The sequence below is a fragment of the Peromyscus californicus genome, unplaced genomic scaffold, assembly GCF_007827085.1.
Source record: "Peromyscus californicus insignis strain IS unplaced genomic scaffold, ASM782708v3 Scaffold_8__1_contigs__length_139910024, whole genome shotgun sequence".
Taxonomy (NCBI): Eukaryota; Metazoa; Chordata; class Mammalia; order Rodentia; family Cricetidae; genus Peromyscus; species Peromyscus californicus.
Genome location: NW_026294606.1, coordinates 105,368,776 through 105,603,236, shown reverse-complemented (window position 1 = coordinate 105,603,236; position 234,461 = coordinate 105,368,776). Strand labels below are relative to the sequence as shown.

The window sequence follows — 234,461 nt, the reverse complement described above, 5'->3', positions numbered from 1 at the left end:
TCGTGTTCAACCTAGGTATCTCCAACTGGTCGGAATGATTGGCCTTCCTATTTGCTCAGGTGTCTGTCTGGTCTCTTCCTCAGGGTGTTCTTTGATTGTTCCTTAAATGTCATTTCTCTTTTACACTGTGACCTCAAGTTCCCTTGACCTCCTTATGGAGCCTGTGTTCTCTCAAGGAAATAGATTTTGTAATGAGACTACCCTTAGTTTTTTCTACCAGACTGCTATTATAGTGAAGCCGGTAGACCTTAGTGTGAAATTGGCTCTGCAGAATGTGACTGGGGTTTATTCTATGTGGGAATAGTCTCTTGGCTACTTCTCACCTGCAAAAGGGGAGTCTCCTAGTCCTCATCCCACAGCAGGCTGGGATGAAGGAACATGCCTGCTGAAGGTGGTTCTGTGACCCTTTTACCAGTTCTAAGACTTGCCACCATTACCAATATGTCTCTGCACCTGAGCAGCTTCCAGGGTGAAAAGAAATCGCAACTTCGAACCTTCTTCTTCAAATGGGCCGTTTTCTCCTGTTCAGTAGAGGCAGAAAGGACCAGAGTTAAAAAGTGGATGCATTTTCTATTTATTGAAATTTGTTTTCTTTGTTTTTTTCCGAGATAAGGTTTCTCTGTGTAGCCCTGGCTGTCCTGGAACTCTCTTGGTAGACCAGGCTGGCCTTGAACTCATAGAGATCCACCTGCCTCTGCCTCCCGGGTGCTGGTATTAAAGGCATGTGCCACCACCACCCGGCTTGCATTTATAGTCCTTGATTATGGTAATTCTCCTAGATCAAGGTTTTTCAGCAGTGATACTACTAACTTTTGAAGCCTGGTAGTTTTTTATTAGGCAGAGATGGCGAGGGCTGTTTGCTGTAGGATGGTTAGCATTATCCCTGGCCTCCACCCAGTTGATGCCGTTAGCACACAGCCCAGTTGTGACTACCAAAAGTTACTTTTGTGCTTATCTGATGTCCCATTTTCTTCCTCTACATTAGTTATTCCTTAAGAATTGAAGGCGCTGGAGTGTAGCTTAGAGGTAGAGCACTTGCCTAGTTAGTATCTGTGAGAGCCTGGGGTTTACACCTCAGCACTGCCAGATAAAACTAAAAACATCCGTAAGATGCTACTGAGTGAAACATTCTCTAGTAATGCAGAGAATTTAGGAAAATGAGTGTTAAGCCCCACACTTTAACTCAGGACTTCGAGAGCTTTTAAATAACTGGTGATTGCTGGGCTGGTGGCACACACCTTTAATACCAGCACTCTGGAGGCAGAGGAAGGTAGATCTTGAGGCCAGCCTGTAACAAGGTTCCATTCAAGACAGCCAGGGCTACACAGAGAAACCCTGTCTCAAAACACACACAAACCAATAGTGATTAATGTTCACTATCAACATCCAGGAGTTTTCCTGATTTATAGACCACCAAAAAACCCTTTTCCAAGAACATGTCTCTTGAGATGTGAGTCTGGTTCCTTCAGCAAACCTCACTCTGGTGACTTAGCCACTACCTGCTTCTTTTTGTAGTATCATTAACCATCATAGTCACTCTCGCCAACCAAAGCTTGTTGACCTTGTTTCTTCACCAGTCTTGTGCCAACTTTTATCTCCTAAATATTTCCAGCCTTTCTGGCTTTTAGGGCCTACTGGTGGCATCCTAGTTCATGCTTTTATCTCTGTTATCTCTATATCTTGTAGACACCAGCATAATTTACTGTATCCCCTTTTGGCACAAACCCCTAGTTTTATGGAATCAGGAGAGCATCACACAAGACTCATGGAAGGACTGAGCACTAGTCACACATGCTATCACCCTCTGGTTCCAATGGTTCCACAGTAACCTTACCTTTTAAGGATAGGAGGCAAGCTTAGAAAATTAACTTCCCTTTTCTTTCTTTGTTGATTGAACCAAGGGATTTTCAAATGTGAGGTGTCTTGGTTTCTTTCCCTGTTGTGACAAAATACCCCAACAAAAACAACTTAAGAGAGGACGTCTATTTGGCTCACAATTCCTGGTTACAGTTCGTCATTATGGGGAAGTCAAGGCAGGAGAAACTTGAAGCAGCTGTCACATTACACTCAAGAACAGGGCTGGAGAGAGAGCTCAGAGGTTAAGAGCACTTGCTTTATAAGAACTCAGGTTCTTATAAAGGACCTGAGATCAGTTCCCAGAACCCATATAACAGCTCACAACTATCCATAACTCTAGTTCCAGGGGACTGGATGACCTTCAAGAGCACTGGGCACACAGGTGGTACACAGACATATAAAAGCAAAACACGCCGGGCGGTGGTGGCACATGCCTTTAATCCCAGCACTCGGGAGGCAGAGCCAGGTGGATCTCTGTGAGTTTGAGGCCAGCCTGGACTACCAAGTGAGTTCCAGGAAAGGCGCAAAGCTACACAGAGAAACCCTGTCTCGAAAAACAAAAACAAAACAAAACAAAAACAAACAAACAAAAAAGCAAAACACACAGATAAAAACAAAAAACCAAACCAAGGAGGAATGTATGCATGCTACTGCCCAACTTGCTTACTCAATCTTATATAGTCCAGGATCCTCTGCTCAGGGAATGGTCCACACATTGAGATCTTAGTACAACTGAAGCCATGTTAGGAACATCGTTTTGACCTTAGAACCCAGACCATACGCCCAACATCTTCCAAAATGGAAACAAAGATGTAATCTATCAAAGACCTAATCCACAGTTCCAGGATCTGGGAAAGTCCCTAGATGTACTAACCTTTGTTTTTTGGCTTCTGTAGTTTCACTTCTTGCTAACTGTTGTTGCTAACCAAAGTGTGTCAACTAGGATGTGGGTTTTATACATAAAAGGCAAAAACCTGGTGAGTCTTGGAGCTGCATGATTTGGGCAGGTTTCCCATGCAAGTTGCCAACCAGCAATATAGACTTCGGATTTGGCTTTAAGAGTTTCTATGTGAGCTGGGCCAATCCAGCACTCAGGAAGCAGAGGCAGGCAGATCTCTGAATTCCAGGCCAGCCTGGTCTACAGAGTGAGTTCTAGGACAGCCAGGGCTACACAGAGAAACCCTGTCTTAAAGAAGCCAAAAGAAAAAAAAATTGTGTGTTGGCCTGGAGAGATGACTTAGTGGTTAAGAGCACTGGCTGAGCTGGGCAGTGGTGGTGCACACCTTTAATCCCAGCACTCAGGAGGCAGAGCCAGATGGATCTCTGTGAGTTCGGAGCCAGCCTGGTCTACAGAGCGAGATCCAGGATAGCACCAAAGCTACACAGAGAAACCCTGTCTCAATAAAAACAAACAAACAAACAAGCACTGGCTGCTCCAGAGGGCCTGGGTTCTATTCCCAACATCCACATGGCAGCTCACAGATATCTTTAATTCCAATTCCAGGGGATCTGACACTCTCTTCTGGCCTCCAGGGACACCATGCACACATGGTGCCCAGACATACATGCAGGTAACACACCAATATACATAAAATAAAATTAAAAGGAGAAAAGAGTTTCTGAATGTTCTCTGTTGGAATTACTTCACAACATTCTAGAAGCCCCTGTGAGATACATATCCAACACCCAAATAACTTATTATCAAGCACTTCTCTTAGACCAACCCCATACCCAATTCTGTAAAACTTTAGCCATCAACTCAGCCAGCCTGTTGGCATACAATAACCCAACAGAGCCTCTCCACTATTGCCTGGAACTGACTGATGTGGTGCAATTGGTCAGACCCAACAAAACAGAACCAGAAGAGGTACTGTACACTGATTGGAGCAGCTTTGTTCAAAGTGTAATCAGTGGGGCTACAGTTGTCACCTAGGACAGGACAGATTGGGCCCAGTCTCTCAGATGATGGACTTCAGCACAAAGGGCTGAGCTTTTGGCATTAACCCAGGCGCTTTGCTGGAGGAAAGGCAAAGTCATCACTGTGTACACGGACAGTTGCTATGGATTTACCACAGCCCATGTCCGTGGGGTCCTCTACAGGGAAAGGCGGCTCCTCACCTCAACCAGAAAGGAAATTGAAAACAAAGAAATCCTGGCCCTATTAGAGACCAGATAGCTGCCAAAATAAGGTAGCCACTATCTACTGCAAAGGACATCAAAAAGGGGAATCTCTGGATGCCCAAGGAAATGGGGCAGCAGACTTAGCTGCCCAGAAGGCAGCCCCAGAACCAGTGGGGCTGCTTCAGATCGTGGCCACCCTGTCCAAACCCAAATTGCTCCAACACAGAAAGAAACCAAATGGACAGAAAAGGAAGATCACAAACAGCTGATTCTTGCTGGACATACTCCTGGCTCCAAACTCCACCAGGCCATCCACCTGGGGGCATCCAAACCTGCTGAGTTACTCAGGCCCAAATACGACATCCTTCAACTAGACAATCTTGTCAAAGACACTGTGACCACGTGTGCAAGTGTACACAAATGAATCCCAAAGGAGGGGGGAAAAAGCCTGGGAAGGAACCTGCACTCGAGGAGCACCCCCAGAGAACATTGAAAAGTTAACTTTACAGAGAGAAAGCCCACAGTTCTTTGATACAAATATTCGTTAGTTTTCATAGATACCTTCCCTGGGTAGGTGGAAGCCTATCCCACCCCAATACAGACAGCCTCAGCAGTCACCAAGAAACTCCTCCAAGAATTAATGCCCAGATTTGGGTTGCCTTTCTCCCAGTCCGACAACGGCCCCAGCCTTCACAGCCATAGTTTCCTTAAATCTGACAAAGGTCCTAAATGTTGATTGAAAAATACATTGTACCTGTAGTTTACAGAACTCAGAACAGGTACAAAGGATAAGCACGACCTTAGAAGAAACTTTAAATACATCGCCTGAGACTAGTAAAAATTAGGTCAACCTCCTACCATTGGCCCCTTTTTTTTTTTTTTTTTTTTGAGGGGGTTGGTTTTTAGAGACAGGGTTTCTGTGTAGCCCTGGCTGTAGCATGAATCTTAGAGAGTCTTATTAATAAAATCAAACCCAAGGCCAGTTATTGGGGTGAACACTGGAAGATCAGAGAGACAGAACAAGCCACAGCTAACCTCACCTGGCCAACTTCTCAGCTGATCTTGTTTCCTCAGACTGGAAGCCTCTCAGTCCTCATCCCGAATGAATCTCAGCTGAATTGTGCTGCTCCAAAGCCTGAAAGCTTAACCAGCCAAATGCTTTTAGTTTCTGGTCCTCACGCCTTATGTATCTTTCTGCCTTCTACCATCACTCCCTGGGATTAAAGGCTCGCTTTCTGGGATTAAAGGCGTGAGTCATCATGCTTGGCTATATCCTTGAACAGATGGATTTCTGCCTCTGGAATGCTAGGATTAAAGGTGTGAGTGCCACCATTTTCTAACCTTTGTATCTAGCGGCTGTTCTGTCTCTGATCCCAGATAAGTTTATCAGGGTGCACAATATTTTGGGGAACGCAATACCACACCTGGCTTTCCTGGAGCTTGCACTGTAGACCAGACTGGCCTCGAACTCACAGAGATCCTCCTGCCTCTGCCTCCCGAGTGCTGGGATTAAAGACATGCATCATGACCACTCAGAACGTATGTCAGTTTTATGCCAGTACCAAGCTGCTTTTATCACTGTTGCTCTATAGTAGAGCTTGAGCTCAGGGATGGTGATGCCTCCAGAGGTTGTTTTATTGTACAGGATTCTTTTAGCTATCTTGGGTCTTTTGTTTTTCCATATGAAGTTTAGTATTGTTCTTTCCCAGTCTGTGAAGAATTGTACTGGGATTTTGATGGGGATTGCATTGAATCTATAGATTGCTTTTGGCAAGAATGCCATTTTTACTATGTTAATCCTACCTATTCATGAACATGGGAGATCTTTCCATTTTCTGATAACTCCTTCAATTTCTTTCTTCAGAGACTTAAAGTTCTTATCAAACAGGTCCTTCACTTGTTTAGTTAGTGTTATTCCAAGGTATTTTTTATTATTTGTGGCTATTGTAAAAGGTGATGTTTCTCTGATTTCTTTTTCAGCCCTTTTATCATTTGTGTATAGGAGGGCTACTGACTTTTTTTGAGTTGATCTTGTATCCTGCTACTTTACTGAAGGAGTTTATCAGCTGTAGGAGTTCCCTGGTAGAATTTTTGGGGTCACTTATGTATACTATCATATCATCTGCAAATAGTGAAAGTTTGACTTCTTCCTTTCCAATTTCTATCCCTTTGATCTCCTTTTGTTGTCTTATTGTTCTAACTAGAACTTCAAGTACTATATTGAGTAAATATCGGGAGAGTGGACAGCCTTGTCTTGTGCCTGATTTTAGTGGAATCATAGCATCACTTTCTAATGACCAAGCATTCACATATGTGAACCTACTCCTATTATATAGGATTAGGAGCCCTCTCCTATTAAACCAATGCTGGCTATGCCTAGACCCCAGACCCACTGTAGTATGTTGGGCTTGGAACTAATCTAACCAAAAGCTCCCCTTCTAATCCTGACAACTATAAATGGGACCAACCTACGCTCACCCTTTGGGACTTCCAAGGAAGGATGCCTGCTCAATATTACCAAGATACTCCCGGATAGTTCCCCCCATGCAAATTCCTGTAGCCAGGTACAGCAGGTTAACCCCAGGAATGGAAGTTGGGTGTATTTTAGGCCCCAGAGACTATCTGGCTTACTTACACTAACAGCTTAATCAAGTGTGCATCTTGTAAATGGTTTACATTGGAGGAAACCCCACTCCTTTGTGTCTGTGTTTGTTATACCACAAGTGTTCATCTATTAAAAAAAAAAAAGAGGATAGGGTCCACCTTAATCTAGATTCTGGGTTTCCTCTGTGTGGTAAGCTGTCCCCATTCTCTGCCCCCATTGGCGGGGGCAGGCATCTTGGCATGGGCTCTGCAGCACTTGGTACCTGAACCCTAATTGTGGGAGATAAAAATTTCAAGGAACTCAATGCCCAAGTAGACACAGACCTAGACTATCTGAAAAATTCCATTTACCCTCTGGAAACCCAGGTAGTCTCCCTAGTAGAGACTGTTTTTCAGAGGTTTGGATCTCCTCTTCATGATACAAGGAGGTCTCTGTATGACACTGGAAGAAACATTGGTTCTATGCCAACCAGTCAGGGATAATTAGGAAAAGTTTAGCCAAGAATATGATAACTGGTACCAATCTTTGGTCTCCTGGTCTCCATGGTTAACTGAGCCATTAATCTTTTTGCTCCTAGCACTCAAAAGAAGAACCTTTAACTCTGGTTGCAACATTTGGGGTGAATGCCTTCAAAATATATAGTTGGCTTTTGCATTCTACACCCATGGAGCCAATCAACCAGGGGCCAGTAAGATCTTGGTGTGCTTTGGTTTTTTGAGACAGGTTCTCATGTCGGCCAAGCTGGTCTCACAGCTATGTAAGATGGCTGGCCTTTAAGTACGGACCCTCCTGTCTCCACCTCTCCGTTTCTGCGATTGTAATTATGTACCACCACACCCCTCGAAGAAAATAATTTTCTTTTTAGCTGCATACAGGGCCTGGAGGGAAGCTTTAGTGGGTCAAGTGTTTGCTGTGTGGCCACGAAGCTCTGGATGTGGGTCCTTGGTACCCACATATCATCAGGCACCAAACACATGAACCACAGCCCCAGCACTGGGAAGCAGGAAGGAGAGGCTCTCAAGGACTCACTGGCCAGTGTGGCCAGACTGGTGAGTTCTGAGTTTAGAGAAAGACCCTGTCTCAAAAAAATTAAGGTGGAGGAACTACGTCTCTGGCTCAGCAGTTAAGAGCAGGCACTGCTCTTGCAAAGGACTGGAGTTCAGTTCCCAGCACACACACTGGGTAGTTGAAACTGCCTTTAACACCAGCTTTAGGGGATCCAGTGCCCTCTTTAGACTCCCCAGGCACCACACGGGGTATGTGCAAGTACCCCCACCTCATATACATAGTTAAAAAATAGTAAAGGAGAGCTGGGTGGTGGTGGCGCATGACTTTAATCTCAGCACTAGGAAGGCAGAGGCAGGCAGATCTCTGTGTCTCTGTGAGTTCGAGGCCAGCCTGGTCTACAGAGCTAGTTTTAAAACAGTCAGGGATACATAGAGAAACCCTGTCTCAAAAAACCAAAAAGAAAAAAAAAAAAAGTGGAGTGAAATTGAGGAAGACACCCAACAGTCTCTGGCCTCCATACATGCATACAAGGGGAAGTGCACCTGCACACATGCACACCACACACAAATTTTTAAAAAGTGTATCTAAGCCAGGTATGGTGGCGCACACCTTTAATCCCCGCGCTCAGGAGGCAGAGGCAGGTGGATCTCTGAGTTCATGGCCAGCCTGGTCTATAGAGTGAGTTCCAGGACAGCCAGGGCTGCACAGAGAAACTCTGTCTCAAGTGGGGGAGAGTACATCTATGTATAAACAGGATGTGTGTAGGGCAGGTCATATTATATTTCATTTTATGAGGAATTTGAACACGAGAGGAATTTGAAATGTGAAAAAGAAAGCAGTCTCTTGGAATCCATTTCCTGTCAATACTGAGTATATGCTACACCCCTTTATTTTCCTTTTAAGATTTATTTTTATTAAAATTAAGTGTAAGTTTATATCTGTATGTGGGTATGTGCCTGAGTGCAGTGCCCTGGGAGGCCAGAGGTGTCAGATCCTCCTGGAGCTGGAGTTACAGGTGGCTGCTTAGGCACCTGATGTGGGTGATAGGAACTGAACTCAGGTTCTCTGAACACCACCAAATGCTCTCTCAACCACTGAACCCCACACTTTTTTTTTTTTGACACAAGAGCTCACTGTGTAGTCCTGGCCTGCCTGGCCTTGAATCAGAGATCTGCTTGCCTCTGCCTCTTGGTGCTCAGACTAAAGAAATACACTATTACATCCAACCACCATACTACATTAAAAAAAATTTTTTTTTGTTTTTTTTTGAGATAGGGTTTCTCTGTGTAACAGCCCTGGCTGTCCTGGAACTCTCTCAGTAGACCAGGCTGGCCTCAAACTCAGAGATCCACCTGCTTCTGCCTCCCAAGTGCTGGGATTGAAGAAAATGCCACCACACCCAGCTTCAATTAAATATTTAATCCATTATCCCTTTCCTTTTCTCCCTTCAATCCTTTCCATTCACCCTCCTTGATCTCTTGATTTCATGTTGGTTTTTTTTTGGTTTTTCGAGGCAGGGTTTCTCTGTGTAGCTTTGGTGGCTGTCCTGGCTCTTGCGCTGTAGACCAGGCTGGCCTCAAAATCACAGAGATCTGCCTGGCTCTGCCTCCTGAGTGCTGGGATCAAAGACATGCGCCGCCGCCACCACCACCACCACCGGGCTCATGGCCTCTATTTATTATCGGTGTGTGTGTGTGTGTAAATACAATCCATTCAGTCCGTATCATGTTACTTCTGTATATGATTCTGATCAGGGCTGACCACTTGGTACTGGATGACCAATGTGGGGGCTCTCCTGTGGAGGAAAAAGGACACTGTAGCCCACCCTTCTGAAGTTAGATCTGTTGTTTTCCTTGTCGAAGATGAAAGCTGTCTGAAGACAGAACTAGCTAAAGTCCCTGTGCTTTTTGGAGTCTTGCAAAGATGAAGTTTCAAGTCCTTGAGGAAGCACTAAGAGGTAGGGGCCCACCGACCCTAGTGAGACCAAACAAATGAGACACAATTGCTCATGGATGTGTATTTTAATAAAAATAATTCTGTCAAAATACAACAGGAATTTTTTTCATCTCAAGTACAATTTAATAGGATGTTTGTGTTAGAATTCTGTCAACCCTCTCACACCACAAGTTTCATGCTAACGCCGAGTATCAGCTTGCAAGGACAAAGGCAGAACCAGTGTGCACAATGTGGAGGATGCCTGTTTCAGCTGTAGTTGATAATGGAGGGAACCTATGCGAAGAGGGGCCCTGGGACAGCCAGAAGCCACCATCTGGCCACAGGTCCAAGTGCCTGCGATTGGTGGTGAAATAGGGCTCTGCTGTCCAGCTGCCAAATGACATGCATACCTGAGTTGTGAGCAACCAAAGGAACGTTCAGCCCCAACAGTCCTCTGCCTCATCTTTTTGTGCTTAAGGGCTGGGAAGATGCCAGGTAGCCAGGCAGTCCTTACTTCCCTAGCTTGTGACAGCCTTGTTCTGCCAGCCTACACTCAGCCACAGACCCACGAGGAAGGGGTGGGGATGAGTTTTTGACTCTGAGTGGTCTGCCAACTTGGTCCTTGCTCTGCAAGGAGCTACCATCTGATGCCACAGAGGGAAGGTGAGTAGGGAATGCTGCTCCCCAAGGGCTGGACAACCCAACACAGCAAGGTCCTCCTCCTGCCCACAAGGGTCAGGTCCAGCCCTTTACTAAGCTGCATCCAAGAACTATTCCCCACTCCAGGCTCCTGGAAACAGGCTAGTGGGAATGGGGGTACATATGGGGCTCCTCTGGCAGCAGGACTGGACTAACAACTGGCTCCAGCAGCTTGATTTTGGCCCTCCCCACAGCTTGTGGGCGAAGGCTTATGTCCCCAAAGTGAGCTGTCCAACTAGGACAGAGAACCCCTCTGGAGAGGAACAGAGTAAACAACTTGGACTCAGCTGAAACAGTGAGATAAGGCACAGAAAACGGGGAGGTGGCCGTGGGTACTGAGTGCGAGCCAGGTAGACACACAACCCCATGCAGCACACAGCAGTCCCGAGCCCTCCAAGGCCCTCTCAGCCGCTCCACAACCCAAGTCTAAGCACCCATGCCCACTCTCGTCACACTCCTAACGGTACCCGCTGCTCAGGCACTGCTCAAGTCATGCCAACCTGACCCTCACAAAGCTCATTGCCATTTTGCTTTAGGTCTAGACAGGACTGTTGAACCCACAGGAATAGTAGTCCTGGCTCTGCCACTATTTGCTGTGTGGCTTTGGCCAAGTCACTTGATCTCCTGGGCCTGTTTCTTTAACTGGTAAAGGAGAGGACTGGTGGAGACTTTTTCTAAATTCCACCACTCTGCAAATGCCACCAGTTTTCATATCCAAATGTTAGGCCAACCATTGTAACAGCCTGATATTTCCAACCTGAGTTTGGAGCTTGGGTGTTCTAGCCTTGGACAGGATGAAATTTCCTTTACACAGGACAAACCCTCCTGACAAGCTGCTAACCAAGGCCCTGCCAGGAACCAAGAAAATGTAGTAGCCTGTAGGATTAGCCCCCAGAGCAAAAGTTTGGAAGATTTCCGTCAGGGCCCTGGCCCCTCACTGACAGCTGGTCTAACTTATTTTTGTCCAGCTGTGGGCCTGGTGAGGCCTAGTAGGCACAGAACATCTTGAGCTCTACCCCTGATTTCTGTGTCCACCAACAGAACATGAGCTCACCCGGCCCAGATGCCGAGGGGACTGGAAGGCCATTTGTAGCTTTGCCACAGTTGGACCTACTCTTTGCAGAGGCTGCCTGGGCTTTTCACTCACCCTGTGAAGCAGGTAAGGAGATCCTGGCCCCTCCAGGTCTCCTCTCCATAGACCCTCCTCTTCCTTGGCAGACAGTCCCCTCTACAGATGGCCCACCCACATCCTGGCAGCATCTCAGCCCTGTGGTGGTAGGGTGTGTTGTTGTCCCACCAGCTGTGAGGATCCATGTCAAACAGCTGCTGGGACATTTGTAAGGCCCATGGAGTCTCCTCTTCCTAAGAGTCGCTGGGGCCATGCTGCAGGGAGCAGCCTTCCACAGCTGCAGGAAGTCTGGACCAGGAAGCCAAGGGCTCCATCCACTCTGGACCAATGGTCCGAGACTCAGACTCCACGAGGTACCAACTTCTCCACAGGAAGCATCAATCCCATCAGAGTTGGGCAGTGATGGTGAAGACCCAGGCAGGAAGAAAGCAGCCAGCCTGTCCTTAAGGGCCTCTGTCCTGGGAATGGAGTCTTCCTCTTGGCAGCCTGGCATACAGCAGCTCTTGGGTTGAAGGCAGGTAGTTTCCAGGCATTCAACTGAGAGTAATGAATTATTTGGCCATCTTAACAAGGGAAGGCAGGGCATTGAGATGGGAGAGAGGGGCAAGGCAGGCAGTGAGAGGCAGGGTAGAGTGGTAGACAGCGTGCTGGCTACAGACCCTGTGTTCCCTTGCTTTGCTGTGTGCCCCGGGCCACCTCACTTCCCTGAATCCCTGAACCTGCAGTTCTGTGTTTTGTCTACCTATAAGGGGCCTAGAGACCCATACCTCTTGGGATGCTGCAAAGCAGCTTAGCCTGACCTTGCCCACCAAGCAGCCTCAGCTGGACCTGTGGCTCAATAAAAGGGGAGCCTAAAATAAACAAATCACTTGACTGAAGTGACAAGAGATGATTCTTTTTTAATGAGTTGGACTCAAATAAAAACACATGGTGTCTGGACAGCCTCACCCAAGAGGTGCTGGACCACTAGTGCTACGATAAATACTGTGTCTTTTTTTTAATATATATATATTTTTTTATATATATATATATAATCTCATTTGTTTGTTTGTTTTTTACTTATGAAAATAATAAGCTATCATCAACCTGGATAGGCTTCATTACTAAATCAGCAGAAACCAGCTCAGCCCAAACTCTCCCGAGATAAACACCTGGTGGCTCAGTCAGGAGGAAGGAAAAGATTAAAAAAACCCAACCTCTTCTCAAAACAAAATCTCCTTTAAAGGAGAAGCCGCTACATGAGTAACCAGCCAATACTGTGTCACAGGCCGCTGCACGTGGAAGGCAGAGGGAGAAGGAGAAGACAAGGAAAAGAAGGAGGGAGAGGTGGAGGGAGGGATGGAGGCAGGGAGGACCGGCCAGGTAGGAGGAGTGGGACTCTGCCCATGGCTTCCAGGTCTCTGTACCAGGTGCCTATGGAGGGCAGGGTTGCTCCAGCCCTAGGCTGAAGGACGGCCAGACGGAGCCAGCCAGGAAGGTCAGCTAGTGCAGGTAGTCGTCGACTCTGGCAAAAGAGCAAGATCCCAGGCCTGCTCGGGCCATGAGTCGCAGACATTCAGATGCCTGGCCCAGGGCAAGCATCAGAGGCGGCTGCTTTGGCAGGTTCTGAGACTCTGTGGAGGAGATTATAAGACATGGTCAATGCCTAGTCAAGGACTTGGGTGCAGGTCAAAGTTCCCTAGAGGTTAGAGGTATGGACAGAACTCTTGGAACAGTGTTTATTGTCTGAGTGTTCTAGCCACCGGTCATGGTCCTGCATTCATGATAGGAATCTGAGGACCTTGGCCTTCTCTAGAGCAAGTAAGTTGGCCTGGCCCATGGCCGTGAACTAGCGGCCAACTCAGTTGGGCAGAGGGAGTTAGGGTCAGGTTCCCTATGAAGGCCTATGCCAACCTTGATGCTATTTCTAGGAAGAGGGAAGGTGGTCACCCACACTCATGGGTGAACTTTTGCTTTCATTGGATGCACTCACCTAAAATGGCGCTGTTGAGAGCAGCACACACAGGCTCCCTCTGGATGGGATCAAGCTGATGGCCAACTGGGCAGCTCCAGGGGTCTGAATATGCTAGTAGACTAAAGGCATCCTAAGGGACAGAGCATCCATGAGAGGAATGTAGCACACTCTACATATTCCCATAGCTCCAGAGGAGGTCAGAAGACTGCATGGGGCCCAGGGAGAGCTCAATATACCTGGACTATAGAGTCAGGCAAAGATATACCCTCTTTAGATCTTGGAATGGGGGAAACACCCTAAACACCCCAAATTCCACTGCAGACATAACTAGAGCCTGTTCCGGCCTATTACTACTGCCCCTAGATGTTCCCAGAGCCCCGGCATCAAATGGGGAACTGCTCTGCGTGAGGACCTGGCTTATCCTATACCTGCAGCATCTCCGTGTGGGCCAAATTCTTGCCGTACTCTCGGCCCAGCTGCTCACTCAATGCTTGCAACTCTCGGCCAAACAGGATGATTCTTTCTGTGGCGGCCTGGTTGCCCCCGCAGAGCTGCCGCCGTGGATGCCCATCGTCTGCACCCAGAGTTCAGCAGAAAACACATTAGAGGGCGGAAAGGGAAGAAGAGGGGGACCCCGTGAAGCTACTGCTCCTGCCCAAGGCAGGCAAGGGCTAGGAGAGCAAGCAGGTGGAGCAGCCCCGTCCAGCTGGTACACAGACCCCTCCCACCCTGCACGGAGCTGATGAGGGCCACGTTCTCAAACTCCCTGTGGCCTCTGAAGGGTCTTGGCAGCAGACATGGCCCTTCCTTCACATTGGAAGCCACCTCAAGGACACATCCAGGAATGACTAAGAGTGGCGGACTCGGTCCAGCTGCAGTCTCTCAAGCTGCCAGAGCCTGCCATCTTAGCCCTCTTAAGAGGAAGTAGGCATTAGGACTGTATGTGGCCCTCTCAAGGAACATAGGGGCTGGGTCATACTAAGGAACAGTACTTACCCATGCTGGACTCATCTGTCTGCAGGTCTTCGTGCTTGTAGGCACCATTGACGATGCGCGTGGATATGCTTTCCAACACACCATTGGGATAATGTTCCGCCTCCATCTCCATTTCACTGTCACTGTAGAGAAGAGTTGAGATGAGCTGGGCCTCTATCCAGGCTTTGCTTACCATCGCTTCAGGTAAACCGAAGGAGTTTACCTGAGGGACCATAATGGGTCCTACAATGGCATCAAACTGAAGGACTGCCAGAAGCATGAGCGGATAGATAACCCAACCCTTCTAGGCTCTCAAACCCAGCCCCTACCACAGTTATCTCTAGGTGCTTGTTACAGGATTCCTATTCTTGTCCCAAAGCTGCCCCTGTGACTCCTCTCAGTAGCTCTCTTCTGAGGTGACACACCTCTTCAATATATCCCTCTCATCCCTACCAACTGCACTGACTGGGTATCTCGAGGCCTTGACAGGGACCCAAACTAAGGTCAGCTTTTAGGCATGCTCAGGACCTGCTGAAAGCCATTTGGAGCTGCAGCCTACAGCCCAGGCCACCTGGCTATCTATGAGCCTGATTTCATAAAAAAACTCCTGAACTGTAGACCCTAGGGGTTCTAATAGGCCCAGCCTCCTTGGAGAAGGAGTCCCTGTGTAGGCCACCATGTTCTCAAGTCTGGCAGGGTCAAGGGAACTGACAGCTATATCTTGAATAGGGACAAAAGCCAGAACCAGTGTTTGGCCTGACCTTTCAAGAGGCTGCAGTCCAGGCAAGACCTACAACAGACGCGAGGGTAAAGGGCAGAAGGCAGCATTTCAAAGGAGACTGCCCAGTGGTGGGTCCAGTGGGTACAGGACAGAAGTAGAGTGGAGAGAGAGGAGCAAGACAGGCACCTGGTCTCCTGGTTACTGGTACTGCTGTGGGGCTGGGACTTGGTGGAGTCTGTTGAGTTGGACTCGGAGTAATTGATGGAGGACGGGGAAGAGGAGGACGAGGAGGACGAGGACGAGGAGGAGGAGCTGGGTGCGGGGTATTTACTGTGGTTCTGTTTGTTCTTGGTGGAAGCAACGCCATTGCTGCAGCTGGGACTGTCTGCTCCTAGAAGCCAGGTGGGTCAGAGAATGTGGGTCACAAGTGGGGCCCTCGGGATTGCCAGAGTGGCCTTTTCCCTTCCACCCAATCCAGCAGTCAGTCCTAAGTCCACCACAAGGAAAGGTAGGTGGGGTGGCCATTCTTCTCCACACCAGCTCATCCCAGAGAACTCTGAAGAACGGCTGACCTGTGTTGTGCATGTGGGAACTACTAGGGCCGTGTCGGGGGCTGAGGCTGGGGGAGCCAGGGTAGCTGTCTTGGGACTTGGGGCTTCGGGAGCTCAAGCTGCGGACCTCACTGTCGGTGCCGTTCACCATCTCCACAAACTGTCGACACCTGTGAAGGGAGCAGAGCATTGACGCTCTGGGCTGGCCCAGGCTGTGGGCTCCTGTTGTAAGCCGAGGGCCAGGGTCTGGAACTGTAAACCTGACTTACTTGAGCATAAAGAGCAGGTTGGGGTTGTGCTCCAGCAGCCCAGGGTAGAAGCGTTGGGTTGTTTCAATAGCTTCACCCACCCGGCCTTCCAACACCAGCTTCTGGATTTCTGCAGAGAAGAACAAGGCTGTGAGTAAGGGCTGAGATCCCCTCCATATCCCTAGCCGGAAGTCAGGGGGGCTGGCTCTTGGCATGCTGCTAGCTGGAGAAGCTCACAGAAAAGGCTGAGAGAAGTTGGTTGCCCAGGACCACAGCAGAGGCTGCTTTGGGTCAGCTGTCATGGAGTCTTCAAGAATATGAGGGGAGAACAAGAACTGACAGCCTAGAGGTAGTGAAGTTCCGTAAGTCTGTTCCTGCAGGGCACAAGAAGCCAGGGAGCTAGCTAGTGAGGAGAAGCCCGGCTGTGAGATCATGATCTTGGGCTACGGTCCACATCTTGACAATGTGTAGATGCTGCAGTGTGCTCCACACTGGGAGAAGAGGTAGTCCACCTCACACTGGCATCTCTGATGATGGTACTTCTCTGGCCATCAGCATCTCGCTACTCCCTTCTCACTCTCGCCCTAGGACCTGATGCATCTTGCTGTGAATGACTTCTGGGTCTGAAGCTCTCTCATTTGTAGACTCCAAGTCTAGGATAGGATACCTTTCCATCGGTCTGGTTGAGCACAACTTCTCTATGAGACCCAGACACATGCACATACACAGACACGGAGATGACGGGCTCAGAGACAAAGGTAGGCATTCACAGGCACATTCATAAATATATCCACTCACCCACATTCTCCTCTCCTCCTATCTTATACTCTGTGGGTTCTGTTCTCTATCCTATCCCTCCTTCCAGGAGAGCTGCCTTTGGTCAAGAAAGAATAGGTTGTCTGCAAAGGGTAGGACCAGGAGTAGGGAGCAGGGAGATAGTACGACAACAGCCAGAGAGCATCAGCTTCACCCGGTCTGAGCAGCGAGTCCTCTCTCTGGCCAAGAACCAGCAGAACTATTAAACTTGAGTAAGTGGTGGGAAAGACAAGGTGGTGGTGTAGTAAAACGCAAACATTCCTTTTGGAAGATCACGAATAGGAGGCCAAGTAGAACCCAGGATTCAGGAGGCAGGGAGAAGAAACTAACATGGAGGAACAGAGTTCTGTCATGCCAGGACCAGGCCTGTACCTGACTTTCAAATGTGTTACGTTAGGGACGCTGCTCTGAGACCTTCTGGGGCCACTGGCTGCCCATGTGGCAGTTGGATCTTGAATGGAGGACAGGAGCAAGGACTGAACACGCAAGCTGGTCTCCAGGATGCTAAGGACAGGGTTGGACTAGACTTTTGACAGGCTAACAGATTCGGGGGCGGGTAAGGAGCCACAGGAAGAGAAAAATTAACCTTACTTTGTCTGTTCTTTATGGATGCCTGTTCTTCCTGAATTGTGGTTTCAGTCATTCGGGCAAAAGCTGTGGCTGTGGCACAATACCCATGATGCACCAGGTAAGACGAGACCATGCTAGAAAAAAAAAAAAAAGAGCTCAAGGTAACACTCAAGAACCACATTTCCCATAGAGCACTGAAGGGGGACGGACTACATACACCCCTGAGGACTCCCCTAAATAAACCTTGGAGGTGTGACCTGGAAGTGGATGAAGAAAGTGAAAACTTCCCTCAAGTACTCATACTGTTGGCAGGAGAGGAACTGTCACCTCTGTGTTCACAGGTCACAGGAGTGGCTACAGTTCTCTGAGATATGTTGCCTTCAATCTCACAGAAATGGCTGCCTTCTAGTAGACTGCAGCAAGTCCAGATCTGGTCAATGAGCTTTCCTCAGGGCTGCCTAAAATGGCAGCTAGCCAGGCAGTGTGGCAGTTGCCAGGACACAGAGGTTGCCTGGCACACCCACACTTGACAGAAGTACTAAACTTAAGCAAATAGTGAGAAAGGCAGGGTGGTACTCGGGGCTGCCTGTACTAGGCAGAAGTATCCTTGTCCCCAGTGAGCCTGCCAGCTGGTAGCACTGGCTCTCAAGCGGCAGTTCTCAACCCCTCTGGGGGTCACACATCAGATAGCCTGCATATCGGATATTTACACTGTGATTCATAACAGTAGCAAATTTGTAGTTATAAAGTAGCAACATGAGGAATTGTACTTAAGAGTCGCAGCATTAGGAAGGTTGAGAGCCACTGCTCTAGAGTAATAGGAGATTAATCTATGGTCCAAATTAACTCCATGACATACCATGTATCAGGAGCCCAAGAATTCATGATATCAGGCTGATTTTGTGGGGAACAGACAGGCACAGCATGGCCAACAGGAGCACAATATTTGTGGAAGGGCATACTGTACAATTTAACCCCATCTAAAGCTGGCTGAGCAGTGCTATATGTATGCATATGTGTACATGTACAAAGATGAACTCTTATGACTCATGTGGATGGGAGATGTATGGGAAATGTTCTGAGGCTGTGTGCAACTTTGGCTGTTTGTCTTCTTATGTTTTAAGTGACAAATAAGAATACAAACAGCTGGGCAGTGGTGGCACACGCCTTTAATCCCAGCACTCGGGAGGCAGAGCCAGGTGGATCTCTGTGAGTTTGAGGCCAGCCTGGGCTACAGAGCGAGATCCAGGACAGGCACCAAAACAAAACAGAGAAACCCTATCTCGGAGGAAAAAAAAAAAAAAAAGCTTGGCATTTGATCATAAACAGAAGAGCAATGTATTTTGAAAAAAAAAAAATGGTTCAGATGAGTCCATATGAACATCAGATACCTCTAAAATGTACTTTCTTGGGGCTGGAGAGATGGTTCAGTGGTTTAAGAGCACCTGCTGCTCTTGCAGAGGACCTGGGTTTGGTTCCTAGCACTCATACAGTGGCTCATAACCATCTATAACTCCAGGTCCAGGGGATCAAATGCCCTCTTCTGGTCTCCACAAGTACCAGGCACACACACAACGCACATAATACAACTGCAGGCAAAGCACTAATTCGTAGAAAATAAAAATAAATAAATAAAATATAGCTTCTTTGACTTAAGAATACTGTTTAGCCGGTCAGTGATGGCACACGCCTTTAATCCCAGCACTCAGGAGGCAGAAGCAGGTGGATCTCTGAGTTCGAGGCCAGCCTGGTCTGCAGAGTGAGTTCCGAGACAGGCAGGGCTACACAGAGAAACCTTGTCTTGAAAAACAAAACAAAAAACACTGCTTTAGAGGACACTAAGGAAGTAATCTTAAGCATTTATTTTATTATTATTGTATGTATTTGAGTGTTTGCCTTCATGTATGTATATGTACTGTGTGTATGCCTGGTGCCTGCAGAATACAGGAGAGTATCAAATCCTGTTCGACAAGAGTTACACATGGTTGTGAGCTGTCATGTGGATTCTGGGAACCAAACACAGTTCTCTACAAGAGCAGCCAGTGCTCTTAACCTCTGAGCCATCTCTCCAGCCCTGTATATATGTAAATTTCTTTTTATTATAAAAGGGTTATCTATCCCAGCGAAAGAAACAGGGGCTGGGGATTCAGGTCAGCAGTACTGTGGCTGCCTAGCATGTATGAGGACCTGGGTTCTACTGCTGTCACAGAGGGAGGAGGGAAGGGGAGAATGATAATACTTGAGTCTCACCAGGGGAAGCCAGTCAGACATGAAGCTGTGACAAATCTATCTCTAACATAACCTAGCCATTTCCAATTTTATAAAATAAAGCTATGTGAATAACAGAACACAAATTATACGCAGGTCTTGGCAAATGCTGCAGAGGACACATACAGGCACCATAGATACATACATATAAACAAAACATCCATGTGCTGTGCCCGACCCTGAAAGTAACTCCATCTCTTCTCCTGCCCAACCAGCAAGTATATTGTGGAGAATGGCTTTGCTCTGGCCTTCAAGGAAGCACTTCTCAGCTGCTGGGCTGGAAACCAGAGATAGTTATGCTGTTATTCCCAGGTCTGGCTACCTGTATCTCAGTCCTTCCTTAAGTCTATCTTAGTCAATCCCTCAAGAAAAGAAGGCTGAATACTGGGGATGTGGCTCTGTGATAGTGCTTTCCTAGCATACACAAAGCTCTCAGTTCAATTTCCAGTACCACAAGAGAAAGAGAAAGAAAGAACTAAGGAGAAAGGCCAGGGTGGGGGTTTGGGGAGGTGGGGAGGTGGGGGCTAGAGACCAACTGAGACTGGATGAGAACCCACTCCTATCCCTGGCCCCCTGGTGCCTTTGCAGAACAATGATCAAGGTTAGCAGAAGCCAAGCCCTTCCCTACCCTTGGGTGGATGAGTAATGGTCACTGCTTCACCCAGTTGGCTAGGGAAATAAAGACCCAAACTTGGGCCCCTGTTGGATCTCAGCAACACTGGCTTCCAAGACAATTCAGACATTAACTAGCCAAGGAGCTTGCTAGGCTGATCCTAAGGAAGACTTCCTGATACTGCTCTGCCACGGACACAGGGATACTTAGGTGGATGCTGACCCTGGGAAGTGATTTCAAGCCAAAGTATGGCAATATAGATTTTATTTTTAATGGTTTTTTGAGACAGGGCTTCTCTACGTAATCCTGGCTATCCTGGAACTTGCTCTGTAGCCCAGGCTGGCCTCAAACTGAGAAATCTGCTTGCCTCTGCCTCCCGACTGCTGGGACTAAAGGCATGCACCACCACACCTGCCCTGTGCTGGTGATCTTACACACAGGAGCTGCCTGAGGGGAAGGTTTGGTTTTTTTTACCTGTTATTAATTTTAATTATATGAATGTATTCAGTGTATGTGTCAGTTTGTGCAACTGAGAGAGGCTGGAGATGTCAGATCTCCTGGAGCTGGAGTTACAAGTGGTTGTGAGTCACTTGACACGGGCGCTGGGAACTGAACTCAGGTCTTCTACTAGAGTACTGTGTGCTCTTAACCACTGAGTCTTCTCTCCAGTCCCAGGCAAGGTTAACTAGGAGCAGCTCCAAAGTACAAAGAGGGAGACAGCCACTGATGAGAGGGGACCAGCAGCTGGAATTGTTAGCAGCATCTGCAGGACTGCATAGGTCTACAGTACCATGAGGCCTAGGGGAGAGGGGACAACACTCACTTCTGCAGCACCGCCTGCCACTCGCCAAGCCGGGCACTGATGGGAAAGCCGTGGACAGTGCCCTGGACTTTGGCACGCCATTCCCGCATATAGTCCTCAATGTCGAACAGGAAGGGCTGCTGCCCAAAGTTGGCATCCACAATCTCCCCAGGAGTCTGCAGGCCTACGGTGGGGTAGAGGTTGGCCTGAGGAGGAGAATGAATGTCAGTCAAGCCCCTGAGAGCAGCGGGGCTACAGGGCTTCTCTTTACTTCCATAATTCCCACCAGCCAATACTATGGCTAGAAGAGAGTAGCATGCCAGAGGCAGCAGGGATCAATCACATTCTGTCTACCTCCCTAGCAGAAAAGCTACACCAAAAGCTTCAAGGGAGAAGAAGAAGAAAAGCAAGCAAGGCTCAGCATGGGAAGTCCTCTGTTCTGCATCAAAGGCCACTGTGTCCCCAGGGCCTTTGGCCAAGGCACACAGTAGCAGAGAGGACTGCACACCACTACACACATACTAATAAAAACGCGCCACAGGGTGGCTTATGGCTTCTCCCAGAAAGAGATGCAGGGCCAAGGATGGCCTTGTGGCCACCAAGAAAAGGTACGTGAGGGGTGGGGTGACATAGGAAACGAGGAACACAGAGGAGACTAGCCAAAGGATTTGGTGAGTTGCTTCTAGAGCTGGCAATGGAGAGAGGGGCTGCTCCTCCTCCTGTGAAAGGCTTACTCAGCAGAGGCCTTCTGGCCAGTGACGTGTGGAGCTCTCTGCTTATACTGTACTACCCACTTCCAAGACCAGCTCTAGTCAGGTCACGTCCTCATTCAGTGCCTCCTGTGGCTCCTACTGCCAATGCCCAAAGCTTCACCCACCTCCTCCCCATGCCACTAGACACCATTTCCCCAGGAACCCCTATCCACTTTTTTTTTTTTAAAAGATAGGGTCTCTCAGGTTGATCTCTGTGAGTTCGAGGCCAGTCTAGTCTGCAAAGTGAGATTCTGGACAGGCTCCAAAGCTACACAGAGAAACCCTGTCTTGGGGGGGCGGGCAGAGGGGGACAGGGCCTCACGTAGCCCATCTGACCTCAAACTCTCTATGTGATTGATGACCTTGAACTGGCCCTGCTGCCTTCACCCCTACATGCTAGGATTACAGGTGTGCCCCACCACCTCTGACTCCCTTGACCCTCTCACCTTGCACTCTCAGGTGATGGGTCATTGACAAGTACTTCATTGTTTCTGGGCACACAGGGTTCAGCCCACCATGAGGTCTAAACCCACAGACTCTCTACTTCCCTTCTTCTCCTCCATCTTCTACACCGCAGGCAAAGCCCACAGGGACATTTCCCAGTCTTTCCAGCACGTGACAGCACACTGTCCACACTCACGTCTGTTCACTTCATGTCATGTCTCCATACCTAGACGCTTCCCCAGCCAGAGTCAGAAATCTTCTAAGTCTGCTCCCTTTGCCTAGGACAACAGCCCCTTTGTGGGGCCTCCAGGTAGAAGAAGGATTCTGATACATAGACAGGAATTTCAAACATGACTGTGGGTACTGCAGTTAAGGTTCAGAGGCCCCTCAGATCACAAATACACTTCTCGGGGCAAAGTGGGATACCCAGGATCCTAAAGCAGCCACCAAAGTCAAGAAACTTGTCCTCAGAACCAGCCAGGGCACACAGACCCATGCAGGCTCCCAACATTTTGGGTGAAGGCTCTGCATGTGACAGTGCCTGAACCACTCAGTAAAGTAATGGGACCGAGAAGGTGGGACCGAGAGCCCCAAACTAAGCTGACAGGAAACCCCATCCCTTTCTAAGAAGAGAAAAACCTCTACAACTTATCTCCCAGGCCTAGGGGAACCCTGAATGGAAGCATTCTAAAGTTTCCAGGGGTGCTGGCTTTCCTCAGGGATCTCTGATGGGCCTGTATAAGGACCTGGTTCCTAAAAGTTCAGGAGCAATCCCTATATGCCACACCCCAGTTCACTGGCTGGAAGTCACAGGTATCTGATTCAGATCAGCCTGTGCCATGGGGTTACCCTCATTCCACCACCATTCCCTTATCCCCACCCACCACAACTGCCTTAGAAAATGCCACAAATTTCTGTCACCTGCTAAGAGACGTGGAGGAAGACCAGGCCTTGCTGAAGAGAGGACGGCCAGCAGGTAACCCCTACTGGCACCCTCAAGCTGGCAGCACATCACACATCCCTGCTTGGGGAAAGGGCCAGACTCCACACCCTGCACTTGCAGGTACCACCACCCACCCCAGGCAGCCCTCAACAGCCCAGGAGGAGGAAGACCCATTAGTAGTACTTACCGGGAGATCTGTGAAGGCTATACCTGCGGGGAGGAAAGGACAGTGATTAGGCCATTAGATAGGGATGCCTTGGTCTCCAAGCCTCTGTGAACTCGAGGTGCACATGGTAGCCAAACATGTACTAGGCCCTGGTAGTTTTAGGCCTGGGCCCTCCTCTTGCTGGATAATCCAACCAAAAGGGAAACCAGAACCTTAGGTAATTAATTGCCTATAGTTTTTCTACCTAGTAATGTATCACCTAAAGTTGTTCAAGCCTTTTGATCTAAAAGGTCTTCATAGAAACCTACTGTGTGCTCTCACCCTGTATCATCTATTACCTGATCCACTCCTCATGTCAATTCCTTGGACCAGGCGTTCTGTTTATTCTCCCAATTACAGGCAAGGAAAAGAAGCGTCAGAGGCTAAAGGTCTTGCTTTGGTCACTGAGATGTTGGTAGTGGTGGATCTGCACACAGTCCTAGTCTGAGTCTAACAGTCCAAGCTGACAGAGAAGAGCAGGCAGGGAGGGTGGCTGCTGCTTATCTGGTTCCAAGTCCTCAGAAGTTCCTTATTATCCAAGCGCTGGCTGACAATGGCCTGTGCATCTCCAAACCCTCCTGGCAGGAATGGGAAAGGCATATCTAGAGACTTCACTTTTGAGCTGCAGTAAGGGTGGAGGTCATGCAACCCCAAACTTATCAGGAGACCTGAGCAGTATCCTTAGAGTAGTGCATCAGAATGTGAGAGCCAAGGAAGCCTCTTCCAAGACCTCACAGAGCGCTTTTTTGGATAGTCTGTCATCATTTTGGAACTCCTCAGCTTTTGGCGTTAGGGGTATTCAAACCACTGACTCCTTGAAGGTCCCAAAGGACTTTCTGAACCCTCATCCAGAAGGAAACAGAAACTTGGCAAACAGCACAGTGAAGTCTGATGACAGCCTTAGGAAGTGTACATTATTTCTCACACTAGTTCACAGACTAAAATCCAAGGTAAAGAGAGATAAAACATTCACAGCTACTTTGCTCTTCAATGAGTGAAAGTCAAACCTTATTATGCTCCACTGGCCTAAGGCCACTTGTGAGCCTCACATATAGGGTCAGAGTCACAGCACCAGAAGCCCCTCATTAAGCTGCCCTTGGAGATCTTGGAGATCTAAGATGTTACTCACTCCCCGGGCTCGGAAAGATGCTCAGAGGACATTAAAAGGGGACTCCTGCTCTCAGTTACTGCCATGTGACCTGCGGCAAGATACCCAAGTGCTCTAGCCAATCTGAAGAAAGGGTAATACTAACCCTTTACCTCAAGGGGAAAAAGAAACAAGCAAACAAAAACGAGACCGTCTATGAAAGCTGCCTCATACACCACGAGGTCTAGTACAAGTTGGCTGCAGTGAGCTGGCTACACAGTGAGAAAACTGCCACACTCTGGACAGAGGCTGACCCACTCAGACCTGCCCAACTCTGCCTCACAACAGCACCAGGAAAGACAAGTCCTCGAAGGGCTTTCAGGACAACAAGGAAAAGAAGTAATCTCTACTGTACTGTGGGAGGAAACACTGCTCCCTGATGAGACTCTGTGAGCCTCACCAAAGCTACTATGATAGTAAGATTTGTGTAGACCCACAGGAAGAAAGGCCAGGCAAACAAGATAGCCAGACTTGCTAATAAGAAGAACCCTGGATCGAACAGGGTCTGGGGTCCCTGAAGCTGAGAACAGAAGACCACATGGGACAGTACAGGACCACACGAAGAAGAATCTACAAGCACACTTGTGGACCAGATATCAGTCCTCTGACTCCACTATCTTATACATAGCTGTTGAGGAGCCAGGTCCAGCAAGAGGACTGGGGAAACAGCTATAAGCCAGCTGGCCCTCCAAGTGCCCCTGAACACAGCAAGAGATACTGAATGATGGAACACAGGGCTTGAGTGCTAGGACAAAGAAAAGAACCAGGCAGGCCAGAAGTAGGATAGTAATTCTAATTCCCTAAAGTGGATGGGATTAGAGCTGAAGCATATTAATAATAATAAGATCGCACATGACATGGGAAGATTCACCAAACATCTATCACTCAAACTTCATGAAATTCCATGATCCAGAAAATGTAAAAGACAGGACCTATTAATTTTCAGTTAGGTCTCAAAAATATACGTGTGGACCAGATGGTAAAACATGAGCTTCAAGCTAACATACCTGATTCTTTCTCCCCCCAGTATTAAGGATGGAAGCCAGGGCCTTGACTAGGCCAGGCAAGTATCATTTTTTAATTTTAGGACAGATTATTCTTAAGATGCCCTAGCTGGCCCTGCGCTTTCAAGGCCCCTGCCTCCAGAAGTTGAGATCACAGTCTGTGCAACCAGACGGAGCTTAACTGACTCTTTCTTTGGCTTTTTTGTATTTATTTTGCCTTATTTTGTGATACTAAGGATTGAACTTAGGATCTTGAAGAATCTAGGCAAATGCTCTACCACTGGACTACGTCTCCAGACCACACAACTGGTTTTTAATGGTTGCTGTCTATCTAGGCAAGCTTAACTACACGCAGAACTCAAATCTTGGCTTTTTCCTCTTCTGTTAATAAATATCTTCATTAAATGATACTTGTTTATCATACTTTGGGTTAACAGAAGTTTGAAATTAACATCAAATATTAAGAAATAAGACCATAGAAGCTTTTTTAAAGGATAGAAAAAATAGGCAATGTACTACCACATCAAGTTTAATTAAACACATAGAGTAAGTCTTTGCACAGGGTCCATAAAAAGAATTCACTAGGCAGATGAATACCAGAAATGGCCTGAGGTGACCAGCCAGCAAAGAGTTTGAGGCCCTTTGGTGGTCCTAGCACACATCTACAGGGCCCAAAGGAGGCACTAAATACACAGGTACTATAGGTACAGCATAGCAGTCTCCCAACCTTATATCCACCAACAGACACCATGCTGTAAGCAAGATGGACAAGCTACAGGGATATGAAAGGCAAGCACATGAAGGGGTAGGACTGAGTCTGGCTGTAGACAGGAGGTGAAAGGACACACGATAAGAGCATACACGAGCCCTTGGATTCTGGCAGCAGATGAACCCAAAGTGAGGAAACAGCTGGAGTCAGAAAGCAGAGTGAGGAGCAAAGAACCTTCCTGAGATCTTGCCAGTGGGACACCAGCACTGCTACTAGGTGATGGTCAGGAGAGTTCCTCCAGATGTGCACCAGGGCAAGCTCTACCTCTGTGACATGTTCTCAATCACCCATCTTCCTTTCCTGCTTGCTCTAGGCTGTGGTGTACAAAGAATGGCTGAAGAATGTTGGCTCTTAGTTGCACATCCCCAGTCAATAGCAAACCTAATTCCCTTAGGGTTCTTGATTCTGGCTGGCTCATCTCCTAGAAAAACCACTCATGTGGAATATTCCTTTACACTGTGTGAATATATGTCACTATGATTGGTTTAATAAAGAAGCTGACTGGCCAATAGCTGAACAGGATAAGGTTAGGTGGGAGAGCCAAACTCAGAATGCTGGGAGGAAGAAGGGTGGAGTCAGGAGTCTCAAGCAGATACTGAGAGAAGCAAGATGGACATGCTGTACTGAGAAAAGGTACTAAGCCACACAGTAAAGCATAGATAAGAAATATGGGTTAATTTAAAATGTAAGAGTTAGCTAGTAACAAGCCTGAGCTATTGGCCGAGCATTTATTATTAATATTAAGGCTCTGAGTGGTTGAGAGCAGCTGCTGGCACAGGAAAACTCCACCTACACATACAGGTTGTAGGAACAATAGCCAGATATTTACTGCCCCAAAAGTCAGCAGAAGCAGGGCACCCACTTGCCATTTCTGCAAAGCTTGGTGGCCTGGTTAGTAAAGTGCTGCAGGTCCTCTTCTTGGGAGAAGCAGAGTATGGTCAGAGCAGAGGCCCTTGCAAGGCAGGCAAACTCAGCAGGTAAGGACCAAGTTGGGACAGTGTGGCCACTTACTAGTCCCTTTATCTTGTGTATGTATGTATTCATTTGAATAGGGGCACACATATGCCACAGCACATGTGTGGAAGTCACAGGACAACCGTGAGTAGTTACATAACTCAGGCTGGCCTTTAGCTCATAGAAACCATCTTGCCTCAGCTCCTGAATGCTGAGATTTCAGGCATATGTCACGTCTGGCATGTTCTTTCTCTTTCCTCCCCCAAACCCAGTTTTGTTTGTAGAGTGCTCTTATAGTCTAGACTGGCCTCAAACCCTTTGTACAGCTGAGGACAGCCTTGAACTTCTGCTCTTCCTGCCTCCATCCCTCTAGTGCTGGAATTACAGGCATTTACCATCACATCGAGCTCAAGTTCTAAAGTTGAGTTTCTATACATGTAGAGAATAGCTCCTTTCAAGGAGCGCATCAGACCCCCAACTTTCCCACTGCTATATTCCTTCACTCGACTAGTCCAGCTCCTTCCTCAACTTCCTCTTCTTGCAAGTGCACCCACCACATCTATCCTGCTGGACCTCCATTCCTATTTCTCAGACCCATCACTAGAGATTAACCTCCGGATACTTGCCTTTTCTCCTGGCCCTTTCTCCAGCCCATCCTTCCAATTCTCTCTGAATTTTTATTTGTAATTCTGTCAATGCTGCTTCATACTAACCATGAACGGGCCAGAGTTCCGTCCCTACTTTACTCGTTCCTGTCTCTTTACCTTCTGTCTGGCAGCCCTCACTGTTACTTTCAGTACCCCACTATCAGAAGAACTGGCCAAAGCTGGGCCACGTTATAAACATGCAAACCATAATCTAAACCATAATCACTGATAAGCAAACTTAGGGTCCTCAAACTTTTTCTCTATCAGGTACAACAGACAAGACAAGACAAGATCATGACCAGAACACTGTTCCACTCTCAGCAACCACCCTGGGCTTATCCAATAATGCTGCTGAAGGGACGGGTTAACAATGGGCATGCCCTGTTGCCTTCCATTCACCTGAAAGGGTTCCAGTGGCTGGAAATGACTGCAGTTCCCCAGAGCTGTACAGAGGCTCCATGATACTACTTTGACTTCAAGGCCTGCCTTTGAGTTTCTCATCAACCAAAGTAGCTCCACAGGCTAGACCCTCCGAGGTCTCCTATGCACCTACCAAGGCTATGGCCATTCTTGGTGTAGAAGCAGGTGCCATTGATGAGGTTGACACAGCAGCCGATCACATCCCCTGTGGTGAATGTGGGACCGTAGGGCTGACCCGTTCCCGAGGAGCAGAAGGAATGCCCATCATCGCCATGGTAACCATAGGAATGTTTGTCCCAACCTGTGGGGAAGAGAGCAGCAACAGCTGAGAATAATGTACTTGACAGAAGGCTCTGAAGGTCTCAGCTATACTCCCAGGCTCCACCTTAGCCAGCACTCAGGAGTGTGGTCTTTCACAGAGCTGCCAATGGACATGGTCCTGCTGAGCTGCACACACAGTCTGACAGAGTCTACCAGATCATCACCTCTGAGGAGCTGAGGCAGGAACCAAAACCTGGAAAGGACTCACTAGAAAACAAATGCAAAAGGGGAAGCCTCATGAAGGAGGCTAGAACATAAGAAGTCTATCCTAAAAAAAAAAAAAAAAAAAAAAGAAGTCTATCCTGGTGGGTTGTTACACTGTTTTTGTTTTTCAGACAGTATCTCATGAAGTCCACCATAGCCTCAAACTCACTTTGTAGCTGAAGCTAGTCTTGAACGGCTGATCTTCCTGCCTCCATTTCCCAAGTGCTAGGATTCCAGGAGAGTACCAGCATGCTCAGCTGTTAAAAATATGTATAAGTGTTTTAACCGGGAAAAATTTAGTCTTTTCTTTTTGGTGAAACTAGAGATTGAACTAAGGTTCTTAGAAATGCTAGGCAGGCATTTCAACATTTAGTTCTAGTAATTCTTTTTCTACATTTTATTTCTATGTATTTATGTATTTAGTTTTGTTGTTGGTGGTCTTTTTGTTTGTTTGGTTTGTTTTGTTGAGACAGGGTTTCTCTATGTAACAGCCCTGGCTGTCCTAGAACTCGCTCTGTAGACCAGGCTGGCCTCGAACTCCCAGAGATCCATCTGGCTCTGCCTCCTGAGTGCTGGGATTAATTTATATTGTATTTTAAGACAGGGTCTAAATTGTCTATGCTAGCCTCAAACTTAAGATTCCAGTGCTTCAACCTCACCTGACAAAGTCCTTCCTTTGTGTTCTTTTCTTTTTGTGTGATGGCCATTGAACCCGAGGTCTCACCTGTACTAAGCATATTATAATACTGATTATACTCCTGGCTCCTCTTCCATCTTAGCAGTACAATTCAAATTAATTTCAGCAAATGTATATACAGCTGGGTTACCACCAAGACAACAGAATGTTGCCAAGTGTGGTGGTACAGGCCTTTAATCCCAGCACTTCAGAGGCAGAAAGGCAGGTGGATCTCTGAATTCTAGGCCTGCCCGGTCTATTTAAGAGTTCTAGGCCAGCCAGGGCTGGCTACACAGTGAAACACTGTCTCAAATAACAACAACAACAATAATAAAAAAAAAGGGGGGGGGGTTTGGTGAGATGGCTCAGCGGTTGAGATAACTTGTTGCTCTTGCAGAGGACCCAGGTTTGGTTCCCAACACCCACAAAGCAGCTCACAATTGCTGTAACTCAAGTTCCAAGGATCTTTTCCCCTCTTCTGGCACTGTACACATGATACACATACACATGTAGGGAAACACTCATATACATAAAATAAAAATAAATAAGTTTCTTTGTTTTGTTTTGTTTTTGAGACAGGGTTTCTCTGTATAGCTCCGGCTGTCCTGGAACTCGCTCTGTAGACCAGGCTGGCCTCAAACTCACAGAAAACCACCTGCCTCTGCCTCCCTGAGTGCTGGGATTAAAGGCATGTGCCACCACCACCTGGCTATAAATAAGGTATTTTTAAACCCCAGAATGTTATGTATTTCCTCGGGAATAGCAGCTGCAGCAGCAGGATGATTCACAGACAGCATGGGACTTTCCTTTCCGGAAAGGGCAAGGTGCCATCCCCTCTGCCACTGAATAATTAACCAAAGTCTACTCCTGGGAGTTTGCAAGGGGTGATGTGGAATGTGGAAGGAACAGAGAAGACTGATGACATGTAAGTAAACAAGTAAGTAAGAAATACCTGGTAGAGACTGGAGAGATGGCTCAGTGGTTAAGAGCACTGGCCACTCTTCCAGAGGACCCGGGTTCAATTCCCAGCACCCACATGGCAGCTCACAGTCCTCTCTGGCTCCAGCTGCAGTGAGATCCAGTGCCCCTCTCCTGGCACTACATGCATGTGCCGCACAGACAGCACATATCCAGGCAAACACTCACACCCTGAGCAGAATTCTACTTGCCAAGATCAGAGGGAAAGACACTTTGGGTGAAGGGAATACAATTAGTTCATCGGAGCAAAACAAATTTCCACAGGCAGTTAGGAGGACAGCGGCTCTCAAAATCCCTCCCAGCCATTGTTCTAACCTCACAGAGAAGGTCAGTTTAGGAGCCTAAAGCTAGTAAGCAGGGAGCAGAGACGAAAGATGGAGAGAGCCTCGAGCAACACCTGTGCCTGAGACCTGGCACCGGTTTGCCCTTCCAGAGGTCAGTGGGTCAAGCTGGTCAGAGATGGGTTCTCCTCCTCAATGCAATCGAAGTTGTCTGAGTAAAGTAACCTTACTGAGCATCCTTCCATCCACACAACCTAACATCTGGTTCGTGTAGGTTCTCAAAGCATGTTTAATAGGACTGAGGGTAGAGCTCAGTGGTAGAGTATCTGTCTGGCACACATGAGGCTCCACATATAGAGACTATCAATGAAGTTGTTTTTGCACTTTGGAAAGAGACCTAGTCAGGTGGCAGACATGACTCTGCTCCAGCAACCAGATTCATTCCTCTGGTTCTCCATTCCTCATCTATGAAACAAAGCAGAGGATGCAATGTCCCTAGAAGCTTGAGAGTCATCTATGGTGGTGCTAAGTCCCCTTCCTATTTAGGGGACCAGAAGTCATGCCTAAGTAAGCCCCCTCCTACCCAGCACCCCCTCCTTAAGACTAGGACACTCTTTGCCACTCGTGCCCTGAAGCCAACAGCATGCACACTCATCCTTCTCTGGGCGAGTCTGGTATAAAGTTGGTATGTGTCTGGTAATGAGATTTGCCATTCCCACTACAAGACCACAGCCATGAAGGTCAGTGTAGACTGATTGCCTAACATGCTTGAAACCCTTCTGGGTTTGATACCTAGCACCGCAAAACAAAACAAAGACTAGAGACAGCTGCTTCAAAGGACAGCAGGACACAAGGGTCATAGAGGGCAGGTGGGCACTACTGTATGGGTCAGGCTCTGCAGGGAATCCTGTCCAATTAGGTCTGACTCAGAAAGATGGGCTGGGGCTGTGAAAATAGGGACAACACTCCAACAGAATGCCACCCAACTCACCATTCCTCCTTCTCCAAAGAAATCAGGTGTTGCTGCTCTCAAAGGCAACTGATCACATGGGCACCCTAACAGAAAAGCCAATGTCAGGGTGCCCTGCCACACATCAGGTATTATCAGATGCCAGTAACACAAAGGGAGGGCAAGCTACATTCAGCTCAGGAGGCTCCATGTGTACAGTTTAGGAATCCCAGTACCACCCATTTCCCCTGACTCATCATCAAAACGGGAAGACCAAACACATAAGTACAGGGTGGATGAGGAAGTGGTTCATTGTCTTGGCATCCCCAGAAACCATGCATGGGATATCCCAGAGGTGAGAGATTCTCTGTGGGAGTGCCAGGACTCCAGTATGATTGCTCTGAGAGCCCACCCATGCCATGGCCATCCACCAGAACACACCAAGGGCTTTAGTCTTAAAGTAACTGACAGTGGAAAAGACTCTGCTGCCAAACCACATCATCAACGTATTAGGTCAAAACCCTGGAAGAGGGCCTAGGCTGTACCCACTAGGTCCCAGTTCAACGTTGCCCATACAAAGGGGCCAGCCTATGCCTTACCCACAAAGCTGGCCTGAGCCTGGGCCTTCAAACCATTTCTGTTCCCACATCCCCCTCAACAATGGACTTTGGGGTCAGAGGATTTGATTTTATTTCGGTTGGGGTCTCACGATGTTGCCCTAGCTGATCTCAAACTCACGGGTTGAAATGATCTTACCGCCTCAGTGTTTGAGTCGGAATCCCAACTCTTCCACTCAGCTCCCGAGTTCACTCAGTGAATTTCTTTCAGGGATGGCATAATTCAGTGGGACTGTGCCTGAGGTATGATCCACAGGAAATGTTTCTAGTAAGGTTCTTTCCTCCTACCACCTTGAACACTAGCTTAGTAATCACACCTGGGTGCTCTCGACTTCTAGCTCCCTCTTGCCCTGCAGTGGCAAGCCAGGGTCACCATCCACCTCTCTCAACAAAGAGCTTGACAGGTCCCCTAGCAGAAGACCCAGGTCCACTCTGTTCCTCGTTGTCCACAGCCCTTATAGAGTACACAGCATTCAAGAGCCATGGCCAGTGGCTCTCAGAATTGCACCCTCAGGGCCTGTTGTGGAAAGGAATGTGCTGGGCAGGCGGGCTGGCCAGGGGGTTTCCTAAGCCTCAGGCTACTAAGAAGACTGCCAAGCGTTATGTGGGACATCAATAGTAGGGCTGCCCAAAAGGGTAGTCACCAGTGCTGAGACATTCCATTCAGAGGTCCAGCAGACATACTTTCTCTATAACCCTGACTATCTTTAAAAACCTGACAGAACCACGGTGGGTAACAGATCAACAATGACTAAGGAGAGCAGGAGAGGTATGTTTCCACTCAGTAGATGCAGTGAGGTAACAGAGAACACGCCCATCACAGACAGCACTCTGCAGTCACACCACTCCCATGGCCATTAATCTAAACTTTGGGACTCTTGGGCCATGGCACCCTCGAACCTCTGGTAGCTGAGAGAAGAAAAGGAAACAGTAACAAAGGGGGCAGAATCTTCATGGGGGCTCTGCATGGAAACCATGTTAAAGAGGGAGAGAAAAAACAAACAAACAAAAACTCTGCAAGTAGCTACTGACCCTGGGTAAGGCATCCCTTCCCACAGGCTCCTGGACCCTCCACTGAAAAGGGCCTGGGAGTCAACTAGAAGCCATGGGTAGGGCAAGGCAGGATATAGTCAGCACCTATATAAAAAGGGAGATTTTAGGACTGGAGAGATGGCTGGGCAGGTAAGAGCACTGGCTGCTCTTCCAGAGGACCCATTTCAATTCCAGCACCCACATGGCAGCTCACAACCGTCTGTAACTCCAGTTCTCTCACAAAGACACACAGACAGATGAGACACCAATGCACAGAAAATAAAAATAATTTATTTTTAAAAAATGGAAGGAAGAATTAAATCTTGTTTATGTCATCATCCTTGGTGTTGAGGAAAGACCTAAAAATGTCCATGAGGGTCTAGCTAGGTCTGGCTAGGTCTAGGCTCAAATGGTATCTGCCTAACCTGGGTGAGTTATTTTTCTACACCCGAGTCCCTGGGAAAGCTGAGTTTGTCAGACACTGAACCATGTTAAGGAATAGGGATGGCACTGTTCTGTACAATGGGGTTTATGGCCTCAACTCCCAGACTCTAGGGCTGAGTCTGGCTTCTGCTCATTTCCCACAGGCTTCTTTCAAAGCTCTGGGGAGTGTTGATGGGCGGATGATGTGTAGGTAAAGCGGAAAGAAGCCTGACCTTGCATGCATCCCCAAATCCTAAGAGGTGTAGGTAAATACGAACAAAAGGCTTCCCCAAAGGTGACCCGGACACCAGTCTTTGGACACAGCTCTCTCTCTCTAGCACTGCTTGTGAGGCTGGAGCAGCAACTGGTCCTCACTCGGCTCCAGCCTCATCATAGCATACTGGAGAATCTGTTTTCAAAGGCTAACAAACCCAAATTTTAGAACTGGACCTTTCACTGTCAGTAAGATCCCTTATCTCAAAGGTCCCAACTTGCCCTGAAAAAAATATAGTATCTTTCTCTCTCTCTCTCTCTCTCTCTCTCTCTCTCTCTCTCTCTCTCTTTTAAGATGGAGACTTGCTATGTTGCCTAGGTTGATCTTGAACTCTTGATGCTCCTGCCTTGGCTTCCTAAGCAGCTGGAATTACAAGCGTACTCTGTGCTCGGTCTGAAAAATACACTTGTTTAGACAGCTTCTCACTCTATAGCACAAGTCTAGAACTCAAAGTGACCCTCCGTTTATAGAGACTAAAAACGGATATAAGAAAGAGCAGAATACTACAACGAACCCCAATGTCCAGTAGTAGTAAGAGTTTCCTGGTCTAACTGAGCAGCCTTCAAAAGGCTGCCGAGCAGCACTGATATGCTGTCTAACACATGTCCTGTGGGGGAGGGCAGCCGCCCTTGGAAAAGGAGTTCACCTGGGCCACAGGACCAGGCACTACTAGACTTGAGCATAACTGCAGGGAAATGAGAGGTGGAGGCTCTCACCTGAACCATGCTCCTCCCTTGGGGACCACATACCACCACATGAACCATCAGGATTTCTGACCCGTTCCCCGCCTCTGGTACCCAATGCCAAACCACCTGTATTCTGAACTGCCCCGTAGCACCTGTTGCCAGAGCTGCAAGGCTTCTGGGCATCTTCATCACTCCCATTCAGGATACTTTCCAAGGACATCTCAGATAGAGGAGAGACAGAAAGAAAGGCCACAATGGGTCAGGCAGTACCAGGCTTTTAAGCCCCAACCTCTCTCTCATAGCCCTGGTCCTGGGCAGCTGCTCAGTGGCTTCAGAGAATTTCCTAACTGATCTCTTTTACAGGCAGAGCTGCCTTGAAGTGCCCTATAGAACTGAACTACCGGGTAACGACCAATTAGCTTCTTTTCTCCAGCAGTCTCATGTGGTGATAGATTGTGTATCAAATAAAGCTTGCCTGAAGACCAGAGAACAGAACAAGTCACTAGATTAAACATAGAAGCCAGGCAGTGGTGGCATACACTTTTAATCCTAGCACTTGGGAGGCAGAGATCTATCTGGATCTCTGTGAGTTCAAGGCCACCCTGGACTACATAAGATTGACTCAGCCTAGGAGAGAAAACAGAGCCAGGCAGTGGTGGCACACACCTTTAATCCCAGCACTAGAGATCTCATGCCTTTGCTTGGGAAGTCACATGCCTTTAATCCCAGCACTAAAAAGGAAGTGATACGGCTGGGCGGAGAAAGGTATATAAGGTGTGAGGAGACAGGAACTAAAGCCTTTTTATAAGACCATTTAGGAATTCGAACAACAGTCTCAGCTAGGAATGGCTTAGGAGGCATGTACAGGACTACAATACGAACAGGGGAAGTATGACTCCCAGTTCTGTGCCCAGGGATTCCACTGTAGTGAGAAGGAAGAGCACCCAAAATCTTAGTGAGGCCCTGATGGTCACCTCAGAGAGGTGGAGAGAAGCACAGTTTCTCTCCAAGAGGGCTTGAGCACCACATGGCAAACCCTGTGAAGCACTAGCTCCTGAAAGGAGAGGTGTTCCAGAGAGACCATGGCTGAACGAAAGACCTGGTGGGTGCTCGTCAACTAATGAGCAACAAGGATCCCGCTTACATGAAGTAGGAAATAATAATTCCTTTTTGGCAGGTACACACAGCAGCATTTCCAGACTATTAGAAACCCACCTACATGCCAGCCATATCTAAAATGTCTGCTACATATCACCATCTGCAACTAGCATTTACTTCAGACCCTTCCCACTGCTTGAGCTGCACCCTCAGGAAGGTGGGGAGGAAGGATACTGAACATCCTGTTTTTTATTCACCCTCTCACATGAACCTGGCACAGACCCCTGAACTCTGCTCTCAGTGGCTCACTTGTGCAGATGTGACAGATGAGCTATTAGCCCAGCTAGTAGAAGCAGCTGTCCTGCTGGGGACATCCTGCTGAGCCCACTCACAGTAAGGCGCACTCTAGGAGGAGGAGAGGTGCTCAGTTACTTTCCCCGACTGTTCCACCCTGGGCCCTCCCCCACTCAGTTCCCAGCCCAGGCCTGGGCAACAGCTGCTCCAGGAGATATCCTCTCAATCCCTAACCATGATCCTTCCAGAGATTCCTTTGCAACAAATAGGGAAAATAGGGCTCAGTGGGTCTGTATTCTCTGCAGAGGGTTGTAGCAATCAAGGTAATACAAGCAACACCGTGGGAACAGCCATCTTACTATAGAAAAGGCAAGTGGGACCATGCCAGAAACCCAGCTTGTTACAGATGGGTCTCCTTTCGACACAGCGTGAGTTTCCCTGGCTCCAGCTGAGGCGCGGGGCACAGAAGCAACAGTTCTCTATCCCCCAACCTCTCAAAGCCCCCAAGCATGGAAGAAGCCCAAACCTCTGGTCTCCATCAACAATCTTGCTTTTTTCATCCAGCTTCCTCAATCTAGGGATCCCTGCCCTTTTCTGTTAGTTCTCCAGCACAAGGGTGGGGCAGCAGGCAGCTACACTCACCTGTCAATAGATCACTCAGCCTTGCCTCTGAGTCATTTAGCCCAGGGTTCCAACATTCTTATTTTGGAACCACACCTGTTCCTTGGTTTCACACTTAAGGAGACCAAAGAACACCTTGCAAAAGATAAACAAAACTTCCACATCTTCCAACAGAAACTCCTGACATTGCAAACTAAGACACTCCCACATGCTGTCAAGAAACTGAGCAGCACAGCCTCATTGGGGAGGTGCTCCTGTTATCATCCTCACCAATCAGTCCCACAGTGCCATCCCTCTGCCCCAACACCCTGGAAGGCAAAGACGCTCCACTGAGCCAGTAACCTACAAAAACACATTAGTGGCATAAATATCCTGACCATGGTCTCAGCCTTCCATAATACTACTCCTGCTAGGACAGTTTACATTCAAATACAGAAAACTAGCACTTGAGGGGAAAATGCAATTTCCTTTCTTTTTCTTTTTTTCTTTTCTTTCTTTGGTAGTCCTGGCTGTCCTAGAACTCACTGTGTATATCAGGGTGCCTCAAGCTCACAGAGATCCACCTGCTTCTATCTCCCAAATGCTGGGATTAAATGCATGGGCCACTATGCCCAGCTTCAAAAAATACAGTTTCAATGAAAGCTAACTCCAATCTATATACAGACACAGGAGAACTTTAAATGCACAGATGCTCCCTTTTTTCAGGAAGAGGAAATTTACCTTTACAATAGCTATATTTCTGCACCCCTTTTTTGTGTCACGTAGAACTCTTCTTAGTATTTTACAGAAATAAACTCATTCATCAGGATATGGTGATACACACCTGCAACACCAGCATTTGGGATGCTAAGGCAGGAAGATTCAGTTTGAGGCCATCTGGGGATTTATTGTGAGATCCTATCTTAGTTCCTCCCTGAAGAAGAATTAATCTTTAATTCTTATAACTACTACCCTAGATATTTATAAGTTAATATATCCCTTCCATTTTACAGATGGAGAAACTAAAGAACCAAGCAATTAGGTAATCATTCTAGGCAACAAAGCTGCAAGAATGCAAATACAAACAAACAATGTGGCTTCCCAACCCATGGCCTTAGCCACTGAGCCACACAGTTTCACAAGTCAACCACACATTGCCAGGTGGTGGTGGTGCACTTGGGAGGCAGAGGCAGGTGCATCTCTGTGAGTTCGATGCCAGTTTGATCTACAGAACAAGTTCTAGGACAGGCTCCAAAGCTATACAGAGAAACCCTCTCGAAAAAACAAAAACAAACAAACAACCAAACAAGTCAACCACACAGCCCTCAAGATTTTTCAGGCTAACAAGATGTCTCAGTAGGTAAAGGTGCTTTGCTATCAAACCTGGTAACTTGAATTCGATCCCAGGACACGGCAGGGTGGAAGAGAACTGGCCATTGCAGGTTGTCCTGTGACTTCCATGCACCACACACTCGTGCCCTCACACATACACAAACAAACACACGCCATCAATTAATGTAAGATTTGCTTTCCTACATGACCACATGTGAGCCAGCTTTGAGTCAATGACTCTGAGCCCATCACACTCAGTGCCACTGTGCTTAAGGCTCATCCAAGCTGAAGGCTGGCCTCAGGTCACGAGGACCTGATGCAAAACTCGTTCCAAAACCACAGGTGACTTACCGAGTTCATCATGTTGAGGCAAAGCACAGCAAAGCACAAGAACAATTTCAACCCAAAGCCATTGGGCAAGGCCCTGTACACACTCTGAATGAGTCATAATTAAAAGACGCACTCCACAACCAGGTGTGGTGGCACACCGCTTTGATCCTAGGACTCAGGAGGCAGAGGCAGGTGGATCTCTGTAACCCAAGGCCAGCCTGGTCTACAGTGAGTTCCAGGATAGCCAGGGCTACACAGTGAGACCCTGTTAAAAAAATACAATGTAGTCTAAGTCCTAAGGAGCTCACAATAAGGACATGATAAATGTGAGTCACACAAGGCATGGTGACAAACGACATCAGGGAGATGGTGAGAGTGAAGGGACCGAGCAGACTGCACTAGGGGTCAAGAGGAAGGGCCTTCGCAGAGCAAGGTCAATCCGTGTCTGCCCGTGGCAGACGTGGGATGTCAGCAGCATGTCTGAGGTGCCCCATAGCCATGAGGGTGTGTAGTACATGCAGGGCGCAGAGGCATCTGAAGAAGAGGCAGACAAGAAACTGTCCTGTCAGCAGAAGAATCAGAGGCCCAAAGCAACAGGGGCACAATGTACACAGTGGAAAGCGGAGGTCTGAGGTGAAGAAGGCAGTAAGGCGGCCATGGACGAAGCAAGGACAGAATGGAGAAAGCAGCAGAAGCACGAGACGAGGTCAGCAGAGAGCCTGCAGGTCACTCGAGGTTACACTCGAGGGCTGTCAGCAGAGTCGGGAAGCATACAAGGACCTGGTCCTTGTGAGAAAACTTCCATTTGGAGAAAGCAGGTCCACTTTCTGCCCAGTTTTTGTTTTTTGTTTTTCTTGTTTTTGTTTTCTGGTTTCTCTGTGTAGCTTTGTGCCTGTCCTGGAACTCACTCTGTAGCCCATGCTGGCCTCAAACTCACAGGGATTCACCTGCCTCTGCCTCCTGAGTGCTCGGATTAAAGGCGTGTACCACCACTGCCCGGCTCTGCCCAATCTTAAGAAAAGAACAGAGGTTTCTAGAGGAATGATTTGCTTAAAAGTGGAGTTGAATCAGTGCAGTGAGTTGGATTTCCCCTGGCTGTCCTCACACTGCCTTTTCGGGGCCTGGCCAAGCCTAACCAACTACTCGAAGGCCACAAGAGTCCTCTTAAGGAAGACCAATACTGCTGCCACCACCTCTGCAGGCCCTTCACTCAGCTACTGTACATTATAATAAGACAGTCGATCCAAAGGGACCAGAGAAATGAGGAGTCCAGGGTAGAGAAGGACAGGAGAGAACGCTCCTGTCAGTCCCTTATTGGTTCCGGCTGGTTTCACTCACTCACTAGATCAGGGCCATAAGAAAATGATGTCCATCACACTTGCAACACTCCTTCCTCACAATCAGTTCTTACAAGGCTCAGAGAAGCAGTATTAGGAGCCAAGGACCAAGGATTTCTCAACTGCAGCAGGAGGGCAGATCAGACCTGGGCTTCATAAATTAACATCTCCTTCTGTCTGACTTTGACAAGAGCTGCTTGACTCACGCTCTCAGCCTGTTTCTAATGTCACTGAGATTCAGTATTAAAACAGCCATTTTTTTGTTGTTGTTGTTTTTGTTTTTGTTTTTTGTTTTTCGAGACAGGGTTTCTCTGCGTAGCTTTGTGCCTTTCCTGGGACTCACTTGGTAGCCCAGGCTGGCCTCGAACTCACAGAGATCCACCTGGCTCTGCCTCCCGAGTGCTGGGATTAAAGGCGTGCGCCACCACCGCCCGGCTAAAACAGCCATTTTTTAATTAATAAAAGCATTTTTCTTTTTTTAAATGTGCCAGGCAGTGGTAGTGCACACCTTAAATCCAGTACTCCAGAGGCAGAGGCAGAGGCAGGCAGATCTCTGAGTTCAAGACCAGCCTGGTCTACAGAGCTTGAGTTCCATGATAGCCCAGGTTACAAAGAGAATACCTGTCTTAAAAAAAAATAAAATAAAAATCAATTAATTAATTACATCGCACAGGGTGCCTCAAAATTCACTGTGTAGCCAAGATAACTTTGGATTTCTGCTTTGTCTGGCCTCTAGCTCCCAGAGCGCTGGGATTATATGTATGCATCGCCATATCCCATGGGTTTCTGCAGTGCTAGGGATCAAACATTTGGCAGGCTGGGCAAACAAACACTCTACCACCTGAGCTACTTCTCCAAGCTTAGTGAAAGATTTTTTTTAATATTTATTTATTTATTTATTTATTTATTATGCATACAGTGTTCTGCCTGCATCCCTGCAGGCTGGAAGAGGGCACCAGGTTTCATTATAGATGGTTGTGAGCCACCATATGGTTGCTGGGAATTGAACTCAGGACCTCTGGAAGAACAGCCAGTGCTCTTAACCTCTGAGCCATCTCTCCAAGCCTTAGTGAAAGATTTTTAAAAGCAATGGTCAGTAACTCTCTGAAGACACGCTAACAGCTTGCAGACCAACTGTCCACTACTCTAAAACACTAAGTCCCGTTCAATCACTTCTCAAAGAGCTAGTCAGCCATCCCATCTTCTCCTCATCAATCTTGTCCAGGTCACTTCATGAAGTTCTGGGCCACTGAGACAGGTTCTAACTGGTCTCCTTGTACCCATCCTTCCAAGCTGTATTATGGTTTCCTCAAAACACCCAAGACATCCACATTCCTTACTGGACCCCGTCACCATTATAGCCCAGTCCCATTGGCCTCACCCAGTCCCTTACAACTCAGCTCTTGCACCGTCTCCATCAGGATCTTTATTCTACTAACACTTTCTTCCCCAGCTGAGCTTCCCTCATCACTTACCATCACCACTCCTGGCCTGACTCCTCATCCTTTAACTTCCAGCCCAAATGCCGCTGCCTCAGAAGGCCAGTCTCTAGTACACTTTCATCACTCTAAACAGTCCCGTCAAGGAACCTACCAAACGTAAAGTGCCCAATGCAGGCTTCTCAACTACACGAACGTTTCTTCCCTACTGGGCAAATTTCACAGGGGGAGAGACTGTGTCTATTTACCTCCAGGCTAGATTCAGTCCTGTCACAGAGCACCCACACAATGCACTATTAGGGCCTCACAGTTATAATGAATGAGAAGCTCCCTGTAAAGCATCCAGCACAGAGAGAGCCTAAAACACAAGGACATTTGGTTATCCACAGCTCCAAGAGCAAAGTGCCTGGGGGCCACAAAAGAGTCTGTTCACTCGATGTTCTGATGGGGCCAGAGGACAGTTTTCCAAGTTTCCCATGGAAAAAAGAGACCTGTCTGGTGATACTTCCCCAGAAGCCAGGGTAGAGCTGCTAATATTATTGTTCACATCCAAAGCCTGGTCCAGAGGAGACAGACCTCCAAGAGATGATGGGACCTGCCCTGGCAAGTTTCTCTGCAACACTGGAAAAGCCAGCCTGCAGGGTCTAACCCCAGGGCCTCCTTGGCCCAGGATCAAGGGTGATCCTTTTCATTCCAGTGGCTTCTTTCAGGATGAAAGAGTATTGCCTGCCACCACTTATAAATGCTGAAGCAGCAGCCTGACACTGGACCCCACCCAGCAATTCCAGGCAAGTTGCCAGGACACAAGGGAGGGCACTTCACTCCCACAACCAGCCAGAAGGCTCAGTGCATCCATCATATCACAGTTCTTATCCCTGCTGAAGGTTTTTCTTGTTTATCTAAAACAGGGTTTCACTTACATAGCCCCAGAGCAGGCTAGCTTCGACCTCAGAGATCCACCTATCTGTGCTAGGATAAACTCAAGAGCCATCATGGGGGGCGGGGGGGCTATTTGTTTGTAATTTGAAGAACATTTTACTATATAGCCTAAGCTGGCTGAGAACTCACAAGCCTCCTGCTTCAGCTTCCTGACCGATGTGTGCCAGCACATACAGCCTTCGATGAGTTCTTGTACTTTCCTGTGACTCCCAACTGGTACCTGGATATCCACGGCTCCCCAGAGAGGAGTGACTAAGCCCCACTTCCTAGTCCTCCCTCTGTATTGAGCATAATCCACACACCCATCTCCAGGTGACCTGCAAACAAGAGCACAAAAGGCCTTTACCACATGCTGAGGACAAACCCCATACTCACAAACCCAACATGCTTTGATTCCTCACCCAGTCAAACAGCCCTGCAAACAAAACAAAACAGCTTCCTCTCAAACTTACTGACTCCTAAGTCTTTTTGTTTTATTTTCTTTTATGGTTATGGTGTACTGGAAGAAGGGATGTATGTACTTGTCAATGTGGGTGCACCTGCATACAGGTGTATATATGCACATCGGGTAGTGGGCAGAGGTCAACAGTGGATGTCTTTCCTCAGTCACTCAGTCACATATTTTGAGACAGGGTCTCTTGCTGAACCTTAAGTTCATTGACTCAGCTAGGTTGGCTGGTCTGTGCATTTCAGGGATCTGCCAGTTTATACATACACATACACATACAACACAGCACTGGGGTTACATATGTGTGCTACCACCCCCAGCTTTTATGTGGGTTCTGAAGATCCAAACTGAGATCTTCAAGCTTGTGTAGCAGGCACTTTACCAACTGACCCATGTCCCCTGCCCACCTAAGCTTTTCTTTTCTGTTTTCTTTCTTTCATTCTTCTCTCTCTCTCTCTCTCTCTCTCTCTCTCTCTCTCTCTCTCTCTCTCTCTCTCTCTCTCCTTCTTTTTGATTTTTCAAGACAGAGTTTCTCTGGGTAGCCCTGGCTGTCCTGAAACTAGCTTTGTAGACCAGGTTGGCCTCAAACTCAGAGACCCACCTGCCTCTGCCTGCTGGGATTAAAGGCATGTGTCAACACCACCCAGCCCACCTAAGTTTTTCTAAACTTGCAAATAGAAAATAATCTATACAGGGTGAGTGGTACAGGTCAAGTGGTAGAGAGTTTCCAAGTGCAAGACCCTGAGTTCAATTCCCATCACCACCAACCCCCCAAAAAGTAATCTACATACACAGCCATCAAAATAAGGAACCTCTCCCAATGACCTAGCAAGAGTCTTCTCAACCAAACCAGATATATTCTGTTATCTCAATATACACACATTTAAAACATAACTGCCTACTTTAGGAGACAGGCAGTACTGGGGACCAAACCTACAACCATTACGCAGCTACATCCTCAGGCCCCATTCCGCTTATGACTAAATGTGTCCAGTTAATATCTTAGGGTGAGAAAAGAGTCTTTTTGTAAACCATAATCTACCACTTCTGACAGTTCCCTGACCAGCAGAGTTCTTAAAGTTCTTACTGCCCAAGAGTCCCAGCTTCAATTCCTCTGTCCTCTTTCCTCTACATGGAGTTAGGGTGAATTAATCTGGTAACATCTTGCCTATACAAAGCAATCCTGTAGTCCCCAGCTGCTTATTAAAGAAGAAAGGAAGAGAAGGAGGAGGAGACCACCATCACCGTGCCAGGGGAAAGGAGAGGCAGGAGGACCAGGGATTCAAAGTCGACCTCAGCCACATAGCAATTTTGTGGTCATCTTGAGCTACATGTCTCAAAACACAAAATGGACAAACATACAATAAATAAATTAATAAAATAATTTGGAGTAAAAATAGGTTTCAAACTCCAGTAAAGAATGAGACAAAACTGGGCAGTGGTGGCACATGCCTTTAATCCCAGCACTCTGGAGGCAGAGGCAGGCAGGTCTCTGTGAGTTCAAGGTCAGCCTGGGCTACAAGAGCGAATTCCAGGACAGCCAGAGCCACACAGAGAAACCTTGTTTTGGAGGGAGGGAGGAAGGGAGAGAGGGAGGAAGAGGGAGAGAGAGGGAGGGAGGGGGAAGGAAGGAGGGAAGGAAGGAAGGAAAGAAGGAAGAAAGGAAGAGAATAGGACCAACCACTAAGCAAACAGGAATAGCCTGGCTAAGACAACATTAGTTCTGCTTGGCAATGGAAACACACACCTATCATCTTATCATCCCAGGACTCAGAGAACTCAAGAGGCTAAGATAGGCAGATGTCTAGTTTGAAACCAGCTTGGGATACATACTAAGACTCTATTTCAAAACAAAACAAAAAGCAGCAATAACAACAATTACAATAACTAAAACTTAAAAAAAAGACATAAGCCATTTCTGGTTTAGAAGACTTAATTTTCAGTGAAATTAAGCTTTCCTATGCTAACACATGGATTTTGTGTATGCAATTACAAATTCAAAATGTCAGTACAGCAGGGTGGTGGTGGTGGTGGTGGTGGTGGTGGTGGTGGTGGTGGTGGTGCATGCCTTTAATCCCAGCTCTTTAATCCCAGAGGCAGGTGGATCTCTGTGAGTTTGAGGCCAGCCTGGTCTACAGAGTATAGAGTACAGAATGAGTTCCAGGACAGCCAAGGCTCGTCTCGAAAAACCACAAAAAAGAAAGAAAGAAAGAAATGTCAGTACAGCATTTTGGAACAGTTACTTAAAATCTTGTTTGTAGGGCTTGCTAGTTCCAAACTGACCTAGCCCAAAATAGGGTGTGGTAGTACAGGCTCATAATGGCATAGGCCTGTAATTCTAGTACCCAGAGGCAGGAGGATCAGAGTTCAAGGTCACTCTTACCTATATAGAGTGTTTGAGGCTAGCTTGGTATACATGAGACTCTGTTTTCCTATCCCTGAAACCCCCAAAAAGGTCTATTACAGACAAATATACTTCACTATATTAAAACATTAACACCCTTCCCTAAATAACACTAGAAGAAAAAACAAAAACAGTTTGCACAAAGTTGTTTCTAAGACTGGTCAAAACAGCAAACCCTGCTAAGTAGATAGCTCAGTGGGACATCATTTGCCTAGCACGTGCCAAGGTTCTAGCAGAATACAATTTATAATTTTAATTTAAAGAAAAATATCCAGGCATTGTGTGATAAACCTGTAATCCCAGCAGAGAGAGAGGAAGGCTGGAAGACTGAGTTCAAGGCCAGCCTAAGCTACATACGAAAAACATGTCTCAAAACAAACTCCTTCACATAAACAGAGATAACCAACAAGAAAGAAAGGTTTGTAGTTATGGTATAACCAAACAAAATGAATTTATTGGGTCCACTGATGGTGAACAAACACCGAATGTGTCCACCAACTATTTATGTATATACTGATCTCAAAAAGGATATTTGAGCGGGGTATGGAAGCATATGTCCTGAATGCCAGCACTTGGAAGCAGAGGCGAGTGGACCTCTATGTATTCGAGGCCAGCTTAGTCTACGTAGTGAGTTCCAAGACAGCCAGAGAAACATAATAGAGGGACCTTGTTCCAAAAAAATAAAAAATAAAAAGTAAGCTGGGAAGTGGTGCTGCACGCCTTTAGTCCCAGCAGTTGAGAGGCAGAGACAGGCAGATCTCTGTGAGTTTGAGGCCAGCCTGGTCTACAGAGTGAGTTCCAGGACAGCCAAGGCTACTCAGAGAAACCCTGTCTTGGGGAAAAAAACTAAATAAGTAAATATTCATAAAGCCCCTTTGAGTCTATGTGGACAAATGAAGCACTGGCCTAAAGACACAGAACCCCTAGTGGGTGGCTAGCAGGCTGGAAGATATATTCTCTCTCAAACATCTCATTGAAAGGTAACAACAAAAAAATCTCAAAATTTGGACCCAGCCAAGGCCATTACTAGACCCTTCTCATCAATCACACATCCAAACAACCCAATTAGTCTGCAAGGGCCTCTTGGAAATCAAAATCAGTTGGCAGGAAGGCTTGAGTTGCTATCATAGCCATCCTGCCTCCCTGCCAAAATACCTGCAAGGAGTTTCAGGTCTAACAGTTAATAAGTGGTGATGTTTTCAGTTTTAGAGCACATTCTCTCCCTCTCCCTCCCTCCCTCTCTCTCTCTCTCTCTCTCTCTCTCTCTCTCTCTCTCTCTCTCTCTCTTTTCTCTCTCTCTTACACACACACACACACACACACACACACACACACACACACACACACACAGAGCAACCTTGGGAAAGTTGAAAGCACATTCTTCAATTCTAACCTTCCAAACGCAGCAGCAGACTGAGCAATGATAGACTCACTGCCACTCCTGCAAAGGAATCCTCCACTCTATCCATATACCATATACCTGTCCTATTCCAGATCTGCCCAGACATTCTGCTAGTCCTGCATCCTAGGAACGTCAGGGATGCCCATCCTTCCCAAGGAGCCTACCTAGATTCAATCTGATGATTTCCACCCATGGCAGAGTCCAGATATGGCAGGGAACACTCAAGACGTGGCAGTGAGTGTGGAAATGAGGGCAAGTGGGGCATGCTGATGCCCATCTATGATCCCAACACTTGGGAAGCAGAGACAGGAAAAATACCAAATTTGAGGCTGTCTTCCACAACAAAATCTCTTTTCTCCACTACCAAAACAGTACAAAAGTTCAAAGATCACACTGAAAGCAAGAAACAGATCTGTGTAAGAGAGCTAAAACCATAAAGAGGCTGAGCCAGGCGGTGGTGGTGGTGCACACCTTTAATCCCAGTGCTCGGGAGGTAGAGGCAGGTGGATCTCTGTGAGTTCAAGGGCAGCCTGGGCTACAGGGTGAGTTCCAGGACAGGCTCCAAAGCTACACAGAGAAACCCTGTCTTGGGAAAAAAAAAAAAAAAAAAAAAAAAAACCCATAAAGAGGCTACTCCTAACTTACAGATTCTGATTAATAACAAAAAAGTTTGTTTTCAATCACATTAAAGCAAAAAGACAAAAAGAGAAAAGCCAAATTCCTGACAATTAGTTGAATTCAGAGCAAGCGTAGATTACATCTGAAATCGGTTCATTATAGACAAAGCTGTGATGAAGATTACAGTCTTAGGAAAAGGCACTGAAGTGTGATGCCCTCTTAGGAAAGCCAGCGGTCTTCTGCGGCAGAGGCACAAGGAATCTAAGGCAAACCCACCAGGACACTGCCTGCCTTTGTGATGGTATCAGGGCAGCTCATGCCATGCCACCTCTGCCACTTAAGGCAGACACGGACTTAGCACCATCACCTGGAAGCTATCAGCGGTGTCCAGACAGGACCAGGAATGAACAGCTGGGCAGAAAACAACTGGAAGTATGTAGGCCTGGTAGAGGAAGACCAGATGCAGAACCTAGAATAGTTCACTAATCTGAAGCGCTGTGGACCCACAGCTCCAAATTCAGATGTCTTCATCATATCTCTTATTTATTTAGAATTCACCTCAACCAGGCTCCACGTGGAAAAGCACTTAAAGACTTTGATCTTTAACATGATGAAGTAACAAGCCACGAAGGAGCCAGGCCTGGCAGTACATGCCTCCTGGCACATGCCTGAGTCCCAGGCTGGCAAGGACCAATGGGAATGAGGGCTACTGAGGCGTAGCCCCAGTGGAAGTAAGGTCAGGTCACTTCATTTAACAGTAAACAGTTCAAATTCCATGAGTGACAATCACTTGTCAATTTTTTAAAGATTTTTATTTTTAATTATGTATGATTGTATGTCTTCAGTGTGGGTTCAGGGGTCCAAGGAAGCAGTTGTGAGCAACCTGACATGGGTGCTGGGAACTGAACTCAAGTCCTCGGGAAAAGCAAGAAGCACTGTTAACTGCCAGACTGTCTCTGCAGCCTCCATCAATCCATTTTTGAAATGGAAGATGTCCTAACTCAATGTCTGGACATCCTGCAAACAAGACCCTCCCCAGTCTTCCAGCTGCTCTAACAGACCAGGACAGACAAGAGCAGAGCAATGTTTTCTTAAACAGTGACTCACCAGGTAGTCTGTTCATGTTGACGCCTTGAGCTGAGAGTCCAATTCCCATGTACCTTAAAAAAGCAAAGAGGGGAACGCATGAAACAGAGCAGAACACATATGTATGAAGAGGCCAGGACGAAACTCATTATCTTGTATGCTAGCTAAAAATCAATTGTCTCTCCTTCTCAAACAGTTCTTAGTAGAAGATAGAACAATGAGAAAAGCAGTGACTGTAGACTTTCAATACACTAAGGGCTCTCAGAGAACCTCCACTTTTGATTTCCCTCATCTAAGTATCAACTAGGCCCCACTCTTAGACAACCTTGTGATCTCTCTCTCTCTCTCTCTCTCTCTCTCTCTCTCTCTCTCTCTCTCTCTCTCTCTCTCTGAGACAGGGTCTCTCTGTGTAGCTCTGGCTGTTCTGGAACTCCCAGAGATCTGCCTGCTTCTGCATCCAGAGTACTGGTACTAAAGGTGTATGTCACCACGTTCAGTTAACCTTTTGATTTCTAATGGAAGCATCTTAATAATATCTTTGCCACTTTCGCCAGGCGGTGGTGGCACATGCCTTTAATCCCAGCACTCGGGAGGCAGAGGCAGGCAGATCTCTGTGAGTTTGAGGCCAGCCTGATCTACAAAGTGAGTTCCAGGAAAGGCGCAAAACTACACAGAGAAACCCTGTCTCGAAAAACCAAAAAAAAAAAAAAAAAAAAAAAAAAATCTTTGCCACTTTCTAGAGTGGCAAAGAAGAGAGCCCCTAAGATTACTCATCAGGTAAAGGCACTTGCCACCCAGGCTGAAACCTGAATTCCACCTCTGGGACCCATACAGTGGAAAAAAAATACTGACCCTGAAAGTCTCTCTCTTACTCCCAGATCTGTCCGTGATATGTGTGTGCACATGCAAACACAAAATAAACAAATACACACAATTTAAATTTTTTCTTTAAAAGAAAAAGAAATAAGAGATAGTGTGTGTAACCATGACTAACTGCTAGTGTACTGAAATCATGGCCTCCAGTCACCTGGCTTCTAATTCCAAAGAGGAAAGGAGAATCTAGTCCTTAGAAGTACCTAGGAATGAGTAGCAGAGCAATACAAGGTCAGACTCACTCATTAGCAAGGAGCAGCACAATGAGAAAGTATAGCCAGGCTGCATCTATTCTGGATCAAGAATCCTGACACAGCTTCCTCTCAGGATTCTCAAAACATATACACATTACCCTTCCCTGTACATTTATTTACGGATAGTCTCCTAGATCACACAAAGCAGGGAGGTAGTGAAGTTTGAGCTTCCAATGCCATCCTCTCCCCCCCACACACACACATCTTTCCTCCCCAGTTACCTGAGTAAGGTATGCAAGGCAAGGTGGGGCCCTTCCTGTGGCAACTTCCAAGGAAGTCTTAGTGGCACTCATAAGAGGTAAGCCAAAAAAGGAAATCTCTTTTTCAGTCTAAGTGTTTGTGGTATATAAGGAAATGGGTAACTCAAGAACTTAAAAATAAAAGAACCAAGCCATCTGGGGCTGGAAAGATGGCTGGGGCTAGAGAGATGGCTCAGCGGTTAAGAGCACTGGCTGCTCTTTCAGAGGACTGGGGTTCAATTCCCAGGACCTACATGGCAGCTCACAACTGTCTGTACTCCAGTTCCAGGGGATCCAACACCTTCACACAGATCATACAGATATACATGCAGGAAAAACACTAATTCACATAAAATAAATAAATTAATTTAAAAAAAATCAAGCCATCATCTTTTTTGTTGTTTTTGTTGTTGTTTGTTTGTTTGTTTGAGACAGGGTTTCTTTGTGTAATGGCCCTGGTTATCCTGGAACTCATTCTGTAGACCAGGCTGTCCTCAAGCTCACAGAGATCTGCCTGCCTCTGCCTCTCGAGCGCTGGGATTAAAGGTATAGGACACCACTGCCTAGTCAAGCCATCATCTTTTAAGAGTAAAAGAAAAGAGTAGAAGCCAAATATAAATACCAGATTCTAAGCACATAAAAGCATCAACAAACAGGCAGCTGAGGTGCTTGGAATACTTAAAACATCCAAAACACCATCCAAAGAGGCTAAGGTGTAACTTTATAATTGCCTTACAATGTCAATGTATTTAATGCCATTGAATTGTAATTTTAAAAGGTTAAAATGGCAATACTATGTAAAGTGAATTTTACCATAATGAAAAAAATTTCTATTGATGTGTATGTGCATGTGCACGTTCTTCATGTGCTTACATGTATGTGGAAGCCAGAGTTTACCATCAGGCATCTTCCCTAATCATTCTCCATCTTTTTGTTTGTTTGTTTGTTTGTTTTTTCAAGACAGGATTCCTCTGTGTAGCTTTGGTGCCTGTCCTACATCTCGCTCTGTAGACCAGGCTGGACTCGAACTCACAGAGATCCACCTGGCTCTGCCTCTCAGAGTGCTGGGATTAAAGGCGTGCGCCACCACTGCCTGGCCTTTTCTTTTTTTTTTTTTTTTTAAAGATAGTCTTTCACTGAACCTGGAGCTCACTAATTCAACTATATTGGTTGGTCAGTAAGCCACAGACAAGGATCTTCCTGTCTCCAGCTTCCCAGTTCTGAGATCACAGGTGTACGCTGCTGTGTAGATTTTTATGTGGATATTAGAGATCCAAACAAGTCCTTATGCTTGGACAGGAGGCATTTTTACCAACTGAGCCATTGCCCCACTCTCCAAAATTGAAGTAGCCGCACAGAGTTGCCTTAATTTGCCTATTTCCAAGTGGCTCGATAGTCACATTGTTTGTGTCATGACTTCACAAAGATCCTTTCCATGTATCTCTCATCTCAGAGTATTGCTCCTCCAGCACACTCCATGCACTAGACACCTGCTTCCTAATACTCCAGAGCCCCATACCACAGTCAGCCCTGCCGCTGCCTGGCATTCAACCCCGTAGTTAATGCCCTCTTTCCTTTCTCTCGTTATCTGTACCACTCACTGGATTTTGGAGGAGCAACTTTAATACCCAAACAGAATAGCAGAAAGGAATGCAAGGCTCAGACCCACCCATTTCCCTTTGAAACCAGCAACCTCATCATGTCGTACAGGTATCAAGAAAAGACACAGACTAGCACATAGAGCTAATTAATTTAGTCCACAGTGCTTAAAGCCGGTGGTGGGGAGGACCAGCATTTTATAGAGGGGCATCCATAGCACAAAGAAAACTTGTCTTGCTTATTTTAAGCACTATTTGGGACACAGAGTTCGATCCTTTGAGGTCAAAGACATGGCCCAATACACAGCTCAAAGCTGAACAGAACTGCTCAGCCCTTCCAAGAAACACATACTGACTGCCAGAAAGGGCCAGTTTCTAGGACCATCAGGAGCCATTGTGTGAGCCTGCTGGCAGGATTCCCATTAGATTACAACCTGCACATTTCCCCAGAAAAACAGCAGCCTAAATAATCAGCTTCCTGGCTTTATGTGGTAGAGGATGCCAAGAGCTGGTCTCTGTTCCCTTGATGTCTTTGCTGACCAAGCAGTAAACAACTCAACTAGTTTGTAGTCATCCACCCAAAACGCACAAGTGCAACACAGCCAGGAGGTTCCCTAACTTGGAAGGGAGTCACTTACCCTGTCCTATTGTGAGAGGTCTGAGCCTGTATCCCACACCACTTGTAGTTTCCTGAAACTAAGGTAAGAGCTTGTGTTTAGAGTATATTTGTTTCCTGAATAACCCTTGACAGCTTAAAGCTAGTGCAAACAGGGTAAATCAAGGATCCCACAGGAGGAGTTATGTTTGGCCACCAGCCAAAGTTCTGGTTCTACAATGTTCCATGGAGATGAAGGACCACTAAGACATCTATGCTCAAAACACAAGTTGCTTTTTAGGGAGCTAGGGGTGTAGTCCAGGGTACAGCACTTGCCTAAGCTACAGAGCCTTGGGTTTGATCTCCAGCACTATGAAAACAAACAAACTATTCGTTCATTCCTACAAGGGAAGCCTCTTCTCTCTCCAGCAGGAAGCCATCACCACATTCCTATAGGTCCTGTGCTCCCCAGCAGGAATGGCATTTCCTAGATAACGGCCTGAGAGCCTCTGCACAGACTCTTGCTCAATTTCACAATCTGATTGGATGAGTTAAGTGTAGAGTAGCCAGGGGAAGCTGACACCCATTCACATTGGGCACCATGCCACCTCTGGGTGTCAATGACATGCGGAGCAGCTCCACAGGAACCCAACTAGTAGACTCAAGTGAGGTCAAAGCTGAGTCAGGGTCCAAAGAAAATAGGCCCCAACTCTTCAAACACTAGATAACACTAAGTCTTTTCCAAAACAAGGGTACTCTGAAGCTACAAGAAGACCCAGGTCTCTGGGCTATATGTGGCAGGGCACTTGCCTAGGATGTCTAGGCACCTGGACTCAAGCCCCAGGCACTGGGTGGGGGAGGAGAGAAAGAAGTTTCACAGATGGGTGTGATGACACATGACTGTAATTCCCCAGCACTTGGAAGGAAGAGGCAGGTAGAATGTCAAAAGTCCAATGCCAGCCTGGACTACATAGCAAGTCAACCAGGGATGCATAAAGAGACCCTGTCTCACCTTTTTGTTCATAGATGTAGTTTCCCATCTTCTAGTGAGTTTTCAGGCCCTGAAGACTACCATCTAAGCACTCTGAGATAATCAAGGGCAAGAGCCACGAGGGCCCTCTGAATATACCAAAAAGTGCTGAGCTACACACATTTTGTTTTTGCAATACTGGGACTCCAGCCAAGGTCCTTTTGAGTACACTGAAAGTGCCAAGCAAGGACTGTACTGTTGAAATAAATCCCCAAATCCTCAACTATACACTTTAAGGGGTGAATCATATAAGATAATGAAATTACATATAAGCCAGGTAAGGTGGTACACACTTACAATCTAAGAATCAGGAGGCTGAGGCAGCTATATGAGTTCAGCCTGAGCTATAGCAAGGACCTTGCCTCAAACAAAATAAATTTTTAAATATTTAAAAATTATATCTGGGCCAGGCATGATGGCAGTTGTCTTTAATTCTAGCACTCAGGAAGCAGAAGCAGGAGGAGCTCTGTGAGTTCAAGGTCAGCCTGGTCTACATAGCAAGCTCCAAGACTACATAGATACTTTGTCTCAAAACGAAATAAAACAAAAACTACATCTCAATTATACTCAACAGAGAACAGAAAGAATCATAATACAATAAAGGCCATTACATAAGATAGTTAGAACTAACAAGACTGAAAGCTTATCCTCTAATACTGGGAGCACAATGCTCTCACTATTACCACTGCAATAGAATACTGAAAGTTCTAGACAAAGCACTAAAGACAAAAATTAAATATAAGAGGCTGACAGTGCACACCTTTAATCCCAGCACTCTGGAGGCAGAAGCAGGCAATCTCTGTGAGTTCAATACCAGCCTGGTCTACATAGCAAGTTCCAGGCCAGTTAGGGTTACACAGTGAGACTTTGTCTCAAACAAGCCAGGTACAGTGGCACATGCCTTTAATCTCAGCACTCAGGATGGAGAGGCAGGTAAATCTCTGAGTTCAAGGCCAGCCTGGTCTACAGAGTGAGTTCCAGGACAGCCAGGGATATATAGAGAGAGCCTGTCTCAAAAAAAACAAACAAAAAAAACCTGGGCAGTAGTGGTGCACACCTTTAAACCCAGCACTCAAGAGGCAGAGGCAGGAAGATTTCTTTGAGTTCCAGGACAGCCGGAGTTACAGAGAAACCTTGTCTTGAAAAAACAAAATAAATAATTTTTTTTTAAATATAGGACTAGCAAAAAATGGACATGAAGATCATCAAAACAGGGAGCCTAGAAACAAACCCTCATATCGTTAACTGATTACAACAAGGGTGCCACGACCACTCAGTGTAAAAATGAGTTTGTGTTTTTTAAACAAATCGTGAAGGGATATCTGGATAACCACAAGTAAAAGAATGATGTCAGTACCTTCTTCTGGAAAGTCTGAGATCTCACTCATGTCTTCCACAAGGATCGGCACATTGCTGGGGGAACAGGGTAGGGTCTACACTCAATCCCACCATCATCAGGTCAAGGTTGAACCAGAGAGCCAGAGTGTACTGACTTGAAGGGAGGGATTCCCTGAGGAAGTGAAAGCTGAGCTAAGGCTTGGAAAAGGAGGTAAGAGAAGCAAAAGAGAGCATGTGCCATGCAGCAGCAACAGAATATTCAGAGGCACATGAAGACAAGAAAGCAGACACAGGGTAGAGGAGGAACTGAAGGAAGTTCCGTGTGGCTGAGTTGTAGGCTGGGCAGACTAACAAAGAACCAAAGCTGGACAGGAAACAGGGTTGTGCACACAGCTACATGCTAACTTAAGGAGTCTGAACTTCATGGGAGGTCAATGGAAAGCCACAGAAGAGGTGTAGCAAGGCCACAACTGATCAGATAGTTAACACAGCCTGAAGAAGCAAACCCCCACACTACCAAAGTCATCCTAGTAAACCAATAGGGACGGAATGACATGGAAAACGCCACCACTCTTTAGAACATAGAGAATTTATTAGGTTGGGATGGAGCAGCACAACCAGTCACCAAAGCAAGGCCAATTTTGAAGCCAACATGCTCACCAAGAGGCATAGCTGCCACCCCCCAATTCTGTTCCAGCACTGACACTGCCACCAAGCACAAGCACCTGAATGAGAAACATTTGAAACTTCAAACAACAAATATACTGGACATGCTCAGATCAAATCTCATCTCTGCTCCCAAGTTCACCACCGGTCCGCTGGCATGTCTCTTGGCCTCTCAGGGCCTGCTTCATCAGCTGTTACCATGAATCCAGAGGCCTCAGGGCAGCCACTCACCAGAACGAGATGAAAAAGCACCTGGACTGGTGTTCGGAGCAAGCAGATGGATAACTGTGTACACGACCCACTCTGTCTAGTAGGTCACTGTAGGTTCTTCCAGCAGGAGAATCAGATAAATCAGGCTATTCTCAAAGGCCTGAACCTGGGACATCTAAAAAAAAATGCCTGTTTATTTGGGATTACCAGGGAGAAAGGACATGAAAATTTGCTCCTCGTTGGTAATAGGCCAGGCTATGGTAAGAACACTACCAGATACAGGCTGATTAACACAGCCTGTGAGGAAGGGAGACAGCAAAAACCCCACTCCCCTAAGAGGTGACAGAGGGATCCAACAGTTCGGCTGTCCTACCTCACTTGTTCATCGGGCTCTCTTTTCAGGCATCAGAAGACATGAGAGTGAATAATTTACTCCACAAGTAACTCAAGACAAACCTATCTGACTTGCTCTTTTTCTTCTACATGACAGCAAACAGAGAGGAAATAACATTTAACGAAGAAGTGAGACAGTCAGGAAGTACAGAGGGACAACAGACAAGTTCCTAATGGTAGCTGGGTCATGAGCTGGTTTCCAACTTCTCAGTTTCTGCTCCTCACTGCCAAGATCACAATGCAAGCTGAAGCTACAAGAGACACTGTCCCCATTGTGGCTTTGCACTGCAGGACCAAGACTGGTAGAGACCCACCACCGACTTGGAGAAGGGGCAGCCACAGCTACAGGTGGACAGGAGAGGCCTTTAGCTAACTACACTCAAATTATGTCTACCCAGAAGCTCCTACCCCTACCCCATAGACAAAGGGGGTCAAACTGAGGCTCAGAAAATGACTGCCTTCAGAATAGCATGGCAGCTCCCGGGGCCCAGCTCCTACCACTCATCCCTGCCCTCTCTGCCACAGAAGCAACAATGTGCTGACACTGGTCACGTAGAGAGGTGCAAGCACACTTGTCACCTTGGACTCTTCCCCTTTGTTTTCCATATTTCCTACAACTAACATCAATTACTTTGTTGATGGTAGGCTTGATTTCCTCTTTTCTTTCTCTCTTTCTTTCTGAGACAAAATCTCACATAGTGAGGTTGGCCTTGAACTTCTGATTCTCCTGTTTCTACCTCCCAAGTGCGATGATTATAGGCATGGACCACCACACTCAGTTTATGTGGTGCTAGGGATCAAACCCAGGGTTTTGACATGTTAGGCAAACAGTCTATCAACTGAGTTCCATCCCTAAGCCTTGGAATCACTTTTATAATTGTGCAAAAATGACATTTAGAAGTCAGCTATAACCACCTCTCTGGATCATCCCAGTGCAGCACTTCAGTGACAAAAGACAGACTAGGAACTTGGCTTCCATTGTTAGCTCCTCAGTACACCGAACTCCCCGAACCTTGACAGGAGGCTCAGCGTGCATTGGAAAAAACAGCAGAAACAGTCAAAATCCCTGACAGGCAGTGGAGCTGGAACCCAGGCTCAAATGGCATCCTGTGGTTCCACCCCAAGTACAACCCAGAGCTCACTCTCAGGAGACGCTGCTACATGAGTCAGGCTCAGTACAGCTCCAAAAGAGTTTTTCCTGACCAGCCATGCTTGGTGATATCAGAGGACAGGACCTTAGAAACGAGACCACTTGACTCTCATACCCTCCAGTTTTGAACAAGGCTAGAGGGAGGACACAACACCTTCATGGTTTTTTCCTAATAGAGTTGGGCACACCCTTCTACACAGGGAACCCTTTAGAAACAAATCTAATGCTCCCTCTTTCTACACAGGGAACCCTTTAGAAACAAATCTAATGCTCCCTCTTTCTACACAGGGAACCCTTTAGAAACAAATCTAATGCTCCCTCTTCTTAGTTCTGGAAGGGAAACATCAGAAGAATTTATTTTGGTTTTTTGAGACACGCTTTCTATGCGTAGCCCTGGCTGTCCTAGAACTCGCTCTATAGACCAGACTGGCCTTGAACTCACAGAAATTTGCCTGCCTCTGCCTCCCGAGGAATTAAAGGCATGTGTCACCACCCAGGCTGGCCTCAAACTCGTGATCCTCCTGCCTCTGCCTCCTTCAGCAAATCCTACTGGCACCACCAAATCAGCTTTTTTTTTAATTTATTGTATTTATTTACTAATTTTGGGTGTGCACTTGGCCATAAAGCACATGTGGAGGTCAGAGTACAGCTTAGATGAGCCAGTTCTCTCCTTCCATCAGGTGAGTCCCAGGGGTCAAACTTAGGTCATCAAGTTTGGTGGCAAGCACCTCTACCTGCTGAACTACCCTGCCAGACTCTGAGCAATTTTAAAGTGACAGGAAGTCAGGTATGGTGTATGCTTCTAATCCCAGCACTTTGGAAGCTGCTGCCGGAGGGTGGGACTTCACGGCCAGCCTTTTTAGCTATCCTTCACACTCACGGCCAGCCTTTTTAGCTATCCTTCACACTCACGGCCAGCCTTTTTAGCTATCCTTCACACGCACAGGCAGTCTGGGTTAAGGTGAGAATAAAAGCAGAGTGACAGGGACCTTCTCGGTGGCCTTTAGACATAACACCCCAACTCGGAAAGGCTGGTCGGTCTCATAGACTCCACCCTAACTCTGGATCACAGACCTTGGGTTTCAACCCACATCTCAGGTTCCCTATCAGAAAAGGAGAAGTTAGACTAAAGGGCTCCTCCGCTCCTTCCCAGCTCTGACCTTAGCCAATTTAATTCTTAGCAGAATAATGTCAGTAACGGCTGTGTGCTATTACAAATGTACCATACCCAGATGCAAACCCAAGATGAAATACATCTTAGAAGAGCAATTAAAAAGTCAACTAAGCCGGGCGGTGGTGGCGCACGCCTTTAATCCTAGCACTCGGGAGGCAGAGGCAGGCGGACCTCTGTGAGTTCGAGGCCAGCCTGGTCTACAGCGCGAGATCCAGGAAAGGCGCAAAGCTACACAGAGAAACCCTGTCTCGAAAAACCAAAAAAAAAAAAAAAAAAAATAAGTCAACTAAGGGTGCAGGCAAGATGGCTAAGTGGGTGCCAGCAATTCCCACACAAAGCTGACGACCTGAGTTCAATCTACGGGTTCTGTGGTGGAAGGAGAGAACTGCCCCCTGAAAACTGTCCTCTGACCTCCAGACCTATGCCACTGCACATGCATGCCCACAGACACACGCATATGCACTCACTGCAAAAATAATAAAATACTAGCAGGATGTTGTGACCCATGCCAGTAATTCCAGCCCTCAAGGTGCAGATGCAGAAGGATCAGGAACTCAAGGCCAGCCTGTGCTACAAGAGTGAGTCTACATATAGTGTACCTACCAGGCAGGTGCTATGGCATCAGACAGTCTCAGATTTAAAAAAAAAAAAAAGAGCCAGGAAGTGGTGGTGCACACCTTTAGTCCCAGCACTCAGGAGGCAGAGGCAGGCAGATCTCTGTGAGTTTGAGGCCAGCCTGGTCTACAAAATGAGTTCCAGGAGAGCCAGGGCTACACAGAAAAACCCTGTCTTGAAAAAAAACAAAACAAACAAACAAAACCTATATAATTCAAACAAAAAGACAAACCAACTACAAAATAGGCAAAGGACTATATAGCTGTTTCCTTTTGTATAATTTCTATTTTGTATATTATTACTGTATGTATGAATGCAGGGGCGTGTGGGCCATGGAACATGTAATCACACTGAAACAGAGGACAGTTCTAAAGGGCTGGTTCTCTCCTTCCACCATGGGTTTGGGGGATCAAACTCAGGTTGTCAGGCTTATACAGCAAGTGCTTTCACCCACTGAGCCACCTCACCAGTCCTATAGACATTTGTTGAAAGATTTATAAAACAGCTGGTGCTGAGGATGTACCTAAGTTGGCAGTACTGGGTCTGAGCTCCAGAATAGCATAAATTGAGCAGGGCAGCACAGCCTAAAGTCCTAGCACCCAGAAGGTGGAAACAAGATCAGAAGTTCAAGATCATCATCCTTGGAATAGTCTAGGATACAAAAAAACTGGTATAGTTTAAAAAAAAAAAAAAAAAAAGAGCCGGGTGGTGGTGGTGCACACCTTTAATACCAGCACTCAGGAGGCAGAGGCAGGCAGATCTCTGTGAGTTCGAGGCCAGCCTGGTCTCCAAAGCAAGTTCCAGGAAAGGCGCAAAGCTACACAGAGAAACCCTGTCTCGAAAAACCAAAAAAAAAAAAAAAAAAAAAAAAAAAAGAAAGGAAAGGAAGGAAGGAAGGGAGCTATTTACAATAAGTACATGAAAAGATAAAAGATGTTCAACATCATTATGCATGCAACCAAACAGGTGTGTCCATCAGTAGCTGAACAAAATGTCTTTCTGTATGTATGCCTAGCTATCTAACTAGCTGGCTACACTGTGGGAAATTACTCAGTCATAAAAGGATGAAGCTCAGATACATGCCACAACACACATCTTGAAACCACTTTTACACAAAACAAGTCTGACACCATAAGACTAATATGTAGGATTTCATTTATACAAAATTATCTAAAATAGGTAAATTCATAAACATAGAATGTAATCAGGGAAGAAGAGCGTATTGTTGAGTTTTGTTGGTTTGAGAGAGGGTCTCACTTCATAGTCCTGGCTGGCCCTGAACTCAAATTTATCCACCTGTTTCTGCCTCTTGAGTGCTGGGAGGTGTGTGCTACCACACTCAGATTGGAAGTAATTATTATTTAATGGGATAATAGAAATCTTAGAAATAGACAATAGCAATGGCTACCCAACATTGTGACCCTAAGTAATACCACCGAATTACACATTTATAGACTATAAACAAGACAGGCACAGTGGCACACGCCTTTAATCCCAACACTCAGAAGGCAGACAGGCTGATCTCTGTGAGTTCAAGGTCAGCCTAGTCTACAGAGTAAGTTCTAGGATAACCAAAGCTACATAGTGAGACCGTTCTGAAAGAAAGAAAAAAACTAGCCATGCTTGGTGGTTCGTGCCTTTAGTCCCAGAATTCAGGATGCACAGGCAGACAGATCTGAGTTTGAGTCCCTCTGGTCTACAGAGGTAGCTCTAGGATAGCCAGGGCTACACAGAGAAACCATGTCAAAAGGAAAGAAAGAAAGAGGGAAAAACAGAAAGACAGACAGAAAGAAGCTAAAAAGCAAAGTAGATAAACAGCACATTTTATGTTGAAGGTCTTTAGCACACAGTCACAGTCACACCCTTATAGTTAAGCCAGACAGCATGAGCCTCAGCTGGCTTTTCCAGATAAGACAAGGAAGGGCCCTGGCTCAGAGCTCAATGGAAAGCATCAGAGCAGCCTGTACTCTGGCCTTTTGCCAGAAATAAGAAGACCCTCTCTGCTCACACAGAGCAAATGAGAATAGTGAAAAACACAGACCCAGCTCTTTTCACTGTCTCTCAATTTCTTCTTAGAGGGAAGGGGGGGGGGTGTTTGTTTGTTTGTTTGTTTGTTTGTTTGTTTTGGTTGTGGTTTTAGGAGACAGGGCTTCTCTGTGCAGCCCTAGCTGTCCTGGAACTTGCTATGTAGGCCAGACTGACCTTGAACTCAGAGATCTCACCTGCCTCTGCTGGGATGAAAGGAGGTAGATCTTATGGGCACTTTAAATAATGACTATAAGGTACAGGAACCGATGTATCTGGCGACAGGACTGCAGGACTGCAGACTTCAAAGTTCTGTTAACAGGACCACTCTGGTAGGAAGTGCTGCACAGAAGACACAGAAGGCCCAAGCCTCGGCGCTGAGATGCTCTGGGTAGCTGTGGGAGACTAGGAGCCCACCTTCTCCAATAAAGAGAAAGGCCTGGCTTCAAGAAGCACACCTTTACTCCCACTACTGGGGAGGCAAGGCAGGTGGATCTCTGAATTCAAGGTCAGTATGGTCTACAGAGTGCAGGGGTACACAGAGCACAGAGAAACTGTCTTGAAAAACAAAAACAAACAAACAAACAAACAAAGTCCCAGCTCCCCAAGGAGCTCCAAGGATCTCACCTAGAAATTTCATCTTGATGTCTAACATTTCAGTCATAGCTCATCAGGCTGACAATCTTGCTTCTATCAGAATCTGCCCCAGATAAAAGGAATCAACGGCTTCAATAACAGAGAAGACTCTAGAGCAGTGGCCACAAATGGTCCCTGGAAGACCATTCAGTCAAAACACCAACTGACATTTAGGTCTGAAAGAAGAGCTAATATTTGGCACTGGGGATTTTATTTCACAGCCTGATGAGCCCACTTAAAACCACAGACCATCATGGCACCAACTACTATGTGTATTTTGTTCCTTCAGCAACCATAGCCATTGCCAGGAAGCCATGCAGCTCACTTAGAGCTGAGGGGCATGGCAGGCCCCAGCACTATTCAGGAAAAAACAATCCAAAAGGCAAAAGGCCTCAGTCAGGATGTGCTCCACTCCATAGAGAAAGGTGGTTCAGAGTACAGATAATCCCAGCTTATTCAGGTATGGGCTCCTTCTCTAAATGGCTGACACTCTTAAGTGGTGGCGCAGTGAGGCAAGTGGATCTCTAAATTCAAGGCCAGCATGGTCTACAAAGCAAGTTCCAGAACATCGGAGGGCTGTTACAAAGAGAACCCCTGTTTCAAAAAAAGTAACTATAACCAACTTTCTACTCTGTAAGTGGGATATGACTGTTAGTGAGATGTAACCAATTATTTTCAGCAAGCTGCCTCCTCTGCTGCTTCTTGGTCAACTCCACCTTGGCACTGTCCTGTAGAAGAGAAAAGCTGAGCCCTCAGACCATCTGGACACAACTACCCTTTCTCTGGCGTCCACTTCTCATCTTCCAATCACCTGTGCCCTGAGGCTGCTGGATTTCATCTCACGTTAAAACTGTGACCAAAAAATTTCAACTCCCTGCTATACTATGAATTGAAAAAAATTCTGGGGCTCTATCTGGACTAGAATGAATGCTTGTTATCAGTGTTTGCCCTGGAAGCTGAGGGTGTGAGGGTGTGTTGAAGCCCTGACATTTGTCATTCCTGACTGTCGTGGTTAGGGTTATCACTGCTCTGATGAAACACCAAGACCAAAGCAACTTGGGGAGGAAAGTTTTTATTCAGCTTATGCTCCCAAATCACTGTTCATCACTGAAGAAAGAACAGGAACTCAAACCAAGGAGGAACCTCAGAGGCAGGAGCTGACACAGAGGCCATGGAGGGGTGGTGCTTACAGGCTGGCTCCCCATGGCTTGCTCAGTCTTCTTTTTTTATGGAACTCAGGACCACCTGCCCAGGGATGGCTCCCCCACAACGGGCTGGACCCTCCCCTATCAATCACTATTTAAGGCTCTACAGGCTTACCTCTTCTGGAGGCATTTTCTCAACTGAAGTTTCCTCCTCTCTGGTGACTCTAACTTGTGTCAAGTTGATATAAAACTAGCCAGCACACTGCTCTAAAGTAGTTTCCTGAAATCTCAAGACACCTTCTAAGACAAGAAGAGAGGCAGGAGAGGGATAGGAAGAACTTTCTTGGCCCCTCCCAAATTCCTACACAGTCCAGGGCACCTTGTTCTAACACCTTGGTGACAAAAGGACTAGTCACTGCTCTATCACCAAGTCCTCCAGTCCTCCTTCTAAGTCAGCCATGACTTCACATTTTGGTCACAACCAAAACACTGGCAATCTTGGAGTTATGAAGACATTTTATATGGATTCTGAGAGGCAGAGAGACATTCTTGCACTGAAATATCTTCTCTCAGAGTTGAGCCTTCTTGTCAACTTGATCCCTGACCACACAGAGACCTCCTTCAGGACTCTACTCTTTTCCAGTGGTCTGCTAAATTCATGCTCTCTGCTCAGCCTGACAAACCCTGGCTTCCCCTCTAGCTGGGATTCTCCCCTTCGTACTGACTCATCTATAGAATAAACCAAGCATTCCGAAAATAAAGGGGCAACAGGGGCACAAGGAGGAGAGTCTAGGAATTTATCCTAGAACTTCTCCAGGGGCTGACCCTTGACCTAGGAAGATTCAACTTATAAAGAATCCATGGGGCCAGAATATGGTGCTGTGTGCCTTTAACTCCAGCATTCTAGAGGCAGAAGCAGATAGATCTCTATGAGTTTGAGGTCAGCCTGGTCTACACAGCTTGGTCTAAGCCAGCCAAGGCCACATAGTGAGACCTTGTCTCCAAAAAAACAAAAGAGAACACAAACAAACAAAAAACCAACCACTACCACCACCACCCCTGAGGCAGTGAGATGGCTCAGTGTGTAAAGAAGCTTGCTGCAAAGCCTGATGATCTGAGTTCCATCCCCAGGACTCACATGATAGAAGAGAACCTATTCTTATAAGTTGTCCTCCAACCTTGACATATGTGGTGTAATGCATTACACAAATACACAGACACACACACACACACACACACACACACACACACACACACACGAAAATAAAACAAACAGTAACTTACAAAATTCAAGAGGCACAAGGTTGTAGTCGGATTTTTCTTTGGGCCACCACCTCATAAATAACAACAGGGAGACTTATTAATTATGAAAGCTTGGCCTTACTTTATGTTTGTTTTTAACTAGTTCTTATAACTTAAAATTAACCTGCTTATATTAATCTACATTTTACCATGTGGCTTTTTACTTTTCTTTCATTCTGTATGTCTAACTCCCCAAGTCTCCATGGCATCTCCTGTGTGCCTTGATTATCCTCTTCCTCTCTCTGCCTGGAAGTCCCACCTAGACCTCCTGCCTAGTTATTGGCCGTTCATCTTTTTATTACACCAATCACAGCAATACCTTCACACAGTGTACAAATATCCCACAACACAGGGTAGTGGTGGCTCATGCTTTTCATCCCAGTATTTGAGAGGAAGAAGCAGGCAGATCTCTGGGTTTGAATCCAGCCTGGTCTACAGAGCAAGTTCCAAGACACAGAGAAACCTTGTCTCAGAAAAACAAAAACAAAACTCCAGAGTCAGAAAGATGGATCGGTGGGTAAAGGTATTCGCTGTCAAAACTGAAGACCCAAATTCAATCCCAAGATCCACCTGGGAAAGGACGGGACCAACTCCTGTAGGTTGGCCTCTGACATCCACATGTGTACCAAGGCACATGGGTAGCCTCCCCAAGAAAATAACAATTTTTTAATTTAAAGAAGAGTGACCAGCTGGGCAGTGGTGGTGCACACCTTTAATCCCAGCACTCAGGAGGCAGAGCCAGGTGGATCTCTGTGAGTTCTAGGCCAGCCTGGTCTACAGAGTGAGTTCCAGGACAGCCAGGGATACACAGAGAAACCCTGTCTCAAAAAACAAAAACAAAACAAAAAACAAAAACAAAAAAAGTGACTATACTCCCTATTCTGAACTCACAGATAGAGGTAGATGGCAATTTGAAATGAGTAGGGAGTCCCCACCAAGAAAGTAGATTCCAGCTTTCTTAACCCATGCCAGAGCTACACCTCAAGATGCCCAAACTAGTTTTCGCCCACAATACAGGTAAGTCATACATCACCCCAGGAGGCTCCATAGCCCAAGTGTTCCATATCTCCAGACACAGCACAGGGTTTGTATCTGAGCAAGGACACAGCCTAAAGCTCAGCAGTCACCTGTAAGTCTACCAGCTTTGGGGCAGTCAGGAGGACAGGACACCATTACCGCTAGCACCTACCTTGAGCAAGGATAGCACCTACTCCTCAGGGCAGACAGGGGAAGGCATTAGCCAGTCCACAGAAAGCACAAGCTTCAACAGCACCGAACAATGCACAGAGACCAGCATGAGGGGAGGGTGTCCTGCATGAGAGGCCCACCACAGGCTGTCTCTAGATCTGGTAGTTTTTGAGACCAAAAAGGTAACAGGTAAGATCTTTACAATAGAGTGACTCTCAGTTTCCATGGAAATTATTCTGGGTGATCCTAACTCATGAGAGGGAAATGGCTGGGCATAAAACACAGGATGTCTTTGGAAGAAGAGCTGGCAAAACCAAACCATCAGACAATCACAGCATAAGCAGAGTCACTCTCCCTCTGAAAGGACCACACTATGAGAAAATCATGCTCTGGGTGAAGGATAAACCACTGGCCCACACAGACCAGACTCTGGAGCAGAGGTCTGGTAGACCAGACTGGCAGTGTCTTCTGCCCTAGCCAGAGTCTGTACACACAACTGTCCTCAAAACAAAGTCTGAAATTTTGGCCACAATACACAAGGGGTTTTCCATCTGGCCTCTACTTACCCAGTTTGGGCCTTTTTTTTTTTTTTTTTTTCCCCAAACAAACATGGTCTCCCTGTGTAGCCCCAGGCTAGCCTTGAAGCCAAGCTGGGTTCAAGTTTTCAATCTTCCTGCCTCTGCCATGTGAGTGTTAGGATTACAAGCCTAAATCACCATAGCCAGGCCAGCCTATACATCTTTTTGTGTGTCTTGTGCTTCTCACTTTATTTATCTTGAGCATTCCAGCTGCTCTTTCCACTTTTCCTCACCATCTCTTCTATGAAGCGTCCCCTAAACTCAGAGGTGTAGAAGGAAATCTAATCTCTGGGCCAACCCAGATACCATGGGTCTATACCATGGGTCTATATCATGACCTAACAACTTCTATGCCCCATGAGGTCACACACAGGGTTGTATCTCTCTTGTCTCTACACAGGCCTTGTGTCTGTGCTCCTGGAGCCCACACCAAGGACAAAACAATCAATGTTCATCCTGGTGTATGGCGTGAATGGGTAGGTGTACCGCTATGTGACCATGTAATAAGAGTTGGTTGACTGTAACCAAAGATCCCTAATTCAGGGCCCTCGCTGAAGAGAACTCCACCTCTCCCTACACTACCTAGTGCTCTAGCCTAAGTTTGCCCTTCTTGGGTAGAGTCACCCATCACATGTCAGGAGGCCTCTGCCACTAGGATGATGTTACAATCTATTTTGAGGGTCGCACTGAAGCATCTGTCAGCCAGGACAGCCACACCCTCCATGTGTCATCACTAAAAGCTGGGGACACCCACAGGTCCATAAAACCTGCCTACTTAACTTTCTGCAAAGATCAATCCAGATGCCCCTTATCTCCTGGGGGCACCCCTGGCAGGGCTTGAGACATCTCCTCATCCTATGAGACCTGCTCCCAAGGTTCACAGTTCTGATGACTTGAAAATCCAGCTGAAGCCCATCAGTCTATGCCAAGCTCTTAGCTCCTTCTACAGAGTCCTCCCTCCTAAATGGGAAGAGTCCCAAAAGCCCCCGCGCCCGGGCATGGAGCTAATTACCCACAAGACTCATCGATCCACAAGTAGTACCTCCTGGAACTCCTACCCATCCCCCACTGCAGTGCCCAAGCTTTGCCTCCTCTTATGAAGGGCCCTTCTCAGACCCACTCTCTACTGAGGAGGCCACAGGAGCCTGAGCATGAGGCTCATCTTCTGCTGTCTTTGCTTCTGCTCTCTTGTAGCCAGCACATCAGGATGAAGGGGAAAAAAAAGAAAGAAAGAAAGAAAGAAAGAAAGAAAGAAAGAAAGAAAGAAAGAAAGAAAGAAAAGAAAAAGAAAAAGAAAAAGAAAAACTCCATAAACCCTTGAAATAAACCTTTCTGTGGCACTTGGGAGTCTTAGGAAGCAAGACTGACACTTGTTTGAGGCTGAGCTACAAAGCAAAACTGTCTCAAAAGAACCCCAACCCTGGGTTCGGTCCTCAGCTGGGGGGGGAGGAAGAACCCCAACCCAAAGCAAAGAAACAAAAGCCTTCTGTGAGGGGGCTAGAGAAAGAGCTCAGCCGACAAAAGCATGGATGTTCTTCCAGAGGACCAGAGTTTGATTCCCAGCACCCATGTTAGGCAGGTTACAGCTACCTGTATGTAATTCCAGGTCCAGGGGATCTGTCATCATATTCTGGCTACCTCAAATACTGTGCTCACATGCACATACCCAAACACACACACACACACACACACACACACACGCATGTAACTAAAAATAAAAAAATAAAATTACTTACAAAAACTTTCTGTACAACCAAACCGGACTAGCTTAGTGTTTTCTACAAAACACTAAGGCACTTCTGATGAACCATGACAACAACAAATGTATTTAAAAATACCTTAGGAACACACAACTCTACAGAAAAACAGAATTACACAGTCGATGGAAAAATAAGTCAGTCGAGGCCAGCACAGAGCATGCCCTGCTTCTCTAGCCTCAGTTAGCACATGTCAGCCCTGTCCCCTAACATTGTGACCCTGTACAGCTCCAACAGGGTGTTCCTTCACACTAGCCCAGAGAAGGAATGCAATAGCAGTCACAATGGGAAAAGTCAGCAGCGGCTCAGACACGTGTCTGGGATCAGACAAGGACATCGGACAGGTTAGGTCATTCTATTCCACATCTTAAGCCCTGCAGCCAGGGCAGGCCACCAAACATCTCAGGGACTCACCCGCAAAACAAGTCCATCATCGTTTGCTCCAGTCATTTTCTAGAGATGCTCTGAGGCTCAAATGAGACAACATAGAAAGGCTACAAAGTCAATAGCTATAGGTAATGCTTGGGCCATCAACGAGACCTGGATCAGAAATGCATTTCCAACATTGATGCAGAAGAGTCAATGTTTGCCTGTCCTACAACTGCTGTTGGCTTCCTCAAAAACCAAACCTGAACTATACCATGTGGTTCATACCAACAACTGGCTACACCTCAGCCACAAGAAGCCTTTCAGGGACTCCAGAAAGTGGCTGTGGGGAGCCAGTCACATGCTCACTCACCATTTTACTGCTTTATCTGTCAACTGAAGCAAGCCACTCAGACACACATGACATTTATAAAACTCAAGTTTCCAGACCAACTCAACAACTGTATTCACCATATGTAAAAATATGGAGAACAGGGCACAAGAATGTAACACAGTTGGCAGAGTGCTTCCCAGTGTGGTTCAATTCCCAGCATTGTATCAACCAAGTAGGGTAGCATATATCTGTAATCCTAGCACTGAGGAGGTGAAGGCTAGAGGATCATGAGTTCAAGATCATCCTTTGGCCACATAAGAAATTATAAGCCAGCCTGCGCCACATAAAACTTTGTTATTTAAAGAGGGGAAAAAAGGGGTTGGGGACTTAGCTCAGTGGTAGAGCGCTTGCCTAGCAAGCACAAGGCCCTGGGTTTGGTCCTCAACTCCAGAAAATAAAAAAAATAAATAAAAATAAAAAGAGGGAAAAAAATTCTGAGGGAAGAAGTCAGAGAAAGGTCCTCTTCATTTTGCTGAGACAGGGTCTCATTATGCAGTCCTGGTTGGTCTGGGACTTGCCATGTAGACCAGTCTGACTTTAAACTCAGAGAGATTCACCTGCCTCAGCCTCCAGAGTCCTGTGATTAAAGGCATGCACCACCATGCCTGGCTTTCACTTTAAAAAAAATAATAATTTATTCATTTTTATTTCATGTGCATTAGTGTATTGCCTGCAGGTGTGTCTAAGCCTGATCTTGGAGTTACAGACAGTTGTGAGCTGCCATATGGGTGCTGGGAATTGAACCCCGGTCCTCTGGAAGAGCAGTCAGTGCTCTTAACCACTAAACCATCCCTCCAGCCCCTGGCTTTCACTTTTTTTTAGACTTGTAGACAACATCACAGTCATACAGTCTAACACACAGCTTTCTTCTCAAGAGCCACTGAAATCTAAAATACAAGCTGAAAGAATCCAGATCTCTAGGTTTAAACACTCTCCTCCTAAAAAGTTGTTCTTGTTCTTACTAGCTCACCCTTATCTATGAAAAAGGGCTACAGAGAAAAGACATTTTCCTCCCTACAAGTTTAAAAAGTAAGTCCCTCAGTCTCTTGGCAGTATCAGAGTCCAACACCAACACTGTAACTGTATTTGAGGTGTTTGTTTTAAGAAGTCATTCTCATCGATACTGGTTTAACCTTAACATTAGATATGTTTTATCAGATGGTAGAAAGAAATATTAAAAAGTTTTAAGTCTTCCAATAAACGTAAGTTTCCTATCTCTAAATGAAGCAGATGGGAATGAAACTTAAAGATGCAACAGCTTGCTGGACGGTGGCACACGTCTTTAATCCCAGCACACGGGAGGCAGAGCCAGGAGGATCTCTGTGAGTTCGAGGCCAGCCTGGTCTACAGAGCGAGATCCAGGACAGCACTAAAGCTACACAGAGAAACCCTGTCTTGAAAAACCAAAAAGATGCAACAGCTTCCCATGATTAAAATTCTAAAGTCAGCCAGGCAGTGGTGGCGTACACCTTTAATCCCAGCACTTGGGAGGCAGAGCCAGGCAGATCTTTGTGAGTTCGAGGCCAGCCTGGTCTACAGAGTAAGTTCCAGGACACCCAGGACTGTTTCACAGAGAAACCCTGTCTTGGGAAAAAAAAAAAAATTCTAAAGTCACTGAATTTTAAGGTTAAAGGCAGTTTCAATGCTGACTGAACTTCCCAGAGTGACGATGAAGAGACAAGCCCCAGGATCTACCCAAGCCCACAGGGTCCTCCTTGGCTGGGAAGTCACAAAGGCACTGAGAAAGCAGGGAGATTTGGATTCCAACAGTCCTGCCCCTTTTTGTTTTTTGTTTTAAAACAGGGTCTGACTAAACGGTCCTAGCTGGCCTAGAACTCACTCTGTAGACCAAGTGGTCTTGAATTCACAAGAGGTATGCCTGCTTCTTCCTCCGAGTGCTGGGATTAAAGGCCTGCATTATCACACTCAGTTCAGGCTCAGCTTCTAAACCTGGCATTTTGGAAACAACACAAGTGAGACAGTTAGGAGAGAAAAATTATCCTAAATGCCCAAAAACACACACTCAGGTCCACATGAATGTCACTGGCAGGGTTTGCAAACTTCCCATAACAAACCTAAGGTCTGATTAAGAAAGCTTGTCCTGGGGGCTGGAGAGATGGCTCAGTGGTTAAGAACACTGGCTGCTCTGCCAGAAGACCCTGGTTCAATTCCCAGCACCCACATGGCAGCTCACAAGTGTCTGTAACTCAAGTTTCAGGGGATCCAGAATCTTCACACAAACATACATGCAGTCAAAACACCAATGCATGTAAAATAAAAATAAGTAATTTATTTTAAAAAAAAGAAAGGACGAAAGCTTGTCTCAGGATAGTTAAAGTCACATTATCTCACAGCTTGAACTCCTGCTTTGTTACAATTACTAGGGGGAAAAGGAGACTAACAGAATAAGGAAAAAGACAAGGAAAAATGTCCCCTCTGATGCCTTGTGTCTGCTTATGTCACTCTAAAATAGGGAGTCTCCCTAATGCTGACTTTAATAAGACCTTCCTAAAGCTGGTCCAACTGGTGTTCAAGTCCCTGGACTGAAAAACAAGTTTATGAGCAGCAAAGTCACCTGACTCTGACCATGTGTACACTGTTTATCCAGATGACAGTGGCCACCACAGCTTTGATGGATGCTACACAGACTCTACTATCCCTTTGAAGTTTACTGAGGCCCCTACATTACTAAATGCCATAAAAAGGAACCTCAACTTCCAAAGGAGGGAAGTCACAAACACCACATGCTAGCAGGGGAAACCCCATTTGGCCTCTGAATTGTTAATGTAAACTTGTTACTTATATCCTTGATCTGTTACTATCTAATTACAATACTTTAAAAAAAAATGTCCTCTGCTCTACCTACAACGTGCCTACTGCTATCAAGGCCCACTGTTTAGACCAACCAGACCATATTCATAGTCAGGAGAGAGGTAGCCCAGATCCAAGTGGGTTGACAGGCTAACATCAGTCACGAATACCAGTCAGGAACTTCAAACTCTGAGAAGAGGGGGAAAGGGATAGTAAAGAGGGACTTACCCATCTCTTCCTTTGCTGACAATCTTTACTTCAAAATAGTAAATGCCACAGGCGGCAGGGATGGGGTGGGTGGCACGCACGGAGGCTGCATCTTTGTGGTTTTTGCCATGACCTGATGTAAAAAGGCAAAGAAGGAATGTCAATGCCAGGAAATACAAATGGAGGCCTCCTTTTTCTCTGTGCATGGTTAACTTCAACTCTCCTTTGCTAGAGTACGTTCTTACACTGTCCAAGGAATTGAGTAAACATATACACCTCCCACCTTTAAATCACCTCCATCCTAAACCAACCAACAGTCCTGACTGACCAAGATACTGTCCTCCATAACAAAACAAGGGTACACTTAGGCAACAGAGGTGCGTGTGTGTAAGACACTGAATACTGTTGTCTTTCTAGAATCTAAACGGCCCAGCCTGGAGCTCAGGGGAAGGAAGCGGCAGAAATGGAAGTCACCATTACCAACAACTTTAGCGCACAACCCCCAGGCCAGTTCAGGGTGACTGGCAGGCTGGCAGCCCATGCACCGCCTGTGAGAACGTTACCACCTCTTTTTGCAAACATTACTGAAACTAAGCGGTGGTAAAGGGCCTAGCTGAGGTTGGAGCCAGCTCAGGACAAGACGGGAGGCCCTAAGTGGAAGGTCTTGTCCCACATTGGTTTTGGACATTTACTGTAGTTCTCTTAAAGTCGTCTGTTTTCAGGACAGAGCAAAGGAAGAAGGTAAACCCCGGCCTGGCCAAACCACCCTACTCTGGACGTTCCGCTGAGCTAAGGCCCAACTCAGAGAGCCCACGCAAAGAAAAGGACATGATGGGCACAGCTTCCTTGCAGACACTCTGGACTCGTCTCCCAGTGGCCATACACGCTGATACCTTTGTAGTGGACACGGAGGTTTCCCTGGGAGAGGCCGATGTAGTTGTACTTGTCCTTGGGGCTCCAGGATCGCGGCAGCGGCGTTTCGTGCTGATTAACTGCAGGGTACAAGCGCTGCAGGCGCCGGCTCAGTTCCTGCTCCCCAGGTGACGGTAGCCCGCCCCCGGCGTCCCCACCGGAGGAGTCCCCAGCCTGCGGGTTCCCAGCTCCCGGGTCTGCCGTCGCCGCCGCCATCTTGGAGGGAGCTGCTATTGTGTCACTGGGGGCGGGGAGGAGTGCAACCAGATCTGCTTTGCTCAGCCAATGGCCTGTAAGCAACCCGGGGCCATAGGGAAACTGAGTCCGAGCCCGTGAACCTTTCTTAGTATACTACTATGCTTCACAAGATATTAGACTACATATCCCACAAGACAGAGCGCGCTAGAAGCCGGCCAACGCGGGCTCCTGGAGAACTTCGGGAGATGTAGTCCATACCTGCTCATCCACGAGCCCGTACAACGGAGACAAGGAGCCACTGGAAACTACTATTCCCGGGCAGCCAAGTGGCCAGGCCTCGAAGCTCACCTCCCTTGTCCACGGTCTCAGTTTATTCCCCTGCCTCAGTTCTATAACTGATATCAAACTTGCTGCATTGACTGGTTCTCAGAACACCCGGTCCCGGGTCCTAGCCTATCTTGACTATTTGGCCTTTCCCCAGAGTGCTCGTCGGAGGTTGGAGGCGTGTCGAGGCCGTGACCCCGCCCTCATCGCAGAGGCCGCTGGGGCCGGTCTCTATGGCAACGGACTGTACACTACCGCAAAGGAACTAGTTTCTGCTCCAAAATCATGGCCAGCCCTGAGACGCGTTACCAGAGTTTCTCCAAGTCCAGGTAGCACCTGGCCGGGCTGAGGGTGGGAAGGACTTGAGTACTTCCAGAGTGGGAAATGACACTGGTCCAGACCGCTGCACCATCTGTTGGTTTCTGTTCTTTGGGCTAGGGCTCCAGCGCCACAGAATCAGTGATACAGAAAAGGTTGCAGTAGAATTGAGACTGACTCCAGTAAGAACGTTATGTACTGCCGAAAGTGCAGGCGTACTTTATCATTAGATACATGATCTCAGCTAAAGATTGAAAAGCGAAGCGTCTTATATGTGAAGCCCTCACTACAGCTCTTGTATATAAGCTTTCAGTGTCTAAATAATGTTGTTTCCCGCCTTGTGCTCATTCCCAGTATTTGGAGGAAGGGCAAGGGAGGCGACTTCATCTCAACTCTAATCTTTCAGGGTCTGCTGCCTTGATAGAAAAGGGTTACAAAGACCGGGAGTGGTGTTGCACGCCTTTAATCCAAGCACTGGGGAGGCAGAAGCAGGCTGATCTCTGTGAGTTTGAGGCCAGCCTGATCTAAATAGTGAGTTTCAGGACAGCCAGAGCTATGTGGAGAGATCCCCTTTCAAAAATAAAATAATAATAATAATAATAATAATAATAATAATAATAATAATTTTTTAAAGCCTACAGAAGTCCCCAGTGACAGGAAATGCCAATGCTATGATTTAATCTAGAGCTTAAAAAAATTAGCCTACAAGAGCCGGGCGGTGGTGGCGCACGCCTTTAATCCCAGCACTCGGGAGGCAGAGCCAGGCGGATCTCTGTGAGTTCGAGGCCAGCCTGGACTACCAAGTGAGTTCCAGGAAAGGCGCAAAGCTACACAGAGAAACCCTGCCTCGAAAAACCAAAAAAAAAAAAAAAAAAATTAGCCTACAAGAAACAGGTGGCAGGTTGAAAAGAAGAGCTGTTGCCCAACAAAACATAATCTAGCGAACTTATTACCTATGAAGAAAACTATGTAATAGGACTGAGGCTGTAGTTAGAATGTGTCGGGGCCTGGATCCCCCAGCAACACAAAGAATGTGAAACAAACTGAATCTTCATTCCACAGGAAAAAAGCACCATGTAATTTCTATGAGCTAACTGGTGGCAATATGAAATACTCATTCACCATTCTCTTCTTCCAGCTATGTGGAGTGACACACTGCGTCCCTTATAAGCTGGGCTGTAGTGGTGCACGCTTTTACTCCCATCACTAGGGAGGCAGAAGCCAGTCTGGTCTACAGATCAAGTTCCAGAACAGGCAAGACTGTTTCACAGAGAAACCCTGTCTCGAAAAACATAATAATAATAATAACAACAACAACAAAGGGCTGAAGAGATGGCTCAGAGGTTAAGAGCACTAGTTACTCTTCCAGAGGCCCGAGTTCAATTTCCAGCAACCACATGGTGGCTCACAACCATCTGTAATGAGATCTGGTGCCCTCTCCTGGCCTGCAGGGATACAAACAGATAGAATACTGTATACATAATAAATAAATAAATCTTTAAAATAATTTTAAAACATTAGGGTCTAGAGAAATGACTTGGTGGTTAAGAACACTGGCTGCTCTTTCATAAGATCTAGGTGAGATTCCCAGCACCCACATGGGATCCAATATCCTCTTCTGGCCTCCTCAGGAAACACTCATATACATAAAATAATAAAATTTACAGTAAGAAAAGTAGCTAGAAATTAAAAATAAAGAAAACAATAAGTATCACTGAGCAGTGTTGATGCACACCTTTAATCCCAGCACTCGGGAGGCAGAGGCAGGTGGATCTCTGTGAGTTCGAGACCAGCCTGGTCTACAGAGTGAGTTCCAGAACAGCCAGGGCTGTTACACAGAGAAACCCTGTCTCGAAAAACCAAAAAAATTAATAAATAAAAAATAATAAGCCGGGCGGTGGTGGCGCACGCCTTTAATCCCAGCACTCGGGAGGCAGAGCCAGGCGGATCTCTGTGAGTTCGAGGCCAGCCTGGTCTCCAAAGCGAGTTCCAGGAAAGGCGCAAAGCTACACAGAGAAACCCTGTCTCGAAAAACCAAAAAAAAAAAAAAATAATAAGTATCTTTTTTGGTTATATATCTACCGGATGTGCTTGATTTTCATTTTGTTTAAATCTAGTTTTTATGTCCAAAGTTAACAGCTATCTCCTACTGAACATTTCCATTTAGCAGTTTCTCCTGATTTCTAGAGATCTACATAGTTTCCCTAATTACTTTCCCTTTCATGGTGGTTACAATATAACCAAGAACAGAATTTTCCAGGAGGCAGAGGCAGGTGGATCTCTATGAGTTCTAGACCAGCCTGTTCTACAGAGCAAGTTCCAGGTCAGCAAAGACTACACAGAGAAATTCTGTCTCAAAAAACCAAAACAGCCGGGCGGTGGTGGCGCACGCCTTTAATCCCAGCACTCGGGAGGCAGAGCCAGGCGGATCTCTGTGAGTTCGAGGCCAGCCTGGGCTACCAAGTGAGTCCCAGGAAAGGCACAAAGCTACACAGAGAAACCCTGTCTTGAAAAACAAAAACAAAAACAAAAACAAAAAACAAAAAAAACCAAAACAGAATTTTGACCAGGCATTTCATGCGTGCCTGTAAATCCATGACTCAGGAGACTGAGGCAGGAGGTTCACAAGTTGTTCAAGGGCATAGTATGGCCTTATCTCAAAAATGAAAGAAAAAACCAAAGCCAGGCACAGTGGTTTATGCTAGTAATTCCAGGGCTCAGGAAACAAAGGGAAGAAGATCACTACCAGGCCAGCCTGGTCTCTGTCATGAGTTTCAGAGAAGCCCAGGATACATACTGAGAATAATCTCAAAAATAAATAAATAAATGAATAAATGTTAAAAAATAGAATTTGGGCCAGGTGATGCACACCTTTAATCCCAGCACTCGGGAGGCAGAGCCAGGCAGGTATCTGTGAGTTCAAGGCCAGCCTGCTCTACAGAGCGAGATCCAGGACAGGCACCAAAACAACACAGAGAAACCCTGTCTCGAAAATAACAAAAAAAAAAAAAAAAAAAAAAAAAAAGGAATTTGGGATAGTGATTGATGTTGAGAGAAAGGTATTAATTTAACCCAATGAGCAGATAAAGTTGTTACACTATATCTTATTGCTCTCCAATATGTGTCTTTTAAAAACAATAAGAGGAAGCCAGGAAGTGGTGGCACGTGCCTTTAATCCCAGCACTCCAGAGGCAGAGGCAGTCTGATGTCACTGAGTTTGAGGTCAGCCTGATCTACAGAGTGAGTTCCAGGGCAGCCAGGGCTACACAGAGAAACCCTGTCTTGGAGGGAAAAAAAAAAGTGTTGGATATTGAACCTGAATCTCACACACACCCTGCCACTGAGGTATATACTCTGTTTCTTTAGGTTGTTTGTTTTGAGACAGGGTTTCTCTGTGTAGTCCTGGCTGTCCTGGAACTTGCTCTGTAGACCAGGCTGGCCTCAAACTCACAGAGGGCTGTTACACAGAGAAACCCTGTCTCAAGAAAAAAAAGGGGGGAGGGGGGGAGAGAGCCATGCCCCGTGGGTCTGAGTTGGAGGGCTCTCCCCTCTATAGGCTCTGTCACCCATCACAGCTTCTTTTCTATGCAGAACACGTGCACAATCTTCAGGAGAGAATACAGAAGCCAAGAGCGCTGAGAGACGAAAGCTCTCTCAGAAACGAAGAACACTGGTCAGTGATGCTCTTCTTTTTGGAACCCCACATGTCACCCTCTACAACCTGTCTGTCTTCTACCTACAGCCCCAAACATACCCAGCAGACTAGTTCCTTCCCAGTCAGAGGTGGCCGCTCACAGAAGCCAGGCTTGCCAGGCTTTAGGGGACGAGAAGGGCATACTGGTTCCTCCTCATCTAAAAGCTGTCCATGACTGTCCCAGGTAAAAAGACTTAGCCCCTTCCCTTAACACCCTTCACTTTCCGCCTCGGCATTCTGGAATGGACCACATTTCTTCACCAACCTGCCATGTACCAGACACAGTGCTGGTGTTAGGGTGACACCAGCTCCTGCCAAGGTCCTGTAGTGCTGTGCCTGGACCCTTTTGTCTTTATGGCCCTAGGTCTGATACAGTACTTGAGTTCCATAAATACTTATGAACAAGTGTTTGTTTTTCTGTTGTGTTTCCGTTCTGAGTTCCTCATTCCTCTTCTTTACGACTCTCATAAAGACTAAGCAGAGTGAGCGGCTCACGCCTATAACTCCAGCACTTGGAAGGCTGAGGAAAACTGCTGCAAATTTATTTGTTTTTTGTTTGGTTTGGTTTGGTTTGGTTTTGGTTTTTTGAGACAGGGTTTCTCTGTGTAGACCAGGCTGTCTGCTAACTCAGAGATCAGCCTGCCTCTGTATCCCTAGTACTGAGATCAAAGGGGTGCGCCACCACCCCTTTAATCCCTTTAACACCCTTTCTTAGAAACTATTGGTATAAAAATTAATGTGGCCAACTAAGTATGGTGGCATACACTATAATCCCAGCACTCAGGAGATTGGAACAGGAAGCTTTTGAGTTAAAGGTTAACCTACCATATATAAACAAATCCCTCTCAAAGCCTTTTCTCGACAGAAGGTGGAGGTGGCACACACCTTTAATCCTCACACTCAGGAGGCAGAGGTAGGCAGAACTCTGTGAGGCCAGCCTGGTCTAGAAGACAGTTCCAGGACAGCTGGGATACAAAAGGACCACTGCCTTATTACCTTACTAAGTAGTTTAGTTTGGATTCTCTTTTTCAGTGCCTTGGATCATTCACATGCTGTGCAAGTGTTTGCCACTGAACTATAGCCTCATCCCACTTTGATGGGGCTAGAGTGGATGCCTTAGTGGTTAAGAGCACTTGCTACTCTTGCAGAAGACCTAGGTTCTGTTTCTAATGCTTGCATGGTGGCTCATAAATGTAACTCCTGTTATGGAAGAGCTGATGCCATCTTCTGACCTCTGCAGACTCCAAGCACGTATGTGGTGCACTTACATACAGGCAAAATGCTTATACACATGAAGTAAACAAATTTTTAAAAAATTTATATATATATATATATATATATATATATATATATATATATATATGCATTTGAGCAAACTTATTGCTCTAGTTAACAATGGAACACTGCGGGCAGTGTGTTGGCATTGTGTGAATGTGTTCCTTGGAGAGGATTTGGAAGCACATAGGCCTTACACTTTATGAAGCTGGGAACTGCCAAGGACAGGCCCCTATCAAAGGAGAAGAGGGCAATGTGAACCCTGTAGAGAACAAGTGAAGCCACAGTCGTTCCCAGCCTTCCTAATCCTGAGACCCTTTAATACAGTTCCTCATGTTGTGATCCAACCATAAAGTTATTTTCTTTACTACTTCCTAACTGTAAATTTACTACTGTTGTGAATCGTAATGTAAATATCTGTGAAAGCGTCGGACCCACTGGTTGAGAACCACCCCAGCTCCGGTTCTATTCCAGCCCCAGCCTCTTGCCTGCCAGATGCCTAACTCAGTTTAGACCTGCAGTCCCCGCGCTTGTGTGTTTTTTCCTACGGTGAGGTCACCAACCACCAGAGGGGGATGTTTCTCCCGCCGTAACCCAGAAGTGGGGCACCTTCCGGTTTTTACCTGCAGGGGGAAGCAAAGAGCCGGGAACGCGGGGCAACGCGGAGGACCACGGCGTCCTAGCAACAAGCCCTGGAGAGAAGCAGCTACTTCCCCAGTTTTTCGAGTTTTCATTCGCCCATGCAAATCAAAGTAAGGTGCCTATGATTTCTTCAGCTGAAGAAACAGAAAGAGCACATTTACTGTCCACTTGGAAATTTGAAACACTTTCTAAACTCATCGAGATTGAGCCCCAGGTGTCTCCTGGGATTTTTTTTTTCCCCTCATACTTCTGTTGTTTTCAGATAATCTGACACAGTGGCCTGAAACTCGTGATATTTCTGCTTCCAATGGGATAGCGAAGTGCTGGGATTACAAGCCACTCCCACCAACTGTGTAAAAAGTTTGTTGTTCGTTTAGACAGACTCTTGCTACGTGGCCCGCCGACTCACAGTAGTTCTGCTTTAGCCTGCCCAGAGCCAGCATTACAGGTGTGAGCCACCACGTGAAAACGTCATGTTTCTTCTTACTCCCACATCCCACCCCTCCCCCTGAACGTTTTCCCTAATTTTATAGTAAATAAGAAATTTTTTTGAGATGCCCTCACATAGCCCAAGCTGACCTCAAATTCTCTTGTGAATCACCTTGAACTCCAATCCTCCTGCCTCCACCCCTCAAGTGCTCAGATTACAGGTGTGTGCCAGCCCCATATGACTTATTTATTTTGAGTCAGAGTCTCACTATGTATTCTAGTTGGTTTTTTGTTTGTTTGTTTGTTTAACTCTTTGATGGCCTACCACCCAGATCTCAATAAATACACTGGGACTTATTCTTACTTACGAATGCCTGGCCTTAGCTTGACTTGTTTCTAACCAGCTTTTCTAACTTAAATTATCCCATTTCTCTTTAGCTATGTTTTGCCTCTGAGCTTTTTGCCTTTCTTTATTGTATATATCTTTCTTTCCTTCTTACTCCATAGCTGGCTGGGTGGCTGGGTAGCTGGCCCCTGGTATCTTCCTCTCCTTCTCCTTTCCTTGCTCCTTGCTCTTCCCTAGATTTCTCCTCCTATTTATTTCCCTGCCTGCCAGCCCCACCTGTTTCTCTCTCCTGCCTAGCTATTGGCCATCAGCTCTTTATTAGCCCAATCAGGTGTTTTAGGCAGGCAAAATAACACAGCTTTACAGAGTTAAACAAATGAAACATAAAAGAATCCAACACATCTTTGCATCATTAAACAAATATTCCACAGCATAAACAAATGTAACATATCTTAAGCTAATATTCCACAACCTTTCCCCCTTTTTTGTCTAAATAAAAATGAAAGATTTTAACTTTAACATAGTAAAACTACTTATAACAAAAACAGTTATCAAGTAAGAATTACATTTACAATATTCAGTCCATTTGTATTTAACAAATTCAGAGAAAATACTCCATTGTCTATATCTGTCTTATCTTAGTGATTCCAAAGTTTTATACCTAATTTACTTTCTACCATAGCTAAGGGAAACTATAACTCTGTTTAGACTTTAACTTCATCAAAGATCCCAAAAGGATGTAATATTACCTAACAACAAAGACATCTGGCTGCCTGGACAGTCACCCAAAGTTCCTCAGCAGCATTGGGGCATCCATCTTCAGCCCACAGGCCTAGAATATCTGGCATACTTTTCAGTAAAGCAGGAAATTTGAAAGACTGTTTGGTCTTGTATTGGCAATTTGTCAGTCACTTTCCTCTGTGTCCTGTAGAATATCTGACAGACTCTTCTGTAAAGTGGGAATTGCAAAGGATGGTCCTGCCTTGTCTTGACAAAGTTCAACAGGCTTTTTCCTGTGTCCCACTTGTCCATTCTGTACAGCATACCATGAGCAATCAAGGCAAGAGCAGTTTCTTGCCCAAATGGCTGGCCTTGCCACATTAAAAGCAAACTCCATATGGAGTTTCTTTGATACCCATCATCCTTTTATGAAGTAAATTGGTGCTGCCAGGAGTGTCTCATTTTCATGAAAAACATTAGATTATTAAACAGCTTAAATGCCATATTCTGTAGGTCTTTGAAGTGCTTGAAAATCATCTATTTGTTTAAAATATGCCTGTTTAACCTAGAAAATATACCTAATGTGACTACAAGTTTGATTATTATAGATTAACTACTAACCTCATTTCTTAATTATACATTGCATTTTTGTTTGTTTATTTGTTTGTTTGTTTTTCAAGACAGGGTTTCTCTGTGTAGCTTTGGAACCTGTCTTGGAACTTGCTCTGTAGACCAGGCTGGCCTCAAACTCACAGAGATCCGCCTGACTCTGCCTCCTGAGTGCTGGGATTAAAGGTGTGCAGCACCACTGCCTGGCTATATATTGCATTTTAAATGAGCTGCATAAGCACAATACCTCAAACAAGAGTAGAAACATGTATACAGTATAACAAAAATAACTTTACATTTGTATCAATATACCAAAATCCATGCCAATACCAAATATCTGACATTAATAGTTGTTTTTTATCTTTTTTTTAAAAAAGATTTATTTATTTATTATGTATACAGTATTCTGCCTACACACCAGAAGAGGGCACCAGATCAAATTACAGATGGTTGTGAGCCACCATGTGGTTGCTGGGAATTGAACTCAGGACCTCGGGAAGAGCTGCCAGTGCTCTTAACCTCTGAGCCATCTCTCCAGCCCCTGTTTTTTAATCTTATATTCCCCTAAATGATAACAAATATCCATAAACCACCAAATAACCAACCACCCATCCCACCTCTTGGGAAGGAGGGCATTGTTCTCTAGACTGCTTCCTGTTGTCTGTGGGTGAAGACATCTTTAGGAGTTTCTGAGAAAGCTGAGATAATAGCTAAGTCCTAGGAAGACTAGCTATAATCTTTGTTAATATTTATCACCTGTCAAGATTCACGAGGTCTTCCCGATCGAATATGAACCATATTAACCCTGAAGGAATCCATAGCCTCTCATTTCCTGGGGAAACAAAAGCATAACCTCTTCCCCAAAGCATTTTTGACTTCTATTTGACAAATACATTTTTTTACTTCCATTTTAAAGTTAAGGCATTCCTAAGTATATAGGCTGCTTTATTTCAACAGTCCCTCTTTCAATCCCATGTCTCTTAGCAACTGTCATTTGCTTATCAGCAATCAAAAAATTCAAGGTCAATACAGCAACATACAGGATCCAGACTCCCTGTATACTACCCATCTCTATGTGGTTTATTTTTTTTATTTTTATATTACTTTACTTCTCTCTTTAAAGAATTTATTATTTATAAACTATTTACTTTTTTTCTGTCTATACCCCTTTTCTTTTCTTTCTTAAGCTGATACACATTGTTAAATACAATGTAACCTGTTTAGAGGTTTCCTTTCCATCTAGATCTGTCTTTACTGCATATTTTGTGAAGTAGATGTTAAACTCATGGTCAGCTTGCAATAGAATTATCGCTCAAGACTGGGAGATTTGGTTACAGCAGGTTTGGAGGCTGGTCCCCAATTACAATGGAGGACCTGGTGGAAGGATGAGGCTAAGACCTTCGAACAATGGAGTAGGGCTAGAGATATTGAAATTCACCAAGAACAACTTCTTGGAGAGGGCTATTATGCTTATATACAAAGACAATCTTTATATGATGACCACACCCTGGCTTTATGCCACACAGCAGCAGCCTTGAATGCTTGGGACAGAATTGAAGAAGTAGAAAAGAAAATTGAGTGATTTACTAAAGTTATACAGGGCTCAAAAGACTGATGTCTTACAAAGACTGACTTTGGCAATAAATAGAATGATACAAATTCAGAAACTAGATAAATAATAATTGGATCTCTGGTTTTTGAAAATGCTAATGAACAATGCAAAAGTGTAATTAAGCCATTAAAGGCAAGATCCATTGGAGGAATAGATCCAAGATACAATCAATATTGAATCTCATGACCATGATGATGCTTGGATAGGAGAGGTGATTTCCAGAGGTTTGAAGAAAAATAGTAATGTTAAATGTTTCAATTTCAGTAAACAAGGTCATAGAGGAATTTCTAAGCAGTCTTATTAAATAAGAAACACAGAGCCAAATACAGAGTTAAAAGCCCAAGAGATCAGAGCACTGGCAAAGAGCCAAGACTACCTTTAGCTTACCACTCGCTGTCATCACTTCTCCTGAGAGAGTGTTTCTTCCTGTCTGACTTGTCTTTTTATTGCCTTTCTGTTCTGCCTTCTCATTGGCTCTAAACCCAACCACATGACTTCCTCGTCACTGCCTGTCTATACAGACCAACAGGCCTCTATGGTTGGTACTGGGATTAAAGGTTCATGTCACCACGCTTGGCTATGTCCTTGACCACACAGAGACTCTGCCTGCCATGTGATCGAATTAAGGGCATGGGCTACCACCACCTGACTTCTGTTCCTGCCTCGCTAATGACCTGTGATCTCTAGGCAAACTTTATTTATTAACATAAAAATAAAATCACATTTCAGCACAATTAAAATATCACCACACAAGGTCACCAAAAAGGGGACTATAAATAGGACATTTCTAGAAGCAATGTTTTTTTCAAGGAATAATCCCAACAGAAAGCCCCTCCCTTCTGGATTATGCAGAAGGTGTGGCAAAGGCAGACAGTGGACTAACAAATGTAGACCAACAAGGGACAGACAAAGTAATCCCTTGCCTTTGCCATCGGAAATGCCCCAAGGGGCTTCTTGAAGGCCCCCATGTCAAATTTCATTCAGTCCTTTCCTGTCATTGTGGAATAAAGTCCTTCCTAGAGCAATTAAAGAACTTAATGACTATTGTAAGAAACCATACTGCTCTGGATGATAAAATACCTTTAGAAAATAGAACAAAAATTTAAGGAGAAAACCATAAATCAAAATTGATAAAGATTAGATTTGGAAACTCCCCAAAGTTAGGGTTGGGGAAAGGTTTTGTTTTTGTATTTTCAGGAAAATAAAAACAACCATCTTGAAGAATTTAAAGAACTTTGGACAAATAAGCATCCAAAGAAGAGAAAACTACCTGGAAAAATTACCAAGAAAAGGAGTAATCTGACCTAATGTGATCTCTGAAGTCTCCAAAAATATGATGGAACTCCACAATGATGATTCCTTCAGGACTATGATAATGCCATTAAGATGACAAATACCACCCAAAGATCAGTTTTGGACTATAAATTGCTCAGGGCAATTTCAAGATGGCTACCTGAGATGATCCAGCCTCACAGACTACTCTAGCCAACACCTGAGATAAGCCCTGCACTTTTCCCTTTATGTAGAGTGATACAGCTACCTCTCCCAGGACTAGACGATTAACCCAAAATTTTCTTTTCAGGATCCCCTAAAGATGCCTTCACCCCCAGACAGCAGGAAGTAAATTTAAGAACATGATGCCCACATTCCCAAGAGGTGGGGTGGGTGGTTTTGGTCATTCAATAAGCTATGGATATTTGTCATTGTTTTGGTGGTTGATTACAAGTTGTTATTGGTAATGTTCAGGAACCAAGATAAGCTTTCTCAGGCCCTAGATGGCTATTTCAGCCCCACATTGGGTGCCAGTATAATTGGGTTTTTCCCCCTTTTGGGAGCCTGCCACCCAGATCCCAAATAAATACACTGAGACTTGTTTTTACTTGTAAATGCCTGGCCTTAGCTTGACTTGTTTCTAGCCAGCTTTTCTAACTTGTTATCCCATTTCTCTTTAACTACATTTTGCCTCTGGGCTTTTTGCTTTTATTCTATATATCTTTCTTTCCTTCTTACTCCATAGCTGGCTGGGTAGCTGGCCCCTGGTATCTTCCTCTCCTTCTCCTTTTCTTACTCCTTGCTCTTCCCTAGATTTCTCCTCCTACTTATTTCTTTGCCTGCCAGCCCCACCTGTTTCTCTTTCCTGTGTAGCTATTGGCCATTCAGCTCTTTATTAGATCAATCAGGTGTTTTAGACAGGCAAAATAACACAGCTTTACAGAGTTAAACAAATGAAACATGAAAGAATGCAACACATCTTTGCATCATTAAACAAATATTCTGTAGCATAAACAAATGTAACACATCTTAAACTAATATTCCACAACAATGTATTCCAGTCTGATCTCAAACTTTTGATCCTTGAGTGCTAGGATATCATGCATGAGTCACAAGATATTTTGGGGGGTTTGTTTGGTTTGGTTTTGTTCTGTTTTGTTTTGTTTTTGAGACACGGTTTCTCTATGTCACAGCCCTGGCTGTCCTGGATTTCAGGCTGGCCTCAAACTCACAGAGATCCACCTGCCTCTGCCTCCCGAGTGCTAGGATTAAAGGTGCATGCCACCACAGCTGGGCTGCTTTTGTTTTTTGAGACAGGTCTCTATGTAGCCTTGGCTGTCTTGGAACTGGATATATAGACCAGCCTGTTCTAGAACTCAGAGTTCCACATCCTGAGGGCTGGGATTAAAGGCATGTGCCCTGGCTGAGAGCTTTTTTTTTTTTGAAACAGGATCCAGGCTGCCCTAGAACTCACTATCTAGTGAAGGATAATCATGAACTTCTGATGCTTAAGTCTCCATAACCTAAATGCAGAATTATACACAGTGCTAGGATTACAGGCAGGCACCAACACTATACAGTGCTTGGCAGATGCATGCTATGCAAGTTTTTTGTTTGTTTGGTTGGTTTTGGTTTTTCAAGACAGGGTCTCATTGTATATCTCACTATGTAGACGAGGCTGACCTTGAGCTCACAGAGATCTGCCTTAGAAAAGCATTTAACAGCTGAACTACATCCCCAGCCCTCAATATTCTTTTCAAATTGAAGATGATTTATGCTTGTTATAGAAATTTTTTAAAAATACACATTAAAGCCGGGCGGTGGTGGCTCACGCCTTTAATCCCAGCACTCGGGAGGCAGAGCCAGGCGGATCTCTGTGAGTTCGAGGCCAGCCTGGACTACCAAGTGAGTTCCAGGAAAGGCGCAAAGCTACACAGAGAAACCCTGTCTCGAAAAACCAAAAAAAAAAAAAAAAAATACACATTAAAAAAAATAATCACCCATGCTCCTGTCACATAGAGAATAATAGTCATGAATAGCCTTTTGGATTTTCTGGTTTTTTTTGTTGTTGTTGTTGTTTTTTGAGACAGGGTTTCTCTGTGTAGCCTAGGCTATCCTAGAACTTAATCAGTAGAGCAGCCTGGCCTTGAACCCACAGAGATCTGCCTCCCGAGTGCTGGGATTAAATGTGTCACCACCACCTGGTGGGTTTTCTCCTCTTTTAGTTGACTTGTCATGCTTATTCCCAAGTTTTATATTAAGCCTCTTCGTAAACATTTCATGCCTATATAACAAGTTTCTGTTTTAAGATACTTGGGAATTTAAATTTGTTTCCACAACTCAAAGTATACATTCAGCATCACCCTGTATGTAACAAAGTTGTTTCATTTGTCTCCCTCTGTCCAGCTGCCTGGACTCCTTGCCTCAGGCCTCTTTAACAGGAGCTTCAGCTACCTACTCTCACAGGGTATCAGCTCCTTACTCATAACTCTTGAAAAGCCATATCCTTGAGCTGTTGGTTCTGTCCAAACAGTCTTTATACCTTCCCCACCACACTCTCTCCAAGTGACTGTAGCTTCTTTCATGCTCTCATTTGAACTATGCTACACAATCATCTTACTCTGAGATGATCAGCCTCCCCCAACACAACCCAGTCAGCACTTCCTGCCCTTTTATAACTATCACTGGTTTCAGTCACTTCACGCTGACTTGTGACTATCAATTCACTTGTCACCTTACTCCAACTGTACCCAGCTTTCCTTGTGTCTCTAGAACCCAACAGTGATTGACTACAATGGACTCCAAAATGCTGAAGAACAAATAAAGGACCAAATTTATAAAATTCTAAAAGTAGGATTGACTGGATCAAATTATATTTTTTATGCTGTATTTCATGAAAATATTTAAGAAAAAAATAAACCCATACATACTGTTTCCTACCACATGTATCTGCTAATGGTTCAAAATGAAGTCCCATTCATCAGGGTACCTTTACCTACTTCTCCCTTCCCCAAGGGATGCAACCCAATCACCTTGCAGGCTCCATCTGTTTATCTCTGTAGTCCTGTTTGTCTTGTCCATCTAGGCATTAGACTGGACTTACCTTCCTCTCTTGTCTCTTTAGCTCTACTGTGCCAGAAGGCAGAGATTGAGGCTTTTCAGGGTTCACATTTTTTTTGTCATAGTACAGGCAGTCAATGGTCTCTGGCTTAATACAGAAGAGTATAACTCACATTTGCTGGTTCCTAGCAGGCACTACAGTGTATAAACTACACACTATATTTTCTCATGGCATCCTTGCCCCAGTGCATTGGAATGGTGACTACTATTATCCCTACTTTACAAATGAAAAGACTGAGGCTCAGAGCAGTTAAACCTATGGTCACACTGCTAGTAAGGAAGATTCGAGATTTAATCCTAACTGTCTATAACCAAAAGACCACAGTCTTAATTATGGACCATATTAAAGATGTTTGTATAGCTGGGTATGCTGACACATACCTGTGATCCCAGCAGCATACAGGAACTGGAGGAAAGAAGTCTCAAGTATAAGGCTAGCATGGGCCATATAGCTAAAGTGTGTGTGTGTTGGGGGGGTGTGGGTGGAGGAATACAGAAGAGCAGAAAGAGGCTGTGAATATAGCTCAGTAGTACAGTCCTTAACATGTGAGGTAGTTCTGTCTTGTCCTCAACAATACCAGAAAAGGGAAGGGGGAGTAATGTTGCCATAGTAACCTCAGCTGTCCCTCCCTTAAGCCCTTGCAGTTATCCATGGGTGGCCACCTGTCCCCATGGCCAACGTACACCAGTGGCCAGACGATTCTGCATAAACGAAAGCCCTGTTCAGAGGACTGCCGGAAAAGAGCCAAGTAAGCCAGGGCCGGCCTGACGGGGGATGGGCTGGCCTAGGTTAGGTATTGGTCCAGGACATATAGCTTAGTGGAGTTTGTGGCCCCAGACCAAGAGTACAAGGATCCATGGGGTGTTAGTGACATCTCAGCCCACCATCCTCTGCAGTAGCTGGCAGCAGCAGCCCCTGGGCGCTTCCAAGCCCAGGTACCTGGAGCAACTGGAGAACTACCTGCGCAAGGAGCTCCTTCTGCTGGACCTGGGCACGGATTCTGCACAAGAGCTGAGGCTGCAGGTCAGAGCCACAGACCAGACCTGCCAGGGGTGGAAAGAAACTTCGTACATCAGAGCTGAGTAACGCAGACCTTCACAGGGGAAGTGGCCCCTCCATCTTCTAACTATTCCTCTTTGGAAAGAGGAATGTCCTATGACAGAGCCCCTGCCTGGTGGCAACAACTAGAAGCTTGAGGAACTAGCCCAGAAACAGAGAATGGTCAGTCTAGATGCAGTTCAGACTCTGGTACACACTAGAAAGGGACTCAGTAATAATGAAAAGGAATCTCTGACTTCTGACCTAGACATGACTGAAGCATTACTGAGTGCTGACCATGTGCCAGGCTTTGGGCACACATTCACACATATCGCACATACAATCTTTCTGAATCTAAGTTGGAAAGAATACTCTCTTCGGCTTTGAGTTCAGAACATGAAGAAAGAATCTTCAATGTCCTGTTCCCACAGGTCTTTGGTATGTGAGAGGCTAGTGGATACAGGGTCTGGTAGGCAAGAAACTGACTGCCTGGACAGCCAGAGTCAGCTTGGGCATAATGGCATATCTGGCCCACAGTGGTGGGCTGCTAAGCCTCAGAGTTAGCACCGGGCAAGGCCTTTTACCTGTCCCTCCTCTCCAGCCCCATGGTACTAAGACTTGGGTGGTGCCTGGCCAGACACAGGTTACTAGCAGTCTCATATGGAAACAGTTTTGAGCCCACTGAGGGTGGGGGGTACAGGCCAGGAAATGATAGGTTCCTTTTTTATGCTAGCCTTACAGGGAGATCTTTGAGTTCTTCATAGAGGATTTCAAGACATACAAGCCATTGTTATCCTCCATCAAGAATGCATATGAGGTGATGCTGGGTAAGACTGCAGCCCCCTTCTGGGCCCCAGTTGGAATGAATACAGAGTATCCTATTCTGACTTTTTGATTCTCTACTACTAACTGATCTTTAGGTCACTTTTTGCATGCTCAACCGTACCCTTTAGCAGGACGGTGAGGCAATCTGTAGTAAATAGAAGGAATCCCAGGAAAGGAAGGCCTTCCAGGAGGCTCCCTCGCCTGCTCAGAAAGTGCTAAGCAGGTTACAGCTACAGAATCCATGTTCCTAAGCCTCTCCATGGGAGAGATCCTAACCCTCAACATGACTCAGCCCCTGGTCTGTTTGTTCTTTTGCATGGTTGGAGATTGAACCTAGCATCTCACGTATAATGAACAAGCATTCTACCATGGGTCTCTATCCCCACCCCCTACCCTCCTTTAAAAACAAGTGTGTGAAGAGTGTGGAGAGGCACTGGAGAGATGGCTCAGCAGTTAAGAGGCCAGCAGTAGCTGTCCTTCCAGAGGACCTGGGTTTAAACTGCAGCATCCACATGCTCGTTAACAAATATCTGTAACTCCATTTCCAGGGGATCTGACCTCCTCTTCCGGTCTCTGCAGGCACCAGGCACACACAAGTCTCACAGACACATATGTAGGCAAAACACCCAGTGACCTTAGGATCTGTGACTCCTGGCTGTTTACTCTCTGTGGGCCCCCAAAAGGCTTTTTTACCTGTCTTTTTTTTATTTGTTTTTTGAGACAGGGTCTCTCTATGTAGCCCTGGCTGTACTGGAGCTCCAGTTGTAGCCCAGGCTGGCCCCCAAATTCAGAGCTCCTCCTGGCCTCTGCCTCCTGAGTGCTGGGATTAGAGGTGTGGGAACTCCACCCAGCACACCTGTCTTTGCTTAGCCCACCAAAGGGAGAAAATTCGGTCCCTGGAGCCCCTGAAGGCCAAGATCGTCAGTATGAATGAGGACTGCAGTGAGAGGATCCTGGCCATGAGGGCTGAGGAGAAGTACGAAATCTCCTTGCTCAAGAAAGAGAAGATGAATTTACTAAAACTCATTGATAAAAAGAATGAAGAGAAGATCTCCTTGCAGAGTGAGGTGAATGAATGGAGGTGGTAATGCTGACAAGGCCCCCAAGTTCCTGCTCTACCTGTAGCCAGGTGTGTTCATGAGTACTGAGGCTATCCCTAACCCCGTCTACCCTTCTGCCTGAATGGAGAGCCATCACCATCCCCAAGAGCCCCTGAGCTATCTTTACCGTGCCCTGCTGCAGTGCTCAGCATAGACTCCAACGTGGCTCCAAGTGCCAGCAAACTCTCCATGGGTTGAAGCATGGGCTTCTTGCTAGGTTCTCAGGCATGACCACTTTCCTTTTCCTAAACTCAGGGACTACCAAACAGCAATCACAGCCCTGTGGTGACCAAGAGTCACTGAGTACTGTCCTATCTCCTGCCCCACCCCTGCAGGTGACTAAACTGAGGAAGAGCTTGGCTGAGGAATACCTTCGCTACCTTACTGAGCGAGATGCCCGCAAGATTCTTATTGGGGACCTAAATGAGCTGCGATACCAGCGAGAAGACATGTCACTAGCCCAGTCCCCAGGTAATCCAAGCCAGGTTTCTCTCCTGAGGTGCTGAAGTCTCTCAGTCACCATTTACATTCTTAGTATCTTTTTTTTTTTTTTTTTCTTTTTTTTAGTTTTTCGAGACAGAGTTTCTCTGTGTAGTTTTGGTGCCTGTCCTGGATCTCACTCTGTAGACCAGGTTGGCCTCGAACTCACAGAGATCTGCCTGCCTCTGCCTCCCAAGTGCTGGGATTAAAGGCATGGACCACCACTGCCCAGCACATTCCTAGTATCTTATTATCCTGTGTCCATAGATGGTAGGAAAGGTCTGGGCTGCTAGCTGAGGCTGAGGATCCTTTAAGCTAGATTGAAAAAATCACAGAATAAAGTAGGGAACTTTAACACTGCTGGAAGCTGAGACTCTGTGGGCAAGTGAAGCCTGGCACCACATGCCCTGGGCTTCTCTACTTAAGGTAGAGAGGCTGTAAACCCAAAGAATCCCAAGCAGAGAAGGTATATTAATGATGAAACAGTGACTAAGGCAACTTACAGAAGGAAGGATTTCTCTCTCTCTCTCTTTTTCTTTTTTGGTTTTTTGAGACAGGTTTTTCTCTGTAGTCCTGGCCATCCTGGACTCTGTAGACCAGTCTGGCCTCGAACTCAGAGATCCAACTGCTTCTGCCTTCCAAGTGCTGGGATTAAAGGTGTGCGACACCACCGCTCAGCTAGAAGAATTTCTTTGGCTCTTAGTGTTCCAAAAGGATATTAGTCTATCATCATGGCAGGAAGCATTGGCAGTAGACAGGCAAGCATGGAATCAGAGCAGCAGTGGAGAGTTCACACATGGATTCACAATTGGAAGCAGAGAACACAGTGGGAATGGGCAGTGAGTCTTGAGTCTTTTGAAACCTCAAGGCTGCCCCCAGTGACACACCTCCTCCAAGGCCATACCTCGTAATCCTTCTCAAACAGTTTCACCAACTGGGGACCAAGTGTTCAAACATAGGAGCCTATGGGAGCCAGTCTATTCATACAGAGAGCATGCCCCAAGCACTATTTAACCCAACCCTGGGTACAAACCCAAGCCAAGATGACAGACTGGCGGGACCCTGGCAGGTGTTTGGGGAGAGGATCCTGTGAAGCTAACACTGGCACTGAAGATGACCCGACAAGACCTGACCCGCACTCAGATGGAACTCAACACCATGAAAGCCAACTTTGGAGATGTGGTACCCAGGAGAGACTTTGAAAAGCAGGAGAAGATCAACATGGAACTTCAAGAGCAGGTGCTGGTGGGCAGGTAGGGTTTGATATGGTAGGGCATGGTCAAGCAAGTGGGTAGCTAGGACCAATCCCCTTGCCTACAGCTGGAAAGTCTGAGAGCTGACTATGAAGAAGTCCGAAAGGAACACGAGTTACTGCTGCAGTTGCACATGACCACACTGAAGGAGCGGGACCAGTTCCATCATGAGCTAGAGGAGATCCATCGCACCTCCACCCCTCGACCCGACTGGACCAAATGCGAAGGTAATGATGGTTGCAGGGGCCCCAGGGCCTGCTGAAGGACATGGCCTGGGTTCTAGCTTCCTCTCCCCACCGGCAGGTATTATATCAGGGGGTTCAGAACGCTGGCTAATGCTGGCCGAAGGAAAGAACAGTGACCAGCTGGTGGATGTGTTGCTGGAGGAGATTGGCAGTGGTCTGCTTCGGGAGAAAGACTTCTTCCCTGGTCTGGTAAGAGAGTCCCTGAGCCAGAGGTCCCTTAAGATTCTGGGGGAACTATCTGGGGTTCTTTCTTGTGTAGACACAGGGCAACAGAAGGGTCCAGTTGTGAGCCGACACCCGCCTTTCAGGGCTTTGGGGAATCTGTCCCTGCTTTCCTTCGGTTTGATGGCCCTGTGGAGAACAAGAAGCCCAGCAAGAAGGAGGTGGTAAATCTCCTTGTAGATGCCTGGAAGGAACGTATTGCAGAGGAGCAGGTCAGCTCTCACTGGTTATAAATTGCCTCTGTGTAGCCTTCAGATTCAGGGTCCTTTAAGGAGTCCCCTCAAGGTGGTAGGGAGCAGGGTGGGGGCTAAGCAAGCCCAGGACATACTAACCAAATATTCTCACCCTACAGAAAGAGTCATTCCCAGATTTCTTCTTCAATTTTCTGGAGCGTCGCTTTGGGATCAATGATGCCATAGCCTGGGCTTACACCATTTTTGAAAGTATCAAGCTCTTTCACTCCAATGAGATCATGAGTCAGTTCTATGCAGTCTTGATAGGCAAGGTGAGCTTTGGCCTAGGCCCTACCGGTTACCCTAGCCAAGTAGAAATGGCTTTTGTCCCCAGCACAATGGCTCTGCCCCTTCACTCTAGTAAGCAGCGTATTAGTAACTGCTCCCCTCGTTGTAGAAGCTGGAGAGTGTACATATCAACCAATTGGAGACACTGTCCCATCTGCAGAAGGAGATGGCAAATGCTGACACTCAGAATGAGGGGTTAATATCTATGGAGCAATTCTGGTAAGAGGCCAGTCAGGCCACTCCAAACTCTAGTCCATTATCTTGGCTGGTCAGGTTCTCAGGAATGCAGGAAAAAGGGGAGCCTCACAGGAAGGGCCACAGCCTCAAATCCTGCTGTCCTCACTGGCTGTGGTGGGACATGCCCAGAATTCTAGCACTTGAGAGATAAAAGCAGGGGAGTCATTTAATTCTAGGCCAGCCTAGAACAAAACTGTTCAAAACATGCCAAGCATGGTAGTGTAGGCCTTTAATTCCAGCACTTGGGAGGCAGAGGCTGGAGGATCTCTGTGATTTCGAGGGCATCCTGGTCTACAGAGTGAGTTCCAGTTCAACCAGATTGACATAGAAAGACCCTTTTTCAAAAAACCAATTAAAAAAAAAAAAAAAGGCAAAACAAAAAAAGTTTGGGAGACTAAGGCAGGAGGATCATTGAGTTCAAAGACTCCAAAAAAAAAAAAAAAAAAAAAAAAAAAAAAAGCCGGGCGGTGGTGGCGCACGCCTTTAATCCCAGCACTTGGGAGGCAGAGCCAGGTGGATCTCTGTGAGTTCGAGGCCAACCTGGACTACCAAGTGAGTTCCAGGAAAGGCGCAAAGCTACACGGAGAGACCCTGTCTCGAAAAACCAAAAAAAAAAAAACCTGTGGAGGGCTGGAGAAATGACTTAGTGGTTGAGAGCACTGGCTGCTCTTCCAGAGGTCCTGAGTTCAGTTCCCAGCAACCACAGGGTGGTTCACAACCATCTATAACAGGATATGATGCCCTCTTCTGGCATGCAGGTATATATGCATACATAAATACATAAAAAACTCATACATGGGGTTGAGGATTTAGCTCAGTGGTAGAGCACTTGCCTAGCAAGCGCAAGGCCCTAGGTTCAATCCTAGGCTTCAGGGAAAAAAACAAAAAAACTCATACATAAAATACAAATAAATAAGTAAATAAATAAATGCCTGTAGAAATACTAGTGGGGATGGCCCAATTAGACAGCCTCAATCAGTCAGGCCCTGTTGGAATTCTTATTTTCCTATAGCAACATCCTCAAGAATACCTTTCCTCTCAAGAAGGAAGAACAGATTCAGGAGCTAATGGAGGCAGCAGGCTGGGGTCCAGACAACAGCAGTATAGAAGTGTTCAACTACCGAATATTGTTTACTGAGGTGGGTGGAGACACATAACTTGCCACTCCCTTCCCTAGTACTTAAACTACAGTCAATATGGCCTCACCCTGCCTTCTCCCACATCCCACTCTAGGATGAGGAGGGTCAGAGTGAGCCGTTTGTGCAAAAGCTGCGGGAACAGTACGACAGTGAAAAGGAGGCATACTTGCAAGAACTGAAGCAAGACCTGGGCCTAGAGCTGTGAGTGATCCTGGGCCCCAGAGCCCTGCTCAGCCATTGGCAAGTCCCTATCAGATAGCATCTCAGGTGCCAGAGTCTCCCTATGCAATGGGCACGATGCTGGGTACTATAAACTACTCAAACTCGACAGCAAAATGGGTACCTCAGAGTCAGGGTACAGAGAGAAGGGCTCAAGCCTGTAAACCTGTCTTTCTTCCTTGTGGGGCAGCCCTGATGAGGTGAACCTACTGAAGATGCGTGGGGCCCTGATGAACATCGATCCCAGCCTGGACAAGCAGACGCTGAGCACCTACCTGAGCCAGGCCTTTCAGCTCCCTGTGGCAGAACTGCCATTGGAGGATGATGAGAAGCAGGAGGAAATTGTAGTAAAACTTGAGACTGCGATTGAACGGCTTCAGATAGCAGACATCAAGCGTGTAGGACCGAGAGGAGAGCCAGAGCCAACAAGCTAGAAACCTCATGGGCAACTTAAGTACTCCAGTGTTGCTAAACTTCCAGTATAAAATTATTTATCTAAGTTTATATCTTCCAGGCTGGCTGGAAAGTCAAGTGTTGGGGTATGGGGTAAGAGGATCTGGGCACACCCTAAGACATGCACCAAAAAGCAGAAAAACCCATTTGTGAGATTTTATTGGGGCTAGGAGATGAGAAGGAGACCTTGATGATTGTGTGGGTCCAAGTTGTCCAAGGTAGGGAGAGGGCAAGTGTTAAGGCCTGGCCACTACTGGGCAGGGAAGACAGAATTGCCGCTGAATGCACAGGGGATGAGTAGCTGCCGGTACTCTAAGGGCAGGTACCGCTCCACAAGCACGTGCAGCGAGACTTGATCCGTGACTAGTCCCTGCCTGTATCAGAGGAAAGGAAGGTCAGACCGAATCAGGACCAGCACCCCCATGCTCAGCCTCCCTTTTATTTTTATGCCCACTTACCGTCGCAACAGCAGCTCTAAATCCTCTAGCTTCACAGTCTTACGGCCAGCATGAGCAGAAAATACCTCCAGGTCATTGCAAAGGTGCTGGAAATACTTGTCTAGGCTGCCAAGAAGGTTGGGACAGAGCAGACTGAGCAGTCTGTTTATGAAGCGGCACTTCTGCCCACTCACATGCTAGACTCACCACTTCTCCACCATCTCCAGTGCCTTCTTCTCCACAGGCATCTTAGTATAGAAGCTAAAGAGCTTCATATAGTAGCTCAGTCCAGCCTTGTAGGGGTCTTGGCGGTGCCTAGGACCTGCAGTTCTCTTCCTGGAAGGAAGCCTGGCTGGCACAGACTCCAGAGGCTCTGAACTAAGGACAGGAGCAGAAAGAGGTAACTGAACTGCTGTTTGGGAAGGCTCTTAATTTTAGGATAAGTCCTGCTAGCTCTGCTGAATCTGGGACTGTTGTTCATTAAGGAGATTGAACAAGAAATGCAACTATCAGCCAAAGGTGGGATGGGATGGGAGAGGTGGTGATGGCATACAAATTTAATCCCAGCACTCGGGAGGCAGAGGCAGGCGGATCTCTGTGAGTTCAAGGCCAGCCTGGGCTACAGAGCAAGTTCCAGGACAGCCAGGGCTACACAGAGATACCCTGTCTTAAACAGACAAACAACCTGTTCTTTCCCTGTGACCCTGACCCAATATCCTAGACTAGCTTCAACATAGATGCAGGTACCTGCCCAAGCTTGTTGAACCTCAGGTCTCAAATTGGATAGTCTCTCCCACTCAGGAATCCATCACTGCCTGTGCCAAGCCTGCTAATGTCCTTCAGGAAACCTTCTAGGATTACATACTGACCTAGGAGCTTCTCCCTCACCCAGGCTCCTCTAAACTCCTGGAGATAGACACCAGGATGACGGAGAGGCAGGCTATCACTACCAGGCTTGAGCTGCTATGCTTGGCAATCATCTGCGTATCTATGAGAACTTAAATGTGTACAATGCCATCCCCTTCCCAGCAGCAAGGGTTTCTTACAGTGCGACTCCAGGTGGTGGGGGTGGCTCAAGAAGCTGATGTGGCTGCTCAGCCTGGAGGAAGTCATAGGCGCTGGAGGCTAACTCTGGACTTGCTGAAAACAAAGAATAGTGTCACGAGGGGTTCCGGCTTGACCATCTCACATAGCTGTACAGGTCTAGTCTCTCTCTCTCTCTCTCTCTTTCTTTCTTTTTCTGAGACAGGGTTTCTCTGTGCAGCCCTGGCTGTCCTGGAACTCACGCTGTAGCCCAGGCTGGCCTCGAACTCAGAGATCCACCTGCCTCTGCCTTCCGAGTGCTGGGATTAAAGGCGTGCTCCACCACCCAGCTTCCTTCTCTTAATTCTTAAGGGCCTCCTAGAGCTCTAGACAAGTGATTGCCCCTTATACTCTCCCTGGTCTCTAAAACTACCAGTTCCCAGGAACAGCCCAGGCAAATTTTCTTCCGTATGGTAGGACCTAACAAGCTAGTGACATTAACCTGCTGATGCCTACATTAGGCCTCTTACCTGGCCTGCCAGGAGTATCCTCATCCCCCGAAGAGCCTTCTTGCTCCTTGGCCTCCACAGTCTCCTGGGATCCTACCGCTTCTCTTAGTTCTGGAGGCTGAGGCTGCAGCTCCAAGAAGGGTAAAGGAGCAGTACCAAAGCTAGTTCTGCTCACTGAGGGGAGAACAAGCTGAGGCAGCAGTAGAGCAGTGACTGAGGATCTCCTGGCCAACCCTGACTCTGCTCTGGGGTGAGGATGAACTCCTAGGCAGGGGTTCTGGGGCACACATACGGGTTGGAGGAGGGAACTCGACCTATGCTCACTCTCCCCCAGGATAAGCCTGGCTCCCAGCCAGCTGCCCCTCATACTCACTATGCTTCTGCAGCCTGGTCCCAGGGCTTTGTGGCCTGCAGCCCACAACTCTTTCAGCACCTTCAACCCCAGAGTGAGAATGGATGGGCAGAGAATGATGCGCTCTGAGGGAGCAGCCACCCGAGGGCTGTGAGAAAGGCTGGGTGTCTTCCAGCACTACATCCGTTGGCAGAGTGGCAACAGAGGTTCTATGGGTGTCACCTGGAGACCAAGAGCCAGAGAAATCTGTATTTGAGGCCCACCTGCTAATACCTGGGGCTGTCAGGGTGCAGGCAGTGAGATGTAAGGGTCTTCTCTGCCTAAGTGACCTCCAGAATGAGATAAGCTTCATTCTAAGCCTTTTATCTTCCATTGCCCTTCTTGTTACTTCTCCTGGTCCTTCCTCTGACATTCCCAGGCCTCTCTAACTTGCTTCCACCCTTGCAAAACCACTTACTTATGCCTCAACTGTCAACTTCTTCCTCTACTCAGGACTTTCCTCAAGCATAGTGAACTTGTCCTCTGGAATCAGGATCCAGCTTAGTGCTAATTCACCATGAAACCTGTTTTTCTAACAAGCTCTAGTCACCATAGTATGCCCCTTTCCTTCTACCCTCAGCCCTACAGTTCAATAAATACACAGACACTAAGACTAGGCTAGTCTTTTTTTTTCCTCTGTGTAGCCTTAGCTGTCCTGCAGCTTACTCTGTAGACCAGGCTGGATTCGAACTCAGATCTGCCTGCCTCTGTCTCCTGAGTGCTGGGATTAATGGCATGCACCACCACCACCTAGTTTTTTGTTTGTTTGTTTGTTTGCTTTTGAGAAGGGTCTCTCTCCATAGACCAGGCTTGCCTCAGACTCACAGAGATCCACCTGCCTCTGCCTCCCAAGTTTCTGGGAGGCTCCCAAGCCTAGCTATGATGGCTGTTCTTGGTTATCAGCTTAACTACATCTGGAATTAACTAAAACCCAAATGACTGAGCACACCTGTGAGGCTTTTTTTTTTTTTCTTAATTAAATCATTTGACATGAGAAGATCCACTTCTAATCCAGATCTTTGAAGTAGGAAGATACACTTTTAATCTGGGCCACACCTTCTACTGGCAGCCTATATAAAGGACATGGAAGAAGGAAGCTTGCTCACTTTGCCTGTTTATTCTCTCTCTCTCTCTCTCTCTCTCACACACACACACACACACACACACACACAGAGTCCATTCCTTCATTGGCAATGGAGCCTACTTCCTTGAGATTCCAGCATATACTGAAAGCCAGCTGAGACATCCAGCCTTGTGGACTTAACAAACTACTGGATTCTTGGATCTTCCATTGGTAAAAGCCATTGCTGGCTAGCTGGACCACAGCCTGTAAGCCATTCTAATAAATCACATACATATATATCCATTATATTATTATATTCATATTCATTCTCTAAGTTCTGTTCCTCTAGAGAACCCTGACTAATACACCAAAGTGCCAGGTGCACTTTGCAAAGAAAGCAGAAATTCCTCATAGATGCCTGGTCAGGCTTATACAGTGTCCTTGACCTCACCAAAAGTGGAGCAACCCTAAACTCAGTAGCGCCTCCTGTCTGTCATAGAGTGGTAGCTTCTCCCTAAGCTAGAAGAGGAAATCTCAACCTTACCTGGAAGAGCTGAGGTCAAGGAATTATCTTCCAGATCCTGCAAAAGAGCACCTACATCCACAGGTCGGCGTATGGGACGTCTGCGGGCCAGACCAGGTCTCCTCATTGACTGTGACTGGACAGGTGGGACAAAGCTGAGGTTGAAGGAGCTGTTAAGATGGAAACAGACACAAAGAAAGCCTGAGACACCACTTCCCCAAAGGAACGCATCCCTTAGAATATGGCCCCATGCTGTAAGGCTAAAACTAACAGTAAGCATGTTGCAAGACTCCATCAATCAACACCCGCCCCACCCCCCAAGCCTCTCCTCCATCAAATCCCAGAACAGGGAATAGTACCTGGTCAAGGATGAAACATCAGCATTCCCAGGTGGCTCTGTCAGCGCCCATTAAGACAGTGTAAAAAGAACAATCCATAGTGAGTTACTTGGGCCCATGGGAGCTCTCTTAGGTTTCTTCAACCTCCCCAGAGAAGAGGGACAGAACAGCACAGGTGTGTCCAAGGACTCACCTTGGGAGAGAGGTAACCCCTGGTTCACTTCCTGCTGAAATACTGACAATCTCAGCCTTTGCTTCCTTTTGCCAGTGGCTGGGAGACCTGGAGCCTGGGTTGAGGGGGGTTCCAGTTCGGGAAGTTGTAGCTCCAGGCTATAAGGATGGAGTTTGTCTCAGACGTGTCAGAAAGCCCAATTTTAGTTTCTGGGGACCCCAAAGAGGTGGCTCAGCCTATGAAGGAATTTCACTCTGTATACCTTCCCAGACTGCTTTCCCGTCTGGAAGACTCCACCATCTCTGGTACTTGTACTGGCTTCACCACTGAGTCTGGCATCATGATAGACGATTCTGGGGCTGTAGAAATAAGAAGGAGAGGGTAGGCCTGACAAAGAAGGCTAACAGAGGATACCATACGACTGAGCATTGGACTAGCACGTAACTTTAACTGGCAGGCTAAATAAATGCCCACTTACCAGTTAGTAAGATGTTCTTCAGCAGAGTCCGGGGTGTCTGTTCCTCCAGGTGCCCATGGGCTTGAACATGAGCCAATCTGCCACCTGACTATGGGTGAAAGCACCACCAGTCTGTACTTTTGCCTTGAGAACCCCTCAAGTTAGGCTTCAAAACAAAGAAACGACTTGACTTCAGTGCTCCATAAAGTCACTCATGGAGTGGGCAGGACACACTTACCCTAGTGCCATAGGAATGCCTCCTAGCAGTTATTTTTGTTTGGCTACCCTGCTTCTTGGAGGAAGGTGTTTGAAGCAGTGTTCTCTGTGCACTGTGTTTTAAAAAAAAAAAAAAAAAAAAAAAAGCTTTGAGAATTCCATGGTGGGAGCGAGGATATAGAGGATGTAGGAATCATGGTTTAAAGTTTTTTCTTCAGGGGGAGGGTCCCAGAAGCTACTTGTACCTTCCATAGTCCCTATTTCCAGCTTTGGCAACAAGGAAGTGGGTGAGGGTAGCCCTGAGTATGGGCAGACAGGGACTATGACTGGTCTAGCGTGGGTGGGGACGGGGTGGGGCTGGTGAGATGAGCCTAGCAGAGTAATAAAAGATGAGGAGGGGAGCCACAGTGAACACACTGGAAGAGCATGCTATTCCAAGCTTTAAAATAACAGTCCAAGTAAGACATTTAAGTGTCTTTGCCTTTCAAGTTGTTGTCAAGGTGTAACAATAAGTTCCACACGGATCACCCTAGCCCTATTTTTCCAGTCACTGTGTTTCAGAACTCTTATCAGTGCTCCCCAGGCACAGCTCACATCTCATTACTCATAGGTGTAAAACATATCCCCAGGGGCTGGCCAGAATGCTCAGTGGGTAAATGCACTTGCTTCCAAGCCTGACATCCTGAATTGGCGCAAGGTGAGAACTGACTTCGTAGGTTTCTGACCTACACATACACACACACTCTCTCTCTCTCACACAAAAGTAAATAAATACATAAATACCATGTGTTGAATGAGGAAGGACTAGGTAGTACCAAGCCTGTAATCTCAGCTACCAGGGAGGCGCAGGCAGAAGGGCAACTTCAAAACCTGTCTGGCTACAGTTTCAAGACAAGCCATGGCAACTTCGTGAGACCCTGTCTCAAATACCAAAAGGGCTAGAGATGTAGCTCGGTGGTAGGGTGCTTAACTAGCAGGCATAAAGCCCTGGGATCAATCACTAGTACCATGGGGAAAAAGAAACACCTTATCATGAACATCTCTCCTCTCGAAAAGGATGTCATTCTTCCAAATTGGCAGATGCCAGCTTCGGTACCTTCTCACTACAAGCCTTCTAGAGACATTCGGAAAAGTCGGACAAAGCCCTGTTCACTAAAAAAGCATCCTTTCAGTTCCTGCCTGCTGACCTCCCCTGGGAGCCGCAGAGAGCAGGACTGTGTGTTAGGAAAGGTGACGTCATCTGCAAGTAGGGGTGGATGTCAGGACAACTTCGGTCTGGACTTGAGTGAAACAGCCTAGAAAACAGGGCCTTATCCTTTGTTTCGAGTGATCCAGCAGTGCTGGTCTCTGTGGACTCAGCTTAGCCGAGTCCGATTCGATTAGGATGTAGTCAGATCTCAGCGTCTCGGACTCGACTCAGTTTTCCTTTCCAGACAGGTAGGTACAGCCACCACTCCCCACTCTCACATACGTAGTACGAGCACTCCGTCGTCGCCTCGGGGTGCGCGAATCTGCTGCATCCAGCACGTGCCGTAAGAGCGTGCGTGTTGTCTGATCCGTGTCGAGACTGTAGCGATCCGCCATACTCAGGACCCACCCCTCCTAACTGCTGTAGCTGCAGCAAGGGCCGCCTTCCCGCCGCCTCTTTCGAGTCAAGTCTCGCGATGCTGCCACATGGCCCCACGGGAACTGTAGTCCGACAGCTGGGATCCCGGTGTAAGGAGATTGCAAATTGGTTTTGGAGGCCATCTCACATTAAACCTGGGCAAAACCTTGTAACCAGTTGAAACCACATGGTTTCTTCATGAAAAAAATTAAGGATTGCCAGGCGGTGGTGGCTTACTCCTTTAATCCCAGCACTTAGGAGGCAGAGATAAGTAGATCTCTGAATTCAAGGTCAGCCTGGTCTACAGAGCCAGTTCCGAGACAGCCCAGGGCTATACAGAGAAACTTTGTGTGTGTTGGGGGGGGGGGGGGGGGGGGGGGGAGGACAGAGAAAGGATGAAAATTATCTTAAAAAGGAATAGGGGGCCTGAAAAATGGCTCAATGGTAGGGCCTGCTCGATGCTCTTGCGTAGGATCTGGGTTCTGTTCCCAAGTACCCTTTTGGGGGCTCCTAACTGCCAGAAACACGAGTGCCAGGGCATACCCTCCTCTGGTCTCTTCGAACACCAGGCATGCATGTAGCATCAAACTCTCTAGGCAACCTTCTTGCCTCTACCTCATGAGTGCTTGGATTGTAGGTGTAGGCCACTATGCCAGACTTTAGTGATTTCACACACTTTTTTTTTTTTTTGATACAGGGTCTTATGTATCAAGCTGATTTCAAAATCCCTACGTAGCCTAAGATGAACTTCTAAACCTCCTTCTTCCACTTCAAACCAGTTTCAATTTTTTTTTTTTTTTTTTTTTGGTTTTTCGAGACAGGGTTTCTCTGTGTAGCTTTGGGCCTTTCCTGGAACTCACTTGGTAGCCCAGGCTGGCCTCGAACTCACAGAGATCCGCCTGGCTCTGCCTCCCGAGTGCTGGGATTAAAGGCGTGCGCCACCACCGCCCAGCCCAGTTTCAATTTTTTATTTATTTATTTTTATTTTTGGGAGGCTGGAGAGATGGCTCAGAGGTTAAAAGCACTGGCTGCTCTTCCAGAGCTTCTAGGTTCAATTCTCAGCAACTACATGGTGACTCACAACCAACTATAATGAGATCTGGTGCCCTCTTCTGGCATGTAGGCATACACTCCAGAGGCAGAACACTGTATTCGTAATAAAGAAATCTTAAAAAAAAATTTTGTTTAGAGGTTTTGTTTTTGTTTTTGTTTGTTTTGAGACAGGATTTCATGTAGCCCAGGCTGGTCTGACTTAACCCTGCAGTTGAGGATGAGCTTGAATTTCTGATTCTCTGGTTTCTAGCTGCAGAGTGGTAACAGTACAGTATAGCATGCACCATTTATACAGCACTAGCAATCAGTCTTAGAGCGTCCTGCACGCTAGGCAAGCAACGGGACTAACTGTCTGGTTAGGTCTGATCTCTTATCTAAACTTGTTAGGTCTTTATTAATAAATTTCCATGATCACTACCAACTACCTAAATCTAATTCCTAAAAATTTATTTTAACCAGGAAAGGTGGTACATGCCATTAATCCAGCACTCTGGAATGCAGAGGCACGTGGATCTCTGTGGAGTTTGAGGCTAGCCTGGTACTCATAGTAAATTCCAGACCAGCTTCGGCTACAAAGTCAGACCCTATCTCAAAACAAACATTTGAACAAACAGATTTCATTACAAACAGTTTCCTGTCTCAACCACTGTTCCCAAATACCCAGTAGCCATTTCCCAAATTACCAGACAGAGGCTTATATTAATTATACATGCTTGGCCAATAGCTCAGGCTTGTTACTAACTAGCTCTTATAACTTAAATTAACCCATTTCTTTTTTTTTTTTTTTTTGGTTTTTCGAGACAGGGTTTCTCTGTGTAGCTTTGCGCCTTTCCTGGAACTCGCTTTGGAGACTAGGCTGGCCTCGAACTCACAGAGGTCCACCTGGCTCTGCCTCCCAAGTGCTGGGATTAAAGGCGTGCGCCACCACCGCCCGGCAAATTAACCCATTTCTATTAATCTATGTATTGCCACATGGCTGTCCATCCAGCATGTCTTGCTTCCTAGGCAGCTGACAGGCATCTCCCAGACTCTGCCCTTCTTCATCCCATCATTCTCAGTTTGACTTTCCCACCTAACTTTATCCTGTTCAGCTATTGACCTGTCAGCTTGTTTACTAAACCAATCATATAGCCAGGTGGTAGTGGCACATGCCTTTAAATCCCAGTACTCGGGAGGCAGAGGCAGGCGGATCTCAGTGAGTTCGAGACTAGCCTGGTCTACAAAGTGAGTTTCAGGATAGTCAGGACTGTTAACACAAAGAAACCCTGTCTCTTGAAAAACCAAAAGAAAAAAAATCAATCATAGCGCCATATATTTACACATTGTACAGAAGGATCATTCCACAGCACTTCATATTTACTACATCCTTGTTTGTTTTCTTAGATAAGCTACGTAGCCTTGACTGGCCTGGAATTTGCCATGTATACCAAGCAGACTTTGAACTTGTACTGACTGATGCTCCCTTTTGGCCTTTTCAGAGCTTCAGAGCTGAGATTACAGACATGGACCATCACTTTATTATTTTTCTTTCTTTCTTTCTTTCTTTCTTTTTCTTTTTTTTTTTTTTTTTTTTTTTTTTTTTGGTTTTTTCCAGACACGGTTTCACTGTGTAGTCTTGGCTGTCCTGAAACTCACTTTGTAGACCAGGCTAGCCTCGAATTCAGAGATCTGTCTGCCTCGGCCTCCTTTTACTTATCCTGAGTGATAAGTAAAAATAGCCCCTGTTAGTGGTAACTCTGTGATGTAATAAATCAGATCAGGCTTAACTAATAAATCCAGGTTTAATAAACAGAGCAAAACAACTCACATCATGAAGGCAGGAGAGGAATCACATGGCAGATCTGGTGACCAGGTCTTGAATAGCCTGTAGGCATGGTCTTGAACAACCCTGGGGGAGGAGCTGACGCTTGGCAGCCTTTCTTTGGGGCAGAGTCTGGGTAAATAGAGAGGGAGGGCCAAGGTGGGTCTTCCATATAAACATCCTAGACTCCAGACTCCTTGGGCATATGGTACCATAAGGGCCCCACTTAAAAACTGAGTACTAGGATTAAAGGAATACACTACCACCACCACCCAGCTACTTTCTACTATTTATAATTTTCGCTTTTATTATTTATTTTATATGTGTGTGGGTATGTACATGTCACAGTGTACAAGTAGAAATCAGAAGATGAGCCAGGCGGTGGTGGCGCATGCCTTTAATACCAGCACTCGGTAGGCAGAGCCAGGCAGATCCCTGTGAGTTCGAGGCCAGCCTGGTCTACAGAATGAGATCTAGGACAGGCACCAAAACTACACAGAGAAACCCTGTCTCGAAAAACAAACCAAAAATCAGAAGACGAGTTGCAGGAGTTGGTTCTCTGGTTCTCTCCTCCCACTGTGTGGTTCCAGGGATTGAACTCAGATCTTCAGGCTTGGTGGCAAATACTATTACCTACTGAGCCATCTTTCCAGTCCAAGGTTATTTTTCAAACAATAACAACACGGGTTGAAGTGAGGCTGAGAGGATGGTAAAAGGTTGGCAAGGTCGGGTTATGTGTGTGGATTCTTGGAGGCTGCAGGAAAGAATTCAGAAAGCATTCTAAAGGGGCTAGGGAGCCACTTGAGTGGCATCTGACTTCTCAGATTTTCTTTGCAGCATCAGAAGAACAGTTGTGGAGGAAGCAAGATTAGAAGCAGAGACCCATGATATGATTCTTGCTTTTCACTAGAGATGACAAGATGACAGGATGGGCAGGGCAGTGGAGGTGAAGGGAAATTATGGACTACATGGATGTTTTTGTTTGTTTGCTTTGGGGGCTGCAGGCCTGTTCCTATTCTCACACAGCAACAATTTCAATTTACTAGTTATTATGTGACTGTGATAAGTATATATTTAAAGGTTATTTTATGTACTGAAGGTAGAGGCTAATGGAGCATCTTCTTCAATGCTATTTGCTTTTTTTTTTTTTTTTTTTTTTTGGTTTTTCGAGACAGGGTTTCTCTGTGTAGCTTTGGGCCTTTCCTGGAACTCACTTGGTAGCCCAGGCTGGCCTCGAACTCACAGAGGTCCGCCTGGCTCTGCCTCCCGAGGGCTGGGATTAAAGGCGTGCGCCACCACCACCCGGCTGCTATTTGCTTTTTAATCAAGTGAAAAGCCAACCATGGGGGGCTGGAGAGATGGCTCAGCAGTTAAGAGCACTGATTGCTCTTCCAAAGGACCCAGGGTCAATTCCCAGCACCCACATGGTGGCTTACAACTGTCTGTAACTCCAGTTGCAGGGGATTCGACACCCTCATACAGATAGATACTCATGCTGGCAAAACACCAATGCACATAAAATAAAAATAAATAGCCGGGTGATGGTGGCACATGCCTTTGATCCCAGCACGCAGAAGGCAGAGCCAGGAGGATCTCTGTGAGTTCGAGGCCAGCCTTGTCTACAGAGTGAGTTCCAGGACACAGACAAACCCTGTCTTGAAAATAAAATTAAATAAATAAATAAATTTTGGGGGAGGGGGGACTAAGCACGGTGTCTCTAATTCCAGTGCTTGGGAGGTTGTAAGACAGGTGGATATCTGCAGCTCCCTGGCTGGCCAGCCTTAAAAAGAAAAGGTGAAGGGCTCCTGAGGAATGATACCCCAAATTGACCTGTGACCTCCACACACACTCACAGGCATACATATGAACATGCACAACCACACACTATACCCCCTATACACACATACACACCATGGAACAATATTTAATGAAATATATATATATAAATGTCTCCCATTACTTTGAATCCTAACTTAAAAAACTAATAAATGTATACAACTGTATTTATATAAACAATATTTATTGTTAGAATTCCTAGCCACTCCCCCAGCTACATGACGGCACATGAGCTGTCCAGTAGCCAGGCAAGATGCTTAGTCATCCTAGGGCCTTACATCCTATTTAATCCATGTGCTGCATGATCACATAATTTGCACACAGTGTGATCATGTAATCTATGCGTATGTGTGGCGTAGCTACGTAAGCCCATATGCACGCGTGAGAGGCAGGGAATCTATAAAGGCGGGTTCCACATATCTCTCCTTCTCTTCCTGCACCATCTTCCCATAGGCCTAAGCACCCCTTCTATCTCCTCCCCTTAATAAACTCCTATAGTGGGTTTTGTCGTACTTTGTGGCTTTTCTCGCAGGTAAACAGCACCGCCTAATGAATAACACTGTGCCGCTTAATAAATAACATTTATACCATTTGTTTTGTTTTGATACAGGGTCTTTTTAATGTAGACCTCGCTCTCCTAGAACTCTCTGTGTAGACCAGGCTGGTCTTGAACTCTCAGAGATCAGCTTGCCTTTGCCCCCTCAATGCTGGGATTAAAATTGTGAACCATCAGCTGAGGTCGGAGGGATGGCACACACTTTTAATCCCAGCACTTGGGAGGCAGAGGCAGGCAGATCTTTGTGAGTGTAAGGCCTCAGGGTCAGCCTGGTCTACAGAGCAAATTCCAGGACAGTCAAGGCTACACAAAGAAACTGTCTAAAAAAAACCAAAAAATTGTGAACCATCAAACTGGATGGTGGTGGCACATCATCCCAGCATTGGGAGGCAGAGGCAAGCAGATCTCTGAGTTCAAGGCTAGTGTGGTCTACAGAGTAAGTCCCAGGGCAGCCAGGGCCGAACAGAGAAACAGTCTTGAGAAAAAAGAAAAAAAAGAAAATGAAAACCATCATGCCAGGCTATGTTTATACTATTGTATAAATGATTCACTGAAATGAATACACACCTTTCATTCTACTGTATACACAGTGGGTTAATACATTTTGGATACAAAGAGATTTCAGCTGTAGCCCCACTTGCTTAGGCCAGGAAAATAGGCTTTTCTCTTATTTACAAGTGAGCAAAAACCCACACAAATAACCAAGGAGCTCTAGAAATGTAATGGTAATGTATGGGCTTTTCTCCTGTTTTTGTTATTTGTTTTGGTTCTGGGGACCTCCTTTGTGAGAGGCAAGTGCCTTACTACTTATCTCTCTCAGTTCTGTTTTATTTATTTCCAGACAGGGTCTAAGTTGCCCAGGCTGTCCTTGAATATGGTGTTGTTTCACCTTCTCAACTAATCAGCATTTCAGGTCTGCACCACCAGGCCTGGTTGCCTTGTCCCACCCACAAAGACTGGGAGGAAGACCACCTACTGTCTGGTTATCATGAGAATTGTTTTCATTCAAAACCAACTTTCTGGTTGCCATCCCTCCCCCTCTGGCAGCCCTCTGACTAACTGCAGAAATTTAGTTCTGTGGCCACCACTGCCACCACCCCTCATACTGCTGAGTCAAGCCAGGCAGAGCAAAGGCTCCGCCCCCCCACCCCCCCATGGTCACTGGCACCATGCTCTGCAGCCCGGGGGACCCCTCTCTCCTGCCAGCCTTCACTGCTACTCAGTTTCTCCAAGCTCCAATTCATTAACCTTAAAAATTTCCCAGAAAAACTTTTCTCCATCTTTCTTCCACAAAGTCTATTTCCTATGTACGAATGGAAATGTATGACTGATATGGCCATCTATATTTCTTTCTGACTGACTTTTTTGGTTTTTCTTTTTTGTTTTTCAAGACAGCGTTTTTCTGTGTAGTTTTGTTACCTGTTCTAGATCTCGCTCTGTAGACCATGCTGGCCTAGAACTCACAGAGATCTGCCTGGCTCTGCCTCCTGAGTGCTGGGATTAAAGGTGTGCACCACTACCACCTGGCCGGATTGACTTTTAAATACTTCACTTTATGTTTCTTATCTGCTCAGTTTATCTTGGGGGGGAAAAAAAACCCACATGAACACATGGTCAGGTGCCATATTTGGTAGGGGTGTTCCTGTGGTCAGGTGGCACCATCTTTTTTTTTTTTTTTTTTTGGTTTTTCGAGACAGGGTTTCTCTGTGTAGCTTTGTGCCTTTCCTGGGACTCACTTGGTAGCCCAGGCTGGCCTCGAACTCACAGAGATCCGCCTGGCTCTGCCTCCCGAGTGCTGGGATCAAAGGCGTGCACCACCACAGCCTGGCTGACGCCATCTTAATTAAGGTCAAAACAGACAGGTCATATGACCTCACCACCATCTTTACTAATGGCACCGGGAAGTCCACTCCCTGACTCAAGTTATGGACAGGGCACCAGGCACTCAAGCCCTCTAGTCGCAGCCTGGCATTCCTTCATTCCTCTGAAGCCACTAGTGTGGGTAGGGCCTGGAGAAGTATGCACTCCCCTCTGGGGCACCAGCCGGACTACATGCAGGTGGAATCATTATATTAAGATTGAAAAATTTTGCCGGGTGGTGGTGTTGCATGCCTTTGATCCCAGCACTCAGGAGGCAGAGCCAGGTGGATCTCTGTGAGTTCAAGGCCAGCCTGGGCTACAGAGTGAGTTCCAGGACAGGCTCCAAAGCTACACAGAGAAATCCTGTCTCAAAAAACCAAAAAAAAAAAAAAAAAAAAAAACCCAAAAAACAAAACCAAAACCAAAAAGCAAAACAACAACAAAAAACATTAATACAATTCTAATACTTAGGGTCACAAACTCAGGATTTTAAATTTTCCTTGGTTAGTTATTACCTGCTTTCCTACAATTTGGATTTCAATACTGATTGGTAATAATAATGTATCTAAAGTTTGTGTCATTTTGTAAGATAATTCATATAGGCCTCAGAGGATTAAAAGAGTCATAAAACCTGGATCCACTTCACAGAGGTTGGAAGGACTCCAGATAAGTACAGCCTGGTCTTGGGACTCCTGCTCTTCCCAATTACTAAGAATATGGGCCTAAAAATTCCAAATAAGTTCATAAATTTTAACTTCTGTTCCTAGTTTAAATTTGTCTCAACAGAGCTCAGCGGTGGTGGTGCATGCCTTTAATCCCAGCACTCGGGAGGCAGAGCCAGGTGGACCTCTGTGAGTTCGAGGCCAGCCTGGGCTACAGAGTGAGTTCCAGGACAGGCTCCAAAGCTACACAGAGAAACCCTGTCTTGAAAAAAAAATTTGTCTCAACAGGTTTCCACTTGGCTGGCAGACACCTCTAAGATTCAGTTGCTGACTACACTCCTCTGGACTTGCTAAAAGCTGACATGGTCCAGCTCAGCCAATGTGATTGTTCCCTGTCTCTACAGCTGGGTCAGATAACCATATAGTTCTGACAAATGCCCCATTGCCCAGCCTTTGACTGGCCTTTCAGCCTTTGACTGGCCTTTCAACCTTTTTGGGAGCCCTGACTACAACACCCAATGCCAGCTCGAAGCAGTTCCAGAAGAGAGAATACATCGTCCCATGTTCCCTGTCCAGAATAGGCTGAAATGCTGGGTCAAAAGGAAACCCCCTGGCATAGAGGACCAATTGGCTTTCTAATGCCCATTGATATTTATTAATTAAAATGGTTCTGCAACAAGATAAGACACTTGACCTTCTTTTTTTTTTCAGAGCTGAAGACCGAACCCAGGGCCTTGTACTTGCTAGTCAAGCGCTCTACCACTGAGCTAAATCCCCAACCCCACTTGACTTTCTTTATGCAGAACCAGGGAGGTATTACTGTATGACTTTAAGAAATTATTATTTCTATATAAATCATAGGGTGGAGTTTCTGGTCCACCAAGAGGGTCCTTTACCTCTTCTCAGAAGGTCCTTTTCTCAGAGTTGGGCTTCACCCTGACTCACAAGCCCCTTTCCTCCTGTTCTCATTCGGCTCTGGGATCTTTCCCTGTCACTCTTCTTTGCCTTTTCAGAAAACAGCTTAAGAAATAATTATTTATATATAATTTATTCAGGATTGTAATCTGGCTGTACTCAAAGATCAGCCCCCCTTTCCTTGCTAACTTCATTAAGCTGTAACTAACTGGGAAACCTGTATATTCAGATTTAAGTCATATATATGCTCTCAAAGTTATAAATAAATCTAACAGATTTTGTTCCCCCAGTCCTCAAACACCTGTAGATCTGAGAATATGTCATCTAACGTAAAACCTTTTTATGATAAAGAGACATGTCAGCTCCTGGCAGCATCCTGTATCTCCTCCAAGAAGACGGATGGCCGCAGAAGAACTTCCACCCAGAAGCTCATGGCAAGGCCAGTCACATAACGAAGAGCTGAGATCCTGTCCAGACTGTGAATAAGTGGAACAATGGAGGACCAATTGCCCCCTACTGCAAAATCAAGGTGGGTCAGTCTCTCCAAATTTCTATTCCACAGAAAAAAATCTGTCAGATCTTCTGGGCCTAGCTGCTGAACAAGTACTGCCTTTGGGGCCTCTGTCCCCCAACGACCACGGAGAGACTTGGGGTTGCTGCCTAGGTAGCTGGAAAGCCGTCTCACTTCTTAAATTTATCCTTCTCAGATCTGACAATGTTTGATGACTAGGGTATCAGTTTAACAGCCCCAACCCCAAGATTTATATATATACACAGGGTAGACTGGTTTCAGGTAACTCCAGAGGTTCAAAGTTTTAACAAGTGGTTCTTAAGATTTTTAACCCCTTTGCTATGATATAAATCCATTCCAGCTGTCTTAGAGATACTTACAGATTCCTAGGAAAAGTTCTGCTAAATCTATTCCAGCTGTCTTACAGATACCTACAGGCTCCTGGGAAAAGTTCTGCTACTTCATCAAGAAATCTGGTCTGATGAAAACTAACAATCTCCAGAGGCCATTTCTGACCCCACCTATTTTTCCGAGCATATTTTGCAGAGTCACTGTTCCCACCTGACCTCCAGAGAAACAGCAGATGCCATGGCTTCTATACTCCTGATTTGGCATGCCATTTCCCCCCAATCTCCTGGAACACCACTGCTGCAACCTGCCTCCTCAGCTCCCTCAAGGAATGTTCCTGAGATCTTCTGCTGTGCATGACTCCTGGTTCCCCCTCCCCACCTAGCCCTTTGTCAGCTTGAAGCAGTCTCCGGAATTCAATGCCCTTTTTCCCCTACTTGCTTCCATAACTCACTTCTTTTTATAATAATCAAAACAAAGAACTGTTAGTATTCTGACCCACCCTTGGAAACCTGCCCCTTAGGGCCACCCTGTGTCCTGACTTAAAGGAAAAACCCCTTCCCTTCCTCTCTCTCTCTCCCCCCTCTTCCTCCATTCCCATGAGGTGTGCATACCTCTGCTTTCTCTCTCTTCTCTTTCTTTCTTGTCTCCCTCTTTCCTATGTTTCTCCTTATCTCTTTATTATAATAAAATCTCCACGTGGATGCAGCGCCTGGGTGTAGGATACTCTGGCCCTGCCAACTGCGGGTTCCTTACTCGTGCAAATGCATAAATCTGAATTTGTTATGACATTTGTTCTTGACTAGACATCTATTAGCGCATATTTATTCATTATCCAAAAGACACTCTAGTCAGTCTCCAGGAGAGAGAGGGCTGGGTGGACCTGACTGCTCAAAACTACCTTCTCTATGGTCTCACTCTGACACATAGTAGCAGCTATTAGGGACCTGGTTTAGGTTAGTGAGTCCAAGTAGGAGGTAGCTGAGAGTCAGAAGAGTGCCCTCAATATGAGAGAGTGACTCCAGAGGGCTTTCTGGGCTGACTCGGGTTCCCTCCAGGCTAAGCAATGCCCTCCACTCCAAGGGACTGGGGGTTGGGAACTTCTAGAGCAATCTACAAAACCTCCCTCAAATCCTGGCTTGCAGGAACTCTGCCTCTCCCTTATGCGGCGCTGCAGTCCCAGGCAGCAGCCGCAACGTTTTCTGAGGCAGCATGGAACTTGTAGTTTTTGTGTGCTTATATCCAGAGCGCTTGCGCTTAGGAGGCTCGCGCCCCCGTACCATCAGGATTCCGGGTCCTTGTGAGGGGTAGCCCATGCGACAACGTTCCATTCGAATACATTTTCCCCTTCCGCCTGGGGTGAACTTCATCTGGAAAATAATCGGATCTCAGCAGGATGTCGCGGAGCCCGGGAAAACAGCCGGAATAAGCACGCCCCCGTCCCGGAAGTGAGCGGCTTTTAGCGCGGTGCATTGTGGGGGGCGTAGTCCTCCTTTCCAGGCGGTCCTTCGCGGCGTCCCCCGGGCCGACTCCGGAGCGCAGGCGGGCGGCCGGGTGGGTAGCGCAGCGCGGGCGGTCCGCAAGCATATTCTAGGCACGGGGCCCCCGCCCGGGACGACTTGCGCTGGGTGGCAATAGTGAGAGGTCTCGAAGGGCCTCGCGCGGCGCCGCCCGTCGAGGAGCTGAGGCGGGGGCCGGACCCGGCCGTCGAAGAGCGCAAGAGGCCGGTGGGCCGGGCCGCGCGTCGCAGCCATGCCTGGCTTTACGTGCTGCGTACCGGGCTGCTACAACAACTCACACCGGGACAAGGCACTGCACTTCTACACGTTTCCCAAGGACGCTGAGCTGCGGCGCCTCTGGCTCAAGAACGTGTCCCGTGCCGGCGTCAGTGGGTGCTTCTCCACCTTCCAGCCCACCACGGGCCACCGTCTCTGCAGCGTTCACTTCCAGGGCGGCCGCAAGACCTACACGGTGCGCGTTCCCACCATCTTCCCGCTGCGCGGTGTCAATGAGCGCAAAGTAGCGCGGAGACCTGCGGGAGCTGCGGCAGCCCGCCGTAGGCAGCAGCAGCAGCAGCAGCAACAACAACAACAACAGCAACAACAGCAGCCGTCTCCGTCCTCCTCCACTGCCCAGACCACCCAGTTGCAGCCAAACCTGGTGTCTGCCTCTGCGGCCGTGCTTCTTACCCTTCAGGCCGCTGTAGACAGCAGCCAGGCTCCGGGATCCGTGGCTCCGGCGCCCACTACTCCCTCGGGAGAGGATGTGAAGCCCATCGACCTTACGGTGCAAGTAGAGTTTGCAGCTGCTGAAGGCGCAGCCGCCGCGGCCGCCGCATCGGAGCTAGAGGCTGCTACTGCTGGGCTGGAGGCCGCTGAGTGCACTCTAGGCCCTCAGCTAGTGGTGGTAGGGGAAGAGGGCTTCCCTGATACTGGCTCCGACCACTCATACTCCTTGTCGTCAGGTACCACGGAGGAGGAGCTCCTGCGCAAGCTGAATGAGCAGCGGGACATCTTGGCCCTGATGGAAGTGAAGATGAAAGAGATGAAGGGTAGCATCCGCCATCTGCGTCTTACCGAGGCCAAGCTCCGTGAAGAACTTCGCGAGAAGGATCGCCTGCTTGCCATGGCTGTCATCCGTAAGAAGCACGGAATGTGAACGGTTCCCCTCAGCAACCTGCAGAATTCGTGACACCTTCCAGCCCAAGGAATCCTCAGGCGGATATTGAATTCCCCAATATTCTGGTTGACAGTGTTGAGGTTTAGGGCAACGAACGGGACTCTTCTTGGTCATCTGGCACCCTCATTTGTTTCCTCCTGGAGTAGGAGTTGGGAACTTCAGAATCTGGTGACACCAGCAATTATGACTTTGTCTCTCACTCCCCAGTTTATGTTGCAGATTCTGGTTAAGCAAAGGTTTCAGAACCATTGAACTTGAAACTTATCCTGGAGGGATGCAGGTGGGACTCTTAGGGACCTTGGGTTTGAGAAAACCACATCTTAAGGTTGGCCAGCAGTTAGAGACAGCTTTGCTGTGTGTAGTGATAAGAGATCTCAGTAACATCATTTCTCCTTTTCATGCTTACCTGTTTCAGGTGCAGCCTGTGATTCTGATGGGGACTAGTTGACCTGTGTCTCTGCCTTCTAGGACCTCTCTACCCAGAAGGTCATTTATGAGAGTGCTCTAGGTGACTTGCTGATGGAGATCCAGCTTACCAGGGACTTAGGTTTATCTTGTTATGTTTGCTACTGGTTACAAATTCTATTTTCTGTACAATTAGACTAAAGTTTTCACTGTGTTTGTTTGGCAAAACAAATTAAACAAAAAAAGTAAGGTTTTTATTTGGGTTTCGACATTTTATTTTTATTAAAGTTAAGTGTCCTTGAAATATGATATAGGTATTAGCCTATTTGAGAGAACTGGCTAGCCCTGAAAATAGAGACCTTTTAAAGGAATGGACCGGGTTTCTCCATAAAGCAACGAAAAGCACATACATCTTCATAAAGTTCCTTGCTCGGGTCACTCCATGGTGTTTGGAAGCTGCATGAAAAGGTCTTGATTTGTTCATTATTTTCTCCCTGGATCTTCGTGTATGTGTATGTACATGTGTGTAGTTTGGGTGCCTGAGGTTCCTGGGCTGTCTTTCCTCAGGTGCTATCTAGCTTTTTTTTTTTTTTTTTTTTTTTTTTAAAGACAAGGTCTTCTAGAGGTTGGGGATTTAGCTCAGTGGTAGAGCACTTGCCTATTAGCTATGGGGGTAGTGGGGTAGGGAAAGAGAGATTGGGTCTTCTCACTGGCTTGGAACTCATCAAGTAGTTTAGGCTGGCTGGCCTGGCCAGCCAGTGAGCCTCAGGGAATCTGCCTGTCTGCCTCCTAAGTGCTAGGATTACGAGTTGCATCACCATGCCTGTTTTGTGTGTTCTCTGTGTGTGTGTGTGTGTGTGTGTGTGTGTGTGTGTGGTTTGTGTTTTGGTTTTGGTTTTATCACATAGGCTCTGTGATGTACTTTCAGGCAGGCACTTTATCAACTGACCTGTCTCTAGCTCTTCCCATGATTTTTTTAAACAAAAAGGTGTGACTGACAAGTAAACGGGAATTGTTTTGTTCCTCTAGATTCTGATAGTTTTAATTTCCTTTTTTTTGGGGGGGTGGGTTTCACGATGGTTTCTCTGTGTAGCTTTGTGCCTTTCCTGGAACTCACTCTGTAGCCCAGGTTGGCCTCGAACTCAAGAGATCCTTCTGCCTCTGACTCTGCCTCCTGAGTGCTGGGATTAAAGGGGTGCGCCACCACCGCCCGGCCTAATTTCCTTTTGTGTGTGTTGGTGTGTGTGTTTGGAGGGGGAGGGGTGAAACAGGGTCTCACTGTGTAACTCTGGCTAGCCTGGAACTCAGTTTGTAGACCAGGCTGGCCTCAAACTCAAAAATTTTATCTGTCTGTGACTGCCAAGTGCTGGGATTAAAGGCATGCACCACTAATCTCCTTCTTGAATTCTCATCTAGAGTTGAAGTTTGTTTACCATTTCATCCCTTGGGACATACAGTGTCTGGTACTTGTGTGAAAGCAATTACTTAAAAAAAAAACTAGTTAAGTTCAGAACTGGAAGCAGCCTTGGCTCCTTCAGGCACAGAGACTCTTGTTGCAAAAACATTGGTTTCAGTACACCTTCATTGTGGAAGAGTTAGGTGAATAGAGGGGACATTAAGGAATTGGTTTGTAACCCCTACACTAGTTTTGGCTGTCTCTATATCTAGATTGGATATTGGAAAGGTGAGAGGTTATTTTTATCTATATTTGTAAGTAATTTAGCTCAAACCTAATGGGGTGATGTAAATGACTTGTTTTTCGAGACAAGGTTTCTCTGTGTAGCCCTGGCTGTCCAGGAACTCAGCTCTGTAGACTAGGCTAACTTTGAACTTAAAAAGATCCGCCTGCCTCTGCTTCCCAGTGCTGGGATTAAAGGTGTGTGCCACCACCACCAGATGTGAATGACTTTTTTAAAAAAATTGCTTTTATTTATTTTCAATTACGTGTGTCTGTGTGATAGCAGCTGCCTGAATTGGCCAGAAAGCCATTAGATGGATCCCTTGGAGCTGGAGTTACAGGGCAGCTGTCAGTCACCTGATATGGATACTGGGAACCAAACTTGGGTTGTCTGAAAGAGCAGTATATACTTAACTATTGAGCCATCTCTCCAGGTCTGTAAGGGCTTTTAAAACTACCTGTTTCTGTGACTACTGGGGCACGTATGGACTCTTCTTAGGCTCTGGCTCTGTAAAATTTGACTCACTTCTGAGTTACTTACGGACCAGTCACCTTGCCTGGGGACATGCCCTGTGACTTGCAAGTCCCCCAAACTCCAGGGTCTACTTCCTTTCTGGCCCTTTGGCTCTGAGTTGGGAAATAGGTCTTGAGGAAGCTGCAGTGTAGGTTGTATAGGGGACCGGTTTGGGGACAAGTTGAATCTGTCTTTGTAGGGTTAGCTTTGGCTCTTAACCAGATGGTGAAAGCATAGCAGTGCGTTTCTAGGCTAACTGCCAAACTCTCACGTGTCAATACTCTTTCCTCGGAGTGGGGGCTCTCCCAGTCCCGGGCCATACTTTGTGTATCCTTGAGCTCCTGTTCTTTGAAAGGACAGCTGCTGTCACCTTGCTTCTTTTGAACCTTTAGCAGCACTCCCTGGATCCTTCCTCTTGTCTCATGTCTTGTGTTTTGTTCTCCTGGTGGTGGTGGTGAGGCTCCAGATGGATCACCAACAGGGTAAATCGGAGTTCTTAGTGACGGGGTCATAAAAGCAGCATCTAGCCAAAGTAGTCTGGCCAGACAGGACTTAATCAAGCTTAGTCTAGGTTTTTTTTTTTTTTTTTTTTTTTTTTTTTAACCAGTCATCCCCAAGAGGTAGGGTGCAGCCCAAAGTGGAAATCTTATGGCAAAACGGAAGTACTAATAATTTTTCTGGCATGGAGGAAAGAGTTAGGGGTGTCTGAAGCCCTTTTTCTTTCCTGTGGTTCTTTGGGTTGGCTGCAGAGCCTTTTGCTCAGCACAGATCCGACTGAAAATGGCCTTCAAATGTTTGTGTTACCAAGGAAACTGAAAAGGATGTTGAAAGTAAGGGGGAAGGGGTGGGATGATTATTTACAGCCTGGTCACTTGGGAAAGTTAGGTTGAGCCAGTTTTTTTTTTTTTTTTTTTTTCAATAAAAATTAAAATTCGGCCGGGCGATGGTGGCGCACGCCTTTAATCCCAGCACTCGGGAGGCAGAGCCAGGCGGATCTCTGTGAGTTCAAGGCCAGCCTGGTCTCCAAAGAGAGTTCCAGGACAGACACAAAGCTACACAGAGAAACCCTGTCTTGAAAAACAAAAACAAAACAAAACAAAACAAAAAATTTTAAAATTCGGGCTGGGTGGTGGTAGCACACGCCTTTAATCCCAACACTCAGGAGAGAGAAGCAGGCGAATCTTTCAGTTTAAGGCCAGCCTGGTCTACAGAGCAAGTTCCAGGACAGCCAGAGCTACACAAAGAAACCCTGTCTCAAAAAAAAAAAAAAAAGAAAGAAAAGAAAAAGAAAAATAAATTCGGAGGATAAAGTAACGCCTCTAATCCTGAGAATCTTATTTCCAGGCCACATGTGAAAAATTGACTCCTGTAAGCTTCCTGTAGCCTCCATGCATGCACGCATGCCTGGCTCGTCCTTTGTCAACATAAATAAAATGTAAAAAAAATAAAAAAATTCATAATTTCTCTGCTGCAACAAAACAAAACCTAGAAATTTAAAAACGAAAACCAAAACCAAAAAACAACTCAGGATTCTGTTTTGAAAATCCCTCTCTGTACAAGTGAGATTGACCTCTCCCAACTATGGCCCACCTAAGGGGCGTTTTTTGAGTCTCGGGCCAAAAAAAGCTTAGTCAGTTTGCAACCAACTTTGGAGGTAAGTAGCTCCCTCCAAGACAGAGCTAATTCAACGAATGTTGGGACAAGAGAAGAGTGGGCTTTCGCCACGCGGGTTAAGAATTAAGGCCACACCGTGAGCAGAACTAGTAGCCAGAGCGCCTAAAGGGAGTAGGCTTTGGACGCAGATACAGCCTAGGGGACCAGGAAGGGGATACTGGAACAAGCCAGGCCAGCGTCAAGCTAGACCAGGGCTCCCACGGAGGCGGGGTCAGGCACCATCGACTACACAGTTTAGGCGGGGCCCGGACAGCTGGGACCGGGCTACGACGAGACCTGATCCTTGCCTGGCGCCAACTCCGTGTTCCAGAGGCTTCCGCTAGACCACAATTCTCAGGGGCTCGCTCCGACAGCCGCCCTCTCTGACTTAGCCTCTCCTCCCGCGCTACGAGTCTTGGCTGCGCCTCCGCGCAGAGCACTCTGGGAATTGTAGTATTATTTAAGCTCACTGACGCACATAAGGAGTGTATTGGGACTACGTTTCCCAGAGTGCAGCGGGACGGGCGAGGGAAGGCAGGGGGGAAGGGACAGTCGGTCGCAGACCGCGCTGGGTTGCCGCCGCCGCTGCCGCCATCGTGCCAGCCCCACGGGTGAGTGTTGGGGCCAGCGCGCCGGGGCGGGGGCTGGGCCGCAAGAGCCGCGCTCTAGGCCGCCGGGAGCTTCTGCTTCGAGGCCCTGGGAGGCCCCTCCCTTCTTCACACCCCCCCCCCCCCCGGCGGCCCGAAGAGGCGCGGGGCCCGCACCATGTGTCGCGCGCGGCTCCGCCTCCCGCGGATTCTTTGCGGCCGCGGCCGGGGGAATGCTGAAAGCCTGACGGACGCCTGTCCGTGCTGCCCTGTGTCCTGGCTGTTGCGCCGGACTGCGCTGTGGCCAGATCTTTTTCTCTGGTCCGGACGATCAGGATAGCTCTCAGGGCCCCGCCCTGTGTGGCCTTGCCTGGCTTGCTCGAATCCTACAACCTCTGCTGGCAGGTTGGCGGGCCGACCCCAGACCCACGTCCCACCACCGGCCGGCGAAGATCCGGGGATGGGCAACGCCACCCAGCTCGCTCCAGAGCCAGCATGGGTAAGGGTTGCCCTCCTGCCGCTGCTGGGGCTTGGGACCATTGCCCGGTTCCAAACCATAGCCCGGCTAGGATGTAGGTGAACGCTTCTCTGCCTGATTGCCTGCTGGGAGTGCACGAAACTTAACCTCTACCTTAGTGGAACCTATGCTGCATTGTCCAGCATGGAGGACAGGGGCAGGGAATCTGGGGCGGGAGGGGATGCCTCGTGGGACTTTATCTCTAGATAGTCTTAGGAAATCTGGACCTGGTGTCTTTGGAGAGGCAGTTCCCGGCTGGTAAGCCCATCCTCCACCCTTCTTTATCCATGACAAGGCTCCAGCTCTGGGGTGGGTTGCCTGACTTTGTTATAATCGAGGAAGGATGCCAGATGCCAAAGAAGTGAAATTAGTTGTGTGAGCCACCAAGGTTTTTGTTAGGTTTCTCAGGCCCAGCCCAATTCTAAAGTAATACATCAGAACCTCTGTTGGAGTTCTGAGGCAGGATGCTGCTGGTGCTATTGCAGAAACTAACATTGGAATTCTTTAATGAAAGAAGCAGTTCGATGTATAAGAACCTCCTAGAGTCAGCATAGCATAGCCTTAAATAAAGATGATTAAGAAGGATAAGGTAGGATTTGATATGTGAAATGGGCTCCAAGCTTAAGTACCTTGAGCCCAGTGCTGGACAAGAAAACATGGCAGGAACCTTGTGACTAGAGCTCTGGTTTTGACTGTATTTGCCTTTTGAAGCTGGTTGCAGAGCTGGAGCTGGAAGTCACAGAATGTCTGTTTTCACTTGTGCTGGAGCTGCTTGTGAACAGTCAAGAAGCTAGTTGGGCCTTGAGAAATTGCCTTAATAATGGCACCATAGATCATCACATTGAGTTCCTGGAGAAGAGGTGTATTTAACCAGTTACTATTAGGCAGGCTTTGAAAGGGCACTTCTGTTTGAGTGATGATTAAGGGACTAGGCATCTCTTGTCAGCTTGAATTTCTCTGGCCTGTTAATGACTTCTGTGTCACAGTTCTTATAAGGACTAAGAAGCAGTTCGGTCCTGCAGACCTGGCCTCAGCAAGCATAGTGCCCAGTCTCTTAGGATGATTGACAGGACCAGAATGTAGAAAGTCACTGTCTTTTGCCCACCTGCTCCATGAATATTTCCTCAGATATTGTTTTTTTCTGGTTTCACTTGAGAATTTTTCTCCAGTCCAGTTCTCTACCCAGTCATTCTTCCTAGTAAAAGGCAATAAGCAAAGATTTACTAATAGACTTTCTTGGAGCTAGGGATGTAACTGGTTTGTAGATTTCTTGTTTAATCCTAGCACTGAATAAATTGGGTGTGGTGGCACAAGCTTGGCATCCCAGTTTACTTAGCACTGGAGAGGAAGGAGAACAAGTATCCCAAGTTATATCTTCAGCTACATAGGAAATTCAAGGCCAGCCTGGGATACATGAGACCCTGTCTCAAAGAAACAAAACAAACTAGCTTGTCTGGGTTTCAGATGAGCTAGGTCTATGGCTGGAGATCAGTTTGCATATTCCAAGCTTCTGGGTGGCTTGTGCACAGGACTTCCTTTTTTCTTTTTCTTGATGCAGTGCTAGGGGTCACACCCTGGACTATAAATGCTAGGCTACGTATACTCAGCACCTTGAGGATCAAAAAAGATACTGTTCTTCAAAGCTAGCCAGAAATAGGAATTTGGGTCTCTCCTTATTCCTTAGAAGTTCCCAGAAACTAGCTGAGCAGTGGTGGCACACGCCTTTAATCCTAGCACTCAGTAGGCAGAGGCAGGAGGATCTCTGTGAGTCCAGGCCAACCTGTCTCAAAAAACCAAAAAAAGAAAAGAAGAAGAAAAAGAAAAAGAAGAAGTTGTTCCCAGAAACTTCTATCTAGAGTAAACCATTGCTAGGCGCCCTGACCCTGAGAAGCCCCTGATCTTTCTGGACTTGGAAGGTCACTTAGGTCTGAGAGGTAAAGGAGAACCCTGAGGTTCTTCAGAATCTCTCTCTACCCTCTTCTGCCATGTACACAGTCATGGGACCTGACATAGGACAATTGAGTATAACTACACAAACAAGTGACAGAAACAAGCTTTCTGTTTGTTTTAGCTAATAAAATTATTTTTTTTATCTTTTAAAAATGTATTTTGTGTGTGGTTATGCATGTGCCACAACTGTGGAGGTCAGAGGACAACTTGTAGAAGTCAGTTCTCTTCGTGACATTATGTTATTAGGCAAGACAACAGGGACTTTTACCTGTTGGCCTGTCTCAATAGCCCTAGAATTTATTTTGACACAGTATTGCTATGTAATTCAGAGTAGTTCTGAACTTGCTAGGCTGGCCTTAAATTTACAATCCTGCTGTGATTATTGATGTATACCACCACCACCACCACCACCACGGTTGGCCTTTTTTTGTTTTGTATTTTGTTTCTCAAGACAGGGTTTCTCTGTGAAACAGTTCTGACTGTCCTGGAACTCACTCTGTAGACCAGGCTGGCCTTGAACTCACAGAGATCCTCCTGCCTCTGCCTCCCCAGTGCTGGGAGTAAAGGTGGTGCCACCGCCACCTGGCATGCAGTTGGCCTTTTAATATAAAATTTGATTTGTTCTTTCTAGAATCACACTTCTGTCTGAACCATGTCTAGGTTTATTTTGCTGCCTCTGCAGTTAGTGCATTGAGGTGATGAATGATAAAGATGCAGAATTCCCAAATTTTAGAATCAGGACGTTTCTTTTATCAAAAAGATGACAAATGCCTGAAGTTCTAGCACCTGTGAGACTGAAAGAGTGATCATGCATTTCAGACCAACCTGGCATTACAAGACCCCCTTCTCAAAAACATCCTTGACAACAAAAACCTTTCAGAAAAGTGGTTCTTAACTTGCCGGTCACAACCCATTGGGGTTTGAATGACCTTTTCACAGGGGTTGCCTAAGACCATCAGAAAATAAAGTGATTTACAGTATGACTCATAACAGTAGCAAAATTACAATTATGAAACATCAATGAAAATAATTCTATGGTTGGGGGTTACCATAATCTGAGGAACTGTATTAAAGGATCACAGCATTAGGAATGTTGAGAACCACTGCTTCAGATAAGAGATACCTAGGTGGGTAAGAATGCTTGCTGTGCAAGGGTAAGGACCTGAGTTTAAATCCCCAGCACCCACGTAGCCCAAGTATCGTCAGAGGCAGATGGGAGGTTTGCTCGGGCTTGCTGATTGCCAGTCTAAATCCTACTTCAGTGAGACTGACCAGAACAAGCCAAGAGCAAGACATCTGAGGCCTTCCGATGTTCAGGAACACATCTGCGTGAGGTCATGCCCACGAACAGCATGCAAGAGACTTAAGTCATCTTAGCACTGTGGAGTATGAGGCAGGAGGGGAGGGTTCAAGGTATATATTAGCCTTGTGGTGGGGGCTCATGCCTTTACTCCCAGGCACAGGCAGGTGGATCTCCCAAGTTTGAGTCCAGCCTGGTCTACAGAGTGAGTTCCAGGATAGCCAGAGCTACACAGAGAGAAACTGTCTTAAAAAAAAAAAAGTTCAATGACAGTCTGGACTATATGATGAGATCATATCTCAAAAAAAAAAAAAATCAAGATTCCCTTAGTAAGGTATTAGCATTTTGTTTGACATAATCAAGGTTTGTTTAATTTTTCTCTGAATGTTCAGGGTTTTTTTGTGGTTTTTTTTTTTTTTTTTTTTTTTTTTTTCCCCTAAAGACATTCTTTTGTCCTTTCTGTATGTCTGACTCGGGGCTGAGGCTACAGGGACGGACATGCTCACACACTCACACACTGTCTAGCCCTGGTGCTAGAGAAGGAAGGTGTCAGTGCTGAGGGTGATGGAGAAATGTTGGCGTTATATGCTGAAGGCTTAGTAGAAGAGAACTGCAGGGATTCTGATTCTGTGCAGAAGGGGGAGCTTTTAAAGGACTAGAGAGTGTTGAAGAGCAAAGACTTAGTGGCCCCACTTTCTCCAGTGACTGCTAAAAACCATAGGGATCTGCTCGGTTCCCCAAATGCCTGGGTATGTCAACAGCATTGTCCAGCCTTTTATTTTCTTGTCTGAGACATGGGTGTATAACATCTCTCACTTAACTGAAACTCCCTTATGATCGGCTTGATTCCAGTGACAAGCACTTATTCCTTGAAATCTGTCTTGTTCCTCCAGCTTCCACCTCTGGAGTGACTTGGATTATATTACAGGCCTGTGTGTCTTCACTGTTCTGTTTTAGGTAGTGCTAGGGATAAAACTCTGGGCTGGTGGTATTCTCTGGCCAGCACTCTACCACTGAACCACATCTTCAGTACCGCTTGTTCCTTGAGCGGAAACTAGAACATCTTTCTGGGCTGAAAGATTAGCGGAGGCCTCCCCAGAGATGAAAGGTCACCAGAGCTGGTCACAGGGATTTTGAGTATGCAGTCAAGAGATGGCTGTTGTCTGGATGTTTCGACACGGCAGGATCCACTAGGGTTGTCAGAAATGACATTACTGGGATTTGGGTATAGTTCAGTGGTAGAGCACTTGTGTAGAGTGGGCATGAGGCCTTAGATTCAGTCTCCATCTTTGTGGGGAGTGGGTGTGGAGATGAGAAATGAGAAGACTGTTTTAGACTACATTTCAGCTTATCCTTACTGGGGCCTTGAGCATAAGAATAGTCTTTTGGGGCCAAGGGATAAAAACATTTTCCAAGATGGACATTGAAAGTTAGGCAAAAGGGGCTGGAGGGATGGCTCAGTAGTTGAGAGCACTGGCTGCTCTTCCAGAGGACCTGGGTTCAGTACTCAGCACCCATATAGTGGCTCACAGTCATTTATAATGGGATCTGATGCCCTCTTCTGGCATGCAGGTGTACGTGCAGACAGCACTCATAGAAGTGTCCTGAGCTCTGGAATTAAAGATGTGCACCACCACTCCTGGCCTCTTAACCTTTTGTTTTAAGATGGGTCTCACTAGGTTGTCTAAGCTGACCTAGAATTCACACTGTAACCTTGATTTTCTGATCCTCTGTCCTTGGCCTCTAGGCCTATGTTACCAACTCCAAAGGAAAGCCTGATGCCTCTAGAAGGATCTATATGCTACCATCTCACCTGCAGGTGGTTTCTAGTCATAGGGGAATGGCTCTTTGTTGTCCCTGTGATGAATCAGCCTTGAACTACTGAGCACATACTCAGGCATTGGCTGATAGCAGAAAGACAGAAAAGGCATGGATTTCTCCTTACTACCTATGTGCTTCTGCTATTTCACTTTGGTTCTTAGCTGTTCCATTCTGGCCATCTTTATGGATATTCAAGCGCTGGCTGTGCCAGGGGCCTTTCGTGGTTTTGAATTCCATCTTCTCGGAGTTATACCTTTCTGAAGTGCAAACTACACCAGCCTTGTAGGACCAGTTCATTATGAGGCTCGAGTCAGACACCATGATAGAGGAGGTGTCCTTTTGTCTTCTGTGGACCTTGTTTGTTCTTTATATTCTCTGCTCTGCTCAGTCTTGTTATCACAGCAATGCTGTCTTCAGATGGTGGTGACAGACCATGGAAGTAGTTATTGAGGAGCCTCATTCCCTACCAGGGGGCCTGATCAAAAAGCTCAAGACCTGAAGCTCAGTTCACAAATACACGGTAAAAAAGCCTAGGCTCCAGAGATCCGTGACACCATCTGGGAAAGGAAGTTACTGGGGTAGTAAGTGCAGAGAATACAGATGCCAGGATTCAGCTTCTGGATCAGTCTGGGCCCTGTAGGTCTCCAGGCACAGGATAGGGTTCAAGTGGTGCTAGGGATAGATAGACTTCATTCAGTCTCTGGGTTCCAGGAAAGAGCTCTGCCCCGGCTAACCACCTAGACACCAACATGTCTCTCTCAACTTGAGACAGAGAAGGGGTAGGTTGGGCAGTTGCCATTCCTGGATCAAGAATGCCTCCCTGTTGCCGGGCAGCGCACGCCTTTAATCCCAGCACTCGGGAGGCAGAGCCAGGCGGATCCCTGAGTTCGAGGCCAGCCTGGTCTACAGAGCAAGATCCAGGACAGGCACCAAAACTACACGGAGAGACCCTGTCTCAAAAAACCAAAAAAAAAAAAAAAAAAAAAAAAAGGATGCCTCCCTGTGTGCAGCCTCCCTATTGGAGGCTAATGATTATTTCCTACCACTGGATTCTGCTTTGGCCCCTTGGGTAATTTCTCCCTAATTTGCCTACAGTTACTGATGAGGAGCCAGGACCACCGGTTCATAACACAGGGAGAAGTGAAGCAGGCTAGCGGCCAGATCTTCAAGGACTGGCTGTGTTCTACCATTGGCCATAGCTGCTCTCCAAGGTGACTAGGGCCTTGGGATTAAGAGAGGGGGTTGGGGCCAGTCTCCACTTGTCTCATGTCACTCAGCTGAATGGATCAAAGGATCATTTCCTGGCAACTTATATAGAAGATGTGAGTGAAAGAGACATGAGTTACTGAGCCACTTATGTTGAGCAGGGTTGCCCCAAACTGACAACTCCAGAGAACAGCCAGCCTAGGTTAGGCTCCCACACATTCATCCACTTACTCAACAAAAAGTTATTGAGGGTTGGGCCAGGTACCATGGAAACAGGTAATTAAGACTGTCCTGGTCAGGGAGACAGACCACAATATAAATATGATGCTCTGACAGGGCGATGAATGCTAAGAAAAACAATGCAGGAGATAAAATGAGTAACCAGATTTCTGGATATGACATGGCTGATGAACTCACAGCAGCAGTGCTTATCTTCATACGACTGGGTCATCAGAGAGGGGAGGGGCTGGCTGCTGGGAGAGGGGGTCATTCATTGGTATCACCATTGTTATTTGCCCAGCTCAAGTAAATAACCCCTCACTCGTGCTCATGCAAGTAACTTTAATTAAATGCAGTGGGCTGAAAAAAAAAAGACATGAAAGTGTGTGTGGGGGAGCTTGTTAGGAAGAAGGGGTTTGGTGGAGAAGAAAGAGAATCAGAGAAGATAATGGGGGAGAATATGATCATATTGTATGTATCATACATACAAAGTGTGTGTATGAAATTGTGAAAGAATGAAGGCAGATGAGCAACTGGACAGTTACTTTAGACTAGGATAGTCAGGGAAGGTATCAGTGAGGAGGTGACATTTGAATTGACACATAATGACAAGGAACCAGGTATCTCTAGTTGCATGAGTGGTCCAGGGCCGGGCGGTGGTGGCGCACGCCTTTGATCCCAACACTTGGGAGGCAGAGCCAGGAGGATCTCTGTGAGTTCGAGGCCAGCCTGGTCTACAGAGCGAGCTCCAGGACAGGCACCAAAACTGCACAGAGAATCCCTGTTTCAAAAGAGAGAAAAAGAGGCGCGGGGGCGGGGGGGGGGGTTCTGGTATAAGAAATAAACTGGGCTGATGAGTCGCTAGCATCAAACCTTCCTTAAGTTCCTTGGGCCTCTGGGTAAAGTGTAGAAGTCTTGTGGAGGAGGAGTAGCCGCCTGGTAGGTGAAGATGTTTATTGCCAAGCCTGACGACCTGCCTTCAGAGAGAACCAAGCCCTGCAAGTTGTCCTCTGACCTCCACATGTTTGGGCTCAAGCACACGCACACACCCCTAAATGAATGCAATAAAAGAAGCAATGACTAGAGTTCTCAGTCTTCAGAAACTAGCAAGATGCCCAGTGTGGTTGCTAAAGAGGAACACGGTAGGTGGGATAGTCAAGGTTAGACAGCCAGGAAGGCCAGGGTCTTAAAAATAAAGTCGTAGTGAGGCTTTGTTCCAGATACCATGGAAACCATTGGAAGGCCACAGAATGTGAGTTACATACTGCAGATTCATGGTACTAGAGAGGCAGGATTACTTTTTAAATAGATTTATTTTTATTATTGTATGTGTGTGAGTGTTTTGCCTGCGTGTACATATGGGTGCCTAGTGCCCTAGGAGGTAACGAGCCTCCATGCAGATGCTGGGAATTGAACCCATGTTCTTTGCGACAAGTGTTCTTAACCACTGAGCCAACTCTCCATCCAAAAAAGAGGCAGATTTTTATGGTTCTATTTGAAACAGGGTTTCATATAGCCCAGATTGACCTTGAGCTCCCTATGTAGCCAAATATGGCCTTAAACTCCTGATCCTTTTGCCTCCAACTCCCAAGTGGCAGGATTGCAAGTATGTACCACCATACCTAGCCAGAAGGGCAGAGTTTTTTTTTCCCTGAAGGACAGGCAGTCACTCTGTTGGACTGTCCTGTCTTGGGGTGCTGCTCATCCCTCCCTTTCTTCCAAAGGGCTTTACCAAGGTCTGATGCCAGTCTTACTATTTGAAGAACCCTTCTCAAGGCAGGTGGGCTGTCTCAGTAAAAACCCTAACACCATGAGTCCCGTTCCCCAGCTTCCTTGGAAAGAGAGAATTGACTCCTCAAAGTAAACCTCTGACTCTGCAGTGCTTACCTGCACTTGCATACATACCGTATAGCCACACAAATAATGAGTAAATTTTTATATTTACATTTAATCCTTTCAGGCTCTGTGCTTCAAGATTTTGGTCCTGGCAAACAGAAGGAAGGGGGAAATGGCACTCAGTTTCTAAGGCTGTATTGCAAGCTCAGTGGAGTAGCATTCTTCACTGGACCTAGTGATGGGCCTTCAGATGGGAGATCATCTCTGTCTGTGGAATTAGTGTTTTTTGTTTGTTTTTCTTTAACCTTCTCTGTCATTCTTGTGCCCATATCAGCTCAGGTCCAGCTTGGCTAGCATCTATCTAACTCGCCTTTGTTGAAACAGTAGAAACTGTTTTGTGATTTTGGGGTGTGTGTGTGTGCGTGCGCGTGCGTGCGTGCGTGTGTGTGTGTGTGTGTGTGTGTGTGTGTGTGTGTGTGTGTGTAGTGCTGGGGATTAAACCCTGGACTTTGCACAAAGTGTGTGCTCTACAACTGAACCCTTTATTTTTATCTTAAATTTTTTTTGGAAGGACATGCCACAATGCGTATAGAAGTCAGAGAACAACTTCTGCCATGTGGGTTCCAGGGATTGAAATCAACAAGTTTGGTAGTATATGCCTTTACCTACTGAACCATCTTGTCAGGTCTCCGACCCTTCTTATATGTATGAATATTTTACTTGCATTTATGTGCATGCTCTGTGTACATGCTTGTTGTCCACAGAGGACAGAAGAGGGTTTTGGATTCTGTGGAACTGGCGTTACAGATGGTTGTGAGCCCAACATGTGAATACTGGGAACTGAACCCAGGTCTTCTGCTAGGGCAGCAAGTACTCTTAACTGTTAACCTATCTTTGCAGTGACTTCTTTTTTTTCCTGGTATAAGATCACTTGAGCCCAGACTTGCCTAGAACTCACACAGTCTTCTTCATCTCTAACTCCTAAGTCCTGAGATTACAGGCATAAACTCCTCTATAAATCCATCTTCAGTCCTTGGTGTAAAAATCTCTGAGAGGGGCCTGCTTTGCCTCTCTCAGAGATTGAGACTCAGAGGTCTAGGGCTTCATGCCTAGAGGCTACTGTTTCACAGATGAGATCTGTTCATTTTTATCTCTAAGAGGGCTCAGGTTACCATTGGGAACCTGACTCTGGAGCCCGCTAAACCTGGGCAGTTGAAGTCTACCAGCTGCGCAGTTGGTGAAGTCCCTGAGTCTCATTTTGTTCATTTCTGACATGAGTATTGCTGAGGTGGGGTGGTACATATAAGGTTCTTTGTACATTTCTCTCTTTGCTTGATCTATGTCTGGTTTTGAGACAGGAGTCTCCATGATGTGTTGATTACTGCTATCACAGATTTTGTCTTTGGAGACATTTGACATTTCTTTTGCCTAGTGAGACCTTTTAGGTCAATTAGGTCAACACTTAACCTGGAGTCAATGGTTGGATTATTCTTTTTTTTTTTTTTCTTTTTTCCCTGAGACAGTGTTTCTCTGTGTAACAGCCTTAGCAAGATAGGGATGGTTATAGATGACCTACCTGGAGCTTAGACAGTTTGATCTTTTTTGTTTGTCTTACTCTTTTTTTTGTTTTGTTTTTTTTTGTTTTGTTTTTTTTGGTTTTTCGAGACAGGGTTTCTCTGTGTCCCTGGAACTCACTTGGTAGTCCAGGCTGGCCTCGAACTCACAGAGATCCGCCTGGCTCTGCCTCCCGAGTGCTGGGATTAAAGGCGTGCGCCACCACCGCCCGGCGTCTTACTCTTTTTTTGTTTTGTTTTTTGTTGTTGTTGTTTGCTTTTGAGACAGGGTCTAATATAACTCTGGAGGGCCTAGAATTTACTAAGTAGACCAGGCTACTTTCAAACTCTCTGCCAGTCTCTGCCTCCTAAGAGCTGAGACTAAAGATACATACTGCTTCTTGTGCTATCTCTCTCTCTCTCTCTCTCTTTTGTTTTTGTTTTTGGAGACAGGGTTTCTTTGTAGTTTTGGAGCCTGTCCTGGAACTCACTTTGTAGACCAGGCTGGCCTTGAACTCACAGAGATCCGCCTGGCTCTGCCTCCCGAGTGCTGGGATCAAAGGCGTGAGCCACCACCACCCCACATTGCTCTTTCTCTTTTTAGTGTATTTTATTTGTATGGGTGTTTTTTCTGCATGAATATCTACACCATGTTCAAGCCTGCTGCTGTTGGAGGCCAGAAGAGGGCATCAGAGTTGCAGAGGTTGTGGGCCTCCATGTGGGTTCTGGGAATTGAACCCAGGTCCCCTAGAAGAGTAGCCAACACTTTTAGCAATTTGAGCCATCTCTCCAGCCCCATCTTGCTTTTTTTGTTTGTTTGTTTTTGAGACAAGCTCTCACTTTGTAGCCCAGGCTAGTCTGAACTCACTGCTGTCCCTGAGGCTGACCTTGATCTTCCAACAATCTTTCCACCTCGGCATCCCAAAAGCTTGGGTTATAGGTATATGTAACACCTAGCAGTTTGTTTGTGTTGTATGGTTTTGGCTTTTTGTTTTTATATGTCTATATGCAACCAGAGAGAGGGTATCAGATCATTTGGAGCTGGAGTTGCATGCAGTTGTGAGCCGCCGCCTGATATTGGTGATGTGAGCCGAACTTTAATCCTCTGGAAGAGCAGGAACCACTATTAACAGCTGAGTAATCTCTCTAGTTCCTTTCTTTGTTGTTTTTGTGTTTGTTTGTTTGTTTGATTGGTTGATTGAGACAGGGTCTCACTATGTAGCTCTGGCTGGCTTGTATATCATTATCTAGACCAGGCTGGCCTCGAACTCAACAGAGATCCTCCTGCCTCTGCCTCCAAGTGCTGGGATCAAAGGCCTGCACCACCACACCTGGATCCTATTATTTTTCAAAACAAGAGTTTTCACTGCAATCTGGTGGCCTGAAACTCACAAAAGTCCTACTGAACCTCCCAAGTGCTGGAATTACAGGCATTCACCATGTATCTGACTGCTTGTTTTAAGGTGGGTCTTGCTATGTAGCCCTGGCCTGCCTGTAACTCACTCATTATTCTCTCCTTTAAAACCACCTAAGTGCTGGGACTGGAGAAATGTAATACCATACTGAGTTTAGGGTTTGGCTTTAACCCAAAGCAACAGTGTTAAAGGGAACATGTGACCAACTTTGTGGTTTAGGGTTCAGTTATGCAAGGCCTTGTTGGCTCTGATATCTGAATGAGCTTTAGGCAAGCCCTTCCACATTGTTCAGCCAAACCTGTTTACCTATCTGTAAAACAAGATGGCAGTGCAACATCACGTGTTACGTTTGGGTACATGGAAATAAATGCATGAAGGTTGAGCAGGCTAGGAGTAAGGTTGGTCTCCTCAAAGCAAAGGTCTTAATGCAGTCTTTTTTGGGGTTTTCTTTTTGTTGTTTTGTTTTTGAGATGGGTCTTAAACTCCCTGTGTAGCCAAGGGAGCTACACCTTGAGCTTTTGATCCTCCTGCCTCCACCCTGCCTTAAAACAAGCAACAACAAAACAAAACCGTACCTAACTGGACATAGTAGTACATGCCTTTAATCCTAGCACTCAGGAGCAAACCTCAGGTGGATAATAGTCCAGCCTGGTCTATATAGCAAGTTCTAGGCCAGTCAGTTCTAGACTGCATAGTGAGACTATTCCAGATAGATAGATTCATAGGATAGATAGGACAATACTGCTGAAAAAGTGCCACCCCACTGTCCTACCATGTGCCAGCACTTCTGGTTTCTGGGTGATTTCCAGCCTTGCTTCCTCTTACTCCGTCTCTGACATCCTAGTTTCCTGTCCTCGTCTGTTCTGGTGCTGTCACATATTTGGTGGTGCTGTTTCTTCTGCTTGGCATGTTCTTTTCTAGGACCTCCCCTGAGAAGTGCCCAACCTTGATGTAGGTTAAGGGCAGAAGGAAGATTGACCCTCATTATTTCTGCAACTTTTCTCCAGAGCTCTTGGGAACTGGGCAGAATATCTTGGGGGCCATGTTGATGGAATACTAAGGTAGAAGAGGTAGAGGTGTGAGGGCAGGGAATGTGGAAGTTTGGAAATGTGAGATTAGTAGAGGGCCTATGCTCCCGTTTATTGGTTTGTTTCTTGGCACAAACGTGAACTGGAACACACCCTATGTTCCTGTGTGCAGGTGTGGCTGGGTCCAAGCTTTCTCCTTGTGCTTGTTTTAGACTTTCCTGGACATTTCCTAGTCATATGAGCATAGAGTTTCTATTTTTAGTGCACCTACCTCCTAGGGAACTTAAAATAAAACTGGCTTCATTTCCTGTCCCTTCATTGGCCAGAGTATCTGTCATAAACTGGAGGATTGGATTTATCTCTATTCCTCTACTCTGTCCCTTCCTGTTGGCTCCTCTGCCCTTGGCTGAGGTTGTAGGGACTGTAGTAAGTTAGTATTTACCATGTCAAGCAATCACTTTACTAAGTTTCATTGGCAAAGAAGCTACCTAACCACCAGCAACCTTGGGATTAACATCTTCAGTTTTGCAGAGGAGATGTGGAAGCCCTAGAAGCAGTGGCTTGCATTAGCTCCCACTGCAGCAGCTAATGGTTTTCTGCTGGGGTGAAGTTGCCTTCTTATGTCTCCAACATATTATCAGGACAGAGGATGTTCTCCTGTGCAGTCAGATGCATACAGAGCAACACATGAGTGTGTAGGGCCCATAGGAAGTGCAGGCCGCCCTCCCTTGGAGGGCTTTGACAAAGCTGAAGTGGCTTTTTCATCAGTATCCCTGGGATCATGGCCTCTAGCTAGGTGGGGATTCCCTTTCAGGAATAGGGTAGTTGGTGAGACAGGATGATGTGCAGAGATGCTGTTTCTCACTCACAGCCTCCATCTATTTCTCTTCCTCATCTTTCTGTCAGCTCTGCAGGGAGTAGAGAATATCATTATCATTGAAGAAATAACAGCAGAAAAGGCCAGCTCAAGAGTCACCTACCCTCAGAGTTGTTAGGTGGCTCCTTAGGACTTGCTGTGGTCAGGAGTGGGGTCTTTAGAAGCCGTGTGTCCCTCCCTCCCCCATTGCTAGAACATCCCTGGGATAGTGTTGGAAGCTTGAAGGATAAACGAGAAACATTCTACATAGAAACATCAGTAGTTTCTGGTCTAATCAGTGGTTAGGATGTCAGTAACCGGCCTTAAGAGGTTATTAAAGGAAAATATGGAGCTGGGGCCAGTGTTTAGTTCCTTCTTCTCCCCTTACTGGACTTAGAGGGCTATTCTGATATTTCTTTGCCCTGGTTACATCCTTAGCACCCATCTTGTGTAACTGGCACCCCTCTATCATCAACCTGGAGCTCCTTAGAAGACGGGCTAAATGTGGCTCCTACCACTGGTTGGGGTTGGTAAGTCTCCTGTGAAATCCCCAAGGCTTTGTCACATAGTCTGAAAGAACAGGGATCAACAGAGGATTTATTTCCCTGATAAGGAGGCTAGAAGACAAAGGGCAATGACTGGTTATTTCGTGCGTCTGTGGTGCTAACACTGTCTTTGTCCTGCTGGTCTTTGCAGGTCTTGGTGAGGTGGGTGACTCTCCAGGATGGGAGACAAGCCAATTTGGGAGCAGATTGGATCCAGCTTTATTCAGCACTACTACCAGTTATTTGATAACGACAGAACTCAACTAGGCGCAATTTACGTAAGTCTCTAACTTGAGAGCCAGAACAGGACCCTCAGAAATTAATTTAGATATCCAGAGTGGGAGCTGTGGTATCTTGAAGAAGATGTTTGGGCTTTGCCGTTCCACGTGGTCGGCACCTCATTAGGACACGTAGTCCTAGGAGTACCTCTCTTCCAAATGAAGTAGCAGCGGTCAGAGGCTAGGACTCCTTATCCTCTGGAGGCAGCAGCCGTGAGCCTTTTCAATATGAAGCTGGCTTCTGACGTCCATGTGCAGCTTCATTTAAGACCAGAGCACCTGAGTGCTGGTGGGGATCAAATAGTTAACCCAAGGAGTCTTCTAGGCAGGCAGGTTTTTTGTTTTGTTTTGGTATTTTTGAGACAGGGTTTCTCTGTGTAATCCTGGCTGTCCTAAAGTTCTCTTTGTAGACCAGGCTGGCCTAGAACTTAGAGGTCCACCTGCCTCTGCCTCCCAAGTGCTAGGATTAAAGGTGTTCGCCACTGCCACCCTGCAGAAATAAAGAACTTCTAATTTAGAAATTATTGCTGGTATAAATTTGTGATTCAGCGTTAATTTTTCTCTTGTTTCCAGACAAGTAAATAGGTATGGACTCATTTCCCCAAGCAAGGCCCTTGTGAGGACTTTTTTTTTTAAGGCCTTAGAGTGCTGAGGCCCTGACTCTACATTTACTATGCACTTTTCAGATTGATGCATCATGCCTTACGTGGGAAGGACAGCAGTTCCAGGGGAAAGCTGCCATTGTGGAGAAGTTGTCTGTAAGTAATGTCCAGAACTGAGATACAGGTAGTGTCTTTTGGGCCCCTTCTGACCTCAGCCTGCCTCCCATTCTTTCTCTTGCAGAGCCTTCCGTTCCAGAAAATCCAGCATAGTATCACGGCACAGGACCATCAGCCTACACCAGATAGCTGTATCATCAGCATGGTTGTAGGCCAGCTCAAGGTAGTAGTGCCACTGTGTTTGAGGGCAGTAGTGGGTAGGCAAAGCAGAGCCCTGGGCTCCTGCCTTCCCTGTGGATGTGAAGATGTGATCTGTTTATTGAGGGACATCCAGAGTGACGATCAAAACAAAAGCCATCAAAGTGACTGCCTAGGCCTGCTTTTTATTTTTATTTTTCTTCCCTTTTGGTTTTTAAGATAGGGTTTCTCTGTGTAGCCCGGGCTGTCCTGGAACTCACTCTGTAGATCAGGCTGGCCTCGAACTCAGAGTCACCAACGCATAGTAGTTGTGCTTTAGCCTGCCCAGAGCTGGCATTACAGGTGTGAGCCACCACATGAAATAGTCATGTTTCTTCTTACTCCCACATCCCACCCCTCCCCCCTGAACATTTTCACTTATTTTTTAGTTAAATTTTTTTTTTGAGATGTTCTCATGTAGCCCAAAGGTGACCTCAAATTCTCTGTATAGCTAAGGATCACCTTGAACTCCAATCCTCCTGCCTCCATCCCTCAAGTGCTCAGATTACAGGTGTGTCCCAGCCAGTATGGCTTATTTATTGATCCTAGAGTGCTGGAATTAATGTGCATGAGTCACCAGATATTTTGGGGTTGTTTTTGTTTGTTTTGTTTTGTTTTTTTAAGACATGGTTTCTCTGTGTAACTGCTCTGGCTGTCCTGGAACTCACTCTGTAGACCAGGCTGGCCTTGAACTCACAGAGATCTGCCTGCCTCTGCCTCCCCAGTGCTACAATTAAAGGTGAGCACCACCACCACCCGGCAGCCTGCACTATTTAATGTAATAGCCATGAGCCACATGCAATTGACCTTTCTTGCCTTCTCCCTTCTTCTCTTAGTGCTGGGCATTGAGTACATGATAAACATGTACTATCTTGGACTGAGCTACATTCTCGACCCCACAAGTATTTCTTTCTATCCTGTCTGTCTGTCTGTCTACCTAGCTAGCTACCTACCTATGTATGTATGTGAGTCTGGATCTCAACTGTGTAACCCTGGCTGGCCTAGAACTTGCTATGTAGACCAGATTGACTCCACACAATTTTAAATTGGCTAATTAAATTAAAATGAGCTCCCTTAGTTGTACTAGTTACACTTTGAGTGCTTGTGTTCAGTGGCTATGGTTGCAGAAAGTTCTAACAAAGAACACTGGTCTAGAGCCTTTATGGAAAAGAGACAAGATGAATAGGAGCAGAGTCAAGCTGTATTCCCAAATTCTTGGGCTCTTGCATTGCCCTGAGAATTAGGTAGGCCTGCTAGTTGGATGCTGAGAGACAGTTTTCTGCTACAGCCCTCAATGATACCACACAAGCTGATGCTCTCTCAATCTCTTTCTCTCTCTGAGATAGGGTCTTGCTCTGTAGACCAAGCCCTTGAATTCGCAGAGATCCATCCTCCTGCCTCTGCTTGCTAAGTGCTAATATGAAAGGAGTGTACCACCCTTCCTGGCCCAAGTTAGCTCTTTTACGTGCCAAGCAAAGCAAATATCTAGAAGTCCTGCCTTGTTGTATTTTCCTTGTCCCTTCAGGAAAAAAAATAAGTGAAAAACTGTATGTGTGTGTGTGTTTACATGATGGGTGTATGCTGTGTATGCTGCAATACTCATGTGGAAGTCAGAGGAAAACTCCTTCCAACTCAGGCCACCAGGCTTAGAGGGCAAGTGCCTTTACCCATCGAGTACCTCGTTGACCTTTTTTTTTCAAGATATGTGTCACTGTGCCTGGCTCTTTTACCTCTCTTAAGACCTGTCATCCTTATAGTCAGATAGTGTTTTCAAAAACCCCTTCCCAAACCAAGACAAATTGGCTGACTCCTTGGTCAGATCTCAGCTTTCTGGGAATATGGACTCAGTACACGCCTACTTCTCCCCTCGGCTAGCTGAATAGTGCTTCCTGAGTCCAATATGGGTGTGGAAGCGGGGGAGTGTTTGGGTCCAGTATGTGTGTGGAAAGAGTATCCTTTGCCTCTGTATTGGACCCAGAGGGAATACCTACAAGTCTGGCCTTACTCTTCTGTCAGTTCCTCTTGCCTTTTCTGAATGCCCTGCCCAGAACCTGCAACCCAGTAGGCCAGTAGGTATTTCCAAGGAGCCCATTGTCCCCTTCCTTAAGCTGAGGTAATAAGCAGTGCCACTTCACACCTAGGTTCAGATTCCTCCTGGTGTTTCTGTCCAACCTGGAGTTTCAGGTGACCAGTTTGCCTCCTTGTCGACTGTAATTCTTTGTTTTTGTTTTTGTTTTTTGAGACACTGTTTCTCTGCGAAACAGTGTCCTGGCTGTCCTGGGATCCGCCTCCCAAGTGCTGGGATTAAAGGCGTGCACCACCGCCGCCCGGGGACTGTAATTCTTAGAAAAAGAAGTGATGCTGGAGACTGCCTATTAACTAGGCCTTACTTACCCTCATTTTCTGAATTCTGGTTAGAGGTTTGGGCCTGCTTTTTTTCTGTTGTAGTGTTAATGCTGGTCATTCCCCCACCCTACTCCACCCCTTATACTTATAAAATTGTGATCCTATTGTGAACTTTGTGTGTGTGTGTTATTTTACTTATTTTGGTTGTTTGATTCTTATGTTTGTTTGTTTTAAATAGTCTTGTCATACACGCTGGCAGGCATGTCCCACCATGCCCAATGTGAACTCAGTTTTGAGCCTTAAGTCATTTACTCAAACTCAGTCAGTTTTAGCAGTAATTTCTCTTGATTGGACTAATTGGCTTTATTGAACACTGAGATCACTTATGGGTTTTTTTGGTACTATAAGTTAAATAGTAAGTGCTACAAGATTCCCAGCTGGGCCGTGGTGGCGCACACCTTTAATCCAGCACTCGGGAGGCAGAGCCAGGAGGATCTCTTGAGTTCGAGGCCAGCCTGGTGTACAGAGCGAGATCCAGGATAGACACCAAAGCTATACAGAGAAACCCTGTCCCCAAAAAAACCAAACAAACAAAAAAAAAAGAAAAGATTCTTTAAATTTTTTGATCACATCTATTCAGAGACAGGCAAGTCCTCTGCTCTGTTGCCTTTTCAATATATATGGCAGTGTGAGTAGCCACTTATTGACATCTACATGACCAGCAGTGTTTCACACATAGCAGTTCACATTCACAAGTACCTATTCTGTACAGGAATTCGGTTTGAAGCCAATGAGTGCCTGATCCTAAAGACTGTATTATCTGCCTTGTTCTACCACTGAACATCCTTCCTATTGCTTGGCCTTCTTACTGAATCTTCTCTTTCTTCCTCCATACAGGCCGATGAAGATCCCATTATGGGTTTCCACCAGATGTTTCTATTAAAGAACATCAACGATGCTTGGGTTTGCACCAATGACATGTTTAGGCTTGCCCTGCACAACTTCGGCTGACCTCCTCCTGGCCAGACACTCATGCTGTTTCCTCCTCCCTCCTCTTCCTAATACTATCTCACTCCTCCAGATGCTCCGAACATCATACACAAACGAGCAGGGCCGAGGTGGAAGTGGTGCAGTGCGCTTCTGTCACCGCGGTGTTGTGCATGATGTTTGGATGCTAGACTAGTTGCATCTGACAGGAGAAGTTTGTGTTGTACCAGCGCATGCCTTGGAAAGACTTAAGTAATGCAAAAGATTGTCGGTTTTTGGTTTTGTTTTATTTTGTTTTTTAATCTACTGACAAGTTGCTCTAGTAACCCAAAGAAGTGAAGGAGAAAGCAGCTGCCTCACCGCCCAGATATTGATTTGTTCAGATGTTTCAATGCCTCATGATACAATAAACCACAAACGTTTTCTTAACAGTTTAAATTGTTTTAATTAGTTAAGTAGTTGTCTGGGCATCAACAGTTCTGGCCAGTTGTCTCTCATGTCCCCTTCCCATCTCTGCCTCACCTTAACATTACCTGCTGCAAGGAGCAAATTGACTGAAGTTAGCATCCCAACTAAGTTTCTCTCAAGCTTGCTAGGGGCAGAGTTCTCTCCACCCCACTTGGTCTTTGGGAAGCAGGAAGAGCTGGAAGCAGATCTGGCCTGAAGCTTGTCCTGTACTGAAGGCTCTTCAGTTGGTTCTGCCTGACACCTCCTGTGACCTCTGCTCTGAGTTGGTTCAGGTCTAGTAGGAGGGTAGATGATTCTCCTGTAGCAGCTAGAAAGGCCTTGATAAATATGGTCTCCCATGTTTAGACTCTATGGGTTGAAGTACCAGATGGGGGGACCTGCTTTATTCCCCAAAGGGTCAGGTTCACATTCAGAGTGCCCACATTGCCTAAGTAAAGCAAGAGATGCTGTACCACCTGCTTGGGATATCAGCCAGGCCCCATTGAGTTGGAGTATAAATTGCACAATATGGAAGAAATCTGTGAAGGAGTCATGCTCTAGTTCTTCTGCAGGGCATTTGCACACCATCTTACCTTCCACGCACCCCATGCGCTCTTCAAATCCCAGGAAGTCATAACTATTAGGGCAGTTTCTGCCCTGCTCCTTAGTTTGGGCACAGGTCTTGCCCAGTACAAATCCAGCTTTTCATCCTTGAGACCTCTGGATATTATAAAGCTGGTATCAAAATAGCAACTGCAGGCTAGAACCAGGCCTAGGATTGGTCGGGCACACCTGAAAGCCCTCCCCCTCCATCCTGCACTGTGGGGGGAGAGTAAATTTCTTCATGCTCCACGGGTTGCTTGGTTACACCAGCGTAGTCCTGGACAGCACACAGGAGGTATCAGTGGGACTGATCTCTAAGCTGCTGTGTATTGGGGGAAGTAGGGGTGGGGGAGAGGTAGATACCGCTGCCTCTTAATCCACCCTGTATAAAATCTGCAATACAGCTTCTTCCATGTACCTGTGCCTGAAATGTCTGCAATAAAGAGGTGTTTGTAAACAATGGTTTCTTTATTCCTAATTTGAAGTTGCCATGTGGGACAAAGGGATGCTGGGGACAGTCGGGACAATGACAGTAGTTTTTTCAGTAGTAACCATCTTCCTGGGTCTCACTCCTAAGGGAACAGACTTCTACCAATTCACCTTTTCAGGGTCTGAAAAGTCACTACCTGGGTGGTAGAGTTGACTCTGTTATTCAGAGTTCATCAGAATGAGCCAGGATCTGGGTTGGATCTCCAGAGACAGCAGGACTTTAGGCAACCCAGTGCTCCATGAGCACATTTGCTGTTTCTCAGTCTTGGGAAATTTCTCCACTGCTGGACTATACTAAAGCAAGCAGCCTAGGAAGGCGAGCTTGGGTAGGAGCTAATTGGTCTCCCAGAGCTCGGAACCTTTCTCCTGCAGTCTTTGTAGGTTCCGGGAACGAAGGTCAGTAGGACCGGAAGTGGAGGCGGTTGGTGGGGTTGGCGGTGCTCACGGACGCAACCCGGGCGGCGGTTTGCGAACTGCGGGTAGATTTTGTGTAGTGGTCGGTTCCCTGCTGTCTGGCGGGGTCGTGGCTGGGCGAAATTGGACAGTGCACGGAAGTAGAGAAACTAACGTCGTGCGAGCAGGACTTTCGTGACTGGGCCCATGGCCTCCTGCGCGAGCATCGATATAGAGGACGCCACGCAGCATCTGCGGGACATCCTCAAGCTGGACCGGCCCGCGGGAGGTGAGCCGGGATGGAGTGGGTGGGCTCTTGGCAAAGAGGCCGATATCTGGCGTAGATCTGAACCGTCCTCGGGTGCCGCATGTCCCTTTAGACAGGCTCTGGAGCCTCCCATTTGATTGCGGAGGACGGAAATTGAAGTCATGGATGATCCCTGGTCATATTTAGAGAATGGCGCAGACCCCAGGGTGTTACCCCTTCCCATCCTGTGCCAGACCATTCTGCCTTGTCTTTAAGTATTTTGGCTGAAGGTAAGGCCCATCCTCAGAATCCACCCAATCCTTCTGGCTTCCTTGCCTCCAGACTTCAGTGTTTTGAGGACTGGCCCTGTGCCCCCACTCGCCATGGTTCAGAGGCCTGGTGCCGTGTCTGTTTAGCGAGTACTGGGCCCAGAGTCAAGCGGTATGCAGAAGAACCTCTGTTCCCTCTCTGCAACTTGCCTTTCCCCCTAAAATGTAGACTCCAGGCCTGATGTTGCTCTGAAACTGATTCTCGGACAAAAGGGGGACAACCCCAAATCTGTGCTCTTAATTGATTGAAGGCAAATCACAGACTTCGTGGCTCTGATTAGATTAGGTTCCCCACATCTGCAAGCCCATGTGTTCCCAATTCATCTGAGTTTTACTTGGGCTCCCAGTATCCCTTTTGGGGCTACTCTTGCCAGATAAGAGTTCCCAGGACAGAAAGCCGACAAAGTTGTTATATAGTGTTGTTGTTGTAAAAGAGGATTGTTTGGGTACTGTGATGAGAATGGGGTGGTGCGGGTCGTGAGGGAGATAGAGGGCAGGTCTGAGAGGAGACTATTTAGGCTAGGTCAGATACTATAGACAGGAAATTGAATGCCAGGAAAAGTACTCAAGATACTTATAGAAAGCACATAAAGGAAATAGTGTGTATGAAAACTAGATGTTTGAAAGTTGTAGTGATTGACTGGTGATAGTGGTGTACAGGTAGAGGCCATAATTAAGAACTGATTCTTTTCTCACACCTGTTATGACTTCTGGGCTTACCCAGACTGCTAAAGCAGGCACTGGTACTCAATCCAGTGGGTTTAGCTGATACACAGATAATCCATTTGCTGCCTGAGACCACTGGGTCTTTGCCTCATGCCTGCAGTGTGTGCTCCCTTTACTCATGAGGTGGTTTATGCCTCTGAGGCCCACCATCAGCTGAGCGGACTATGCTCCATAGAGATTTGGTAGAGCCTGGCATAGTTAACTGTATAGACTAGGCCCACTGTTTAGCCTTATGGTAGGTTGCTTGGAAGGGAAAGTAGCCAACTTATCCCTGAGCAGCTCGAAGGGCTCTAGTCCTACGGAAAGATAAAAGGACCTTTCCCTATAACTCTATTGTTTAGTGACTGGCACTTGATTTTTGTTGTTGTTGTTGTTGTTGTTATTTTGTTTTTCGAAACAGGATTTTTCTGTGTATCTGTGGCTGCCATGGAACATGCTCTGTAGACCAGGCTGGCCTCGAACTCATAGAGATCCACCTGTCTCTGCCTCCCAAGTGCTGAGAGTAAAGGCATGCACCACAACGCCTGGCTAATTCTTTTTTTTTTTTTTTCAAGTAGCTTTTGCTTGTCTCTTTTCACTGAAGGACCTAAGACTTGTGAGACCTAAGACTATTTCTTGACTGAAAACTTGGTCTTTTCTTGAAGCACCTTCTTACTAGCTTGGAGTTCAGAAAGTGGTATGTGAATTAATGAATTTTTGAGACTTAGCCAAAAGCCAGGCCTGGTGGCATTCACTTATAGTCCCAGCACTTGGGAGGTAGAGGCAGGAGAATTGTCAGTTGTAAGCCACCTCAGGCTACATGTTGAGGCCCAATCTCAATAAAAAAGAAAAGTAAATACATAAATGATTGGAGACATAGCTCAGTGGTAGAGCAATTATCTAGCATGTGCAAAGCCCTGAGTTTCGTCCCCAGCACCACCCCACCCCCAAAAAGCCTGGAAACCCACTTAGCATGTATGGGATGTCCAGGACTCAATCCCCAGCCCTAAGGAAGAGTGGGACCAGCCATTGCAAACATCTAAAATACTGCCATTCCTGATTCCACACTCCACCCCATGCCCATAGCTTCTCTCCTCTTTGTCCAGTTCCCCATGTGCCTTTCCTTCTGAGTTTACCTGCCTAGGTGGCTTGTTAACTAATTCAGTGTGTCAGGTCCCCTCTTTCCTTGAATTAGAAACCTTTCTCCACAAACTCTCTACTGTGTTTGTCAAAGTTCTGGTATCTCACGCAGATTCTCAGCTGTCTGTATGTTGCCTTGGAACAGTTAGTCCACTAGCTACAGCTGACTATGTAAAATTTAAAACTCTTCTAGAACCAAGTGTGCTAGCATATACCTGTATTTCCAGCACTTAGGAGGCCGAAGCAAGAAGATCCCAACTTCAAGGCTGTCTGAACTACACTGGAAGGCCCCGTCCCAAAAAAGGGAGGGAGCAATGAGCCTTTGTGGCTCTCATTGCACTGAGGGAGAGGCTGAGCAACCCAGCCTCATCAGAGGCATTTGCAGCCCTGTTTTCCCTCTGTCTTTCCCATGTTTTGTTTCTGGATTGTTGATTGTTTGCTTTTGTTTTGTTTTGTTTTAGACCTTTTTAAATTTTTGATGTTTGTTTTGCCTGCATATATGTATGTGTACTACATGTGGGCTTGGGGCCTATGGAGATCAGAAGAGGGTATCGCATCCCTTGGCATTGGAGTTACAGATAGATGTGAATCATCATGTGGGTGCTAAGAATGGAACCTGACTCCTCTGCAAGAGCAACAACACAGAGCCATCTCTCCTACTCCTTCTGTTTTGTTTTGAGACAGGATTTCATTATGTAGTCTAGGCTGTCGTGAACTTCATGTGTCTCCTAGTGTGACCCTGAATTCACTGTCTTTCAGCTTCAGTCTCCCTGTGAGATTATAGCCACAGCACCTTGCATTTCCCATGTTTGTATGTTGTAAATACAATCACTGTGATGTCCCAACTATCTTCATACCCTCCTTTAAGTCGTGTTTGTTTACTGTTCTTAGCCCAAGTATTAACTGGCCTATTTTTTTTTCTCTTTTTCTTTTTTTTTTTGGGGGGAGGGCAGGTGTTGAAAATCAAACTAAGGGCCTCACATATGGTAAACAAGTAGGCAAACATGCTACCACTGAGCTGTGCCTCTGGCCCCATCAGAAGGTCTTTGCTGGTTTGTACCCCTCCCACAGGTAGAAGAGGCTCATGGTCCTGCACTCCACCCATACTTATAGAATGAAGAATAACAAAGGACGCCCCTCCCCATGGGCATAATATGTGTTCATGAATACTTTGTGGTCTAGAGCTGTAGGAGAAGCTCATGGCAGGTAAAGAATCTTGACACCATGTCCTCTTCTTCCCCTAGGTTCCAGTGCAGAGAGCCAAAGGCCATCCAGTGCTTATAATGGAGACCTCAATGGGCTCCTGGTTCCGGACCCACTCAGCTCAGGTGATGGTAACTCAACAAGCAAACCTGGTATACGGACCATGCCACCTATTAACCTGCAGGAAAAGCAGGTCATGTGAGTACCTGAGAAATAGTAATGGTGGTAATAATATCTTTGGGGTTCTTGCTTAGAAAAAGGGATAAGATTAGTGTCAAGGGGTCCAGCAGCCTCTGCTTCCTCTCTTCTGGACTATCCGGGGCAAAGCACTGTACCACATTGAATATTTACTTAAGAAAAGAGATGAGGACAAGCTAAAGACTGTAGAGTGGAATTAACCTGTTTGTCAGGAGCGAGGTGAGCAAGGAGAATTGTGAATATGGGGACCCTGGAACAGAGAGAACTGGGAATCTGAGACTAGACATCATCATGAGGATCTGTCCTAGAACCTTCTCCTGAGCTGTTTGGTGAACAAGGGACTAGGTTTATGTACCTCTTCCAGTTGCCTGTCTGGAGATGACAGCTCCACTTGCATTGGGATTTTGGCCAAGGAGGTAGAAATCGTGGCCAGCAGTGATTCTAGCATTTCCAGCAAGGCACGGGGGAGCAACAAGGTGAGTGCCAAGATGATGTGGTACATGTTGAAGGAGATCCCCCTCCCTCCCAGACCCTGGGTCAGACACAAACCACACCCAAACACCTTTTCACAGGGATCCTTTATTAGGCAGGAAACAAGTTAAAGTGGCTGCTTTCTGACTCATGCAGAAAAACAGCAGCAAATGACCTTGCAGGTGTAGTTTTTAAGAAGAGAAGAAAGGAAGATATGTGTTAGAATGGGTGAGGATGTGGTGGTGTATTTTGATTGGGCATGTTAATTAGGTGAACCAAAGTGGGGCTTTCGATTGCTAGACTTTGGTACTCATCCTCAGGAATGAGTCTGCCATAAGAGAGTGTCCAAATAGGAGAGTAGGCCGGGCGGTGGTGGCGCACGCCTTTAATCCCAGCACTCGGGAGGCAGAGCCAGGCGGATCTCTGTGAGTTCGAGGCCAGCCTGGGCTACCAAGTGAGTTCCAGGAAAGGCGCAAAGCTACACAGAGAAACCCTGTCTCAAAAAACCAAAAAAAAAAAAACAAAAACAAAACAAATAGGAGAGTAGATCTTGATGGCTAGCTTTAGGGATGTAATCTAACAGTTTTTAGCAAGGCAGAAGGAGTGGGAGAGAAGGGCAAGGCCTGGCAGAGCCCCAGAGTGGGCTAGGGTCCCATCATAGGTAGTGTACGGGAGCACAGTCAGCGTCTCTCCTCTCTAATACATGCTTCAGTTCCTATGGGAACAACCTTGATAAAAGGTATGCCTTATTTTCAGAAAACCAGTGTTGACTCCCAATCCTCTGTGGAAATCTGTTCTGGGAGATGTCAGTGGGTGCTAGGCTTATACCTGTGGCCTATCCTATCCAGCCCTCAGCTTCTTCAACTTTCCTTACTCTGAGTTCTCAGGTGAAAATCCAGCCTGTCGCCAAGTACGACTGGGAGCAGAAATACTACTATGGCAACCTGATTGCAGTGTCTAATTCCTTCTTGGCGTATGCCATTAGGGGTAAGTAAGGAGGGGGGCCAAAAGGAAGTGTTCTGCTAGAAGTCCCAGAGATGCAGGTTTAGTGTCAGGCTACTCAGCCCACTCAGATGCTAGGGGTGCAATGGAAGGTTTGTCAAGGCTTCCTTGCCGTCTTGCAGGGCTGGGGGAGACGATTAGGAAAACCAGGCTTGTTACTGAGATGATAGCGGTGAGGTAGGCAAGCTCCTGTGCTCGCTCAGATTCTCGCCTTCTCTCGTTCCAGCTGCCAACAATGGCTCAGCAATGGTACGTGTGATCAGTGTTAGTACTTCAGAGCGGACCCTGCTCAAGGGTTTCACAGGCAGTGTGGCTGATCTGGCCTTCGCGCACCTCAACTCTCCACAGCTTGCCTGCCTGGATGAGGCTGGCAATCTCTTTGTGTGGCGCTTGGCTCTGGTTAAGGGTAAAATTCAGTATCCATTTCCTGGCAAGGGACTGAAGAAGTGGAGCTGGGCCTAGGGCTGGGGCTGCTAGGGATACTTGATCATCCACCTATCCAAGCCTTAACTCCCTACTCAGAGAAGAGATTTTAGTCCATATCCGGCAGCCAGAGGGCACGCCACTGAACCACTTCCGAAGGATCATCTGGTGCCCCTTCATCCCTGAGGAAAGTGAGGACTGTTGTGAGGAAAGTAGCCCAACAGTGGCCCTGCTGCATGAAGACCGGGTGAGAGGACTGGATATGGGGCAGGAGAGGCGGGAACTGCCAAACTGTGCTCGTGGACTAAATACCGCCCTGTACCCCTAGGCTGAGGTATGGGACCTGGATACGCTTCGCTCCAGCCACAACACCTGGCCTGTGGACGTCAGCCAGATTAAGCAGGGCTTCATTGTGGTGAAAGGCCATAGCACGGTAGGCCTACAGCTGATTGCCTCACTGCCTTTCCCTCTTCCTGTGCCCTTCATCTGTTCCCAGTTGCATAGCTGCCCAAGTGGCTTTACCAGTATGTTGCCAGTGGGGATGCTGAACACAAATTGGTTCTCACTTGTACAGTTCACGCCTAATCTAGCTGTGCCCTGAAGGACTAGTTTTCTCTGTAGTGCCTACCCCCTTTATTCAGTCACACAGAAGTGTGAGTCTACTATGGGTCAGCTGAGCTCACTACCATCCTCATCTAGGAAGGGCTCATTCCTGCCTCTGGTCAGGAGGAACAGCAAAGCTTTAAACAGTTTTTTGGTGGTGGTGGGTTTTTTTTTTTTTTTTTTTTTTTTTTTTTTTTTTTTTTTTTGAGACAGAGTTCATCTTTTCAGTGCCTAAGTGAAGGAGCCCTTTCTCCTGATGGGACTGTCCTGGCTACTGCAAGCCATGACGGCTTTGTCAAGTTCTGGCAGATCTACATTGAAGGTCAGGATGAACCAAGGTAAGGCAAGACCTGAAAGACCCTACTCTCTACGCCCTGTCTAGAGAGTTGGACAGTTCATTCACTCAGGCCCCTTGTCTGTCTGCTTATAGGTGTCTGCATGAATGGAAGCCTCATGATGGACGGCCCCTTTCTTGCCTCTTATTCTGTGATAACCATAAGAAACAGGATCCTGAGTGAGTGAGTGGGTAGGCACAGTAGGTGGCGGGCTTGTCCATGGGCTCCTAGCCGGTAATCAGTGCCTTGTTGCTTTTCAGAGTCCCGTTCTGGAGGTTCCTCATTACCGGCGCTGACCAGAATCGGGAGCTGAAGATGTGGTGCACAGTGTCCTGGACCTGCCTGCAAACCATTCGGTAAACTAGAGCTAGGGGCTTGAGGATAGGCCAGGGATATGGCTTCTTTGAATTCTCAGTCTTACACAGTCTGCTTTTGGCTTCCTAGTTTCTCCCCAGATATCTTCAGTTCAGTGAGTGTACCTCCCAGCCTCAAAGTTTGCTTGGACCTCTCAGCAGAGTATCTGATTCTTAGTGATGTGCAGCGAAAGGTAGGCTGCTGTGCGGTACGCTGGGAAGAGCTGGTGTTGCGGGGAGGGCAGGGAGGGATATGTGACATATCCACCGCCCTCCCAGCCGCAGTTCAGTACGGGATGTGTTCCTCACACAGGTCCTCTATGTGATGGAGCTGCTCCAGAACCAAGACGAGGGCCGTGCTTGCTTTAGCTCCATCTCCGAGTTCCTGCTCACCCACCCTGTGCTCAGCTTTGGCATCCAGGTTGTGAGTCGCTGCCGGCTGCGGCACACTGAGGTGCTGCCTGCTGAGGAGGAGAATGACAGTCTGGGTGCTGGTGAGGTGCCCCAGGGTTAGGGCTGTTGGTTGGTATGTGGGAAGAGTCCAGGCACAGAGCAGTGCTTAATGATCCACACTGTCCTTTCAGAGAGTTCCCATGGAGCTAGTGCCATGGAATCTACAGCTGGTGTGCTTATCAAGCTCTTTTGTGTGCATACTAAGTGAGTGTCAGGGAGACCCGAGGTGTCCTGTCTATGTCCCCCTACCCTACTGGCCCTGGCTTGTTTGAGTATTCTGTTTTCCTCCGTTCTTGTGCTTTAGGGCACTACAAGATGTGCAGATCCGCTTCCAGCCACAGCTGAACCCTGATGTGGTGGCTCCGATCCCTGCCCACACTGCTCACGAAGACTTCAGTGAGTTAGGGAGTGGAAGGGAAGCAGGTCACACTGACATGGTTCTGAGATCTGACTCAAGTTGCTTTCCCAACAGCATTTGGAGAGTCTCGACCTGAACTAGGCTCTGAGGGGCTAGCTTCAGCTGCTCATGGGTCTCAGCCTGACCTCCGACGCATCGTGGAACTTCCTGCACCTGCAGACTTCCTCAGTCTGAGCAGTGAGACCAAGCCTAAGTTGATGACACCTGATGCTTTCATGACGCCCACCGCTTCCCTGCAGCAGGTACTTCCTCAGTGAAGAGAGGCTGGTACTGTTCCATTACCAGCCTTAGTGCTCATTCTCTGCATCTTCCCAGATCTCTGCATCCCCTAGCAGCAGCAGCAGTAGCAGCAGCAGCAGCAGTAGCAGCAGCAGCAGCAGCAGCTCCTTAACAGCGGTGTCTGCTGTGAGTAGCTCCTCAGCCATGGACCCCTCCTTGACCAGGTAAGACAGACACTGGGTGATAGCAGAACTTAGTACTGTCATGGTGACGGATTACAGTAAGACAGACACTGGGTGATAGCAGAACTTAGTACTGTCATGGTGATGGATTACAGTAGCTATCACCTTTCTGCCAGTAGGCCACCCGAGGAGCTGACCTTGAGTCCCAAGCTGCAGCTGGATGGCAGTCTGACAATAAACAGCAGCAGCAGCCTGCAGGCAAGCCCTCGAAGCCTCCTTCCTGGGCTGCTCCCAGGCCCAGCTGACAAATTGACTCCCAAGGGACCTGGGCAGGTGTGTGTGTGAGAGAGAGGTGGGGGGAGAGAGGGGGGGAAGGGAGGGGAGGGAGGGAGGGAGGGGGGGGCGATGTAAAGTACCGGGTAACAACAGGTGGAGGGCAGTGGGGAAGTTTGGAACACTCTATTCTTATGTACTTTTCCTGCTGACCCTGCTTGACCTTGGGAGCTGCATGTTTCCCCAAAGGTTATAAAAGCTTTTCATGTTCCTTGGAGTGCATCTCCTCAGCCTCCCAATGCCCTCCTTGTAAACTGTGGCCCTGCCTTTCATTTGCATGTCTCTTCCCTGTTGTACTATGGTACCAGTACCTTGTCTCTGCCTCTTACCCTTGTTACTTAAGCCTTCGTCTTTGGCTCTTCTCAGGTATCTACAGCTGCCTCTGCACTGTCCTTGGATTTGCAGGAAGTGGAGCCTCTGGGACTACCCCAGGCCTCTCCCAGTCGCACCCGTTCCCCTGATGTGATCTCCTCAGCATCCACTGCCCTGTCCCAGGACATCCCTGAAATTGCATCTGAGGCCCTGTCCCGTGGCTTTAGCTCCTCTGTTCCTGAGGGCCTCATTGAGCCAGACAGTATGGCCTCAGCTGCTTCAGCACTACACTTACTGTCTCCTCGGCCCAGGCAGGGCCCTGAGCTTAGCTCTCAGCTTGGCCTGGATGGAGGCCCTGGGGATGGGGATCGGCATAGTACCCCCTCCCTACTGGAAACAGCCTTGACCCAGGAGGTTGCAGCCCCTGACAGTCAAGTCTGGCCTACAGCACCTGACATTACTCGTGAGACTTGTAGTACCTTGGCAGAAAGGTGAGATGCTCAGAAGGGGGAAAGTATGCTTATGGGAGGGGCATTAGGATTATCCATACTGAGTCATTGTGTTTCCTTAGCCCCAGGAATGGCCTCCAGGAAAAGCACAAAAGCCTGGCCTTCCACCGGCCACCTTACCACCTACTGCAGCAACATGACAGTCAGGATACTAGTGCTGAGCAAAGGTGAGCACCAACTTGCTCTATGCTTTTTCTCTAATAAAGGAGGGCCAGCTGGTGAGCAGGCACTTAGCCCTCCTCTCCTTCCACAGTGACCATGATGATGAAGTTGCCAGCCTTGCTTCTGCCGCAGGGGGTTTTGGCAGCAAAATTCCTACTCCACGGCTGCCTGCCAAGGATTGGAAGACCAAGGGATCCCCTCGGACTTCACCCAAGCTCAAGAGGAAAAGCAAGAAGGATGATGGGTAGGAGGGTTCTGGGACTGGGACCAGGGGTGGTCTCTAAGCTGCCTGATGTGACCTTCAGTGCTCCTTGCCTATGTAGGGATTCAGCTGTGGGATCCCGGCTCACAGAGCACCAGGTATGTAAGGGAGCACCTTTCTATCCATGGGACCCCATCCCATGAGGATGGGAGGGACTTTAAGCTATTCCTTTTTATGGTGGGTGGAGATAAAAGGACAGACATTGTGTTAAGTTGTCAGTGCTTCTGGCAGGTGGCAGAGCCCCCTGAGGACTGGCCAGCATTAATTTGGCAGCAGCAAAGAGAGCTGGCAGAACTATGGCACAACCAAGAAGAGCTGCTACAGCGTCTCTGTGCCCAACTTGAAGGTCTACAGAACACTGTCACTGACCATGTAGAGCGTGCCCTGGAGACCCGGCATGAGCAAGAACGTATCCTTGGGTAGTGGCACAGCATGGCAGTATGGTAGAGCAGCATTCTTGTCTTAGGAGATGCATAGGTCCTGTTCCTTAGCTTCACCACAGAGCGGCGGCTGGAACGAGCACTAGCTGAGGGGCAGCAGCGGGGTGGGCAGCTGCAGGAGCAGCTGACGCAGCAGCTGTCCCAGGCCTTGTCTTCAGCTGTGGCTGGGCGCCTAGAACGCAGTATAAGGGATGAAATCAAGAAGACAGTTCCTCCATGTGAGTTTTTCATGAGATTTCTTTTTGGGTGGGCCATGTGGGTGTGGGAAGCTTTTAAACTTCTTCTGGTTCCCTCTGTCTTTCATAGGTGTCTCCAGAAGTCTGGAGCCTGTGGCAGGTCAACTGAGCAACTCAGTGGCTACCAGACTTACAGTTGTGGAAGGCAGCATGAAAGAGAATATCTCTAAGCTACTCAAGTCCAAGGTGAGACGGGGTCCAAGATGGAAAGTGTGGTTAGGCAGGCCAGACTGGACTCAGGCTTTCAACTTGACCCTCCTTATATTCCAGAACTTGACAGATGCCATTGCCCGAGCAGCTGCAGACACATTACAGGGACCAATGCAGGCTGCCTACCGGGAAGCCTTCCAGAGTGTGGTACTGCCAGCTTTTGAGAAGAGTTGCCAGGCTATGTTCCAGCAAATCAATGACAGCTTTAGGCTAGGCACACAGGAATGTGAGTGGCGTCATAAAACCCAAAGTGGTAAGAGTGGTTGTACTCTTGCTGTCATCCCTTTTACAGTATCTGTTGTCATCCTTTAGATTTGCAGCAGCTAGAGAGTCACATGAAGAGCCGGAAGGCACGTGAACAGGAAGCCAGGGAGCCTGTGCTGGCCCAGCTTCGGGGCCTGGTCAACACACTGCAGAGTGCCACCGAGCAGATGGCAGCTACTGTGTCCAGCAGTGTTCGGGCTGAGGTGCAACACCAGCTGCATGTGGCTGTGGGCAGGTGTGTGGGCAGGGCTCTGGGGGAAGTGGTAGGTTTAGGAAGGGCCAGAACGGGCTTCCTATCCACCTCATCGGTCACTTCCCTTTACAGCTTACAGGAGTCCATTCTAGCACAAGTACAACGCATTGTTAAGGGTGAAGTAAGTGTGGCACTTAAGGAGCAGCAGGCCACCGTCACTTCCAGCATCATGCAGGCCATGCGTTCAGCTGCTGGCACACCTGTCCCTTCTGCCCACCTTGACTGCCAGGCCCAACAAGCCCATATCTTGCAGTTACTGCAGCAGGGCCACCTCAATCAGGCCTTCCAGCAGGTATGACAGCGTTCGGCGTAGTAATCCCCTGACAAAGATGTCTCCTGATAGGTCTACATATCATATGCCCACTCCCCAGCAGACTCCGGGCTGTCTGGCAGACTGGTTCTTTGGCTTTCTAAGCCATTGCCCCTGTTGTTCCGTCATGCTAGACCACTTTCTTCCTACCTCAGCCCACCTTTCCTCGTGACCACCTTTCTCAGGAAAACTTTGTAATCTGATTTTCTTTTCTTTTCTTTTTTTTCTTTTTTATTTTTCGAGACAGGGTTTCTCTGTGTAGCTTTGTGCCTTTCCTGGATCTCCATCTGTAGACCAGATTGACCTCGAACTCACAAAGATCCGCCTGCCTCTGCCTCCCGAGTGCTGGGATTAAAGACGTAATCTGATTTTCTTTTTTTTTTTTGGTTTTTCAAGACAGGGTTTCTCTGTGTAGCTTTGTGCCTTTCCTGGAACTCACTTTGTAGAACAGACTGGCCTCGAACTCACAGAGATCCGCCTGGCTCTGCCTCCCGAGTGCTGGGATTAAAGGCGTGCGCCACCACCGCCCGATGTAATCTGATTTTCTAAAGTGACTTTACAGTCCTGTCCGAGTCTCTGAACATCACTTTTGGTTTAGACTTTGGTCTCCTGCCCTTAGGCCATACACCTCAGATAAGCAGGCATTCCATCCTGGTGTTAGGTATAAGTGTGCTCCCTTGCTCTACTCCAGGCCCTGACAGCAGCTGATCTCAACCTGGTGCTGTATGTGTGTGAAACTGTGGACCCAGCCCAGGTTTTTGGGCAGCCGCCCTGTCCACTATCCCAGCCTGTGCTCCTTTCCCTAATCCAGCAGCTGGCATCTGACCTTGGAACTAGAAGTGACCTCAAGCTCAGGTGAGTGGGGCAGTCAGGGACCAGAAGACAAGCAAGAGGTAGGGAAAGAGAGAGAGCAGTTTGAAGCAGACATCTGCTCTTACCTGACTCCCATCCCTAATTTTTCTATCCGTATGAGGCTTAGAAACTGTCTTTGTCATTATCCCTCTGGGCTTCAGTACCACCAGGGGGCACTCCTACCTGCCGGCATCCAGCTATAACCTGTCCTTTCCCCTACCCCCAGCTATTTGGAAGAGGCTGTGATGCACCTGGACCACAGTGATCCCATCACTCGAGACCACATGGGCTCTGTCATGGCCCAGGTACGCCAGAAGCTCTTCCAGTTCCTGCAGGCTGATCCACACAACTCACTTGGCAAAGCTGCCCGGCGTCTCAGCCTGATGTTACATGGCCTTGCGACCCCTAGCCTCCCTTAGCTGTTTAAACAGAGATGGGGTGACACTGAAGACCAGTCTGCAGGTCTAGGCCAAGGCAGGGCCATGTCTGCTGGTTACCTGCCCAGACCTCCATCTCTCGTGTTTGGAGGGAGGTAGGGGGCAGGACACACTGGTAGTGGTCTACTGATTGTGGTAACCAACCGGGTTAGGCTGGGCCCAGGGTAGGTATTGTGCCTTCTTGGGTCCTGCCATGCCTGAAGCATGACCCCAAGATCGTGATACCACTTGAGTTGAATTTTCCATGTTCCTTTTTACCTCTAATTTGGATCTTTTTGTTTTTGAAAAACATCGAGAAATTCAATTAAAGGCTTTTGGAATAAAACAAAGTATGTGTATGGTTTTGATTTGTCTTTGGTGTGACTAACTGTTCTCTCCTCCATCTGGGAAATCTGTCTAAACCAGCCCACCCTGGGGGTCCCCTGGCACCCATTCTCATCTGATAAACTGTCTACTCATATCTCCCCTGTCCAGTTCAAGCAAAGCTCCTCGAGCCAGCTCAGCATCGACAGGTCTCCTCCCTAGGCGATTTTGCCCTCTGGGGTCCTTCCTTGCTCCCCTGCCAATCTGGATACTGGAGGTGGGGCTGACAGCGAGGCCCCGCCTCCAGCTCCCATCCAATCAGGATCCCTTCCTCCGGGGGCTGGGCCCACAGGCGGCTCTCCAAGCCTCTAGCTCCTGCACTAGGCTTAGAGCCAGGGATGATGTGCTGCTGCCACCACTGCCACTGGCGCTGCCGCTGTCAGCGGCGACCCTGTGCCCTGACGCTGTTGCTGCTGCTGCCACTGCCACTGGGTGAGTGCGAGCGTCCTGAGCCCAGGCCGCAACCCTTCTCGCAGGTCATAGGCAGACGGGATATAGGGTGTTGGAGCAGAGGGGTTAGAGTCGAGCCCAACAGTAAGAGCTCTAGGAAAGTGTGATAGTGGTTTCAGGTGGACAGTGTCCTGCCAACAGCTCAGTCGTGGGGGAAGAACTTTTAAATTCTGTAGCCCCTTTTCTGACAAAGGGAGTTTGTGGCCCCTAGTAGAACTCAGGCCATGGATCCCTGAGCTTAGAGTGACTAGCTTTGGTCCCCACCCTGCTTGCTCGGCTTCAGCAGAGACACTTGTCTTTGGGAGAGGCAACGGGGGGTGCCAGTTGAAGCTCATGAAAACTACAGAAAGACTGCCTTCTGCCCAAAACTTCATGCTTCCAGAGCCTATACCCCTGCATCCCTGTCTTTGACCTAGAGCCCCAGAAACTAGAGAAGGAACTGAGCTCTGGACCCAACGCCCCCTTCCTGTTCCCACATCTCACACCTCCATGTGCATCACAGTCCAGATCCTATCTTGAGAGTCAAGACAAGTGATCTCCAGATACCTTGAAGTTCCCTGGGGGCACCTCTTTCTCCCTGAGTCATGTCCCCAGAGCACTACCAGGTAAACAAGGTCCTGACGAATGGACCCTGGCTCATTCTCTCAACCATTCTCCATTCCCACCCCACTCCTAGTCTTTGTACCCCATCTAGCTGTGGCCTCTGAGGGCCTAAACCGCTGTGATACCATATACCAAGGCTTTGCTGAGTGTCTCATCCGCCTGGGGGACGGCATGGGCCGTGGAGGCGAGCTACAGACCGTCTGCAGGTACCAGCAGGTGGGAGGCATGGGCCGGTGGGAGGCACCACCCAATAATCTGTGCCACTGGGCTAGCAACCGCAGGGCCTTGACTCTCTTCCCACTCTGAAATCTGCTCTAACTCCCCTAACCCCATTCTGTAACAGATCCTGGAACGACTTCCATGCCTGTGCTTCTCGGGTCCTGTCAGGCTGCCCAGAGGAGGCCGCTGCAGTGTGGGAGTCACTGCAGCAAGAAGCTCGCCGTGCCCCCCACCCAGATAACTTGCACGTCCTCTGTGGCGCCCCTGTGAGTGTTCGGGAGATGGTTGCTGGCCCAGAGACCAACCAGGAGACACTGCGGGCCACAGCTCCCGCCCTCGCTCCAGCCCCGGCCCCTTCATTGTTTGCTGCTGCTCTGGCACTTGCCTGCCTCCTGGGGCCTCTGGCCTAAACCGTCTGGTTGGCTAGCCAACAGTGCCCTTGCCTCCCATCACTGCCTGCAGTGGCCGCCGTGTGGGCTCTGCAGAGTGTGCATAATTTCCATTAAAGGTATTTATATTTGCATCAAGCTGGTTTCTTTCTCCTAGCTGTGGCCCTCTTGGCAAAGGCAGGGGCCCCCAGAAGCCGATCCCAGCATGGAATGGGTGTGGCTCAGGACCTCCACAAGGGACTCATTCATCCTTACAAACATTTATTTCATGATGGCCGCGTTGAAGTTTCTTTCCATTACACTATAGATCCCAGGAGTACCTTGGGTCCCAAGAGCCCTAGTAGAGACCAGATCTGCCGGAATGCACAGCCCTTCTGGGCCTTCCCAACCCGACAGGGATGGGGGGGGGTGGGGATCCAGTGGAGTCCAGAACTCACCCCTAGTGGCTAGGTGAGGTCTTTCTCAGGCTCCTTGTAGCCTCCTGATGCCTTACCTGCACCTCCCTCTGCTAAACTATCACCTCAGCCTTCAAGACATGCGCAGCAGACTCAGTGCTCAGTCTTCTCTCTGCGGTCTGGACTGGACTGTCCAAAGGGAAGCCCCTGAGTCCACATGCAAACCCCTGACAGGATCTGAAGTTACACAAGTTGAAGCCATAACAAGGGGTGGGTGGTCTGGCTCCTGCTGTCCAGAAGCTTGCTCTTTGGGGTTTGCAGTGAAGAAACAAAATGATTCAAGAAGGTGTTTTGGAAGCAATAAAATGAGAAAATATGTGGTGTGTGGAGAGCCCCTTTTCATTCCAGTGGGGCCAGAAGAACAGAGAAGGTTAACACGGTGTCTTTTTTTTTTTTTTCTTTTTTTAAGATAGGGCCTTCTTTTGTAGTTTTGACTAGCCTGGAATTCACTATGTAGACCAGGCTGGCCTCAAACTTGGAGTGATCCTCCTGCCTCTACCTTGGTGCTGGGATTACAGGCATATGCTGCCATTCCTAGCCTTAAACACTATGACTTGTGGACTTTGCCATGCTGCTTCATTGGCTTCTGTTATTCACTCCCTCTACTTTCTGGGTTGAGAAACTGATGCTTGTGTTAAGCTCCTTCCCTCTTACCTACAAGGTCTTGCATAAACCATTTCTGTATTCCTGCAGAACCAGCTCTACCTACCTAGTCCTTGAGGACAGGAAGTAGCACATGGGACATGATCGCTCATATGGACAGCAACCTTCTAAGTGGTTTGGAAAGGCTAGGCAAAGTATTTGCCACTCAAGCATGCGGACCTCAGTTTGACCCCTAGGACCTAGGTAAAAAGTCAGTGTGGTGGCATGCACTTTCATCCTTGAGAAGGCAGAAACAAGTAGATTTCTGGGGCCTGCTGGAGAGCCAGCCTAGCCTAATCTGTGAGCTCCAGGCCACTAAAAGAGCCTATGTCAAAAACAATGTAAATGCCACCTGAGGAATGACACCCAGGTTGACTTTGGAGAACACACACACACACACACACAGGCCAGTGAGACAGCTTGGCACTCGGAGAGTAAAGCCATATGGTAGAAGGAGAGATCTGACTCTGATGAGTTATCCTCTGACCTCCACATAGGAACGGTTGTATGTGTGCACATGTACTCATGTATAAGGAAATAATAAGGTGACAGGTGGTGGTGTCGCACACCTTTAATCCCAGCACTCAGGAGGCAGAAGCAGGTGGATCTCTGAGTTCAAGGACTTCCTGGTCTACAGAGCAAGTTCCAAGACAACCAGGGTTATACAGAGAAACGTGTCTTAAAAAACAAAACAAGCAAACAAAAAATAGATAAAAATCAAAATTTGTCATAAACAAAAAAAGAAGTAGTACAAGAAAGGTGAGCTGATGTGGAGAGGGATTTATAAAAGAGAAATGACATGGCGGGGGAGGAGAAACAGGTGTAATGAACTTTGTTTAGACCTGAGGTGACAGGTGCCTCTAGAGACCTCTTCCCAAGGATACAGGAGGAACCCTACCTCTCCCAGCTTCCTAAACATTCTCCCACTATGGCTGGCTCGACCCTGCCATTAACGACCCTTCTCTCTACCCTGACTGTACCCTTGTTCCCACACTTTACTGACCCAGTTTTTTTTTTTCAAAATTTTATTTTTATTTAGGTGCATTCATTTTATATGCATGAATGTTTTGCCTGCATTTATTTATGTGTACCATGTGTGTGCCTGGTGCCCTCAGAGTTCAGAGGAGGGTGCCACATCTGGAATTGGAGTTGTGGAAGTTTGTGAGCTGCCACAGGGGTACTGGGAACGGAACCTTGGTATCCACTAGAACTCCAAACCTCTGAGCCAGCTCTCTAGTCCCTCGTCGACACAGGTTCTGAGGCCCACCTCTATCAACCAGTTGCTGTTAACCTCTTCTTACTCTTGAAGGAGGAAATCCTGAGCCAGGCTGTGGTGGCACACAGCCTGGCTTCTAATCCCAGAACTCAGAGGCAGGCGGATCTCTGAGTTCCAGGACAGCCTGGTCTACAGAGAGAGTTCCAGGACAGCCAGGATTACACAGAGAATCCTGTCTCAAAATAACAACAAAACCCCAGCAAAACAAAAACAAAGCAAAACAACCAAAACACACACACACACACACACACACACACACACACACACACACACACACACACACACACATACACATACACACATACACACACACACACACACACACACACACACACACACACCAAAAAAAAAAAAAAAAAAAAAAAACAAAACAAAACTCTACAAAACCAAAAATCCTGAATCTGCTGCCTTTGACCACCAGAAATTTTCTGGAAGAACAATGGCATTTCCATTTTGGTGGGGGGTGTATCTTTTTTGTGGGGAGTCTCACTATGTAGTCCTGGCTGTCCTAGAATTCATCACATAGACCAAGCTGACCTCAAATGCATAAAGTCCTGCCCACTTCTGCTACTTGAGTACTGGAACTAAAGTTGTGTAGCACCTTGCTAGGGCTATATATCTGTTTTACAAAATGCATTTAGTGTGTGTGTGTGTGTGTGTGTGTGTGTGTGTGTGTGTGTGTGTGTGTCTGTGTGTCTATGGGTATGAGTGCTTGTGGTATGCCACAGGACACATGGGGAAGTCAAAGGATAACTAGCAGGAGTCAATTCTCTCCTTCCACTATACAGATTATGGGGATTGAACCATGCTTGGCAACTATCTTGCTGGCCCTGTACATCTACATTTTTTATTAGAATATCCTTTCCTAGTTCTTTCTCTCTCTCTCTCTCTTTCTTTCTTTTTCCGAGACAGGGTTTCTCTGTGTAGTTTTGGTGCTCTGTAGACCAGGCTAGACTTGAACTCACAGAGATCTGCCTGGCTCTGCCTCCCGAGTGAGTGCTGGGATTAAAGGCATGTGCCACTGACCCCCACTGCCCCCCCCCCCGTAGTTCCTAGTTCTTCTTGGCCAATAAGAAACAGCTATATCTTGCTTAGTATCACCTCTTCTAGGAAGTATTCTGTAACTCTGAATGTAAGCTGAATTAAACTACCTCTAGATAGACACAGAACTTGTGCTTTTCCCTGTCTCTGTATAAAACTGGTTTATAATCACCCAAGTCCCAGTGAAAATTCCCAAATGTGGACTCCTCAAAGGTAAGGGGTACTTTTTGTGTCTCTGGCACCCAATATAAAGAGTGCACTATGGGGTCTGGAGAAATGGCTCAGTGGTTAAGAGCACTGGTTGCTCTTCCAAAGGACCCGGTTCAATTCCCAGCACCCACATGGCAGCTCACAATTATCTGTAACTCCAGCTCCAGGGGATCCAACACCCTCACACAGATATACATGCAGGCAAAACACTGATGTACAGAAAATAAAAAGAATAAATTATAAAAAAAAAAGAAAGCGTGCACTATGGAGTATGGGGAATGAAAGAATCTAGGCATTGTTATGGTCAGTAAGACCTTGGACTGAGAATAAATCCAGTGTACAGGATATGTTATTTTGGGACATCTCCCTCAGTCTGGGCATATGGTTTGGGGGGTGGGATATGCTGGGGCTTCAGGTCCTAAAAGTTTTCTAGACCAGGTAAATGGCCAGGAGCAGCATGCTTCTCTGAGCAGGGCTGGCTGCTCTGGCCAGCCATTGTTGGGGATTACCATCCTCATAAGTGACCTATTTTTACCCTGATGTTTCACTCCCTAAGTCCCTACTCTTCCATGGGCTGGGTTGGGAGGATAAGTGGGGGAAGAATTTGCTCTCTGGTCAGGGGCTTAAAGGCTTTATGGGTTTTATCTCAGAGCTAGAGCAGAGGGGTGGGATGATAGCCAAGATGCCGGGGCCTGGGCACAGCTGCCTAGGCCTGAGCATTAGTGACAGTGTTCTACAGCTGTAGGTCTATAGGCAAAGTATAATTTATTGTCCAGATGTTCTGGGTCCAGCTGCCATCACATTAGCATACTTCCAATGCCACGCCTGTGCTTTTCCTTATAGCCCAAACCATGGTGAATATTTGAATAAATATTTGTTAATTTATTTGCCAAATATCTGTCAAATGAATGTGATGTTTAGATTTCTGACTGTCATCAACCCTGGAATTCTATATTATTTTTTACTTTTTTTTTCAGACAGGGTTTCTCTGTGTAGCCCTGGCTATCCTGGAACTCTCTCTGTAGACCAGGCTGGCCTCAAATTCAGAGATCTGCCTGCCTCTGCCTCTCCAGTACTGGGACTAAAGGTGTGCACCACCACCGATTGGTTATATAGGTTTATAATCATAATAAGACTAGGGAAAAAAAAGACTAGGAAAAACAGTATGTAAAGTGGTGTGAGGGAGATGTCTTCCCTAAGAGTTCATACAACAGTGGAAATGTCAGAACTGAGATTTGATCGCAGGTTTGGTCCCAAAGTCAATGTTCTTTTTTAAGACAAGGTCTCACTGTGCAGCAGCCCTGGCTGTCCTGTCTCTATATAAACTATGCTGGCCTTGAAGCCACTTGTTTCTATATTGACCATGCTGGCCTTGGAACCTCTGAAGATACACCTGCCTCTGTTTCCCCAAGTGCTGGGACTAAAGGTGTGCATCATGAAGTTTGTTAAAGTCCATGTTTTTAGTAATTCCACTACACTTTGGGAGACAATTTTCATTGTTGCTATTTTGAAATAAGGTCTCAGTTTATATTCCAGGCTGACCTAGAACTCATATAGCCTAGGTATTCTTGACCTCTCACTGCAATACTTCATTAAATTCCTGAGTGCCAGGATTACAGGTGTGTGTAAACACACTGGTAAATTTTTTTTTTTTGAGACAGGACATCAGCATGTAGCCCAGGCTAGCCTCAAACTCAAGCCTTTCTTGTTGCTGCTTCCAAAGTACTAGGATTACAGGCTACAAGTACCAACATATTAGGCTTTGAAACAACTTTTTTTTTTTTTTTGAGACAGGGTTTCCCCGCGCAGTTCTGGCTGTCCTGGAACTCAGCGATCCATCTGCCTCTGCACACACACACACACACACACACACACACACACACACACACACACCCTGATTGCTGGGATTAAAAGGCCTGTGCCACCACGCCCAGATTGCTAAGGATCTTTTAGAAATCTTTAAGGCCTGGTCTACAAAGCGAGTTCTGGGACAGCCAGGGCTATACAGAGAAACCTTGTCTTGGGGGGAAAAAAGAAAAGAAGAAAAAACACCCACAACTGTCTAGAAGTTGTTCCAAAACTGACTTTTCCACAATTCAGAAATGAACTGCCGTAATTAACACATCTGTTTGTCTGAAGTTGTTTCAATCGCAATTTTAAAAATAAATTTTAAGACTAGCGTGTAATCCAGTATTCCAGGAGGCCGAGAGAGAAGGAAGGATTTGCGAGAGTTCGTGCCCGGCTTGGACTACATAGTGTGTATTCCTGGTCAGCCAGAGCGACAGAGTCAGATCGAGTTTCAGATAAAACAGAACAAACAGATTTAATTAATGAAATCTATGTCAGCCATCTGCGGAGATCCACAAGCAGCTGGAGAAACCTCTGTGCTCCCTGTGTTCTCTCCTCGCCTTTCAAGAGCCCCTTCGTCTCGATAATCTTTGACATTTCCTCCCAGATGCTCTCAGTCTTTACGTTTCCCAGCACACTTCCCTCCCGCCGCCCTCCCCTAGCGGCTTCGAGCCACAAACAGACCCACCCCCCGGGAGAGCCCTTCTCCGCCCGGAAGACGTTGATTGGCAGGCCCTCCGAGGACGCCCACCGCGTACACCGACCGGAGCGTCCGCCTCGCTCCCTGCCCGTAGGCCGCCCAAGTTTGTTTTGGCGTCAGGCGCGCGCAGTAATGACGCCACGACGCTGACGCGGGAGGATGGCGGCGGCGTCCGTGGCCTGGGCTGGGAGACGGTGGGCTGAGCCGCCGAGACTCCGAAGAGCCCGCCGCTCGCGCGAGGTGAGGCCTTCTTCCGGCTCGGGGCTTCGGCCTGACCGGCGTGAGGGGCTGGCGAGCTCGGCCGCGGCGTGGGCTTGGCGCTGCCGGGCCGCCGCAGTGCAACTCCGAGCCCTCGGCCCCCGTGCACTGGGGCCTCCGGGCTGGGGAGCAGGCCGGGCCGTGGCTACCCACGGTCGCCTGGCATGGCCTCAAAACCTGCGGCGGCGTTGGGCCCGATGGACTTGGTCAGCTGCTCAGCCGTCCCGCGTCCAGCGCGGGTCAGGTTGATCTTAACCTTGTGTGCGGCGCCTGCTCCCACACCCTTCCTTTGCGAGTAAACGCCAGGGTCGTGCGGGGGCCATCGATCGCTCCCCTGTACTCGCTGGAAAAAGGGCCAGAGTCCAGCTGGGTCGCTTGCACGACAAACCGGTCATACTTACAAGGAGAGCCCCATCCCCGCTCAGTCCTCTACGAAGAAGCTACTGCAGTGATTAATTCCCTCCCCCAAATCACTAGTTAAAGCTGCCTCCCTAGTCACTGTAGGGAAAAACTAAACCTTGTACCTTGCGGCATTCAGAGCTCTTCATAATGTGATGAGGCCTAGCCCTACAGTCAACTTTTGGGCACTGTACTGCGCGTTTATGTAGTGTATTGTTGAGGCATGTGAGCCTCCTGTTAGCTCCGTGGTTTCATACCCTTGAGGTTCAGATAAGCTGCTTTCTCGGTTTGTGAAACTCTTCTTTCATTCCACCCTCCCCCACCAGTATAGGAAACTTACATGTGTCCTTTAAAATCTACCAGCGATGTCTTTTCCTTGGAACACTCCCTTGCTTTCACATAGTGGTAGTGTTTGGTTAAAGCTACTGTGACACTGTCTTTTGAATGGATACAGATTAAGCCATAGTATGGAGCGTCTGTCATAGCCAGCATCTGAGGTAGTCTTAGCAAACACCTATGTGTGTGATAGGTGCTGCATCCTCTTCAATCTTAATGACCTAAAACTGTCTTGGAGGAATTTTTCAAGATACAAACTCAAGAGTTTTACTCTCTTTTAATTTTTTGAGACAGGGTTTCTCTGTGTAGCTTTGGAGCCTTTCCCAGAACTCACTCTGTAGCCCAAGCTGGCCTCGAACTCAACAGAGATCCGCCTGCCTCTGCCTCCCGAGTGCTGGGATTAAAGGAGTGTGCCACCACGGCCCAGCTAAGAGTTTTACTCTTAGTAGAAATGGTGGGATACAGGCAGGCAGTGGTGGCATATACCTTTAATCCCAGCATTCGGGAGGCAGAGGCAGGAGGATCCAAGACAGCCAGGGCTGTTACACAGAGAAACCCCGTCTTAATTAAAAAAAGAAAGAAAGAAAAAAAAAAAGGTAGGATATACTTCTAATCCCGACATTCATGAGATGAAGGCAGGATAATTAGTAAAGGCCAGCCTAGGTTACACAGTAGGTTTAGGACCATGAGATCCTGTCTCAAAAACAACCTAAAGCCCTGGTAATGGGGTGCATACCTGGGATCACCGCACTCCACAGGCAGAAGCAACAGGATGCTCAAAAGTTGAAAGACAATCTGATACGGGTTCGAGGCTCTCTTGGGGGAAATTGATTTCACTGTTTTTTGTTGTTGTTGATGGTGGAGATTGAACTCAGGGCCTGTACTTTTATCACTTAGATGATAGTAAGCTACATGGTCAGCTTATGATTTGGTTTCAGAAGTTGTGTGGTAGCTCAAATGCTATAATCCCAGCATTAGGGAAACTGAAGGAGGAGGATTACCTTGGGTATGAAGCTATCCCAGACTGTATATCGAGTACCATGTCAGCCAGGGCTGTATAGTGAGACCCCATCTCATAAAACAACAAAAACAGGAAAGAACCAAGACATGAGATAGAAATCTGTATTTTTAAAGTTTTTAAGTCTTCCTCCCCCTGTATGGAGATTGATCCCAGGGTGTTTTGCATTCTACCAACTGAGCTGAATCCCCATTTCAGAAATCCCCATTTCAAAAGCAGGGCATGGTGGTGCACATCTGTAATCCCAGCATTCTAGAGGCTGAGGCAGGAGGATTGCTATGAGTTTGAGGTCAGTCTTGCTTGTATGGTGAGTTCCCCAGACCATCTTGGACTACAGAGTAGGACCGTCCCTTGAAAAGAAAATGAAAAAAGGCTGAAGCTAATGACATTACTACACTTCTTGGATGAAAATTTTGTGTTATTGCCTCAGGAAGCTACTGGTCTTGTAGACTTGTGTTGTGGATTCATTACCCAGACCTTGGGAAGACTTTGAAGACCTAAATTAGATTACTGGCTTTTTTGTTGTTGTTTTTCGAGACAGAGTTTCTCTGTGTAGTCCTGGCTGTCTTGGAACTCACTCTGTAGACCAGCTGGCCTCGAACTCACAGAGATCCTGCCTCTGCCTCCCGAGTGCTGGGATTAAAGGCGTGCGCCACAGCTGCAGAGCCAATTACTGGCTTTTTAGGATCCTGAGAGTCTTTCAGTTCTATTTGCCCAGATCCAAAATAGGAGAGTCATGTTTACTTCAGTAGATCTCAGTAGATTGCAGATGGGTGAGCTAGCACACATGAAATGCTTAGTACAGTTGAAATCCTCTAAGTCGAAGCCAGTTTACCATAGTGCCTTTCGTCACTTTTTTTCCTTTCAGTGGTGGGTGTTAAATCCAGGACCTATGCGTACTAATCAAATAATGTCAATTATACTACTGAGCTATTGAGCTAGCTCCAGAAATTCTCATCTTTCTGCCTCTCTCTCTCTCTCTCCCTCTCTCTCTCTCTCTCTCTCTCTCTGGAAATTTTCATCTTTGTGTGTGTGTGTGTGTGAGAGAGAGAGAGAGAGAGAGAGAGAGAGAGAGAGTATGAGAGAGAGAATGGGTGTGTGTATGAGAGTGTATGAGAGAGAGAGTGTGTGCGTGAGAATGTGTGTGTATGTGAGAATGTGTGTGTGTATGAGAGTGTGTGTGTATGAGAGAGAGTATGTGTGTGTGTGAGAGAATGTGTGTGTGTATGTGAGAGAGAGTGTGGATGTGAGAAAGAGAATGTGTATGTGAGTGTGTGTGTGAGAGAGAGTGTGTGTGTGAGAGAGAATGTGTGTGTGTATATGAGAGAGAGTGTGTGTGTGTATGTGAGAGAAAATGTGTGAGAGAGAGTGTATGTGTATGTGAGAAAGAGAGAATGTGTGTGTGTGTATGTGAGAGAGAATGTGTGTGTGTGTGTGAGAGTGTGTGTGTGTGTGTGTGTGTGTAGGTGACAGTTGGTTCCTTCCGCATGTTGTCAGTCTCAGGTTGTCAGTCTCAGCAGCAGGTGCCTTCACCCACTGAACTCTCCTGCCAGCCCCATTGTGGTTGATGGTTTTGTTTTGTTTTTCCCTAGTACTGAGTGTTGGACCTGGTCAAGAACTCTAGCAGTGAGGTATTGCCCCAGCCCTCTTCTTCACTTTTGGTTTTGAGATAGGATTTTACTAAGTTGCCAAGGCTGGTCTTGAACTCACTCTGCAGCTAAGAGAGGTCTTGAGATTTTCCTACCTCAGCTTCCTGAGTAGCTTGGATTATGGGCCTTGTCCACCAGGCCAAGAAAATGTCATCTTTTAAAGTTATTCTTCATATTGAAGTGTGTGTAGAAAGCTGCCTTGTGTTTTGTGGTTTCTTCAAGGTCACTTCTAGGCATCAGAGAACTCTGATGGCACTGCTTCTCATCAGATAGATGCAGTTGGCCACTCCCTAGAAGGGCTTTGGGATCTTAACGCACTAGAGGATAAGTTTGCTGAGTAAGCAAGTTCTCTAGGTCTAATTGTGATCCTGTGCTAAAATTGTATAAATGAGCCAGAGAAAGTTCAACCTCCAGGAAACTTGTTTGCCTTTGACAGTGAGCTGTAGTTTCACATCTCTGATTTTCTTGGCACTTGGGACAGAATGCCCTTGAAGCTCCGAGTGCCTGTGGAATTTGAAATAGATGCTGAGGTCTTGTGTCAGAGTCACAAGGTCATAGTTAACTGAGTGAGAGTTTGATTTGGCCTGTTACTTGGCTTTGTAGTATGAGCGTGTTATATGAGCAGCTCTGCCCTGCCTCAGCGCTTAAGCAGCTGTGTGATGATGTGACCGTTCTGTAAGCAGCTGAAACCATTGACCCTTACACTGCAGTGGAGCTGAGAGCAGCTGTCTCCATTGGTCCATTGCACAGCAGTGCCATTCTCTGCCCATCTTGGCATATGGAGAAAACCTGAGAAGTAAAGCTCTAGAAAGAGGTAAGCAATCCTGATTATTGAGAGCTGGAAAGAGGCTTATCTAAACACCCTTCCCTTCCAGAAATCTTAGTATTAGATTGGCTAGGTCATCACTGCACTGATTTTTGATACAATTGCATTGTCAGGGTATTAGATGTTAACGTAATGAAAACGTGATGTTTTCATTTGCTGTAAGGAAATAACCTGAGAGACTTTCAGGCTACAGGTTTGAAGTGGCCTTTCAGGGCATCATAAGAATGATGGTCAGCCGGGCTTAGTGACACACACCTTTAATCCTAGCACTTGGGAGGCAGAGGCAGGCAGATCTCTGTGGGTTCTAGGCCTGTCTGGTGGTCGCCGCCGCCGCCGCCGCCGCCGCCACCACCACCACCACCACCACCACCACCTGGCTTATTGTTATTTTATGCACTTTGGTGTTTTGCCATGGGTGTTGGGTTCCCTGGAACTAGAATTACAGACAGTTGTGAGGTGCTATGTGGGTGCTAGGAATTGAACCCAGGTCCTCTGGAAGAACAGCCAGTGCTCTTAACCCCTGAGCCATCTCTCCAGCCCCCATATCTGTATTTCTGATGGTGGGGTGTCTTAGAGTTGGGCAACATGACAAAGTGAGGAACATAAAGGAAACTTTGGAAATCTCACTGTCAGCAAGATGGGGTTGCTGTCTACCACTGTTACCATGGAGGACAGTGTGTTCAGCTGTAGTCCTTGGACAGTGGGGTCTCAAGATAACTATTTTCTAATGAGAAGTCATAGCTGGGCATGGTGCTGTAAGACTATGGTGCCAGCTACTCGGGGCTGAGACAGAGGGATTGCTTGAGCTTAGGAGTTTAAGACCAGCAAGGGCAATATACACCCCCATCTCAAAAAATAATAAGGGAATGAGTAAATAATAAAACTGTAACAATTGTGGCAGCACACATCTTTAATCCCAGCATTCGAGAGGCAGAGGCAGGCAGATCTCTGAGTTTAAGGCTGCCCTGGTCTACACAGTGAGTTCTGGGACAGCCAGGACTACACAGAGAAACTATCTAAAAAAAAAAAAAATAAATAAAATAAATAAATAATAATAATAAAAAAGCAAGAGAAAAAGATAACAATCATTAATGATATTAAAAGTTAAAAGCCAGGTGCTGTGGATGATTGATTGATAAATAAAATACTGATTGGCCAGTAACCAGGCAGGAAGTATAGGCGGGACAAAGAGAGAGGAGAAATCTGGGAAGTGGAAGGCTGAGGCAGAGAGATGCTGCCAGCCTCCGCTATGAAAAGCGAGATGTAAAGTACCAGTAAGCCATGAGCTACGTGGCAACTTATAGATTAATAGATATGGGTTAATTTAAGATGTAAGAACTAGATAGCAAGAAGCCTGAGCCATTAGACCAAACAGTTTATATAATATAAGCGTCTGTGTGTTTATTTTATAAGTGGGCTGCGGGACTACAGGGGCTTGGCAGAATCCGGAGAGAAACTCTTCGGCTACAGCCAGGCATGGTTATACACATCTGTAATCTTAGCACTTGGGAGGCTGAGGCAGGAGAATTCCATGTTCAAAACCAACCTGAGCTAAATAGGGAGACCCTATTTCAAAACAACAGAAAATGCCCCTTGAAAGTTAAAACATAAGAGAAAGTGACATATAAGTGCTCCCCTCCCCCCCAAGACAGGGTTTCTCTGTGTAGTTTTGGTGCCTGTCCTGGACCTTGCTCTGTAGACCAGGCTGGCCTCGATCTGCCTGGCTCTGCCTCTCGAGTGCTGGGTTTAAAGGGGTGCATCAACACCGTCTGGCACATAAGTGCTTTTTAGGAACAAGTGCTGTTTTACTTCCTGATTAAAAAATTTTTTTGAACATAAAAACAGGTTATAATTCAAAAGTCCAGGGTTATTTGAAACTGGGAAATATTTTTTCTGTAGAAAATAATAAAAATGATACCATTTCCTAGTAAGCCCTTTTAAGCCAAATTATAGCTGAATTATATATATAAATATTGGTTAGATTCTGGGATACAGAAGAAACCTTTCTTCATCTGTTCAGAGAGCTATGTTTTATTTAAGTTGTGTGAGATTCCTATTCATCTTCCCCTTCACTGATTTATGGCAGACATTTTTCTATAGGCTAATCCATAATCTAAAAACATTTTAGCCTCCCCTCCTGGAAGTGCAGCCAGCATTTTCTTTTATCAGCTTGGATACGAAACAAATTCTTATCCTAATAGTGAAATGTTTCACTAAAGCTTGCCCAGTGATTGGGCAAAACGAAAACTTATTATAAGCCACAGTCATCCTAAGATTCCCCCCTGTAAGGTAGCCTCCCTGAATCTGTGGGTTTCACTTATGAGTGAGTACATACCATGTTTATCCTTCTGGGTCTGGGTTACCTCACTCAGGATGATATTTTCCAGTTCCATCCATTTTCCTGCAAAATTCATGCTGTCATTCTTTTTCTCTGCTGAGTAGTACTCTGTTGTGTATATGTACCACATTTTCTTAATCCATTCTTCAGTTGACTGACATCTAGGTTGTTTTCAGGTTCTGGCTATTACAAATAATGCTGCTATGAACTTAGTTGAGCATGTATGTTTGTGGTATGATTGAGCATTCCTTGGGTATATGCCCAAGAGTGGTATGGCTGGGTCTTGAGGTAGATCGATTCCCAATATTCAGAGAAACGGCCATACTGATTTCCACAGTGGTTGTACAAATTTGCACTCCCAACAACAGTGGAGGAGTGTTCCCCTTGCTCTGCATCCTCTCCAACATAGACTGTCATTAGTGTTTTTGATCATAGCCATTCTGACAGGTGTAAGGTGGTATCTCAGAGTGATTTTGATTTGCATTTCTCTGATGACTAAAGATGTTGAGCATTTCCTTAAATGTCTTTCAGCCATTTGAGATTCTTCTTCTGAGAATTCTCTATTTAGCTCTGTAGCCCATTTTTTAATTGGATTGTTCAGTATTTTGATGTCTAGTTTCTTGAGTTCTTTATATACCCTGGAGATCAGTCCTCTGTCAGATGTGGGGTTGGTGAAGGTCTTTTCCCATTCTGTAGGCTGTCTTTTTGTCTTATTGACTGTGTCTTTTGCCCTACAAAAGCTTCTCAGTTTCAAGAGGTCCCATTTATTAATTGTTGTGCTCAGTGTCTGTGCTGCTGGTGTTATATTTAGGAATTGATCTCCTGTGCCAATGCATTCAAGAGTACTTCCTACTTTCTCTTCTATCAAGTTCAGTGTAACTGGATTTATGTTGAGGTCTTTGATCCGTTGGACTTGAGTTTTGTGCATGGTGACAGGGTTTATTTGCAGTCTTTTACATGTTGATATCCAGTTATTAATTAAAAAAAACTTGCCGGGCGGTGGTGGCGCACGCCTTTAATCCCAGCACTCGGGAGGCAGAGGCAGGCGAATCTCTGTGAGTTCGAGGCCAGCCTGGTCTCCAAAGCGAGTTCCAGGAAAGGCGCAAAGCTACACAGAGAAACCCTGTCTCGAAAAACCAAAAAAAAAAAAACAAAAAAAAAAAACAAAAAAACTTTATGGGATACCAGGCGGTGGTGGCACATGCTTTTAATCCCAGCACTCAGGAGACAGAATCAGGTGGATCTCTGTGCATTTGAAGCCAGCCTGGTTTACAGAGCGAGTTCTAGGACAGCCAGAGCTGTTACACAGAGAAACCCTTTCTTGAAAAAAAAAAAAACAACAAAAACCCAAAGGGTCTAGATAGATGGCTCAGTGGTTAAGGGCCCTGGCTGCTCTTCCAGAGGATCCACGTTTGATTCTCAGCAACCACATGGCTATTCACAACTGTATGTAACTCCAGCCCCAGGAAATCTGATGCCCTCTTCTGATATGCATGGCCACCAGGTATGCATGTGGTGCACAGACATACATTCAGGCAAAACATCCATACACATAAAAAGAAATAAATTTAGTTTATTTTTTTTGTTGTTTTTCTGAGACAGGGTTTCTCTGTGTAGCCCTGGAACTTGCTCTGTAGACCAGGCTGGCCTCAAGCTCAGAGATCCACTGCCCTCTGCTTCCCGAGTGCTGGGGTTAAAGATATGTGCCACCACCATTTATATAAAATAAATGTTTATTTTCTACTTAAAATAAATTTTAAAAGTTAATTATTTTAAAATAAAAAACACTACCAACAAAATGGGGCTGGGATACAGCTCGTTGGTGAGCAACTGCCTTGCATGTGTGAGGCCTTTGGATTTAACCTCCTCAATAACAAGGAAAAAATGTATCTAAGAGGAGGAGGAGGAGGTGCAGCTCAGTTGGTAGGTGGAGTGTTTGCCTCGCATGTAGGAAGCCCTGGGTTCAATCTCTAGCACCTCGTAAGAGGGGCATGGGGTGCAGGCCTGTGATCTCAGTACTTTGGAGTAGAGGGAGGAGGATCAGGAGCTCAAAGTCGTCTTGTCTATATAGTAAGTTCAAGGCCAGCATGGGCTGAGAGCCTCCCAAAACAATAAATAAAAAGAGTATACATTTAGGTTTATTCTACAGTAAGTCACAGGTATGGATCCTGGTATATAGTATCAATATATTTTTTTTTTTTTTTGGCTTTTTGAGACAGGGTTTCTCTGTGTAGCTTTGGAGCTTGTCCTGGAACTCACTCTGTAGTCCAGGCTAGCCGCGAACTCACAGAGATCCGCCTGCCTCTGCCTCCCGAGTGCTGGGATTAAAGGTGTGCGTCACCACCGCCCGGCTAGTATCAATATTTACTTGTATCTTTCTTGCGCTCTCCTTTCTGGTGCTGAGGGCTGGCACAAATTAGGCAAGTTCTGTACTGCTGAACTATACCTACAGTTCTGTTCTTTTGAGAGGGTTTTTCTGTGTAGCCCTGCCTGTCCTGGAACTCACTGTAGACAAGGCTGGCCTCGAACTCAGAGGTCTGCCTGCCTCTGCTTCTTGAGTGCTGGGATTAAAGGCGTGGGCCACTGCCTGGCAACCTGCAGTTTTAATGTACCTTTCTATTGAGTAGGAATTATTTTAATTTTTCCTGCCCTTTCTGTTTTCATTTTTTTGAGATAGGGTCTTATTAGGTAGCTCTAGCTGGCCTGGAGTTGATTAATATTCTCATTGCTGAATATGTGCTTTGTTTCTAACTTTTCCTTTTAAAAGCTTTTTTCTCTTACATTTATTTATTTACTTTGTGTATGCAGGTGTGTGCGTATGCCACACGTGGTGGGCATGGTGGAGGTCAGAGGACAACTTGTAGGAATTTGTTCTCTCCTTACACCATGTGCGTTCCGAGGAGTGAACTCAGATTGGCATGTTGGGCAGCAGGCGCCTGAACCTGGTGAGCCATCTTCCCGGCACTCTCTTGTGAGGCAGTCTGGCTGCATATTCCTGTTGTCATCACATTTGCTGTGGTGCTCCTTCGCCAGTCTCTCAAGTGCTGGGATTATAGGCATGTACTACTGTTCTCAGCTAATTTAAATCTTTTTTTTAGTTACGTTTATTTTGTGTGTGTGTGTTTATATGTGTGTACGTGTTTGTGTGTGTACCTACATATGGAGGCCTAAGGTAAATGTCAGATGTCTTCTCTATCACTCTCTTTCTTATTTAAATTTTTTTAGATTTATTTATTTTATTTTATATGCATGAGTGTTTTGCCTGCATGTATGTGTGTGGAGGTCAGAAGAGAGCATAGGATCTCTTGGAACCAGCGTTAGGGGTAGTTGTGAGCCACCATGTAGGTAAGAATTGCAGGCCAACGGTTTCCAGGAACTCCTTCCTTCCCTCTCCTCAGAGTCTTGGGATTGCATTTCTGTGTCAGTGTCCAGCTTTTTACATGGGTGCTGGGCACTCAAACTCAGGTTCCCATATGTTTAGGACAGATAGTTTACTGACTGAGCCATCCCCTAAGCCCTAGTTTCCAACTTAAAAAAATTACTTTTGCTGTGCTGGGTTTGAACCCCGAACCTCTCACATGCTAGGCATGAACTCTGTAACTAACTGTATTTCCAGCCCCTGGTTTTTCATCATGTTAAAGAATGCTGCTGTGAAATTTCTCATACACATATCAGTAGCAGGCTTTCTCAGACTACCAGCCTCCAAATACAGAGACTTCTTATAGTTATGAATGCTCGGCCTTAGTTTATGCTTGTTTCTAGCTAGCTCTTATAACTTAATTTAACCTGTTTCTCTTCATCTACGTTTTGCCTTGGATCTTTGTACCTTTCTTTCCTTCTGTATGTCCTATTTTCCTGCTTCTTCCATGTCTGTCTATCTGGCCCCACGCATCTCCCCCTCTTTTATCCACCTTCTCTCTCCAGCCTAGATTCCTCCTCCTACTTATTCTCGCTGCCTGCCAGCCCTGTCTATCCCACCTCTGCTTTTTATTAGTCCACTGAGGTGCCTTAGGCAGGCAAGGTGCAACAGCAACACAGTTTTACCTAGTTAAGCAAATGCAGCATAAACAAAAGTAACACATCTTTACATAGTTACAGTAATATTCCACAACACTTATCTGTACCCTTATGAAAGTGGTTTTGTAGTATTGTTTCTAGAAGTGAGATTGCTGTGCTAGTCTCCCTGTTGTAGAAAGCAGAGTTCTCTTCAAGTCTGCAGCTGCTCCTGTTCAGAGTTTTTGTCTAAAATGGCAAGAATTTTTGTCTGGTGTATGTTTGCCTTATGATGATATGATGATAAGTACAGTTTAGCAATTACTAATTCTTGAGATTCCTCAGAGATTTCTGTCTCTCTCTCTCTTTTTTTTTTCCTTTGATGGGTTTCTCTACATAGCCTTGGCTGTCCTGGAACTCTGTAGACTCTGTAGACCAGGCTGGCCTCAATCTCAGAGACGCAGAGACTTGCCTGCCTCTTTCTCCTGAGTGCTGGGAATAAAGGTGTGTGTCACCACTGCCTGGCTTGGTTCAGGATCTTTATAGGTGAAAGGTTATCTTGCTTTAATGTGGGGGAAAAGTTGTTGGTGTATGGTATTGGAGAGAGGCAATCTTTTCCCACCATTGCGAGACATTTGCAAACCTGGCCTCTGTGTCTGGCTCTTTACTCCTGGCCTTCCATAGAGTTAGGTCTGCAAGCTTGTGGACAAACTTACTTTGGAGTTCAGATAACCTCCCATAGTTGTGGAGGATGTTGAACCACCATTGTGGCTTCTTTCTGCCCCTTGAAAATTCCTCAGAGTCTTTCGTTGTTCCTCACAGCAAATAGGAATCCAAGTGGACTCCGCTTCCCTCGTTGCTGACAGACAGTGAATGCTTCCTGAGCTCAGCACTTGCCAGGTACAGAGGGAGTCCTGGAAAGCTGAGAAACAAGCCTTCCCCAAGGAGCTGACCGTGGTGTAATGAAAGGCAGTCTAGAGCAGAGCTGTGGAGCTAGGCTGAGCGGCACATGCCTGTAATCCTAGCACTCAGGAGCTTAGGCAGGAGGATTACTGCAAATTAGAAGCCAGCCCAGGTTACATAGTGAGTTCAAGGTCAATTAGGGCTACATAGCAAGACTGTCTAAAAAAGAAGAAAAATAGAGGAAAGCTGTGAGCTGCATGACAGAACAGGGCTCCGCAGAGGTGTGTTGAGTCACCACCTTAGTGACGTGAGGAACAGTTCAGGCTTTGACCTGCTGAGGTCAGGTTCTGCTGGGCCCAGATACTTCTGAAATCTTTACTGTGTAATGAAAAGATCCTTGGGTGGAGAGCCACGAGACAGGAGTCCATGCTTGTCCACCACAGTTTGAGAGGCTTTGCACAAGTCTCCCTCCCTCTCTTGGCTGATCCTTTCTGTAGTGTCAAGGAAGACAGCGGTGCCTAGTGCTCACTCCCTCTGCTACTGCCCAGCATGCTTGGGCTTCCTGGAGGAGTGGTTTCGATCAGTCTAGAATCTGAAGGTGTAGAGCAGACCCTGGAGAATCAGTCAATTTCTGTGTTAGCTTTGTGACCTGGTATAACATGACCCAGGGGAGTCTCTTCCCTGAGGCTGCTTGCTCACTCATCCTGTCTACTCCAGTACCCATGCTGGCTACTAAGTTGGGCACATACACAAGAAAGCTCAAGGAATAGGTTCTTCCCAAGTTTTTGCCAGTCTCCGCCATTTTCCCTATGTCTTCATTTTCACTCCATCACTTTGGGAAGAGAAGTTAACAGATGTGATTGGAGTTGAGCATTCAGAGACAGGTGAATTTCTGTGAGTTTGAAGCCAGCCTGGTCTACGTAGTTCCAGGTTAGTCAGGGCTACATAGTGATGTGATTGGAGTGTGGAGCTGCTGTGATCATCTGGAGGGTATTACCTATGGCCCCTAGCTTTTTGGAGCTGCCACCTTTTCCAATTTCAACCCTTATTTGAATGGTAGAGTGCTGATAGCAGTCTGTTATTACCTCTGAAGTGTTTCTGCTTGGAATAAACATGGTGCTTTATTGCTAACCTCAGATCTTTGTGCAGGCTTTGTTTAAAGTGAAAAGTCAGGGTTTGGGTTTTTTTTTAGGTTTTTCGAGAGACAGGGTTTCTCAGCTGCCATGGAACTCCCTCTGTAGACCAGGCTGGTTCCAACTCACAGAGATCTGCCTGCCTTTGCCTCCCAAGTACTGGGATTAAAGGCGTGCACCACACCCCACTGAGGGTGTTTTCTTGATAAACCTTATTTTTCTCATCAAGTGTGTATGTAGAGATAGCTAATTAGTTGTAAATCTAGAGTTACCATTACTCAGCTGGAAGAAGTGATTTCTGAGTGTCCCCACGGTGGATCACCCATGCAACTTGTATTCCTTCTCCTTAGTGGTAGATGTTGCTTACCATGTGGGTTTGAGGATCAGGAACCAGAGGCCTGTGCTTTGCCCAAGAACTATCTTCTTCCTGGGTTTCAATACATGTGTTTTCCTGAAGGAAGAGAGGAGTCTGCAAAATTGTTGGTTCATAGTTCTAATCATTGACCTGTATCAGAAGGAATCTACTTTCTGAATGTCTTTGTTTAAACATGATGTTCTAATTTGGGAGGACTGGTCCAGCAATCTGAGTTAAATTCCCAGGACAAAAAAAAAAAAAAAAATTCCCAGGACCCACATAGCGGAAAGAGAGAAGGAGGTTACTCTGAACTATTCTCTTCTCCTAATTCCCCTCTCTCTCTCTCTCTCTCTCTCTCTCTCTCTCTCTCTCTCTCTCTCTCTCTCTTTCTCTCTCTCTCTCTCTCACACACACACACACACTCAAACAAACAAATAAATAAGTAAATGTAATAAAAATTTTAAACTTGAAGATTAAACATAAGTCTGTGTGGTCTCTCCTGGGTATTTTGGTAATACCAAACCCTGGAGATGAGTTGTTGCCTTTCATGTAAGGAAAGGTTAACTTTAGTCTGTTGAGAACCATATTGGTATACTAAGTAAATCTGAGCTCTTAGTCTGTGTGCTCCAAATTCTCCCTTTATGTCTGATGGATTTGCTTTGTTTTGTTTTTACCTTTTTTTCTTTCTTTCTTTTTTTTTTTAAATAATTTATTTAACTTTATTTTATGTGCATTTGTGTGAAGGTATCAGATCCCCTGGAACTGGAGTTACAGACAGTTGTGAACTGCCATGTGGGTGCTAGGAATTGAACCTGGGTCCTCTGGAAGAGCAGCCAGTGCTCTTAACCGCTGAGCCATCTCTCCAACCCCAGTTTTTACCTTTTTTTCTATCTCCATGTGTGTGTTTGTGTGTGTGCACATGCGGGTACACCCATGTGTGTGTAGAGGTCAGAGGTTTTGTCTGTTGTGGAGGTTAGGGAACAACTGTTTTTTTCTTTTCCCGAGACAGGGTCTCACTATGTAGCCCTGGCTGTCCTGGAACTCACTCTGTAGACCAGGCTAGCCTCGAACTCACAGAGATCCACTTGCTTCTGTCTCCTGAGTGCTGGGATTGCGCCGCCACTGCCCAGCTATAAAATTATTCTTGTTGCTATTTCTTTTTTTTTAAGATTTATTTATTTATTATGTATACAGTGTTCTGTCTGCATGTATACCTACATGCCAGAAGAGGCCACCAGATCTCATTACAGATGCTTGTGAGCCACCATGTGGTTGCTGGGAATTGAACTCAGGACCTCTGGAAGAGCAGTCAGTGCTCTTAACCGCTGAGCCATCTCTCCAGCCCCTGTTGCTATTTCTTAACTGTAATTTTGCTACTGATATGCAGGATATCTGATATGCAACCCATGTGAAGGGTTGTTTGACCCCCAAGTTGAGAGCCACTGCTCTGGTACTGCTCACATCTTTATTTTATTTTATTTTTTTCCAAGACAAGGTTTCTCTGTGTAATAGCTGTGACTGTCCTGGAACTCACTCTGTAGACCAGGCTGGCCTCGAACTCACAGAGATCCTCCTGCCTCTGCCTCCTGAGCGCTGGGATTAAAGGCGTGCGCCACCACCACCCAGCTGCTCAAGTCTTTAATTCCATCTCACTGTTGGGCCACACTGTGATTAGCCCATTTAGATCACTTTGACCATTGTTAGTCCAACCTTACACTTCTTTCTAAATTAACTCTCTCTTTATAAACTATTTGGTAATTCTCCATCACTTCACAAGAAGGCCTAGTCCTCACTATAACCTAGTTCCTGCTAATCTTCCAAAACTTCATGCTCAGCTTTATATCACTATAGTGCCCATTCCCAGGCTTACTCTAGACTTCTGGGCCTTGAAGTATGTTTACTCTCTCTGTTTGAATCTCCATTCCTTACCTCTGCTGACTTGACTCTTTTTGGGGGGTATAGGGAGGGCAGAGCTTGAGAATCAAACCCAGGGCCTTGTGCATGCTAGAAAAATACTGTGCCATGGAGTGTATATATACCTCAGCCTCTCTCTGCTCTCTGTGAATCCAGAGCTGTAGCCCAGGTTGGCCTTGAACTTTTAGTGATCCTCTTGCCAGTCTCCTGAAGGTTACAATTACTGTTTGAGCCAACATGCCCCATTACTTGATCAATTCTTGCCTTCCCTAACACTATGTATCACTCTACATATGGCAACTACTATTTCTCAGGCTTAACACCATGCTCTATTGAAATCTACTATTTACTGGGCATGGTGGAACATGATTGTAATTCTAGCATTGGGCTATATATTGAGTTCAAGGCCAGTCTAGGTCACATAAGACTCTTATCTCAAAAAAGGAGAAAAGAGTTCCAGGTTAGTCTGGGCCACATAGAAAGACCCTTTCTCAACCTAATCTTAACCAATTTCTATAAAAAATATGTTTCTATGTATAGTGGCAATTAATGAGGCAATTCCACGTAGTTTATTTGATAGTCAAAAGGGGTTTATTTTGAGTCAACTGCCATCAAGCAAAGGGGTTGGTAACGGGATCCAGCAGAGGTGAGGTACAGTCAACATGGTTCTCTGGAGAACTCTGACTTGGTTTGCAGTCCGGCATGCAGCATCCAGGATCATGAGGTAGCCTGGAGAGTGAGCACATACACATTTCAGGTCTTAAGGGGTTCCCATCTCAGCCATGTACCGGGTGGGGGCAGGTGCCTAGCAGTTACCTGCTGCCTCCTAGGGGCGGTGCTTCAGGGGTGAAGCACAGACAATCACCCCTACATCTATGCTTTTTCTCTTTCATTTAAATTTAATAGTTATTGATCATATCTTATATTTTTGTGTTTTAAAAGGAAACAATAGAAACTCGAGAGTCGGCTCTGCTAAGAGCACACACTACATTTGCAAAGGACCCGAGTTCGATTCCCAGCACCCACACCAGCTGGTTCACAGTCACCTGTAACTCCAGCTCCAGGGCATCCGACATCTCCTTCTGGCACCTGCACTCATGTGCACATCCCTCCCCCATAATTAAAAACAAAAAACTAGAAGTAGACATATTGGAACATTCCTTTATTCCTGCCTGTAATCAATAGGTGTTTGATAAATGTTTCCTTTAGTCATTTTACTACCAAGTCTGTCTATCAATTAATAGGAAATTCCCAGCTGTCTTCAATCCATGGGTCCTTAGAGGGTCAGTGTAGGTAAAAAAGGTAATGACTTCTGCAAAGCATTGGCAAAGTAACATTAGCACTTCTACATGTGTAGTGCCACTCAGAAGGTAGAGGCAATCAGATTTCTGTGAGTTTGGGGCCAGCCTGCTCTACATAATGAGTTCCAGGTTAGCCAGGGTACATAGTTAGTCCCTGTCTCAAAAAGGTGGTATGGGGTGAACAAGGTATTCTGATGTACAGCCACCATCATACTTGTTCTGTCTGAGCTCAAGGTCCCCTCTGTTTCTTGAAGCACAAATTTGTTTTGGAGCTACCTAGTGACATTGTGCCAAGATTTCTGGTCTCAAGTGCTCTGGAATAGATTTTCGCCATGTGGTAAACTGGGCAAATATGAGACTATGGAACAGGGTAACTGCCAAAGAGAAGACTGTACAGGAGGAAGGCTGTAGAAACCACACAGGAAAGAGTGAAATAAAAACAGACTCAAGGTAGTTTGGCTGTTGTATTGGCTCCACCTCTGTAGGAAGATAACGACTGAGAAGCTCGCCATGGAGACCTTGGAGGAACAGCTTTCTGAGTTCTTATGGGTGGTGATGCTGGAAGAGGTCTCCAGCATTCTACATCCCTGTTTCAGAAAAGATGAGTCACAATAATGAGGAGTGATTTTAGCATTTAGGAAATATGACTTCAGCTAGAAGGGCCAGGAAGACTAAAGAGGATATGAAGGACCCAACAGCTGTGCCTGGTGAATGTTCTTGCCCTCTCTTAGACTTGAAGAACAGCATGAGACTGAGATCCAGGGAAATGTAAGGCAATGCCCTGAAGAGCAGACCTGGTCTTTTTCCTAGACCCTCCACTGAGATTGAGATCCAAGTTCTTTTTTTTTTTTTTTTTTTTTTTTTTTGTATTGTTTTGTTTGTTTTTTTCAAGACAGGGTTTCTCTTTGTAACAGCCCTAGCTGTCCTGGAACTCGCTCTGTAGACAAGGCTGGCCTCGAACTCACAGAGATCCGCCTGCCTCTGCCTCCCGAGTGTTATGTATGCAGGTGTTTTGCCTATATGTATGTCTATGTACCATGTGTGTGCCTCGTGCCATAGGAGGCTAGAAGAGGACATCCGATCTCCTGGAACTGGGGTTACAAACAACTGTGAGCTGCCATATGAGTGCTAAGAATTGAACTCTGGTCCTCTGGAAGAGCAGCCAGTGTTCTTAAACTGCTGAGCCATCTCTCCATCCCCTACTCCTAACTTCTTAAGAAGTCAAAGACATCCTTTTGCAGGGTATTGTGTCAGTCAATTTTTGTTTGTTTTTGGACAGAGTCCAGTAGCATTGGATGGCCCATTATGTTGCTTTGTAGACCAGTCTGGCCTTAAACTTGCATGATCTTCCTACCTCTGCCTCCAGAGTCTAGAATTACAGATATGCACCACTGTTGTCCTTCAGGGTTATCCTGACCATACTGACCCTCTCTTCTGTTTGTATAGGTGTAGACGGGGCACTGCCTACAGAGCAGGTCCTGCCAGCCTCGCTGGAGAGGATGCCCCCGTGTCCGTGATGGGCTGTGGGACAAGCAAGGTCCTTCCTGAGCCACCCAAGGATGTCCAGCTGGATCTGGTCAAGAAAGTGGAGCCCTTTAGTGGCACTAAGAATGATGTATACAAGCACTTCATCACAGAGGTGGACAGTGTTGACCCTCTCAAAGCTGGGTTCCCAGCTACCAGTCAGTATGCACCTCCTTGCCCTGGTGTTCCCACTACTGGCCACACAGAGCCTCCCTCAGAACCACCACGCAGGGCCAGGGTCGCAAAGTACAGGGCCAAGTTTGACCCACGTGTGACAGCTAAGTATGATATCAAGGCCCTGATTGGCCGAGGCAGCTTTAGCCGAGTGGTACGTGTGGAGCACCGGGCAACCCGACAGCCATATGCTATCAAGATGATTGAGACCAAGTACCGAGAGGGGCGGGAGGTGTGTGAGTCTGAGCTCCGAGTGCTGCGCCGGGTGCGCCATGCCAACATCATTCAGCTGGTGGAAGTGTTTGAGACACAGGAGCGTGTATATATGGTGATGGAGCTGGCCACTGGTGGTGAGCTCTTTGACCGGATTATTGCCAAAGGTTCTTTCACTGAGCGGGATGCCACAAGAGTGCTGCAAATGGTACTGGATGGTGTCCGGTATCTGCATGCCCTGGGCATCACACACCGAGACCTCAAGCCTGAGAATCTCCTCTACTACCACCCAGGCACTGACTCTAAGATCATCATCACTGACTTTGGCTTGGCCAGTGCCCGAAAGAAAGGTGATGATTGCTTGATGAAGACCACCTGTGGCACACCTGAGTACATTGCTCCTGAGGTCCTGGTTCGAAAACCCTATACCAATTCCGTGGATATGTGGGCACTGGGTGTTATTGCCTACATCCTACTCAGTGGCACCATGCCCTTTGAGGATGATAACCGCACCCGGCTGTACCGGCAGATCCTCAGGGGCAAATACAGTTATTTGGGGGAGGTGAGTTTGTCTTGCTTCTGTTCCAGGAATGTTAGGGGGGCCCTCAGTGGGAAGGTATAACCTCTAACTCGTGGTCAGTGGGATTTGCTTTCAGGGTACTGCTCATGGGGGCCAGTGTAGAAATGACAGGGTCTAGCAGAGTGCCCTGGTTTAGATTCTCCTAAACGTAAGCTTTGAGGTGAGGACTTGGAAGCAGAAAATTTATGTGGGAGGTGGTTAAGTAAAGACGGGGAAAGTGATCAGGAAAAGATGAAGTGGAAAGAGATCAGTCTAATGAACAAGTACATTAAGAAATGGGCTGGCCAGGCTGGTCTCCATATCAAGTTCCAGGCCAGCTAGTGAGCCCTGTCTCAAACAAAACAAAAGAAGTGGGCTGGGACTGGGGAGATGGCTCAGCTAGTTACATGCTTGCCATGTAAGCACAAGGACCTGAGTTCTGGTCCCCAGAACCCATGTAAAAGAGTTGGATGTAGTGGCATGTACTTGTCATCTGAGTACTGGGGAGCCAGTGGTGGGAGGATCCCTCTAGCCAAATTGCTGGATTCCATATTCAGTGAGAAATCCTGTTTCAAAAAATAGGGTGGGGAATGATAAAGGAAATCACCCCACCCTCTGACCTCATCATACATATGCATGTGTACCTGTACATACACACATGAACGCATGTACACCCAGACACCACACACACAGAAGTGAACTGCCACTTGGGCTACCACTGTGGGATACTGGAAATTAGTCCCACTTTCAGCCTTATGAATAATTATGTGGAATGTGTCATAGAAACGTATCACCAAAGAGCAAGTGTGTGTGTTTAAGTGTAACTACCGTACCTTATGAGTAAAGAGTTTCTTTTGTGGGAGGTGGGGACTGGAGAGGTGGTTCCGTGGTTCAGAGTGCATATTGCTCTTGTGGAGGTCCTGGGTTCCATTCCCAGCACCCATGTTGGTCAGCTTGCAACCACCTATATAACTCCAACTCCAGGGACCCACCTCCGTGGGCAGCAGCATACACGTGCACATGCCTCCACACACACATATTCATAATTAACAGATAAAAAATCTTTAGAATTTCTTTTTGGCATTAAATCCCTTATGTTTCTTGCCTATCTTGAATGTTAAGAAGTGGTGGATAAAGCCCTCAAGTAGAGAGGCAGAGAGATGCAGGCACTGGCAGTGGGGTGCTGGCAGTGGGGTACTGGCTGTGGGGCGCTGGCAGTGGGGCGCTGGCTGTGGGGCGCTGGCAGTGGGGTGCTGGCTGTGGGAAGCAGGCAGTGGGGCGCTGGCAGTGGGAAGCTGTGACTAGCTAGGCCTAGTAGCTGCAGGTGAGCTCAGAGGTGAATGTGGGGTAGCATCTATCCAGTGTCTGTTCCACTGAGTATCACATAAGCTAGAATGAATATGCCCCATCCTCAGGAACAGTTTCTTATCTCTGTTTAGTTTTGCCAGACAACAATAAGGACCCCATGTGTCCTCATCTTTTGATTTTTAAAAGAGAAACCAGATCTGATCTTAAGATGTAGAAGTTAGTTTGCTTTTGTTTTGAGACAGTCTCATATAGCCCAGACTAGCCTCGCACTCAATATATAACCAAGGCTGGCCCTTCAACTTTTAATCCTCCTGCCTCTGTTTCTTAAATGCTGGGATTACAAGCATGCACCACCATACCTAGCTTTAGCTCACATATTTAAATGGTGAGTTATATACCAACAAATGCTAAGCATGTGCCAAATTCAAATAGCAACCTATCCAGTTTGTGTATCCAGGTCCATGGATGCTTCTGACACTTGCAAAAAATATTGTCAGATTTTAGCATTGCTGGTTGTTAAAGGGAGGTGCAAAGAGTCATTGCTGGTTGCTCTTCAGAAGGATGCTGACTGGGTAGGAGATGAGGCTGACCGCAGCGAGAGTGCCTGTGTGCTTGTGGAAGAGTGTACCGTGCTTCGTGAGGAGCAGGAGCCGAGATTTACAGGGCTGTAGGACTCTGGCAAGACAGTGAGGGCCCCTCCCCCAAAGTACAGAGTGCTCCCCACAGGGCCGGGGCTGCCACGGGGCTGCTATTGGTGTCTTTGCCTCTTTTTGTTGTTATTTGATTTGTGTTTTACTTTTTTTTTTTTTTTTTTTTTTGGTTTTTCGAGACAGGGTCTCTCTGTGTAGCTTTGCGCCTTTCCTGGAACTCACTTGGTAGCCCAGGCTGGCCTCGAACTCACAGAGATCCGCCTGGCTCTGCCTCCCGAGTGCTGGGATTAAAGGCGTGCGCCACCACCGCCCGGCCTGTGTTTTACTTCTTAATGCTTTATTTATTATTGTGTATGTGCATAATGTGAGTGTGTGGGTATGTGCATGCCACAGCATGTATGTAGAGGTCAGAGGACAACTTTGTGGAGTAGGTTGTCTCTTTACACCTTTGTGTAGATTCTGGGAATCAAACTCAGATCATGCTTTACCTACTGAGCACATTTAAGTGCCCCCTTTGCTTTGTTTTTTTGAGGGAGAGTCTCATGTAGTCCAGAGTGACCTGAAGTTCTATGTAGCCAAGGATGGCCTTGAACTGCTAATCTTCCTGCCTCCACCTCCCAAATTCTGGGATTAGAGGTGTGCATCGCCACTGTCAGCTGCCATTTCTGCCTTTTTTTTTTTTTTTTTTTTTTTTTTTTTTTTTTTTTGTAACCTGCACAGAAGGGAAGGATTTCTGGGAGCAACTGTCTTCTGTGACCTAGCTTTCCTCCCAGGGATTTGGGCCTGGCCTCTCTCATCCCCATCACCTGGCTCAGGACAGTGTTCTTGTAAGAGTCACCCAGGGTCTCATATCACTCACTCTGTCTCATGCTTGGGATCCCATGCTCTATCAGCCTCCCTGGTAGTTTGCAGATGAAGTTGTGGGGTTAGTCAAGGATGTCCCTTTCTCAGGAATGGAGCTGCTCTTCTTTAGGAGGGTCCCCAGGTGATATGTTTCCAAGGTGGCAATGATTTGAGGACAGAAGCCTTCCTCTTCAGTGCAGCCCTGTCACAGGCACCATTTACGAGAGGGTGATAACTGTTTACCCGGACACCTATGTATGGTCTCTGGAGTAAAGGGTTATTATAGGACACCTGATACTTTCCACAGGGTGTCAACACCATGGAAAGCTCATGCCTGGTCTGTTCTTTGGAGATTTGAAGTGAATAGGTATGTGATTCAAAAGTTGATTCTCACATACTTGTGCTCAACAGCGGAGGATGCCACAGGTCAGCCAGGGAATCCTGTAGAGGCACTCAGAAAGTTCTGTGGTCTTGATCGGAGGCTCAGGGATTGCATTAGGTTATAGCCGAAACTGATGCTTTAGTTAGAGCATGAATGTTTGAAAGTTGGAAGGCTACTTCTTTTTTTTTTTTTTTTTTCCTGGAGCTGAGGACCGAACCCAGGGCCTTGTGCTTGCTAGGCAAGCGCCCTACCTCTGAGCTAAATCCCCAACCCCGGAAGGCTACTTCTATTCTGAGCTTTGTATGGTGTCAAGCTGCTGAGGGTCCCTCCAGATGACAGGGCAGCATGGAGCTTAGCTAGAGGAGGGAACAAGAGAGAGTATGTGTTTCACAAGTGGAAAGACTTGAGAAATCTGTGAGGACACCTAAGAATCTCTGATCCTGGCAGTTGTTGATCAAGCAGTTTATTTAATTGGAGCTTGCACAGTCTGCCTACCTAGCTATTGATAATCTGAGCATGGGGGAATAACAGAGGAGAGGAGTAGGGATGTACTCAGGCCTCCTGCTTCTTCTGGAATTCAAAGACTAGAACCAGAGATTCTGCTCTGCTCCACTGGAGTCATGGGCCATGAGGCTGGACTCTTAGTGTGAGTGTAGGAGCTGGGCAATACCCAGTCTTTGCCTCCACTAACCTCTAGTTGGAGTTGAATGCATCAGTTCCTAGTTCAGAGTCAAATTCCTGGCAGACCCTGGTCACATTTTTCTGCTAACATGAGCTTGGCTGACCCCAGAACAGATCTACTATCTACCCTTTGTGGGAAGCTTTGAAGCGATTTGTCTGGGTGTTGCCTGGGAGAAGTGGTTTCCTTGCTAGATCTGATCCTCTGTGCGGAGACCAGTTCTCTTTGTCCTGCTGGTCACTGCCTACCCACAAGCATATCTGGGAAAAATACAAGAGACATGAAAATCTGTACCCCATCTCTGGGGAGCTGGAAGTTGCTTGAGGAGAGAGAATTAGAACAGGAATTGTGGCAGGATGAATCCTTTTTGGCAAGCACGTGTCCCCAAAGACCTGGCATAAAGAGTCATTGGGTGTGGACGGTCTAGAACATGGGCTGTGTGTCTCAGGTCAGGTTGCTGGGCCCGGCCCTCTCACACCAGCCATCTATTGTGTGTTGTGTGATGCCTGTTTGTCTCCATGCCTGCTAATGGAGCAAGGCCCTACCAGAGGAACTTGCCTGGTTGTTGAAGGGATGCTGCTGTGAAGAGAGGAGCTCCCATTGTGAGCTCAGCGAGGTGTGGCAAGAGGCATTTCCTCACTATAAAGTAAGTCTCTTGGTCCTGGTGCCTTTCTAGAGAAACTTTCCTGTATTCTGTCCCCTCACAGTGGTGTTTCCTGTACACCAAGCCCTGTCTGGTGTCCTTATTCCTTGCAGGGTTTTGTCTACACAGCCAACAGAAGGCTCCTGCATAGGTAGACTCGGAAAAGGGAACCTGACTGACTGAGCTCCAGGGGTGAGCAGCAGTGAAGGAGGCTGAGGGCTTGTTTTGGGGAACCCTGTGCTGCTGAGACCCCCAGTTTCTTTTTTTTTTTTTTTTTTTTTGGTTTTTCGAGACAGGGTTTCTCTGTGTAGCTTTGCGCCTTTCCTGGAACTCACTTGGTAGCCCAGGCTGGCCTCGAACTCACAGAGATCCGCCTGGCTCTGCCTCCCGAGTGCTGGGATTAAAGGCGTGCGCCACCACCGCCCGGCGACCCCCAGTTTCTTGACAGGACACATGTGGCAGAAGGTGTTCCAGGAGATGCCTAATTAATTGGATGGTGTTAGAATGACCTCAGCGTGGCTCTTGGGCCTGTTGGAGACGGAGGCTCCATGTGGTTAGGAAAGTGATGCCGAAGCCCAGCTCTGCAGGAGGAGCCTCAGTGTTCAGGGCAGATGGAGAGGCTTCTGGACCATCCTCTGTGACTCCATAGACCTGATGGGGCCCTGTCTTCCACAATCCTGACTTGATACTTCAGTCCAAAGTCCAGGCTCAGGCTGCACCCCATGTCTACATCCCACAGGCCACGGACATTTGCTTCATTCACTCAGCACAGTGAGGTTTTGCTCAAACTATTCTATTTCTTCTTGGTGTTGACCTTGGATATTTATCAGCTACGAAAGGTCCAATTCAAAGATTGTTTTCTTACTGGGCCGTGGTGGCACATGTCTTTAATCCTAGCACTTGGGAGGCAGAGGAAGGCGGATCTCTGTGAGTTCAAGCCTAGCCTGGTCTTCAAAGGGAGTTCCAGGACAGCCAGAGCTACACACAGAGAAACCCTATCTTGAAAAAACTGGAAGAAAAAAAAAAGATTGCTTTCTTTAGGAGTAATGCTGACCGCTGCCATTGCGTAGAGATACAAGGTACTGAGCTGCGTGTGCTATCTAGCATCTCCAGTTCCCACATTTTACACATAGGGAAACTGAGGCTAGTGTGATTTCACACTAAGGGGCAGCAGGCCTGGGATCGGAATGTGAGCTGTCTTGGCTTCAGGGACTGCATTCCCCTTTCCTGGCAGCACACGCCTCAGCATGTTGCAGGTGTCTGTTTCAGTGCTTCCTTGAATGTTGTGTGCGGACACACCTCTCCTTACTTGACCTATGAGGTTCTAGAGGACATTGTGTGTCAACACATATGCTCCCTGAGCCCTGGCTTAGCACACCATAGGACCTATCTCAATATTTGCTGGGTTGAACTGGAGTATTTATTTTTTTTTTTAAGGTTTATTTATTTATTATGTACACAGAAGAAGGTGCCAGATCTCATTACAGATGGTTGTGAGCCACCATGTGGGTGCTGGGAATTGAACTCAGGACCTCTGGAAGAGTAGTCAGTGCTCTTAACCTCTGAGCCATCTCTGCAGCCCGAACTGGAGTATTTATAAGTGATGATTAGTAGGAATGTTCTTCCGGTTTCTTCTAAGGGAAGTACAAGTAGTCACTGGTGATGCCCTGGGAAGGGTCCCAAATGCAGCTGCTGTTAGGCAAGATGAAGCAGAGACCTTCCTGGGGGTGTGCTTAGGAGACTGCTGGCCGGAGCTGCCTGTGGGCCCCGACAGAAGGGTGCACAGAATGCCAGGGGTGAATGTGCTCATCACTCAGGGCAAATACAGGACACTGAAAGAGGAGGAAATGCATGCAGATGGTTAATATTACAAAGAGAATTCTGAGTTTACCCTGTTTAGAGGTGCTGATAAAGAAGATAGTGTGGCCGGGCGGTGGTGGCGCACGCCTTTAATCCCAGCACTCGGGAGGCAGAGGCAGGTGGATCTCTGTGAGTTCGAGGCCAGCCTGGTCTACAGCGCGAGATCCAGGAAAGGCGCAAAGCTACACAGAGAAATCCTGTCTCAAAAAACCAAAAAAAAAAAAAAAAGAAGATAGTGTGGAAGTGATGGGGAACACATTGCTGAGGGGCAAGGCAGGCCTGTATGAGGGTGGGAGAAGACTGAAGACACAAATCACCCCAAGAGGTGAACTTCCTGTAACAGGAGAAGACCTCAGGAGGCTGGAGGAGCTGTTTTTAAAGGAGTGAACACAGGATGTGAGTCATCTGTAGATTCATACTGAAGCATAGTTGGGGTTCTCTCACTCAGAGCTGCTGTGCTTCGCTTGACAAGGAATGTGACAGTCCTCGGCCTGATGTCATTGCTTTTGTCAAGGGTTCTATTCCTAGAGGCAGGATGTATGAAGAGGCTCTTGGAGGATTGATGGCAGAATGCTGGGGCCATCAGCAGTTCTGCTGTCTTTCAAATTTAGAAGCCTGAATTGCCATCCTCCTCCACTTGGGCATTCTGAGCCGTGAGTGAGCCTGGGTGACTACACCAGGAACAGGTGGGCTTGGGCAGAGGCTCACAAAGCCTTGTTCAGGAGAATAAGTGCCTCTGAGCAGGTGACAGAGTTGGTGGGGGAAGAATTCCACCCTGCTTCTGCCTGGGGAATATGGGATGGTGGGAGGCGCTCTCCCAGGGATGGGTCTCTGGTCTGTATGCCAGCCATCCTTCTGCTTGGGCCAAGGTTCTTGAGGAGCAGTGAGTTGGACTAACACCATTTAGTTCTGGTCACCCTGTAATAAGATGAATATTTAAGTCAGCCCTTCCCTGACCCTCTCTTCACCTCACCCTCCCTCGCTTCTTTTCCTCATAGCTCTTGCACTCGGGGTTATACGATGGTTTTCCCAAATTTATAGCTGCCATGGCAAGAAGACACAAATAAGGGACACCGGGACTTGGCTCAGCACCAGTACTTGGACAATATGGGATGGCAGGATGAATGAAGAGATGAATCTTTTCCTTTTTTGGTTTTTCGAGACAGGGTTTCTCTGAGTAACAGCCCTGGCTGTCCTGGAACTCACTTTGTAGACCAGACTGGCCTCAAACTCACAGAGATTCGCCTGCCTCTGCCTCCCAAGTGCTGGGATTAAAGGTGTGCGCTTCACTACTACCCAGCGTGACTCAGTCTTCTATTCCATGTGATCTGAACCACATTGGAATGGACCTCAGTTTTGCCCAATGTGCATGTACTAGACTAGACATAAACAAACTAGACTGCTGTTACCCTCAGACAGGCCTTCCTTAATATCTAGCAACATGTATCACTGAAAGGTGGCCTTGTTTGGGCCATTGAGTATGGGCAGTGGATTCTCAGTGGCTGGAGGGAGACCCATCCTTGGTTGGAATCCTCGCTTAGGGAGATAAGGGCTGTTCTTTATGTGATGGGGCAGGAGGCAGGCTCCATGGGAAAGAGGAACAGAGCCCCATCATGTGCTACCTCTTGGGCTGCAGGCTCCAGAGTCTAATCCTTTAGGCATTCTTCTGTTGCTGCTGCCCTGGTTACACACTCTCCAGAGAGCGGTACCTTAGCTGTAGTGATAGAAGCAGCTGCCATTCCTTACACTGCTGCATTTAGCCCTTCCTACAGAAAGGCCTTGCTCCAAACACTCCAGCAACTCGTCAGCCTTGGCTAGAGCTACCCTTCATCTCTGCCATTTCCATTTCCAGCCCTCAGAGGCCCTCCAGCAAAAGGGAATAACATGGCTGTGCTCAGAGTCCTTCCCTGTGCATGAGTGGTCCCCTCCCTCTCCTCTTCACTGTCTGTCTTCACCCGGACAGTACCTCCTTGTCATAGGCTTTGTTGCTTCCAGGCTCTCTAGTTCTGGGAGCTGCCAGACTGTCATCTCTCCCACATTCTGACTTCTTCAGATTCACTCATGGCCTCATACACTCCATTCCCTCCGCCTCAACTAAGATAGATGCTGACTCTCCTGGGTGATGGCTATGGTGACCTACCTGGTCCACCTGTCCCCTATTGGCCATACCTCTGCATACTCCCCTTCCCCACTTAGGCTCTCACCTCCCAGGGCCACTCTTTCTGCCTAGAATGCCCTGTTTTCTCTGTGTCCCAGTACATGCATGCTACCCCATATTGGGCTCTGGTCCAATGCTGTCTGGCTCACTTAAGCAGAAAGCTGAGTTACCTTCATCTCTTTACTTATCCTGCTATTCAGTGTTGACCAAGTCCTGGTCCTGAACTAAATCCTGCTGTTCCTAGGGTTCTAGGGACACAGACCTCCAAAGACAGAGACCACAACATCTGTGAGTAAGATTCTAACAGCCACTGAGGCTCAATACCACTTCAGAGTTAAAATGGAGGACTGGGTGTGTATCTCAGTTGGTAGAGCCTTCCCTAGCATACCTGAGCCCCTGTGTTTGAACCTGAGCACTCCATATACCAGGAATGGTGTATACCTCGGGGTGGAAACAGGAGGATCAGAAGTTCAAGGTCAGCCGGGCATTAGTTCCTCATGTATTATTTCATTGCTACTTCATAACTGTAATTTTGTTGCTGTTATGAATTGTAATATAAATATCTAATATGGTTGAGAATCACTGGGCTAAGATCAAATGCAAATTTCAGGGCTGGAGATGATCCACTTGCCTAGTATGCTCGAAGCACTACAGAAACAAACAAAATACCAAAACTGTTTTCAGCTGAATGCAGCTGAGGATGTCAAGTGGTAGGGTCACTTGAGCCCAGGAGTTTGAGACCGACCTGAGATACACAAAGAACTGTCTCAAAACAAAAACAAAAGTAAAGCCCAGCAAGGCACGATGGTACACACTTAGGATTCCAACACCCAGAGGCTGAGGCTGACCTGTTGAGACCTCGTCTCTACAAACTCCTTAAAACCTCTGTTCTTGCCGGGCGGTGGTGGCGCACGCCTTTAATCCCAGCACTCAGGAGGCAGAGCCAGGCGGATCTCTGTGAGTTCGAGGCCAGCCTAGGCTACCAAGTGAGTTCCAGGAGAAACCCTGTCTCGAAAAACAAAAAAAAAACCAAAACAAACAAACAAAAAAAACCCCTCTGTTCTTTTTCTGTGTTTAGACTGGCCTTCCACATCCTCTTCTTGGCTGCTCACTCCTTCCCTAGCCACTATGGAATCTCAGGGTTGGGAGGGATCCCGGTGTTTCTGTCTTGATCAGAGGGTTCACCAGTGTCCAAACCTTTTTCGAAAAACAACCTTGGAGGCAGCTTCAGAGTGTGTTGCATTATTGTTACAATGAGAGTTCTGCTCTCCTGAGTAAACCCAAAGCTCTATTTCCCAGAATTTCTTCTGTGCCCTTTTCTCGGCTTTGATTCAGGCCCACGTAAGTACAGAGAGGAGGCCTTTGAGGGTGGGAATACTGGGTCTGAAAATATAAAAATACCTCTTGAGACAAAGCTGAAGGAAGAGCTGAGTCATGTTAGCAAGCCCGGCTCTGTTCCTTCCTACCCCTGGCTGCTATACAGCAGGACGACCCTCTTATCCCAAAGTCATGGGATGAATAAGGAACCTCAGGGGTCAGGAGTTCGGCCAGCATATCACATCCTCTGCCTCACATGCAGCCAAAGAGTGAAAAGAGATGGGAAGCCATGTTCTTAAAATCCAGAACTTTCAAAATTAGGAGACACTTAGAATTATGTTGTGTTCATTCTCTCCATGTTGAAAGTTGGGAGATGTGAGTTCTCTTAGGTCATACAAAGAAGTGGAATTGATTACCGGGCTCATAGCCTGACACTATCCTGTCACTCTGACGCCATCCAGAAGAGACCTGGGCCATTGGTTCTCTTGTAGTCTCACTAGAGAGTGGTCAGCCTTCTGCCAGAGGAAGTCTGAGGCAGCAGGTGATCAGGGTCTGCTGCCAGAAGGAAGCAGCTTTCCTATCCCTATGTAGCCTAGGCTGGACAGGTGCTCCAACCTCATACCCTTAGCTTTCAGGCTCAAAGTGAGGCTATGTCATGTCCTTGGGAAATGTCCTTGCCACCCCACTCAAGTAGAAGGGGCAGAGAAAAAGGGAGACACATTCTCTGAGCTGGAACACAATGCCTTTGTATATTGGTGCCTCTCCCTCTAGGAGAGAGTTGGAGTCCACAGAGGAATGACTTTGCCCAGGAGAAAAGTAGGGGATAATGAGGGGAAATTGGTGAGGGGGTGCTTAGGGAGTGGTCCCGCCCACTCTTTACAGTTGTCTCCTCCGCTGTTATAACCTCAAGAATAGGTACTTTAGCTGCAAGGGAACAAGGTCTTTGGGAGTCTGTGTACTAGGGAAAAAGGCAGCCCACTTGATGGTCAGACTCAGAGTGACAATGATTACCTTCCTCCCACAGCCTCAGCACGGGGCCCAGCCCCACCCATGCAGTGTCCAGAGACTCATGGAGAGTATGGGCTAGGAGCATGTATAGTGAAGCTGTCTTCTGATCTCCTGATTGTCAGCAGGCAGAGCCAACTGACCTCTTCCTGCTGGCCCTCACCCTGTCCTGTGTTTCCTATCTGTCCAGATACAGGTAGAAACAAATGGGAGATTAATCAGCTGCTAGTTGGACCTGTCCCATCTGTCAGCTACCTGAGGCCCATGAATGTCCCTGTCTGACCACAAGGATATATACTGAGGTCAGAGTTCTGTCCTTTAGCCAGAGAAAGCACTTAGAACTTTGGAAACTGAAGGGTGTGGCTGTTTAATCATTTTTCTTTTTCTCATGTCCAGAATACCTCCTGACCGGTCAGTCATAGCCTGGTAGACATACTTGGGCTCCAGAGAAGCACGTGGGATGGGCTTCAGGTAATGGGAGGTGATAAATTAGATATGAGTCCAGAAGTGGGACTGTGGAAGATATAGGAGACCTTACCTTTCTGAGTAATGTGGGAGGTCTAGGTAAACTTTTCAAAGGTCACTCAACTGGAGGTCACCCCAAGCCCCAGCTTTACTGTCTGCAAGCTGGACGAGGACTACTTTCCTGTGATCAGCCTGCTTAACTTTCTACTGCAATTTTTTCTAACACACAAAGATTAGATAGACTGAGTCACATTGGCTTGGGGACCACTACCAGCATAGTTGCTCCCAGCTCTTCCAAGCTGGGGAGTGTTGGGGGCTTTCCATGGAGCTTGCTGGCCTGCAGACAAACGAGTCCATTGGCATTCTGTACACAGTGGCACGGACACGATAATTGATGAGGCGAGAGTCTGGGGGAGTAGGAAGGATGGATCAATCTGGCTCGCTTTGTACTAACAGACTGAGCGCCTCACAGGCAGCAGGGGTTAGTGCCTGGTGCGTGCCTGTGCTGCTCTGGAGATGAAGATGTTTAAACTCACTGTGCAGGTCTGGTGAGAGGCCCTTCTAAGACAGCATCAGGCTGGTTGCAAGCTGCAGGAGTCCATGCTTTTACTGGGGGAGGATCTGAAGGGAGAAGGCCTCCAGTTCGTCCTTGCGTAGGTTTCTCGCTTGTGAGTCCAGCTTTTCCACTGTCCCACCTTCTGCAGAGAAACTGCGACTCTTGTTTGGAGGCGGGTGTTTGTGATAGGGTCTCAGGAGGCCTAAACTAGCTTCACATTGTCTATAAATTAGTACAGGATGGCTTTGAACTCCTGATCCTCCTGCCTCCACCTGCCAAGTACTGTGAGCTTTTATTATTATTATTATCATCATCATCATCACTATTATTATTATTACTGTTGTTTTTTCAAGTCAGAGTTTCTCTTTGTAGCTCTGGCTGTCCTGGAACTCACTCTGTAGACCAGGCTGCCCTCAAACTTAGAGAGATCCACCTGCCTCTGCCTCCCAAGCACTGGGATTAAAGGTGTGTGCCACCACTGCCTGGTTAAGTACTGGGATCCTATCTGTGTACCAAAATGCCTGGCTTAGGAGTTGTTCCTTCTGTTCAGAATCGAGTAAGGGACAGACTTAGGATCATTTAGCTCTGTTCAGAGTGCCCTGGGCTTCCTTGGAGCTGTTCTTCAACAAGCAATAGCTTTTCCTGCTCACTAGAGAAACCCAGCAGGACAGCACAAGGCAGATATTCTGATCTGATCTGTTTAGCTCTGGGCTTGGCCATGTTCATCAGGTGCTCTGCTAGGGCTGCTGCTTCTATCTTGTGAGAGGTAGAGGCTTATACTCAGATAGCAGCAGCAATCCACCTTGCTTTCTTTAAAGAAAAAATACTTTATGTGAATACGTGTCTTTCCTTCTTTTTGGGGAGAGGACAGGGTTTGGTTTCTCTCTGTAACAGCTCTGGCTGTCCTGGAATTTGCTCTGTAGCCCAGGCTGGCCTCAAACTCACAGAGATCCTCCTGCCTCTGTCTCCTGAGTGCTGGGATTAAAAGCATATGCCACCACTGCCTGGTGAGATTTGCTTTCTAATAGGCAGGTGAGGACAGTAACTACAAGAAAACCACCTACCTCTTCCTTCGGAGTCCAGATGAGTCTTCTCTCTGCATCACTTCTATCTAGCAGTTGGGAAGGGGTGACCTCTTGTCTAGCAAGAGGTCAAGGGAACCCTGCTAGGGTGCTATGAATCAGCAGTTGTGTGTCTTTGTTAAATGGCCATGTCCCTACCTGGAATGTGGACTTCTGTAAGGTGTGCTTGAGTACCCTGGAGAGCATGTTCAGAGGCTCCCCAAGGTAAAAGGTGCCACGGAGTAGGACAGACAGCCTTCAAGTCACAGTAACGAAGGCAGTGGTGGCCCTGGCATCATAGTAGAGCCTATATAGCAGGACAGGGAATTAGCTGGTGGCCTACCCTTTAAGGAGCATCATAGCCTGTCTAGAAGTTCTCTCAGGAGATTCAGGGCCCCAGAACCTGTCCTCTAGTAGGTCAGCTTAAGGATCCATGGCACTTAACTCCACCAGGCTGAGTTCCATGGCCTGCAGCAGCTTCCACAATGAATACTCATTAGACAGCATCCATTGATGGTTAATTCACTACACCTATACCTACTGAGTGAGTACCTTCTATATGTGCTGTGCCAAGCACTAGGACTCAGTACCATCTAATGGGAATAATCAACTTGGAACTCAGGCTAGAATAATTGTAAGCACTGGGGCTAGGAGAGCACCTAAGGAAATTTCCTTTACCCTAAGAATTTAAGTTCATCCAGGTAAAGGCAAGCTAGGGAGGCTGAGACCTAGAGATTGACTGCTGCTTGGTGAATGGCTAAGACAAGGCAGCTCTGGTTACCTGTAGCAGAACAGACTTTTAGGAGAGCTCTGCAGGGACAGAAATATAGTAGAAGGGAGGCTGGCACATAATACTTAGAGGAATTGTTTTGTTGTTTTGAGATAGGATCTCACTATGTAGACCATACTGGCCTTAGACTCACAGGCATCTGCCTGTCTCTGTCTCCCAAATGCTGAGATTAAAGGCATTCACCACTACACCTGGCTAATTATAGGAGCTTTGTGGCTCAAAGAAGTCATGCAAACTAGACAGAGCCTCTGAGAAGGGTCATCTTTACCTGCCCCCAGAAGTCCCTACCCTGTCACCAAACTGAGAAATATAGATACATTAAATGATTTTTTTCTCTTGGTACTTGGAGACTGAGGCAGGGAATTCCTTGGAAATTAGGAGGTGAGACCCTCTCAGTAAGGACCATAAAATTCTCCTCTACTATACTTGGTCCAGACGGATGGTTGTTGGAGCTTAGACATGGTAAGAAAATTTGGATCACTTTCTTTAAAAATCTAGAACTGGAGAGATAGCTCAGCAGTTAAGAGCTGTCCTTGTAAAGGACAATACCCCAGAGGGCTCTCAACTGCCTGAAACTCCAGTTCCATCTGTCCTCCATGGGCGCCTGCATGTATGTGGTGGATATACATACACTCAGGTACACACATATAAAATAAATGTTGAAATCTCCCAGCCAGATGTGGTAACACAGGCCTTTAATCCCAGCACTCAGGAAGAAGAGGCAGGTGGATCCCTGTGAGTTATAGGCCAGCTTGGTCTACATATTTAGTTTCAGGACAGCCAGGGCTATACCGAGAGACCGTGTTTAAAAGAAAAACCTCTGTAGGGTAGGTTGGGGGTCTTGGCAGGGTCCAGCTCCTTTAGTCAGGCTCCCTGGGATAGATGATGGGTCCTTTTCCTCCTTGTCAGACTCATCACCAGCAACACCTGCTCAGTTACCTGAGTCAGCATTCCGGGGAGGGAGAGGAGCTCCAGTGTGCTGCCTGTGAGGAGGGTGCTGCCTCTCTAGCCTGCACAAATCCGGGTGGATCCAGATGGGAGGGCAGTGTTGAGGCTCTCACACTAATGCTTGTCCTGCCTTCTAGCCCTGGCCTAGTGTGTCTAATCTGGCCAAGGACTTCATTGACCGCCTGCTGACAGTGGACCCTGGAGCCCGGATGACTGCACTGCAGGCCCTGAGACACCCATGGGTAGTAAGCATGGCAGCCTCTTCTTCCATGAAGAATCTGCACCGATCCATCTCCCAGAATCTCCTCAAGCGTGCTTCCTCTCGTTGCCAGAGCACCAAATCTTCCCAGTCCACACGTTCCAGCCGCTCCACACGCTCCAACAAGTCACGCCGTGTTCGAGAGCGCGAACTGCGGGAGCTCAACCTGCGCTATCAGCAGCAATACAATGGCTGAGCCACTAGCTATGACATGGACACACTCTTGTCTCATCTCTGCTCTGTCACCTGGGCCCAATGTCTTCTGTACCTAGGCATCATGACCAGCTGTATATAGAGCATGTCTGGACCCAGCTCTTCTCTGTGCTTTAGTAGTCCCTACCTCCTGTCATGGGCCTGGGCCTGTTATGAAATGGTGGCTCAGGACCATCTAAACTGGGAGCTGGTAGGCAGCTGCTCTGAGTTGGAAGAAAGGGCAGGACCCAGTCCCCACTGATCTCCTTAATGTTTGCCTCTGTCTTGGACCAAAGGGGTCTATAGAATTGGGTAGAAAGGGTCCTATGGCTTTGGACTCTCTGAATCTGTCACTTTTATAAACCCCCCTTTCCTCCACAAAGCATTGGTCTAGCTCCATATCTTATGTCATGCTAATCCCTAAGATTATGCTCCAGTGGGCGGTCTAGCTTTTGTCATAGCTAGATTGCAAGCCCTGGGTGCCTCATTGGTGCCTTAGCCCTAGTCAGATCCAAGCAACCCCATCATTTCCCCCAGCCAAGAGCAAGCTTTCTTCATGGTGCCACTAGGGACCCTGTCTAGCCCCTAGACTTGCCAGGACCTCTGGTGGGAGGACTGTGGCGTGGACCTTAGCCTCGGGCTCCAGCCTCTCTGTGAGAGATCCTGCCTCACCCTCAGTGTCTTTGCAGAGCCCATTCTTGTCTCCCTCCCCTACTTGGATGCCCATTTCGTTCCCCAGCTGCCTTCTTCCCAACCGTGAGGGGTTAAAGGGAGCTCCACTGCTGCTACCTGGGGGGTGGATGTGCCTGAAGAGGGTCCTCCCCAGAATTTCATGGTCAACTCTTGTTCCGTCCTTTGGTATTGCCCTTAACTGGTTCCTTTCTGAAGCTGCCATGCCCTCTTTATAGCTCCATAATGGCGCCATCTAGTGTCTGGTCTGGGTATAGGTGGCCAGGGGAGGGGTGGTGACTGGTGCACACCCTTGCAAACCCACAGCCCTCCAAAAGGAAGAGGAAAGAAAGGAGTTGCTGAATTGGGGGAGAGTCCTGGGCTGCTCAACTCCCCTTCTGCTCAGCTTCTCCAAACCTCACCCTGGAACTTAGCCGTACTGTGTTACCTGCTTCTGAACCCTGGGTGCCTTGGGTGCTGACCTTGCTGAAGAGCTGGCCTTGCCCTATCTGCCCTGTGCCCACTTCTTCTCATAGCATTAACTTTCCAGGCTGGCCCCATTGAGTCAGGCTGAGGGAGCTCTTCTGGGAGGTAGGGTAGGGTTGCAGGGATTGCTGTCCCAGAGAACTGAGCCACAACAGTTCCAATAGCTGTCATGGTCTCCCTACCACCATCACACTAGGCTGGAATCCAAGTTCCCTCCCTCTGTAGCTGCTTTCAGTGGGTAGGAAGGGGCCAGACAGAGCCTAGCTTGGGCCTTAGCTAGACTAAGAGCCTCTGTCAGCTGGAAGAGTCTGAGTCCCATTCAGCTCCTCTCAGTAGGGGCAGCCTTGGGCTAGGCCCTCTTTCTATGTATGCCACCTCCATTGGGAAACCAAACCAAAGAGACCACTCTGTGCCAAGTCAACTGTGCCTTGTATACCCTCTCCTTACATCCTCCTGCCCCCTGGATAGGAGGCAGTGGAGGACCTGAGTCTCACAGCCTCAGAATCCCCCCACCTACCAGTTCCCCAGGAATCTCTGGGGGTGTGAACCACTGGGGATTTATTTTCTTTCTTGCCCAAAATAAGCCTGGTTGTGAGGATAGGGCAGAGGGAGTTCACGTCTTGGGCCTTTGATAGGTCCACCAGGCCTTCCTGCCATGGACTGTGGATGGAGAATGTGCAGTTATTTATTTTGTGTACTCTGTAAATGTATCTTCTGTATCCAATAAACAGGCTGCCCTCCCCCGTGAAGGCTGCCATTTTTTCTGACCACCCTGACTGCCATGGGACTAGTGGATTGTTCAAAAAGAGGAGTAAGGGGCCACAGCCTGGGATGACAAAGTCCAGGTCAGGGGTAGAGCCCTCAAGAGTTTCTCCTTCCCACCAGGCCAGGATGGAAGACAAGGGTACACAAGAGAACTGAGTCTGGTGTCTTTATTGGATTGAGAGGGGGAAGGACCTGTGGTCGGTTTAGTTGTAGGCCATGACCTGGCTGATCCAGGTGTTGAACTTGCTAACTCGAGTGTACACGGCCGGTGCCTGCACATTGCAGTTCTGAGTGCCCCAGGAGACGATGCCAATAAGCACCCAGGTGTTCCCTTTCTGGCAGACAAGAGGGCCTCCTGAGTCACCCTGAAAGGGAAGAACAGGGGAAAAGTTGCCCTGGCAGCTGGGGAAGTGTAGCATGGGACAGGGCAGAAGACAGGGTGCCTCTGCTTACCTGGCACGAGGAGGCGCCTGAGCCACCTGCACATATCATGGAATCAGTAATACTTGAACCCCAGTACTGCCGACACTGATTCACAGTGACCAGGGGGAGAACTACCTGCTGCAGACGTGCTGGCGTCACATTGCCTGTGGGCCGGGAAAGGCGGTCAGGCTGGCCCGGGATGCCTATCCGGGCCCCCCTCGCTCTTACCCAAGTTCTTACCCACACCACTGGTGCGGCCCCAGCCGGTGGTGACACAGGTGAGCCCCGCAGGCAGCGCCTCGTTTGAGGAAGCCAGGCAGACGGGTGAGATGCGCTGTGTGTACTGGGCTGGTGAGGCGAGCTTCAAGAGGGTCACGTCGTTGTTCATGGTGGTGGGGTTCCAGCTAGGGTGGGTAATGGCCTGTGGAGCCAGGAAACGCCATGGAAAGCTGGAGCAGGTGCCCGTACCCGGGGTTGGTACTGAGGGCTAGGTCAGGGCGTGCTTGAGCTTCTAGTCCAAAGCAAGCCACCTGAGGCCCGTTTTTCCTTTCTGTGTGTGCGGCCAGGTACTCACCTTCGAGATGGACAGCACTTGCACAGGCTCGGCATTGGAAGATCGGTCATACTCTCCCAAAACAACAAAGTGTCGCCCAGGACTGCAAGGATAATGGGAATGGGTAGCTGCCAGGGGGGTTTCAGAGGGGACATCCAAGTGAAGGAAGTGGAAAGAGATGGACGAGGCAGGGCCGGTGGATTACACTCACGTGACTTGGCAGTGGGCAGCAGTGACTACCCAGTTCTGGCTGATAAGAGAACCACCACAGAAGTGGTAGCCATTGCTTTCCTAGGGTCAAAAGTCAGATATGTGAATGGGCTTAAGTTACCTATAGGCATAAAGCATGCAGGACCCTGACCCACCCCAAGAGTGTGTACCTGCAGAGACACCTGCCAGGGCCAGGAGCCCGACACGGCATTCTCCCCATTGACAATCCTCTGGTTGTAGCTCAATACAGGTGTGATGGCAGGAACACCACAGCCTGAACAGAGGGCTGGTGAGGATCCACATCCCAGCCTACCTCTCCCTACAGTCTTCCTCCAGGGGCCCCCAAGCTGTGTATTCCAGAGGAATCCGAATCAAGAGGACTACTCACTAGCCCTTCCCTTGGGTGCCTTTAGGCACACACAGCTATCTGGTTACCCATCCTACTAGCCTTCAAATCATGTGCACTCTATCACATCTACCAGCCTAGTCCTGACGTTCTTCAGGCCACTTTACTCCGATTCCTGGGGTCATCTCCCTGGCCCTCTATTCTTCTAGGCCTGAGCAGTTAAGGTCTGCTTTGCTTAGACTATACACATCTTTCATGTTTTCCTGGGTCTTCTCAGGTCTGGCTCAAGCTCCTGGCTCATTTGTGAGACTGGTCGCTGGCTCTTCCCTCACCCCCAGCCCTGAAGGCTCCTTTTTTGCCTAGCTGCATCAGTTTTTTCCTTTGCCTACACTGTCCTTTTCCGTTCTAGCTCCTTCTCTGGGCCCCTAAACAGGAGCGGGGAGCTCAGTTTTCCTAGGTTGTTCAGTCAGGCTTTGGTCCTAGCCCACTTACCCCAGGAGGAGCCAAGGAGGACCAGGCTAAGGGTTAGGCTGAGCAGTAACATTGTGGGAGATAATGAATGAGGTTGAGAATGGCCTAGCTTTATTTATGGGTATCCTTGTCCTTGGGCAGAAGCCTTGGGCTTGAGACTAGACCAGCTGTATGGTCTTAGCACACTCCCACACCTGCCTCGAAGAGGTCTTCTTAGGCCAAAGTCCTTGGAATTATCAAGTATCCAGGTGTGAGGCTCTCACCTTGGGGAGGTGGCTCCCCAAGCCTTGGCTTTCTATTGGCTTTCTGAACTACCTGCTACCCCAAGTGTTGGTCACTGGGTACTAAGACATATGGCTGAACTACGTCTAAAGTGTCAAACTGGTGGCTGGGACCTATGAAGTTTCCCAGGGCTATCAGGAATACTGGACTCCCAGAGAAGCCTGCTCAGAACATACAGGTATTATGATTGGTGCTAAGAATGGCCAGATGTGGCCACCTCTGCTGTGAAGACCAGGGATGGAGGGCCTGGCAGGTTGTGAATCCTAACAGACATGATCTCAGATTTCTCATCAGTATGGAACAGGAGTCAGAGGTTTGCCCAGAGATGCTGACTGTTTTACTAGCATGAGGTGGGATGGGGCCCAAACCCTCTAAGACCTACATCTCTGTAAGTGTGAGTGAGCCCTCCGTGGCTGAGAGACTCTGGACTGAAGTTGGAAGTCAAGACGTGACAGCCGTGAGATCTGTTTCTAGACCTCAGGTTGCCATCTGTCCACAGTGCATTTGTTACTGAGCTCCAGGCTGGGCTTAATCAGTGGAGGGGAGGTGCGGAGTTGTAAAAGGTGAGTTGGCTTGAATTTTCTAGGATGTCAAAGGCTTTGACTGGCTCAAGAATACCTCAGTCTAGAGGAAAGACTGGGAGGAGAAGAGGGAGGGAAACTGGGTCGGGATGTAAAATAAATAAATGAATTTTAGATAAAAAAAATATTAAAAATACCTCAGTCTAAAAAGTGAAACAAGTGAATGGGTGAATAAAGGAATGGATAGACATAAGATCAAATACAACAAAAATATGAATTATAAATTCTGGTGGACATATGGATGTTTAGTGAACAATTCCCTCAACTTTATAATTGTATATAAAATTTTTCATAATAAAATGTTAGGAAACACACAGTCAGGGGCCAAGGATGTCCAGCCTGGACGAGAACCTCTCTGGAGAACGTGACTTATCCGTTCTGAAGCCCCAGGGGAGCATAGCTACTCTGAGATCAGGATGTTCCCACCAGCACCCAGTGGGCCTGGCACTCAGTGGGTGCTTAGTGGAGGTTTCTTGTTAAATATGTCATCTTCCCGTGAGTCCACGACCCCTTTCAGCCCAGAGAACTTGGAGTCACTCTCCCTAATCACAACCCCACAGGTGCAGACGGCCCAGCTTTTCACCAGTGGCTCACACATGCCTGGTCATTTGAGGGGCGTCATAAGTAGAGGCCCTGTAGGTGGGTGAGGGGTGCTTGGTGAGAACTTGCCCTTTGAGTCAGGAAATAGTTGCTCTATCAGCATTTTAGCTCCCTTGGAGTGGACCTGGTGGCAATAGGGGGTCACTGATGAGCCAGGGAAAGGCTCTGAGTAAGGGCTGTCCATGGGGTCTTACAAGATGGGTATTGGTGGGGTAAGTTTCTGCCGTGTGGCATTTGGTTTGGGGATGACAGGATGTAGCTTTCCATCTCAAAGCCTGAATGGACAGATCCCTGAGGTGATGATGAAGAGTACCTCAGGCCAGGAACCAGGCCTCGGGTCCTTAGATACCTCAGCCACAAAGCTCCTATGGCTGCTTGTCCCACTCCTCTCAAGAATGACAGTCTTCTGCTTAAGTGTTTGTATTTCCTGGGTTTATTCCCCCTTGTTCCAAGCTCTAAGTCTTAGGCCACTTTATTCCACCTCCATGGCCTGCACAGTTTCCTCCAGAAGCTCCAGGTTCAGGGGTTTCACTTCCTGGGTCAGGACAGCTGTGGTTCCAGGAGCAAAGTGGTAACGGCCAGCTCTAGAAGGGAGGAGGGCCAGCCTTTCAGCATGCAGCCTGTCCTGTCCGGACAGACCTCCTATTTGCCGCTCTTGTGAAGACTACGGCCCACCTCTCCCCTGCTCCTACCTCTGCACAGGCTTTGTGGGTGAGCTCAGTGTTCTCAGCAGCTTGGCGCCTGCTGCAGTGATCACACACGCATCCACACTGCCTCCAGAGCCCAGGTCACCCAGGATTCCCGCAGTGATGGCTTCCACCAACAGCTCTTGGGCAGCCTCCAGCTGTGGTGGTGTGAATGAGGTTAAAGGAACCTGGTGTTGCCTCACCCGAACCTGAAGACTTTGTTCATTTCGAAGCCTAGACAACTTGCCGTGTGTGCAAACTCAGCTTCTTTTCTCTCCCGCCAGTCCCTTGGCCTCCGACTCCCTCTCTCCCCAAACCCTGTGTTCCCTCCACCCGTGTCCTCTACAAACTTCTCAGCGTCCCTTACACTTATAGCCCCCTTCCAGCAGTCTTCCCACCCGCCAATCCAGTTCTCTGTCACTGAGTTTCTCTTTGGGCCTTGGAAGCACATTGTCACCTATCTCTATCCCACTCCAAAGCCCAGACCTCAGACCTCATAAAGAACCCCACTGCGGTTTACCTCTCCTTCAGTAATGGTCCTTTGTGAGCTTCAGCGTCTTTCAGCGGTCTAAGCTTGGTTACTGACTGGACCTTCAACATCATTCAATCCCTACTCAGGTATCATCTACTTCCCCTACAATCCTTCCTTATTTCTATACTTGGCCAGGGTTTTGTTTTGTTTTTGTTTTTGGCATGTGAGCATGAAGTAATGGGTACAAGTCGCTCACCGTCATGTTTGGCTGGAACCTGTCCTCCAGCAGTGCCAAGGCTGCATCCTGTCCAGAGCCTGCAGGTGGAAAGGGGCTCCTGAAGTTAGCTGTAGCTGCCCCATCTGGGGAACAAACCTTGAAGGGAGGGTGGCAGGGGCAGGATTCTTGGGAAATGGATGGAAGCACTCACCCAGGGCCGTAAAGGGCAAACGGCTGTAGGAACCGTGCGGGTGCACGCCATAGAGTTGCGGCCCGGTTAGGTCAACCCCGCCCACGATCAGTGATGCTCCCACGTGGCCTTGGTACCTGTGAACGGTGGGCGCTGTTACGGCCAGCTGGAGCCAGGCCCCGCCCCTTATGCCGCTTCTCCGTCTGAATCCCACCCCTTCCTGTGACCTGGCGTCCTACAATGATTGTTGCTTCTTCCGGAACTCAGCTTTGGTCAGACCAGCCCGGCTTCTTCCGGCCTCTCTGCAGGTAGCAGCCTGATCTTTTCTTCGGTTCCCCAACACACACTCCTGACAACCCTGCCTACCTGCAGATACCCCCTCTAGGGATCATCTTCACCCCACCTCCTCACCGGAAGAGTGTCTGGCGCAGGATACGGGTGACAGTGGCCACCCGAGGCTCACGGCCGGTGGACAGCGCATGTAGCTCCATCTTGGAAGCTGCCATCCGCGTGGTCATCTCAGTGTCCGCAGCTACTCCAGCCCCACAGCAGCTGCGGGCAAAGGGATGGTGGGTGTGGACAGGGACGTGCAGGGACAGAGTAGGGCGTGAGTGACTGCAGCTTTTGTTAGAGTGTGGGGACTGGGCTGGGGGATTCTTACTAGATTTTGGGGGCGATGAAGTGGATCTTCTCGCAGTTTTTGTCCGCCACGACCGAATCGTTAGTGGCCCGCGTATCGGCGCCCAAGATAACTCCATCCTGCAGAGGAAGAGCCCCAGACTTAATGCCCACCCCATCTTCTCCACAATGGCGCCATTCTAGCTCTCCAGCCCCACCGCCCTGCTCACTCGGAACACAAGTCCCGCGATGGTAGTCCCGGTCTTGCGTGCATGAGGGACCCGAAGGCCTGACAGGACGTGTTCCAAGGACGCATTCCTGGAAAACGTGGGGTGACTCGCGTTTTAGTTCTGCTTCTAGGGAGGGTCCTTGAACCGGTCCCCCAAACCATCTCTACTTTCCTCATCTCCTGGGTTAAGCCCCTACTTGGTCACCCAACATACAGTTCCCAGTTCCACTCCCCCCCCCCCCCCGGGCCCCCTAAAAGTGCCTACAGTCGGGAACCAGCAGCTCGCAACTAGAACTCCACTCCCCCTTCACCTCTGGCAGTTCTCGAAAGAGAAGCCTCCTCTGTGTTCCACTGCCTGCTTCAGCATCTTGGGGCAGGGAAGCCAACTGAGACCCGGGGGTCGACGGGTGGATTAGACGAAAAGAGTGAAGCCCAGGGAAGCAGAAAGGCGTCTGCCTGGGCTTCGGTGGGGTTGAGCAGGACGCTTCCCACTTTCGCTTTCAACTCCACCCTAGTTCAGAGGCTGTTGGCGGCTTTGTGCGTCTTCTGTTTCACTTTCATCTTTGCCTCTAGTCCCAGGTAGCTTGAGGAAGGAGATGCTCCCCTCACCGGGTCTTCCATGGTGCTCCTCGGTTCCTCCATCCCCGTCTCATCTGACACCGTGAGCACTGTAAGCACATACATATACGCAGGCAAAACACTCCTACACGTAACTCTTTAAAGATAAGTCCAAGTTAAGCGCTTTTTTTTTTTTTTTAAATTCGGAGCTGAGGACAGAACTCAGGGCCTTGCGCTTGCTAGGCAAGCACTCTACCACTGAGCTAAATCCCCAACCCCGAAATTAAGCCCTTTTAGGTTTAATTATGTCTCTGAGTGCATGTGGCTCGTGCATGCTATGTGCCCACCAAGGTCAGAAGAGAGCATCAGATTCCCTGAAACTGGTATTACAGATAGTTGTGAACCACCGTGTGGGTGCTGGTACAAGTTCACCAAGTGCTCTTAACTTCTGAGCTATCTCTGGAGCCCCAAATTAAGCCTTCCTTAGATGAATTGTCATTTCTTCAGATCCTAAACTTTTTGTTTTGTTTTGTTTTTGTTTTTGAGACAGGGTTTCTCCATGTACTGTTGACTGTCCTGGAACTAGCTCTGTAGACCATGCTGGTCTGAATGCAGAGATTAAAAGCATGTGCCACCACCACCTAGCTCTAAACTTTCTGTCTCTCTCTCTCTCTCTCTCTCTCTCTCTCTCTCTCTCTCTCTCTCTCTCTCTCTCTCTCTCTCTCCAGGATTTCTCTGTGTAGTCCTGATTATTTTGAGACAGGGTTTCTCTGTGTACCCCTGGCTGTCCTGGAACTAGCTCTATAGACCAGGCTGGCCTCGAACTCACAGAGATCTGCCTGCCTCCACCTCCTGAGTGCTGGGTTAAACGCATGCACCACCACTGCCAGGCTCTATTTATTTTTAAGTGCATTGGTGTTTTGCCTGCATGTATGTCTGTGTGAGGGTGTCAGATCCCCTACAACTGGAGTGAGCTACCATGTGGGTGCTGGGAATTAAATCTGGGTTCTCTGGAAGAGAACTGCTGAGCCATCTCTCCAGCCCCTAACTGCGGGCTATGGAGTCCCAGATCTTACATTTTTTTTTTTTTAACATTTATTTATTATGTATACAGTGTTCTGCCTGCATGCCAGAAGAGGGAACCAGATCTCATTACAGATGGTTGAGAGCCACCACGTGGGTGCTGGGAATTGAACTCAGGACCTCTGGAAGAACAGTCAGTGCCCTTAACCTCTGAGCCATCTCACTAGCGCCCCCCCCCCCTTTTTTTTGTTTTGGTTTTTTGAGACAGGGTTTCTCTGTGTAGTCCTGGCTGCTCTGGATCTCACTCTATAGACTAGGCTGGCTTCCAACTCAGAGATCCACCTGCTTCTGCCTCTTGAGAGCTGGGATGAAAGGAGTGCAACACTACCACCAGGCGATTTTACATTCCTAACAGATCTCCAGCTCTCAGCCCCCATATTTTAAACTCTATTTATTTTGCTTGAGACAGGGTTTCTTTGTGTAGCCCTGGCTGTCCTGGAACTCACTTTGTAGACCAGGCTGTTCTGGAACTCACAGATTCACCTGCCTCTGCCTCCCGAGGGCTGAGATTAAAGGTGTGAACCACCATTGTCTGGTTTACTTATTGGTGTTTTTGAGACAGGATCTCTCTATGTGGTCCTGGTTATCCTGGAACTATACAGACCAGGCTGGCCTCAAACTCAGAGATCTGCCTGCCTCTGCCTTCCAGTGCTGAGATTAAAGGCATGCACCACTATGCCTGGCTCTATTTTAAACTCTTGTATCCAACCAGAATTCAAGTCTATTTCAAATCATATTTCTCTGTGCCCCATTCCAACAGCTGTACCTACATCTGAATATTGGCACAGGCACCATGAAGGAAGGCATAGGGCAGGCTTTCTGAGCAGCTCAACCAGGACAATGAGAATCTACACATCTCAAAGTGTTCAGTTTAATCGCAGGCTTTAGCAAAGTCCATCTTACCTCATGTTCCCCTGGGACAGGTGATACATGAATCTAAGTAGTGCCTTCTACTTAACCCACAACACACAGAACTTCTAATAGCAAAGGTCTTTTTATTCAGGGGGTGGGGGAGCTGGGCTGGCAGCTGGGGGCTCAGGAGTACCGTGGCGGTAGGCACCCAGGAGAATGGCATTGATATGTTCCAGTGTCTTATTGCTGAAGACCATGTTGAGATGTTCTGTCCCATTCATGGGCAGCAGGTGTACAGGCTGTGACTGGCGGCCTTGCCACTGGCCACAGAGCTCAGTGCTGCGTGTGGCTACAGTGTCGTCACCATCCTCATAGAGTGCAGCCACTGGGTCTTTGTAGGGGAAGCTGTGGTCATAGATGTAGGTGTGGGGTGTGGGCAGGCCCACACCATACAGACAGTACACTTCTACACCAGGTGCTGGGAGGCCCGCCAGCAGGTTACGCGACTGGAGCCACATGTACCATCCGTCTTCAAAATGCAGATCCGTAAAAAACCGCTTGAAGTCTTGGCCTGTGTAGTTGAAGTTTGGTGTGGAAATGAACACATGGTCTTCAGGCCATACCTGGTGGGCTGGAAACATCCAGGGGGACGTCGTGGTTATGCGCTGCTCCTCTCTCAGCTTGATGCTGGACATGATCGGGATGCCCTGGTTGTCACCTGTGGATACGGAACCAGGTGGGACAGGGAGCTGGGCCTGGCTCACAGTTTGCCTCTGCGAAGCACTCAGACTTGTCCCTGCCCCATCCTGACCTTGATTCCAAGACACAGGCCAGAGCAGGGCTGGTGTTCAGTTAAGTGCTCAATATTTAAGAGGCTGTGTTGGTACTTCTGTAAGACGGAGCTATAGGGCCTCAGATGGTGTGTATGGGAAGAGGGGCGGGCAGTTAAAGAGATCTGTGGAGCTGGGTGGTGGTGGCACACACCTTTAATCCCAGCACTTGTGAGGCAGAGGCAGGCGGATCTCTGTGAGTGAGAGGCTAGCCTGGTCTACAGACTGAGTTCCAGGACAGCCAACTCTGTCTCGAGAAAAAAAAAAAAAAAAAAAAAAAAGAGAGAGAGATCTGTGAAGTGTGTGTGTGTGTGTGTGTGTGTGTGTGTGTGTGTACGTACCTACACGCTGGCTATTCTTTCTCGGGCCCTGGGTGGAGCCTATGCTGCACAGACGTCACAGGATTGTATTTTTGGAGGATTTGATAGTGCCTGTTTGACATTCAGTGATGTCGTCTGGTGAGTCACTCGCCAGACCACAGTGAAGACTGGCCCTTGTGTGCCCAGTGTAAAACTGCTCAGTGAGTGGTGGCTGTATTAGTGTTGGGTTCCTGGGAAAGCTACTCAAAAAAAAAAGAGTGGGGGGGACATCAGGGATCCCTAGGTTTGGCCCTGCTGTGGCAGATATGTCCTTAATAAAACAGATTCCTGGGCATGGGGCTCCGGGTAGTAAAAAGTAGTTAAAAGCCAGAGTGTACGGGACTTGGGCTACAAGGAGCAAATCTGGGCTAACAGACTGCTGGGATTAGCCTCCTCTACCACCTCCCTTCTCATCACTAAAAGACTCTGCAAGGAAGGACAAATATGGTGTGTACTCACTCACAAGTGGATACTAGATATAAAGCAAAGGACAATCAGACTGCAACCCACAGATCCAGGGAGGCTAGCTAGCAGGGGGGACCCTAGGTTGGCTGTGGCTTATAATAAGTTTTGGCTTTACCCAATCACTGGGCAAGCTTTAGTGAAACATTTCACTATAGGATAAGAATTTGTACCGTATCAAGCTGATGAAAGAATATGCTGGCTGTATTTTCAGGAGGGGAGGCTAAAATCTTTTAGATTATGGATTAGCCTATAGAAAAATGTCTGCCATTAAATCAAACAGTAAAGGGGAAGATGAATAGGAATCTCACTTACACAACTTAAGTAAAACATAGCTCTCTGAACAGATAGGTTTCTTCTGTATTCCAGAATCTAATCAATATTATGTGTATAATTCAGCTATTATTTGGCTTAAAAGGGCTTATTGGGAAATTTTTACTATTTTCTACAGAGAAAATATTTCCCAGTTTCAAATAACCGTGGACTTTTAAATTATAACCTGTTTTTATGTTCAAAGAAAAAAAAAGACTCTGCAAGGAGACATTGTGGTGGGTAGCCGGGCCAGCTTTGACCTGGAAGTACCACCCCCATTGAGGCTTCGGTAACTGTCACACCTACAAGGCAGAGCCGAGAGAGGACCCTGAAGACCTGACATCTGGATGGGCCGGCTCCCTTGGTTCCTGGATCCTGGATGTTGGAGGTAGACGGAACAGAGTTCTCCAGAGAACAGCGCCGGACTGCACTACACCTTTCCCAGACCCTGTTACCTATCCCTTCACTTGTAAGTTACCCCACAGAATAAACCTCCCTTTTAACTACGTGGAGCGGCCTCAATATTTAAACCAATAAGACTTCCTAATGGTGCTGTCTTTAAGGAGCTGGTGGACAGCAGGTACGCCCTATAGACAATTTCCCTGGGCAATACTGTGAACACAGCTAGAGTGACAGCCAGCTCTGTGATCCAGAGCTGTGTGTGTGTGTGTGTGTGTGTGTGTGTGTGTGTGTGTGTGTGTGTGTGTGTACGTCCCTCCCTCACCCCACACAGGATGACAGTGATCAGGAGGCTCCTCACCTGAGGCCAGGACCAGCATGGGCTTGATAGAGCCACCCCACGGAGCCCCCAGAGAGATAAAACCATCAATGAAGCGGTCCTTCCAGGACTGAGGCTGACGCAGTAAGAAATACAGCACATGTAGGCAGCCAAGGCTGTGCCCAATAAGGAAGACAGGCTTCCCATAAGCAGCATACATCTCCTCTATCAGTCCTGCCAGCTTCTGGTAGTAGTCATCTTGCTGGCCTGAAGAGGGGTGGACAGGTCAGGGCAGTTAGGGTCTGGAACTACCTGTCATGCCCCCAAGCCATTACCTGCAAACACTCACTGGGTTCCAGACGCCAGTCATAGGGTGCGGCCCGCACTGTCTCATCCCGCACGTACCCATTGTTAACCAGATTCTGTACCAGAGTGTGCATGTAACCTGTGGGGAGGCAGCAGCATAGGGGTCTCTGTCCATTACACCTGTAGGCCAGCCTAATGGCCGACAAGAGCCCCTGCCTTTCCCTGAGTACACATACCTGCTAGCTTGTTGTCATCTAAGTACTCAACAGAGTAGGTCTTGCCAAAGCCAGGGACACGGATCTGTACACCAGGGGCATTGGATACGCGCCCAGAGCTGCGGTTGTAGACAACCCTGGGGACAGTGGGACATTTAGCAGCCAGTTGCCAAAGGGCAATGTGTAGGGGCTGGGTAGATCACAGGGGACATACCTGGTATTATCAATCCAGCAGTCCACCCCAAGGGGTAGAAACACACTGAGATCCAGCCAGATGGTGAAGAAGTCCTCCGTCTTCCGGTAGCACAACCAGTTCACCACATCTGGTTTATCCAGCTTGGCTTCTAGCTGATTCCCCAGGCAGCCAGGCACTGTGGGCATCAGCTTTTGTTCTGGACTTCCTGGCTTCTCCCCCAACCCCCCACCCTACCACCAAAAAAGCCCACCCCTCCATCTCCCACACCCTCCAGGTTCTAACAACACTTAGCTTCCCGCCACGCTCTTCCTGTCCCGCCAGGACTGACAATTCCGGGCTCCCTTCGGACAGGGAAGGTGCGGGAACCCAGGCTGCTGACCCCTGCCCCCATAAAACAAACATCCAGCTTGGCTTTCCACTATTGCCAAAGTCCAAGGAGCGAACAAATAGGTAAGGGGGGCAGGGGCTGGGCCTAGAACAGGGGGCAGGGCCTTCATGGACCTCTTCTGCTAAGCCTACCCCGGGCTAGGAATCTCATCCCTGGGAAGGTAGAAGCCAAGGAAGTAGTGGGGCTTAACCCAGTATCCAGTGTATCTGGAGCTGGCCACAGCTTGTAGTACCCTGGCCAAGGCCTTAGGCAAACCGCATCCCATTCGCCGACCACCACCCCAAGCCCCTGAAGAAGACAACTTGGAGAGAGAACAGTGTGAAGGGGAGAGGTGTCTCTGTAGAACAAGCCTTGGCCCTTCCCCGTACCAAGTCAGGCATGAGGGCTAATTGTGGGGAGAAGAGCCTCTGTCGGGGAGTAGGACCCAGGCTCCCCAAGGTCTCACTTGATGCATCCGGGGCCTAGTGGGGGCTTACCGAGGATGACAGGCCTTGTGTGGTTACTGAGTTCAGCCTTGGGCGTGGTGTGCGGGGGGAAGAGCACATTGAGGAGCCAGAAGGGGGTGGCAGGAGGGGGCAGCACCCCCAACAGCAGCAGCACCCACTGCCATGGGGAGCCAGGCAGCCCCATTCCAGCCCAGTGCCTACTGCCAGATGAGGCAGTCTTGGGCTGGCCTTATCTGGACCGGGGAGGGGAGGGGCCCCAGGGCCAGTGGGAGGGGCAGAAGCGCCAATGGGGGTGGCCAGGAAGGGGCCTAGCCTTGGGGATCTGGCTCTGGGTTTGGGTTCAGTTCAGTCTTTCTTTCCTTGGCGCCAGGGGGAAAAGAGCTGGGGCAGCAGGAGGCCCAGAAGTACACAATGTTTTATTGAAAAAAGTCAGGCTCAGCTTGGCCAGCTCCATCCCGCTTGGCTTGATGAGGGTCTCTGTCCACAGCAGCCTGGGCCAGGTCTTCCCAAAAGCAGGCCCAGCTCAGCTCCCCATCTCACTGTCCTCCCCCTTCTCTGATGATGATATCCAAACAATAAATATACAATAAATAGCGCTCCTGGGCCAGACTGAGATGTCAAATCCCATATCAACCCTCTCCATCTTCTCTAGTCAGGATAGGCCTACACTGGGACATGGGAAGAAGAGCCCCTATATCCCCCAGGGTCCCACGGGCCCTCGGATCCATTTCAGTTGCCAGGTCCAAGCTTGGTTTCCCAGGAGACCTAGCAAAGCTGGTCCAAAACAAGGCTGGGCAAAGCAGAACTGGCAAATAGGTGTAGGGGTGGGGACTGTTGTCCTAGACACCCCAACTTCAGGCCACAAGACTCCACTGGGCTCAGGAATAGATGGTGATGACTTCACGGCCACCTCCACGCACCAACAACACCCGTTCAAGGCCCTCAGTGAGCACTTCAAGGAATTCCATGTCTGTAGGGTATCAGGTCAAGGAGGCAGCCACAGGACCAAGGCCACTTCCCACCCACCCAGGGGCACTCAAGGAGAGGACAGCTCCCCACTGTCAGCCTTTACATCAAAGGATACAGTTCTCGTCACCCTCACTGTTCTTAGGGGGGCCAGGCATGTTCAGAAGGACCAGGCGGGCATCGTGGGAACGTGTGACAATGACTTCATTGAGCTTCACAGCAGTGTGCATGCGCCGCACATTGGACTGATCCCTGCGGACAAAGTAGCTGATCACAGGCTACTAGGAAATACCCAGCAAAGAGGTCTCTGTCCCTGGTCCATCCGCACAGCTTGGATGTTCCCACTCCTCCTCCACTTCAGACCTCAACATCACTTGGACTCACGGCTTAATGTGCACCAGCTCCCGGAAGTTGTCAGGGGCATGGCTGGGGTCCCAGGACTCAGGCATGTACTTGTCTCTGGTCCATGTCATCTGGATCTTGTCGGCCCCTGCTGCAGACTCATCCTCCTCATCTGAGTAAAGGCTCTCTAGCCGCAGAGCTGAGTGCCTATCCTTGACCAGCTGGGCCTGAGGACAACCAGAGGGTATATACTTGGTACCCGGGGAAAATGAGGGCCTGGCTGGCCCAACATGACCACCCTGTCTCTAGGACATGGGCACTGATTAGTTCTGGTTCAGGTGAGGGTTTTTGTTTGTTTGTTAGTTTAAGACAGGCTGGCCTCTTGCCTCAGCCTCCTAAGTACTGGAATTACAGGCATAAGCCATCATGCCCAGCTTTTTGTTTGTTGGCTTTTGTTGGTTTGTTTTTGAGACAGGGTCCCCCTTGACTGGCCTGGAACTCACAGGAATCCACCTGTCTTAGCCTCCTGAGTGCTGAGGTTATGGAAAGAAACCATTATGCCTACTCAAATGAGTCATTCTGGAAATGGTTTTTTTTTGTTTTTTTTTTTAAGTTTTTTTTTTTATGCATATGAGTGTTTTGTTTGCATGTGTGTAGGTGTATCCTGTGTGTGCCTGGTACCCACAGAATTCAGAAGAGGGTGTTGGATCATCTGAAATTGGAGTTAGGGATAGATGTGAGCCAGCATGTGTGTGCTGGGAATTGAACCTGCATCCTCTGAAAAAAAACAAGTGCTTTTACCTACAGAGCTATCTCTCCAGTCCCAAATGAGTCATTCTGATACCTCCACCAGACAGTGTCTTCAAAGGTGTGATCCGGCCATTACTCAAGCCTGAACCAGGAGAGCCATTTACCTCTCGATCCCGCTCGGTTTTGGTCAGCCTCATCTGCCGCAGCATCTGAGACCGCTGCTCCATCATCAGTGTCCGCTCATAGGTATATGCAGAGATGTCACTGTTATGCTGGAGAGAGGGGAAGCTATGAGTACCAGGCTGCATGATCCTGGATCCTCGGGGCCAGAGCAGGACAGGCAGCTCACCATCTCGACCACCTCCACTTCCGCTTCCAGGCGGAGGTGATACAGGAAGATGGCCAGATCCTTCTTCATCTGGATGCTGTTGTCATCCATCTGGGCCACGGTGAAAATGCGCATCCGGCACTTCCTCCAGACCTGTGGCAATGAAGCGTGTCCGTGGTCCAATCACACCCAGCTTTCCAAGAGCCCTGCTGCCCTCACCCATGCCCAACCAACGGGCACACCTTATGTTGGCGCAGCAGGAAGGGCAAAAGCATAAGCATGCCTCCATCATGCACGATCCACCACACGTCAATGTGGCCCTCCAGGTAGCGCTCGTGGTTGCTGGGGTAGAAAGCTATGTTCTTTGGCACCAGCAGGGCCAGGTGGGCAGCTGTGGTACAGCGCACAGTGTCTAGGGAGGAGGGTCACTGCTGACTGCCAGCCTGTGACCCTCTGATCTCTGCCACCTCACTTTAACCCTGGCCCTCGGTCCCTGGCCCAGCTTAGATGCCAGACCCTCACACACCAATAAAGGTCTTCCAGGCACGTGGGTCCTCACTCTGTCGCCAGCCATAGGGCCAGCCCAGCACCACAGAGTTATGTCGCATGCCGCCCAGGCCGCAAGACTGGATGAGGTGGGCCAGCCCCTCTCGAACCTTGCTGGCCACCACTACCTGGCAGAAGCCTTTAACTTTCTCAATCTCCATCATGTTCTTGATTGTCTGTGGGGAATACAAGAGCATCAAAAGGCAAGGCCCACCAGTCTCCACCCCAACCGGGATCCCTACCAGAACCCTAGGGGAAGACCTTGGAGCAAGCTGCCCACCCACAGGTTCTATTTTCTGAATTCTATGTGTTTTATGTGTGTGTTAATGTGATGTGTGTATGTGAATGTGAATGCAGGGCACGCACATGGCGTCACAGGGACATCAAAAGACAACTCTTGAGAGTGGGTCTCATCTGGAACCTTGTAAGATTGGGGAATCAAACTCAGGTGTGCACATGAGTGTCTCTACCCAGTGAGGTGTTTGCCAACCCACAGGCCATGGTTTCAAGGTGGGACAACTGTACTTATTCAAGCTTGAAGACAGGGGCAGTGTTGTCCATCTGGCTGGCCACAGTGGCCCGGACTGGTCCCCCCCATATATACCTGCTACACCCCAGTCGCCATTGACTTGGCTCAGCTGTCCTCCCACCCCTGGCCATTACCTGCTCAGCAGCCTGAGCCTCTCCATAGCTCTCTAAGAAGCTGCCCTGGATGACGGAGCCAACGATTGTCAGGCCCTTCCCAGCCTTAAGCTGGGAGGCAAAGGTGAGGAGCCGGGGGTACTTCACATGAAGGTCTTCGTCTAGCTTCAGCAGCACCAGGAGCTGAGGCCTGCAGTGGTCAGACCGGCAGCCTGAGGTAAGGGCCTGGGCTTTCCCAAGAGTCTTCTTCGTTCATTCTCAGAATCTGGGCTCCCACAAGTTTGGGTAGCACAGATGCAGGGACTCAACAAGCAAGAAGTTGCCTCTTACAATCCCTGGGAGAACTACCGAACCTCCCACCCTCAGTGTTCCCTAACACTGTAACCCTGACATGGCCCTGCCAGCCTGGGCACGAACTTACCGCCAGTTCTTGGTGTGAGGAGGCCCTTCTTCCAGCCTCAGCAGCGCGTAGCGTGCGGCACTCAGGGACAGGCCTCGGATCCCGTCGCCCCACTCCTTCTCAGCCCTGTAGGTGTCACCACAAGCTACTGGGCCCCTGGTTCCACCCCAAGATTTCCTCCCTCCCTTCCTGTTCCGGTCCCCCTCCCTCTTCTGCATGCTAAGTGAGTACTTTATCCTGAGCTCCACTCCTAGCCATTTACCCAGGGACTTCCATGTGAACGCGGGCTGAAGGAAGGCCAGGCCCTGAGTCACAGCCCTCAACCACAGACCAAAAAGCAAAGCTGGACCAGCCTGCCGCCGCCACCAACCCAACACTCAGACCATTCCAACTGTTCAGGGGGACACAGGCAGTGCTGTACAAGCTATTACCGGGCTGCAGCGGCCCTTCACTCACCCTTGGTACTCGATGTACTTGTAGATCATGCCTGCGATGAGCATGGCGACGAGGGCGTAGTACCAGGAGGAGACAAACATAAGAGCCAGGCAGAGACTCATGCCCAGGAAGGACAGTGCCCTGGGCAGGAGAGGAGAGAGTAAGAGTCAGGAATCCCAGTCATGGTTTGTCCCATACTCTGGTGGCCCTTACACATCCCAAGTCACAAGCTGGAGTGTGAGAAGCAGGCTAAGTGTCCCGTCAGAGAATCTCCCTCCTCTTAGTGCTTCGAGAGCAAAGGCTACCTAGGAAACTCAGACTTCCTCCAGAATGGGGCTTGTGGCTTCCCCGATATGGCCGGTTATTGAGGGACTTGCCCCAGGGATCCAGCCGGCACTCACCAGTGATAGTATCTGAATCGGGGCCGCCAGTTGGGGGTCCTCAGAAGCGTCTGTACAGCACAGGCCAAGTTTACAAACAGGTAACACATCAGAAAGAACCTGCAGTACCAGGAGGCAGTTGAAGCAGAGAAGCTTCCTTGATATCTCTAGGCACCCGATACCAGGCTACACCTGGCCCAGAAACTGGGCCACACCACAGCTCCTAACTCCCAGGTACCCATTCCTACAGCCTGATGCAGATGACAGTATTAAGAAAATGTCCTCTGGCCGGGCGGTGGTGGCGCACGCCTTTAATCCCAGCATGGGTAAGGATTCACCAGCAGAGGAGGGGAGAAAGGAACAGAGTCCAGGAATAATGAGTGGGGAGCTGGACTAGGACAATGACGGGAAATGGCGGGGGATACTCAGGGTGACGACTAAGCCTGTGGCCCAGACAACCAGATGGAGGCGGGCTGTCAAGCATTTGGAAGTTGGGGAGTAAGTCGGGAAAACATGACAAAGATCATGTAATTTTGTTCTGAGGGTAAGAGGCAGGGATGCTGTGCTGCATGTGGAGTCAGGACATGGGCAAGGCAGGATGTGTGAGCCCTTCTGAGGGGCCAGCTAAGGAACAGAGGACTGAGGGGACAGGGCCATCAAACTCCATCCTCAGCGATGAAGAGGAAGGGCAAAGAGAGAGATATCAGGGGCCAGGAATTCCTATGGGGGAGTAAGTCCCAACAAGGGACTGCCAGCAAGAGCCCCATGACAAAGGATAACCTATTTCCTTTAGCTTAGTCAAGAGAGACAGCACTCAAGATGCCTACAGAAAGAATAGCTTGAGGTATGCTCTTCTATGGGGAGATAAGAGAGCTCAGGTGTGACAGGCCTGGCTGGGGGCAGGGCTGGAGTGTGCTCAGAGGAAGGCAGCCCTGTCAGGTCTATAAGCTGAGAGAATGAAGCAAAGCCCCTTTATAACTGAACAAGAAAGGACCATCAGCCACGGAGCAGAATGGGGAAGGGCCCAACACAGGCACAGGTGAATATAGAATCCAAACTGCCACAGAGATCCCTGGGAAGCATGTTGACCACCACCTGCAAGGCATTAGCACACTCATTTTCTCTCAGCTTACAGAACACTGAAAATAATGAATGGGACAGTGATGGATTTGATAAGGCAAGACCAGGTGCTTGCCCTTTTTGGAGTGGGCATCTGCTGGCCTGCTCTAGGGAGGCTCCTACCATAGGCATAGGGTCTGTTGGTTTCTTTATAGCTTCTGTGGATGTACCAGGCTGGCGTCTGAAATCAGGGTAAACAGACCTGCCAGCTCCCCACTTAGCCCAGCCAATCTGCCAGTGGCACCCTAGACACCAGACAGGATCACTGGGAGGTGCAGGGGTCCTTGGCTGAGGTTACTGAAGTTTAAGGAGCTTTTCCCAAGACTACCCTTTGCCCTTCCCCCAGCTCACATGGACAGAATGGGGGCCACCATGTCAAGGGAGGCGATGAGGATGCCCAGCTCAGCGATGAGTGCCGTCAGGAGGAGTGCCCACGTTGGCTCACCATTTGCTTTCCCATGGCCAAACACCTGCAGGCACCAGAAAAGGAGCTGTTCCTGCCACCGCCACTACCCACATCTGTAGCCCCAAGTCATAACCTATTCTCCATCATCCCACTGGTCCCAGCCCCATCCTATCCTTATGGGAGTCACAAGTTTCCCCGACTCTACTTCTCTGCTTTGGGTGAAGCGTAGACAAGCCATGAGGATTCTGGATCTAAACATCACTGCTAACAGCCAACGGGGTCAGAGAAGCTCTTACGCAGCTCCTTCTGGGTGGCTGCCAAGGCCTGGGCCACTGTAGGCAAGCCATGCTGCATCTGAATCTGCCTCCCCCCTTGCCAGGATGAGGGGCCAAGAGCATCAAGGCTGTGGGGGGCACACAGAGGGCTTACCCGGAGGAAGGGGATGATGTTATCCTTGGCAATGGCTTGCAATAAACGTGGTGCCCCAGTAAGGCTTTGGAGGCCAGCACCACATGTTGAGAAGAAGGAGCCGACGACAATGACCCAGGGTGAAGGCCAGGCCAAGGTGCCCACCACCAGGTTCCTGCTGACGCCATCACCATACCTGCAGGAGCCAGACTCAGACCATGCTGCTGATAAGAAGTCCTCCAAGCCCCGGGTGGGGCCACTCAGAGTAAGGGATGTCGGGGTCGGGAGGGAAGGCGGAGAGGAAAGGCTCTAACTTTTAGCGGAGACCAGTTGCCAGCCCTTAACTTTGTATCTTTGCCTTTTACCTCATCCCTGATCTTAAAACATCACCGTCATCTCAGAAGCTAAAGTCATGGAGGGGCCTGACCTACCTGGTTACACAGATCGTTACTTGAAGTCAACTGCCTGAGATGTGTGGGACCGTGGGTGGTGAGGGACGGGCTGGAGTGAGGACAGGAAATGCTGACAGGGAGGGGCACAGCTTACTCACTTGTCCCTGAGTACTACACCCTCAATGCAGGCACCAAAGAGAATCACGCTGCTGAAGTCTGGGCTGTATTAAGGAAGCCAGGTTTCTACCAAACTGTAGCCCCAATTCATTCCCCACACAGCACCCTAGTGAGCCTCACAGCCACAGCCTTGACCTGCAGACGTCAGAAGGTCCCGTGGTGTACACATGCCTACTCTCAGCTGTGTGCACGGGGGTTGAGTACCCATGCTTGCGTGTGTGTGGTGTGTCTGCACACAATGTCTGGCAACTTATATACGAAGAAGTACCTTCTGACACCTGCCCCACCATGCCTAGGAAAGGATACACACAAGTGAAGTGGTGACAATGGCCAGAATGGTCCCCACCGGGATAGACTTCTGAGCATCACGGAGGTCCCCGGAGCGGTTCGAGCCAGCCATGATGCCTCCAAAAAACAGACAAGATTCCCTTAGGGATTCTCCAGAATTTGGGGTAGGGCTAAGCACGTGGGCATGAAGACCTTACCTGTGACAGAAGGGAAAAAGATGCCAACCAGCACCGTGAAGGATGTGGCAATGTCAGCCACCACATACAGGGATAGGCTCTCCTTCAGGCCAAGGGTATCTGTAGAGGGCAGCCCATGCTTCTCCACGACCTCACCCTTCTCCAGGTAAGCACTCCATAGGTTTTCTGTAGAAGAGGAGCATTACCACTACAGCACCACTGATGTACCCAGGGAAGTTTGGCGCAGCCCAGCAAGATCCTACAGATGCAGGGAAGCTCTGGGAATTCTGGGGACAGCCTGAGCACGGTGACTACAGTGTTTTTCATAAGGCTGCTTTGGTCAGAGAGGATGCTGTCCTGTTAGAACCACAACAATAAAGGTGACTGGACCTTCATCAGCCTGGACCTCACTACTGCCTGACTCCCAGACAGAGGCCCTTTATGACCCTTGTGGGAACACCCCCCACAGCATCAGGGGCTGGTAGCCAGGCAAGAGGGAATGCCAGCACTTTACAGGGTTTGCTGCAGGCCTGGGATTTTGGCCAAGCAGGCTCCATTCACCCAAAATTCAGCTACAAGGGGCCAGGCTAAAAGGACACTGCTGAGCAGGGCAAGCAGCCAAGCCTGCCCCCCTCCCTTGATCTGGGCACACAAGGACAGCTCTGTGCTCTGCTTTCCTGCTCAGCCTGTGGGCCGGGGATATGGCGGGGCTAGAAGACAGGAGGGAGGACCCACCCTGGAGCACACCAGCAGCTGCCCCAGGTATGCCAGGGATTTCGGTCACATTGTTGAGCAGGAAGTAGGGGTCACAGGAGTCAGCAGTAAGGTTGGGGCTGTGGCAGAAGAAACTCCACAGCTGGGTGGCCACTGTCTCATTGTTCACTGTAACTGTCTTGGCACAGATGTCAAACTGGTCCCGAGACAGGGTCCTGTTGCCCAGCATGCACACCCTGCAGGGAGAGAGGCAGCGGAACCTGCTCGACTGGAGCCCTAGCCTGTCCCCACCCAGCAATCTGAGGGATACAGAGCATCACGGGCTTAGAAAGGACGTCAATGCCACGGCTGGACAAATGCCCTAGTTACTTACGGAAACACGGGAGGGTCAAAAATAGACTTGATGCCTCCAGCATAAATAGAAAGGATGGAGATGATCACACAGGCCAGGAAAAGCGAGGCAAATTTGTTCACATACTTGACACCAACAAACACCACCAGGGTCATAAAAGTCAGAAAAATGGTCCCATACACCCGCATATTATTCAAGGTGGCACTTGACATGTCATGGGTGCCCGATGGGTGAAAGATGGCAGCTGGCGGAGCAATGTAGGTCTGAAACAAGAAGACAGAAGCTCTGGTTACAGTCTTCTGTCTGGGGAGGGAAACCTGTCATTTGGTTTTCTTTTTAAAAGTGTGTCTATAAGAAACCAGTCACAGAAGACCAATGGTGTATGAGTCCATGTCTAGAAAATGTCCAGAAGAGCAAATGAACACAGAATGCAGATCAGTGTCTGTTAGGGGCTAGGGAGAAGGGGGAATGATTACTAATGAAGTTTACCTTCGAGTAATGAAGATATTCTAAACTGATTCTGGCAGTGGTTACTTCCCTATGAATATACTAAAAACCAGGAACGTGTACACTTGCTTCTTTCTTTCCTTTCCTTTTTTTTTGGATAGTATCTCATTATGTTGCTCTGGCTAGCCTGGGACTCACTGTGTAGACCTTGAACTCACAGACATCCATCTGCCTCTACCTCTTGAATACTGACATTAAAGGTGGCACCTTCATACCCAGCTGCTGCTGCTTCTTCTCGAGACAGGTTTTGCTATGTAGGTCAGACTGACTTCAAACTTACAATATCCTGCCTCAGCCTCCTGAGGCAGAGAAGGCTAACGTTAAAGAAGAAAACATTATTTATCAAGGGTGGAGGATGTGCAGGAGCCACGGTGCAGATGTGGAGGTCAGAGAACAGTCTGCAGGAGTCAGCTCTTGTCTTCCATCATGTGAGTCCTGCACACCACGCCAGTCGCTGGTCCCCCAGTTGCACACTTTTTAAATGGGTGGTGAATTGCTTGCTATGTATGCTGTCGTTCGACAAAACCAGTATCGAAAGAAAGAAAAGGAAAGGAATGGAAGAAAAGTAGACACAGACACAGGTGCCAACCTGTGGAAGCAAGGGCCAAAAATCACAGTTTGAGCAACTAAAGATAATGCTGGATTATACCCAATAACTCAGAGAACAAAATAACCCCCCAGAAGCCCATGTAATGACATGGTTGAAGAAACACTGGGAAAAGGGACACAGCTCCTTGTAGAATTCCAAATATCAGAAGAAATGTGAGAAATAGAAAATAAAAACTCAGAAGATCTAGACAAAAGGGCCTGGCTTCTGGCTGGCAGCGCCATGCAGTGTCTCTAAATAGCTATTCTCTGGATCTCCAAGGGGGCACCTGTCACCCTGTGTCACTCTCCTCATGTCACCATGCTTCCTGCAAGGTCTCTCTCCCATTGGCCTAGGCCACTCATTGGTGAGTAGGGATCTCAGCACCCGTGGGATTCAAGGACCTCCAGATAGCATTCTATGGCTGTTCACTCTGACTTAAGGACAAGGAGAAAACAGATCTAAAGGACCCTGTCACAGAGTCTAGGAGGTAAGCTCTCTGTCACCATCAAGATCAGCCCAATCCAACACTTGGTAGACCCCTGCCATGGCCCAGTGTTCGGGTAGAAGAAATATCCAGGCCAAGGCGAAGGCAACCAGGTCTCTTCCCTGCTTGGTCCAAACTAGCACAGGTGTAAAGGGGGGTGGGCAGATCTAAGCAATGATCCTTCTCCCCTGAGGCCTCCCATTAGAAAACCCCAGGCCCTGGCCAGGGTTGGGCAAGTACTAACAGCCTCTAGAACTGAGAGAGACTGGACACGACTGGGGTTGACCAAGGCTTAGCACAACTCACCAGCAAGATCTCAATGGCCCCTAGGATATACATGGCTGCTGCAAATGTCGTCCCCAAGTAGAAGCACAGGCCCACAGCACCTCCAAATTCTGGTCCCAGTGAACGGGAAATCATGAAGTAGGAGCCACCGGCTACAATGGAGAAAGTGTACACAACACAGGTCAAGACTAATTCTTCAATGAGATCTCCTGCATAGTGAAACTCTACAACCACCCAAAAGAACAAAGACTGCTTTTCTCTTTAACAGACCAGGGCAGCATTAGTTTGTCCAGTTTTTGTCCCAGTGGCTCAGCACAGGCCGCTGAGTCTTTGCATCTGTCAGGATCTAGCATCCCCAGAAAAGTGGCAGTCAACACGGCCCCAGAGTGGTAAGAGCAGAGACAAGAGTGATTCGTCACTGCCGTTAAGTCCTCTCTGGTCAAAGTCTAGTAATAGGTACCAAAAAAAGGGATCAATTTCTTCTATGTTGCAACCCCACCTCTAGGACTCCCCTAAAAGAAGTATTGCCGGGCGGTGGTGGCACAGGCCTTTAAAACCAGCACTTGGGAGGCAGAGCCAGGAGGATCTTTGTGAGTCCGAGTCCAGCCTGGTCTACCAAGTGAGTTCCAGGACAGGCTCCAAAGCTATAGAGAGAAACTCTGTCTCGAAAAAAAACCTAAATAAATAAATAAAAGAAGTATCAAGGTGTTCCAGACTGTCACGACCCTGCAACGGTAGAGAAAAAAAAAAAAAAAAAAAAAGGCTGGTGTAGTAACACATGCCTGTAATCCCAGCAATTAGGAGGCAGAAGCTCTATCACTTCAAATTCAGAGTCAGCCTGGTCTACATAGGTCAAAAGACAAAAAAACAAAACAAAAACAAAAACAAACAAACAAAATACAGTGTTGAAAATGAAGAAGCCATAAATAGGAAATTATTCCACAAACTGGTTATATTCTAGCATAGAGTAACCTACTTTAAAGAAAATTTCCAAATTTTGGGAAATACATAAACATATATATGTGCATATATACGGGAAATATAAATTGTATACATGCACAGACTAATACTTTGTAAACTCCTAAGACCATAGCAGTAACGAACTCAGCCTGGTGAGTTATGGGTTTTCATCCTGTTTCTTGCCCAGTTAAGCTCTCTTATAGTAAACATACATCGTTCTTCCTTGGGAAGGGTACACTACTTTTACATTACCAAAACACAATAGCAGTTTCAAACTCTGTTGAGCAGAAAAGCTCCCAGGAGGCGCTGTCTTAGAGTCAAGGATGGGACCCTACCAGAAAATTCCCTGGGAACAAGGGACAATGGAGGATAGCAGGCAGACCCAGGGGGATTAAGCCATGTTCCTCCCAACAGGCCCACAGGTGGCATTTACTCACCTGGCACCACACCGTTGGTGGCAATGGCACTCATGGAGATTGCTGTCAGCAGGGTCTGTAGGAAGGAAGGCCTGGGTGAGCAGCTCAGCTGGGTGGGCTCTGCAGAGCCACGTGCTCCACGCCCAGCCCAGCTCCAGCCCCCCCCCGACACTCACACAGCAGCAGCAGATGAGGACGATGAGGAGGGCCTGCAGCACACCAGCTGTGCCCACCATCCAGGTCAGCCGCAGGAAGAGGATGACCCCAAAGATATTCTGCAGGCAGGGAAGGTACACCCCCATGAGGGTGCCCATGCTGGGTGCCTAAATGGGCAGGAGGGGAGGGGCACACAGCTTCAGAGAGGTCCAGATATGCCACACGAAGGAGCACCTAGTCACTCAGCAGTCTCTACACCTGGGGTCCAGTGGATATAGAGGAAACAGGAGCAGAAGCTAGGCTGTTTCTATAGGCTGGCCCATAGGAAGACAGTTCAGACTAAGAAGGTATGAGACCTGATTTTTCTTTTCTTTTTCTTTTGGTTGTTTTGTTTTGTTTTTTTGAGACAGTTTCTCTGTGCAACAATCCTAGCTGTCCTAGAACTTGCTTTGTAGACCAGGTTGGCCTCGAACGCACAGAGATCCACCTACCTCTGCTCCCCAAATGCTGGGATTAAAGGCCTGTGCCACCATTGCCCGGTTTTCTTCTTCTTCTTCTTCTTCTTCTTCTTCTTCTTCTTCTTCTTCTTCTTCTTCTTCTTCTTCTTCTTCTTCTGATTGTTATTGTATGTATGTGGGTGTGGCGTGCACACCCACGTGCACATGTGTCAGAGGACAATGCTCAGCATCACTTCTCTCAAACTCAAGACCCACTGAGCCATCTCGACAGACAAGCCCCTATTCTTGTAGTATGTGTACGGCTCTAAACCTTAGCCCATCCCCCACACCAAAGACATGCCTCTTTCCCTTCTTCTGACGCTCATTTGTTCATTTGCTTTTGAGATAAGGTCTAGCTGTACGGTCCTGGGTGGCCTGGAACTCTCTAGGTAGACTAGGCAAGCCTGGAGCTTTTGGTGATCTTCCTGCCTCGGCCTCTGGTGTGGTAGGATTATAGACCTACACACTATTCCTGGTTCTCTTCTCTTGGTTTTCGCTCTCTGAAACAGGGTCTCACTCTTTGGTCAGGCTAGTCTGGGACTCACCATGTAAAACATGCTGACTTCAAACTGTGGCAATCCTGTTGCAGCCTCTTGGGTGCTGAGATTATAGAAGTGCGCTGCCACACCTAGCTTCTGATTTCTGTTCAAATTCTGGGAAGTGGAGACTGTCTCAGATCCCCACCTTATCACCTGGCAGGCCTCATTACCCAAGGCGAAGCTCAAAATGTTGTCCCTACTTAGACCAGGGTCTCTCAGTGCCACCTCCTCATCACCACCCAAAGTTTTTACCACTTCAGTGGCCACTTCCTTGGCCATCCCCTCACGGCTCTGAGGCTAACCAGTTTCGTTAAATGTTGATGTTCCATTTGAAATTTCTGTTATGCTGGTGGTGTTACTATCTGGTCATGTTTCCCAGGTAGTGGACTGATTTTCTTTTCTTTATCAAAAGGATTTATTTGTTTTTATTTCATACATATAGGTCTTTTGCCTGAGCGTATGAATGTGTATCATGCGCTTGCAGTGCATGAAGAGGTCAGAAGAGAGGGTCAGATCCTCGGGAACTGGAGAACAACAGACAGTTGTGAGCTGCCATGTGGGCATTGGGAATAGAACCTAGGTCCTCCAAAGAACAAGAGCAAGTGCTCTTAACCACTGAGCCATTCTCCAGCCACACTGACCTGGGCTTTAATTTTGACGGTACTAATACAACTGTCCCCCTTCAAGCACTGCTTCCAAGATGCCTTCTTCAATCACAGGTGGTCAAGTCCCTTACAGAAAATAGTGCAGTATTTGCATAATCTCTGCGCACACCCCTCACCCCTTAAATTACCTATAGATTGTTTATAAACCTAACACAATGCAATTCTATGTGGACAGTTGTTATATATTGTTGATGAAATAACAAGAAATAAAGGTCCATGTACGTTTAGAATTAAAAAAAGAAAATGTTGTCCCTGTCCAGCCTCCCGGTCCCCAATCCCCATATGCAGCTCAAGTAGACAGAGTCCTGCCTTGCTGGCCTCGAGGCTGCTCTGACAATGGCCTGCTTTGTACCAAACACGCACCAGTACATCAGGGACACTGGATGGCACCTCCCCTGCCTGCCAACCTCTCCACTCTGAAAACCAAGTCCAATGCCATCAGTCCTGTTGAAAATCCTCTACACTGCCCTCTAACGGAGTGGGGGGCATGTGGTCCAGACTCTTCCTCTCTGGCCATTGGTGATATACTCCATCACCTTCCCTGTCAGGCCTAGCTTTAAACTACATTCCTCTGGACTATATGCCAGTATATCCATAACCATGTTTAGTAGACTTGGCTTGTGTGATGGCTATTCTCGGTTGTCAACTTGACTACATCTGGAATTAACTAAAACTCAAATGGCTGGGCACACCTGTGAGAAATTTTTTTTCTTAATCAAATCATCAGAGCCGGGTGGTGGTGGTGGCGTGGCGGCAGCGGTGGCGGCGGCAGTGGCAGCGCATGCCTTTAATCCCAGCACTTGGGAGGCAGAGGCAGGCGTATCTCGGTGAGTTCGAGGCCAGTCTGGGCTACAGAGTGAGTTCCAGGACAGGCTCCAAAGCTACACAGAGAAATCCTGTCTTGAAAAACAAAACAACAACAACAACAAAACAAACGAACAAAAAAAATCCCAACACTCGGGAGGCAGAGGCAGGTGGATGTCTGTGAGTTCAAGGCCAGCCTGGGCTACAGAGTGAGTTCCAGGACAGTCTCCAAAGCTACAGAGAAACCCTGTCTCGGGAAAAAAAAATCATCAGAAGTGAGAAGACCCTCTTCTAGTCCAGATCCTTGAGGTGCGAAGATCCACCTTTAATCTGGGCCACACCTTCTGCTGGCAGCCTGTAGAAGGACATGGAATAAAGAATCTTGTTCTCCCTCTGGCTGGCAAGTCCATTCCTTCACTGGCATTAGAGCCTCCTTCTTCAGGATTCCAGCATCTACTGAAGACCAGCTGAGACATCCAGCCTTGTGGACTGAACAACTACTGGATTCTTGGACCTTCCACTGGCAGACAGTCAGTGTTGGACTAGCTGGACCCCAGCCTGTAAAGCCAAACTAGTAAATCCCCTTTATATATATATTCATATTTATATAAAGTATATATATTATATTCTCTACATATTTGGTATCTATATTCTCTAAGTTCTCTTCCCCTAGAGAACCCTGACTAACACAGTTTGTTCACTGTTCTAACACCAACAGGCCTGAAAAGTCCCCACAAAGTGCTACTGACCCCAGTGAGTGGTGCCTTCTAAGTCCCTTCCTGTTTTGGGAAGTCTCCCAGACAGAACAGAAACCGGGCTGTGAGCAAGTGAGAAAGCTCCAACATACAGCTTAGACTGGTGGTTTCTCCATTCTGTAAGGGCAGGAGAGGGGCTACCCAGGAGGCCGTGACAGAGGCTGTGTGTGCAGGGGCAACACTGATGTAACCCAGGCCAGTGGGCATCCACAGAACCCCAGCAAATCCTCCTCTGCCCTGAAGCTAGGCCAGCCTGGGGCCTGAGGATCCTCAAAAGAGCCTGAGCAGGAACACAAGCTTGCACACACCATCCTGCACAGGCTGTATGGGTGAGAGATAAACCTGGTTTATAAACCCCGACCGAGCCCTTCTCAGAGGACACCACCTACTGGATAGCAGCTGTAGCAAGAGCTCCTACTCCTACCCCATCCTAGGCTGAGTCACTCTAAAGGGCAGTGTGGGAAAGGGCTGGGCCGGAAATGCGTTTTGCATCCCTAAATAACCCCTGGCAGCCTCAGAAGGTCATTGGGTTAGAGCAGAAGCTGCTGCCAGAGAGATGAAGCCGACTTTCAGTTCTGGCATGGTCTGCTTGGAGGCCACCCTTCCTGCTTCAAGCTTTCTTTTCTGAGGCTCATGGCTCCCTAGCTTCTGTGAGATTTGGCCAGACTCCTCCTCTCTCCATGGACCAGCCAGTGGGGCTAGGACTGTTAGCTACCTCCTCACATCATTATACCAGGATCAGGTAAACTCGGCGGCTAAGCATCTTCAGGTTCCCAATTAAGCCATAGAACCACAGCCCCTTCCTAACTCAGGTTTGTCTCCCACAGGCCTTTCTTGGCTCTTTCATTCCCAGCCACCAGCTCCCCTGTATTGCCCAAGGATCCTACCAGTACCAAGCAATATTCTTTGGAAGTTGAGACCTCTCCTATAGGGCTAGATAGGGGTGACTTGATATAGGTAGAATTCTCGATATCTTTTTTTGTTTGTTTTTTTGAGACAGGTTTTGTCTGTGTAGCCCAGGCTGTCCTGGAATTCACTCTGCTGGCCTTGGACTCACAGAGATCCACCTGCCTCTACCTCAGTAGTGCTGGAACTACTATTCCAGGGTGCCACCACCGCCCATTTGAATTTTTGTTATCTTTAGTTCAGAACATGCCAACAAAATCACAACCAGCAGAACAAGGTGGGATCAGTCTAGACCACCTCGAGATATCAGCTGCCCTCTCTGAAGAGTGGGCTGACTTCCATAAGCAGAAGGTAAAGGATACACTTTAGCTTGGCTTACTCTAGCGGAACCTCCTCAGCAATACCCACATCTCATAAGCAGGTCTGAAGCCAGTAACCTGGTTTATTTCAACCAGGAATTACTTTGGCTTGTATTTACTGCCAAGGAGAATGCCACAGCAGGATCAGACCCCGGCTCCTTCTGAGCACAGTCACTTGCCCAAGATAGCTTCTGGGAATGCCTAGGCTCAATCAATCTGCCTCCGTTAGCCCCTTTAAGATCTCTGGGACTCTCGGTGTGTACCACCAAGCCAGGCTTCTGTCTCAAGGCTTTTTTGTGAAAATAATATTCTAGATCCTGGGTCCACTGTTAGATTCACCTGCCTCTGGCTCCTGAGTGCTGGGATTAAAAGGGTGCACCACCACTGTCCAGCCAACCTGGGTCCACTCTTAAAAGAGTGTCTCACATTCTGACAGCTAACAACAAGGAGCTATTGTTCTTCCTGTCGCTTTTGAGGCGCCTCTGGCCCTCTGCTCAGCAGCTCGTCCTTCACTCTTCGTCTCTGAAGCCTCCTTCAGCTTAAGGCACTCAGGCCTCACCCTCCATGCCCACCACCCACTGGTCTAGGTGTGCTCAACACCACACAGGGAAACATCTATTTCCAGCATCTAATTCCATGGTCATCTGTCTGTCTCCCCAGATGTGGCCCTTCTGCTGACACTGACTTGCTCACCTTGGCGGCTCTCCGACGGGCACCCTCCCCACTCTCGGCTTCCTCATGGTCCTTGGCTCCTTGGGTGAGGTTGGTGTAGCTGACAAGCTTGCCCAGGAGAGATGACACCTTTGGGCGTATGTCCAATTCTTCCTGTAAACAGAGCCACGGGGCAAGATGGCAATGAGCCAGGCCAGGCCAGGCCAGTGTCGGGCTACCTGTGTGCAGCCAGCAGTCAGGCTGTTGGCCCAATGCCAAGCCCTAAGGCAGGCCTGGACTTGATCCCGGCTCTTGCCTGGGGAAGCCTAAGCCAGCTAACTGGGCAGGTGTGGGCACCACACCCCAGAAGGCAGCACTCAAAGGCCCAGCGGCCGCTTCTCTCTGCCCCACCTTGGCTGTAATCACTGCCAGCTCATTTGTGAAAACCACCCGCCTCAGGGGAGAAGGAAGGGCAGGCCTTGCTGGCAGACAGACAGACTGCACACTTCATCCTGCCTGCTGGGCCACTCTGATGCTACCGCTGGGTCTCTGGGATTTACATCTACCTCAATACAAGTGCATGCACGGGCACACACGCGTTGGCGCGCGCACACGCGCACACACACACACACACACACACACACACACACACACACGTCACCCAGGTTACCTCAGGAAGACCAAGAAAGAGAAAAGAGGGTTATCTGGAACAACTGTAACCCACGGTTTGCCTGAACCCCGACCTTTCTGTCTGGTGTCCTCAGGCCCTGGTCTAAACATATCTCAATTTCCAAGAGAAGATGTTTGTTGCCCCTGCCCGCCCCCTATCTTTAGGAGGGGACAGATCACAAGACTTCTAGCACTCAAGGGGTCTAAGGTTTCCATACCCCTGTGGCCTTAACACTGTGACCCTACCACCTGCTGTGACACTCCTGACACCTGCCCACGGTCTTAATTAAGCGTCTGTCAGTCAGACCCTTTCTGACCCTGCACACAGGGAGCCTGGTTGAGGGTGATGAGTGGAGACGGAGGCTCTTTGGATGTGTGGAGACTGAGAAGCCTACATTACTTGGCTGTGAGGCAGATAGATGTACAGGTTCAGAGTTCAGGAATCTGAACCATGTCTTAAACCCAGATCTTACTTCTCAGCTCAGGTCTAGAAAGGAAAAATTCCAGTTTGAAATTCCCACACACATGGGAACCTTTCCAGAGAAGTGTCCACCATGGCTGTGGCTATGGAGGGCAGAGTGGGTCAGATGCAGGAGGAAAACTAGGTCTCTGTAAACGGGGGGGACAGAGCTGGAAGAGCCAACCAGAGAAGAAAAGGAAGATTCTACCTGCAGCAGAGCACAGCCAAGGGCTGGGAGAAGGCCTAGGGATGGAGGGAAAAGGTGTGAGGAGGTAGCCACCTTGGTGAGGGGCTGCAGGGCAGGCAAAGGTGAGCAGCCCTGGAGATGGTGATAGGGGTAGGGTTGCAAGTGGATCTCGGGGGGGGGGGGGCAGTGTGAGTCAAAGGGGCCAAGAGAACCACGGCCTGGCTGCCTGCCAAGTGGGGAGGGCAGGCAGGGGGACTGGAAGAGAAGCCAGCCTGCTGCTTAGCTGAGCGGTCCGGAGAAGCCCCTGCCAACCGCCCACCTGTCTACCTGAATGGCTCCCCCGCTCCAATACCTCAAACAGTGCCAGGTTCCTGTCATAGTAGTCACTTCCTCTGGAAGCTTCCAAAGGGCAAAGGAAAGGGCTGTTCTCTCTGTGGTTGCTCTGTCCTGTAGAAAGAGAGGGAAAGAATTCCAGTGAGTTACTGCCTCCCAGGACCCCAGTCTATACCCCACCCCAGAAGGCCAACCCACAAAACATCTCTGCACATCTTAGCCAAGAGGCTGAGAAGCCACAAACACACTGTCTCTCTAAAACACTTTTGGAAGCCACAGCTTTAAGAAACCCTGACTCGAAAAACAACAACAAGAAGGATGTTGAGCCTCCATTTCCTCATCATATACTTGTCAGCCTTCCTAAAGGGCCATAAAGGCACTCAGGGCATCATTCTCTGTAGAAGACTCCAAATCTCCACACTAGCGCCAAGTGTACATGGAGGGCGGGGCCTACTGAAGAGGCGGGGCCTGGCCATGACCAACACTGAGGCCCCACCTTCCTTCTTCCCATGGATCTGGAGCATCTAGAGTGCCAGGCACCGTTCTGCCCTCCAGGAAGATGAAACTACACAGGGTGCCTTTCGCTGCCATGGTCCACTAGGCGCCAGCTAGCTACCCCACCATGCACCGCGTGAGATGTCCCGGAGGGTAACCCAGAGCATGCTGGGAGACGGAGCCAATCTCACATGAGTTCAAGGAGCCAGAAACAGCCATTGAGAAAGCCCTCACGGGATGGATCTTGGGTTGAGCAGAGGAAATGTAGGAGCATGAACTGCGGTCCGGGGCGAGGGGTTGAGGGGTGGGGCGTGTCATCCGTTGGCCTTTTGGTTCCCAGATCCAAAAGGAATCCAGAGTTTAGGAATCCGAAGGTTCCAGTTTGCTCCAGGACAGAGGCCTACTCCAGCCTTCACTCACCTCTCAGGCTGGTGAAAATGTGCCTCATCAATTAGAAAACCTCCCAGCAAGGAAAAGGAGCCTGCGCATCTTCCGGTTTTTGCTGTGTGTTGGGATCAACCCACAGACTCATGGAGCAGTATGGCAAATGCTTATTTACCACTGGGCCACAACTACATGCTCCATCCCCTCCTTCTCGGAGACAGGGTCTAACTGTAGCCCAGGCTGACCTCAAACTTGTACCAATCCCCTTGCCACAGCTTCTTAAGTATTGCGATTACAGATGTAAGCACCATGCCCAGCTCTCACACCCTTTTTTGTATATGTATGTGTGGTGGATGTTTGTGCGTACATGTCTGCGTAGTAGAGAGGCCAAGGTCAACATCAGGTGTATTATTTTCTCACTCTCCACCTTGGTTTTTGAGACAGGGTCTCTCAAAACCTAGAGCTCACCAATTTGGCTAGACTGGCGAGCCAGCAAGCCCCAGGGATCCTCCGGGCTCTGTGTCCCCAGTGCTGGGATCATGGGGGGTTGCGTGTGCCTGGCTTTGTACACCTGGCCCCCTGCTTCACATCTGATGATCGTGTAGGTCAATGGCTGTGTAGGCCAGTGTCAAAGCCAGCAGTCATTTCAATCCACCAAGTCCCGTTAAAGCCTGGTGGGGTCACGTGGTCCCTCAGACACTCTACGGCATTGGTGGTGACTTCTGTGCTCCTTCAGGAAGGATAAGGAATCACAAGAAAAATCTCAAAATCCAGTCATGGTCGCCATTTCCACGGACAACTCTTGAGTGGGGGATTCTGACGACAAAAACAAGCACCACAACGAAACAGAACAACCCAGCAGGAATGGAAACAGCGCTACAGCTCATCTTCCCTCCACTTCTGCCCTGCCCACTAGGAACCTCCACAAACGGACCCCTAGATGCAGCCAGCACTGGCCCTCTCCCTCTGTACCCTCTCAGGAAGCACTTTGGTTGCATATTTCAGATCCCTTTGTGGAAAGAGGCTGGAAACAAATATAAATTATTCTAAATGCACACACTGCAGGCTGTCCCACCACGGAGCCTAAGTGTTTCTAAAAAGAATGCACTGTTATTTAGAAACTGTAGAGCAGTGGTTCTCAGCCTTCCTAACTCGGCGACCCTTTAATACAGCCCCTCATGATGTGGTGATTCCCCCCACCAACCATAAAATTATTTTGTTGTTCCTTCATAACTGTAATTTTGCTACTGCTATGAACCGTAATGTAAATATCTGTTTTCCGATGGCCTTAGGTAACCCCTGTGAAAGGGTCATTAGACCCCCAAAGGAGTTAGGACCCACTGAGAACCACTGCTGGAGACCTAGGCATGGTGGCACAAATCTGTAGTCCTTGCTCCCGTGAGGTTGTGGTAAGAAGAGCCTGAGTTCAAGGTCAGTTTGGGCTACCCAGTCGTTTCCAGGGCAGCCTGGACTGCAGAGTGAAAACAAAGAAGTGAAGGAAGGAAGGACTAGGAATGGAGCTCAGTTGGTAGAGTGCTTGCCCAGTGTGTGCAAAGCCCTGGGTTTGACACCCAGCACCTCATGAAACTTGTGTTGAAAAAAGAAACCAAAGGAAAAAACTCTACAAACTGTTGAGCTGAGTACACAGCAGTGCCCCCCTCTGTGACCCAGCTGATCCCTTGTCCCTACAACCATCACTCCCAGATGGCCTGGACTGTTCTAGAAGCTGTCATTGACCCCCTTTTCAGGAACAAGGCAAGACAAGGAAGGCTGTGTAATGAAGAGGGCCAGACCTGGGTCCAGGCTTGGGAGTTGAGCTGCGGGTTCCCTTCTCACATTCTAGATCCCAGTCCACTTAGGGGGCACTCTGGGATACAGCAAGATGCCTTGGCATAGAAAAGACCTCTGGGATACGTAGTTTGGCCACTGTGCGCATGCCCCAGCCTCTGGGTGTTGGGAGGGCCGGCAGTATGGCTTGAGTTTCTGCCCCTCGCCCTGTGTGACCCAAGGAAAACTGCTCGCTCTCTGTACCAATCTGCCGTCTTCTGAAGTAGAGACAGTAAGCATTCCCTCTTCCAACTTCCCTGATGCATCAGAAAAGGTACTGTCTGGTCTCAGACACGGGCAGGCACTCCTTAGATTCCACAAAGCCTCACTTAAGGACCCCTCCCACAGGATTACGGGGATATGCAGGGTCTAAACAGTGCCTCAGATCTGGACTCCCCTAAACTCCAAGCTACCGCCCTGGCCTCAGCTATTCCAAAAATTCCAGGGCAGGTTTAGGCATGCCTGCCTGCCAGGCTCCAGCTTTTCAAACATTACCCGAGACCCCCCAGAAAACCAGAGCATAAACTCGGGCCTGGGGTTTCCTGTGAAGCACACAGGTGGGTTCCTACCAGCAATTGTGAAAACCCCAATGGTAGGGAATGACCTGGGTGACATTTTTGGTCCCCACATACATGGCATCTCCCTACAATGCCCTTCCTTGACCTTCCTACTCCTGCCACAGGCCACCTAGATGAGTAGGCCTACTTAAGCCCCTCAGAGCAGAGGTGTGAGCTTTTAGTTGGGGGTTTCCAGGAGAGCTGGACCTAAGATAGTTCTGTGCTCCCTGACCCTTTGCCACATCCCTTAAGAAGAAACAAAACCACTCACCGGGGTGCAGGGTATCCCCCATGCTGCAAACACAGCCACAGTCTGGATGAAAAGGAGTAAGAGGAGGAGAAGGAAGGGGGTGGGGTGGGAGGAGGTGGCCTGGCCCAGAGGGATCTGGCAGGACACAGCCAGCAACCAGCATAGCTCCAGGTTACTCCTGTCACCCTGTGAAGGACCAAGGCGGGGCCAAAGACAAGGCTTAGCACTGCCCACTGGTCCAGGCTCATGATGCAGTTCGGCACATCATCTGGAGACAAACATCCTTCCAGGCCTCGGGGAGGAGGGAAACTGTTCTGACCCCTTGATGGACCAGGATAGGGGCAGCCAGGGACATTGGGCCTTGGGTTACTTACATACAGCTGTGAAGTCTGACAAATCTCCATGACCTCTGGCAGCCCATGCCACTGGCCTGTACCACATCTACACGTGGCAGACAGGTGATACAGCCATCATTCCCATCAGTCATAGAGCGCCCCAAGCATGTCACCATTACAGACCTATCAGGTAGCTTCTGATAATATCACCCAACACAACACACATTTCCTACATGTTTCCATCACTGTCAGTCCCAGACATCATAGGCATGTGTTATCAATCATAGTACCACGCTCATCCCTGGCGGCCTTGCTGGAAACAGTAGCCATGAGGATGTCCTGACCCGACCCTGCCCTTCACCCTGTAACACTCAGCCACGCACGTGTATTTACACATGCCTATACAGCTACACAGACAGACACATCTTCCCAGCAATGTTCACATTCCGAGTGTGTGCCAGGACTTGGCCTTGAGGATCCTCCTGGGGTGGAAGATGGAGAAGGGGGCATTGGAAGAGGGAAGGGTTCACATCCATGACCAGCCCTAATGCCTAGGTTAAGGCACTGCACTTTCATATCCGGGTTTGAATCCCACTGGGAAGAAGTTACATAACCCTTCCCCGCCTCCCTTCACTTCTTCCTAAGTGCGAGTAACAGAACCTGTCCCATGGGGGAGGCTGGGAGGATTAAAACGAGTTGCTTCATGTACAGTGCCTAGACAAGCTTGGCCCCGTGTGACTGCTCCCCAGATGCCCGCTGTACCTACAGACCTACACCAAGGCCAACAGAGGCCCTTCGAGGAGCACACCCTTCGCTCCTATCGGGCCAGAGTGCAAGGAGGCAGGGATGGGGAGAGGACAAGAGAGGGGCGGTGAGTCACTCGGGAAGAAAGGATAACTCTCAAGAGGATGGGGGCGAGTCACAGAAAGTGAGGAAGTTGCAGTGCAGGCTTCCGTTGAAACCTGGTCCGGGCCCGGGTCGCGCGTTCGTTCGGCACCAGCCGGAGTGAGGCAGCCTGCTGGCAGGCCTCCCTAGGCGGCCACGTCTGCAGCCCCCGCCCGCGGCCCTCGGGGGAGGAGCTGGGGGGTGGCGGGGGGGGGGGAAGATGACCTGGCTCGGGAGTCCCGGACCCAGAAGACTCGTCGGTCTGAGCGCGCGGGGAGCAAGAAAAGCGCAGTCCGGCACGGACGTGTTCGCGCGCGGTCCGGCGGCGCGAGTCCCGTGTAGACGCCCCCCACCCCACCCCGCGCGCCCCCAGTCCAGGTCCCGGCCGGGCGCACCCTCACCGTCCGAGTCCTCCCGCTCGGCGCGCTCCCCGTAGTCCACCCAGCTGAGCCCCTCGAGGTTGTCATAGTCGCCGCGCCGCGGCCCGTCCACCGGCACCACGGTGAAGTGAGGCATCGCGCGCGCTCGGCCCGCGGTCCCGGCCTCCAGCCGGCTGTCCCCGCCGCCCTGGGCCGGCCCGCCCCGCCCGCGCGCATTCCACCCCGCTGCGCTCACTTCCTCCACCCGCCCCCCGGGCCGCCCCTCGGGGGCGGGGAGCAGGAGGGGCTCGGACCGGCCCCTCCCCGAGGGGGGAGACGAGGTGGCGAGAGGACCCCAAGGGGAGTACTCTGGCTGCGGGAGGGGTCGGGCTCCTGTGTGACTTTGGTGGCAGGGTTGCCCTCTCTGAGCCCTGGATGCGATATTTACAAAGTGAGGGAAAGTCGTTTGCACTTTTAGGGGCTTTAGGACGGTGAGACCCGGCGCTCTGAGCCTGGGATTTGATTAGCGCTCAGTCACTTTTCAGTCATTTAGCAGGGCTCGCCCAGTGTCTCAGTGGCCACCCCAAACCTCCCCGAGTCTTTGGTCACCCCTGCACTCACACTCCTCCATTTTCATCCTTTCTCTACCGCTCCTCCACGTCACTGGTAGCCAAATCCCCGCAACGTACAGTCTCGACCCCTCTGCCCTCAGTCCTGCTTGCTGCAGCCTCTCCTCCGGGGTCCGCTACACGCTCGGTCCAGGCGACACCCGCCCATCCCTGTTGGACACTTTAGTGAGGATAGCTCAGCTATCTCGTTCCAACTTGCTCCTTCACAGCCTCGCCTCCCCGCGGTTCCTGCACCCAAGTCCTTTGCTTTCGTGGTGCTAACTTCTTTCACATTCAGATAACTTATCTAGTTGCCTTTACTTCAGAATTTTTATCTTTCTGGGTTGTCCTTTCGGCCTCTTCCCCCGCTCCCCGCTCCCCCTTCCTTCCTATCAGAAAGCCTCAGGGCTCATCTTTCTGGTCTCTCTCCATTCTTCTCCCCTTTCTGGCTTAGACAACCTTGAGAACGTGGGCTGACCCTAGGATCCGCGCCCTCTGACGGCCACGGTCACGGTCCATTCCCAGCTCCAACCCCGCGGGTGGGCCGGTCTGCAAGCCGGGCTGAAACCCTCTGGAGCAGCCCATCATGTAGCCCTCCCCACTCAGCTTTTCTGGGCTGCTGCCCGGCCTCCCCCTCCTCAAGGCACCCTTAACTGCTTCCAACTACACTCTCTTCTCTCTCCATCCTGCACTCCCCGCCATAGAGATGGCTCAGTGTTTAAGAGCGTCTGCTGTTCTTGCAGCAGACCCAGGTTCAGTTCCCAGCATCCACGTCAGGTGGCTCATGACTGCCTGTAACTCCAGCTCCAGGGGATCTGATGCCCTCTGGCTTCCTCAGGCTCCTGCCTGAGCACACACACACACACAATTATCTTTAAACTTTAAAAATTAGCCGAGCGGTGGTGGCACATGCCTTTAATCCCAGCACTCGGGAGGCAGAGGCAGGCGAATCTCTGTGAGTTCGAGGCCAGCCTGGTCTCCAAAGCGAGTTCCAGGAAAGGCGCAAAGCTACACAGAGAAACCCTGTCTCGAAAAAACCAAAAAAAAAAAAAAAAAAAAATTAAAATAAAAAATAAAAAAATAAATTGAGCAAGCAGAAATATAAGAGACATAAGGTATGACTAATAAGTAATAAAAATATAAGAATTATAAGGTATGACTAATAAAAATTTTCCAGTCAAACCAAAAACCAAACCCAACCAAACTAAAAGCAAGTGGGTGGCTAATGAGGAACAACGTTTGAAGTTGACCTTTGGCCCACACATACATGCACACATACACCAGGCATGATGACACCCATCTTTTTTTTTTTTTTTTTGAAGCAGGATTTCTCTGTGTAGCTTTGGCTGTCCTCAAACTCACTCTGTAGCCCAGGCTGGCCTCGAACTCAGGGATCTACCTACCTCTGCCTACTGAGTGCTGGGATTAAAGAAGGTATGTGCTGCCACCACCCAGCTTCACATTTCTCTCTCTCTCTCTCTCTCTCTCTCTCTCTCTCTCTCTCTCTCTCTCTCTCTCTCTCTCTCTTTCTCTCTCTCTCTCTCTCTCTTACTTTTCCTTTGGTTTTTTGAGACAGGGTTTCTCTGTGTAGCCCTGGCTGTCCTAGAACTCACTTTGTAGACCAGGCTGGCCTCAAACACACTGAGATCCTCCTGCCTCTGCCTCCCAAGTGCTGGTATTAAAGGTGTGTGTCACCACTGCCTGGTGACAGTAAGGGCTTTTAAGTGTTCAGCCATTTCTCCAGTTCCTGGTACTCACCTTTAATGCCAGCACTAGAGAGGCAGAGGCAGGCTAGCCTGGTCTATACAGTAAGTTCCAGGGCAGCCAGGCATGGGGAGAAGAGGAGAGACATAGGGGATTGAAATAGAAATCCTAACACCTGACTAATAAAAATTCCAGGCCAGGCGGTGGTCGCGCA

The 234,461-nt window shown here is 47.8% G+C and overlaps 12 protein-coding genes and 1 long non-coding RNA gene across 28 annotated transcripts; 7 read left to right on the top strand and 6 right to left on the bottom strand.

Annotated features, from left to right (window-relative positions):
* Positions 1-9,593: 9,593 nt before the first annotated feature.
* Positions 9,594-71,673, bottom strand: Ranbp10 (RAN binding protein 10). 2 transcript variants are annotated; one of them, XM_052727646.1, is made up of 14 exons: positions 71,363-71,673; positions 70,491-70,602; positions 47,947-47,999; positions 28,291-28,458; positions 23,199-23,221; positions 20,894-21,078; positions 17,211-17,323; positions 15,825-15,933; positions 15,577-15,725; positions 15,191-15,395; positions 14,305-14,426; positions 13,737-13,882; positions 13,327-13,438; positions 9,594-12,967 (listed from the first exon to the last, which is right to left on the bottom strand). In XM_052727646.1, the coding sequence occupies exons 1-14, from the start codon at positions 71,595-71,597 to the stop codon at positions 12,837-12,839; spliced, it is 1,863 nt and encodes a 620-aa protein (XP_052583606.1). In that variant the 5' UTR covers positions 71,598-71,673; the 3' UTR covers positions 9,594-12,836. The 2 variants fall into 2 exon arrangements, with proteins under 2 accessions (XP_052583606.1, XP_052583608.1); XM_052727648.1 differs by lacking the exons at positions 23,199-23,221; positions 28,291-28,458; positions 47,947-47,999; positions 70,491-70,602; positions 71,363-71,673 and adding an exon at positions 22,990-23,007.
* Positions 71,662-93,724, top strand: Tsnaxip1 (translin associated factor X interacting protein 1). Of its 3 annotated transcripts, XM_052727643.1 has the most exons (16): positions 71,662-72,232; positions 75,813-75,894; positions 86,577-86,689; positions 86,838-86,964; positions 87,713-87,806; positions 88,675-88,871; positions 89,240-89,375; positions 90,454-90,623; positions 90,705-90,864; positions 90,941-91,071; positions 91,191-91,316; positions 91,457-91,609; positions 91,735-91,844; positions 92,875-93,001; positions 93,096-93,202; positions 93,411-93,724. In XM_052727643.1, exons 1-16 carry the CDS (start codon positions 72,189-72,191, stop codon positions 93,652-93,654), a joined length of 2,121 nt encoding a protein of 706 aa, XP_052583603.1. In that variant the 5' UTR covers positions 71,662-72,188; the 3' UTR covers positions 93,655-93,724. The 3 variants fall into 3 exon arrangements, with proteins under 3 accessions (XP_052583603.1, XP_052583604.1, XP_052583605.1); XM_052727644.1 differs by lacking the exons at positions 71,662-72,232; positions 75,813-75,894 and adding an exon at positions 77,399-77,942; XM_052727645.1 differs by lacking the exons at positions 71,662-72,232; positions 75,813-75,894; positions 86,838-86,964 and having other exon boundaries at positions 86,576-86,689.
* An 89-nt stretch (positions 93,725-93,813) lies between these two features.
* Cenpt (centromere protein T) lies at positions 93,814-100,760 on the bottom strand. Its single transcript, XM_052727649.1, has 13 exons — positions 100,274-100,760; positions 98,825-98,915; positions 98,608-98,695; positions 98,392-98,488; positions 98,151-98,287; positions 97,979-98,015; positions 97,641-97,789; positions 96,016-96,216; positions 95,664-95,816; positions 95,157-95,250; positions 94,318-94,488; positions 94,132-94,236; positions 93,814-94,047 (listed from the first exon to the last, which is right to left on the bottom strand). Exons 1-13 carry the CDS (start codon positions 100,384-100,386, stop codon positions 93,924-93,926), a joined length of 1,560 nt encoding a protein of 519 aa, XP_052583609.1. The 5' UTR covers positions 100,387-100,760; the 3' UTR covers positions 93,814-93,923.
* A 7,214-nt stretch (positions 100,761-107,974) lies between these two features.
* Thap11 (THAP domain containing 11) lies at positions 107,975-113,291 on the top strand. The gene has a single exon (XM_052728620.1). It carries the CDS (start codon positions 111,703-111,705, stop codon positions 112,606-112,608), a length of 906 nt encoding a protein of 301 aa, XP_052584580.1. The 5' UTR covers positions 107,975-111,702; the 3' UTR covers positions 112,609-113,291.
* A 4,074-nt stretch (positions 113,292-117,365) lies between these two features.
* On the top strand, positions 117,366-136,710 carry Nutf2 (nuclear transport factor 2). Of its 2 annotated transcripts, none has more exons than XM_052728604.1 (5): positions 117,366-117,490; positions 131,864-131,990; positions 132,677-132,748; positions 132,834-132,932; positions 136,190-136,710. In XM_052728604.1, exons 2-5 carry the CDS (start codon positions 131,892-131,894, stop codon positions 136,301-136,303), a joined length of 384 nt encoding a protein of 127 aa, XP_052584564.1. In that variant the 5' UTR covers positions 117,366-117,490; positions 131,864-131,891; the 3' UTR covers positions 136,304-136,710. The 2 variants fall into 2 exon arrangements, with proteins under 2 accessions (XP_052584564.1, XP_052584565.1); XM_052728605.1 differs by lacking the exon at positions 117,366-117,490 and adding an exon at positions 117,628-117,965.
* Positions 136,711-138,230: 1,520 nt separating this feature from the next.
* Edc4 (enhancer of mRNA decapping 4) lies at positions 138,231-151,401 on the top strand. Of its 4 annotated transcripts, none has more exons than XM_052728587.1 (29): positions 138,231-138,500; positions 141,877-142,033; positions 142,398-142,509; positions 143,392-143,491; positions 143,733-143,922; positions 144,029-144,176; positions 144,258-144,362; positions 144,761-144,870; positions 144,963-145,046; positions 145,128-145,223; positions 145,312-145,414; positions 145,534-145,714; positions 145,805-145,877; positions 145,978-146,069; positions 146,146-146,333; positions 146,407-146,534; positions 146,672-146,825; positions 147,192-147,628; positions 147,709-147,813; positions 147,900-148,052; positions 148,132-148,168; positions 148,302-148,479; positions 148,573-148,728; positions 148,817-148,932; positions 149,017-149,182; positions 149,269-149,455; positions 149,546-149,765; positions 150,475-150,638; positions 150,862-151,401. In XM_052728587.1, exons 1-29 carry the CDS (start codon positions 138,419-138,421, stop codon positions 151,052-151,054), a joined length of 4,215 nt encoding a protein of 1,404 aa, XP_052584547.1. In that variant the 5' UTR covers positions 138,231-138,418; the 3' UTR covers positions 151,055-151,401. The 4 variants fall into 4 exon arrangements, with proteins under 4 accessions (XP_052584547.1, XP_052584546.1, XP_052584545.1 ...); XM_052728586.1 differs by having other exon boundaries at positions 146,669-146,825; XM_052728585.1 differs by having other exon boundaries at positions 144,746-144,870.
* A 301-nt stretch (positions 151,402-151,702) lies between these two features.
* On the top strand, positions 151,703-153,230 carry Nrn1l (neuritin 1 like). 2 transcript variants are annotated; one of them, XM_052728589.1, is made up of 3 exons: positions 151,703-151,867; positions 152,580-152,694; positions 152,832-153,230. In XM_052728589.1, exons 1-3 carry the CDS (start codon positions 151,774-151,776, stop codon positions 153,115-153,117), a joined length of 495 nt encoding a protein of 164 aa, XP_052584549.1. In that variant the 5' UTR covers positions 151,703-151,773; the 3' UTR covers positions 153,118-153,230. The 2 variants fall into 2 exon arrangements, with proteins under 2 accessions (XP_052584549.1, XP_052584548.1); XM_052728588.1 differs by having other exon boundaries at positions 151,708-151,867; positions 152,562-152,694.
* Positions 153,231-159,300: 6,070 nt separating this feature from the next.
* Pskh1 (protein serine kinase H1) lies at positions 159,301-195,181 on the top strand. Of its 3 annotated transcripts, XM_052729811.1 has the most exons (4): positions 159,301-159,508; positions 168,901-169,037; positions 177,138-178,164; positions 192,964-195,181. In XM_052729811.1, exons 3-4 carry the CDS (start codon positions 177,208-177,210, stop codon positions 193,279-193,281), a joined length of 1,275 nt encoding a protein of 424 aa, XP_052585771.1. In that variant the 5' UTR covers positions 159,301-159,508; positions 168,901-169,037; positions 177,138-177,207; the 3' UTR covers positions 193,282-195,181. The 3 variants fall into 3 exon arrangements, with proteins under 3 accessions (XP_052585771.1, XP_052585770.1, XP_052585772.1); XM_052729810.1 differs by lacking the exon at positions 168,901-169,037 and having other exon boundaries at positions 159,302-159,508; XM_052729812.1 differs by lacking the exon at positions 159,301-159,508 and having other exon boundaries at positions 169,034-169,148.
* A 169-nt stretch (positions 195,182-195,350) lies between these two features.
* Ctrl (chymotrypsin like) lies at positions 195,351-198,957 on the bottom strand. Its single transcript, XM_052729815.1, has 7 exons — positions 197,222-198,957; positions 196,554-196,657; positions 196,385-196,464; positions 196,195-196,276; positions 195,861-196,041; positions 195,651-195,784; positions 195,351-195,562 (listed from the first exon to the last, which is right to left on the bottom strand). Exons 1-7 carry the CDS (start codon positions 197,271-197,273, stop codon positions 195,401-195,403), a joined length of 795 nt encoding a protein of 264 aa, XP_052585775.1. The 5' UTR covers positions 197,274-198,957; the 3' UTR covers positions 195,351-195,400.
* A 116-nt stretch (positions 198,958-199,073) lies between these two features.
* Psmb10 (proteasome 20S subunit beta 10) lies at positions 199,074-201,695 on the bottom strand. Of its 2 annotated transcripts, XM_052729813.1 has the most exons (8): positions 201,387-201,678; positions 201,077-201,164; positions 200,890-200,987; positions 200,640-200,780; positions 200,250-200,365; positions 200,078-200,136; positions 199,356-199,507; positions 199,074-199,247 (listed from the first exon to the last, which is right to left on the bottom strand). In XM_052729813.1, exons 1-8 carry the CDS (start codon positions 201,440-201,442, stop codon positions 199,136-199,138), a joined length of 822 nt encoding a protein of 273 aa, XP_052585773.1. In that variant the 5' UTR covers positions 201,443-201,678; the 3' UTR covers positions 199,074-199,135. The 2 variants fall into 2 exon arrangements, with proteins under 2 accessions (XP_052585773.1, XP_052585774.1); XM_052729814.1 differs by lacking the exon at positions 199,356-199,507 and having other exon boundaries at positions 201,387-201,695.
* LOC128104776 (uncharacterized) lies at positions 201,652-206,037 on the top strand. Its single transcript, XR_008216093.1, has 2 exons — positions 201,652-201,745; positions 205,737-206,037. It is a non-coding gene; the product is annotated as an uncharacterized LOC128104776 (long non-coding RNA).
* Lcat (lecithin-cholesterol acyltransferase) lies at positions 203,692-208,076 on the bottom strand. Of its 2 annotated transcripts, none has more exons than XM_052729808.1 (6): positions 207,831-208,076; positions 206,985-207,141; positions 206,792-206,907; positions 206,599-206,694; positions 206,292-206,516; positions 203,692-204,286 (listed from the first exon to the last, which is right to left on the bottom strand). In XM_052729808.1, the coding sequence occupies exons 1-6, from the start codon at positions 207,982-207,984 to the stop codon at positions 203,712-203,714; spliced, it is 1,323 nt and encodes a 440-aa protein (XP_052585768.1). In that variant the 5' UTR covers positions 207,985-208,076; the 3' UTR covers positions 203,692-203,711. The 2 variants fall into 2 exon arrangements, with proteins under 2 accessions (XP_052585768.1, XP_052585769.1); XM_052729809.1 differs by having other exon boundaries at positions 206,985-207,118.
* A 120-nt stretch (positions 208,077-208,196) lies between these two features.
* On the bottom strand, positions 208,197-232,172 carry Slc12a4 (solute carrier family 12 member 4). 4 transcript variants are annotated; one of them, XM_052729804.1, is made up of 24 exons: positions 231,972-232,156; positions 226,863-226,957; positions 225,237-225,368; positions 220,039-220,185; positions 219,884-219,938; positions 218,508-218,638; positions 216,643-216,884; positions 216,291-216,505; positions 215,577-215,741; positions 215,398-215,496; positions 215,073-215,130; positions 214,544-214,718; positions 214,060-214,178; positions 212,611-212,709; positions 212,231-212,350; positions 211,796-211,900; positions 211,396-211,564; positions 210,713-210,908; positions 210,429-210,598; positions 210,208-210,339; positions 210,023-210,130; positions 209,151-209,335; positions 208,885-209,018; positions 208,197-208,770 (listed from the first exon to the last, which is right to left on the bottom strand). In XM_052729804.1, the coding sequence occupies exons 1-24, from the start codon at positions 232,090-232,092 to the stop codon at positions 208,679-208,681; spliced, it is 3,264 nt and encodes a 1,087-aa protein (XP_052585764.1). In that variant the 5' UTR covers positions 232,093-232,156; the 3' UTR covers positions 208,197-208,678. The 4 variants fall into 4 exon arrangements, with proteins under 4 accessions (XP_052585764.1, XP_052585765.1, XP_052585763.1 ...); XM_052729805.1 differs by having other exon boundaries at positions 231,978-232,156; XM_052729803.1 differs by lacking the exon at positions 231,972-232,156 and adding an exon at positions 230,378-230,414.
* Positions 232,173-234,461: the final 2,289 nt, after the last annotated feature.

Coding starts and splice junctions, on each gene's coding strand:
- Ranbp10 (XM_052727646.1), bottom strand. CDS start 71,597: ATGGCGGCGGCGACGGCAGACCCGGGAGCTGGGAACCCGCAGGCTGGG. Junction 28,459..47,946: donor CAACATGAACAGACTACCTG/GTGAGTCACTGT, acceptor TCTTCCCCACAG/GTTGGGACAAACATTCCTAT. Junction 23,222..28,290: donor CAAGAATGGCCATAGCCTTG/GTAGGTGCATAG, acceptor TCCTCCCCGCAG/GTATAGCCTTCACAGATCTC.
- Tsnaxip1 (XM_052727643.1), top strand. CDS start 72,189: ATGGCCAGCCCTGAGACGCGTTACCAGAGTTTCTCCAAGTCCAG. Junction 89,376..90,453: donor GTCACTAGCCCAGTCCCCAG/GTAATCCAAGCC, acceptor GGACCCTGGCAG/GTGTTTGGGGAGAGGATCCT. Junction 91,845..92,874: donor ATATCTATGGAGCAATTCTG/GTAAGAGGCCAG, acceptor ATTTTCCTATAG/CAACATCCTCAAGAATACCT.
- Cenpt (XM_052727649.1), bottom strand. CDS start 100,386: ATGGCGGATCGCTACAGTCTCGACACGGATCAGACAACACGCACGCTC. Junction 95,251..95,663: donor GGATACTCCTGGCAGGCCAG/GTAAGAGGCCTA, acceptor CTTTGTTTTCAG/CAAGTCCAGAGTTAGCCTCC. Junction 94,048..94,131: donor TTAGAGCTGCTGTTGCGACG/GTAAGTGGGCAT, acceptor CCTCTGATACAG/GCAGGGACTAGTCACGGATC.
- Thap11 (XM_052728620.1), top strand. CDS start 111,703: ATGCCTGGCTTTACGTGCTGCGTACCGGGCTGCTACAACAACTCACAC.
- Nutf2 (XM_052728604.1), top strand. CDS start 131,892: ATGGGAGACAAGCCAATTTGGGAGCAGATTGGATCCAGCTTTATTCAG. Junction 131,991..132,676: donor CTCAACTAGGCGCAATTTAC/GTAAGTCTCTAA, acceptor TGCACTTTTCAG/ATTGATGCATCATGCCTTAC. Junction 132,933..136,189: donor TGGTTGTAGGCCAGCTCAAG/GTAGTAGTGCCA, acceptor TCCTCCATACAG/GCCGATGAAGATCCCATTAT.
- Edc4 (XM_052728584.1), top strand. CDS start 138,419: ATGGCCTCCTGCGCGAGCATCGATATAGAGGACGCCACGCAGCATCTG. Junction 144,363..144,745: donor TGGTGAAAGGCCATAGCACG/GTAGGCCTACAG, acceptor TTTTTGAGACAG/AGTTCATCTTTTCAGTGCCT. Junction 148,053..148,131: donor AAAAGCAAGAAGGATGATGG/GTAGGAGGGTTC, acceptor TTGCCTATGTAG/GGATTCAGCTGTGGGATCCC.
- Nrn1l (XM_052728588.1), top strand. CDS start 151,774: ATGATGTGCTGCTGCCACCACTGCCACTGGCGCTGCCGCTGTCAGCGG. Junction 151,868..152,561: donor GCTGCTGCCACTGCCACTGG/GTGAGTGCGAGC, acceptor CCCCACTCCTAG/TCTTTGTACCCCATCTAGCT. Junction 152,695..152,831: donor GAGCTACAGACCGTCTGCAG/GTACCAGCAGGT, acceptor ATTCTGTAACAG/ATCCTGGAACGACTTCCATG.
- Pskh1 (XM_052729811.1), top strand. CDS start 177,208: ATGGGCTGTGGGACAAGCAAGGTCCTTCCTGAGCCACCCAAGGATGTC. Junction 178,165..192,963: donor AATACAGTTATTTGGGGGAG/GTGAGTTTGTCT, acceptor CCTGCCTTCTAG/CCCTGGCCTAGTGTGTCTAA.
- Ctrl (XM_052729815.1), bottom strand. CDS start 197,273: ATGTTACTGCTCAGCCTAACCCTTAGCCTGGTCCTCCTTGGCTCCTCC. Junction 196,658..197,221: donor CCTCCTTGGCTCCTCCTGGG/GTAAGTGGGCTA, acceptor CCCTCTGTTCAG/GCTGTGGTGTTCCTGCCATC. Junction 196,042..196,194: donor AAGTGCTGTCCATCTCGAAG/GTGAGTACCTGG, acceptor CTGGCTCCACAG/GCCATTACCCACCCTAGCTG.
- Psmb10 (XM_052729813.1), bottom strand. CDS start 201,442: ATGCTGAAGCAGGCAGTGGAACACAGAGGAGGCTTCTCTTTCGAGAAC. Junction 201,165..201,386: donor TCTTTCGAGAACTGCCAGAG/GTGAAGGGGGAG, acceptor CACGTTTTCCAG/GAATGCGTCCTTGGAACACG. Junction 200,781..200,889: donor TTCATCGCCCCCAAAATCTA/GTAAGAATCCCC, acceptor CTTTGCCCGCAG/CTGCTGTGGGGCTGGAGTAG.
- Lcat (XM_052729808.1), bottom strand. CDS start 207,984: ATGGGGCTGCCTGGCTCCCCATGGCAGTGGGTGCTGCTGCTGTTGGGG. Junction 206,908..206,984: donor TGCTGGATTGATAATACCAG/GTATGTCCCCTG, acceptor CACTGTCCCCAG/GGTTGTCTACAACCGCAGCT. Junction 206,695..206,791: donor AGATGACAACAAGCTAGCAG/GTATGTGTACTC, acceptor GCCTCCCCACAG/GTTACATGCACACTCTGGTA.
- Slc12a4 (XM_052729804.1), bottom strand. CDS start 232,092: ATGCCTCACTTCACCGTGGTGCCGGTGGACGGGCCGCGGCGCGGCGAC. Junction 215,497..215,576: donor CTTTTTCCCTTCTGTCACAG/GTAAGGTCTTCA, acceptor TGTTTTTTGGAG/GCATCATGGCTGGCTCGAAC. Junction 211,901..212,230: donor AAGTACATCGAGTACCAAGG/GTGAGTGAAGGG, acceptor TGACACCTACAG/GGCTGAGAAGGAGTGGGGCG.